Source organism: Diabrotica virgifera, chromosome 7 (assembly GCF_917563875.1).
Source record: "Diabrotica virgifera virgifera chromosome 7, PGI_DIABVI_V3a".
Taxonomy (NCBI): domain Eukaryota; kingdom Metazoa; phylum Arthropoda; class Insecta; order Coleoptera; family Chrysomelidae; genus Diabrotica; species Diabrotica virgifera.
Window position 1 is genome coordinate 33124833 of NC_065449.1, and position 288358 is coordinate 33413190.

The 288358-nt window shown below is 32.8% G+C and overlaps 1 protein-coding gene across 1 annotated transcript; it reads left to right on the forward strand.

Annotated features, from left to right (window-relative positions):
* The first annotated feature begins 4972 nt into the window (after positions 1–4972).
* On the forward strand, positions 4973–165590 carry LOC114337852 (protein still life, isoform SIF type 1). The gene is made up of 15 exons (XM_050656121.1): positions 4973–5262; positions 69664–69845; positions 85214–85332; positions 95978–96197; positions 110973–111119; positions 115939–116099; positions 122107–122404; positions 126530–126752; positions 139932–140151; positions 141451–141607; positions 148312–148368; positions 151831–152017; positions 156088–156318; positions 161035–161167; positions 165576–165590. The coding sequence occupies exons 1-15, from the start codon at positions 5156–5158 to the stop codon at positions 165588–165590; spliced, it is 2457 nt and encodes an 818-aa protein (XP_050512078.1). The 5' UTR covers positions 4973–5155.
* The last annotated feature ends 122768 nt before the right edge of the window (positions 165591–288358 follow it).

Sequence of the window (288358 nt, forward strand, 5' to 3'; positions counted from 1 at the left end):
TAATGTCTCAGAAGATTGCTTAAAATTCCATGGGCCGACCATACCACAAATGAAGAGGTCAGGTCTTTAGAAAATTTAATACCAAAAGAAAACTTCTAGACGTCCATTGTTAAACAGCGAAAAGTCTCATAACTAGGCCATATTTTAAGATGAGATAAATATAATCTTTTAAAAATCATTAAAATGGGCAGAATTGAAGGTCGGAATGGACCAGGCCGCAAAAGACTCCTATGGTTCAGAGACATAAGAAACTGGTGAGGCATGCCTGATATCAATACAATAGTAAGAAAAGCAGCAGAAAGGTACTTACTCATAATCCAACCAGCATGAACGTCTACAGTCTACACGATGTATAGCGTACAGTACCTGAAGAAAATTTGCTTATAATATTTATTGTCATTAAATAATTAATGATTAAAATTGAAACAGTAATATTCTTAATACCACTTAAATGATAATTTAAAAAAAAACATTTTATACAATTTTGGTAACTTAATTGGGGTGTCTTGTCGTTGAAAATACTTGCTCTAGAGAATAATGCCATGGGATAAAATTACAAAAAACTGTAGTAAGGTGCCATTACCAGAAAATGATCAATAATTTTAGAGAACCGCGGAGTACCTACAACAGTTTCTGAGGTACCGTTTAAGGGTTAACTGTTTTGAATATAGTTGAAATATGTTATGAACATATTTTATCTTTTAGGTGATGGGTACATATTTTCGGCTACAATGCTATTTAAATAGGGATTCATTTTTTTCGAATCCTGAGAAAACTAATAGGTATTTTTGAAAAATTTAAAAGCAGAATGAAAGATTGCATTATTACCGAGGACCGAAAGTCCTTGAAAACTTCTATAATGTTTACTTTAATAAGTTACAGGTGTGAAAAACTAAAAGAAAATGTAGTGTGATTTTGATTTTCAAATTTATCTCATTTAAAAGAAACTTTATATTTATTCTAATGGACTTTCGGCCCTCGATAATAATTTAGTCTTTCATTCTGCGTTTAAATTTTTGAAGTTACACTTTTTTAGGCGCAATTGAAAGTGAAATTTTATTATTCTGGGCGCATGCGCACACAGACAGTATGTTGTTATTGGTTGGTAAATCATTTACAATCGGAAAAATGAAAGAATACCCATGAACGATCACATCAATCACTTATTTTGTATTTGATATATTTTTCTATAAATAACAAACGTTTGTTATAGAAAAAGACAGCAAATACAAAATAAGTGATTGATGTGATCGTTCATGGGTATTCTTTCATTTTTCCGACTGTAATTTATGTAAGTATCAGCTCACATAAAGTTTGAAAAGAATATGTTAGTGTTTTTAGTAAATATATTTATTATAATTTTTGTGTCTTTGGATTTGTCTTCCTCGGGAGTAAGATAATAAGTATTAAACATTTTTATATTTTTATACTTCACTTGATATATTTCTCACCGTACTTTGTAATAACGTCCGAGAAGTCGTGTACACAAAGCTCTAATGGATTATTGGTAGAGAATTCGACTACAGATCGCGGAGGTCTCTGGTTCAAATCCGGACAACGACGATTCTGTTTTTCTTTCTTTTTTTTTTAATTTTTGGTATTGTTTTAATACATTTTTTTAAGTGGTAATATCAAAATTAGTTTATTAATTAAATAAAATACAAATAAACTGTTTTAAGTAAATTTTTATAGTTATATTTATTAGTTTTTTCAGGATTCGAAAAAAGGACACCATGTCCGTGGTGATATTTTCCAAATCGAACATTCGCTATTTTTGTCATAAAACGCACTGTGTCAAATAGAATATGATGACAGGACAGTTACAGTTTTAAATATTTGACATGGCATTGGGAATATTTTGAGTTGTTGATTAAATAATATTGATAGTGTATTTGATAAATAATTGATTTAATACGTGAACTTAATGAAAAGTTATTTATTGTTTATTATTTATGAAAGATCCAAGCAGAGAATACATCAAGATATATTCTGTGATCCAAGCATTTTGTTGTTAAAGATGTTCAAAATTGTAAGCATTCCATAGTAACAATATATTATTAATAAGTCACTTTAAAACTTTTCCTGTTTTCTCGATTGAGTATTAGTTTTTGTTGTACACATAAAATATTACAATCACTGAATACATAGTTAGTGAAAAAATTATCACATTTATTAACTGAATTAATAATTTGCAATATACGAATAACAGTTATCCAAGAACATTCAAAAGCCATCTCTTTAAGTTAATGATGACATTTTCAAGTAGAATGACATTTTAGTAATGTTTATATATCCATACCAGTGTGAACTTTACTACACGTAATTTGCCGTGTAAAGACAGAAAAAGTAGGGATAGCCGTAAAATATTTGCGACTTATGTACCGATGGCCTTAATATTAGGTATCTTGTTGAAACAAAGAAATATATTATTAAGAATCAATTTTTAGTTTACCATTAGTACTAGTTTTATAGCAAACATACCTTTACAAAGTTTTAGAAGTTGCGCAACAATAAAATAGTATAAGTTACACCCTCGCACGTCCAGTTGGCAGTTATGTTAATATTTACTTAAAATACTTTTATCACTTAGAAGTGGTAAAGTAACATTTCTAGACATCCTCAAATGTAGTTCAACCCACATCTCAATAAATCGCCATGCAGTTCATTAATACAATACATAGATAATAGTCCATTCACTCACGGTAAAATATTGCAAAACCTCCAAATTTTAAAGAACCGCTTTACTTGGATTGACATGAAATTTGGCATACACATAGCTAATAATATGCCAAAGAAAAAAAGTGATATTGTGGCGATGTGCGATTTTGCCCTGGGGGTGAAAAAACATACGTTCGAAATAATTCCGGAATTGGATAAATTGACCAATTCTAAGTAACTTTTGTTCTATAGCTATTTGTTTGTAAAAATATAGCTTATAAAAAAGTGAAAAAATAGTGTAGCCTATATATAAAGTCTGTAGACCTAGTAGAAGCAGAGTTGTAGCTAATGAAAGAGAGTTGTAGATTCTTATTCCAAAGTTCCAAATCAAATATTTCAACGTGAAATAACTAAAAAATCAAGAACTTTTCGGGAAAAACTCATTACAATTTTTTGAAAGTTTAAAAAAACCTCTATTTTTGTTTTTAAAAAAGTTTGTAATAGCAAACGTAAGCAGGTAAGGTACGCTCAAAATAATGTTTTTTTTTACTCTTTTTTGGTAAAAAAATCGTGAAAGGCTCCTCCTAATTAGCATCCCAAATGAAATTAATCGTTACTGGTTCACAAGTTCCTTCCCTTATATATTGTTTAAGTGATTTGTTAGTTTCATCGATTCAAAGTGCTTATTTTTGAAAATGCTGTAGTTGAAGTGGGTTGAACAAGTCACTAATCACGAGTGTATGCAAATTTTGAACAGAAATATCTTAACCAATTTTTGTCTTAGAGTTAAGCAAAAAATTCAATATGCAGTATATTCAAATCCATCCAGCATATTCAAAAAACAAGGCCTCCAGTTTTTTAGTCCTTAAGATTTTTAGAAGGTAGCACTAATAGTTTTTAAATTATTTTGTAAAATGTAAAATTAAAAGTTTATGAAACAGTTCGTGAAGTATGCTTTTTGCGAACGCACGCGATTTTTAGAGCACGAGCGACAACGGAGCGAGTGCTATACATCGCGTAAGTTTGCAAAAAGTACTTCACGCGCAGTTTCATACAATATTTTATCTACGATAAACAAATAAAAAAACTGTAACTTTTCGTCACTGGAATTTATTTCTGTTCTACAATTTTTAGAACTTTGATATTTAAAAATCCTAACTACTTTTAAACCACAAAACTGTCAAACATTTTGTTGTAAGTCATTGCTCATATTGTCATCACCATGACAACGCGAAAGTTAAGAATATTTGATTATATGAAAGTGTGCCAAAAAACCCATTGAAAGTGTGCGAAAAAGCAAATCCCGTTTAAGATACATTGTTACTTCGCGCACACTTCAAACCCTTCACGCACTGCTATCCATAATGACAGTTTTTACAAACTAAAAACTTATACCTAATATGACATAGAGTAGATAAAAGAATTTTTTTCAAAATTAAAAAGAAAAAGCTTAGTTTAACCAATTTTTTTCAAAACTGTGCAATTGAAACCGATGAAACTTACAGATCATATAAATAATACTATAGTATGATAAAGTAACTTTGAAGCTGTAACAATTAATCTCATTTGGGATGCTAATTAGAGAGTGATTTTTACGAGTTTTTTTACCAAAAAGAAAAGAGACCAACTTTATTTTGAGCGTAACTTACCTACTTACTTTTGATGCTAGAAACTTAAAAAAAAACAAAATAATGCTTTTTTAAATCCTTTTAAAAAGTTAAAATGAGTTTTCCCCAAAAATGCTTCGTTTTTTGTTTATTCCACGTTGAAATATTCGATTTGGAATTTGATGAATGAGAACCTACTTTTCATTAGCTACAACTCTGTTTCTATTGGGTCTACAGACTTTATACACATACACCATTTTTTTAAATTTTTTATGAGCTATATTTTTGCTAAGAATATTTTTTTCGATAAAATATTTCCTTTTTGAGTTATTTGCGGAAAACCGTCTAAAACCGTGTTTTCTTTTGTTGAAAAATGAACACATTCGCTCGCATAATATAACTCGAGAAGTGAAAACTTTGTGAAAAAACTCTATAAAACAAAAGTTGCAGCCAATATTTCGTACTTATTTTGAACATACATATATTAATTTTTTTCACCCCGAGAAGGGGTTAAAGTCACCCCCAGGGCAAAAGCACGCATCGGCACAATATCACTTTTCTTCTTTGAGGTGTTTTATGTGTATGCCAAATTTATGTCAGTCCAAGCGGTTCTTTAAAATGTACAGCAAAAACCGTGAGTAAATGGACTACAATAATATCCACCTACTGTACTGATTTCGCTTTCTCTTCGTCTGTTTCAGCAGCACAAACACGGCAAACCCGGCAGTGGCCACCATCACCATCAGCGATCGCAGTCACTGAACAGGGGCGTACGCGGAGTGTCAGGTGCAGGCGGCACTCAGTGGAGTTCGACGAGAGGGGCCACCGGTGAATTCGGCGACATGTGGTGACAAAGGGGGGCGCCGCAGTGCCAGTGCCCGGCAGCTTCGATGGGCAACAAGCTCAGCTGTTCGTGTGCCCCCATTTTGAGGAAGGCGTATAGGTACGAGGATTCGCCGTGGCAGACATCGAGGCGACGGGACGGACATCTGTTAAGGTGAGATGATTTATTTTTATACCATTGCATTGTCGACAAACAGTCTCGAAATATATTGAGACCTGTTGGTTTGTTGATAACAGTTTTATTGTAATCCAGAGGTTGCGTACAATTTGTTTCATTTTTATTTTTCACACATTTCAATTATAGATTTATTAGATCACTAGGTTATTACTTTGTATTTTTTTTTCAGATTAATGTTTGATTATAAGATTTAGCACGTTTTTCCTCACATTGACATGAGGTAAAAGTAAATGAATCTGAAACCTGTGAACAGTGCCGCGCCAGCACGTGTTAGCGCCTCTGTGCAAAACAATGGCGCCTAAAAATCGTTAAAATAATTTAGAAAAAATAAATCTTTGGCGTATCAACATAAAAAATAAAGATACAGGTAAACATGAAAATAAATATCTATTTCAGAAAAAAACCGCTTCTAGCGCTTTCAGTTCGGAGAATCTTTTTATAACATGACTTTTGAATATCATCTAATATTGACGATTCTATAGAGATGTTAGATAAATTTGTCAACCGTTCTTGACTGATGGTTCATCTTAAATAATGTTTTATAGGTTTCAGTTTAGAAAGAGATCGTTCAGCAGTGGCAACAGATATGGGCAGAATGCAAAGAGCTGTTGTTAAATTTGGGTAAACTTAAGTTAATTCAAGTATTATTCCAGTTCTCAATACAAGTATCAATTCAGAGATGCAGAGACATCAGTTGCGACATATACGTATGTCGGTTGATTACGAGATAGCATTTGATCGGGTACAGCCCGCCAATATAATGTACTAAAAGAAACAGGAATTAAGAACCAAGATCTGAAAATAATTTGAAACATTTACTGGAATCAGACTGCAAACCTCAGAGTTAAAGGTGAACACATCGAATACGTGAAAACCGTGCGTGTCATCGTTATTTAATTCTTTTAACAAAGGCTGGAACTGTATAGTTCATATATTTCTTCAAACAAATCGTCTCCCTCTATTTCTAGATAATCATTAAATCTCAGTTCTTTTTCAAATTTCTACACAAAAGTTTTATTGTGATTTTTCTGTACTGTCGTTCAAACTATGTAAAGATTTTAAAGAACTAACATGATTTTCCATTATGAAAATCTTTATTTACTCACATTAATGCTTGCTCGAGAACACAATAAGAGAAATTAACTTTGTATAACATTTTTGGATCCAAAATCGGTTCGTCTTTATGGTAATCGAACTGTCCAGCTTTTTTTCCGAAGCCGTAACTGTGTGGCTGGTTGATAACTGGGCTCCACATCCAGTTTCTCTGCAGTTCCATTTGCTGTAGTAATAACATCATTAAATTCGCTATCACTGTCCGAAACTCGAGCAACAATTGTTTTATCTCTAGTAAAGCATTTACGGCCAGCTGCATATTTATTGTTTTTGATTGACAAATTTTGCTAACGAAGTTAACTTTCATCAGAAGTTTATACAATGGTTATGTAGACTGAGCATATGACTGTAGATGTTGATATTTTATCTCCTAAACATCTAGATTGCTATTTTGAATCACGATCTTTATCCGAATGTGTTATATCACATCATAACAACTTTCTGACAAAATTTGGTATAATGGGTTAAAGCATCAATTCTGCTGGACCAGCGTGTATTAGATAAATGCTTTAAAGCCAGACTTGCAAAGTGTTGTTTTATGATATCCCAACATTTGGTAGAAAGTGAAAAAATGGGTAATTGTTATTTTGACCCGCCTAAAATTTTTGTGAAAGCTCTAGTGGCGCCCCTTAATTGCTGGCACCTTTGTGCGTCGCACACATTGCACACGTGGACGGCGCGGCCCTGCCTGTGAACACTGTGGCGTGAAAGGTGTAAAACTGTATTATAGTACCAACATTAGACAAGTTTTAGGTAGTTTTTGACACCTATGTGTAACCTTTTGTAAATTTACCTTATCGGTCCGTGGCCTAGTCTTGTGTTGTACTAAAATGTCCTGATGGGTCCCTGAACGAGAAATGTGTGTTTCCCAGTAAATGTTCCTTTTGTTGTTCCTTTGTTATAATTATCGATTTTTTCTTTTCCGATAGTTACTTTCGATATTTAGATATCGAAAGAGCCTAACACGAGCATCAAAGATAATAATATATAAAAGAGTGATTAGACCGGTGCTCATGTATGGGTGTGAGACGTGGACTCTGACCAAAGCAATTGAAAGAAAACTTAGATGTTTTGACAGAAAAATCCTCAGAAGAATATTTGGACCTTATCACGACCTTAATAGGAACCAATAACGAATGAGAACAAATTCTGCGGTGAAGTAGATGTATAGCAAGTTAATCTGGGAGGAAGCATCCACAGGAAGAAGATCTTTAAGATGTCCACGAATGCGATGGAGAGACAATATATAGTCAGATTTAGGCCCGGCGCAAATTGAACCTAAGCGAGACACAACCTGCACTGGCTAATTGCGTATACAGTTTTGCGCATCCTACTATCATTGCATTCGTTCGAAGGTCTCGCTTGGGAACGTTTGTCATCGGCGTACAGTTTTCTTGGGCCGTGGGACGCGTGACTCACCACCAGATGTTTATTTTTATTTATTTTTGTTTGCGAGATGGACTTATCTGAAATGAATACGGATGGTACCTAAGTACAATTTATTATGATAAATAAAAATAATAAGTTGACATAGCCAACACCCCGAGTGAAAACGGCGTTGTCTTTGTCATTAAATTCTGATAACTTTTGGTAGACTAAATAAGCGGCGATACGAAAATAATAATCAAAGTTATTACAAAAACACATTATTAGAAAAATTAGGTGAAAAATTATTCATGTTACTTAAAACCGTGATCGATAAAAATATCGTATTACCCTCAAATTCAACTTGTCGGCATATTACATTTTTGTTTATTACATTTTACATTTTTATGCTTAAAAATTAAAAACGAAATATTTAGATAGTGTTATTTTTTATGACCGATCAGTAGCGGAGGGATTATTAATTATTATGACCCGCAGTCATAGGCGTAACCAGGATGATCCTAAGGGGGGGGGTTACAACTACCTGAAAGGGGGGGGGGGGTTACAACTACTGGAAGGTCTCTGAGGGCTATGGTGTTAAGCGTATAAAGCTCAAAGTACATCCCAATGGGGGGTTACAACCCCCAAAACCCCCCCTGGTTACGCCTATGCCTGCAGTAATATTGTAAATGATTCCGATCCTGCAGTAATTGTAAATAATTGTGATCCGAGCAGTAAATTGAGGAATATGAGTTATGACCGAGCAGTACAGGAGAGATTATTTTAAATATGTAGGTATTATGTGCAGAAATAAAATACTCAGGGTGTAAGATATCTTTTTATGCACCCGCTTATGATCAAATTCGATATTTTCGAAAGTCATACCGCTACGACTACGAGGGATGTGTAAGATATTTTTAAAACGTTACTAGTTACAAGTACGGAAATACCGATTTTAAGTTGCCTACACAATTCAGTACAAGGATCAGATACATCAGTATTTTGTAATCAGTATTTGTATTCAGTACCACTGAGAACCGGTATCAAAAGTAACCGTTACACGTCCGCAGTGATTTTGTCGTGGAGATTATTTTAAATATGTAGGTATTATGTGCAGAAATAAAATACTCAGGGTGTAAGATATCTTTTTATGCACCCGCTTATGATCAAATTCGATATTTTCGAAAGTCATACCGCTACGACTAGGTACTAGGAATGTGTAAGATATTTTTAAAACGTTACTAGTTACAAGTACGGAAATACCGATTTTACGTTGCGTACTCAATTCACTACAAGGATCAGATACATCAGTATTTTGTAATCAGTATTTGTATTCAGTACCACTGAGAACCGGTATCAAAAGTAACCGTTACACGTCCGCAGTGATTTTGCCCGTCTCTATTCGCCACGTCTATAGCCAACGGTTGGGTTAGGTTGTGTTCAATATGCGGCACGCTAGAAAAATAAATGCACGGATCACCCGTCCCGCCGGAGCAGGTTGTGTCTGGCTTAGGTTCAATTTGCGCCGGGTCTTAAGAACAATAGGGCTACTCACTGATCCAACTGATATTTAGATGGCAACTGGCTGAATCACTAATGTTCATGCCAATAAAAAAAATTAGCAGTTATGGGAAGTATTAAACTGGCAATTTAGAGATAAGATGATTTTAGTCATTTTATTAAATCCCCCTTCTTGGTATGCTTGTAACTTCTACGTGTTTATTCTTCTGTTTTTCAGTTTTGAACAATGTATTCGCTATAATAAAAATACTCTTTTGCAAAAATTCTATAAGCTTACCATTGCTGTAGTTTCTATTTCCCAGACCATGTCTTCCTGTACATTCTTCTATTTCCCCAATCTTTGCGTTAAGATCTGCCATTGTAACATCTTGCGTTTTAATGAATTTTAAAAAATTTCTCCAGAAAGTTATAAAGAGCAATATCTACACTTTTTCACTTACTTTATCCATGATAAAATTCCCTTCTAGGTTTGTGACCGTCAACAATTTTAATTCAGAACAAAAAGCAAAAACAATTTCAAATAGTTTTGAAGAAGACGAAATAAAATGTATCTATGCATTTTTAGTTCTCTAATAGAGTACAAGGATTGATTACCTTTTTTGTAGAGACCTAAAACTTCTGATATTTTTGGTGATTCGGTAAAAATACCAAATTTAAATGTATTATTCAGGATATGCATTAGTGGAATCGCATCATCAGCAATGGTTTTACAGCCATTCGTGAGTCTTTACCGCTTTTATTATGTATTACCTTCCATTTTTTCGATCCTGTTCCACTATTTCTCATTGTCTCTCTCCAATTTTCTCACAGATCCTCTCTGACTACTGTTACCACCTTTTTATAGACGATTCTACATACTTTCTAATCTTTCACAAAATAGCCCGATCCAAGAACAATCTGATACTTTTCGAGTTATTTAATGTTCATTTTTAACAAAGAAAAACATGTTTTTGAAAGGTTTTTCGCAAATAACTCGAATAAGTAAGTATTTTATCGAAAAAATATTCTTAACGAAAATTATTCATATAAAAAAGTGAAAAAAAAAAATGGTGTATACATGAAGTCTGTAGACCCAGTAGAAGCAGAGTTGCAGCTAATGAAAAGTAGGTTCTTCTTCGTCAAATTTCAAATCGAATATTTCAACTTGAAATAACCAAAAAACGGAGCACTTTTCGAGGAAAACTTATTACAACTTTTTTAAAGAGAAAAAAATAGGTTTATTTTTGTTTTTGAAAAATTATTACTAATTTATTACTAATTTCTACAGAATCAAGAGTCTTTCGGTGCATGTTCTAAAAGATTTACAATACTGATATAGTCGCATTTTCACTGGTGAGGGTATTTTTTTCTGTGTATGAATTTTTTGACGGGGCGCATTCACCATTGTAAATGTTAATAACCAAAGTCGGGCAAATATGCAGGCTGAAAAGGAAGATATATGCGCATATATATATATGCATATTATTTGTGTCAAATATGGATGCATATGCATTTATTTATGTGAAATATGCATGTATATGCATGTACTATTTGTGTCAAATATGGATGGATGTACATAATATTTTAAGTATGAAAGTTGTCGTGGTAATATTTTATTTTTCACCAATTCTTTGAAAAGTATAAGTGGTTCGGAAGAATCTACTGGCTTCAATTCAGCAAAAATTTCTGCATAAAACATGGCAGTTCATTAAGTTCTCATCCAGTAACAATAGGTTTTGGTGGAAGAGCAAGATTCGGCAAATGTTCTTTATACAACTGATACCTTATAGGTACTTTAAGAGATATTTTGTTCATATTTGAAATAAAATTATTAAAGAGGAAATTTATTTCAATTTTTTTCTGCGACCCTATTTCAACCATGTGCTAGGCAAGTTGTATGTACTAAACGAGGATACAATTTTTATGGTGCAGCATCTGAAAGAAAATTAAAAATTTTTCGTTGGGAACAGCTAAAGGAAGAAAAAAAAATGCTAAATTGTCTTGCAAAAACCTTAAAACTGTTACCTAGTGCTTACTTGGTTTTATTCAACTTATTGGAAGCATCTAAACGCAATTTACAAGCTTGCCCATTTTAAGAGATCCGATTAATAAATGTGCGTTGTAACGTCCAGAAGAATCAATTGTTTCATCCACACATACATAAAAATAATTGTCTCCTATTGTCTCTAATTTTATGTTGCTCAGTACCGCAGAATATACCTACAGAATCGACCTCGTTTCTTCTTAAGCTTCTTTCACTTGGATTATTCCATTTGCAGAATTTTCCAAGAAATATTCGCAAATTTTCGTTTAATAATTTGGACAAAGATATATTTTAGCTTAACAATGTTTCGAACAAATCATGGTTAAATGTCTCGTGCTCACTTGATTTCCGATTAGTTGATTTTAAGCACCTAGATATCGAATCTTGTTTTTTCTCTCCCGATTCTAATTTATTTTTTTTATCAGTGTGTAAAGCAGTTTTGCAATGCTGGACTATTTGGAATTTTTTTTCGCATGGAATCTGCAAAAAAAATTTCTACAGTAAATTAAATAATTTTTAGAAAGGGGTTTATTTAAAGCATTTTAAATTAAAAATGTATGTGTTTTGGTTTTTTGATTATTTTTATGCAATTTAAAATATTTAGCTTTACTTTGTATTTACTTACTGCATGCTGAGCATAATAATTTTCCCATATCAATGACCAATTCTGGCTGCCTTGATTCACACAGAAATATCAGGTACGAAGGTATTTGAACCATGAATAAACAAATAAATTCGCTTTGAAAACCTATTATATGCACTTTATTTTTAAATATACCAGTATATGCAAAATTCAAAAGAAACTACAAAAATATGCAAATGCATATGCATATGCACTATTGCATATTTGCCTGACTCTGTTAATAACTGATGTAACTTTGAACTACTGTTAGTCCAGAAAGCCACTGCGCATCCGCTAGGAAAAATATTCTGATTCGGATTTTTCGCACAGTCTTAGTAAAAAAATACTCCTTTTAACACATTTGTATGTTGACAGGTCCAAAAGAGGGTCACAAATTTTTTAAACTTTTTTTTTGGTTTTTCCCTAAAATTATTTTTTTGCATCGAACAAAGTTGTTTTTAGTTTTTTTGGATCATTCCAAACAGAAAAAGTCTTTACTGACATTTCGATAAAGTTAATAGTTTTTGACATATAAGCGATTAATAATTAAAAATTGCGAAATCAGCTATTTTTAACCCTCAAAAACTGTGTGAAAAACTCAAAAATTTCAATGTTGCCAAGGTAGATAGATATTCTTTATTCATCGATTGATGAAATCCCAAAGAGTTTTTTTGCAACACGGTATCGAACACCCCTTTGTTTTTTAATTGCCAATTAAGCGCCCGCTACACTATTTTCCACCGTTGCTTGTATGTAATATGCATAAATGTATGTGCGGAAAAGTATTCTGATTAAATTATTTTTCACCATCTTGCTTGAAAAGGTTCCCTATTAAGAAATTTGCATGTTGCCAGAATCAAAAATTGGTCAAAAACAATTTTTTGTAAACATAAAATGTTTTTCGATTTCATTACATAGTTGAAAATAGTGTCGCATCCGCTTGAATAGCAAATAAAAACAAATCGGTTTTCGATTTTGTATTGCAAAAACTTCTCGGGATTTCATCAATCGATGTTCATAGAATATCTACGTACCTTGGTAACATTGAATTTTTCGGTTTTTCACATAGTTTTTAAGGGTTAAGGATGGCCGATTTTGCAATTTTTAAATATTCAATCGCTTATATCTCGGAAACTATCACATTTAGAGAAAAGTCACTTAAGATTATTTCTATTCGAAATTATCCCAAAAATCTAAAAAAAATTGTCGGATGCAAAAAAATAATTTTAGGAAAAAAAAACGTTTAAAATAATGACTGCTTTTTGATCCTGGCAACATGCAAATTTGTTAAAAGGGGACCTTTCCAAGTGGTGAAAAAAAATTAAATCAGAATATTTGTCAGCACATATATTTACGCATATAACATTCACATGCAACGGTTGAAAATAATGTCGCGCCCGCTTGATTAGCAATTAAAAAACAAAGGGATTTTCGATATTGTATTGCAAAAACTCTTCGGGATTTTATCAATCGATATTTAAAGAATATCTACCTACCTTGGCAACATTGAAACTTTCAGTATTTCACATAGTTATTGAGGGTTAAAAATGGCCGATTTCGCAATTTTTAAATTTTTAATCGCTTATATGTCAAAAACTATCAATTTTAGAGAAAAGTTACTAAAATCTTTTTTGTTGGAATGATCCAAAAAACCTAAAAAGACTGTGTTCGGTGCAAAAAAAATAATTTTAGAAAAAAAAACAAAAAAAAAGCTTTTAAAAATTTTTTGACCCAATTTGTTTAAAATTGAATTGTTCATTAAAAATTTACGGTCGCTATAATAACCACAATAATTATGATACATGAGAATAACTATGATTTTTGTATGAAAAGATACTGTACCTATCTAATATATGCTACAAAATTGAAGCACTATTTAAGCGGCTTCAGGAATATTTTAAAATTATAAACAATTTTTTGCCTTATAAACAAAGAGAATATCTCGGGAAAAATTAAATTAAATTAAATCATGAAAACGGTGTTGCAAAAAAAGTGGTAGGACGCTTCTTTTAAAAGAAAAAACGATTAATTGTGATTTGTGTTTCCTGAGATACAACCGGTCAAATTTGACCGGCATTTACGGCAAAGATATGAAAACTAGGATCATAATTTTTAAACCATCACCTTTTTATTTTTATCCTCATTCTTTACACTAATTTTCATATCTTTAAAATAATCATAACATATATCATTATAATAAAAATTATCGATATTACGAGTGAAAATTGCCAAAAATAGCAAAATTCCAATCAACAATTCGGTTGGAGAAAATGTAATCTCAAAGTTCAAAATCGGTATTCGTTAAAAAATGCATTTTCTCGGCTTTCCATGGAGCAATTTTCTTCATTCTTTTTTTGTTCCCAAGTAACTCGAGTAGAGCCATCTAACTAACGCATTATTAAATGTCAAAGCTGCTTTTGTTTTGTTATAATAAATTAATTTGTTTATTATAACAAAATTTGTAGTTTGTTTAAATAAAGATTGTTTAAATAATTATTTAGCTTTGAGAATATTCGTGTTTTTAACATTAAAAGGTACACTTGTAAGTTTATCTAAAAAAGTCTACAACTGGAAAAATATGTAGTTTTGTTTTCTTATAAAAAAATTAATCTATTAAAACAAAACAAAAGCAAGTTTGACATTTAATAATGCGTTAGTTAGATGGCTTTACTTGAGTTACTTGGGAACAAAAAAAGAATGAAGAAAATTGCTCCATGGGAAGCCGAGAAAATGCATTTTTTAACGTATAGGTACCGATTTTGAACGTTTAGATTACATTTCCTCCAACCTGATTTTTGATTGGAATTTAATATATACAGTCGGAAAAATGAAAGGATACCCATGAACGAACATATAAAATACGCTGTATTTTGCTGTCACCGTGTCACAAAGAAAATTGCCCAGCGTAAGTACATGTAATAAATGTACTTGCGCTGGCCAATTTTTTGTATGACACGGTGACAGGAAAATACAGCGTGTTTTATATGTTTGTTCATGGGTAATCTTTCATTTTTCCGACTGTATGTTATGATTATTCTAACGATATGAACATTCTTGTGCGAAAAGGGAATAAAAATAAAAAGGTGATGGTTTGAAAATTATGATCCTATTGTTTATATCTTTGCCGCAAATGCCGGTCAAATTTAACCGGTTGTATCTCTGGAACCACTCATCACAATTAAACGTTTTTTCTTTTAAAAGAAGCGTCCTGCCGCTTTTTCCAAAACCGTTTTCATGATTTAATTTAATTTAATATTTTCTGAGATATTCTATTTGTTTATACGCCAAAAAATTGTTTATAATTTTAAATATTCCTGAGGCCGCTTAAATATTCTAATTGCAATTCTGTAAAGTACATTAGATAGGTACAGTGTCTTTTTATACAAAAATCATAGTTATGTATCATAATTATTGTGGTTATCATAGCGACCGTAAATTTTTAATTAACAATTCAATTGTTGCTAAACTGGTCATTCAATTTCCATCGGCTTCTGAAATTATAATTTATACAAAAATAGCTTTTATACTACCAAGTTATGTAATTATTGATAAACAATTACTTATTTAAAATTTTAGTTGAAAATTAAAGATTTTGTTGAAAAAACCCGCATTTTCCGGGGAAAATTTTCGTCGAAGTAAATCGGAAAAACACGTCTCTATGCAGAATTTAATTACGGTGAATTTTTATTTGGGTGTTTTTAGTGTAAAGTTAAAATCTTTGGAGTTATAGAGCAAAATTTGAAAAAAAAAACACGATTTTTGGGCGCCATTTTGTGTATAAAAAAGTAGCACACTGCCTGCGGACTTTGGATACCTATATTATTAATGTATACAATCACAAGATTCGAGTCCAGCAATAAAATTGCTGGTAAATAACTTTTCCTTGTATTTTGCTAATTAACCCAGAGTACAAAGAAATAATGAGAACAACAGAAATGAAAACCCTAAGATCCATAAGAGGTATCACACTCAGAGATAGAATACGAAACGAAGACACATTGAGAGAGCTAGGCGTTCAAGACATAGTGAAATGGACAAGAGCACGACGATGCATGTGGAGAGACCAAGTAGATCGGATGGACCCTGAACGTATGGCAAAATTGGCGAAGACACTAAACAACCCAACACCAAGCGACCCATAGGAAGACCCAAAAAACGATGGCACGAGAGCTGAAGCTCCGGATCTCAGAAGAGACTGTAACAGAAGAAGCAGGCCATAGTCCTATTATTAGAAGAAGAAGAAGATATCGACAAATTCGTCCAAATAAAAATCATGATAGAAATTAATTTTCTCCAAAGTGTATAAATTCCTATTCGGCCAAATACAAACACATTAGCCACCTGCAAAATAAAACGAAATTATATTTGCTGGAAAATCAATCTTTAATTTATTTCACAGAAAGTATAATATTTAAAACGAAATAATCCAGTGGGATAATGGGGTTTCCCTTCTCGCTGATCGGAACAGCACAGCCACACGGGCGAGGGATCTCTGTATTGATCTTTTTCAAATTGTCCCGCATTCCAGAAAATTTCATTTATTACTTAGCAGGAAATACCTTAAATATGTTCGGTTGATTTTTGTTGACAACTTTTGAGGTTACACGGAGCAAATTGGTTTATTCAACAAATTAGAATTATTAACTTTTAATGGACGTTATTTATTATTGAAAAAATTTCGATGATTAGTAATTTAGAAAACGTCACAGTTGACAGTTTTTAATTTTTGCTGAAAAAACCTCATCAAACCTAATTTAGTGTGAAAACAGTTGTTAATTCTTGTTAATTTTTTATTTATCGTTGATAAGAAGTCGAGGTCCGCTGGGATGAACAGCCTCGGCTTCTTTTCGCAGTGAATATCTGTTGTGAATTTTGTTGTGTTTGACATTTGATTTTTTGGAAGAAAACTTAAAATAGACAAATCTGTGATTATCGTTCGAGGTGAACGGACGACTCATCCAAAGGGTAAGGGCCAAAACTATCTATATTTCCCTGTTAATTTCTAATTTGCATCGACTGGCATAGATTTTAAATTCGTCAATCTGCCGCATAAGATGGAGGAAGAAGTTCCTCCCGATCCTCCTCCACCACCTGACCCTCCTAATAAAATCAACCAACATGAATGTCAATCTCAACCTCCAATTATTCAGAAAAGTCTTAAAGGAAAAAAACAAATACTATTTTCGGAGACCGACATAGGTCCTTATGAAGTATTTGTACAGGGTCAGGATAAAAATATTGGAGATTACCACGTGTTAAGTATAGCTAAATCTATTTCTGTTTTAAAAATTAAAGACATCACGAAAATCAGTAGAAAAGGTAAAAACAGGATAGGGGTATTATTTGCCACTAGAAAAGCAGCCAACGATTTCGTTGTGAGGAAAGATTGGGAAGCCCTAGGGTATGACGTGTTCATTCCATTTCATCAGATTTCTTGTAGGGGTATAGTAAGGGGAGTTAACAAAAGATTCACAGAGGAAGAAATAAAGGAGGCATCAGAAACCAACTTGGCTTTATGTAAGATATTAAGTGTAAAGCGAATGAACCGGAGAGTACAAGTGGATTCAAAGGTTGAATTTGTCTCCACGGGAACTATTAGCATAACTTTTTCAGGAAAAACTATTCCTAAAGAAATTTCCATATATCAACTACCAATGAGGGTCACACCATTCATCAGCCCTGTTCTTCAATGTGGAAATTGCTTACTTTATGGCCATTCTACGAACCAATGTAGAGGAAAAAAGAAATGTGCAAGATGCGGAACTTCTCATGAGGATTCTTCATCTAATACGTGTACAAAATATTGCATTTTCTGCAAATCTTCTGACCATGAATCAAATAGTCGTAATTGTAGAGAGAGAGTCAGACAAAAAGATATTAAGGATCTAATGTCCTTTTCTAATCTATCTTTCTATGAGGCAAGTCAGCAGGTTCCTAGGATCCATAATATTTCATCTTTAAACATAAACGATTTCCCCCCCTTACATAGCGATCAGAATAATTCTAATGGCATCTTACCACAGGAGAGGAGGTCTGCAGCCTCAGCTCAATATTCAAAACCTTTTAGTCAAGTCACTCAATCTCCACCAAAAAGAAGAAGACCTTCAATACAAGAAAATACAGGTTATGATAAAATCTCCCACCAAAGACTACTTATTAATCCATCAGGTAGAAGAATAAATGAGCCTTCGACTTCAAAATTCAATCCTGCTCACTCTGATTCTCAAATCACTAACTCACAATCTTTATCCCAACTTCATTTGGATTTCAATCAGGCCATGTCTATGCTGAACCAATCTCACAGGGAGCTCGTCATGACCTTCATTGGGGACTTAATAAACTCAAAATCATACTCCATTCCTTACAATATGGCAGATCTAAAGACTAGCATAAACAAAAGTGTATCACCTTTCAATACAAATGTAAACCAGGGTCGGAGGGGAATAGAGGATCTCGAGCCTGAGGATTCGAGATCTTTTGACTCCTTGGTCTAGCAAACATACTCTTTATAATGAATCCTAACACTCCGATAACTATTATTCAGTGGAATATACGTTCGTATAACACTAATTCTGACAATCTAAAAATCCTTATAAAAAACCTTAACCCAGATATAATCCTTATTAGCGAATCTTGGCTCTCAAACCAACATGTTATAAGATGTAGAGGGTATCAAATAATCAGAAAAGATCGAGAGGATGGCTATGGCGGATTAATTACTCTTATCAAAAATAATATTGATTATAGGGAAATTCAAATTGCCAATCCAGGCTTCAATCATGATGTCCAATTCCAACTCACATTTCTCCCTAACTTTAATTTGAATATTCTTAATATATACTGTCCACAAGACAACTCTATCTCCAAATCCAACTGGTTTTCCCTTGTTAAATTACTTAATAAGCCATTTTTAATCATGGGTGATCTAAATTGTAATCATAAGGCATGGGGTAGTTCTAGAGACAGTCACAATGGTAGGATTATTTTTGATTCTTTGGAGGAACTTGAGCTAGTATTTCTCAATGATGGGTCCCCAACTAGACTGGTGGCCCCAGGAGGCAGTAAGTCGGTAGTAGATCTAACAATGGCATCAGTCGATGTGGCAGCCAGTGTGGGCAAGTGGTCCACTATTTCAGATACTGGAACTAGTGACCACTTCCCCATAATATGTCAGATAGGTGTATGTCCTCAATCTCCCCCGCATTCATGTAAAAGAAGAAATCTAAAGAAAGCTGATTGGTCTACTTATCATAACAATTTAAACAGCATTTTCTTAGCTTCTCCCAGGGAAGATTACGAATTTTTTACTAACTCCATATCATCGGTAGCTGATGAAACAATACCTTGGCTTCACCCTCCTAATAATTCCAAATACCACATTCCATGGTGGGATGACTCATGTGCTGAAGTCGTCTCTGCGAGAGTGTCTGCCTTAAAAAAATTTAAAAATATCCCCTCAATGGAAAACTATATCGAGGCTAAAAAGAATATAGCCAAATCAAGAAAATTCCTAAAATCAAAACGTAAAAATAGTTTCAGACTATTTTGCAGTAAATTAAATAGAAACACTCCTCTAAAAGTTGTGTGGGAGAAAATTAATAAGGTATCGGCTTCGAAACCTTCAATATATACACAATTGCCCTCTACTCCTATATCCCACGAAATTCTATGTTGCTTAACCCCCCTTTCCGCTGTCAATAAAGTATTGGTTAGATCTCCTCAAGCCCTAGAACCGCCATTTGCTCTCGACGAGTATCAGAACTCCCTCTCAATTAAATCTGACTCGGCTCCTGGTTTGGATCAGATTTCCTACTCAATGTTAAAAAATCTTCCCGTTGTTGGATCTTTGTTATTAATTCAACTTTTCAATGAAAGTCTTAGAACGGGTATAGTTCCTGTTCAGTGGAAACAATCAGTAATTTTACCTATAATCAAAAAAGATAAAGATTGTAATAATCCGTTAAACTTTAGACCAATAGCTCTTTCTTCATGTGTAGGCAAAATGCTCGAAACTCTTATAAAGAATAGAATAGAGTGGATTGTGGAACATAATAAGATTTTTAATCCACTACAACTAGGATTTAGAAGGGGTAGAGGTTGTACGGAATGCCTTACATACCTCACCTCAACAATTCAAATAGGCTTCGCTCAAAATCAATACACTGTTGGCATATTTCTAGATATCTCTTCTGCTTATGATAATGTCAATATATCACTCTTGTATTCCAAATTATTAAAGTATAACATTCCAACCCAACTGGCTAATTTGATTTTCTGCCTTCTAAATGATAGAGAGCTATTTGTCAAAGACAAACTGGGACAAACCCATGGCCCAAGAAAATCAAGTCTGGGACTACCCCAAGGTTCCCCATTAAGCCCTATCCTCTTCAACCTATATTGTCTTTCCCTGTATAATTTAATCCCCTCTTCATGCAAACTAATTCAGTATGCAGACGATTTGGTTCTTCTGATTAGAGGGAGTGATATTAATGAATTGGTAATTAATGTAAATAAATTATTGATTCAGATGGAATCATGGTTGCTAGACCACAATTTAAATCTGTCTGAGAACAAATCTTCTGCAATATTATTTACAAAAGGAAACACGAAAATCTCTCCCCCTAACGTAATATTTTGTAACCAGAATATTGGTTGGGTGGATTCAGTCAAATACCTGGGGGTAAATATTCAAAAAAACTTAAAGTGGAATTCATATGTAAACTCAATAGAACTAAAAGTAAATCGTGGCCTGAATGTGATGAGAGCTCTTTGTGGGACTTATTGGGGAAGTGATCCAAAAACCTTACAAATTGTACACAATGGTCTGATTCAGAGCCATCTGGACTTTGGCTGCCAGGTAATTTTCGATTGTCCAACTTCCTTAATTAAAAGATTGGAGAAACTAAAATACAAAAGTATCCGAATTATAACTGGATGCATGAAATCTACCCCAATTCATGCTCTCTTAAGTGAAAGTGGTCAGATCTCGCTTAAATCTAGATGGGAATGGCTTAGCTCTAAATTTATATTAAAAAATTTAATGTTAATTGGCAACCCAATTATTTCCGCTCTCGACCTGTTAGACTTGGCAATTCAAAGGAACCAAAATCATTGGAAAAACAGAAGTATTCCATTTCTAGTGCTTTTAAAAAACAAATTTAAAAGTATTTATCCCAACTTATATTTAAGTGACTTATACCCATGCCATAACTTTGAACTAGACCATCAATTATCAACAATTCCAATCATAAATATCCAATCTAATCGTTCAGATGAACTTGCCTCAGTTCAACTCCAAAAAATAATTCTAAATAAACCTAGTCACACCAAATTCTTCACGGACGGCTCGGTTGATGATGAAGGATCAGCAGGCTTTGGTGTCTTTAGCCGAGAGATCAACTATTCTTATACCAGTAAACTACCTAAGTATACCCAAATATGTACGGCTGAGATTGTCGCAATTAATCATGCCCTCCAAATTATTTTGAAAAATGGGATTAAACAAGCAATCATCTGCTCGGACTCTAAAAGTGCCTTACAGAAAATAGGCAGTACAACCTATTCTATGGAAACAGAACATTCATCGTTCATGACCAAGAGAGGCATCATTGAAGCGATAGAAAATAACGTTAATATTAGTCTGGCATGGATTCCAGGACACTCGAATATTAAAGGGAACATGGTGGCTGATAAACTAGCTAATATAGGTAGAACCTTAAATGTAGCTGCTGGTATCACTCTTCACTATTCCAACTTTCTACCAGACATCAAGCATTCCATCTGGAATCGGTGGAAGCAAGAATGGCAGGGGAAAAATCGAAATAATTCATTTTACTCTAAAATTGTAGGTCAGATAGATAAACTCCCCTGGTACCACAATTTTGCATACCAAGACAGAAGACATATAACCACCATTATTAGAATGAGGACAGGTCATTGTGCTACTCCAGTTCACCTATTCAGGATAGGAGTAAAAGATGACCCATATTGTGACTGTGGCCGAGTTGGGTCCTTAAATCATCTGATTTTTGAGTGCCCTATAAATATGTCACCCAATTTTGACCTATATAAAGAATTAGCCAAGACAAATATCCCTACTCCCATTGAAATTTGCTTACTTATGTCCAACCTTAATCCACGTAGGATTAACCTGATCCTTAAATTCCTTAACTTAGCCAAACTTAATTTATAAATTAATCAATTCCCAAATTTGAATTAAAAAAATTAAGAAGATAAAGATATAAAAAGATATTGGACCTCCAAATGATAAAAGCCTTAACCCTTATGGTATAATATTGCCTTTCCTGTAGGGACTGTCTGGCCCTATACGAAGATGTTCCTGCTAATATATATTTAAAAAAAAAAATTGAGGCTTTAACATATATATTTGGAAATATTCGACTGCCCAGAGCAAGACAAGAGTATTTCCCTGGTGTAAGCTGGGCGAATTATCCCGAGGGATATAACCCAATAAAGGAAGAAGAAGAAGAAGAACTTTTAATGGAAAATTGCCGGAAAATGTTTTAACGTTTCCATTTTCAATCGTTAATTGCTGTATAGATGGTTTGATAAGTAACCTTCTTTGAAATGAAAAACATGTTTTTCTAGAAAATTCCTTTATTGTTTTCGATATAGTCCCTTTTTAGCTCAAAATAAGCATTTATTTCATCAAGTATTTGTTCGTTTGAGTTTAGTTATAAAGTAACGCGTAAATTCGTTATTTCGTAAACCGGCGACTTTAAGGAAAAATCCCGAAACAGGTCAATTTTTATTTTTAAATTACGATTTTTTGGCATATATATCATGCTAGTGACGTCATCCATCTGCGCGTGATGACGTAATCGATGATTTTTTTAAATGGGAACAGGGGTCATGTGATAGCTCATTTGAAAGAGTATTCAGTTCTCTATCAAATAATATAAACATTAACATAATTATTTATACAGGGTTTTCAAAAAACATTTTTTAATTAAAATAAGTGAGACAAAAAGAAGAAAACGTGTAATTTATTTTAATTCAAATTGCATTTTACTACTTTCAGTAAAGAAAAAAAAATATTTGACAAACAAACATTGATTTTCGTTTAAACGAAATGTTCATACTGCCAAGAGACACGTGGGTGGCAGCTTTAACATTGAATTTAAGCGAAAAACCTTATTTATTTGTCAAATAAACATTTATTGCCTGTTTTCTGACAACAGTAAAACAATTTCTGAATTAAATAAATTACATACATTCTTCTTTTTGTTTCAATTATTTTAATTAAAAAAATGTTTTTTTGAACAACTTGTATAAATAAATATGTTAATGTTTATATTAGTGAATAGAGAATTGAATACCCTTTCAAATGAGCTATCACATGACCCCTATTCTCATTAAAAAAAACATCGATTACGTCATCATGCCCAGATGGATGACGTCACTGGTATGATATATATGCCAAAAAATCGGAATTTAAAAATAAAAATCGACCTGTTTCGTTATTTTTCCATCGCCAGTTTACGAAATAATGAATTTATGCCTTACTTTATGGACGCACTGTATATTTAGGAGCCACCTCTTCATATTTGGTAATACGTAAGAATCGGATGGGGCCAAATCAGGAGAATAAGCTGGATAAGAAAGCAATTTGAAGCCTAACGCATGAACTTTTGCCATTGTCATAACGCTCTTTTCAGTCGGTGCATTTTCTTGGAAAAACATCTTTTCTTCTATATACACCGAGAGAAAAAAATTCTTGACATAAAGAAACTTTATTAATATTTAAGAAAGATCGACTTGGCATATTGCCTAAGAAATATATCTTTGTATGTAAGATATAATTTTCTAAAATATTTCAAATAAATTCTACTATAGCCAAAGAAATATATCTTAAACATGATTGAACTATCACTTTCTGGCAAACTTCAAACCCATTTATCAGAAAGAAATTACACTTGATGTTAATTAATTTTATTAGTCATAAAAATATATTTTCTACACATTAGAAAACTATTCTTTCTGAGCAATAATATTTCTTAGTAAGGAATATTATTATTTTACTATTAATAATTAATTTATTTAATGTTAAGAAATAAGTATATTTCGCAGAGAAAAACGTATATTTAGAGTTAAGTGAATATTTCTTAAAAATAAAGTGATATTACATACGGCGAAATAAATCATTGTGTTAAGGTAAAATCATTATTTATTAATAAAACAAGATATAAAACTTTATTATTACATAGAAATATTTTCTCCACTCTTAAACCACTGGCTTCTTCACAACAATAAAAGGATGGAGAGGCAAATCCAACTTCCTCAAATTTTCCTTCTTTTGTTAATAGCACTTTGTATATCAGCAATTCACTAAAACAAAATCGTTTTGTAGAAAGAGTAAACTTACTTTAAAAGTTTTTTTTTTTATAGAGATATAGATATTTATTTTGACAAATTTAGGAAATAACAAAAACCAAATACACGGCCCCACATAAGAACTATTAATACTAATAATAATAAATCATATTTAGTTCAAACATGGCATTATTTAACCTACACATCTTTGTTTATTTTTTTCTTTTTGTTAATGAAATATTAATTATTTATCTGTATAACATTAAGTCACACAATAACCATTGTTTAGCTAAAACAAGAGGGAAAATACAACCAATGTAAAACATTGAAGCAGACATAATAATATGTAATTTTCTTAATTTTTATAATCTAAAAGAGACATCATACCTAATCGTTAAGAAATTTTATTACTGGAAAATATTATTAGTTTACATCTGAGTCATTTAATACATTTTAACTAATTCACGGTTTTCGGCAATACAATTTCTTAACCATAAACATATATTTCTTTTAGACTAACTGATTTCTTTATCTCAAATAAATTAACAGAAAAAATCCTCAGCGTTGCACCGCCATGTTTGATATAGCGTTGTATTGTATATTTTTGTAGAATACGATACATCCAAGAAACCTATTATAGTTGATACCTAAGTATACACATTTTTAAAAAGGTACTTACATGTATGAAGTTCTACCATTTCTGGAAGGCCCCGCAGTATGTTAATAACTCCTTTCTTAATATTGTTCTGAAGCTATATATTATATCATTCTGTCCCAGCTTTAAATTGTGGCATATTTCCCAGTTAGAACAATAAGATCCTTTATTTCAGAGTCGTCCATCATTATACCAAAAAAGCATATAAAGATACTATTATATTCCTGTTTTAACCATTCGGATACGCAACAATATTATTATTACATCTTAAATTACTCAATTTACTTTTATTTAATACCTATATATGTACGTACCTTCAAAATATCCGTTAATTTTTAAAGTACACCAATAAATCCAACATCCATCTATATGAACATGAACATATCACGCCATCTTGACAAACACTGACGACTAAATCATAAATAGTTAATCTGCGCAATTCTTTTGTGGAAGAAAATCTCTTTGCAAGTAACATTTCGTCATTAATGACAAAGTTTTTATTTTATAACCACAGTTACTACAGAGGGTATTTCTGAAGAATCATTTCTTGTGGTTTAAAATGTTTATTTGATTGCAAGAAAATTTCTTTTTCACAAATATAAATATGGATTAACTTAACATTATATTTCTTATACTGCAAAATATTTGTAGTTTTCAATTTAAGAAATAAAAACTTTAGGATAAGAAAATTAAATTTAACCATTAATGTATTTAATAACACTATACGGCGAAACTGACATATTAACACTGAGATGAAGTCAAGAATTTATAAAGCCAGTGTAAGGCCAATAATGACATATGCATGAGAAACACGACCCGATACAGCCACAACACAAAAATTACTGGAAAGGCGGAGATGAGAGTACTCAGAAGAATTACACGAAATACGCTTAGAGATCGAAAGAGAAGTGAAGATATTAGAAGACACAGTAACGTACAGTGTATAAACGAATGGACACAAAATAGAAAGGGGAAGCTTATAAAGGGGAAGAAGAAGAAGACTTTAATATGGATACAATGGATTCTTTGTTATTGGTGGGAGATTTCTTCTGATTTTGAGATCTCTCTCTCTCTCTCTCTCTCTCTTGTCGTTTCCTCATGTCGTGAGGATCGTGATTTCTTCCAATATTCCTAAAAATGTTTTTCCATTGGTCTCTATCTTCAGCTGCTCTAAGAGCTTCGTAGAATGAGTTTCCAGCTGAATTCTTAATTTGGTCGGACCATCTAGTTGATGGTGATCGTCCTCTTGATCTTCTCCCTGGACGTTTCGAGAAACAATTAATCTCTCCAAGATTTTAAGGTATCTGTATAGAAATGGGCCAGCCATACGGAGCATAATTTCCACATTGAAGTAATAATTCTGGATGCATGTATTTTATCGGAACCTGGTACCTTTGTACACTTAATTTTTGATATTGATTACACTAAATTTACAATCAAGACGCAGTAGAAATAAACAAACCCAAATACGTTAAATGCTACTAGGAGCACTCCCGAATCATAATTTACAATGCATATATATGTTATGGACAAAGTGATTATGTTAGCCATTATGTATAATGCCCGGTCATTATTAATAATGACTAACTTCAGCGGGCAATTTGATAACTTTTTACAATTTTTCATATTGTCTGCTCATTATGAAAAATGCTATACTATGGCCGGGCAATGTGATAAATCGGCGTTCTTAGTAAATCATGCGATCTTCAGCAGCCAATCAACGCGCTGTATCCAAGGTTACAGTCACCGAAGCGCGTCGGCCATTATTTATAAATCATATTGCAGTTGAATGTTAGTAATGGTATATACGACAAGTGGTTTGTTTGTGACATTTCTTTGTTAATTCTTTGTTTATAAAGTATTGCATAGTGAACTATGGAAAAAGAAGAACCATTAAGTGATATGAAAAATCGATTTAACAATCGGTTAACTGAATTAGTTTCAGTAAAAAGTCAAAATTCACAAATTTTCACAAAAACAGCCTACATGGAAATGATACAGAAGGTAAAAAACTCTAAAAGTAAACAGACAAATAAAACGCCGAGTGATTATCAGCGCTTACGAAGATTCGACGTTATGACGATTAGAGAAGTAGAAAAATTGATTGTTCCTGTGAAAGAAGATAACGTAATTAAATACTACGTCCATACAGAAGAAATATTTGATACATTGCGCGATCTTCATATTACTATCGGGCATGGTGGTAGAAACCGAATGGAGAAGGAAGTACATTCTAAATTTAAAAATATTACAAGGGAGATGATTGTTATCTATTTAAATTTATGCATGACCTGTCAGAAAAAACATAATGTTCCAAAGAAAGGCTTGGTGGTGAAACCAATATTGAGCAAGGAAATGAATTCAAGATGCCAAGTCGATTTAATCGATATGCAGTCACAAGCCGATGGCTGTTATAAATTTGTGCTTGTTTATCAAGACCATCTTACCAAATTTGTCCAACTTCGACCTCTTACAAGTAAAAGAGCAGAAGAAGTATCGCATGTACTTTTGGATATTTTCACAATATTTGGGGCACCGAGTGTGCTTCATAGTGATAATGGCAGAGAATGCGCTAACCATATTTATCAAAGAGCTGTGTAGCATGTGGCCCGAGTTAAAAATGGTACATGGCAAACCCAGGCATTCTCAGAGTCAAGGATCTATAGAAAGGGCCAATCAAGACGTAGAGAATATGCTTAGTTCGTGGTTAGAAGACAACAATACAAACAAATGGTCTGAAGGCTTACGTTTTGTTCAACTAATGAAAAATAGAGCTCATCACACTGGTATAGGTTGTAGTCCATATGAAGCCATGTTCGGCACAAAGTTGAAAGTTGGTTTAAAAAGCTCTCTACCCCAAGAAGTTCTGACTGATGTTAATTCGGAGGAAGACTTAGAGGTCCTGTTCAAAAATCAAGAGGCTGGGCTATCCACAGAACCGGATATAATACAAAATAATAATATAAATGTGGACTCTTCAATAATGTTGCCCGAATCAAGTTCATCTCATGTTCAAAATTCATCTCGTGAATCTAGTCAAGTTCCAGAATTTTTAACAAATGCGGTAGAAACGGCTATTGTAGTTAATTTAGAAAATAATGAAAATCTGGATTCCAATATAGATATTAGAATAAACGATGTAAGGAATAAAAGAAAATTGGCTTTGACGAATCTAGAAAAACAAGCCGAGAAGATGTTAAAATTTTCCAATTCCAAATATCCATCGGCTAAACTAGGTAACACAGTTAGGATACGAGTGCCAGATGTGGACCGAGCTCGTAGTGATCAAAGAAATCTACTAGCTATCGTGACAGAGATAACTGAAAAAAAGCTTTACAAACTAGGCACAAAATATGGCATACTAAATCAGTTATATTCAAGAAATCAGTTTACCGTTTGTAAAGAAAAGTTTATCTCCGTAGAAGAGATTCCAGACACTGAGATATCTCTTAGAGAATGCGCAAGAAAATCTTCTAACTGTGGGGGACAAGGATACAGTAGGTGCGGTTGTAAAGGTGGGTGTAAATCTGATAAGTGTAAGTGTCGTAAAGAAAAAAAAATATGTAACTCCAAGTGTCACCATAGTGGAACATGTTTCAACAAATAGTTATGTATTGTAAATCATTCATACAAAATAAATTTCGATGATGTAGCACGCAAAGGTGGTAAGTGTATTTTTATTTAAAATTGAGTTTGATTTAGAAGAAAAACGATTTAATTTCTCACTGGCCGCTTTGTGTGTTACCATCGATTTCGGTCATTAGAAAAAAATGCAAATAAAAACACAGAATTCTTTTTTTGGATTCCTCAATTACCGTTAATACGTATTATATTTTTTATGTATACTTATTCATTAAATGTACTCATGTGCCATTTCACAGAAGACTGCAAGACTGTTTTCATTAGTATATAAGAAATATTTTAGTTTTTACTACATACTTGATTGTATCAAAATAAATATAAAAAGACTAAGTTTTCACTCTAATGGCATATAGAACATCCCACCACAATGAAAACAATGGGAACCTTCTCTGGTTACACCTCCGAGGCTTCTATAATTTGCAAGCCATACGGATGCTGAGACTAAAGAAGATGAGGGAATTCTACAATTTACAATTCACGTCCCATCTGCTCAGCGCGGTAAAGTTCCAACGAGAATGGTTCCCTTCATACTCCACACAGAGTAAATGTAAATAAAAAATGAATAACCATTTTCAATTTCGTTGCAAAACGAAAATACAGCCGAACCATATTCTAGTCCAATCAGAGAGTGCCGCAAGCACCCCTACCGGTTTCGAAACTTATTAGTCTCTCATCAGGAGGCACATATGCCGCTCTCCCTGATCCAACCAAAACTCGTTGGAACTTTACCGCGCTGAGCAGATGGGACGTGAATTGTAAATTGTAGAATTCCCTCATCTTCCTTAGTCTCAGCATCCGTATGGCTTGCAAATTGTAGAAGCCTCGGAGGTGTAACCAGAGAAGGTTCCCATTGTTTTCATTGTGGTGGGATGTTCTATATGCCATTAGAGTGAAAACTTAGTCTTTTTGCTAGCAGTTGCCGCTAGGGCATCTATGCCATTTCGTTCGTTGCAATTCGGGACTGCACGCTGGAGTTTGTTTTGGTTGGATCAGGGAGAGCGGCATATGTGCCTCCTGATGAGAGACTAATAAGTTTCGAACCGGTAGGGGTGCTTGCGGCACTCTCTGATTGGACTAGAATATGGTTCGGCTGTATTTTCGTTTTGCAACGAAATTGAAAATGGTTATTCATTTTTTATTTACATTTACTCTGTGTGGAGTATGAAGGGAACCATTCTCGTTGGAACTTTACCGCGCTGAGCAGATGGGACGTGAATTGTAAATTGTAGAATTCCCTCATCTTCCTTAGTCTCAGCATCCGTATGGCTTGCAAATTGTAGAAGCCTCGGAGGTGTAACCAGAGAAGGTTCCCATTGTTTTCATTGTGGTGGGATGTTCTATATGCCATTAGAGTGAAAACTTAGTCTTTTTGCTAGCAGTTGCCGCTAGGGCATCTATGCCATTTCGTTCGTTGCAATTCGGGACTGCACGCTGGAGTTTGTTTTGGTTGGATCAGGGAGAGCGGCATATGTGCCTCCTGATGAGAGACTAATAAGTTTCGAAACCGGTAGGGGTGCTTGCGGCACTCTCTGATTGGACTAGAATATGGTTCGGCTGTATTTTCGTTTTGCAACGAAATTGAAAATGGTTATTCATTTTTTAAAATAAATATATTTCATATTTAATAAAAATAAAAGTAGTTTTAATCATCCTGTCTAGCATTATACATAATGCCCGGGCAATGTGATGAATTTAATAGTATTTATTATATTGACCGACAGTATTGGGCATTTTTTATATAGCCCGGGCATTATAAAAAATGACCAATTAATCATATGGTCCATAACATATACATTGTAAATCCCAAATCATGATTTCTAATGGTAGGGGAGCAAAGTATGCTAAATCTATGGGGACCTATTGGGTTGTGAAGAGTAGGCCCTAAAACCAAAAAAAGTTAAGTAAAGTTTTCCATTTAAGTGGGGACGTTCCATTTTAAATTTAATTTTCCATTTCCGACAATCGTTTTTTTAGATTATAGCGCCATCTATTCATAATTCGAAAAAATGTCTCGAAGAAAAGTTACTTATTTTTAGGTAAGGAATCCAAATCTACAATAAAAAATGGGGGCTCCCATTTAAGATTTTAAAGTAACCCCCACCACCTCCGTGGAGGATCGTGTTTCGTGCCATTCGATAGACTTTTCTTCAAAAATATTGAATAAGTATATTTTTTAGTTTTTTGATCTGATGTTTATTTCGCGAAATATCGCGGGATTCGTATTTAAAGTATTAAATTTACCTCCCACCCCTCTCCGTGGGAAGTCATGTTTGGTATCATTCGATAGATTTTTGAAAAATATTGAGCACGTATTTTTTAGTTTTTGGATCTGTCATTCATTTCGAGAAATTTTCGCTTTTTTCTTGTGAGACTTTGTATGTAAATATACACTGTTTTGTATGTACTTAACTTACCTTATCTTGATCTGAGTATTTCGAGTTTTTCTAAGGATATATTTTTTTTTCGGCCCCCCCCCCCTTAACGAATTCCCTGCATTAAGAGCCAATATATGGTAGAGGTACATTTTCAGGGTACAAGGTTTCTTCCCATGTAATAATCTGACGCGCTCGAGTAACTGCAAAAATTCCCGCTTGGGCTCCCCTACCACAAAGTTTATACACTGTAAATTATGATTCGGGAGTGCTCCTAGTAGCATTTAACGCGTTTTGGTTTGTTTATTTCTACTGCATTTTGATTGTACATTTAGTATAGGTGACTTTGTTTGGCTTGCAGACTTCAGTCTTTCTAGTACTTATTTGACTTTTGTGGTAGCAAAGATTAGCTCGATAATAAAAACAAACGTTTTATTTACCCAAATGGGTATGATACTAATTTCAAAATAGGATGCATATTAAATTAAAATTTTATGGGATAGGTATCAAAGTTATCCAACGAAATCAAGTAATCTACCCCATCCGAAAATATTAAATGAACAACGAATATAATTAAAATATTTGGTAAAACAAGCAGTAAAGAAAAGTAATATTTTATTAATCACTCTTCAACTTCTTCTTCTTCTTCTTAACATGCCATGGGTTTCTGGGTGGCGTCCACCGTACAGTGTCTTGTCAGGTTAGACGTTAAAAATTTCGAAGCATTCCATAACTAAAGATTTCTGTCCAATGACGAGAATTACGTAGCCAGGACATCTTTTTACGTCATAGATTCCTCTTACCCCCTATCTTTAATTTTAGTACCAGTTTCTGAAAAGAGAATTCTAACCTTTTTCATAATTAAAAAGTTCCCTACCCTTGAGGCTCGCTCTCCTTATTATTTTACCGTTTGTTCGTTATTCGTTATTTCACTCTGTCCATCCATGATATTCTAAGCATTCGGCGCAGGAACCACATTTCAAAAACTACAAGTTTGTTAATGGATCTTGCCTTTATCGTCCATGGATAGATTGTAAACAAGACAACAAACCAAACATAGCACTTTAGACTTTAGCATTTTATATCTCAGGTTGTAACCTGAACTTCAACCTGCGATCAGTGAGAAATTTTCGAAGTTTCTTCTATCGTTCACTCATTCTTGGTAGTATTCTTACTTCGGATAAGAAAAGTGTTGTTCACATCATCAAATGATTCTTTTATGGTGGTCCATGACTTTTCAACATCATCCACAGTTGCCATCTCAGAGAAGCTATTGCTTATTTCTTCTGTAAGTATATGCTTTTCTTGAATCGTTTATTTATAATTATTTTAATGTTTAATTACGTCTTCTGAGGGACTTTCGGGCCTCGGTAATAATGTAATAATTCATACTGCATTTAAATTTTTCAAAATATATCGCACTAATAATACAATAGTGTCGTAACTCAAAACGTTTCGAATTTGACATAACACTATATTCAGACGCAAAATTCAATTCCCTACAAGTCAATACAACCGCCGTTTTAATTGTGCAAAAAATGAATAAGATATGGCGCCATAAGACGTTATTCATGACTGACCGACTGTCGTTATCGCCCTTACAATATTGCGCCATTTTCAGTTGCGGCCAACAGTGATCGGGAACGTACGTGTTGCTTTGCTCATCATTTTGAGTTTCCACGTTATTGCTGAATCAGGTATGTAATTTGCATATCTATATTTTGAGTTATTGCATTCTTTTTGATTTGAACCTCACCATAACATTGTCGTTTTTCTACTTATTACACTATTACTGATTTGCATAAGTACGGTTTGAAATAATATTTTTACTAACGACACTATTATTGGTTCAGTTCATTATTTTTGACATGCTACACTATTGTCGAATCATAATTTTAAACCATTTTTTTGTTGTTTGTAAAACATTTATTAATCATTATCTATTTTTCAGTCAACATATAGGAAATAAGTCATTTAAAATGTGCAGCAGTGTTATTAAAAAAGCTTACTAAATATTAACTATTTTATAAATTTAGAGTTGCCACACTCTTCGTGACATTCTTGTTCATTTCGTCAATTACCTATGTTAATAATTACTTAATTCATTTTTAAGGGGGCGATTCATGGCCACAAGTGATCATGGGCGATTACTTGTTGCTATGGCAATAAATGTTGAGGATGGCGAGCAGGAAAACTCTTCACCATCGTTATTCCCACTGGTGAGGACAAATAATGAACCTGGTGCCCAGATAGAGAACAGTGACGTTACGAAAGTACAACCGGCACCTATACCTTCACCATTTACGAGTCATCAAAGTACTTCAAGAAATTGACGTAAACAGTGACTTTTAGTAAGGTCAGTAATGTTAAAGCTATTACAGAATCCAACCGAAGGCAATATCACATTTCACCGGTGCACTCAGACCAGAGCGACTTTGATTCCGATGATTCCGACCGAGATCCGCATTTCGTTCCTGTTGTGCAAAGGAAAACCTATAGTTTGTTTCGATGTCGAACAGTAAAACCATCAAGTAGCTCTTCCTCAAGAGCTCTTCTTCAAGAAGCTCTTCATCGAGTAGTTCTTCTACTAGTAGCTCTTGTAAAACGCAGAAAACATGTAAATTACGCGGGAAACATGGCAAACAACATACTGTGGAACCGGAGATCTATGAAGGTGTCAAACATTTTATAAACGCTATACCACGCGTCGAATTACATTACCTTAGAGCTCAGACGTCACGGGAATATATCCAGTCTGACAAGGCTTTAGCTGATTTATGTCGAGACTACAAAGATAAATGTACAGAAGAAAACTTCAAATAATTTGCGTCTGCAACTACATTGCACCGCATTTTTACTAAAGATTTTAACATCTCCTTCCATACACCAAAAAAGATCAATGTGATCTTTGTGAAAATTTCAAAAATGCTGAGAGGATGAAAAAAAGACAAAAATGCTAACATAGATTTAACAATATTCGCCGTATATGACTTGCAAGCTGTGCTGCCAGTACCAAGAGCATAAGTCTCACTATTTTTTTTTTATAAAAGTAGAATTAACACTGTTTTAATTTTACAATGAGCGACAAAGAGTCCGCAAAATTTCCCAAGAACTGACATAAACCGCAGGAACAAATTAGTAAATCAAATTGTAGTAACACAAAATATTTCATAAATAATGTCATAATTAAAAATAATATTTCATTTCGAACATTTTGCTTAGAACAATACCGTTTTAACTTAAAATTCTTAAATAACTTCACTGACAGTATTTTTATTTAACTAAGAGTACAATGAAACTTCCTTTAATATTAATTAGGAACATGTTATGCAATAATTTTTTGTTTACCTGCAATAGGAAATGAGTAATGAGTTTTTCGTTGATTCTGAAAAATCGTCTTTTTTGAGTTACGACACTATTGTATTATTAGTGCGATATATTAGATTTCTAAGCATTCGAAAAAAATAATTGAATTTAAAAATATTGGTCCGAAATTACGCGCCTACATTCCTAATTTAAAACATGTAAACATAAACAATGAATATTTTATCGCGCGTTTTAAATTTCAAAATTTGACAACGTTTTGACACTAAAAAGGTCCATGAAGTTAATTCCTCTGAATTCCACGAGAGGTCGTCATTGTGACTTAATAATGCGAATTAATTGTTAAGGGGATCAATACAAAATTTCGGCTCCAATGCTACTTAAATGGGATTTATTTTTTTCGGATCCTGAGAAAACTAATAATACCTACTTTTGAAAAATTTAAACGCAGAATGAAAGACTACGTTCTTACCGAGGGTTGAAAGTGCCTGAAAACTCGTATAATGTTTATTTTAATAAGTTACAGGGGTGAAAAACTACGAGAAAATGCAGTGTGATTTTTAATTTCAAATATCTCATTCAAAAGAAACTTTTTATTTATTCTAAGGGACTTTCGGCCCTCGATAATAATTTAGTCTTTCATTCTGCGTTTAAATGTTTTTAAAATGTTTAGGTATTAGTTTTTTAGGATTCGAAAATATGTACACCATGTCCGTGGTGATATTTTCAAATGGAACAATCGCTATCTTTGTCATACAACGAAGTGAGTCGAATAGAATATGGTGACAAGACAGTGACAATTTTAAATATTTGACATGACATTGGGAATATTTTGAGTTGTTGATTAAATAATATTGATAGTGTATTTGATAAATAATTGATTTAAGACGTGAACTTAATAAAAAGTTATGTATTGTTTATTTTATTATTTATGGAAGATCCAAGCAGACAATACACCAGGATATATCCTGTGATCCAAGTATTTTGTTGATAAAGATAACAGTAGTAACAATATATTATTAAAAAATCGCTTTATCACTTTTCCTCTTTTCTCGATGTTGTTGTACAGTATATAAATTATTACAGTCACTGAATACATAGTTACTGAAAAAATTATCATTTTAATTAACTGAATTAATAATTTAAGCAATTATAGATGCAAATAACAGTTGAAAAATAACAGTACAAGAATATTCACATTCACATCTCTTTAAAATTAATTATGACATTGTCAAGTAGTAATGTTTACATATCCATACCAGTGAGAATTTTACTACACGTAACTTACCGTGTAAAGACTGAAAAAGTAGGGATAGCCGTAAAATATTTTCGCCTGCACCCTTAATAATTAAAAACAAACTGAATTTTCTGCAGAATACGTGTAGATTTTAGATTTTTGCAGAAACGTATTATTACCTGGGGGTATTGCACTACTTATATGGCAATATGCTGCAAAAACTACAAGTATAATATTCACAGTATATATTAGTTGTACATTAAATATTTTTTAAAAAGATCTCATTAATGTGTACAGAAACAGGACCACTTTGTAAATTATTACAAAACGTCAATCAATTTGATTACATACAAAGTTAGTTTAGAAGCACTGAATATACAAATTAATTCGTTGAACTGTATCGTTCTGACAAGATAAAAACCCAAAACTGACATGAATTCTCCAAAGTTCATACACTACTAGATTATTAGTTAGAAAACAAAATATCTCTCCATTATATCAGCATAATATGACGTGTATGGGATTGATTTAATGCCCTTATCATTTTTATATTTAATCATTTGGTAGTTTCACCTGGGCAGTTTTCCGGAAGTTTTGGAAATTGGTAATTGGACTTCAAAACGCAAAAAATATACAGGGTGTTCCATTTTAAATAAGAAAGTTCATTAGATTTCCAGAAAAAAGGAAAATCTGACCACAATGTAATTGCCATTAAAATATCGGCCGCCTCAGAAAACCCTTACCCGCCAAAATCTATCAAAATTGTGCAAGCCGTTTCCGAGATTATTGAGTGTTTCCATACATAAAACTCACTCTTTATAATGAACAATGGGATCGTCAACAAGAAATAAAATAACAGTTACTTTCTAACCCCAATATTTCCTTCAATCTCCGTTACAGAATGGTTAAATGCCATTGACAGATAGGGTACCATTGACAGATAGGGTGAGGAACGAGGAAGTTTTCGGAAGAGCAAATGCTGAAAGACATTTGCTCAACTTGATCAAGGCACGAACAATTAGATACCTGGGCCATATCCTGAGAGGGGAAAATACGCGATCACTCAACTAACCATCCAAGGAAAGATTGAGGGCAAGAGAGTAGTAGGTTGCAAAGAAATGTCGTGATTACGATTTACAAACCACTGGATAGGCATAAATAACACTGGCGAACTTTTGTATGCCATAAAAGACAGACGTCTGATTTAAACATAATTTGCCAACGCACTATAGGTGCACAGCAACATAAGAATAAGAAAATTAGGCATACTTCTATAACCAACCTGTCAATCTATCTCTATTTACTCAGCCTTAAACATCCATTTTTGGATATATGCCCCCTCTTCCTTCTTCCATGCCTCTCCTACCCATCTTGGGCAATTTCCATCCATTTTGACCCAGTGTGCTTCTTCAGGTCATCTGACCATCGCATTTGTGGCCTGCCCCTTTTTGGTTTGTGGTTCCACGGTCTCCAATGTATAATCGTCTCAATCCATCTTTCCTCATTTTGCCGTAGGGTGTGTCCGGCGTACTTCCATTTAAGCTTTGCTACTTGGGTTAAGACATCTTTCACTTTTGTTTTGTTACGGATCCATTCGTTTCTTTTCCTGTCTGATAGTTTAATGTTCAGCATTTGTCTTTCCATGGATCTTTCTGTCTTTGCTATTTTTTCCATATTTTCTTTTGTAAACGTCCATGTCTGAGAGCCATATATTAGAACAGGGAGTATACATTGATTGAAGACTCTTGTTTTTAGATATTGCGGGTATTTTCTCTTCTTTAGAATATAGGACAGTTTTCCGAATGATGCCCAGGCCAATCTTATTCTTCTCTTTATTTCTTCGGCCTGATTTTCTTTATTTAATCTAGTGATTTGTCCTAGACATATATACTCTTTTACTGGTTCTATTCTTGTTTGTGCCACTGTAATTATTAGTTGTTCTTGTTGATTGGTCATGGTTTTTGTTTTATTGTAATTCATCTTCAGTCCTATCTTTGTCGATTCTCTATCTAGTTCTTCCATCATTCTTTGTAGTTCTTCACTTCTTTGTGTTATTTATACAATATCAGCAGCATATCGTAAGTGATTCAGATATTGCCCGTTTATGTTTATACCCAAGCCATCCCAGTGTAGTTGTTTGAACACATCTTCTAGCGCTTGGTTGAATAGCTTGGGCGAGATGGTATCTCCTTGTTTTACTCCTTGGTTTATTTTAATAGGCTCCGTTTGTTTCATTAGCTTAATAGTTGTTGTTGCCTTATTATATATATTTGTAATTAAGTCGGTATATTTGTAGTCTATTCTGCTGTTTTCTAGGGAATTATTTACTGCCCAGTGTTCTACACTATCAAATGCTTTTTTTAAGTCAATAAATGCCATGTATAGAGGGATATGATATTCGTTAGCTTTTTCAATTAATATCTTCATCGTTAAAAGGTGGTCACTTGTATGAAGTTTTTCATAAATCCGGCATGTTTTCTTGCCTGGTATCCATCTAATTTAGTTGTTAATCTGTTTGTTAATATCTTGGTTAATAGTTTGTACATCACATTTAGTACTGTAATTTTTTAGATCCTTTTTATTATCTCCTTTCTTAAATAGTAACAGTGTTACTGCTTCGTTCCAAGTGTTGGGTATTTGTTTTATCATTAAAATTTTATTCATAAGTATGTACAAAACTTCTGTAGTTGTTTTTCCACCATTTTTTAGCATTACTACAGTTATCCCGTCTTTTTCTGGCGATTTATTATTCTTCATCTCCTTGAGAGCTCTTTTTATCGCATTCTTACTGATTTCTGGTTGTAAGTCGGAATTGACATTTTTCATTTTTATTTGTAGTTGCTTAAGAATTTCTTGTGTTGGTTTCTGTTTTGTATTGTACAGGTGTTTATAATATTCTTGTGTTATCTGTATAATTTCTTCTATATTATTGATCTCTATGCCTTCTTTGTTCTTTATACTATTAATCTGTATGCTTCCAAGCTGTGGTTTTAAGCACTTCATATTTTTATTTTGTTCAATGGTTTTTTCTATTTTTTTTTCTGTACTCCCCTTTGACATTCCTTAATGTTCCTTCTGATAGCTTTGTTTACCTCTTTGTAATCTACTGTGTTTCTCTTATCTTGGTCTATTAATGTTTTTCTTTTGCTCATGAGGTTTTTGTTTCCTGGGAAATATAGTTTTCCTTTTTTATCCTTGTTTGTGCTACCTCTTTGCCCACCTTTGCTAATGTATCGGTTAATAGCTGATTTATTTCATCGATATTTTTGTTTTCCAAATCTCCAGTGACCGGTATACTTTCCCTTATTTTTTGTTTATATTCCTCTTTTGCTTTCTTAAGTTTTCCCATATCTGTATGTAAACCAACCTGTATGTAAAGTAAATAAATTATCAAAATCTATTTATCTGAGCTCAAAAACGTTACCACTTCCGTTATTACTCTCCCGATGAGGGCTTAAAGTATCTTTAACTAATTAGCGGATTCTCGAGTGTTTTTCTATCCAAAAGTGATCAAATACTTCTACCGAAACTTTTAACTCCTAATAACTCCCCTTGACTGTTTAAACTTCTATCTGGTATCAGAGCGGAGAGACCCAAACATCTCGCTATTTTGTTCTCGAAGGCGATGAAAATCAATTCTTTATACCGACCGGCAGGCAACCCTACATACTGGTTACACCAAGGTCGTCGATAAGGGGTTTTACAAGAGGAGGGGTGTTGTGAAAACTATAATTTTAATTCTATAAATGTGTTTTCTTTATTTTACACGCATGTGTAGGGACAGGTCTGCCATTGCAGACGATTTGTGTACGTACCACCGAAAATATTATGTTTGTTATTTCAGACGCAACGCCCAAAAGAAATACATAAAATATGAAGGTTGGTGTCCCTATGTATCGAGTTTGTTTTAAGGGAAGTGTCCCAGACAACGTCCCTGAAAAATGAAAGCACTTTTCGCTTTTAGAAAGAAAGAAAATTAGAACACCGCGCTCCTCCACCAAAAAATGGTGATGTTTTGAGTAGGTCAAAAATATTCCAAGTGTCCACGAATGTCTTAAACAACAATGTATGTCTTTTTAAAATAAAAAAAGTAAAATTGATTTAAAAATGTAAACCATTTTTATTCAGTTGCAATGCGAAGCCAAAACTGTCTTAATTTTTACTTAGGTTAGAGAGCGCAACAAGCACTTTTATCGACGATTTCACCTCTTGTTAGAGGCTCTTCAGAGAATGCATAGGCTGCTATCTCTACTCCAGGTAAAATTTTTCGACATTTATTAGTCCCTAATTGCAACTGACGTGAAGATAGTAGGTGTGTGTAGCGGCATCTGCTAAATGAAAGTTTAATAAGTTTTGTAAAATAAAATATTTTTAAAAGATTTTTAATTGAAAAACTTATTGGACCATTTTCCTGGTGACAAGCTCCATGGCTTCTAAAAATTGCAAGCCAGATGGATGCTGCAGTGAAGACAAGAGGGAATTCTAAAAAGTTGCAATTCACAACCCCGTCTACAGCTTGGTAAAGTTCCAACGGAAAATGGACCTAGTTACTCTATAGGAGTAATACTAATACATACATATAAAATAAAAATGTATACCATTTTTATTCAGTTGCAATGTGAAGCCAAAGCTGTCTTAATTTTTACTTAGGTTAGAGAGCGCAACCAGCACTCTTATCGACGATTTATCGACCATTATCTCTAACCTAAGTAAAAATTAAGACAGTTATGGCTTCGCATTGCAACTGAATAAAAATGGTATACATTTTTATTTTATATTAGTATTACTCCTATAGAGTAACTAGGTCCATTTTGCGTTGGAACTTTACCAAGCTGTAGACAGGGTTGTGAATTGCAACTTTTTAGAATTCCCTCTTGGCTTCACTGCAGCATCCATCTGGCTTGAAATTGTTAGAAGACATGGAGGTTGTCACCAGGAAAATGGTCCAATAAGTTTTTCAATAAAAAATCTTTTAATAATATTTTATTTTACAAATATTTTTATTAGGTTGAAAAACTTAGACTTTAAAATTGATTTCTTTTGACTTTTACCAGATGATATTACTGGAGAAGTGTAGACAGCATTAGGAGAGACAGGAACAAGGTGGTGCTTGATAGTGGCTCATCAGTTTCCTTGTCCATAATGATAAAACGGTCCTTAAGCAGAATATGCACATAACGAGTGGATGAGTAAAAAGGACTCAACTGCCACAGCTCTCAATTTTAATCCACATACTTCCAAGTCTGTACAATCAAACAGTCTTAGGCTGAAAGTATCGAATATCAACAATTCAGTCTGTAACACCAGCGTGGATAACAAAGGCAAAAAAATAATATGTAACTCGACAAATTAAACAACCAAAAAAATATACTTGGTGCTACGTAACTTTACGAAGTACCTCGGTAGCTCTAAATCTTCAGAGATCTAGGGGTGTGGATTCTTAATAGATTTTAAATATAATAGAAACTCAATTGCCCCGGGGCGCCATAATTAAAAGAAAATTAATGACGAAGCTTACATAAAACTTAAAAAAAAATAACTAAAATAAAAAGTTAATAAAAATATATAGTTATCGTAAGATAACATTTACATAAGAACACATTTACATAAATATAAATATAACATGACCTTACCTTAGTGTTCTCAGTTGAATATCATTTAGAAACAAGGGAAAAGATCAGATAATAATATTATCAATAAAAAAAATTATTATAGAATGAATCAACTTTTTATTAAAATTAAAACAAAAAAAAAATGAAATGATGGATCTCTTGTAGACAATACAAGAGATTCTGTCTACAAAAACAATAGAAAGGTTTACAAACAATACCTTGTCATATAGTCCTGTCCTCATTCTTCACGTTGTGAATGTCCAAAAACACGCACTTTTGACTGAATTTAGATAAAGAATAGTACAAAAATGTTTATTTCCATAAAAAATTTCAGCAAAGATAAATAAACTTCCAAATTATTGTCCAAAAATGAATGAACTTCCAAATGGATCTGCTCATATTGATTTTTTAAAATGTTTAAATAACTTCTTGAAATATTTATTGTTAATATTGATGCTTAATTCACACTAAAACTAACCAGCTTTTTGCCTGAACGCGGCAACGCCTTGATTTCTTCATAAAACTTCGAAATCGGCTACATTCTCACTTAAGTTCCCAATCAAACTTCCACTTAAAAAACTCAAACTAAAAATTCAACTCAACTCTTCAGAAACCGCTATAAGCGGTCTCTACCCGAGGCTACAACTAAACCTCTGACTTCAACTTCCAAAACTTGAATCCCTTAATTTCACAACTTGAATGAATCTTCTCAAACCCAAAGCTTCCTTCAACAACCCACTCCATTTCTCCTTCTACCCTACTCATCCAATCAACCAATAAGAAAAAAGTTTAATCCTTCCATCTTTCTTCATTAACTAATAAAAAAATAACTAAGCTTCCTATACTTTTTATCGACCAATAGGGAAAAACAAAACATATTCTAAGCCCAATCTACTTAGTAGGGAATCATCCAAAATTAGTTTGCAAAGTCAGCAAAACTCACTTCGTTCTACAGTTCCCAGGAAAGATATTGCTGAGTCCACAATTAACACCTGTGCTCTCTAATACTCAAAGCAGCACGTTTGTGTATCTAACTCCCAGGATTCGTGGAGCCAAAACGATCATTAGCTACATTGTAACTCTTTTTCACATCATAAACTGAACACAGGAAATCGAATATAGATACCTATGACCGTAAAATATAATTACGTCTTTCTTTAACAAGACGGATAAACTTCAAATTCTCACGTTTTTTTCTGGACAGAAATAAATTCCTTACATTCGCTTGGCATATGAAGCGATATTTTTATGTCTAGAGGATGGGACAAAAATATGTTAAGATACATTTACAATTTTTAGTTTCTGCATAAGGCAAAATAATTGCGTTCTTTTGAACTGTTTCAAAACTTGCCTGTCCATTAAGATATGATTTCCGAAGAGTAAGTCCAGGAACTCAAAATAGAAGCTGCCACACTTCTTAACGCCATAAATTACAGCGGTTCTGAAGCACAGGTAGCTGATTGGCGAAAGTTGGCAGATTCTCTCGTCCTACTGGATGTTACACTAACCATAAAATATCCTAGAGAACGGTAGTTCTCGCCAGTGGCGTACACCCCCCTACATGCGACACTATATATACGCGAAGTTTTTGATTCTGTTAACCCGAATGAACAGAAAAATGGGCTTATCCCATATTAGAAATTCCGTCTTAAAGTTTAGGAAAAGGGTCAATCTATATGTCAACCATCCATTTTGGTCCACGAGTGTAAGTTTTACGGCCCTCCCCCTTTGAGGTCTGTTTTTCGTTCGCTTCCCCAAGAGTGTAAGTTTTACAGCCCTCCGCACTTGAGATCCGTTTTTCGTTTTCGTCCCCAAAAAAACTCCCAAAAATTTCGAAAATTTAAATCCGAATTCTGCGACTTCTGACCTTATTGATCATTACCTTTCCAACGCATGTCTAACTAATTTTGAAAATCGGTTATATCATTTAAAAGGTATCGAGCTCAGAAATTTGATTTAAAATTTGACGCTGAACTTTGAAAATTTTGGTTTCTCGACAATTACTCAAAATTTCCACTTACGAATTGTGCCGAGAACTGATCGATTGTAGGAGGACTCCAGACACGTCTTCTTCTTGTAGTGCCTATCCGTTTCGGATCTTGGCGACCATCATGGCAATCTGTACTTTGCAAACTGCTGCTCTGAAAAGATTTGTAGTGGTTGTGTTGAACCACGTACGTAGATTTTTCAGCCACGAAATCCTTCGCCTTCCTGGTCCTCGCTTTCCCTCTACTTTTCCCTTTAAGACCAGTTGCAGCAGTCCATATCTTTCACTGTTCCTCATGATGTGATCGAGGTATTCGATTTTGGCTGTTTTATTTTGATTAACAGCTCTTTTTATTTTTGCATTCTCAGAAAAACACCCTCATTAGTAATGTGGTCGGTATAAGATATCTTTAGGACTCGAGGATAAAGCCACATCTCAAAAGCCTCAATTTTCTTGCAGGTAGCGTCTGTGAGAGTCCACGACTCAACTCCGTACAGCAGTATCGGAAAAATATAACATCGTAGTAATCTGACTTTTATGGGTATCGACAAATCATGACATTTGAACAACTTTGACATTTTTTGAAATGCAGATCTTGCTTTCTCTGTCCTACATTGATTTCTATAGAATGGTCCCAATTTTCATTGACGTTCGTACCAAGGTAGGTATATGTTTTTACTCTTTCTATTTGTTGACCATTCACACTGATTCGTCCAAATTGCTGTTTATTCTTAGAGATAATCATACATTTTGTTGTCTTAGTGTTTAGTGAAAGTCCGTATCTTTGACTGACTTCTGCGATTCTGTTCATTAATTCCTGTAGGGCTTCAGAACTGTCAGCGACTACCACAGTGTCGTCTGCCTATCTTATGTTATTGATACATTCTCCGTTAATTCGAATTCCCGCTTCAACATCATAATTTGCTTCTTGAAAGATTTCCTCAGAGTAGATGTTAAACAGCAGTGGGGATAGTATTCATCCCTGACGGACCCCACGTTTGATTTTGATATCGTCGGATTCTCCTGCCTCTGTCCGGATAGAGGATGTTTGATTCCAGTACAGATTGCTGATAATCCTTAAATCAAAGGTGTTAATTCCAATATTGGTTAATATCTCCATCAGCTTGTCGTGCTTTACTGTATCGAACGCTTTATGGTAATCAATGAAACATGCATAAATATCGCAATTTACGTCTCTATATCGTTGAAATAGCACTTGTATACTAAATAGAGCCTCTCTTGTACCCACTGCATTTCGAAAACCAAACTGTGTTTGGCCGACTTTTTCTTCGCACAACCTATATATCCTTTGATGTATACTTTTTAGAAATAGTTTTAAAATATGGCTCATTAAGCTGATGGTTCGGAAATCACTGCAGGATACGGACTTTGTTTTCTTTGGTAAAGCAACAAACGTCGACTTTAACCATGTTTTTGGTATTACTCCGCTTAAATATATGTCGTTAAAAATTTTGGTTAGGCGTTGGGTACCGTCGGTGTTAAATAGTTTTATGAGTTTAGCATATGCATTGTCAGTTCCAGGAGCTTTGCCATCTTTTAGTTGTGATATTGCTCTTTCCACTTCATCTGATGTGATTGGTAAGTGGATATCACATATGTAGGATGGAGGTGTTTTGGATCTAGTATCATCAAAGAGTTCCTGTATGTATTTTGTCCATATGCAGATTTCTTGATTTCTGTCTGTGATGATATTCCCCTGTTGGTCTCGCAATTTGCTAGCTGTGTTGGATTTCTGAAGACCAGCTGCTTGTTTGACCTTTTTATGCATGTTTAACGTATCATCTTTTTGCTCTAACGACTCTATCTCTTCACACTGTGATTTTAACCAATTTTCTTTGGAATCTCTTATTTCAGTTCTTATTTGTCTCTGAATCGTGTTGTACATTATTTTGTTGTTTTTTGATTTTCTTCTTTCTTCCATAAGTTGTAGTATATTGTCGTTCATCCAACTTCTTTTCATCTCTTTTTTTTCTATTAGATGTTTGCTCCATATTAATTAGCTTCTCTGAAAGAATCTGTGCGACTTTCTCTTTTGTTTTCTTATCTTTTAGTATTCTCATATCGCACTTTTTGTTGCTGTTCTTTTTTGGAACCTTCTTGAATCTAAACCTAAATTTACCAACAACAGGAACATGATCTGATGATACGTCAGCACCGGGGTAACCCTTAACCGATAGGCATCCATTACGGAATCTCTTGTTCACCATTATGTAGTCAATTTGATTCCGTATTACGTTTCCTGGTTGATCTTGCGGGGAGATCCAGGTGTACAAGCGTCTTGGTGGTAGTTGCAGACACGTAGTAGCAGACACGTCTAGCGGTGTATAACCGTTGATTGAGGTATGTATAACTCATATCTGCGAAAATTCGAATTTTTAAGTTATAGGCCTCATTTATGATACACTCGGGTGCAAAATTAACCGGACACCTTAAAAATTGGTAATTTTTGATGTCTCGCAATTCCTAAACCTGTTGTCCGATTTAAGTGATTTTTTAATATGTTATAGCCTTATTCTTTAATAATACTGTTTTAATAATATTGTTACTAAACAGGTAAATTTTCATTGTATACGAGGTGTACCAATGACACTGTGTTTTTTTCTTAAACTTCGCATCACCCTGTGGAATATTCTAGCATTTACAAAATACTGAAATTGAAATCTAACTATAGCCTCATGTTTTCTGAACATTTTGTTTTTTGATTCATTCGCGTACATTGGACCATAAAAAAGTTAGGTAATTTAACAACTAGCCATGTTTTTCATCAATACAGTGTCTTTTTAAATAAGTATGGCAACCTTTAAAGGGTAATTCTGCATGAAAAAATAATGACAGTTTGCTTTATAAACGGTATGTCCGCAAATGCTTCGTTTCTGAGATAGGGGGTGTTGAAATTTTTCTGACAAACTGATGACTTTTTTATTGCTTTAAAACCGGTTGAGATATGCAAATGAAATTTGGTGGGTTTTAAGATGTAGTTATTGCACATTTTTTGACATACGACTAAGAATTTAGTATTCACCATTGGCGCCGCGCATACGGGTAATATGACAGCTCATATTACCCGTATGCGCGCCAATGGTGAATATTAAATTCTAACTTATATGTCAAAAGTTGTATAATAACTACGTCTTAAAACCCACCAAATTTCATTTGCTTATCTCAACCGGTTTTAAAGCAATAAATAAAAAATTGTCAGTTTATAAGAAAAATTTCAACACCCTCTATCTTAGAAATTAAGCATTTGCGGACATAGGTTTATAAAGCAAACTGACATTATTTTTTCATGTAGAATAACTCCATAAAGTTTGCCGTGCTTATTTAAAAACATACTGTTTTGATAAAAAACATGGCTAGCTGTTAAAGTACCTAACTTTTTAACAGTCCAACATAAGCGAATGACTCAAAAACAGAATGTTGAGAAAACATGAGGCTATAGTTGGGTTTAAATTTGACTGTTTTGTAAATGTTAGAATACTCCACAGGGCGATGCGAAATTTGAGAAAAAAACACAGTTTCATTGGTACACCCGGTATACAATGAAAATTTACCTATTTAGCAACAATATTATTAGAACGATATTGTTGAAGAATAAGGCTATAACATATTAAAAAATCACTCAAATCAGACAACAGGTTTAGGAATTGCGAGACATAAAAAATTACCAATTTTTAAGGTGTCCGGTTAATTTTGCACCCGAGTGTACCTCAAGTATGATTTAATCCATTTCCTATGGAAAAACAACATTTTTCAAGCGCACTAAATTCTATAATACCTTCGGATATTATACTTGACATCAAGTGCATCAGACACTACTTCTCAACACCTTTCAAACTCATGTTTAGTTATCAAAATTAGTTAAACCGTCTAGAAGTTATCGAGCTCCGAACTATAATCCACTGAACCATTATCGACGAAATAGTCTAGTGATTACGATTCTAAACTTGATTGGAAACTCCAATTTTAAGGTGTTTAATGTCGTAACCACTAGACCATTTCGGCGATAATGGTTTAGTTTATAACGATTAACGTGTAATCGATAAATATTACATTTAAGTTCCTACATTTAATTTTTTATAAAAAAAAACTTTAAAAAACTCCTGATACAAGAATAAAAAACCGCCAAACGCAGTAAAAATGAGTTCCCATGTTCGTTTATTATAAACAGAACAGCCTCCTCTTTTCATTTTGATACATTTGCTATCATTCGGTATGTCTCTTCTCATTTCCATTCGAAGGTTTAGTGTGAAAACGTCATATCTCATTAAATTACAATTTAACAAGAGAGGCAAAAAACTGATTTTCTGCACAATATAACCTAAAAACAAAAACTACCGTTACATATTTTAATTCGAGCACATTGAGACAAATATCTGATATTGGCCGAGAGCTGAAAATTGCCCAAATGAGCCCATACTTAAAAATAAAGTGCATATAATAAGTTTTCAAAGCGAATTTATTGGTTTATTCATGGTTCAAATACCTTCGTACCTGATATTTCTGTGTGGATCAAAGCATCCAGAATTGGTCATGGATATGGGAAAATTATTATGCTCAGCATGCAGTAAGTAAATACAAAGTAAACCTAAATATTTTAAATTGCATTAAAATAATCAGAAAACCAAAAAATATACATTTTTAATTTAAAATGCTTTAAATAACCCCCGATCTAAAAATTATTAAGTTTACTGTAGGAATTTTTTTTGCAGATTCCATGCGAAAAAAAATTCCAAATAGTCCAGCATTGCAAAACTGCTTTACACACTGGTAAAAAAAATAAATTAGAATCGGGAGAGAAAAAGCAAGATTCGATATCTAGGTGCTTAAAATCAACTAATCGGAAATCAAGTGAGCAAGAGACATTTAACCATGATTTGCCCGAAGCATTGTTAAGCTAAAATATATCTTTGTCCAAATTATAATCAAACGAAAATTTGAGAATGTTTCTTGGAAAATACTGCAAATGGAATATTCCAAGTGAAAAAAGCCTAAGAAGAAACGAGGTCGATTCTGTAGGTATATTCTGCGATACTGAGTAAAATAAACTTAGATATAGGAGACAATTCTTTTTATGTATGTGTGGATGAAACAATTGATTCTTCTGGACGTTACATCGCATATTTATTAATCGGATCTCTTTAAAATGGGCAAGCTTGTAAATAGTCCTGTCGCCAGGGGGGGTACAACGGCCTCCTTAATTCAGATGGAGTTACCCAAGTTTTTTTATTTATTTTGACCCGTAGAATACGAATTTTTTGGGTAACAGTTGATCCGGATATCGATAAGATTGTTATAGACAAAGAACTTGAGGAATTACATAACAGTGATTTCTCGCAAAACAAAACATCTTTTTGTATTTTTTGGGTCATTGTAGGCAAAAAATGCTCTGACAAGTTTTTTCGTAGGATGCATAGTTTTCGAGATAACCGCGGTTGAACTTTCAAAAAATCGAAAAATTGCAATTTTTGAACCCGAATAACTTTTGATTAAAAAATAAAGTAGCAATTCTGCTTACCGCATTTGAAAGTTTAAGTCGAATTATATCGGTTTTGATTATTTGCATTGCTAAAAATTTATTATTTTATTGGTAAACAAAGCTATAAACACCTAGTGCGTGAGTGATGTTTTCAATGATTTCTCATTTAAAATCTAACGAGTAGGTAGAGTAGCTACAAGTGCAAGCGAGGCAATTTCTACGTAGCATGCGTTAAAACGCATGTATTAGGCACGGTAAACACTATGTGTTTACAGCTTTGTTCAGCAGTAAAAAAATTAATTTTTAGCAATGCAAATAATCAAAACCGATATAATTTGACTTAAACTTTCAAATGCGGTAAGCAGAATTGCTACTTTATTTTTTAATCAAAAGTTATTCGGGTTCAAAAATTGCTATTTTTCGATTTTTTGAAAGTTCAACCGCGGTTATCTCGAAAACTATGCATTCTACGAAAAAACTTGAAGGAATATTTTTTGCTTAAAATGACCCAAAAAATACAAAAATATGTTTTGTTTTGCGAGAAATCGCTGTTATGTAATTCCTCAAGTTCTTTGTCTATAACAATCTTATCGACATCCGGATCAACTGTTACCCAAAAAAATCGTATTCTACGGGTCAAAATATATAAAAAAAACTTGGGTAAGTCCATCTGAATTAAGGAGGCCGTTGTACCCCCCCTGGCGACAGGACTAAAATCGCATTTAATTGCTTCAAAGAAGTTGAATAAAACCAACTCTCTAGGTAACAGTTTTAAGGTTTTTGCAAGACAGTATAGCATTTTTTTTTCTTCCTTTAGCTGTTGCCAACGAAAATTTTTTATTTTTCTTTCAGATGCTGCACCTTACATGGTTAAAGTAGGCAGCAATTTGAAAAATTTTTATCCTCGTTTAGTACATACAAATTGGCCAGCACATGGTTTAAATAGGGTCGCAGAAGAAATTAGAAATAAATTTCCTCTTTTTAATAATTTTATTTCAAATATGAACAACATATTTCTTAAGGCACCTATAAGGTATCAGTTGTATAAAGAACATTTGTCGAATCTTCCTCTTCCACCAAAACCTATTGTTACTGGATGAGAACTTGATTAGAGGTTGCAATGTTTTATGCAGAAATTTTTGCTGAATTGAAGCCAGTATATTCTTCCGAACCACTTATACTTTTTAAAGAATTGGTGAAAAATGAAATAGTACCACAGCAACTTTTATACTTAAAATATTATGTACATACATGCACAATGCATATTTGACACAAATAATACATGCATATACATGCATATTTGACATAAATAAATGCATATACATGCATATTTGACACAAGTTATATGCAGAATATGCGCATATATCTTCCTTTTCAGCCTGCATATTTGCCTGACTTTGGCTCTAGTAAATTGGAAATACAAATCTTAACTATGAAAAACACGTATATATCCTTGCAGTATATAGAGCCTTGGCCCAAGTAACTATGATAACCTCGTATATCTTGATATACGTGTTTTTCATCTAAAATGAGGTTATGTTTATGATTAATAACGAGGTTTTCATTTTTCATAGCTTATTGCACATTGCACACCTCCAAATACTAGGTTGATACAGTACAAATCTTTTGATTTAAGGTTCATAAAATGTTTCTATATGCCGGACTACCTTTTATTGTTCACAAAAAACATTTCTCCAAGTCGAGTATCTTAAACAAGCTCTCCAAATTAAGTACCAAATTCTTGGTTATAAATATACGTGGTATTCACACTAAATCAAGAGAGCAATTCCGAGGCTGGCGTGAATTTGTTGACATGTCTAAAAACACAGCTTTTCAGGGCATTGATTTTAATTTTTGACAATTAGGTGTAAAAAAGATTATTAACTTTTTTTTAGTTTAGTGTCGTAAATATAAGTAATTTTAGTCGATTTTTCCAAATCTAAAAAAAAAGTGGCATTTCCTTTGGTTATTTTTATAGAAATCCGACTTGTCACATTGTTCACCTAGTACTTGTCAACTTATTCACCATAAGCAAATTACTCTGATTCAAATAAATCTGATGAAATAGAGTAACTTTACATCCAAATAAAACATGCCCTTCAGTTTGGAATATTTATTTCAGAAACTAACAGGAAGGAAACATAAAATAGAATGTAATTACAATAAAAAAAGAGTCTTCTTTGTCAAATACAAATAAAATGAAAAACAATAATCGTTTTTGTTATTATTCAATGCTCTCTTCATCTGCATTGTCATTATCGACATCATGTGGATCTCTTTCGTCAATATCGGGATCTGTTGATTTGGTTTCAGTTGTTTTTATATTTGAATATAAGTCGTGGAACAACGGATCTATAAGATGCAAAATATCCAGAAGATCTTTTTTCTTTTCTTTGCTTATTGGTAAAGGTTCTTTCGTTATTACGTTTAAGTGAAAGGAGTGTGTAGGTTTTCCTCTTTTTTGAAAGTAAGACAATTATAGGGGGTTTTATCTTCGATATTATCTTTAAAATGAATTTCGCCAACGGATTTTTGATACTGCATTTAACTAGTTGCCATAAAAACTTGTCTCCAGTCACATCCTTTTTTCTAATTGTGAAAGGTCCTTTTCTTAAGCCAAGCTCAGCAAAGTTATAAAAATCGTTTAAACTCATATGAACAACTTTAAATGGGTTTTTTTTTATCTTGCATGAACTAACCAGTTGAACGCAATCATGAAGGTGGTTCATTTCATTTGTTTTTTTTTTAGTTTTCTCAATAAGATGATCAGAGTCACATTCCATGTAACTATGACCACTATGGAGAAATTTGAAATAACATCATTTGAATAACATAATGAGAAATAACATCATTGCCACGATGTTATTTTATTCTGCCCACCGCAAGTATCTGAAAAGAATGTAATTTCTTTGACAACTGGTGGAAGATAATTTAAACAAAATTGCCACAGACAGCATGCGATTTGATTTGCACCACCTGCTCCAATTGTCTCATCCCACCTGTAACACATAGCTTCATCCGTTGCCATGTCGTGAATTGTTAAATTAAAGGTCCAAAGCTGCCTCTTGTAAAAGGTAAATTGAGGTTTGTAAAAGTTGTATGGGTAGACACTGTTGTGGGTCAAACGCACAAGCCCGAAACGAGGAATCTTCTTGAGCTCTTGCTTTACTGCCGCGTTTTGCAGAATATGCCTTTTAAGTCTGCAAATGATGCTCAGCTAATTGAATTTTTAAATCTCCATTTTCCTCAGCTAACTTCATCTGCATCGTTATCATATCACACGTATGACAAGTGTCTTTTGATGGTTTTTTAAAAGACAGTTTTAAGTCGTGAAAACAATTTGAGTACAGTTTTAAAGAAACCAGCTGTAAGCATGTTTCTTTATACAGTCGAACCCACTTAATGGAATAGCCTTCGTGCCAAGCAAAAGTATTCTTATAACTGAGATATTCTAATAACCGATCATTTGTGGCTAGTAGAAACGTTTCGGGACCGTAAATTTCTATTTCTTTAAGCCTATATGCAATCAACGCTATAACCATAACATACGACATACATTTTCCACTAAGAATGTAAACTGACCTTCACTAAAAGTTCAGGTTAAACTGGAGTTGAACTCGATATGAGAAATTGGCCCTTAGATGGTATAAAATTTTTTAAAAAACATTTCCAAAAACGACTGTTCTATTAATAGTATCGTATGTCAGTTCTCGAAAAACTTCTTCCTGAAACGTGTACTACTAAACCTAATATTGTAAAAAAACTACACAGCACCTGCTAGAGAAAATTAAAATAAGGAATGCAGATGGAAGAATTACGCGAAAACGATGCTAAATTTGTTGGAGCAAAAAAATAAGGAAAGACTCTGCTTACCATTGTATTTAATGTGCTGATCAGCCAGGTTTGTGTATTGGAAAATGTTTAGCAGAATTCCACAAGAGGTAATGTTTTTGCACAAACATATTTTCAACGAAAACTTTTCGTTTATAAATTTGCAAAAGTCTGTGTGTTATTGCGTTGCCGCTCCTGCAATACTTAGAGCAGGTGTATCGATGGATTCTTATGTAGTTTTGCCTTCTGAATCCAAATCTGAAAACGGCATTTTGATATATCTAACCGTCTTCGAGATAATCGACCTCAAAGTCTAAAATGTGACGTCACAATCCGGTTATCTCCTACAGACGCACTTAACGTCAGCTCAAATGGTTGATTAGGAAGTAGGCTACTTTTTTTTTAAATCTCGATTTGCCAAGCATAGGTTATTTACATTTGAGTTTGACACTTCGTGAATGTCAAACTAAATTTTAAATTAAGTATTAATAAAACATCAATGACATTTGATAGTGAATTTAATTAGATATTATATAAAATAAATAAGATGTTCAAAAATACAATTTGAGTATAAATATTTTAAAAGCAATAATTTATTAACAGTTTTAAAAAGGTTTATACCAGTATAAATACAGCCTCCCCTTTATGATAAATGGACTGTTCCATTTGCTATAAAATTAAAATATTATGTATACCTAGTCGTTCCCTAAACTCGACAACTGGATAGTGATTGTAGAAGGTAATTTTTTTGTTTTTTGAGAATTTTGCCGAAATTAGCAAAATTACTAATTATTTAGTAATAATTATTAACTATTTAGAAATTATTTTTTTGTCGAATTGGCAAAATTATTGACTAAAATCACTAGCCAGTATTGTGTCTGTGTACATCCTTCTAATGGAAAAAAATATTTGAAGATTTTTCTCAAATTATGGATACCAAGAACATTTTCATTTATAACTCTTTTATTTTTAATTTGACAAATAAAAGTTATTCTTCATAAAAAGCTCTTCTTGTTCTAAGATTTATGATGCAACCGTGTCCCAAAAGTAGGGGAACGGTCGAATATTTCGCGAACTAAACATCGGATGGAAAACTGAAAAATACGTGTTCAATCATTTTCAAAAATCTATCCAATGACACCAAACACCAACTCCCACTACACCCCCTGGAGGTGGGGTGGAAGGTAACTTTAAAATCTTAAATGGAAACCCCTAGTTTTGCTTGCAGATTTGCATTCGTTACGTAAAAGTAAGCAACTTTTATGCAAGACATTTTTTCGAACTGTGGATAGATGGCGCTATAATTGGGAAAAACGATTTATCCTGATACCATAGGTAAATTATAGAGACGGTCTAATATCTCGAGAAATACACTTCCAAATATGAAACCAAAAAACAGGTTTTTAATATTTTTCGAAAACCTATCGACAAACACTAAACATGACCCTCCAACCCACCCCCTGGAGGTGGGGTGGGGGTAACTTTAAAATCTTAAATAGCAACCCCCACTTTTTTTTGCAGATTCGAATTCGTCATGAAAAACTAAGCAACATTTATTCGAAACATTTTTTAAAAATGCTGATAGATGGCGCTAATAAATCGTATTTTTCCAATTAAAGCGCCATCTATCAACAATTCTAAAAAATGTTTCGAATAAATATTGCTTAGTTTTTCATGACAAATCCGAATCTGTAATAAAAAGTGGGGGTTACTATTTAATATTTTAAAGTTACCCCCACCCCACCTCCAGGGGGGTGGGTTGGAGGGTCATGTTTAGTGTTATTCGATAGGTTTTCGAAAAATATTAAAAAATTTGTTTGGTTTCTCATTTGGAAGTGTATTTCTCGAGATATTAGACCGTTTCTATAATTTACCCATGGTATCAGGATAAATGGTTTTTCCCAATTATAGCGCCATCTATCCACAGTTCGAAAAAATGTCTTGAATAAAAGTTGCTTACTTTTACGTAACGAATCCAAATCTGCAAGAAAATCTAGGGATTTCCATTTGAGATTTTAAAGTTACCCCCACCCCACCTCCAGGGGGTGTAGTGGAGGTTGGTGTTTGATGTCATTGGATAGATTGTTGAAAATTATTGAACACGTATTTTTCAGTTTATCGATCCGATGTTCAGTTCGCGAAATATTCGACCGTTCCACTACTTTTGGGACACCTTGTATAAAATTTTATTAATTTTATACGAGGTATATAAAAAAATATGAATTTCGATCAAGAGTAAACTACCTTTATAGTTCATAACATTTAAATTAGAATGATATAATTGCACATTAAAACGTAATTATTAATTCTAAACTACTTTTCATAATAGAAATTTTCCATATTATGAATTAAAATACGTAAATATACAAAGTTTTCGTTATGACAATGCTCGCATTTGCATCTTGTTATTTATATATTTTATAAATATGTTTTAAGTTTTTCTTTTCTATGTTCATCAATTTTATTTAAATCAATTTTATTTAATCCTATTAGTTTTTTTATATTACGATCAACTGTATATGCAACATTGAAAAATAGGCACAGTCATGTCTACACAAAAAGAAGAAGAAGTATATGCAATAATGAACTATTATTATCTATGAAGCACCGTTGCGTCATGAGCACACTAGATCAATGTTCGGTCTGTCGTGCTGATCACGCACCGGTGCGTCACACAAAAATTACTGAATTGCTTGTTTAATTTTAACATTTAACTCTTATAATAAGACACATTAATAACAATGCAGAACAAAAACTTCAAAAATATGTATCAGGCCGACAGGAAAGTTACTAGTATTATAACAACACTGAACGTGTTAAGTGTAAGTCATAGTTAAAGTAAAGTTGGTAATAATTTAGAAAAGTAAAAATTTATTGTTATTGGTTGTTATATACAATATTTGTTGTACCTATTTGGATCTATCTAATTTACCATACAAAATTGCATTTGGACGCCCTTGTTTCCCTTCGAATAGACCCTAAAGTAACGACGAAAATTTATTTTTCGCCCTTCTACATCACCCTGAAAATTTAATATCGATAGAATATTCACTATTCACTGCCTAAGGCTACAGATATTACTCATCCCAGTCGAATTTTAGCAAAGAGATGTTCAGATAGATCTGCCAAGATTTGAATACCGTTTCAGGTGTATGTGTATAGGTGTATGTATGTAGGAAGTAACCGTATACATTTCTGGAAATTTTATTGGAACATTCGGTTTATGTGTGGGTGCAGATTCTCCAATAGATCTTGTCTTTTACATAACGAGGTGGGCTGAATGAAATACTGATGCAAATTTCATTTCTTTATTTTGCCAATAATGTTTGTTATCTATTCTGTGGATATTGAGCGGTATACATTTTATCCAAATAAGCCATTCAGATAACACAGAGATCCTACATAAAATACCAATTTCGCATATTTTAATGTATTACAATATTTTATCACCCTTGTAACGTAGCGTAGGCGCCATTAAAATGTAAACGAATGCAGTAATTGACATTAACAATATGAAATATATCTATGTATATTTGTAAAAAAATACTTTTAATCAATAGATTTAAAATAAAGTTATATTAAAAAAATGGTGCAGTAGGCGGTATAGTAAACTAGCGCGAAGCTTCATACATTTTTTTTTATTTACAATTTGTTTCAACCACAAAGGGTTATTAGCAATGAACTGTATTGACATCAAATTACAAAGTTTATATTAAATTTGGTTAATGAGACTTAAACAATCTTTAAATGTATTTGGTAACTGTTAATGTTGTCGTTCTATAACGTAGAGGGGACAGTCTATTATTATACGGAGTGTCCCAAAAGTAGTGGAACGGTCGAATATTTCGCGAACTAAACATCGGATCGAAAAACTGAAAAATATGTGTTCAATCATTTTCAAAAATCTATCCAACGACATTAAACACCAACCCCCACTACACCCCCTGGAGGTGGGGTGGGGGGTAACTTTAAAATCTCAAATGGAAACCCCTAGTTTTTCTTGCAGATTGGGATTCGTTACGTAAAAGTAAGCAACTTTTATTCAAGACATTTCTTCAAACTGTGGACAGATGGCGCTATAATTGGGAAAAACGATTTATCCTGTTACCATAGGTAAATTATAGAAACGGTCTAATATCTCGAGAAATACACTTCCAAATGAGAAACTAAAAAAGAGGTTTTTAATATTTTTTGAAAACCTATCGATAAACACCAAACATGACCCTCCAACCCACCCACTGGATGTGGGGTGGAGGGTAACTTTAAAATCCTAAATAGCAACCCCCACTTTTTATTACAGATTCGGATTTGTCATTAAAAATTAAGCAACATTTATTCGAAACATTTTTTAGAATTGTTGATAGATGGCGCTTTAATTGGAAAACTACGATTTATTAGCGCCATCTATCAGCAATTTAAAAAAATATTTCGAATAAATGTTGCTTAATTTTCATGACGAAATCGAATCTGCAATAAAAAGTGGGGGTTGCTATTTAAGATTTTAAATTTGCCCCCCACCCCACCTCCAGAGGGTGGGTTGGAGGGTCATGTTGGCGTTTATCGATAGGTTTTCGAAGAATATTAAAAACCTCTATTTTAGTTTCTCATTTGGAAGTGTATTTCTCGAGATATTAGACAGTTTCTATAATTAACCTATGGTATCAGGATAAATCGTTTTTTCCAATTATAGCGCCATCTATCCACAGTTCGAAAAAATGTCTTGAATAAAAGTTGCTTACTTTTACGTAACGAATTAAAATCTGCAAGAAAAACTAGGGGTTTCTATTTGAGATTTTAAAGGGTTTCTACACCTCCAGGGGGTGTAGTGGGGGTTGGTGTTTGGTGTCATTGGATAGATTTTTGAAAATGATTGAACACGTATTTTTCAGTTTTTCGATCCGATGTTTAGTTCGCGAAATATTCGACCGTTCCACTACTTTTGGGACACCCTATATATTGCACTGTTAGTTCACTATTACACATAACACATCGCAGGGGCTTCTTTCTTTAATATAAAGTCGTGGGTGATCTTCGTATGACCAAGTCGCAATCTGGACATGAGCACTTGGTCTCGTCTCTTAGTAGGATGTTTCGACGGAAATACACTTTGTTTGATTATTCTTAATGTAGAGTTTGATTTGTTCCAATTTGTTTGCCATTTTGTCATGATCTTGTTGTTAAAATATTGCTTTGGATCAGTATGAACGTAAGTAGTTATGATGTCTGTTAATGGATGCTCACTCGCATTTTTTGCTAATATGTCAGCTTTATCGTTTTCATTTATCTTGCAATGTGAAGGTACAAAGAGGAACTGAACTAATCTTTGATTTTGTTGGCATATCAAGATTTTCGCCTTAATTAAAAGCAGGACAGGATGTTTGGAGTATACTTGCTTTAAGGCTGTTAATGCACTTAGGGACTCGCTAATGATTATTGAGAATTTGATGTCATGTGTGTTAACAAACGTTAATGACTGGAGGATAGCAAAGAGTTCAGCTGAGAATATAGAGGATTGGGAAGGGAGCTGGTAGGAACTGTTATAGTTATCTGTTGTGAAAGCTGCTCCTACTCCATGCGCAGATCTGGATGCATCGGTAAAAATATGGATGTGCTCATTAAAACCATTTAATACAGTAAAACCTGTGTTAACGGCCACCTGTCAAAACCGGCCACCTGAACTAGCCGGTCAGTTTCAAAGTTCCCCAAAACAAAATTTGTGGACTACAAAACCTGGTATTAGCGGCCACCTTTTTATATCGGCCAATACTGTCATTTTTAGTGACCGTTATTGACAGGTTTTACTGTATCTCTAATAATTTCTGATTGGAGATTTTTGCTAATGTGTCACATTTCTTGAATGCAGACAGGTTTGTATTACAATCAGGGAGAGCAATTGTCCATGGTAGCATGCTTTGGCTGATTTTAAAAATATTGTAAGTGGGTGGAATTATTGTGTCTAAAGCTTCATACATTGTTTTCTCTATTTTTAAATTTTAAATAATTATTTTTTAAATTGAATAAAATAAATAAATTACTTATTTATTATTTTTTATTTTACAATTTCTTTCAATCATGGTTTAACAAAGTTTATTTACTTTAACAATAATTATTTTTTTAAACAAAACTTAAAAAATTACTCTGATACATTCAAGTATACAGTACGTACAATATAGATACCGTTGCACGTCATTATCTACGTCAGAGATCTAAGTTGACATTGTTGCCCAATTACAAAAAATTTTGAATTTATTTAAATCAAATATATCACATAATTTTTGCAGACGTACAACAAAACAAATTAATATTCAATGTAAATAAATAAAAACATTTGAAACAGAAAACAAGAATTAAGTTATAATCTTACGCTAAACTAAATAATAAAAACAATAAATATAATAAAACAAATACCTATACATAGTAAAGAATAAAAACAAATCTGAAGTGTCATCACCGCAACTGTCAAATAAATGTTACCAATTTATGCCAAAATGTCACCTTTGTTCCATCGAAGTAGAGTGTAATCCGAACAAGTGTACTTTATAAAAACGCTTTATATTCCACTTATATATAAATTAAATGACACAAGTTATGGTATATTTCTTTAATTTTACATTAATAGAAATCTTCAAATGTTATTTGGCTAAAATATATCAGTGGCTATAATTCCAGTATACTTGGCTAATCGATTCCAAAAAGGGACAGGTATACGACTCAAATATTTTGTGTTGGCATCATGTGACGTCACTTGCTATCAGGCGGATGACGTGTAAGGGTATTTATACTGTACGAACCATCGATATTTTGTGGTGTCTGCTTTTGTTACTTGACTATCATTTAAATAAACTGGAGGACAAGTTTCACATCGTATTGTGATGTGAATGTTACATGGCACGATTTTGTTTCATTTGCATTGCTTTTTCATGTTTTAGGCCATTTTTGAATTTTGTTCGGATTAATTTGCAATCATTGGGACACTCTTTGATGTTTTACATGTGATGAAAAAACAGCAACGTCATCAAAATATCTAGTAACTATGGTTAATCTGGTATGGTCCTTTTCATAGGCATTTTTCAGTGCGTCACAAATGATAGAAAAAAGGTAAGTCCGTGATAATGCACATTTAGAACATTTATTCTAACATGACATTTTAGTTAAATCTGACAGTTGTCACAATTTATTTGCAATTTGGCATAAAAACAAATCAATTGTGTTTATTGCATTTATAAAATGGTATTTTCTTTGATTTGTATAGTCTTATAAATTGTACAGATTATATTCGTAGATATATTATATTTTCCGTAAATATTTTTCCCATTATAGCGCCATCTATCGAGAACTAGAATAAATGTTATAAATGTCTGTTATCACGGACGTGCCTTTTTTTCTGTCACATACAATTTAATGCGTTAGAAAGAAATCGAAAAACTGTGACGCACTGAAAGATGCCTATGAGAAAAATATTAGTTGATAAGTTAGCAGTAAAAACAAATAAGAAACAGGTAACGCTACCTTGGAGCACAGCAGACAGGTACTAGTACACTTTATAAGACCAAAAATAATCGTTTTTTTCAAGAATTTTTTTCTCAGTACATTTATTAAAAATTAACATAAAACTGTTTACATATTAATATCTAACTCTTAGAGAGTACAAAAACATATCTTTTATCATTTATGCACGTACACTAATATTGTAGAGGGCGCAAAAGTCGAGGCCTCGAAAAATGACGGCGGACAGTTAATATCAGGAATGGGATATCTAAAACAAAATAATCGTACTGCATTTGAAAATGGAAGGTTTCTTACGTGACAATTTACCACAATTTTACCAAAAAATAAAAAATAAATATTTTTAACCATGAAAACCTGCAGAAAAACGGACGATTTTTTTACAAAATTTTTTAAAATTTTCGTAAAATCTTTTTTGCGGAATTTGTTACTAACGATGGTAAATTGTCACGTAAGAAACCTTCCTTTTTCAAATTCCGTACGATTTTTTTGTTTCAGAGATCCCATTCCTGAGATTAACCGTCCGCAATCGCAACTACTTTTTTTCGAGGCCTCGACTTTGGCGCCCTCTACATTATTAGTGTACCTGCATAAATGAAAAAAGATATATTTTTGGCATTTTCTAAGAGCTAGATATTAATATGTAAAAGTTTTATCTTCTTCTTTACGTGCCATCTCCGCGCGACGAAGGTTGGCAATCATCATTGCTATTCTCACTTTTGACACTACAGCCCGAAAGAGTTCAGTTGAGCTGCATCCAAACCATTCTCTGAGATTTCTCAGCCAGGACATTTTTCTTCTACCTATGCTGCGCCTTCCTTGAATCTTTCTCTGCATAATTAATTTTAGGAGTTCATATTTGTCATCACGTGTTATATGACCCAAGTATTGAAGTTTTCTTATTTTGATGGAATCCAGTATCTCCCTGCTGTTCTGTATTCTCATAAGGAAAACGTTTTATGTTCATTTTTAATAAAGGTTCTAAGAAAAAAAATCTTCTAAAGTATACTAGTACCTTAAACTTGAATAGCTCAGACCGGGCTTTATGCTGTTTAACTACAAAATAACGGTCAAATATGTAGGACTTCAGGATTAGATAATAATGATGGAGAAGGTTTTTCTTTAGTAGTTTATATAGCACTTCGGTTTTCCAAAACTCGTTGAAAGCTTCACTGATATCCCAAAAAGACTGCTTTACAGTAAGTACCTCCTGCACTCCAGGTCATCATTTTTCTGTTAACAAGCAATAAACTTGTTAAATGGTTCCATATCTACTACACAAACCAAATTGATGTTGTGGGATTAAGTTCCGCTCTATGATTATCGGCTTCAATCATTTTATGAGAAGATTTTCAAATAATTTAAGCATCATTAGATTACATTGATTACATTAGATTGCCTGTAGAATGACAACCCAAATGACACATTTTTCGGGTGTTAGTATCATGAGAATTTCCGCAACTTGAAATTGGTTAGAGAAATTATTTTAAAACAGTGAATGCAACATCAATGAAAAAACTGGAACCGTTCGAGTTATGGGTGTAGAAAAATTCTGAAAAATCATGGATATACCAGAGAATTTAGAAAAAAAATAAATCTATTTTTAAATACAGCACCTAGCAAGGTGCAGCTTTTTGCATTGTGTTCAGGATGACGTCAGGGAAAAAGGCTACTATAGAAAGATGGGTGGAAACGCATTATTGCACTTTAGAGTGCACAAATGCACCAAAAAATGCATAAATATACCAAACTCAGTATATTAAGGGCTAGATTTTGTTATTCAGGGGATGACAAGAAGATAAATCAATGCGTATGATGGTCTTGCATCCCTATCACTCACTGTGACGTAAAGCAGAAACAACTTTCCTGGCGCCAAGTTGAATTCTTTATTTGTGTTCATGTTCATTCGTGTTAATACAATAGTTATCTCTCACGTGTTGCTTCAAAACGTATTGAATGAGATTTTTGTTTATTAGTTTATGTAGTAAAAACGTTTATATTATATAGTTATATAAATTTTGTGTTGAAAACTTTAACTGTGTTAATATCACCTAATTTGTTTATCGATTGCAAGTTGCTCTCGGCTATCTGTACCTACTTTATAAAGAAGAATAATTTTTGTTTACCATGTATTTTTCAGTGGTAGGTTGTTTAAACAATAACAATAAAAATAGTAAAACTTTTTCGAAGTGTCGCTTTTTCTTGTTTCCTTGAGACAAACACGTACGTAAAGTGTGGGTCTCCAAGTGTTTTCAGCGAGACAAATTTAATGTAGATACCGCGAGAATATGCTCAAAACATTTTACAGAAACTGACTATTGTTTAAAAGAAAAACTATTGGGATTACCTGACAACAAGTGAAAGTTAAGAAATAATGCAATACCTTCTCTTCATTTAATAAAGACCCCAAGTGCTAAAACATCGATTGAAAATACACGCAAAAGAAAAATAGAGATAAGAAATGTATTAAAAAACATGTAAGTATTTTGATTTTATAACGACAGACAAAATGTTTCTATAGATACTAATGGCCATTTTAATAGAACTCTGAAATCGAACTAACACTTTATTTTTGATAGCTCCATAAGTAACTCATTTTGGATGTATTTTTTACTACGAATATGGTAATGAAATGTGTTCTTTATATATTTGACTTTTATTACAGAGAAAACACAAGTGAACTACAACCTGAAATGTCAAATGTGTTAGATCAGATTGCAAAACAAGGAGCAGAAGAAACTTGCGACACAAAATTTAAGGATATCGCTACTCAAACTGTAATGTAAGAGAAAAAACCTATTTTTAAAATCCACAAATTTACATAATACATATTTGTTATGATCTACTTAAAAATTATTTATTTCAGTGAAAACGACATAGTCAAAAAAGCCATGGAACAAATAAAGAATTTACAAACTGAAAATAAAAAATTGAAGGAACTTCTTAGTAGAGAGAAGGAGGAAAAAAGTACAGTTGAAAGAATTTTTACTAAAAGGCTGTTAAAAAATTAAAAACTAAAAAACAAATTGGATGAAATTAGAAAAACAGATTTGAAACTAAAAAACAAAGTGGTCAATTGAAGATATTGCTTCAGAAATTTCTTTGCCCGCTGCAGGGGCAAGGTCCTATCGTTTATTAAGAAAAAGAGGCTACCCCCTTCCAGCTGTAGGAACGTTAAGGCGATGGGATTACGGATGCTAACGATAAATCGTTTACTTGGGTAAATCACGTTTCTGAGGGTCGTTTACTAAAACCAACCCTGGAATTTGTGACTAAATATTTACTGGAACATATTTTTGGTACTTATAATAGCAGTATATTAAAAATTAGTAAACATTATCTGAAAAACCTATTAGAAGCCGCAAAACAAGTAAATCTCAGTGACGACGTAAAACTACTTTTATTTAGATGTATAATGTATTTTAAAATAAGGATGCTAAATAAAAATATTAAATATAATTATAATATCAGCAAAAGAAAAATCATAAAAATTGTCAAATAATATCATAAATAAATAAATAATAATAAATAATATTCATAAAGTCTGAAGTATGACACGCTTTTCGTTTATTTTTCAAATTATTTACGTTTTACCGGCTTTGTATAATATTTAATTTATGTCTTATAGCTTTATTTATTTTGTTTGTAATGTACACAATCAAATCGTACATTCATATATTTCTATAATTAATTTTACAAATTAATTATGCATTTTCAAACCACGTATTCACATAAAGTAACTACATAGTTATGAATTCTTAGTGCAACATATGGCATCAAGGGTTAACATACTCACCGTTAACAGTTCAAGTTTCGAGTTATTCATTTATAGTAATGAAACAGCGTTGCCATATGATTCATCGTCAAAATAAGATACACACAAGTTCCCTGGTTTAGTCTCGCAGTGATGTCATGCGCCAGTCGATTGAATTTAGAATTGCAAATGTGCATATCTTCCTGTCATAGTATCATGATTGAACACCAATACGTAATCAGAACCGACCGCCGAAGCACCTGGTGCACAGGGTTACTGCTAAGGAGCGTCATATGCAGTTTCGAAGGTGTTCGGCACCCAATTGACGCAAAACGATTACTCAGAGGTTTTTGGAATCGAAGAATATGAATACTTGTACATGGTCACTGCTGAGGCACGTTACCTTCTGAAGTTTCGAGTATTTTCGGCACTAAATTAATACAAGCAGATTACTAGATAAGTTTTTGGGGATGCTGAACACGAATATGTTAACAGAACCTATCCTCGGAGTAAATAGTACCCAGGATGACTGATAAGTACGATCCGTGCCGATAGACCTTATATCGTAAGACTATAGACATATAAGGCGAAAGTCCTAGCATGATTTGGCGGACTTATAACTTATAAATTATATTATCAATAACATTAAAAAATAAAAAAAGTAAATTGGTACGTTAAAGTCATAAACATAAATAGATTAAAGTATTAAGCAATTTAATATAATTTGACTTTCGGTAAAATATATATCCAGCAGGTAATTTGATTAGGTGTGTGTTACTAATTAAAAAAGTTTAATTGCTAAAGTTTGGATGAACTATGAAACTTGCCGCATGGAATAAATTAAAATTTGAACATTTCTATGACTAGCAAAGTAAGCTTAGGTGCTTTGCATACAAATTTACAAAACACCCGACATTTGCCAATTTTCGTGTTAAATAAAAAGTCTGTAGTTGACTTTATTATATGTATAATCAATAAAATATTTTTTTTTGGTTTATTAACAAAATTCTTGATATTCTACATCTCTCTATGCCCCTCTCATCTTGGATCTTTTTCTGCATAGTCAGTTGGAGCAATTAGTATATCTGTCCAAGTGTATTGTTGTTTATTTGGGTTTATATGACTGCGGACACTAAATCCATTCGCCATGTCCAAGTGTAATATGTACGAGATACTCCAATTATTAAATAACATTGTGAACCTTTTTTGATGAATCATACAGAACAGAACATACATGGTGATTCATTTAGAATGTCCAATCTCTGAGTTGTAGATTCTAGACCTTAAAATATTAAGATTTAACTCATATCATTTAGGTAAATCTCTCTCTCTTTTCAATATTGACCCCCCGGAGGGAGTGTAGTGGTCGACGTTGTCGTGTATTGTCCGTCTCCAAAGATCTCTGTCTCTGGTCATTTCTTTTAACTCATGCATAGGTCTTTTGCATGTTCCTGTAATCTGATCGATCCATCTTGTTGGGGATCTTCCTCGCGATCTTCGGCCTTCCACCTTTTCTTGTATAATGAGTCTTTCCATGTTTTCTGTATTTGCTCTCATAACATGTCCAAAGTATTTTAATTGTTGGAGATGGACTTTACTGGAGAGTCTTTGGCTAACTTTTATCTCTCTTACAATTGAATTATTTGTTCTATGGTCGGTCCAAGGAATTCGTAGCATTCGTCTCTAACAGAACATTTCAGTGGCGTCTATCTTTTTTCTTTCCGAATTTCTCAGGGTCCAAGATTCACATCCGTAGGTTAGTATTGGGAATATTAAGCAGTTGACCAAACTTATATTTAACGCTCTTGAAATTTGACAATTCTTCCATATTGTGGTCATTTTTGCTGTGGCGACTTTTGCTAGATCACATCTGCCTTTTATTTCTTCTTGTAGTGACCCTGTGTTTGTGATTAATGATCCCAGAAGTATGAGCTCACAACCTCAAACCGGTCAATTGTGGTTATGTGTAGATGATTGTTATGTAGTCTATCCACTATCATGATCTTTGTCTTTGATATGTTTAATTGCAGACCAAATATTTGACTTTCGTTTTCAACCAGTCGTATAAGATCAATCATCTCTGCTTGACCACGGTTCTTAGACATTACTACGGTTGCCTAAATCGACTAACCAATGAACATTAAGGGTGAGATTACGTCACGAGAGTTTACTGTCATTTGAATCGTAATATGATTTTTTTCGAATCCTGAGAAAACTAAGTATTTTAAAAAAATTTAAACGCAGGATGCAAGATTACATTATTACCGAGGGCGGAAAGCCCCTTAGAATAAACAAGCAGATTCTATTGAATGGAATATTTGAAATTAAATACACACTTCTCTTTTATTTTCAGCCCTGTAACTTATTAAAATAAACATTATAGAAGCTTTCAGGGACTTTCAGCCCTCGGTAATAATGTAGTCTTTCATTCTGAGTTTAAATTTTTCAAAATTATTTATTAGTTTTCTCAGGATTCGAAAAAAATGAATACAATTAAAACACATTGAGAATTTTGACATGCGTCAAAGTTTTGCATTAACTCAATGTAAAATTCTGAACTGTTGAATTCCAGCTTCCCTAATAATTATTTTACATAAAAAGACATTAGAAACTATTTGAAGAGGATTGAAATCTATATTGGAAATAAGTGTTAAAATTGGTCTACGTAATTAAACATATTCCAAAATTTTGTAAAAATGTAATACATTTTAGTTTTCAGCCCAAACTTAGGCCCCACACAATGCAATAATGTTCACATTTTTGAACTGTGAATATTTTTATTTTATCATCTATTGTTTAAAAAAAATACAGTTGATAAGATACCCTCAGTTGCGGAGAAAGGATTAATAATAAAGATTTTTTTATTCGGTCAATGGTGTGAGCACTGTGATTAAATAGTAACGTGTGGCCTTACTTTTACACGCATACCTATTGTGGCAAATGTATCATATTTTTCAAAATTTTGGAATGCATTTAAATCGTAGAACAATTTTAACTTTTGATTTTAATACAGATTTTAATTCTCTACAAGTATTCTCTCATGACTTTTGATGTAGAATAATTAGGGAAGCAGGAATTCAACAATTCAGAACTTTACATTGAGTTTCCTGTCTATGGCCCTTTTTACGATTCGCCACCCGGTATAAGATAAAATGTGTACTATTTGTCTTATTATTTCATAATAACACAAATAATACACATATATACACAATAACACACAACACACATTCGATGATAGAAAATAATTTAAAAATATGGGAATGTAAACTCTTGTGACGTAAAGTCAAAAAAATAAGTCTCCCCACCACCGTGGGACAAGACAACCGTAATAAAGTCTAATAACCGTGTGCTTGACTATTTGCAAGGAGGGATGTGTCATCTGCGAAATGTAGGTTGTTTAGTTTATGACCATTTATTAAGATGCCTTTTTCCCATCCTTCAAGTGCTCTTCTCATAATATGCTCTCCATATATATTGAATATTTGTGGGGATAGTATACATCCCTGTCTGACACCCCCTTCTGGATGAAATTCTTTTGAAAGTGTGTCAAGCACTTTAACTGATCCAGTAGTGTGTTCGCATAGTTCAGTTATAAACGAAATAAGGTGTTGGGGTACGCCTACTTCTTTTAGTATTCTCCATAAGTGTCTCCACTTGATCCTGTCGAACGCCTTACGATAATCTATAAAGCATATGTACAGTGGAATATTGAATTCCCTAGATTTTTCGATTATCTGTCTTATATTCAACACATGTTCTCGAGTACCTCTACCTTTGGTAAATCCAGTTTGCTCTTGTGGAATTTCCCTTTGAAGGAATGTTTTTAGTCTCTCATTGATTATATGTAGCATTATTTTACTGGCATGTGACATAAGAGAAATGGTTCTATAATTGTCGCATTTATGGAAGCTGCCTTTTTTATGAATTGTTGTTATTGTAGATTTTCTCCAGTCTTCAGGCTATTGTTTAGAATGCCATATTTGGTTACAGAGCAGATGAAGTAACTTTACGCCAGTTTCTTCTGTGGCTTTCAGCATTTCTGCTGTTCATCATATCTGGACCTGGTGCTTTATTATATTTGAGCTTAATGATCGTAAGTCTTATTTCATTTTCAAGTATATTAGGTTCTTCTTCTACCTCGTCAGAGATTTGGTTAACAGGTTCTTGGCGTTGATCATCTTTATATAGGTCCCTGCAATACGATCTCCATATCTCTGCTATATCTTCTCTGTTTGTTCTCAGAGTTCCAGTGTTGTCTTCAATGGCCCAAGTTCTGGCTTTGAAGTCTCTTGTTTACCCGCCATTGCACGCGCTATGAGGGAATCCCTCACCATATTTGTTTATAACCAATGAAATTGTGTAAACTAATACGATAACCTTAAGCATCCAGGAATGCCTTTAGCATGGTTCATAAGAGGGTATGAAAAAGTTATAGAATATTTCTGGCGTTCAGTGTGCTGTGTGATAGTTGAAAGAAGAGACATCCCTCTTCAAGTGAGGGAATTCCTCACTGCGCGTGCAATCACGGTGAAATCACGTTTCTGTGATCTCAAAGAAACTTTTAGGTTTTTATTTAATATTTAGGTAGGTTTAATTAAAATATTATTGTTTGGATTAGGTTAGGAACAGTGGCACACCGAGCGGGGGGCTTAGGGGTTAAAATCCCACCCAGAGCATATAGAAATATATATAAAAGAAAGTAGGAAAATGTAACTTATCTTTCACAAATAATACAAAAAACTTTCGGTGCCCAAGCTAACCCATCCTCCCCCCCCCCCCCAGAGGAAAATTCTAGGTGTGCCACTGGTTAAGAACCCATTTTTAAATTTACCTATTCTAATTGGGAAATAAGCCACAATTTAACTTAAAAAATTGATTTTATTGACGTTTCGAATTCCACCTCGGACGTCGTTATCAAAATACAAAATATTAATAGTTAATTACATATATACCACAAAGAAATAGCTTCAGAACAGTTGTTAATTTTAATTTGTCTTTTTAGTAAAATGAATTCGCGTAAAAAACGTTAATTTCTTCAGCGGCTTTCTGAAATTGAAAATTAAGAAAACTTGCTTTTGATCTACCTATGTATATTATTTTTACTTTTGTTTTGTTAAAATAATAAAAAAAAATGGTATACGAGACTTTCTATAATATGTGAGTACAACCCATTTTATATTTATACATGTTGACATTCATTCTTCCTCGAAATAAGTCGAACTTATGTAGGTGAGGGCGACGCTCATACGCGTGCAACCACGTCCGAATAGAAGACGCGTGTAACGGCGGGTTAAGTAGCGTATTTTTGTAAATAGATCTCTCGGCTGGTTATTCTGATCATGTCTTTCAATTTCTTTGCATATACTTTGATAGTGCAGTTTTTTATCTGCCTTGCATCTTCGTTTTATTTCTTTATTGAGGTTTCTTAAACTAGCTTTTTCCCTTTCACTACGCACAGCACTTTGACAAAGATTTCTTCTATTCTCAAATTTAGGTACATAAATGTGTTTTATAAAAAATTCAGAAAATTATTTATACCCAGTACTTTAAAACAATTTGAACTATCCTTGTCATACTTTGCAGAAAGTTTAGCTACTGTATATCCTACTAAATTATGATACAAAACCGTTTATGGCTACTACCAGAGGCAAAGACAGGGCACTTAATGGTTGACCCTTCCCAAATTATACCTTATTGCTATTTTACCGCAATTTTTCGATTCTCCAACACTATCTACGTAAATAATATACCCTTCATTCATAAGAACACAGTCATTAGTTTTCGAGATGTTTTAAGTTTAAAATGAATTCATTTTAAACTTTAAATATCTCGAATACCAATGTTTTATCGTTACGAATAATTCCATAGTTTCTCTGGATCCGTTAATTGTACTCCGGTGTACTTTATTCTAATAGTTATTAACTACTTATTTTTATTTAGTACTTTTTATATTTTATATTAAACAAGAATATTTTTTGTGTAGATTATGGGCAGAGGTATTTCACGTAGCAGCTGGAAGCGGCCAAGCAAAATGGCAGCAAGTAAGCGAAGATTTAGTACCAGTCAACATCACCTGCATCCAAGACTCTCCAGAATGCGTTTTTCACATCACAGCTTACAATTCACAAGTCGACAAAATCCTGGATGTGCGGCTGGTACAACCAGGTAAGATAAATAGTTTTGTATATAATATAATCGGTTCATAACGTTCTATGACGTCTTCCGGTTCCCATTTGTTATTGTTCTCTATCGTAACACATGTCTTCGTTCAAGCCTCTTACTTTAATTTCCCTATGAATTCCTTCTATTCACTTTTTCCTAGGTCTTCCTCTTTTCTGTCGTCCTTTTGGTGCCCGCCGTAGTACCTACTTGTTGATATCGTTGACTGTATGTACGATATATGGCCAAACCATTTTAGTTGCTTTGTTTTATGTCGTCAATTACACACTAAGTTTGACAATTTATAACTTTATTATTTGTGCTCCGATTTTTAAGATTCTTGCCTCAGTTTGTAGGTACAGACAGGGCCGCGCCGTCCATAAGGGCGGAGAGGGGCGGTGCCCCCCCCAGCGCCGAAGTAAAAAGGCGCCGGCAGGTGCCGAAAAAAAATTTGACAATACCGAAATTACCAGAAATTACCAGAAATATTAATAATATTGTATTATCTTGTGAAATTGAAAATTTACCAATCGTAGGTATATATAAAAATAGCAGTTATTACCCATTACTTTGATCCCCTAAGTGTAAGAACGGTTATTTCTTTCAAAGGCCAACGGAGCAAAATGAAAAAATTTTGACGCATGTCAAAATTTTCAATGTATTCATTTTTTTTCGAATCCTTAGAAAACTAATAAATATTTTTGAAAAATTTAAACGCAGAATGAAAGATTAGATTATTACCGAGGGCTGCAAATCCCTGAAATTTTTTATGTTTATTTTAATAAGTTACAGGGGTGAAAATAAAAGAAAAAATTTAGTGTAATCTTTAATTGCAAATATTTTATTCAAAAGAAACTTTTTATTTATTCTAAGGGACTTTCAGTCTCGGTAATAAGGTAGTCTTTCATTCTGCATTTAAATTTTTCAAAAATACTTATTAGTTTTCTCAGGATTTGAAAAAAATGAATACATTTAATACACATTAAAAATTTTGACATGATCAATGTTTTGCACTTTGCTCCGTTCCCCTTAAACTGAACTGTGTACTACTCCATTCACTCACGGTAAAATATTGCAAAAACCTCTGAATTTTAAAGAACCGCTTGGATTAACATGAAATTTGGCATACACATAGCTAACAAGTCAAAGAAGAAAATGATATTGTGTCGACGTGTGCTTTTGCCCTAGGGGAGTACTGCTCCTTCACGGGGGGAAATATATTTACGTTAAAAATAAGTCCGGAAGTGGATAAACTGACGAATTGTAAGTAACTATAAAGTTAAGTTGTTCGTCTATAAAGTTTTTATATTACGTAAGTCCATATCTACTTTTCGAGTTATTTGCGAGTGAATGTGTTCATTTTTCAACAAAATAACCACGTTTTTAGACAGTTTTTCGTCTTCCACCGCTTTTCACCGACAAATTACTCAAAAAGTAAGTATTTTAGCGAAATATATTCTTAGGAAAAATTTTGAAAAAAGACATTTTCTTAAAAATATCAATATATTTTTTTTATTTAAAACCAATTTTTTTTTTAAATAAGCACTTTTAAATGATGAAACTTTCAGATCATATAAATATACATAAGTGAAGTAAATTGTAAAGCTGTAACAACTAATTTCATTTGGGAGGCTAATTAAGCGGAGATTTTTACGATGTACTTTACTAAAAAAAGGGACCAACTTTATTTTATACGTTACCGACTTACTTTTGCTACTAGAATCTTTTTGAAAAAACAAAAATAAAGCTTTTTCTAAAGACTTTAAAAAAATTGTCATGATTTTTGCTCGAAAAGTGCTTAATTTTTTGGTTATTTTACGTTGAAATGTTCGATATCTAATTTGACGAATAAGAACCCACTTTACTCGAGCAACAACTCTTCCTCTACTAGATCTACTGACTTCATGCGTGCACAAGTTTTTTTAAATTTTTTTATAAGCTCGTTTTTGCTAGAAAATTTGTTTCAATAAAATACACACTTTTTGAGTTATTTGCGAAAAACGGTCTAAAACCGTAGTTTTTATGTTGAAAAATGAACGCAACTCATGCCCATGCGCAACATACTCACTCGCAAATAAATGGAAAAATATTGACTTAGTAGAAAAAACTGTATATTATTATGGAACAAAAGTTGCTTAGAATTAGTCAGTTTATCCACTTCCGGACTTAATTTTAACGTATATTTTTCAACTCCGACGACGCAATATCAATTTTTTTCTTTGTTATAAAATTGTATAAACGAAGCAGAGATCGACCACCAACGCGCTGGAGTGACGATGTAAAGAGAACTGCCGGGAACTGGATAGCTGGTAGCTCAAGATAGGGAGACATGGAGAAACTTAGAGGAGACCTATGTTCAGCAGTGACGATAACGGTTAGATTATGATGATGATGATGATACTTTCCTAACACATAAAAATAGTTTGTATTTATACCGTATAACGATCCACTAAGCTACAAAAAACTACTTAAAAAGGAAGGAGGAAAGGGGCGCCTAAAATTACTTGCCCCGGGGCGCTTGAAAGCCTTGGCGCGGTCCTGGGTACAGATATTGATATCGTTCAGTATTATTCCGGTAACAAAAAAAATTTGCTTGCATGGCATTGTACAGGGGTGAATGGAAGCGTTGTATTTTTTCCTAACTTAAAATTATGTGGCGAAATGGAATAGCTGTTTTTGTTTCATAGTCGTGTCATTATCCCGGAAGCATAACTAAAATTTTGGTTTTTGAATTATCCGAATATCTCTTTTCTTGTACGAGCTGTGCCATTTTTTGTAAATAAAAACACTGATTGACTCATAAAATAAAGGTTGGATTGATAAGATTAGAATGGTCGACATGCCCCAGACCTCAATTCTATTGAGCATTTATGGGATAAATTAAAAATTTATTCGCCGTCATCCTAGGCCTCCAGAAAATTTGGTACAGTTATGGCCCTGGTAGAGAAATATCGGACTATTCCCCAGGCAAGGATAACACATCTTGATTCGATGTTAAACAGATTGTGAGCAGTCGTTGCTGCAAGAGGTGGACATACCCGCTATTGAATTGTTTTGTTTTGTTGTTAATTTTGTTTTGTTTTGTTAATTATATTGCGTTTGATATGTTTAATTAAATAAACCTTCAAAGCAGTGTTTTTATTTACAGCTCTTACAAGAAAAGATATATTCGGATAATTCAAAACACAAAACCTTAGTGATACCTCCAGGATATACAAAAAGAGTATGAAACAAAAACAGCCCTCCAATTTTTCCACAGAATTTTTTAAATTTAGGAGAAAAAACAACGCTTACATTTACCCCCGTATAATGTTATCTAAGCAAAAATTTTTTGTTACCGGAATAATAACAAACGGCATCAACACATAAAGAATCTTGAAAATCGGAGTACAAATAATAAAGTTATAGATTGTCAAACTTAATCACAAATTTTGAGTGGCGGAATTTTGTGCCGGTGAGTGTAGTAATTAACGGAAGATCAATTAACAACATAAGATATGGAAATGACACCGTGATTATGGCAAGCTCTGCTGAACAACTCCAACTTCTACTAAACAGAACAAAAAAGTTCTGTGAAGAATATGGACTAAAAATGAATATAAAAAAGACCAAATACATGATAATAACCAAGAAAACAAACATATAAACAAGCATACATTTGGAAAATGTACCGATAGAAAGGGTTGACAAATACAAATACCTAGGAACCTGGATTTCGGAGAAAAATGATCAAACAACAGAAATAAGGACCAGGATAGAAATAGCAAGAAATGCGTTTGTAAAAATGAAAACAGTTCTCTGCAACAAAGACCTTAGCTTAGAACTGAGAGTAAGAGCTTTGAAATGCTACGTGTTCTCGATACTACAATATGGACTTGAAAGCTAAACACTAAAGCAAGAACACATAAATAAGCTACAGTCATTTGAAATGTGTTGTTACAGAAGAATGCTTAGAATAGCATGGACACAAAGGAAAACGAACACGGAAATACTGCGAGAAATGGGTAAAGAATGCGAAATAATAAATACAATAAAAATAAGAAAGTTACAATACCTGGGACACGTAATGAGGGGACCGCGATATGAAATGCTAAGACTGATAATACAGGGAAAGATAAGAGGCGGAAGGAGTATAGGAAGAAGGAGAGTGTCATGGTTAAAGAATTTAAGGGACTGGTTTAGATGCAGTTCTATAGAACTATTTAGAGCAGCGGTGGATAGAGTAAAGATAGTGATGATGATATCCAACCTCCGATTAGGAGACGGCACTTGAAGAAGAAGAATAGTGTATGCTTTACGTCCAATATAAAGAGTTTTATAAACATATTTTAGTTGACATCCTTTTTCTGTAGTTTCTAGAGATGCTGGTGCAATCTGCTCATTTATCTATTTTTAACAGACTTCACCCTCAAGGTTTGATAAATCTAGTCTTTTAACTTTACTTTTTTTGTATTCTCTTAATTTTATTTTAACCTTGACAAGAAATAGATTTTGGTCAACGTCTCCATCAGTATAGTTGATGTTTTTACACTGATGATAGTTTATTGTGACATCTTATGTAATTTACTATTGTTTTCACCCAATTTTGAAAAAATGTGAAAACTTTGAATTATGCTCGTCCCTCTATCCGTCCGTCTGTCTGTCCGGCTGTGAACACAACTCCTCCGTCTATATACCAGGTAGAATGAATGACAAGTGAAGTATGAAATGAAAGCTAATAATCCAAGGATGGTACTAAAGGTGAAAAATTTGACCTATACTCAATTTACAATCAAGATGCAGTAGAAATAAACAAACCAAGACACGTTAAAAGTTACTAGGAGCATTTCCGAATCATAATTTACAATGTATATACATTGTAAATCCCAAGTCATGTTTTCCAAATTTTATACATTAAAAATTATGATTCGGGAATGCTCCGAGTAGCATTTAACGTGTCTTGGTTTGTTTATTTCTACTGCATCTTGAATGTAAATTTATTATAGGCTGTCTGTCCGTCTGTCCGTCCGACCGCGAAAAAACTCCTACGTCATTATACCAGATAGAATGACAAATGAGGTGCCAAATGAAAGCTTATGATCCAAGGATGGTACTAAAGGTGAAAAATTTTACCTAGGCTGTCTGGCCGTCCGACCGCGAATTAACTCCTCCGTTACTAAATCAGGTAGAATGACAAATAAGTTGTCAAATGAAAGCTTATAATCCAAGGATGGTACTAAAGGTGAGAAATTTGATCTAGGACTTCTGGTTTGAGAAAAGCCACTAGAAGTACTGTTTTAAAGTCACCGGAATAGAACAAGTGATATATTATTCGACACGCCCGATTACTTTGGGTGAAAACCTTGGCCTTACGAAGTCCAATTACTTGTTTTAGCTGGAAATAAGCCACAATTTTCGATGTGGCGTTTCGATTTCCGAAGTGGAAATCGAAGTTATTTCTTTGCTTGATATGAAACCTAAATACGTGTACTTGCCTGTTCCTTTGATTGGTTTACCTTCGTCTATTTTAAGCTAATTTATTTTCGATTTATATATAACTTTCTATTCCGTTTATTTTTGTTTCTTTAAATTAGGGAAAGTTTTCGGTTAGCAAGTTTTTATAGTATTTGTGATTTTTCTTTTTACTTGTTAATTTTTTTCCTGTATAGTTCGAAGTCCGTAAGTTTTCAGTGTTCAGATATTTTATATGGAGTTCTTTCTTCTCTTTTATGCATTTCATTGTTTCTTCGTTTAATCTTATATTTTGGTGGGTGTATCTTTGGTCCTCTTCTCCAAGAGCTTCTAAGGCCATTGTGTTTATGAAGGTTTTTGTGTGTTCGTATGTTTGTTGTAGTGATTCATACCTCAACTCTTGTAGCTTTTGGTCCAATCTTGGTTTATATAAGTCTTTTATGGAGTCTTCTTCTCGTTAGTTTATTTTGATTTTTTTTATTGAGTACACATATAACAGTAAATACTCGATATAAAGATAATAATGGAGTATATAAATAATCACAATGTTACTTAAAATTGTTCACGGTAAGTAAACTATACATTTTTCTATTGTTTTGTTAAACTTTTACACAAAAGAAACATTTAGACATATTAAATCTGAGAGCACATCCTCTCCGTTATAGCATTCAAATATCCCCCGTGTGCCATAAAGAACAGAGCTGGAAACGCTAAATCAATCACATAAATAATGCAGGGACAACACCCTTTGAAAAGGTTTTTGAAATGCTGACGGGTTAGCTCACATAGAATAGACAGGAAACTATAGTTGCCGATTTTATTTGTCCCTTTAATAGTTTTTTCAAAGAACTTGGAAACACTCTTTGAATGGCTTTGTACTTTTGGCTTAACGTTTAATACACCGGCGAATTTAAATTAAAAAATATTATATAATACACTGACCGGCACGAAAAACGGGCACCCCACAAGTTGGGTCATTTTTGATGTGTCGAATTTCCTAAACCTGTTGTCCGAATTAAGTGATTTTTTAATCATTTTTGTTATATAATTTTATATTTAATTATATTAATTATATCATTTTGTCCATAACTTTAATATTATAGCCTTAGTCTTTAACTAAATCGCTGTAATAATATAGTTGTTAGGCAGGTAAATTGTCATTGTATACCGGGTGTACCAATCAACTGTGTTTTTTTCTCAAAGTTCACCACACCCTGTGGAATATGTAACATTTATAAAATACTGAAATTACAACCTAACTATAGCCTCAGGTTTTCTTAACATTTTGTTTTTTGATTCATTCGCTTATGTTGGATAATAAAAAAGTTAGGTTACTTTAACAACTAGCCATGTTCTTCATCAATACAGGGTGTTTCTAAATAAGTGCGACAAACTTTAAGGGTAATTCTGCATGAAAAAAATAATGACCGTTTGCTTTATAAACATATGTACGCAAATGCATCGTTTCCGAGATACGGAGTGTTGAATTTTTTCTTACAAACTGACGATTTATTTATTGCTCTAAAACTGGTTGAGATATGCAAATGAAATTTGGTAGGTTTTAAGAGATAGCTATTGAGCATTTTTTGACAAACAACTAAGAATTTTATATTCACTATTAGAGTGCATACGGGTAATAAGACAGGTAATATTACCCGTATGCACGTCAATGGTGAATATAAAATTCTTAATTGTATGTCAAAAATGCGTGATAACTTCCTCTTAAAACCTACGAAATTTCATTTGCATATATCTACCAGTTTTAGAGTAATAAATAAATCGTCAGTTTGTAAGAAAAAATTCAACATCCCGTATTTCGGAAACGAAGCATTTGCGTACATATGTTTATAAAGCCAACGGTCAATATTTTTTCATGCAGAATTACCCATTAGAGTTTGTCGCACTTATTAAAAAAAATTCTGTCTTGATGAACAACATGACTAGTTGTTAAAGTACCTAACTTTTTTATTATCCAACATAAGCGAATGAATCAAAAACAGAATGTTAAGAAAACCTGAGGCTATAGTTGGGTTTTAATTTCAGTATTTTATAAATGCTGGAATATTTAACAGGGTATGGTGAACTTTGAGAAAAAAACATAGTTTGACTGGTAAACCCGGTATACAATGACAATTTACCTCATCATCATCATCATCATCATTTGGCTCTACAACTTTATGTGAGTCTTGGCCGCGTTTACTATTTCCCTCCATTGTTGTCGGTCCTGAGCAGCTATTTCCCATTGCTGTACTCCCATTTTGCGTAGATCACTAGCTACTGCGTCCTTCCACCTTTTTCTTGGGCGACCAACTGATCTTTTTCCATCGGGCCTTTCCCAGAACGTGGCGTTCAGAAGTCTTTCGTCACTTGATCTTAGCACGTGACCCGCCCATCGTATTCTGTTTGCTTTAATGTAGCGTACTATGTTTTCATCTCCATATATTGTCTGGAGTTCACCATTGTGTCTTCTTCTCCATTCTCCTGTTGTCTCTTCTCTGCAAGGCCCATAGATAGTCCGCAGTATCTTTCTTTAAAGTACCAGTAATTTTGTCGTTTCCCGCTGATTCAGAGTCCATGTGACGCTTCCATACGTTATTGTGGGACGAATTATTGTCTTATATACTCTTATTTTTGCTAGTCTTGAGAGTATTTTTTATTTAACTAGGGTCCTTAATGAGTAATATGCCCTGTTTCCTGCAATGATCCTGGCTGCCACGTCCTTTTCATATTTATTTTCAGATGTTATGATCGCTCCCAGGTACTTAAATTCTTTGTCGACTTCAAAATTGTATTCATTGTTACGTTTTGTCTAACCCTTTGTCTTGGGTTCATCGTAACCACCATGTACTTGGTCTTGTCCTCGTTGACCTTAAGACCAACTTCCTTGGCTCCGTTCTCGAATAGACTGAAAACTTCAATGACAATTTACCTGTCTAGCAACTATATTATTACAGCAATATTGTTTATGAATAAGGTTATAACATATTAAAAAAATCACTTAAACGAGACAAACTCAAACAGGTATAGGAAATTCGAGACATCAAAAATGACCCATTTTGTGGGGTGCCCGTTTTTCATGCCGGTAATAATTTGGTAAAATTGGCAAAACAATAATTACTAAATAGTTAATAATCACTAAATAATTAGTAATTTTGCCAATTTTGGGAAAATTGGCAAAAAACAAAAAAATTACCTACTAAAATCACTAGCCAGTTGTGTCTGATTGGGACCGTTCAAGTTCGGCAAAGCGACACCTGGTTTCCACGCTCAACAACATTATTTCCACTTTTAATTATATTGGCAAATTATATTAGTCCTGGTTACTGGATAATTGTCAAGGCCATAGTCCAAAAAAATAATAAGAAGAAAAAATAAGATTTAGGTTATGTTATTAAAACGTAAACAATTGTATGTAGTAAATAAAATTAGTTATTAATACAATTAATGTAAGCAAAATACAATTAATTAAATTTACCTTTATATAATAATTGCATATCACATCAATATTGTGGAGCAATATATAATTTTTCTTCTTCAATGACAGTAGGAATGAAATATACCTCAATTTGACAATTTCAATTGACAGTATGAATTATTTAAGAACGTTGCAATATTTCTCCGCTATTCTGGGACGATCGTTTCTGGTATCCCCTTCAAGTACTTGCACACGGCGACTTGGGTTTTTCTTGATAATATGAGCTCTATTTTCTAGCTTCTTCAAATTTTTTGAACCCTACCGTTGTTCAGAATCGTGCCTCATGTCTGGGCCTTGCTTCCTCTAATAATTTTTTCTAGTGCAAATTTGAATAAGTTTGTTGACAGGGGATGTCCGTGTTTTAATCCTGTGTTAACGTTAAACGGATTTGAAAGACTTCTAATCATATCAGTTTCTTTGGTATTTCTAATGATCTCATTGCTTCGTATCGTACGTTTCGTAAGATGGAGTCGTAGGCCTTATTAAAATTAATGAAGAGCATATTGCAAACCTAGATTTTGTTTATACGCCAGTCAGGGCCCCCGCAAGGCTGATTGGCGCCCGCGTGCTGGACATATTTTAGCGCCCTTTAAATCAACTATATGTATAAAACTAATAAATATTTTTGAAAAATTTAAACTCAGATTAAAAGACTACATTATCACTGAGGCCGAAAGTCCCTGAAAACTTCTATAATGTTTATTTTAATAAGTTACAGGGGTGAAAATAAAAGAGAAAATTTAGTGTGATTTTTAATAATTGCAAATATTTAATTCAAAAGAACCTTTTTATTTATTTTAAGGGACTGTCGGCCCTCGGCAATAACGCTATCGTTCATTCTGCGTTTAAATTTTTTAAAAATGCTAATTAGTTTTCTCAGGATTCGAAAAAAATTAATATGTACATTTAAAACGTATTGAAAATTTTGACAGGCGACATTTTGCGCCTTTCCCCTTAAATTTTTTGCTGCAACATTCATGAAGCACCCTGCATATTAAATTAAAAATATACATTTAAGTAAATAAACAATAATATTTTTTCATTTCAAAGTTTTCAAACAAATTTTATAAAGGGTGTCTAGTCTACATAACTAGGAGCCATATGGGAAACTGTTTTATTATTAATTTTACGAGAAAAACTTATTCTTCATAAAAAGTTCCGCATTGTCTAGAACTCAGAATGCAACCATCAAATATCAAATTTTATGAATCTTATACGAGGTATGTCAAAAAATATGAATTGAAAATTTATTATGAAAAGTTGTTCATTATTAAAAACAAACTAAATATGTTTCTATATGCAATTACATCCTTCTAATTGAAATATATTGTGATATAGAAAGGCACTTACTTTTGATCGAAACTCATATTTTTTACATACCTATACCTCATATAAAATTGAAAAAAATTAATAGGATATGATGGTTGCATCTTAGATTTTAGACCATGCAAAGCTTTTTAGAAAGAACTTTTTATCGTACATTAATTGTACTTTTCAACAACGCCCTTTTTATTTATTAGAAATAATGTGATAAGTCTTTTATTATTAATAATTAGCCCTTTTCAGATACTACAAGTAATGTGATAAATGTTTTATAATTATTAATTAATTAATCAATAACAATAAAGAGTTATCGCATTATTCGTAATAAATGCAAAGGGCGTTGGGTATCTGTAATTTGAGAAAAAAATTAAATTAAAAGGATGTAATTGCATAAGAGTTTTTAATTAATTCCAAACAACTTTTTATAAAAATAATTTTCGATATTGTGAAATATAAGGTACTTTTGATCGAAATTCATATTATTGATATTCATAAGATTGACACAATTTTATATTTGGTTGCATTTTAGTTCTTAGACTATGCGAAGCATTTTATGAAGAATACATTTTTCCGTAAAATTAATAATAAAAAATTTTCCCATATGGTTCCAATTTACGCAGACACAATTTCTTAATTATTTTATTTTTTTTTTCAAAATAAATTGTAAATTGTGGATTTTATTAGAGGAAACCCAATTATAAGTATTTAAAATGAATAATTTTATTATTATTCTATGCAATGATTATGATACTTACCATTTTCACAATTAATTTAATTTCCACGCCACTTAAAATAACAACAAATAAAAAGACTCTCCAATATTTTTTACACAAAAACAAAAGTTTAAAATCAGTAAAGATACTCAAGTCAAATACATACTCATAATTCATAGAGCATTTGTTTACTTAAGGGTAATTATCATTAATTCAAGTAAAACGGGCTCCACACTCTCGGCGAAGCTACTTCGCCAAAGTTGACCGAAGTCCGAAGTACTCTCTCTACACACTCGTTCGAAGTGCGATACCGACAAAGAGCGGTGCGATACCGACAAAAATCCCTTTGACCAGACCGACAGAGAATGGAAGTAGAACGAAGTGATCAAAGTTACACAAGGTGGCCGTCTACACTCTCGTACTTGTTGAACCTCGATCGACTTCGGCGAGAGTGAGGTGCGGGCGAATATATTTTTGACGGAGCAAGTTCAACATTTCAGGACGGGAATAATTATTTTTTCAGTAATAACACAATGTTTGATTTTTGAGACTTCTAGCTGTTCATGAAATAATTAAAATTGTATATAAAAAATGATTATCTCATTTAAAATAAATAATTTTTATTTACCAAACCTTCGGTTTGGCGCCCCTTTGGGGTTACGCCCGCGTGCGCCGCACGCGTTGCACGCCCGGTTACGGGGGCCCTGACGCCAGTCAATGGGAGCAAGAATAGGATATTTCCTCCGAATTATATCCTACTGTATTTTTAATGAAATTTTGGGTATAGTCTTTACTTATCTCCTAATTCAAAGTCTACCCTATGCCGATGTGCGCTTTTATCTTGGGGGTGGTTCCCACCCCTTCTCGGGGGTGGAAAATTTCTTGGTTAAAATAACCACGGAAGTGGCTAGAGAACCTAATCCTGAGCAAAATTTGTTCTATATAATTTATTTGAAAACTCAATACTTTTTGAGTTATTCGTGGTTGAAAATTGGCCATTTTTATTGAAACATAACACCTCTTCGACCGGTTTCTTGCGAAAACCTTAAAAACTATGCATCTAACTAAACAAACTATACAAAACATTTTTGTACCCTACAAAAAATAAAGAGATTTGTTCCTTCATAAATGTTCTAGTTACAATACAAAAAGAGATATGGTAGGTGAAAGAAGTTTATTTTTTTGGTGCATGCTCAAATTGGTGTATTCAACTTGAAATAAAAGAGAAACGGTCGATTTTAGGTGCATAATGCTAATAATACCTTTTGTACTGATTGAAAAGACCTTTAAAATGAGCAAATATATAGATTACTAATGCATTTTAAGAAAAAATGAGAAGTATATTTAATCCCTCATCCACCAGAGTTCTAATGCACCATTTTACTTCTACAATGCCTTTTATTGTAGTATTATTTCTATGTTCAAAAAGTTTGACGGGTTTAAAATGAATGGTTTTTGATGAATTTTCCTCAAATTACGGATATCCAAACATAAATAGTCAAAAAACTAAGATGCAATCATAAGATACCAAGTTTTTTCAATTCTATGCGAGGTATGTCAAAAATATGAATTTAACTCAAAAGTAAAATACCTTTATAGTCCACAATATTTTAACTAGAAGGATGCCATTGCATATTGAAACATAGTTTTTAATTCTAAACAACTTTTTAGAATAACAAGTTTCAATATTGTGAAAAATAAAGGTACTTTACTCTTCAGCTAAATTAATATTTTTTGATATACCTCGTATAAAATTGACAAAATTTAATATCTTATAATTTTATCTTGGTTATTAAACTATGAAAAACTTTCTATAGAGAATAACTTTTTCTAGTAAAATTAATAATATCGGAGCTATCATAAATAAAAGTGATGTTGGGTGTCCGTGATTTGAGGAAAATTTTCGCTAGTAATACCACTAGAGGTCAAATTATTTCCGGAAATTTTTTTGAGATCATGAATATTTTGAAAATTTCCCGAGTCGCAGACGAGGGAAATTTTCTAAAAATATTCATGATCAAAAAAAAATTTCCGGATATTAATTTGACTTCGCGTGGTATTCGGTAAGAAAATTCCACACCAAATTTGCATTTGAAAATCCAAAGCTGCATGAACAGATTAATAGCGCGCCATAGCTTTGTCAGCAATTATTTAGGCTTTCAAATTCGTAATTTCTACTCATTGTAGTTGCATGGGAATACCATTTCAAGATAGAAAATAGTATATTCTTCAATTTTACATAAGTTTTGAGTAACTACAAGTGATAGAAAATGAATCAAAACTAAATTATGTAAACAAATAAAAACCAGTCTGTCAAAAATGTTCTGTTATTGTAAACGTCAAAAAATTTCCACTATAATTCGCTGTTGGGTACCCCACGAGCAAAAAATTTCCGATAAAATACCTCCGTTGCCATGGTGATCTGTCAAAATAACGTATTTTGATTGGTTCAAAATTACAGGTGTGGAATTTTCAAAAAAAAAATTTTCACTTAGAAGAGTGCAAATGCAGATTATAACATAATTTTTAATTACAAACAACTTTTCTCAATGACAATTTTCGATATTGTGAAATATAAAGGCACTTTAGTCTTGAGCGAAATTCATATTTTTTGACATACCCCGTATACCGTTGATAAAATTTGATATCTGATGATTGCGTCTTAGGTTTTAGACTAGGCAGAGCACTTTATAAAGAATGACTTTTTTTCGTAAAATTGATATTAAAACAGTTTCACATATGGTTCCAAGTTACGCAGACACGCTGTATAATAATTCAAATCGTGCAATGCATCTGCACTTTTCACAAACAGTTTTATCAAGTTTGCCAGAAAGCTATGTTCCGTTCCTCCGGAATTTTTTCGTTTTCTCAATTTTTATAAAGCGTCCTATCTTTTTTTTGCATGTCCTTCTACTTTTAATAATTCTGTTAGCACCTTGCTATTTACCACACTTTTATAATTTTATAGGTCTCTTATTACTTCTATTACCTGCTTCTCTGTCGGTTCTTGTGTTTTTGTTATTCTGTTTCTTTTGTTCGTTGTATTTCTGTTTCTGTTTTACCTTTATCGTTTAATAAATTGGTCGGAATACTCTGTCCATCTGTTTCTTTTTTTTTTTGTTTTGTCTCCTAGTAACATACCATCTTTATTTCTGCAAAATATTGTGATTTCATGTTTCTCGTGTCTTAATTTCTAACTTCATTTTGGACGTAGTTGTTTTCTATTATTTCTAGTTATTTTTCCAGTAAGTTTCTCTTCTTTTGTCTGCATAATCAATTAGTTCGTCTCCTTTTGGTTTTATAATATTCTCTACTTTTTTCCGTATCCCTTCTAATATTCTCCATTTTTGCGTTGTTCCTCTGCGTTAAGATTTTTTTGCAGTCCTGGTCAAACCAGTGTTCCTTCGTTTTTTTTTTCTGCTATTCCAATGCTAAGGTCCGCCGCTTGTATAATGGTCCTTTCTTCCTTTTTTTTTTGTCACAAACGCTTATCGGTATTACATTTTTTTTCGAACAACCAGTAAGTAAACTATTTATGACCGAAAAAAAAGAAGAAACAAAATTTTGTCAAATAAATTAAAATTACATGATCACAATTTTATGCTGGGCAGTCTAATAAAATTTAAAGATAGCGATGGATGTAAAATTAAAAAAGTACAATCTATAAATTAAAAACGTTTTTAAATGAATAGAAACAAGTGGATTAGGTCATATGTAAATGTTTACGCAATGAATTATAAATACATAAAAATTTATGGGTTAACGAGGAAATAAATCCAGATTACATCAATTTTTACAAAATGGACATTACAAGCTTAAGCCCAGTTTGTAGTACAACCTTAATTGGCAATTAAATAAAAAATATTACATAGAGAGGTTATGGAATATGAAATTTTGTTTTTGGATAAAAATATAATTTTATTTGAGCAGCCATTTTTTTGTTACAAATTTCAAACAAACTATTAGTTGATAGCAAACAGGAAAAATATATTACAATACATAAAAAATAGTCAATTGTGAATGAAACATATTTAATTGGACCAAACATCAAGACTATGAAATTAAAGAATATATGTACATGAATCTTAAATAAAAAATACTTTTATAGATTATAGATGACAAATATAAACCTGATTTGGACAATTTAAAATAAAGTTTGTAAAAAAATTTATTAACAGCCATTAAAAAAAGGCACATAGTAAAAAAAAAGAAACAGAAAATTACTACGTAAAATAGAGTTATCAGTAAATTAGTTTAGTGGTTGTATTTGCTCATGTTTTTTTTTTAATTTATTGGTATTTGATCGAAAATAATTTTGGAATAAGTTTAGTAAAGGGTTTTTTTACTTTTAAGAAAAAATTTCATTTCTGCTCATATATTTTTTAATTTTAATAATTAAATATTATTTTTAGGAACAAGAATTGGCCAAGCATCCGACTGTTTTGTATATTGGAAGGATCCCATGACCAACGACACATGGGGATTAAATTTCACCTCTCCCATTGACGCTAAACAGTTTAGAGAATGTTGTGTAAGTAGAAATTATACATTTTTGCGTTTATTTTTTAGCAATAGTACCATCGCAATACATACAGAGACACTTCTTTAGGTTTCATATATTTCTTCGAGATTGGAGATCAGAATAATGAATGAGAAATTATTTAAATATTGAATGAAACATTACTATATTGAGAAATTATTTGCTTTTAGTATGAATTACTTCTTTTTCCTTTTCGAAGCCATCTTAATGCATTCTCTGGGTACACTTCAGCCGTAAATGCTTACATTCCAGATACGGCACTCATTCCCAAATGTTTTTACCTTCCAGTTTGTAGAGGATTTTTGGTGAGTTCCATATACAGGGTGTTTAATTGGGAAACGGAATTACTTTAACAGTGAATAGAGGTCACCGAGCCGGTTCTAGATATACTACATTTTTTGTCCTGCTGACTTTTATAACCGAGTTACAGGGTGTTTTATCGATTTTGCCCATTTCTTTCCTAAGCCATAACTTTAGAACCACCCTGTATATTTTTTTGATATTCGGTACACATTCAAAACCCAAACGACCGACATACTAACCATAAGAAAAATCCAGGTCTGGATTAATAAAAAATTATAAAGTAATTGTGACCTTAAAACAACACCCTGTATACTCAAATTTTGAAAATCTGTTTGCATATTTGAAAAGAGCACAAAAAAGTAAGTTTAATGATTTGCTTCAATTTTTCGGCCAAACAATTTTATGACTTTAATTTTGAAATTATATTGAATTTTTTAAGAACACTGACATTAAAAAGAAGGTATTATTAACTATTAGTTATAAATTATTAAAGTTAATGAATCAATACTCATTTTAAAAATAATCAATTCTTATTTACCACATTGGAACGACCCAATTACTAATGACAAGAAAAATCCAGGTCCGGATTAACAAAAAAATATAAAGTAATTGTGACCTTGAACAAACACCCTGTATATTGAAATTTTGAAAATTTGTTTGCCCATTTTAAAAGAGCATAAAAACTGTGATTAAAAGTTCATTTTAATTTTTTCGCCGTTGATTTAATTATGTACATCAATTTTGAAATTATATTGAAATTTTAAAGAACTCTGAGATTAAAAACCAGGTATGTATTATTAACTTTTAATAATTTAATGTTAATGAATCAATACTTATTTTAAAAATACTTAATACTTATTTACTACGCTGGCTTCATGGATTCTCTGGATTTGTAGCTGTATGCACATCATTATAAATTAGAATTGCGAGAATTGGGATATTTTAATGGTTTAGTAAAGAATTAAAAAAAAAACAGCTATATCTACTAAAAAGAATTCGTTTAAACAATTCAACAATTTAACATAAATTAAAAATATTTCAACTATAACAGTTGCTCAAAATGTCCGCCATATTGTTCGATTCATTTCCTTGCTCGTTTTAAAAGATTTCGAATCGATTTTCTAATTACATTGGGATTGTTCTTCATTTTTCTGGCAGCTTCTTGTGATCTTGACAGAATTAATCAATATAATTTCAAAATTGCAGTAATTAAATTATCTGCGCAAAAATTTGACATGCACCTTTTTTATTGTTTGTTTACTGTGCAATCAGTCTAAAAAAAAACAGACCATAAACACATTTGTTGAAATTTACAATGGCCCGAAGAAAAATATTTCAATAAATATTTACTCTACATGACTATTACAATTACGTTTACAATTAGTGTTTCTTAAGTTAAGAATGGTAAAGCTAATGGAAATTTTTGCTTAAGGCGTCTAATTTGTTGACTATTGTCTAATAAATTTAGCGCTAACACATTTGGGTGGTTTTCTAGTCGCTGTAAATATTTATCACTGTGTGACACTATCACTTCACTCACAGTTGGCACTTGAAGGTCTTGTAGATGCACCTTTTAACGCAGTTTTTGATGCTCTTTTAAAATACGCCAACCAATTTTCAAAATGTCAATATACAGGGTGTTGTTTCTAGGTCACAATTACTTTATAATTTTTTGTTAATCCGGACCTGGACTTTTCTTATAAATTGGTAATTGGGTCGTTCCAATATGGTGAATAAGTATTGATTATTTTGAAAATGAGAATTTATTCATTAACTTTAATAATTTATAACTAAAAGTTAATAATATCTACTTTTTAATATCAGAGTTTTTAAAAGATGCAATATAATTTCAAAATTAAAGTCATAAAATTGTCTGGCCGAAAAATTAAAGCGAACCATTAAACTTATTTTTTTGTACTCTTTTCAAATATGCAAACTGATTTTCAAAATTTGAATACACAGGGTGTTGTTTTAAGATCAAAATTACTTTATAAGTTTTTGTTAATCTGGGCCTGGATTTTTCTTTTGGTTAGTATGTCGGTCGTTTGTGTTTTGATTGAGACATATATGTGTACCAAATATCAAAAAAATATACAGGGTGGGTCTAAAGTTATGGCTTAGGGAAGAAATAGGCAAAATCGATAAAACACCCTGTAATTCGGTTATAAAAGTCGGTAGGGCAAAAAATGTAATATATCTAGAACGGGCTCGGTGACCTCTATTCACCATTAAAGTATTTCCGTTTCCCAATGAAACACCCTGTATGTATTTGGACTTAGTATCCAGTCTCCATATATTACTCGTCTTCTGCGATCCAGTGCCTTTCAGGCCTGAATTTTTTTTCAGTGAAAATGAAGATTCCCTTTGAATAAATGCGATATACGGTATCTAAAAAAAGTGTAAAAAATGCAGAAAAAAAAATTCATTGTTTGAATCTGTCACAAATGACATGTCACGTTCGTGCGCTCTGGGCTTATGTTCTATGAATGCAGGATCGTAACTGTATGAAAAAATTCATTTTTATTAAACGTAAAACACCATTAGGGACAAATAAACATTATTTTTATAATTGTTTAATATGTTATTACATACTAACTAAAATAGAACAAACATTTTTTGTTGAAATGTCATGTCTTTCCATTGCCTTTTTGCTGAAGAAGAGCTCGTTGAAGGAACAGGTTCTTCATTCAATACAGGTTCTTCTTCTAATACAGTTTCTTCAATATCCTTGTCATCGGTGTTATTTTTAAACATTTCAACGTCAAAAGCAACATCATTTTCGCCATCTAAATCTTCTATTTCGGACTAGTTACCATCATTTCACACCTCTAGAGCCAAATCGTGGGTGAGAGGCACACCTGTAATAATTAGAAAAACTACTTTTATCATTAAAATGTAGAAAAATTAATAAAAAGTCACACCAATAAATATTTAGTATTTTAATTTCCTGCTTTGAAAATTGAATGTGTGACGGCAACTCACTATTGTGATATTCAAATTTTACGGGACAAGATCTCTACAAACAAACCAATAATTTCTTAAATTTTGTTTATAATCTTGAAGTTGAAACTTTATCTATACCACAACCCCGTTACAATAACATAAACACTTATAAAAACAAGATATCTTTTACTTACCTTTATCGGTTTTGTCGTCAAAATACACAGCCTTCTTTAAAGGGTATTCTATTGCAAACTAAGCGGGAATTCGTTAAATAATTTCAGTTACTCTGATAATACACGATAGACACAACGTATTGATATTATCTTTCCTAGTAAAAATGTGTTTATTTTGATATTGATACCCACATAAACATGAGCTCACGATCGTGTCAGCCGGTCACAAAAGGAATTCACATATAATATGTCTGACTCTCTAGGTCACTTTTTGTATATTTTTTAGTTTATATCTAAGTTTTACAGTTCGATCGTATTCAGATGTCCTTTTACTGGCTCATGTTCAGCTCATGATTTTGAACGTCTTTTTGTTTATTTTGTGCAGTTTTGTAGCTCTCAAATATGTAAGTTATAAAGCTCTTCGCATGAGGTGTGTGTCTATTTTTTCCCAGTATTCTGTGGGTTTTCCCAGAATTTTTTCTTCAGAACCGGTTTAGAACTTCTTTGTTACAGATTTTCTTCTTCTAAGTTTATTGACTCTTCACAAAAATAATATTTTCACTTCTTTAGATAATTTGGGTTATTCTGAGCAAAAAAGGTTTCTTGTGATTTTTCTCTAAAATTGATTGTTGTCGAGATATATGGCCATTTTCGCATTTTTCAAATTTTAAATCGCGTATAACTCGACAGCAATCAATTTTAGAAAAAAAAATACAAGAGACCTTTTTTGCTCAGAATATCCCAAATTATCTAAAAAAATTTGTTCGAAATGAAAAAATTATTTTTGTGAATTTGTTATAATTAAGTTATAAAGCTCTTCGCATGAGGTGTGTGTCTATTTTTTCCCAGTATTCTGTGTGTTTTCCCAGAATCTTTTCTTCAGAACCGGTTTAAGACCAAAATTTCTTTGTTACAGATCTTCTTCTGCTAAATTTATTGGCTCTTTATTTTTTATTCTTACACAATGTAGAATTTCATGGATCCCTGCTTGAAATATAGATGTATGCTTTCCCATTGGGGCTGAACTCTGGTTGTTAGTATCATCACTGTAAATTCATGCTCTTGAAACATCCTCCATTTTTGACCCATTTGTGTTCACCAGACGTTGGACGTCTTCTGGGGTCATTCCGTACCTCTCATATAGTTGGCTTCACCTAGAAAGGAATCGTGATTCTATATCTTCTTTTTTACCTACCATCTCCGCGACGAAGTTTGGCAAATATCATGGCTATTCTCACTTTTGATACTACAGCCCGAAAGAGTTCAGGTGAGCTGCATTAAAACCATTCTCTGAGATTTCTCAGTCAGGACATTTTTCTTCTACCTATGCTACGCCTTCCTTGAATCGTTGCCAGCATAATTAATTTTAGGAGTTCATATCTGTCACCACGTGTTATATGAACCAAGTATTGAAGTTTTCTCATTTTGATGGGATCCAGTATCTCCCTGCTGTTCTGTATTCTCCTTAGTACTTCCTCATTAGTTATTCTGTCTGTCCAGGAGATTCTCAGCATTCTTCGATACGTCCACATCTCAAATACTTCCAATCTATTGAGGCATTGTTTATTGAGAGAACATGTATCCACACCATACAAAAGAACAAAAAATACCTAACATTTTAGTACTCGCTTTCTAAGATTTAGGCTGAGGTCTCTACTACATAATATTTGTTTCATATTAGTGAATGCCGGCGTAGCGCAGGTGGTAGTGTGCTTGTCTCGCATGCCGGTGGTCCAGAGTTCAAATCCTACCGCCGGCAAGAACAACTAGACATTTTTAAAATGTCTATAGGCCCCAGGTCGACTCAGCCTGAATAAAATGAGTACCTTGGGTAAAACCAGGGGTAATAATAGGCGGTTGAAGCGTAGCACTGTCCCTGTTACCTTCCTTGTATACCGTAGGCCCTAGATATAGCAGACTACCCTGCTATACTCCCAAAGCCGCGGGCGGTATAAAACGGGAGACTATTATTATTATATATTAGTGAATGCACTTCTAGCCTTTTCTATCCTAATTCGGATTTCTTTGGTATAATCGTTTGTTTCACTAATGTTTGTCTATGTTTCTAATATTTTTTTTTGATATAACCATGAATTTCGTTTTCTTTATGTTTAGTGACAGACCAAATTCTTCACTCGTTGCAACAACCTTATCTAAAATTCTTTGTATATAAATCTATAATAGTTTCTGCTATTAGTATTGTGTCATTGTCGTATCTAATTTCACATATTATGGGTAGGCCATTTATTTTTATGCCGGCTACTTCATCTTCTAATGCTTTTTTAAATATTTCTTCTGAGTATGCATTAAACAGTGATAAGACACAGCCCTGTCTAACGCCTCTTTTGATTATTATTTTATTGGTGTTTAAATTAATTTTTTTTATGATTCTATATATGGGGCTATGTAATTAATTTTTTTCACATATGTGATCCTCAGTTGTATACATGATGTTGCACTGCTTTTATCTGACTGGAACATTGCCTAGATTTTCTTTTCGTCTATAGAAACTCTTTCTCGCTTCTTTCTATGCAAGGGGGAAGATCCAATAGCATTTTCATTACTCCAGTTATAGTACTCCTCAAAGCACCCGTTATGCTGAAGTAAGCAAGTTTTTGGACTTTGCCTATCTTTAACATTGCATTTGATTTTTGCACATTTGGCCACCATCCGAGAGGTGCATGTGTTAGCGTGGATGTAAGAACCATGTTGTACATCCAATACATTATGTCCTGTCTGAGTCCACACGTTTTGCCATGGGTGCATCTGGTACTATTAAGATGGTCATCGCTCTTGTGGTTATTCGTTATATGTTTTGGTTCTAGGCGAGTCCCTAATCTAGGGTAAAGTGGAATTCCGAGATATTTTACCTTTCTTTCCACATTCAGAGTCATCTCATTGAGATTTAATGGTCTTACTCCCTCTAATTTCGATTTTCTTGCGTGTTGCTATTTTGTACTTTTGAGAACTTATGGACATTCCTAACTCTCTGGTTCATATTGATACTACATTCAGTGCCTGTTGTATTTTTCCCAGATTATTGTGTTAAAGTCATCAAAAAATTCATTGAAAAATTAGTCAAACATCATTACTCGGGGGTTTTTGGGGGCGCTAACGGCGGATATTACATCGGTAGTGATTTCCGGAGTACCTGTTGCCCAGGATACCTACTGTTTACCTCGTGAGGTGGGGTTTTCGGCAAAGAATGTATTAAAAATTAGTCAAAAATAATTACTCAGGGATTTTTGGGGTCGCTAACGACGTATATGACATTGGAAAGGATCTAAGTAGTACCTGTTACCCAGGGTACCTACTGCTTTCCTCGTTTTCTAGAGTTTTCGGCAAATTTATTAAAAAATTAGTCAAAATTCATTACCTGGGGTATTTGGGGTCTCTGACGACGAATATGACATCGGAAATGATCTCCGGAGTACCTGTTGCCCAGGGTACCTACTGTTTACCTCGTCTTTTAAAGCTTTAGGCAAATTAATTAAAAAATTAGTCAAAAATCATTAGTCACGAGATAAACAGTAGGTATCCTGAGCACCAGGTACTCTGGAGATCACTTCCGATATCATATTCTTTGTCAGAGACCCCAAAAACTCCCGAGTAATGAATTTTGACGAATTTTTTAATGAATTTGCTAAAAACTCCAGAAAACGAGGTAAACAGTAGGTACCTTGGGTAGCAAGTACTCCGTAGATCACTTCCGATTTTATATTCGTCGTCAGCGACCCAAAAACCTCCGAGTAATGATTTTGGCTAATTTTTTAACGAATTTGCCAAAACTCCAGAAGAACTAGGTACCCTGGGCACCAGGTATTCCGTAGAACACTTCCGATGTCGTATTCGTCGTTAGCGATACCAAAAACCCCCCGAGTATTTACTTTTGACTTATTTTTTAATGAATTTGCCGATAACTCCACAAAAAGAGGTAAACAGTATGTACTCTGGCCACCAGGTACTCCGGAGATCACTTTCGACGTCATATTCGTTTTCAGCGACCTCAAAAACCCCCCGAGTAACAAAATTGAACTTATTTTCCGCCGATAATTGATGAGTTCTGAATTTTTTTTATTGTCTGTATGAGATGCACTTTAAGAATGCATTTTTTCTATGCAGTTTTTCAATATTATATCATGGCTTAGGGTCACAAAGTTTTCTGGCGCATTCACGAATCGAATGCAAAAATAATTATTAAGATTCGTCTTGTCGTTTTTTCGGGGGTTCAGTGCTTTATTGCTTCGACTATACTAAAAGTATCTCAATGCAGGAATAAAGGGACTAATATTGACCATTTCAGCGATATTAACTATTCCCTTCTAATTCACAATCCCCAACTGACTTGATGATACTTTCGTTTTCAATTCTCTATTGAAAAATATATGATTTGTATAACTTTTACTTTTTTCTGCTTCGTCAGCTTTTCCGTTCTCAGGGGTCAACGTTCGTTAGTCTTCTTCGCCACTCATTTCTGTCCATCATGTCTTCTTCACCTAAACCTTTCTCTCTCAAGTCATCTGCCACATAGTTATTTCACCTTCTTCTTGTTTTTTTCTCTAAGTACTTGTCTTTTCATCAACTTCTATCCTTCTCTATCCTTCATTCCACATAGTTTTCATTTCTACCTTTAAAAGGACTAAACCATTGAATTTTTTGTTCTTGAATAATTTTTGACATTGTAATTACCCTGACTCTTTTCCTAATCAATTAGGTCCCGATCCAGTCTCCTCTAGTCATACCCAACTTTCACTTAACATTTCTATTTCAGCTGCCTTCATCTTCTTTTCCTGGACTTTTTTAACCTTCGGATGACTAAGGGGGGCAAATTTGGACCCAGCGTAGGTTTTTCTTTAATAAATTCAAAAGTATGTTCAATTTTTAACTCATTATTTATTTATTTGACTTTAATATCATTATAGATATCCTCATGTTTTGAAATAAAAAAATTCCCTATATTTTACGAATAAAAAATATATTCTGAAGTTGATGTTGAGTAAAATACCGTCTATTATGTGGAATTCCAAGTAGTTTTACACTGCGCGTTATCAAAATCTATTCTTAGACTGTGGTGCTTGTTATGTGCGAATCATGACATTTATGTCTGCTATAGTTAGTCATTATTATTATTTCCTGGCGTATATTATTATAGTTTCTTAGTATTTTGTGTACATATAAGATATGGCCCGCAAATATCTTACTGAGGCTGAGTTACAGGAAATTGTTACTGCTAGCAATTTTTATGATGATATAGAAGATGAAATAATATCAGAAAACGAGGATGTATTGTTAGATGAAGATTTAAATGCTGAAAACATTCATTCCAGGTCATTTTTGAACTGGGGTTATTTTTTACCCCCTTTGGTCATCCGTGTAACAAAAAAAGATTGGCCATCGGAAGGTTAAAGGCTACAGTTCACCGCCATACACTAACGCAGGTCTCAACAAACCCTTGGACTACTAGGAATAACATTTGGTGTACTAGGAATCAAATTCGTTGGATCTCTACCTAATGTCGGCGAATGCATGTTGTAGATTCCCCATGTCTATCCATTTATCGCCCGTTTACTTTGTAAATTGTAGAGGGCTCGGATTTAGTATGTCCTCATAATTTTTTTCCAGCGCAAGAAATCATTAATTCCTTGGTCCTTGGACTTTAGTCCTTGGACTTGGCTTTAGTTCCTTGGACTTATTTTTGCTTATACCTGTTTATATTCTTAATTGATGGATTCGACCGTTACTTGATGGAAGTTCATTTATCTAACAAAAAGACACTGAAAACGTTTGTTTTCTATACTTCCACAAAATTTATTACAACTATGTGACTACAGCTGTTTCGGCAGAGTGCCATTCTCAAGTGATTTAGATTACTATGGGTTTGCCTTTTTAAAGTCTTTAACTAAACAGTTTGAGGAGTGGGGAGCTGTTTGTCTCGAGTTGGTCATTCAGAATTATATCTGTATTTTTAAATTTATTAATTTCCATAGATTCTAATAAAGATAGCTTAAGGTCTTTATTTTGAATATGCAGAATTTGAAACTGTTCATTAAAAGAATGATTATAATCTGGAAGGTGAAGTGCTTATGTAGAAGTGTCTGTTTTTCAAAGGTTTGAAAGGTTCTGCCAGTTTGACCGATGTAAGTTTTCGGACAGTCACCACAAGTTAGTTTGTAAACACCACTCTGTAGTTGTTTTCTTTTTCGGCTCTTATTGTTCTCCCCACTCCTCAACCTCTTCAGTTAAAGACTAAAAAAGGCAAACCCATAGTAATCTAAATCACTTGAGAAAAGCACTCTGCCGAAACAGCTGTAGTCACATAGTTGTAATAAATGTTGTGGAAGTATAGAAAACAAACGTTTTCAGTGTTTTATTGTTAGATTTTATATTTTTGTATTTTTCAATTTGACATTTCCTCCAAGAAGATATTTGAAAATAAAAATTAAATAAAAGGCATTATATTGAATTTCGATTCAGAGATCATTACCATCTTTCTATGGACCATTTCGAACTCTTTTGTTCTCGTCAGGAAAGCATATGCAATGATTAGAGCATCATTGCAGAGATCATTACCATCTTTCTATGGACCATTTCGAACTCTTTTGTTCTCGTCAGGAAAGCATATGCAATGATTAGAGCATCATTGCATATGCTTTCCTGACGAAAACAAAAGAGTTCGAAATGGTCCATAGAAAGATGATAATGATCTCTGAATCGAAATTCAATATAATGCCTTTTATCTACCCACGGTTTTACTCACGTATCGAGTACTAGGAAGCAGATTTGTTGATCTTTACCTCGGTGAATTGATATGTTGTGGAGTGCAACTATGTAGACTCCCCATGTCTCTACATTCATCACCCTTTTCTTTGCAATTTTTAGAAGGAAGGGGAATAGGTATAAGAGAGAATCTGCTTCCGAACCAAGAAATCCAAAGATTTTATTATTTTTAAACATTTATTTGTTTAAAGATGGAGTCTTTTGGGTTTCGACAGTTTGTAAAAATTAAATATTTGTTATTGAGCGGTATATTATACTGATCAACTGCCGAAATGAATACTAACTTGCAATAATTAGTCTATAATAGGTAGTAAATATTTGTGATAACTTTATAATAATTTTGCAAAACTGACAATTGAGTAACTGACGTAAATAATTATGTATCAGTGTGCTGTTGTAGGTCTAAAAATGCTTATTAAACGCAGTCTGATCTGTTGCAGTCGCCGTCTTTCAAGTTCAGCCGCAAGGCTTCCTCTTCGTACAGCCTCAAGTTGGAGCCGCCCAACAAACAGAAGTTGAAGACGGCGGGCGGCAAACGGAAACCGCTCAGCACGCCAGCGTCCCCCAGCAGGCCGGCCGCTTCCGGCCGTGAACCACAATGCACGTGCATGACCTCGGAGCAGTATGCGAGGCTCAAGGCGCAGGATCCCAGATATAGGGGTGAGTGGAGCATCAAACTAAAATTTCATATCATCTCGTGTGAATGTTTTCTAATTTTATGTGTTTACTAGTAGCCCGGTAAATGAACGGGAAATTCGGCGATACCGTGTAATTTTCAGGGGCAACTCCGAATTGCATGAAAATTTGGATTTAGGTTCTACTTACCCTCCACTTCAAAGTTGAAATTGTGCCGTTGGTTGCTTTTACTTGGGGAATGACTGTCACCCTTTCTCGAGGGTGAAAAAACATACGTTCAAGATAAGACCGGAAATGGATAAATTGACTGATTTTAAACAACTTTTGCTCTATAAAGTTTTTTACTTAAGTCAATACTTTTTGAGTTATTTGCTATTGAAAATGTTTATTTTTTGACAAAAAAAACTACGTTTTCAGACGGTTTTTCGCAAATAACTCAAAAAGTAAATATTTTATCGAAAAAAATATCCTTAGCAAAAGTGTAGCTTATAAAAGCCCAAAAAAATGGTGTATCAGTAAAGTCTATCAACCAAGATAAAGGCAGTTTTTGTTTATATTCTATCAATCAAATAAAAACAAAGTTGTGGCTCATGAAAAATACGTTCTTATTCGTCTAATTCCAAATCGACTATTTCACGAAAAATTAACCACTCTTCGGGAATAACCCATTTAAACTTTTTTAAAGTGTTTATAAAAAGCTTTGTTTTAACTGTTAGCAAAAATTTTAGCATTAAAAATAAGCGAGTTAAGCTCATGATAAAGTTGGCCCTCTTTTTTTTGTAAAAAATCATGAAAATCTCGCCCTGTTTAGCTCCCCAAATAATTTAAAGTGTTTATTTTTGAAAGGGTTACAATTGCTTGAAACATAGCTTGGTTAGGCAAGGGTTATATAAAGCTTGAATGGGTCACTAATCACGAGTGTATGCAAATTTTGAACAGCCTTATCTTAACCAATTTTTGTCTTACGGAGAAACAAAATGAAAATTTTTCTTATCACTAATACTTTTTAAGTTATTTTGAAAAAATTAAATTTTTCAAAAATTTTTAAAAATTTTTTATTTAATATAAAACCGAATGATTTCAAAAATAAGCACTTCAAACCAATCAAACTTACAGATCATATAAACAATACACATACAGTTAAAATAGATGGTAAATCCAAACGATTAATTTCATTTAGGGTGCTAAATAGAGGGAGGTTTTCACGATTTTTTTTTTACCAAAAAGAGGGACCAACTTTTTTTTCAGTGTAACTCGTTTATTTTTGATGCTGTAAACTTTTGTAAAAAAAAACAAATAATAAGCTTTTTTCGATACTTTAAAAATGTTAATAAGGTTTTCCCGAAAACCGCTTCTTACTTCGGTGATTTCGCGCTGAATTATTCGATTGGGAATTAGACAAATAAGAAAGTATTTTTCATGAGCTACAACTTTGCTTCTACTCAATTTGTAGACTTTACTGGTACACCATTTTTTTCGTTTTTAATAGGCTACACTTTTGCTAAAAATATTTTTTTTGATAAAATATTTATTTTTTGAGTTATTTGGGAAAAACGGTCTGAAAACGTAGTTTTTTATCGAAAAATCAACATTTTAAATCGCGAATAACTCGAAAAGTATTGACTTACGTAAAAAACTTTATAGAACAAAAAGTGCTTAAAATAAGTAAATTTATCCATTTCCGGCCTTATTTTAAGCACGCATTTTTCACCCCCCAAAAAGGGGTAAATGTCACCCCCCAAGTAAAACCAACCAACGGCACAATTTCAACTTTGAAGTGGAGGGTAAGTAGAACCTAAATTAAAATTGTCATACAATTCGGAGTTGCCCCTGGAAATTACACTCCAAAACGGTCATTTATTGGGCTATAGGGAAAAATAGTGTAAATGAATGTATTTTAATATAAACATAGATTCAAAAGTTATGCATCACCTAAAATTATGCTTATTTTCATAATTGATTTTCTCATGAACAGGTTAACGCATTCCGCTAATTTTTTTTATTATTTTAGATTTTTCTTTGGTAGTTACACACTTGGGAAATTATATGTGGAATTTTATATGTGGAAAATACATATCACGGAATACAAAAACGAAAGTTTTCAAAGACCTATTCTGACTCAAAGTTAATTATGAGGCCTAAAAGAACGGTAAAATAGCCATATGCAGGCTATAAAGATAATGGTTTTTAAGAACAGTTAAAGGTGCTACAAAATGCAATCCACATTGTAGTTTAGGAACAGTTGGTAGGATAATTTGAACTGGATAAATGACGTCATACCTGTTAGAAGAGTTGTGGTAAATAAAAGCAGATGTTGGTATTTAATCTGCCTTTTGGTCATTAGTTAAATAAATCCATAATAAAACGTCTTCAATTTAACAACATTATATTATAATACAAAACACAACTGTCAAAAAATCAGTAACAATAAAAAAACGGTACTGATCTATCTAACACTATTTCTAAATATTCACGTCTAATAACTCTAGCCTTACACCTGATTATGGTCAATGTTTTATACACAAGCAAACCCTGCAACAGCACAGATATTTCACGGCTAAGTAATGTTTGATGTTTATTTATACCCCAGGCTGTGGGTGAAAAAAGTGATATAATTCAGGAATTTTTGAAACCTCTCAGGTGTTGTAAAGGACGATGCCAGGAATAACTTCTACTAAAATGTAACCAAAAATATTGTGCGCTTTTTTTTATTGCGATTTTCATTTGTTAAATTTGCCATTTTTAATGATTTTTAATTTTGTAGCTTAGGATATTGATTTTAGAGAAAAACTTTTTAATAGAAAGTTGTAGTAAATTAAAAAACCTAAAAAAAGTTTAATTTCGTTAATTGGTTATTGCAAAACAGCCTGCGAAAAGTCCAAAATGGCCGTTTTTTACAATTGCATTGTTTATTGTACAAATAATTTTCTTTAAAGCTTTAAAATGAAGATCTTTTAATTCCAAATATAAAAAAATTGTAAAGCCAGATTAACGACTTTGTTGCTTAGATATTATAAATTGTTTATCCCAAGAGGTCAAATGTCGAAGGCTATAACTTTTTGAAAAAAAATCGTAGAGAGTTGGTGAAACATCCAATCTCCTTCTAAAGAGTTATATTTGCATATTCTGATGTAAATAAATGCGCAAAACATTTTTAAACCTCTAATTTTTGGGTTTGAAAATAAGGGGGCATATTTCGTTATAAACATTTAGAGCTGAAGCGGCCCTGTACATCCTATGAGTTTCTAACTTACAGATTATTGTTTCTGAGGATGAAACGAAGATTTATAAAAAAATTAAAAATTTCTACGACCAACTGAAGCCGAGGTAATTTTTGGGGTTGAAAATAAGGGGGCAAATGTCGTTATAAACATTTAGAACTGAAGCGGCCCTGTACATCCTATGAGTTTCTAACTTACAGATTATTGTTGCTGAGGATGAAATGAAGATTTATAAAAAAATTAAAAATTTCTACGACCAACTGAAGCCGAGATAATTTTTGGGTTTGAAAATAAGGGGGCAAATGTCGTTATAAACATTTAGAGCTGAAGCGGCCCTGTATATCCTATGAGTTTCTAACTTACAGATTACTGTTGCTGAGGATTAAATGAAGATTTATAAAAAAATTAAAAATTTCTACGATTAACTGAAGCCGAGATAATTTTTTGTTTTTGGTTTGAAAATAAGGGGGCAAATGTCGTTATAAACATTTAGAGCTGAAGCGGTACTGTATATCCTATGAGTTTCTAACTTACAGATTATTGTTGCTGAAGACGAAGGGAAGATTTATAAAAAAATTAAAATTTTCTACAACTAACTGAAGCCGAGATAATTGTTTTTATTTTTTTCTTAAATCGTAGTGCCTTTATTTATAACAATTAAGAAATTATTTTACAGTCATTGACTAAAGAAAGACTTATATTATCTTAAAATAAAAATTATTATAAAATTTAATTACATTTAATTATTAAAAATTATTTTTTAAATCGGCGCTTTTGCAAGCGGCCGAATTTTGCAAATCGCCGGGCTCGCTTCAAATCCGCGCCCTCGGAAAATTTTTACGTAACTTGTATTAAATTTTGACAGAAAACAATTTAATAATATTACCATTATAATATACAGTCTATTTACCACTGTATTTGTTTTTCTTGATAAACTTTTATATGTGAAATCCAAAAAGAATAGTCACTACAAGAAGAAAAAGTTTTATATTGTATATTAAATTTGAAGTGATTTGCAAAATTCGGCCGCTCGCAAAAGCACCGATTTTAAAAATAATTTTTAATAATTAAATGTAATTATATTTTATAATAATTTTTATTTTAAGATAACATAAGTCTTTCTTCAGTCCATGACTGTACAATAATTTCTTAATTGTTATAAATAAAGGCACTACGACCTAAAAAAACAATTATCTCGTCTTGAGTTGGTTGTAGAAAATTATTATTTCTTTATAAATCTTCGTTTTGTCTTCAGCAACAATAATATGTAAGTGAGAAACTCATAGGATGTACAGGGCCGCTTCAGCTCTAAATGTTTATAACGATATTTGCCCCCTTATTTTAAAACCCAAAAATTATCTCGGCTTCAGGTGGTCGTAGAAATTTTTAATTTTTTTATAAATCTTCGTTTCATCTTCAGAAACAATAATCTGCAAGTTAGAAACTCATTGGATGTACAGGGCCGCTTCAGCTCCAAATGTTTATAACGAAATTAGCCCCCTTATTTTCAAACCCAAAAATTAGAGGTTTAAAAATGTTTTACGCATTTATTTACATCAGAATATGAAAATATAACTCTTTAGAAGGAGATTAGATGTTTCACCAACTCTCTACGATTTTTTTTTAAAGTTATAGCCTTCGACATTTGACCTCTTGGGATAAACAATTTATAATATTTAAGCAACAAATTCGTTAATCTGGCTTTACAAATTTTTTATGTTTGCAATTGAAAGATCTTCATTTTAAAGCTTTAAAAAATAAAAAAAATTATTTGTACAATAAATAATGCAATTGTAAAAAACGGCCATTTTGGACCTTTCGCAGGCTGTTTTGCAATAACCAATTAACCAAATTAAACTTACCCTGCCTCAAATTGTAGGTTTTTGAATTTACTCCAACTTTCTATTAAAAAGTTTTTCTCTAAAATCAATATCCTAAGCTGCAAAATTAATAATCATTAAAAATTGCAAATTTAACAAATGAAAATCGCAATAAAAAAAATATTTTTGGTTACATTTTAGTAGAAGTTATTCCTGGCATCGTGCTTTACAACACCTGATAGGTTTCAAAAACTCCTGAATTATATCCTGAAATCGACCTATTTTTCATCCACAGCCTGGGGTATTATGGTCAGTGGCTTTGGATAAGGTTATTAAAATTTTTAATCAGAATTACGTGTAAAATATATTTTATATTAATTGTATTAAGGGTGGTTAATAGTCTACACAGTCTAAAAAGCAAAAATATTGAAAAAAAAAGTAGAAAACTAATATACAAATGGGATGAAGTAGTCGGAAATATATTGGAGAGAAGATGAATAGCAAGGACAGGAGCAAAAATGTTGACACTACATCGCAAACAATGGAAGATTTTTTATTTAAATTATTCGTTTTTTCTACATTCATCTTCTTTTATTTTAGTTGATACACTACTGTGTAAAATATGTTCTCAATTACTCAATTACTTTCCTAAGCCACTAAAACGAAATTTAATGCTTGTAAAAAAGGGAGTGACAGTCACTCACTGTGCAAAAAAGGTGAAACTAAATTTTGAGTGTTCTCAAGATTCGCCATCTAGTTTATTTACCAAATGAATCCCGTTTTATTCGGTCTATATTTCACAGAGAACAGGCAATTTATAAAGGGATAATCATAGGATAGGACCGGATTTTGAGTTAAAATTTAACTGTGGAACGTAGGGCCCGGACGTGCTTTGGCTGTGCATTGGGCTTTTGTTATCCCTTGAAGATTTTATTGTGTATATTATTTCATATCTCTTCAGTTTAAAGTAGAATTAATTTGTCAAAAAACTTATGAAATATGATTTGTCTACCAAAATACGTTAAGAACAGTTATTTTTTGTTATAATATCCAATATTAACACGGAAAAATGTCTTACCGATAGCGTAAAATCAAAGTTACAAAAATATAGGAGAAACAGATTTACCAAAATCATAATATATTCACAATAAATCACGAAATTTTAATTAAAAAACGTATAAAAACTTCATTTTATAATAGTACGGGATCCGAGTATAGGTCGATCTGTACCCATCTGCTTGCCGGATGAAACATTGTTTTTATTAAATTTCATACATAGACAAATATTTCTAGCATGTTCTATTGATTATGTTCAAAATAAGAGAGCTAAAAGGAACTACAACGTTAACGGGATTTTATTGTCTCATATGGTCAACGGACCTCTAAATTATAAAAGACCGCTGAGTGCTACCATTTAAATGGGTGCGTTTTTGAGAAAGGGGTGAATTAGTCCCTAGGCACAGGGTGAATCAGGGTGAGTTCTATGCACTTTTAGCACAGACACGTCTAGAGAAAAATTGTTTCAGGTTAAATTTATACTCGAAATATTACATTTTAACGTCAAAAATATTTTTTTTACAAAAATATATCCAAAAGAAAAGCAAGAAAAAAACACGAAAGGAAGCAATTTTGTTTTTTGCCCCATAACTTTTTTCCACAGGGATATAGGTATAGGCATTGCTTCAGCGAAAAATAACTTCCATCTTTCCTTTTTAAAATTTAGTTTGGTAAAATTCTCTAAGATTTACAGTTTCCGAAATAGGATTTTTCAAAATTCGCCGCTCACAGCATTTTTGGGCAATTTTCCCCATTATTTCGCAAACATTGTTCTGTAACTTTTTTCTACGCATTTCTAGGTATATCCAATGGTAAATTTAGTAGAAAGAGAAGTCAATTGACTTTAAAATGGTCAACTGTATAAGGTTATACGGCCCTTTTTAAGCAAGTTATGCTTTTTAAAGGTTTCATACTTTTAATGATTTTTGAGATTTTTAATGATTATTTTTTAAATTTCTCATTACGACTTTTTGTCTTGTACATTGTGGAATAAAAAAAGCTTATTTTCTTTACTTTAAAATGGTGTATTGCAAAAAATTATAGGACTATTTTTAAACAAGATATCCGTAGGATATCCAAAGGTATCCGTAATTTGAGAAACATTTTAAATTTTTTTTATTTTTTCAATTAGAAAAATATGATTACATATTATAACATAATTTTTATTTCTAAATAACTTTTCTTAATAACACTTTTCGATATTATGAAATATAAAGGTACTTTACTCTTGAGCGAAATCCATATTTTTTAACATACCTCATACACTGTTAATAAAATTTTATATCTGAGGATTGCATCTTAGGTATCAGGCAATGCAGAGTATATGTGACATTTTGAAAAAGCCTATCTTGTTTAAAAATAGTCCCAGAATTTTTTACGATACACCATTTTAAAGTAAAGAAAATAAGCTTTCTTTTTTATTAGACAATGTATATTTGTATATACCTACATATACAATAAAAAAAGTTAAAATGAGAAATTTAAAAATAATCGTTAAATATATCAAAAATCATTAAAAGTATAAAATTTTGAACAACCATATCTTGCTTAAAAACAGTCATACAGCCTTTTACAATAAACAATTTTAAAGGTAATTGACTTTTCTTCCCATTAAATGTGACATTGTTTATACCTAAAGCTACGTAGAAAAAAGTTACAGAACAATGTTTGAGAAGTAACAAGGAAAATGGGCCAAAATCGCTGTGAGTGGCGAACTTTGAAAAATCATATTTTGGAAACTGTAAATCATAGAGACTTCTACTAAACGACATTTTAAAGAATAATAATGATAGTTTTTTTTCTGTAAAGCAATGGCTATACCTATATCCTTGTAGAAAAAAGTTATGGGCCAAAAAGCAAAATTGCTATCTTTTGTGTTTTTTTCTTGCTTTTCTTTTGAATATATTTTTGTAAACAAAAAATATTTTTCACTTTAAAATGTGATGTTTCGATAGTAAATTTAACCTGAAACAATTTTCCTGTAGATATGTTTGTACCAAAAGTGCATAGAACTCACCCGAATTCGCCCTGTGCCTAGGGACTAATTCACAACTTTCTCAAAAACGCACCGCTTTAAATGGTAGCACTCCGCGGGTTTTTCATATATAGAGGTCCATTGACTATATGAAACAATAAAACCCCGTTAACGTTGTAGTTCCTTTCTAAAATACATAATCAATAACCTAATGGGTTTCCTATCAAAATCGTGTTATAGCTATTCTTAAGGGGGGGAGGCGTATGGGTTGAAATCAATATTTCAATCACATTTTTTTTTGAAAATATGGCAGAATTATTTTATTTTTAAATTAAATAGGCATATTCAGTACAATTCATAGATTATTCAGAAAAAATTCAAGGAAAAGTTTTGAAAAATAAGCCAACGGTGGCAAAATTTTGAAGTCACACCTCAAAATATAATGAATTTTGCGGTGGACATCAGAACTCATCACTGGATCATAGTAAACAAAACATTCAAAAAGATTTTATTAACTTATGAGTTTTTCGAGGCCACCCTGTCCAGTTTTTTGAGATTCATCGACTTTTGACTTTTCGATATCACTCACTATTAAACAAAAAAAGAATGTGTATGTACTTTGTACACACGGAAGACGTTATACTTCTATTATATGATTTCAACGAAATAAAATACTTTAAACAGCTTATTTTTATTTTATTTAAATCTTAAACTAATTGTTCAAAAATTAAAAAAGAGAGACAGTAATTGTCGGCATTTGAACCCGGGTCCCTCGATCCGTAGTCGAATGTTCTACCAATACACTACGGCGGTATTGTTTTTACGGTTTCTCTGACATTATGACAATTCACGGTAACAAATCGGTAACAAATAGATGAAGTGAAGTATAAAATATAAAAATGTTTTTTTTAATAATACGTATTTTCTTACTCCCGAGGAAGACAAATCCAAAGACAAAAATTATAATAAATATATTTACTAAACACACTAATATATTCTTTCCACACCTTTTTGGACTGATACATACATAACTTACAAGATTTAGCAACGAAGTCCATACTGTCTGTGTGCGCATGCGCGCAGAATAATAAAAATTCACTTCCAATCGCGCCTAAAGAAGTATAACTTCAAAAATAAGCATACAACAAAAAATATCTCGACAGCGTTACCTCAAGGAATGTCTAAAGAAAATATACACAAAATTCCAGGTGGGTCGCTCAAGTAGTTTTTGAGTTACAATCTACAGCCTTTGAAAAAAGCAGTTTTGAGAAAAACGCGTTTAAAGTATTGCTAACTTTTATTTTCAATTTCTCTTTTGTCTGTCAAATCGAAGAGTAATGCAAACTGGAATATGTTTTTGAATCGCGGAGTAATTTACAAAAGAAAATGAGAACAGCTGTTGACCGTTTCTCACTACGCTCAAGCGCGTTGGCACGAACTTGCTATAAAACGAGTCGAAGGTAGGGAGGTAGGGGGATAGTGTTAAATAGACCTAGCTTCGACTCGATTTGCAGCAGGTTCGCGCCAGCACGCTTGAACGTAGTGAACAACGGTCAACCATGATACAATAACTAAAGATATGACATGGAGTCGGTGGGCGGGGCATACGTAGCTACGTCACTCTGTGAGTAGAACAGCATTAAATTCAGTGTGGTCGTATAGTAAACGGTGTTTATTTTTTTGTTTAAGGTAAATTTTATTTATGATTTGTTAAACTTTTATTAAAAATGAGGTTTGCCCTGTTTGGTTGCAATGTGGACAATTAATCACAAGGTTTCGATACGAATATATAAGTTTTTAGTTTCCCAAAAGACAAAAAAGTGCGATGTGTGTGAAAACAATTATGTAAACGTAAACGTGCAGACAATTTTAACGTTAACAACGCTCGTGTCTGTTCAACACATTGTAACAGCGACGATTATGAACACAATCTGAAACACGAGCTGCTTGGATATTCTCCTAAAAATTTTCAATGCCTTGAAAAAGCTATTCCTTCCCAAAATTTAGCCAAAGCGGCAAAAGGCAAAGTGGATTCTGGTAGAGAGCAACTAACTATTTTTAAAGGGAAATAAGCCACAATTTTACTAAAAAATGATTTTATTAACGTTTCGACATCAAAATCGGATACCGTTGTCAAAATACAAAAAATAATAATGAATTAAACAAAAATGTTGTTACTTAGTAAAAAATTCTTCTAATAATTTATTTAATCTGACTCATTTATATCGGCAATTCAGACATATATTATAAATTTTAAAGTAGAAAACTTTAACCCTGCTGTCCCGTTCGAGTCAACTACACAAATGTACTGTTCGGGTCAATATGACCCAACTATGCTTTACGCTCCTTAATCGAAATAAAATAAGCTAATGTTGATAAACAAAACTTTATTAACAAGAAATTATGGTTAGTTAAACAAAAATTATGTTGTTAATATAATTTAAACCTTATTAACAAAAAACAAAGGTATCTTTTTCTTCCAAAAAACCTAGTAACAAATATCTACAAAAATTAAATTCAGTTTACGACTAGGACAGTAATAAAAAGAATGGATTTTACAAATATGTTTATGATATATACAACATAATAGTTAGTCTTGTTATCGTTTTTAGGGCAAGTTTACAGCGTGCTCGTTTAGCAGGCGGAGTTTGATTGTCCATAGACGGTTCACTAGCATTTCCATCTTGTCTACTTGTTTCTGTTCGTGTCCTTTTTACCAGTTCGTGAAACCATTTAGTTATTGGTATATTTTTTCGGGAAATGATGACTGGTTTAATTAGTTTTTTCCCCAATTCCTCAAGAAAAATTCGCCGTTTTGTCAGTTTATTGGTATTCCATTGGATATTTATTGATGCCCATAACACGAACGCGTTGTAGGCAGAAATGTACAGCAGATTATAAAAAAACAATCATTGGCCAGTGATTTACCTCTTCTCACACGTATACGTGCCAACAAGCTAATCTAGAATATCAACTGCTCCCTTATTGGAATTGTAATCTAAAATAATTTGGGGCTTTTTCATTTGATGAAAGTGATGCATGATGCATCGATTTATGATGCAAAGTACTCATAAGAACAACATTTTTATTATTTTTAGGAATATTGTCAACAACAGTGGTATCTTGCGTGAAACAAAAAAGACGAGCTATGAACTTATTTATTCGCGATTTTTGCTGAAAGCTCCGGTTTATTTTACTGATAGTCCCCGGAATTGTATCTACTGTGTTTTAGAATGAATTGTCCTTAATTTTACGATGTAAAAAAGTTATTACACGTAATATTGTGGCCTTCCAAGTCACTACTCAAGTCACACATCACACGCATTACTGTATAGATCTGCAATTTTAGAGCATAAGAAGTTTTGCTGTTCATAATTACATAAAAATCAAACTTGTGTGCCATATTTCGCTGGTTTGCTTGAAATGTACCATTTGAAGGGAGAGCGGCCTCTAAAGGCAACTAGTTGCTTATCGACTGTAACATTTTCATCAGGGTTAAAAAATTTTGGTACATTTTCAACCTATGTTTCCTAAATTTCACATATTGCAGCAAGTTTACCAAAACGTCTCCTATCCTTTCTAGTAGTTTTGTTATCAAAACGTATTACTTGCAAACTTTTTGTAAATATATCAAGCGACATTTTTGATTGAAATATATTACGACCCGTTTCTTCATTCTACAAACTTTTAGTGTATTCGCCATGGGCCTTATAAACTCGAGCTAAAACTAAACGACCAAGGTATTCTTGGAAACCAACTTTATTCATGTCTTTCCAGTTGGTTCCAAAGACTTGCTGTCCGTCCATATTGGTCATATTTATAATTTGGTTTGCAACATCGTCCAGCTATACTACAGTTTATTTTACAAGTTCTAGCTTGCAGAAACCTGTTTTTATTTAGAGACATATCCGGCTGACAGACACACAGGTACTGCCAATATAGAATACTTCCAACTAAACACACATACACAGGTAATTTTTAACGGTTTAAATATGCGGGTCATATTGACCCGAACGTACCCTAGGTAACAATTTCATTTTTATCAAAAAAATCAGGAAGTTGATTGTTTATCTCATATGCAATAGAAAGACCTCATATTAGTGAATAAAGTCACGAAACACCAAATCGTTACTGTGCGTAATAATTTGTAAAATAAGAAATGAATTATTTTTTGGGTCAAATAGACCCGAAAAGGACAGCAGGGTTAAAATGATATTGCCAATTGTTCATTCGATTACATAGAATCAACCGCAACTCAAGAATATCCGCCACAAAAAATCATAGCATATGATCTGTCCTTAAAAATACAACCACATGCAACGGTAACAGTAAAATTCTCGCGTTAGAGATTCCATAGTAAATCACGAGGGAAAACCAGGAAAAAACCTCGTGATACCATCCCGACATCGTCAGTATTAGGTCTTACTTTAGTTTACTCTCAAAACTTATACCAGATTCTACGATAATAATAGTAAGATCTATTAGTTACGATGTCATGATAGTATTACGAGGTTTTTTCCTGGTTTTCACTCGTGATTTACTATGAAATCTTTAATGCGATAATTTTACTGTCACCGTTGCATCTGGTCATGTGGTTGTATTTTTTGAAAGACAGATCACATGCTATGATTTTTTTGTGACGGATATTCTTGAGTTGGGGTTGATTTCATGTAAACGAATGAACAATTGGCAATATCATTTTAAAGTCTTCTACTTTAAAATGTATAATATATTATGTCTGAATTGCCGATATAAATGAGTCAGATTAAATAAATTATTAGAAGAATTTTTTACTAAGCAACAAAATTTTTGTTTAATTCATTAACATTTTTTGTATTTTGAGAACTGCATCCGATTTGGACGTCGAAACGTTAATAAAATCTTTTTTTGGGAAAATTGTGGCTTATTTCCTATTAAAAATAGTTAATTACAAAAATGCCACAAGAAAATAGTTTCAGAACAACAGTAAAGAGCAACGCTGTGTATTATACAGTATAATATATACCTAACGAGCCTAATAATAAAAAATCATGTTTGTACCTAATTGATTTCTATTATTAGATTATGTTCTCAATAATTTTATTTAATCATACTAAAAAAAACAGCACTTCTCGAAAATTTCACAACTGATGTTAAAAGCTAAAATCCCCAAATCATAATGGCAATGCATTCGAAATGTAAAAGATCTACTCACAACGTGACGTCATGCGCGACCTGAACGAAATTGGGAACGCTGCGTGTCGTATCTTGGGTTATTGTATTATGACGGTCAACAGCTGTTTTTATTTTCTTTTGTAAATTACTCCGCGATTCAAAAAGATATTCCGGTGTGCATCATTTTACGATTTGACAGACAAAACAGAAATTGAAAATAAAAGTTGACAATACTTTAAACGCGTTTTTCTCAAAACTGCTTTTTTTAAATGCTGTAGACATTGTAAGTCAAATCAACTTGACCAACTCACCTGGAATTTTGTATATATTTTCTTTAGATACTCCTTGAGGTAACGCTGAAAAAAAAAAAAATGAAGACACAAAGAGCCATGGAGAGAGCAATTTTAGGAGTAAAATTGACAGACAAAAAGCAAAACAACTGGGTCAGAAATAGAACAAAAGTCAAAGACGCAGGCCAACATATAGCCAGGCTAAAATGGAGCTTCGCAGGTCATAACGCTAGACAAACGGACAATAGGTGGAATAGCACGATACAACAATGGAGACCATGGACAGGAAAGAGAGCAAGAGGACGACCCCAGATGAGATGGGGAGACGACATTAAAAAGATAGGAGGAACGCACTGGAAACAGAAAGCACTAAACAGAATGGAGGAAACGAATGGAGGAAACGAATGGAGGAAACCTACGTTCAAAATTGGATGAAATAAAGGGCAAAAGCAAAAGAAGAAGAACGCTATCAAGCTTGAGGTAAAACAAACAAAGTCTCGGATTCCGGTTGTTGCCAGAGTTTTGTTTTAGAAGTTAGAAGTTGGAACGTACTAAGTCTGTATATCTTCGGTTATTTATACTTCTCGTTGTTTTAAAATAGATGTCGTTATTGCGTCCATACTAGATAGTTGGGTTTTGTTTTCATTCAGAGCAGACCACAGGTCGTTCTGACGATTTCAAGAGGAATAAACGTACGTAAACAGATGGTAGTTGTCTCTGAAACAGAATGAAATCTTAACTGACTCTAGTTTACTTTAGTTCTACTTACATTCTGAGTACTAGGAATCAAAATTCGTGGGTTTTTTAGCTAGTACAATCGACGGGTTGTGTACCTACTGTATATTGTAGATTCCCCCTTTTCTATTTATTTATCGTCCTCGTCCATTTGCCTTATAAATTATAGAAGGTTCTGATTCAGGTTGTCACTAGAATTTTGTTTCCAATTAATAAAAAAAGGATCTGGAGTCTAATCTGATTATGCACTTCAAAGTCCGAAAACGTTTGTGTGATGTACTTTATGATGTACCTATTTTGATTCCAACTTGGATTTTTCTTAGAAAAATTTTTTTTAATAAAATTATATGCCATCTACAGAGGAAGATTTTTTACTTCTTAAGTAATTTGTTACCAATCTTAGAAGTCTTTATATCATCGGTTTTTTAGGCTTCTCGTTGTTTTAATCATGATTGTAATACTGAGGCTGTGGTTGCGCAGAAGATTATTTTAAATTTTTGGCACTTATCGCAAAATGTAACTAATTGTTTAATCGATCTTTATTCTAGGATCTTCAACACTTCCCCGAGCGACAACGAGAACGACAGACTCAGAAGTAAGGATAGAAAAAGTAACCGCCGCAACATCTTCCACTAGTCTTTATGACAACGTTGGTGCTACTCAGACTGTATCTACACAAGGTGAATATACTCAAGGTAATTTCACGGTCAACGCAAAATAAATATATTATAGTGTAGCGTGATTAGTGTAATTACTTCTAATTACAATAAAACTAGCGGTTCGTAATTTATATACGACTTTATTTATATAAGTTACAGACGAATTTATCTTATACACTAAACTTATTCACAAAATATGCCTTATATATCCTAGTCGTTATTCTCGATCATTCCGGGCTAAGCCAGCTCTCCGACTATCGTGTGACCTTCCAACAACCGCGCATCGGTTCCACGTATAGCGTGCTTTGATCTAGACTTTTCTCGGCTTACGCCTTGCGGCTGGTGACTCATTGTTTTGCTACATTCCTCCCCTCTTAAGATCTGAGCGTCCCGATCAGCAACTCTAGATGAAGGCCCAGGATGGCGGAATCTACACGACTCTCCAGCTTTGCATACACCCTTCAAGAAGAAATAACAGTCTACTGTCTTTGAAGGATCCGACATCTTCGGGTTCATGCAACACACAGTAATTCGTACGCCAGTTTCTCTGAAGACCACTTCAAGCATGCTTCTCACAATCTTCCAATCCAGATTTTCTACTGCATGGCCTATTTTTGGTAAAGCCAAATCTTTGATGTCATAATTGCACACGATTTTCTTCAAATTACTTAGAGCACGCCATATGTTCTCATAGCTTGGCGTGTCCGTATAAGACTTCCTGGTCACCATATACAGCAAAGATCGAGGACCATCTTCCAATCGCAGTACTCTTCCAATTTTAGGCTGCTGATTTCTTAACTCGTCCAGGCGGCCGAACTTTCTATTGAATACGGACGAGATTCCTTTAGTCATCTCGAGGTCTTGGGCAACACAGTGGGCTAGAGAGACGTTTTCTGGAACACCAAACAGATCTTGCTGAACTTCTGTGGTCACGCCGAATCTAGCACTCTTTCTTTCTGCGTAATTTGACATAAATTCCTTAAAACTTGGCTGTGGTGCATCTTTCATCTCCTGTTGGAGGACTCGGGCTTCCTCTGTTTCATTTGAGCCAGCATATGGTGCGAGACGATTTATGTGAATAACTTTTGGTTTACCGTTTGGCAACTTCTTAATTCTGTATATTACGTCATTTATTTTCTTCTTAACTTCATACGGACCTTCCCATTGTCTTTGCAGTTTAGGACACAGGCCTCGACGACGTTGTGGATTATAAAGCCAGACAAGATCACCTACTTCGAAGCTTTCATTCTTACAGCGAGAATCATATTGATCTTTCATTCTGTCACTGGCTATCTGGATGTGTTGTCGGGCAAGTTCATGAATGTTGTTCATTCGTAACTTCAGGCGGTCTACGTATTCTTCGCCTGCAACATATTCCTCGGAAGGTCTGCAGCCAAACTCTAGGTCGCAGGGCAAACGAACTTCACGACCCAACATCAGGCAGGTTGGTGTTTGACCTGTAGTTTCATTCCCGGCCGAGCGGTAGGCCATCAGGAATAAATGAATGTGTTGGTCCCAATCTCGCTGATGTTCAGATACAACTTTGGACAAGTGTTTACCCATCGTTCGGTTCATCCTCTCGACCATTCCATCTGATTGAGGATGCAGGGGTGTTGTTCTGGTCTTATTGGCACCAATCAATTTACGAACGTTTTGGAAAAGAGCTGACTCAAAGTTTCGCCCTTGGTCGGAGTGGATCTCCAAGGGAACACCAAATCGGCTGAAGAATTCTTTAACAAGTACCTCTGCAACGGTAGCAGCTTCTTGATTCGGTAATGCATAGGCCTCGGTCCATTTCGTAAAATAGTCCATGGCTACCAGAATGTATTTATTTCCAGCATCGGTTTCTGGAAATGGACCTGCAATGTCGATAGCTACTCTTTCCATAGGACTTCCAACATTGTACTGTCTCATGGGTGCTCTCTTTTTACCAACCGGACCATTACCGGATGCACACAGTTCACATTTTCGGCACCATCTTCTTACATCATCTTTACAGTTCACCCAATAGAACCGTTCTCGAACCTTTTGCAGAGTCTTCGTAATACCAAAGTGTCCACCTGATGTACCGTCATGCAACTGACGCAATACTTCTGACACTTTACTTTTAGGTACAATTAACTGAAGCTTAGATTCTGTACCATCATCGTTCTCAAAGGTTCTGTACAGAAGATCATCTTTTAGTACCAGGCAATTCCATTGGCTCCAGTAGGCCTTGACTTCTGGACTACATGCACTAATGTTCTGCCAACTAGGTCTCTCACCTTGCCGCATCCAATCCAATACTCTTTTTATACATGGATCATCTTCTTGGGCGTCTTGTAACTGTTGGGGCTGCCATTGCTCATTAATTACGGTGGTTCGTCTCACGGGGCAAAATCGTTCCTCTAATTTGGCACAGTGATTACAATTCGCACTGCATGGTCGTCTCGAAAGGGCATCAGCATTACTCAATACTCTCCGTATCATTTCCTCCAGACGTTCATCGTTGTGTTCGTCACTTTCTTCAATGGTTCTTACTCTATGGCTTCGTGAAGTTTGACTAGCCGTTTCGTGTTCCAATGCAATAGCAAGTGCTTCATCTAAAACTTTCGGTCTTGCTAGTCGTAAAGCTTTCTGTAGTTCACTATCTTTCAGCCCATTGACAAAGGTATCTACCGCAATTTCTTCTAAAACGCTGTCTGGCACCTCCGGATAAGCCAACCGCACCACACGAGCCACTAAAAATAAATCCTTTTGATATTTTCGTAATTTAAAATTTTGGACAAAACATAACAACGAAAAATATATTATCTTGCTCCTTCGTTCCTTCCAAAATTGAAAGACGGCTGATTGGCTAGTTCAGCGCATACTCTTCTGTATTGCTCCTTCAAAATTTCCTCTACAAGTCCTTTCCATTTCTCTCTATGTGACTTCTTTCCATCTCAGGTCAATTCTGTCATGTTTCCTTGGTACAGTTCTTCTCCCGATATTATCCGGTGTTCCTCTTCTTCTCCTTCCGTCTGATTGGTATTATAGTGCCTTTTTAATTATATTATCTTATTATATTATCTTCCTTAGTGTATGTCCTATTTATATTATTTTTCCTGTGTGTACGTTCAACACATTTCCAATTTCTTCTTTTAATCGTGACTGTTATTTTTTATTGTTTTTCTTCTTCTCATAGCTCTGCGTTTTTTATTTTATCAGAACATGATATTTTTAGGATTTTTATCAACGATTTATTTATAAAGATTTGTAATTTCTTGGTAGTTGTTTCTTCCTGCCTTCAAGATTCTGCGCCATGCAGTAATATACAGCTGTTAAATATTTTGATTTTACTAACTCATATATTTATATCGAATGTTTTCCAGATTTTCTTTAAGGAGTTATATGCATGCTATGCCTTTATATGCCTTTTTTCTAGATTTGATCTATTACCGCCTTTTTTCCATTAATAATCCCAGCTTTGTAAAGTTCTACTTGTTTTCCATTTATTATAATTTTAGTTACTTGACTTTTGTTTTCAAAGTGTTTTGTTTTTCTGTATTTACCTTAAGGCCCATTACATTTGAGTAATTTGCAAGCTTGTCGATCTTCTTCTGCACATGGTTGCTATGTTCGGTTAGGAGACAAATGTTACAACTAAAACCTGTTTTTTTTTTATCGCTTACTTTCTCCATGATCCAATCTGTTATGATTATAAATAGTGTCGGAAACAGTAAAAAATCCTTGTTTAAGTTCGCATTGTATATCTTCTACCATTTCTCTCGCATGTTCCAGTCAGACTCTGTATCACTTGAAGAATATTCTGACCAGGCAGATTTATTTAATCTGTAGTTTATATTATAGATTCAAAATATTTAACATTTGCTCTCTATATTATCGAAGGCCTTTTAGAAGTCCATAAACATTAAATTTATAATTACTTGCATTCGTTAGCTTGTTTCAACATAATCCTAAGCCAAGCCGCACACCAAAGAAACATGAAACGAAAAACATGAAACATGAAACGAAAAACATGTTTTATGAACCTAAAACACTGCTAAACAAATCTGAAAGTCCGCCTACCAATGAAACGAGTGTGATTCATGCTCATGACACATTTTTATTTTCGGAGAGTTTCATAAATGAGCGGACGTTTATTTGTTTAGCACTGTTTTATTTCCATGAAACGTAATTTACGTTTCATGTTTCTTTGATGTGCGGCCGGGCTTAGAGTAAAAATATGTGGTAGATAGTGGATCGTTTAGCGCGAAAGTCTGCTTGGTTGCTTCTTAGTTTCTTGTATCTCTGGGTTTAGTCTGTCCAATATGATCTTGGACATTATTTTGGATGTGGGGATAAGCAATGTTTTTGCTTGCCTATTGTCGCATCTAGTTAGATCGCCATTTTTTTGGTACCTTAATAATTACACGCTCGTTCAATTCCTTTGGTAGCTTCTCGTAGGTTCATATCTGGTTAAAGAATTTGTGGAACAGTTCCACTGATTGGTTTGCGTCGGCATTTCTTAAATCTATCGGCAAGTTGTCACTTCCAGCATCTTTGGCATTTTTTAGTTGTTTCAGTGTGTTTTGTATTTCTTCTTTCGTAATGTCGTCTGCGCTAACGTTGGCCCCCTGTACGAGTATTTCATTTTCTTCGTTTATATCTGTGCTGCATCGTTTTTAGTGCACATTTTTGCAAAGTGTATTTTCCGTCTTTGTACTATCGGATGTTCTGTTTTAATTAAATTTCCCTATTTATCTTTGATTTGTTTGCTACTTTTTAATAGTTTACCTCTGAAACAAGTGATTTAAATCAATATTTTATTCTGCAAATCATTTGCCTATCGTGGGAGTTTGATTTCTTTTGATGTCGACTTTGTTATTTGTAGGTACAAAAGGGGCACAAAGGGAAGGTAGCCAAAACAGGCCAATGCGAGATAGAGGGGTACAACCACAATTGGATACCAGTACTATGACGACAAGTAATACTGCTACCGGACCAAAGACTGTGACTGCCTCAGTGGGTACAGAAAATTCTGTTGGATCTCAAGTAAGTTTTTTGTTAAAATTATACACTTTATTGGAATGAGAGTTTATTCAATTAAAATATCGGGTGTCCACTTATATTTTCCCCCATTTTAACTGCCTATAACTTCTAAACGGCTTAAGATAGAAATATTCGGTTTTCTATGAAATGTTTTATTTTAGTAAAAGTTTTGTCTGAATGGATTGAATTTTTTATATCGCTTTTAAATACGAAGAGAAAAATGGCGGATTTTTGAAAAAAACGTTGTTGACTTTTTTTTAATGGAACATCCAGTATATTTTTTTTGTAAATTGAAAGAAAGGTCATTCACCTATCCAGCGATATAAAGTTTTTTAAAATCGGTTGTCAAATCACTGAGTAATTAATTTTTAAAATGAGCAGTGCAACGTGGATATCACATACCTAAATAACATAATTAAGCAAAATGATATTATGTTATGTGATTTCCACATTGCATCTTTCATTTTACAAATTATTTGCTCACTCATTTGACAACCGATTTTAAAAAATTTAATATCGCTGGATAGGTAAATGACCGTTTTTTCAAGCTACAAAAAATATACTGTGTATACTTTTTATTTAAAAGCGACATAAAAAATGGTCATTTACCTAAAAACTAAAAAAAACGGTCATTTCCCTATCCAAGGATATAATTTTTTTTAAAATCGGTGGTCAAATGACTGAGCAATTAATTTTTAAAATGAGAGATGCAATGTGGAAATCACAAAACATAATATCAATTTGCTTAGTTATGTTATTTAGGCATGTGATATCCACGTTGCACCTCTAATTTTAAAAATTAATTACTCAGTGATTTGACAACCGATTTTGAAAAACTTTGTATCGCTGGATAGGTGAATGACCTTTCTTTCAATTTACAAAAAAATATACTGGGTGTTCTATTAAAAAAAGTCAACAACTTTTTTTCAAAAATCCGACATTTTTCTTTTCGTATTTGAAAGCGATATAAAAAATTCAGTCCATTCAGACAAAACTTTTACTAAAGTAAAACATTTCAGCGAAAACTGCATATTTCTGTCTTGAGCTGTTTAGAAGTTATAGGCAGTTAAAATGGGGGAAAATATAAGCGGACACCCGGTATAATGAAAGGGTCGTTATGCTTGCACATATCAACGACATGAAACAACATTTTGGTACTGAAGAAATAACAACGACTTGTAATTGTTTGGATGCGCTGCTTTCAAAAATGTCTTTTTGGTTTTCGTAGCTGCATTGCTTCTTTTGGAAATGATTGTAAAGTTTTAATAAAGGATAAAAATAAGACAATATTTTTATAACTTTAACCAAAATTTTGCTCGTAAAACTAAAATCAAATGATTTTGCTTTATATGCATGTAAACTCCAATATCGTAAAACCAAAATTTCTGATACCTGCCGGACCCAACGTTGTAAATAAGTTGGATAAGCAGTACCCGTAGCTAGACACTTTTCTACGATCCCGAAGAGAATACAGAAGCTTCAGAAAAGCGACTTTGCCCACGCGAGCCATACTTTGCTATCATTTGCTTACTGAGAGAAAACATGCCCCATTCCTTTATCCTTCCAAAATATAATTACCTATTTTCTACCACTCCTTGATGAAGGGTAGCACCGATCATCAGACTAACTCAAAACATAGAGAAATGATCCTGGATCGGCTTGAAACTGGTACTGCAATGGGCAAGGCAATGGAAAACCACACCATAAGAATTTTGTAGAACAGTAGATATCAGAGAAATAGATTACCACAACAAAAACATTACTGATCATGATGATTGGATACCAAGACTCAGCAGGGGTAGATCCACACAATCAAATAGTGATGCCCTCAGGTCGTGGAAGTCCAGAAACAAGTCCTCAACACCCAAGGATTGAAACTAAGATTGTTTGAAGTATATACGACAGCAAAATCAATAATATTGTAAGAGATGAAAAGACTAAAAATAAGGTAAATTGTGAATTAGTGAAACTCACTGGCCAAACTCTGGACAATGCAGTATATTTGGATATAGACTATTACTCTAGAAATAATATAACACATCACAGAAACGGCACTGCAATAATAGTTGCCCCAGAAATTAATCTGATAGTGAAATAATGTTTCTACAAATTCTAGCAACACCGTTGGATATTAACATACTACATTTTTACGTATATACGTACCAATAACAGATAAATATGTGAGGCAACCAGCGAGGAATTCTCCGAACATCTGAGGAGCCTGATGAAAATGACAAAAATACACGTGTAACATTGGTGAAGGGAGATTATAATGCAAAAGTTGGCAGAACTAAGACGAATGAGGTTGTGGTTCTTCTTCTTCTTCAAGTGCCATATAGCTATTCGGACTTTGGAGATGACTGCTCTGAAAAGTTCATTTGATGTACATCCGTACCATTCTCTCAGGTTGCGCAGCCACGATATTCTGCGTCTCCCTATGCTTCCTTTTCCTTGAATCTTTCCCTGCATAATTAATTGAAGCAAGTTGTATCTCTCTCCACGTGTAATATGTCCGAGATATTCCAATTTTCTGATTTTGATTGTATTTAAGACTTCCATTTCTTTATTTATCTTTCTCAGAACCTCTTTGTCTGTAACTTGTTCTGTCCATGATATTTTCAGAATTCTTCTATACAACCACAACTCAAATGATTCCAGTTTTTTCATTGATGCCGCATTTAAGGTCCAAGCTTCCATTCCGTAAAACAGAGTCGAGAAAACGTGGCACCTAGCCAACCTTACTCTTAGCTCTAGCTTTAGATCTCTTGTGCAGAGCACTTTTCTCATTTTGTTAAAATTCACTCTAGTCTTTTCTATTCTAATTTTAATCTCCTGGAAGTAATCATTTGTGGAGTTGATCATTGTTCCAAGATATGCACATTGGTCCACTCGTTCGACATTGGTTCCGTTTATGAGGAGATTCCCGTTGTTTCTTTGAGTTTTAGATATTCTCATAAATTTTGTTTTCTTGATGTTCGTTCTTAGACCGTCTTCTTGGTATATATCGCTATTCTGTTAACCAATATCTGAAGATATTTTCGGCTAAGACGACAGTCTCATCCGCATATCTAATGTTGGTAATGTAAACTCCGTTCACCTCGTATTCCAGCTGTTTCACCCTCAAGAGCTTTTTAGGATCTCTTCCGAGTAGGCATTAAAGAGAACTGGCGACAATACGCATCCCTGTCTAATTTCAATTTCCTCTGACAGCTGTTCATTAACACGTACTTTTGCTCCCTGCTTATAGTAAAAAATTAGATATGATCCTGAGATCATTGTAGTCTATCTTCTTAATTTCAGGGCATTCATTAATTGTTCATGTCGTACTTTATCGAAAGCTTTATTATAGTCAATAAAACAGACATATTTATCTTGATTGACGTCTAGGCACCTTTGTATTAGGATATTAAGTGAGAAAGGAGCTTCATGCGTTCCTAGGCCTTTGAGAAACCCAAATTGTGTATAATTGATATCTATGTCCAGTTTATGATATATTTGGTTATGGATGACTTTCAGTAGCAACTTCAGCACATGGGAGATCAAGCTATTGGTGCGGTAATCGGCGCATTCTCTTGCGTTTTTCTTTTTGGGGAGACAAACAAAAATCCATGTTAACCATTCTTTGGGTAATACGCCTGAGCTATAAATTTGGTTCAAGAGTATCACTAGAACATCAATGTGCTGTTCATCTCTAATTTTTATTAGATAGGAGACTATGAAATGAAATCCACAAGGAAAGAAAATTTTTTTTCCACCTACCTCTACCGAAAGTATACTTTTCCGGACCTGATTGTAGGGAGCAAAGTTGTACTTTTCCTCCCTAGGGAGGAAAATATTTTTCCTCTCTAGGGAGGAAAAGTAAAAGTGACGTCATGGTATTTCATTCATGAAATGTAACTTATTGACGCCCTGTACAATATCTATTTTCTATTACGTAAGTTTCTATACATTTTAACGTTTATTTATAAAACACTCTGTATTTTGCAGAATGGTAAAAAACAGTAAATTGTTATTTTGATTTAACAATGTTTACATTATTAATTTGACTTATATTTGACAGTTGACAGTTATATTGTACGTACTTGTTAGTTTTAGTTCTAATAAATTTTGTTGGTTAGTTATATAAATAAATTAAGTAAAAATGAAAAAATGACTTGTTATTTGAGGAAGGTGGAAAAACCATATGTATAACATGGGAGTAAAGTGCCTTTTCCTCCCTTGAATGATTACTGCCCTCCGCTACGCGTCGGGCAGTAAACTTCATTCTCGGGAGGAAAAGTAGCACTTTCCTCCCTTGTTATACAAATAGCTATTTCCTGTAGTTGGCTGTATACCATCAATCACAAAAATTGGAATAAATCCTTTGATAAAAGGTATAAAATTTATTAAAATCCCTAAAGGGTTACATCAGAACAAAACGTTTTCGATTTTATTACAAAATCATCATCAGTGTAAGACAGTCTGGATGCTAGCTGAGCCACCAAAGAAATATAGGGGTAATAACCCTTCAAATATAAAATTTATGCTTTAGAGATGCATATTTACTTAAAATGCCTTGTGATGGGCAAATGGCAACAGGAATAATGCCCTAAGGTAAGGTATTTAACTTCCCAACATGTGGGATGCAAAAAATTGAGTTGTTTACATTTCGATGACTTTACGGCACTCAACATTCATTCAGTTGCCGTAAAGTCATCGAAATGTAAACAACTCAATTTTTTGCATCCCACATGTTGGGAAGTTAAATAACTTACCTTAGGGCATTATTCCTGTTGCCATTTGCCCGTCACAAGGCATTTTAAGTAAATATGCATCTGTAAAGCATAAATTTTATATTTGAAGGGTTATTACCCCTATATTTCTTTGGTGGCTCAGCTAGCATCCAGACTGTCTTACACTGATGATGATTTTGTAATAAAATCGAAAACGTTTTGTTCTAATGTAGCCCTTTAGGGATTTTAATAAATTTTATACCTTTTACAAAGGATTTATTCCAATTTTTACTATGAAATGAGTTTTAATATTTATTTTCTTTGTGCTTTTCTATCACTTGCCTCATAATGATGTACAGTACGTAAATCGTTCAGCTGGACATAGGGAATATACGCTTAGAGAATTGTGGCAACTACGCTAAGTTGTGTTAGTTGAAGCTTCTGTTCGAGTACGAGTTTTTGGTGCAATAGAGCGGTTAGGGTTAGAACGAATAGAATGAGTGACTTTTGAAGCAAGGCTGTCCATTAATAAATCAAAAATAAAGTTTATGATTCATGGGTTAATAATTTTACTATAATTTTAAACATATTTTTTATTTAAAAACTAATTTCAAAACTAAACAGTTTTCTCGTCCCCTTAGGCCAAAAATTTTGTCATATTTTGACGTTTATTTTTGTGTCAGTCAAACTATTGGTCAAAATGAGTTGTGAATGAGCTCAGTTGCCACGAGTACTTCAATATAATACAATGCATGTATTTATGTATCTAAATATATACAATGTATGTTCCCTATGTCCTGCTGAACGATTTACGTACTGTATATTATTTAGACATGATCTGGGCCCGGATTACGTACACTCGATACGCATCGTATCCGCCATGTTTTCCCATAAGGCGCTACAGTAAAACATGGCGGATACGATGCGTATCGAGTGTACGTAATTCGGGCCCTGGCTTTTCCGAATCCGGCTTGCTATTCGTCAAAGTGGTCCATGTGCTGTTCTACGTTTTGTTTTATAACTGTTGAAATGATTCTTGCTATTGCAGGCATTACTCTGAGACTTCTAAATTTTAGATAGTTATTTTTTGACTTTGTGTCACCATTTTTAAAAATGGAGGACATACATCTGGAATCTCCTCTCCAATAGAATTTCCATCAAATGTAGTTTCTAAGAATATACTAGATATACAAATATACCTAATAATTGGGTACACACCTATAACAGCAAGCGAACTAAACAATTTATAGAAAAAAAAATTGTTTTTTTCCAAAAAATATATCGGTATTTTTTTTTAGATAAGCCAGACTGAAACTCCATCTCAAACTCAAACCTCGGAATCTTCAAAATCAGAAGGCACGCAAGCCGGTGGTTCCTTGGGCCCAACCACGAAATCCTCATCCACATCCACACGGCCTCCTCTACGAGATAACCTTCATCACATACTAACCAATACCAAATCGGTGGATTATTCCGAAATAGACATGGTCCGAGATGCCGAACTGAGAGCTGCTCACCACCACAATGTAGTCAATAATAATATTTCTAGTAGACGAAATAAGTCGAAGAGTACTGAAGACATGAATAGGGAAAGTGGTAAGTTTTACTCTTATAGCAGTATACAGGGTGAGGCAAATAAAGGGCCTATTAGAAATATCTCGAGAACTAAAGACAACAGAATAATGAAAATTGGAATAAAGGGGTTTTGAAGGATGATCTATTAAATGAAAATATTTTCATCTATCTGCAACTTCCGGTTATACCGGATTATAACTTCGTTTTTTTAAATGGGACACCCTGTAGATTTTTACATTTTTGGATTCTCTTCGATGTCTTCTTTCTTAAAATATGAGGTTTTGTAATATTATACAGGGTATTTTAAAAGATAATTACGTTTTTTTATTAATTTCGTAGCAAAATTAACACCCTGTAGAATTGTAGTAGTTTGACATCTAAAACTCTACTTACGTTCAAATGATTTTTAATATACTCTACTATTGTTAAGAATCATAAGTATAGCTAAATTTTTAATTTTAGTATACAGGGTTGGTCGAAACTCAGAATGAGTATTTTCTGAGTTTTCTTAAATGGAACACCCTGTATTTTAGTATTGTAATGAAATGATATTTTATGGTACTTTTTTATTTCTTAAGCATTCCCTATACCTAACTGCTTTAATTTGTGCTTAATTGTTAATCGCACCAACAATCTTAACTACGTAGGTATTTTGATAGCTAAACCAGTATTGGTAATTTTAAGGACCAGTCTGGATTAATATGTATTTATTTTTGAAAAATTATTTGGGATTTAGTATTTTCACGGCCAACCTAATAAAATTTTACGTATTTTTTGTTGCAATTAATGTTTAGCTTGAATCACCAATAAGTCACAAACTAAAGCAGTTAGGTATAGGGAATGCTTAAGAAATAAAAAAGTACTATAAAATATCATTTCACTACAATACAAAAATACAGGGCATTCCATTCAAGAAAACTCAGAAAATACTCATTCCGAGTTTCGACCAACCCTGTATACTAAAATTAATAATTTAGCTATACTAATGATTCTTAACAATAGTAGAATATATTAAAAATCATTTGAACGCAAGTAGAGTTTTAGATGTCAAACTACTACAATTCTACAGGGTGTGAATGTTGCTACGAAATTAATAAAAAAACGTAATTATCTTTTAAAATTCCCTGCATAATATTACAAAACCTCATATTTTAAGAAAGAAGACATCGAAGAGAATCCAAAAATATAAAAATATACAGGGTGTCCCATTTAAAAAAACGAAGTTATAAGCAACTTCCGGTATAACCGGAAGTTGTAAAGAGATGAAAATATTTTCATTTAATAGATCATCCTTCAAAACCCTTTTATTCCAATTTTCATGATTCTCTTGCCTTTAGTTCTCGAGATATTTCTAATAGGCCAGTTATCTGCCTCACCCTATATTCATATGGATTTTTGTGTAATTATAATCTTGGAGTATTTCTTTAGTACTAAAGATGTTATTTAACATGAGTGATACTCGCTGTATTAGACTACTTTCTCAGGGTTTGTTCTCAACCAAGGTTTTTCTCTTTTGTTGCGTTAGCCTTCTCTTTTCTGCTGCTTTTGGCCAGTTGCTAGTTTTGACAAAAATCACCATAATTATATTATAATATATTGCGCAGGTGTTTCGTTTAGCGCTACTGATATTTGGTCATAATTCTCGTCTGACAAATAGAGTCTAAGGCTGATGTGCTTATGCATTTTGTGGACAAAGAACAGAATACCGTCCACTGAAATGCCTTCGTTTCCTGTGTGGTAAAAAAGGTATTTTAAGTTATTTAAACTTTCTCGTTTTCTATTGATTGCACTTACTCCTATTATGTCTCAATTAATGCATTTTCTATTTTTATAAATCTTCTTTCTGATAAAATGATTCTGGTTATATGTGATCTTGTTACTACTTTTATTCAGCGAATTTTTACCTCTCCCCGAATCCTTGGGTTGACCTCTTTCGAGGTGTGAGATTTGTCAAATACTGACTCACACACCTGGGGTACAAATTGATTTGTTTTAAAATTAACCATTAGGGGTTTTTGGCAGTTTTGGCTTGCCTAACATGTTGGTGAATTCGTTTTCAATCATCCATTGATTGCACTTCTCAGGCATCATCCATATCTGAAAGACATTCTCCAGAATTGGTGAGGAGCCCGATGGGGGAATAATATACCTCACACGGGCTACAAAGATCTACAGCAACTAGTAAATCGAGTAGTGGAACATAGTGGAGAAAGAGGTCTAAGTCTGAATATAAAAAACTCAATCACCAAATCACCACGATAACAAGAGAAGCTTAATAGTCCATAGAAAACAAATAAAACAAGCCCAAAAATTAAAATATTTAGGATCAATAATTAGCGACAACAACGACTATACGAAAGAAATCAAACCAAGAAATGGACAAGCAACATACGCATATACCAAAATGAAAAGTGTTTTTGGTAAAAGTAATTTGTCGAATGGATTAAGAGTTAGACTCTTTAGGTATTAGGTGTTGTCTGTGCTGCTTTAGATATTGGAGGCATGGACCCTAAAGAAACAATTCGCTGAGAAATTGGAGGACTTCGAAATGTATATATGCTTAATAAACAAGAATGCTTAGAATAATCTGGGTGGACAAAGTTAAACGCTGTACTAAATACAATATCAAAATTATAAAATTGCAATATTTGGGACATATTATGGGAGGTGAGGGCTACGAACTTGGCAGTGATCATGTAGAAGAAAATACAAGAACAAAAAAAACAAGGTATAAAATGCGTTGTCTAAAAAAGCGTTGTAAAGCGTTGTAAAAAAAGCTAAGAACGAGTTTCAACTGTAGTTCTACGAATTTCTTAAGCGTGGTTGTATCGAAGATTCTAATAGTTGTGATGATTTCCAACCTTCAAAGAGGAAATGACACGTAAGAAAGAAGAAAAATTAGACATGTTCATTAACCTGTAATAATAACTTATATTGGTAATATGCTGATATATCTTATGGACTTAGTTCGTAAATGAACTTGTAATAATCTAATTTTATTATATTATTACATTGACTGGTTTATAGTAATCGAATGGTAAACGACCCAAAAATATCAACAATAACAAACTGTTCACAGACTCAAATATACAACAATATTATACCTTGGTTTCGTTATTTATCTGTTAGGCAAGCCGCACACTAAAGAAACATGAAACGAAAAACATGAAACATGAAACGTGAAATACGTTTCATGAAAATAAAACACTGCTAAACAAATCTCAAAGTCCGCCTACCAATGAAACGAGTGTGATTCATGCTCATGACACATTTTTATTTTCGGAGAGTTTCATAAATGGCCGGACGTATATTTGTTTAGCACTGTTTTATTTCCATGAAACGTAATTTACGTTTCACGTTTCTTTGGTGTGCGATTCGTGGATTTGCAATGTCATTATTCCAGTTCAAGTTTGACTTAATATATAACATTTAACATTTATTAGGTACAAATTATTTATATCATTGTAAGATTTTTTTTATTTAATAACTTAGGGTAAATAACGTTAATAGAATCTGTATCCCTTTTATACCGAAAGCAGTAATGAAAAAAATTGTTCCTTCTATCTTCACGGTTCATAGAAATCGCTCTTAACAATTCTGGCTTTCTTGTATTTGCTTCATACCATAGAAATGCCGCAATAAACTTTTTAATGATCTACATTCTGATCTTGTATCTATTTAGGAATCTAACATTAGAGAATTTCACTGGTTTCTTTCTTTTTCCAATACATTAGTTTGATTTCTACCAAAAATGTTTTACTTGTCTATTGATACAGCACTTATTGTTTCATTCACTTTATTCATGATTGCGAATGTTTCACTACACACCCGCAAATTTTCTTCACTTTCTTTCTTCGATTGATTACTTTCTTCAATAACAGACATCAATGTCAGATGGCAATTTCAACATTTACTCTAAACGATCATATTATGACCATATGAGCACATTATATGAAATAAACTATTTTAATATATCATGTAAATTATTTTCACATTTTTGGTGTATCTTTTATGGTTTATTTCTATTATAATGGCTGGATGTATAACTTCGTTCTCAAGCTGGTTCTGCAACCAATATTTTACTAATTCATTTTTGGGTCAGATTCCTTGGTAAACGAATGTTGATAGGGATGTATGTTATTTTAGGTATGAGCCTCGATAGTAATACGTTAAAACGAATGCTTAAACCTATGCCAAGTACGGAAAGCCCAGTAACGTCTCCTGAAATGGGCAGAAAACGATATAATTATTACAATACACACCATCATCCAAGGTATCCGAACAACAACGGCCGCTATTCAGAACCCGAATCTGGACACCCCCATCCACGATCTGCTATGGCTCAGAATTCCAGATTTTCTGGTTCTAGGTAAGTAGTAAAAAAATCATTGTTGGTTTTTTTAATTTACTTTTTATTAATATTCATCAACATGACAAAAGCACTATTATATTTATATTACCAAGAACGTCTCCATATTTTGGAGGTGTTCTTAATGGTATACTCAGTGACATTAGAAATGTTACCCCCAGAAGGAATCATTTCTTGAACTTAATTTTTTGGCAGCACAATGACTATATTTAAAGCATGCTATGATAACAATATTAATGTTTTATCTTTTATAGTTTTTGTAAAAATAAAGTTTTATCTTTAAATTTTTTTGTGAAAAGACCCATTTATGAAGACCGGTTGGTACAGAAATTTTTAGTTATTATTCCTCAGTCTAATTGTATTCAGTGCAAGAATATGCCTCGAGTTCGAAGACAACAAAATTTCCACCAATTTAGCAATTTTCACAGTGGTAGAATTATTGTCTATAGAGATATGGGTTTGTCATATCACGAAATTGGCCGTTGTGTTAATATACGGCAATGTCAGTTATGCGAGTATGTCGTGTGTGACAAACGAAGGTAGAGGAACACGAAAAAGACCAACTTGTCAACCGGGGGGTACTACAGGGCGTCAAGATGGGGGCTTTAGACTCCTGGCTCTGCGAGACAGTTTTGCTATTACACGTCAAATCGCTGACCAATGGTTTGGAGTAGAAGGTGGACTTGTTACTATACGTACCCTATACCGTAGCATTCGAGCCTTTGGACTGTTTTCATGCCTCCCACGACGAGTGCTTCTTTGACTGCGGACCACTGTCATCAACGTTTGAATTGGTGCAGAGAACGGCAGCATTTGGTCGCAGAATGACATAATGCAGTCACAGTATATAGAGGTTCCACAATAAAATCACTGTTCTGTCGGCGCTTTGATCTCAGGAAGTAATACCGGCAGTACGCAATTGGTAATTCACCAGTGGTGGATGCGGGTTTTCTCTGTTAAAAGCCGTACGTTTCTATGCAAATAGCAAAGCGAGAATGGGCAAAAGCGACTGCCAACATTGCGCGGTCGCTATGCGCGACTACAGATTTTACTTCCAATTTTTCGGAGAGTGGTTCTACTGTCTCTCTTTATACTGTGATGCAGTATTCAGCGATGAATCGCGATTTTGTTTAGGTATGCATGATAATCGTAAGATAATAAGACGCCGCCGTGGAGAGCGACGAGATATCGGGTTTGCTATTGAGAGGCATCTACACAGGACAGTAGGAGTAATGGTTTGTGGGGTTATTCCCTATGGTAGCGGATCACCACTTTTGTTTATTCGAGGCAGTATGACAAATGTGCGTTATTTTGATGACATCTTACAAACCACTTTATTGCCTTATCTAGACGGCCGTCGAAACGCCCTTTTTCAGGAAGACAACGCACGTCCCCATATTGCTAGTCGAACTATGGACTTTTCCAAGATCTTAGCGTTAATCTTTTGCCGTGGCTACCCCGTTCACTGGGTTTAAATCCTGTCGAACATGTGTGGGATATGTGGGGAGGAGACTGTCCACTTTGCACCATCCTCCACAGACTCTGGCACAGTTAATCCATGAAATTCAAGTTGCTTGGAAAGAGGTGCCTCAAGCAGATATAGATCATCTCATTTTGTCAATGCCTAGAAGTATACAAGGGTGTTTCAAGCTAGGGGGTCGCCAAACACATTATTATTTTTTCTATTGCATGTTAATAAAAAGTCTTTTACTAGCCAATGTTATCGTTTCATTCTTGATGAAAATGTACCATGTTGGTGTAACACTTCTAATGTCACTGAGTATATATAGCTAGAGAGATTGGCTGGATAATACCAATACTTATATGGATTATAAGATAAGAAGGAAGCCTTTTTACAATCCAGAACACAACAAACACAACAAGAACACGACTTATACGGAGCACAAAAAGTAACATTAAGAATGATCAGAGAACAAATACAAGAGATAAAAGAACTAATAAAAACGAGACACATTCAAAAGGAAACATGGACAGAGTACTCTCGTTCCCTATCTGCTAAAGGTGCCCTATCGTACCAACAGACGTGACGACAAGCGAAGAAATAATCAAAGAAGATAAAGTAGTTAATAAAGCATTAGGGAAACTAAAAAATAAAAAATCACTAAGAGAGGAAAGTATACTGAAGTTCTAAAAGATGGATGACCAGACATGACCAAATAACTATTAAAACGAATTCAAAAAATATTAGAACAAAACAGAATACCACAAGATTGGAGATCAAGCTTCCTAATACTTTTCTTCAACAAGGGAGACATATCGGTTCCTGAAAACTACAGGGGAATAATTAACCTATTAAACACAACACTAAAAATTAACAACAAAATTGATAACAAATCAACTGAATGGAATTATAACACTAGCAGAAGAAGAACAAGGTTCCCAGTCGGGAAGATCATGCACCGAAGTTATCTTTATAATGAGGCAAGTTTAAGCGGAATATGTAAGAGGAAAATGTACTGTTGACCTTAAGAAGGCATTTATTATTATTTGGCAGGATCAAATTAAAGGATATTACTTACTTATTGCACGCAAGGTAATAATCTCTCGGAATAATAAAAATGATCGAAAATACCTATAGTTCAGAGAAATAAGGAAAAAAAATATCCTGTTGGTGACACAACCCCCTCCAGGTCGAAACCAAATTTTTTTGAGCGGTATGGACATCTATATTAATAACATATATGTTTCCTGCAGCCGATTTTGATGATATATATATATATTGTTAAGATATGTAAAATTTGAATTAATATGGTTTCGATCTTAATATTTTAGAAAAGTTAAAACATATAATAAAAATATACCAAAATTCATTTCGAAGAAATGAAAGTCAATTATCTTTGGATGGCCGTAGGTAAACAAAATTTAAATAGGGATTAAGTATTTTCTTTGTACAGTTAGTATGATAAGGAAGTGGTTATGTGTTTGGACAATGAGACCGGGTTAGGGAACAATTGTATTTAGAAATTTAAATGAATGTAATCTCCTTAAAAACCGATTGGCATGTAATTAGTTTTAGGAAATTTCTAATGGTAGGAAAAGTTGGTGTTGAATCTGACATTGACAATTTGGAATTTAATTCTTTGGAATCGTTGTCAGTGGACTTTCATAATTTTTTACATAATTTAATTTTACGGTAGAATAATTTTTTCAACGTTACTGTTTAGTGCTGGCCTTTAAACGAATGTGATTCTAGACGATAGTTGTTAAATGATCGTCAAGTCGAATAGTGGTGATCTCTGAGAGTCTCCTGAAGTAGTAAGGCAGATAAATGAATAGCTGTGAGTTTGTTGAAATAAGTGTCCTGACGGAGGCTCATCACGTAAAGCATTGTAAGTTATATTGTTCTACTTATATTCCAAGAGTCACCGTTGCATGCCGGAACGAGAAATAGATTCAGTTTATTGAGAGGAGAAAAGGCTAGCATTGTTTTTTTGAAAGATACTTGCATCTGTAGGGGGTCATTGATGACAATAGGCTTGCAATAGTTTGTTGCGAGATTGCTGACTACATAGGGGGCTGCTAAGAGTAAATTGTAGGCGACCAGAGACAAGAATTTGGACAACTCATCATCCGAGAGACAGTTTTATTTTTTTTTGTAGAATTATTCATAACGCAAATTTCAATAAGTACTTTAGATAGTGGTAGGAGTATTTCAATAATCAGAATAGGAGATATTATTTTTAGAGGATATTTTGAGGGTGAATTTATTTCAATAGATGTTTTTGTACCATATATGTGTTTTATTCCGTTAGTCTTTGACCTTATTTATCATATGTAAAGCAAAGGAGATATTGAAGCACGAGAATATAAAACCCTGAGATTAGAGCATTAAATAGTGTGATTAAATCATAAGTGCATCATTAAAATTAAATTTAATTAATTAATTATCTAATCAATTGCTTTGAGCACACCGATCTTTGAATATCACATTAACTGGAGCCCAGAACGTGGTGGCTTAAAAAATATCGCAGCTTTGCATTTGATGGTAGGGAAAGAGATAAGGAATAACTACAGGTGATCCAGAGATAATTTGACAATTTTTCCAGGTGTAAAAATATTTTTGATTTATGGATTGATCGTAGGTAGTTGATATTTACTGCTATTGAATTATTTAATATTTTTACCAATCGTACATTTGATATTTATTTTGAAATTTACTGATTGCATATTTGATATTTGTGGCGAAAATTTATTAAATTTGGGGAGAAATATTTGTCGTGTTCTGCAACTTATAGAGTGTTGTAAAATTTCACATTTGGCGGGGACAAAGAAAACAGTAACAAAAAGAAACAACATGTCGACCACAAGGAGGCAAAGCAAAATGCAAGAAAGCAGAGAGAATAACAGAGAAGAGGAAAAAATTGTTGAAGAAGGATTGGGTAATGAAGGAGATACAACGATTATGGAGAGAAAAGAACAGGAATTAACAGGAATAGAGAAACTATTGCAACTGATGCAACTCCAATCACAACAAATGGATAGAAATCAACAGGAAACAAAAAGGACAATGCAAGAAAATCAACAGGAATCAAAACGAGCCATGGAAGAAACACAACAAAAAATAGAGAAAAATCAACAGGAAGCAAAACGAGCCATGGAAATATCACAACAAAAAATGGAAGAAACACAAAGAGAAATATCACAGAGAATAGAACAGAAATTGGAAGAGAATGATGGCAAATTGGAAAAGCGTTTGGAAAAATATGAAAATGAAGTGAAAGCCTGTTTAGAAAAAGTTAGAGAAGAAACAGAAAGGAAACTGAAGATGCAACGAGAAGAAATAGAAACTAAAATGAAGGATATTAAGACTGTGCAGAAGATGGAATTAGAACAGTTAGAAAGCAAATTTGAAAATGCAATACAAGAAGACAGGCGAGAAATAGAAGAAAAATTTAAGCAAAACGAAAAACAAATTGCGGAACTCAAGAATCAACAGAATTGTGGAGAAAGAAGGGAAATGATTATCCTTGGTACAAGCGACGCGAAAATACAATTTGGAGGGGATATTAGAAAAACACACCCAGTACCATTTGTTAAAAATTTGAAAACCAAATTGCAACATATTAGATATTTTGACGACTGCAAAGAAACAATTAGAAACCATCTGAAAGAAGGAGCAGCGTTATGGTATGAAAGTAAAGAAGATGAGTTTGAAAATTGGACAGATTTCGAAAATAAATTTCTCAACTATTTCTGGGGGAAAGTTAAACAGAGGGAAATCAACCAAGAGCTACAGAATGGAAGATATCACGAGAAAATGGGAATATCGGAAGAAAGATATGCTTTGCAGATATATAACAATTCCAAATATCTAGACTACAAATACTCTACCGAACAACTGGTAGAAATGATAAGCAGACATTTCGAAGAAACGCTGGAGGACCACGTGATTTTGAGAAACTATCAAGATATTGATAGTTTGTGCCAATTCCTTCAAGTAAGGGAAGCAAAAAGAAGAGAAATGCGAAACAGAAGACAACATGAACAATATAATGGACCGGCAAGAAGGTATCAATCAAATTATGACCAGAGAAACCGACATGCCCAATCAACAAACGAAGATAGGCCGAGAGAATACCAAAATTACAATAGACAACAAAATTATGATAACAGGAATCACGCAAAAAATAGAACATATGAAAATCACAACAGAAACAGAGATGCACAAAATCCTCCGACTAGGAATACGAACGAACAAAGGGACGGTAGAAACAATCAGAATTTCCAACGACAAAATAGAAGGGAGATGAATCATGTAACAATAGAAAACGAGGAAGAAGATGTATGCAATGAATCCAGACAGGATTTTCAATAAAGCATCCACTGAACAAACATAAACAACTCTCCGGTATATTTTGTCATCCGAGAGAGTTTATACAGTTGGCGGGAAATGAAAGACAAAGTTCTAATTCAAATTTAATATTCTTAGATGCATTTATAAAACATAAAGCGATTAAAATTTTGATTGATTCTGGATCGGAGATATCGTTAATCAATAAGAAACTAGTAAAAGAATTAAATTTGGACAGATTTGTGTATAAAATTCCTAGGGTTGCTTTAGTGGGTGCAAACAACAAAAAATTGACGACAGTAAATGAAGGTTTGGGAGTGCGGATCAGAGTGGGAGACAAATACTATTTTATGCAATGTGTGGTGATCGAAGATTTAAACCATGATATGATAGCGGGAATTGATGAATTGAGTGAAAAACATATCACCATAAATTTTTCGGAGAATAAACTGGAAATCAGAGCAGAACCAGACAACATAGAAGAAGAAATGGAAATAGATAGGAAAATAATTGTTGAAAAGATAAATGAACAGGAAAAACATAAAGAAATCAATATGACTGTAGAGGAAAAACCGAAAGTACAAAAAAAAAATCAACCAGAAAAAAAAAGAAGGAAGAAAAAGAAGAAGAGTTCAAAAAGAAAGAAGGAAAACAAGGTGGATAAAAGAGAAAGACAGGAAATCGAAGGTACGGAAGAATTGTCGGCAATCGACGATAAAACAGAAAGGAAGCAGGAAGAAAAGGAAGTTCTCATAAGAGAAATGAAAGCAGTAAAAACATGGTGCTCGGGATACCAAATGGAAATTGAAGATAAAAAAAAACAGAAGAAGAAATAAAGGATGAGGACAGAGAAGAAATGGCAATAATGGACGAGAATCCAGAATTTTATGAAGAAATATTATGGACAGTGAATACATGCGAACAAAATGAGGATGAAAGAAAATTAAAATGTGGAGAAAACATGGAAAAGGAAGTAGAGAAGATTCTAGAAAATTATGGAGATTTGATTAATGAAGAAAGCCGAGTGGCTAAAAATTATGAACATTCTTTTAAAGTTAAAAACTTAGAAAATTTTAAATCCAAGACATATCCAATCCCGTATAAATACAGGCAAAGCGTCGGACAGGAAATTGAAAAAATGATCGAAGACAAGGTGATAGAAAGATGTGACTCTCCATATATCAACCCGATAGTATGCGTTAAAAAATCGAGTGGTGATTTGCGATTATGTTTAGATGCAAGAAACATTAATTCACACACAATCGCGCAATACGAAGCGCCTTTGAACATCGAAGCCATATTTGGACGAATCACAGGGTCACACATTTTTTCCAAAATCGATTTGAAACATAGTTTTTGGTTAATACCTTTGGCAGAGAAATGTCGAAATTATACCGCTTTTTCGATCGACGGAGTGGTATACCGATTTAGGGTGGTACCATTTGGCCTACAGAGTGCATGCGCTGCTTTTGTTCGCGCATTGAACACAATCTTAAATAGGCATGGAGAATTTGTTGTACATTACATAGATGATTTATTAATTTTCTCACCAGATATAACAAGCCATCTACGACATATTCACACTGTGCTAGAAGAACTGGATCAAGCGGGATTGAAATTAAATATTAAAAAGTGTCAGTTTTTCCAAAAGGAAATACTGTATTTAGGATTCAAATTAGACACAAAAGGGATTAGTCTTGCAGAAGATAGAATCGAAATTATAAATAACTACGCTAGGCCAACCAATTTAAAAACATTGCGGGGATTTTTGGGAATGGTAAACTATTTCAAAAAACTAATACCAGACATCAGCACAAAAGAAATACCGTTGATAGCATTACTTAAGAAAAATGTTAGGTGGAAATGGGGAACGGAACAAGAAATGGCTTTCAAAAATTTAAAAGGAGCTTTCTCCACAGCTGTAAGAGTACACCACCCAAGATATGATCAACCTTTCATTCTCCGGACCGATGCTTCCATAACAAAATTCGCAGGGGTGTTATCACAGATCCAAGACGATGTAGAGGTGCCAATCTGTTTTGTCTCCCGTGTAACCAAAACATATGAGAGAAAGTACAGCGTTACTGAATTAGAGTTCGCCAGTGTGTTATTTTGTGTAAATAAATTACGGTTTTACCTACTAGGGGCAAAATTCACCATTGAAACAGACCATGCAGCTTTGATACATATAATGAAAAATAGGCTGGTAAATAATAGAATTCATAGGGGCATTCTTTTACTTCAAGAGTATGATTTTGAATTTAAATATATCAAAGGAACTGACAATATCTTGGCTGATGCGTTGACGAGAGATGAACAATTCCGCAAAGAGGACCACAAAACTCTCCACGTTGGCATGAACATAATGAGAGAAGAAGCAGGCTTATTTTCTTTGGCTCAGATCAGGGAAAATCAGGAACAACTGGATGAAAGAGAAAAGCAAAGGGTCGAACAAGAGGATAACTTATATTTTAAGAGGGTCGATGGTAGAGAACTATATGTAATCAAGGAACAGATGGCAAAAGAAGTTTTAGCAAAATTACACTGTGACAACGGACACATTGGAAGCAGGAAGGTGTGGCTTATGTTCAGGGAGAACTACATTTGTCGAAAGGACTATACAATAGCCAAAGAGATGACTCGAAATTGCGAGACATGCCAAAAGTGTAAAAGTAAGAATTTCAAAAACGAAAACATCACAAAAAACGTCATAGCTCGGAAGAAACTGGATATTGTCGCCATTGATATGTTGAGCGATTTAATAACAACAACACAGAGGAATAAACACATATTAGTTATGGTGGATGTTTTTTCAAAGTATTTAAAACTGTACCCATGTAGAACCACGAAAGGAGCTGAAATACTTCGGAAGATAGACGATTTTATCGAAACAGTGGGAAGACCAGACAATATTTTGTTGGACAATGCAACATACTTTAGGAACGACCGTTTTAAAGGGGAATTAAGAGAGAGAGGCATAAATACAAAATTTGTAAGCATCCGACATCCACAGAGCAACCCATCAGAGCGTTTTATACAAGAAGTCACAAAATTTCTAAGAATTGCTGCGGAAGAACATCATCGACATTGGGACAGAAAAGTGTTTGAAATAGAGACGTATTTGAACTGTGCACCAAATACGGTTACCAAGGAGACGCCTTTATATGTAATGAAAGGAACAATGCCTACGAGACCGTGGGAAGACACCGCCCCCAGACAATACGAAGAAGTGATCGAGGTGGTTCAACGAAGATTGAGACGAAGTGGAGAGAAATATCTCCAAAGGCAAGAGAGGACCCGAAGAAGAAGGCCGGTTACATTCCAGAAAGGGGATAAAGTTTTAGTGAGGGCACTAAGGGTGTCCAATTTACAAAATGGTATTTGTGCTAAATTGATGCCGGTATTTGAAGGTCCATATAGGGTCAATACGGAAAATGGGGTAAATAGTTATGAATTAGCGCATATAGAGACAGGCAAGATACGGGGTATTTTTAACATTCACGACATTTATAAGTATCATGAGTAGAGTTTGGTAACATAATGGAATAATTTGATCCTAAAAAAAACTTGTGTCATTTAAATAAACAACAGAGTTTTTCGGCAAATCAAATGGCGGGGAGTTGTTAAGATATGTAAAATTTGAATTAATATGGTTTCGATCTTAATATTTTAGAAAAGTTAAAACATATAATAAAAATATACCAAAATTCATTTCGAAGAAATGAAAGTCAATTATCTTTGGATGGCCGTAGGTAAACAAAATTTAAATAGGGATTAAGTATTTTCTTTGTACAGTTAGTATGATAAGGAAGTGGTTATGTGTTTGGACAATGAGACCGGGTTAGGGAACAATTGTATTTAGAAATTTAAATGAATGTAATCTCCTTAAAAACCGATTGGCATGTAATTAGTTTTAGGAAATTTCTAATGGTAGGAAAAGTTGGTGTTGAATCTGACATTGACAATTTGGAATTTAATTCTTTGGAATCGTTGTCAGTGGACTTTCATAATTTTTTACATAATTTAATTTTACGGTAGAATAATTTTTTCAACGTTACTGTTTAGTGCTGGCCTTTAAACGAATGTGATTCTAGACGATAGTTGTTAAATGATCGTCAAGTCGAATAGTGGTGATCTCTGAGAGTCTCCTGAAGTAGTAAGGCAGATAAATGAATAGCTGTGAGTTTGTTGAAATAAGTGTCCTGACGGAGGCTCATCACGTAAAGCATTGTAAGTTATATTGTTCTACTTATATTCCAAGAGTCACCGTTGCATGCCGGAACGAGAAATAGATTCAGTTTATTGAGAGGAGAAAAGGCTAGCATTGTTTTTTTGAAAGATACGTGCATCTGTAGGGGGTCATTGATGACAATAGGCTTGCAATAGTTTGTTGCGAGATTGCTGACTACATAGGGGGCTGCTAAGAGTAAATTGTAGGCGACCAGAGACAAGAATTTGGACAACTCATCATCCGAGAGACAGTTTTATTTTTTTTTTGTAGAATTATTCATAACGCAAATTTCAATAAGTACTTTAGATAGTGGTAGGAGTATTTCAATAATCAGAATAGGAGATATTATTTTTAGAGGATATTTTGAGGGTGAATTTATTTCAATAGATGTTTTTGTACCATATATGTGTTTTATTCCGTTAGTCTTTGACCTTATTTATCATATGTAAAGCAAAGGAGATATTGAAGCACGAGAATATAAAACCCTGAGATTAGAGCATTAAATAGTGTGATTAAATCATAAGTGCATCATTAAAATTAAATTTAATTAATTAATTATCTAATCAATTGCTTTGAGCACACCGATCTTTGAATATCACATTAATATATATATATATATATATATATATATATATATATATATATATACAAAATATGCATAAGATGGAATGCAACCACAGACACGTGTTTCTGACTTATTAGTCGTCATCAGTATGGTATAGCCAAACATATATATATATAAAATTTTGGTATTTTTTCGGGTTCTGTCGGTCAGGAATTAAAACAATTCTATTTTTTTGTCACTTAATATTTCGTCAACTGATTGTTGACTTCATCAGAAGTGCACTACAAATTTACAAGAAACAAAGGTATAAGCAACATAAGAAAAATTACATAAAACACTACTTACAATGTGGAATTGTTGACAAATGAACAAAACAAACATTGGTCACACACTCTTACAATTAGACTAACATTTTTGAAATGAAACAAATTAAATATAGATAAAATGATAAAAAATGTACACTAATGACTAGTTTATGTGTATAGATAAAATAAGTATAATTGGTAAATGTTGTATCAATAATCTAATTAAATAGATTGCAGAATATTGCAGTATATATTGCTGAGTTGGTTGGTGTCAGCCTTATAATTAATTACATTTTTTGTTTTTGTGATGTAACACATTTCGAGAAATAGCCTGTTTTTATAGTGTTGTACTGTTTGTAGTATTTCAACATTGGTATAGTCAAACTGATGACCTGTGTTGATGCAGTGATCGACTACAGCGCATGTATTTTTATATTTCTGGCAGTCACTTTTGTGTTGAGTAATACGTTGTTTCAGCCATTGGCTTGTTTGTCCAATATAGCAACCGTCGCAGCCTAAACACGGTAGTTTATAGATCGTATTGGTTGTGTACATAGTTGGTGTATGATCTTTTACACGAGAGAATAAACTTTTGTTATTAATACAGCTGTACTTACCAATTCTATATATATATATATATATATATAGTTATAAACAAATGAAGATCAAAAAGATCAAAAAACGGTAAATTTTCTCTTTTTTCGTCTATAACCAAAAAGTTAAGTATTTTAAACAAATTTGAGAGTGAGAAACTCATAAATCGTATAAAAAACTTCAATATGGCGTTCGCTGAATATGTCTAAATGTCTATCCTGGTTGCTTATTGCAACCTATCTTATCCTATCTTATTGGTTGCTTATAAAATTGCAAAATAAATCATAAATTTTGACCTTTTATAAATATTCATAACTTAAGTAAAAATTAACTTAGAACGTTTTTATTACACCGAATGCTGAGACTTCTGGTGCTTAAATCATACCCTAAATTTCATAGCAACTGATCAAATAATTTAAAAGGTATTTAATTTGTTTATCCCAAATTAATTTTTTTTGCAACGCTATAAGTCAGAAAATGATGAAGTTACACTAATACTTTGGATAGTTCAGGAAAGTAGAAGATTTATACTATTAACTTAATAAAAAAAAATGAGAAAAAATAATTCTAGATACTGCAAAATTATTTTGCAAAAACATATGAATTAAAAAAAAGGGGGGCTAACTTCGTCCCTAGATGTCCTAGGACAATTGTTTTTCTTTCTAAATGTGTATAAAAATTCCAAATTCCTTTCCAAATATGAAAAATAATTTTTCTACGGGTAACGGTTAAAAAGTTATTCTAATTGTTTATAAGTAAGCAAAAAATCGACGAGTTTTTTGCACACTGTTTAAAATTACTTTTTGTCATTTTTTTATTAAGTCAATAGTATAAATTATCTTCTTCCATAAACTGTCAGAAGTCTTACCATATCCTCATAATTTTCTGACTTATAGTGTTGCAAAGAAATGAATTTGGGATAAACAAATTAAATAACTTTTAAACTATTTGACTAAAATGTCTGGCTAATTGGCTCAGCCAAGGCCATCAAATTTACACAAAAAAAAACTATTTGACTAATTGCTTTGAAATTTAAAATATAATTTAAGCACCAGAAGTCTCAGCAATTCGTGTAACAAGAAGGTTCTAAGTTAATTTTTACATAAATTATGAATATTTATAAAAACTCAAAATGTATGATTTATTATGCAATTTTCTAAGCAACTAATAAGGATAGACATATTCAGCGAACGCCATATTGAAAATTTTTAGACGATTTATCAGTTTCTTACTCACAAATTTGTTTAAAGTACTTAACTTTTTGGTTGTAGACGAAAAAAGAGAAAATTGATGGTTTTTTGATTTTTATTTGTTTATAACTATGTATATCATCAAAAGCAGCTGCAGGAAACATAAAGGTTAATAATATAGATGTCCATACTACTCAAAAAAATTAGTTTCGGCCTGGAGGGGGATGTGTCACGAGGATGTGTCAAAAATATTATTTCTCTGGACTACTACCAGCACAACTAATAGTAAAAATAAAAGAACAACTCACTCATCCAAGTGAGGGTTGTAATTTAGAAAGACAGAGACACTACCTCAGCCCTCTACTGTTCAACCTGATTGTGGATAAAATATATTAAGGTTGGTTGACAATTGACAACCAACTCATATTGAACCTAACATAACCTAATAATATTAAGTAATAAATTTTTAATCACTGTTTTAGGTCTTCCTTTAGATCATCCCATGAAATAGGCCGAGGATACCCTGGACGAGGGCTTTATTTAGAATTAGAGAGAGGAGCAGGTGGAGACTTTTCACCACCTTCCGATAATGTAATATTTGACAACCAATGCTATGCTACTACCCCTAGCTCAAGTAACGGAAATTCTGATCCAGAACAATCGTCACATCACTATGGCCGACATCGACATATGCACCCTCAGGTAAGTTTTAAGTAGAATTAAAACGTTTGTTTGTTATTCATGGATACGATAGACATTACTTCCCTCTCTCCCGAAGCACCTTCGGTTACTATCTGTCTGAGGCAGCACACCACGCCCAAGAAGAGAAGAATGAATAGCAATGATACATCGAATACCACACATCTTTACGAAGTATAACGGATGAAGGAGGGGAGGCTTCCCTCTATGGTGCTCGCATGAAGTTACGTGATTACTAAAGTAATCTGCCCCCATCTACTGATAACGAACTCAGCTCTGTTCATTGCTGTATACATGGTGATTGCATGCAGATACATCACAGAAAGTATTTAGGAACTAAATAGACTACATCATGATAAATTAAAGCTACCTTAACGCTGTTAAGACGTGAAAGTATATCCTGGAGCAGACTTCTGGCTTCAGATCACAATCCACTTATCGCCAGGATTACACTGTGACGATAATTTAATTTTATCGTCTAGAGTACGCCAATGAATTAAGTAAAACGTGTTTTTATACCGTCTCGGACGATACAAAAGACGGAACGAAAAGCCTAGTTGATTATTATTCTTGGAACGTTGATCGAAAGAATAAACAACTACGAGGTATAAGAGGTGAGTTATCCCGACCATTTTCCCCCGTCGCGGTAGTGCGCTGAACGAATCCGACGGTTTTTCCTTTTACCTTTCCTTATACGAGCGGTGATCGTATTTCCCTACATGACTTTTTCCCTGGCGAGTTGAGCGAGATGTCCTCTCCTTATACGCCCATTTCTTATTAATAAAAGTAATTCCTGATCCACGCGATCGTCAAAATTATTCATTCATGTACAAAATATCGTCACATCGACCCGAACCTAAAATTCGATGCGCAGATTATGAATATATTTTATTAACGAAATTAACGCGTAATTAAGGCTAATTATCTTATCCATTGTATGTTTTGATTCTAAATAAAAATGTTTTAAAAAGCGAACCTTTGTCTACGACTGTATTTTGTTCCTCGGAGCATCAAAAAGAACCACAACGTTACATTGGCGCCCGAGAGGGACGCAGCGTACTCTAGACGATAAAATTATATTATCGTCACAACACTCTAACTTGGAAACATTAAAAGCCATTCAAGAACTTCTATAATAGATACAAGAAAGCTTAAGGACCTATGGTATAAGAATTTCATCCACACGAACTGCATATGAACTGTAGTAAACTAAACACAAACCAACTATAAAGACAAGCTTTGGAATCGAACTTTATTTTATTTTGTAAACATATGTTTCTTAACTTTTCCTGTATATTTCAGAACGCTAATACAACCCCAACGCCCGGATCTCCAACTAGCAGACTTCTCCTAGAATATGAGATGCATCTTAGAAACACGTTAGCTAAAGGAATGGATGCCGAAAGTTACAGCTTGCACACCTTTGAAGCTTTATTAACTCAAAGCATGGAAAATCTTGGTACGTGAAAACCACTTGTATATATTTCTGGTTAAATCAGTAACTATTATTATTGTAATACTTACAAAAAGAGAAACTGATAAATCATGTATGCTATTAATAATTGTCGTATGCTATTAAATACTAAATTCTAAAAAAAAACCAACACTATTGGTGTAAAATCTAGTCTGAATACCAATTCGCTTGATGTCATCACTCCATCTGGTTAGAGGTCTGCTTCTACTTCTTTTTTTTTTGTTCTTGATCGTCATTACACAATCTGCTTTGTCCACCGGTTGTCTTCCATTCTTCCTATGTGTCCTGCCCAATTCCATTTTAACATGGCAATATTTTGGATTCCATCTTTTATTTTTCATCGTCTTCGTATTTATTCATTGGGTTTGCGATCGCTGAGTTTAATGATGAGTATTCTCCGTTCCATAGCTCTCTGAGTCACTAAGATTTTGTGGACTCTCTTGTTGTTAAAAGTTCATGTTTCAGTTCCATATGTCAGAACCAGTCAGTTCCATAATGTCAGAACCAGTCAGTTCCATATTTCAGTAACTTCGTTGGATAAGTGTATTTTAAAGAAAAATTGGCAATAGGCTTTTAAAATCTATGATACGTATATCCAATTCTGTTACACCGTGAAGGAGCATAGAGCATCCACGAAGCTTCTCCATTCCCCTCTATTTCTGGCCATGGCTGCTATTTCTCCCCAGGTTTTCTTCATACTTTTGTAGTCTTCTTCAATGGTACTCCTCCATGAATTGGTCGGGCGTCCTCTGCTTCTTCGTTTTGAGTGCTTGTTTTGTTATGTCTGCATTTTCTTTCCTCAGAGTGTATCCCAGCCAGTTCCATCTTTTCCTCTTTATTGTTGTTCTGATGGGTTCTTGTTTGGTTTTGCTCCATCATTTGTTATGGTATTGGGCCAATATACCTTTAGAATTTTACGTATACATATATTTACAAAAACTTGGATTTTATTTACATTTCCGTCAGTTATTGCCCATGTGTTACTCCCATAAAGTAGTACAGTTTTCACGTTACTATTAAATAGCCTTATTTTAGTATTTTGGCTAATCCGTGTTGATCTCCATATATTTGCTAAGGTCCCAAAGGCATGTGATTTTCGTATTCTCTGTTTAATATCTGCTTGAGCTCCACCTTTTGCCCTGATTATACTGCCTAGGTAGCAAAATTCTTGAACTTGTTTCATTTTTTCTTGGTTGATGTAGAGTTTAGGCTTGGCTGATGTATGTGTATAGCTAAAATATATGATGCTTAGCATTAAATGATTTCATTTCAGAGCAAAAGCAATGATATCGTTGAGTTCCTGGCTTTGTCCGATCAAACAGTCTTTAATCTGAGAAGATCTGAGTTTTTGACCGTTTTTAGAATATTCTGAATCTAATCCTCTAAAAAAAGTGAATGTCATTACTGGCCCATTATATACTTCTAGATCACTGGGTCAGTGGTACAGAAATAACTGGTAAGTAGAGGACCGCTTAACCAAAGCGCTTGATTCTTTACATAAAATAAAATTCCAAACAGAAGTAGCAAGAGCAGCATATATATATACAGATCAAACAATTTCTTTGCTGTAGGAGCCTTAACCTAAGGTTGCCAATAGGAACGCTGAGATGATTCATTTTTTCAACTTTTAACCAGTTAATGAATCAAAACTCCAACTAACTATGGGAGCTTACGGTCATCGCTTCGCCTAGTTCGATTTGTCTTGATCGAAGATATGAACAATGGAAAGTTAGATTGGGACAATAAAGTATAAAATGTACTAATCATGTGTACAAGCAAACCCTGCCTATAGCTTTACAAAGATGGAATGATACCTAGGTATGGCGTCGATGTATTGTTTGTTTCTGTGTGGAAGTTGGAGCTGGATATTTTTGGATCCACTAGCCAAAATTTCCTGTAGCTGGCTGTATACCATTAATTACAAGTAAAATTTAATAAAAAATTTTGGCCTGGTAAAAGGTATATTAGTTTAAAAAGCCCCTATAGGGCTACAAACATAGAAACAAAACGTTTTCGCTCTGTAACAAGAGCATCATCAGTGTTACAAGAACATGGTGAGCCAACCAAAAAATACAAAGGTCAAACCCTTTCAAAAACAGACTAAAAGCCTTATATAGTTGCTAACATGGCAAAATCCAAAGGATGGATAAAATTCCTATGGCTACGGCCCTAGGGCAACATATGACTCCCACACGTGGTAAGTGGGTCAAAAGGTAACTTTAGGTCATTATGTTACAACAGGTGACAGGCAACAGAGTTCTTGTAACACTGATGATGCTTTTGTTACAGAGCGAAAACGTTTTGTTTCTATGTTTGTAGCCCTATAGGGGATTTTTAAACTAATATACCTTTTACCAGGCCAAAATTTTTTATTAAATTTTACTTGGATATTTTTGGCTCCAGATGAAGTGTGTAATCCTTGGATGTTAGTCATGTTAGTGTCTTGAAGTAGTCGTTGTGTCTTTAAAAGCAGATGAAGTTGGAGGTTTATTCCCACGTGGTTTTCATCGTCGACTATGCCGATTAAGGTCAAATCCCTCCGAAAAAGAGGAACAGAATTTTCTTAGTTTATTTCAAAATAGAATCACATATTAAAATGGTATACTAGACAACATCAAAATGTATTAAAAGCTTCCTTGCCATTTTTTTAAAATTAAAATTAAATACAATATAGCAGATAGGTAAGGATAAAGTGAATATAATTATTACTAAAATTAGATAAATTTTTAAATGATCCGTAGTTAAACTTTGACAGAATTGGAAAGGGAGTTGTCAACTGAGAAATAAAGTGTGAAAAAGAAGTATAGAAAATTAATATGTCTGTGGTTAAATTAGCTCTCTTCTGAATACGAGTAAGGGGTAAATACAGAATATTAAGCTTATGAAAAAAAATATTGTGTGTGTGTACTTTATACGCACGTAAGAAGTTATACTTCTATTATACCGGGTGTCCACTTATATTCTCCCCCATTTTAACTGCCCATAACTTCTAAACGGCTTAAGATAGAAATATGCGGTTTTCGATAAAATGTTTTATTTTAGTAAAAGTTTTGTTTGAATGGATTGAATTTTTTATATCGCTTTCAAATACGAAAAGAAAAATGGCGGATTTAAAAAAAAATGTTGTTGACTTTTTTTTAATGGAACACCCAGTATATTTTTTTGTAAATTGAAATAAAGGTGTTTCACCTATCCAGCAATATAAAGTTTTTCAAAATCGGTTGTCAAATCACTAAGTAATTAATTTTTAAAATGAGCGGTGCAATGTGGATATCACATACCTAAATAACATAACTTAGCAAAAGGATATTGTTATGTGATTTCCACATTGCATCTTTCATTTTAAAAATTATTTGCTCAGTCATTTGACAACAGATTTTAAAAAATTTAATATCGCTGGATAGGTAAATGACCGTTTTTCAAGCTACAAAAAATATACTGGGTGTTTCAATAAAAAAAGTCAACAACGTATTTTTTTTCCAAAAATCCGCCATTTTTTTTAAAAGCGACGTAAAAAATGGTCATTTACCTAAAAACTTGAAAAAAAGGTCATTTCCCTATCCAACGATATAATTTTTTTTTTAAATCGGTGGTCAAATTACTGAGCAATTAATTTTTAAAATGAGAGATGCCATGTGGAAATCACATATTATGTTATTTAGGTATATGATATCCACGTTGCACCTCTCATTTTAAAAATTAATTACCCAGTGATTTGACAACTGATTTTGAAAAACTTTATAGCACTGGATAGGTGAATGACTTTTCTTTCAATTTACAAAAAAATATACTGGGTGTTCCATTAAAAAAAAGTCAACAACGTTTTTTTTTTAATCCGCCATTTTTCTTTTCGTATTTGAAAGCGATATAAAAAATTCAGTCCATTCAGACAAAACTTTTACTAAAATAAAACATTTCAGCGAAAACCGCATATTTCTATCTTAAGCCGTTTAGAAGTTATAGGCAGTTAAAATGGGGGAAAATATAAGTGGACACCCGGTATAATTTCAATGAAATCAATATACGTTAAACAGTTTATTTTAATTTTAGTTAAATAATAAACTAATTTTAATAATTACTACTTTCCAAAAATGTTTATTAAATCAATACCAAAAATTGAAAAAATAAAAGAATAAAACAAAAATAAACACGTTGAAAAATGCTACAAAGAAATGATTTGTGAACAATTGTTAATGTTGTTCTGAAGCTATTTCCTTGTGGCATTTTTATAATTAAGTATTTTCTAGGGGAAATAAGACACAATTTTACTAAAAAATGAATTTATTAACGTTTCGAAGCCCAAATCGGGTTTCGTTGTCAAAATACAAAATACTATTAAAATAAACAAAAATGTTGTTGCTAAGTAAAAAAATTCTTCTAATAATTTATTTAATCTGACTCATTTATATTGGCAATTCAGACGTATATTATACATTTTAAAGTAGAAGACTTTCAAATGATGTCGCCAATATTTATGAGTTGCGTTCCTGGGACGACTTTACTAAAAGATAGTTCATTCGATTACATGAGATCAATCCCAACTCAAGAATATCCGTCGCAAAAAATCATAGCATGTGATCTGTCTTTAAAAAGACAACCAAATGCAACGATGACAGTAAAATTCTCGCGTTAGAGATTCCATAGTAAATCACGAGGAAAAACCAGGAAAAAAAGTCTGAATTGCCAATATAAATGAGTCAGATTACATAAATTATTAGAAGAATTTTTTTACTTAGCACCAACATTTTTGTTTATTTTAATAGTATTTTGTATTTTGACAACGAAACCCGATTTGGGCTTCGAAACGTTAATAAATTCATTTTTTAGTAAAATTGTGGCTTATTTCCCATAGAAAATACTTAATGAACAATTGTTGGCAAACATTTTTAACTAAATACGTATTTTCTGATTTTTTTTATTTAATATATAGGTACTTATAATCATAAAATATATAAAAAAATAAAAAATAAAAATATGCACTGGGGATCGAACCCGTGTATATTAGCAATATATTATATTGTGAATCAAGCACGTTAAAATGCACCCAATTAGTCACGTCAAATGAACGTTTTAAACTTTTTGAGAGTGGGTCATATTTATGGTAGGGGAGCCCAAGCGGGGATTTTTGCAGTTACTCGAGCGCGTCAGATTACCATATGGGGAGAAACCTGGTACCCTGCAGATGTACCTCTACCATATTGGCTCTTAACACAGGGGGCCCGAAAAAAAAGCCATCCTTAAAAATACTCGAAATTGTCAGATTAAGATAAGGTATCAAAGTTAAGTACATAAAAAAGAGTGTATATTTCAAAAATCTGACGATTTGAGCGGGACGTAAGGAAATGGGTGAGCCAAAAATTTCACAGAAAAACCGAATAATTTGCAAAATAAACACAGATCGAAAAACTGCAAAATACACTCTCAAAATGGTTATGAAAAATCTATCGAATGGTACTAAACACGACCCCCTACAGAGGTGGGGTGGAGGTTACTTTAAAATCTTAAATGAGACCCCCAAATTTTTATTGCAGATTTGGATTGTTTACGTAAAAATAAGCAACTTTTATTCGAGACATTTTTTCGAATTATGGATAGATGGCGCTTTAATCGGAAAAAACGATTATTGGAAATGGAAAATTAAATTAAAAAATAGAAAGTCCCCACTAAAATAGAAAATTTTACTTAACTTTTTTGGTTTTAGGACCTAATAATCACAACCCAATAAGCCCCCATAACGTTCGAGTGACTGCAAATTTAGCATACTTTGCTCCCCTACCATTACTTATTGTGAGAATTGTTCAAATTAGTTTTGATTTTTGTGGAATTAATATATTAAAATACAACAAAATATACAGTTAGAAAATAATATATTAGATAGAGATTGGTAGAAATTTTATTGGAAATCAAATCGAAGCACTACCTACTACATTTTACATTCTCCAAATACCTAGGTATGTAATTTTTTATTACAATACCAAAACATTTACAGATAAGCACCTGTTTCTTTTAAAAACTATTTAAAAAGTCACTACAAATTATAAATTTACTTTTGTCTCTGTTCTCACAACAATAAAAACTAAAACATTTGTTTACCCGTGGCCGCCATATTGAATAATTATTGACAGGTCATTGGAATGCCCAATCAGAGCGAACGTATAACGTTTCATCTGCACGTAGGGCTAAAATTTTTCATGAATTCGCACACATTTACATTTACTTCCAATCCAAACATTTTTTCCAATCACTCCCAAAGAAGTATAACTTCAAAAAGTGAGAGGGCGCCAACTATTTCTTAAAGAAAAAAGTAGCAGAAATAAACAGGAGTTTAAGAAATTAACAAATTTAAAGGAAATTTGAATAAAATAATTATTTATATATAAATTAATAAAGATGGGACGTTTATAACGTTACAGGTTTAGCCATCTAAAAGAGGTAATATAAACAAATAAAAACATTTTAGAAGTAGTTTAACCATTTATTTTAAATTTACAAATAGTTCCTGATTTAACAAACTTTCTAATATTATTTAACCTTTTGTATGACACACCTCTATGTCTACTTTCACCTTTATCTCACGTCTCACGACTTTTATTGTATTCTCACGAAAATCACCCTTTTTATTATGATAACGGGTCAGTTGATCAAACAAAAGGGAAAACAGCCTGTTACTAATCGTAAGTACGTTTTAGAATTTGCAGAAAGTTTACCAGGATCTACCCAAAGAAGTCCTTATCCCTCTAGAAAACGTAAGTCACCTATTAACGAAATTATTACTTGATTGGGTTTTACTATTTTGTGTTCTGTAGATATTAAAATAACATATTTATGTATGTAATGGTAAGGCAATAGTCCATCAATTTTTTTATTATTTTTTAATTTGAGTGGAGGAATTATTCCACATATTGTAAAATATTGAAACAGCTAGTTTAGTTACTGGGACTTAATTTACTATCTTGTTCTCAATAAACAAGAATAGTTCAATAATAAAATAGCTGAATAATGGAACATGTGGAATCGCTACAACTAGGATACAGACTCGGTCACAGTAGAATCAGTATAGTGTGCTATAGGGATGATCAGCCCTGAGTGCAGAGGATGAGGATGACCTGCAAAGACAACTTCATCTATTCTACCAAGCATGTCGACGACTCAACATGAATATATCCACGCAGAAACAAAATGTATTACCATTGCGAAAGATCCAATTAAATGCAAGATCAGATTAGATTTATCAAGTTATCATAACCCGGCCAGAGACCTGAGAGAACAAATAAACAAGTCCCCAGTCATATCCGGATGTTTGAGAGATGTGGTCTGAAATTACGCATATATGAGGATAGACAGCAAAGTTAGAATTCATAAAACTTGCATCAGACCTGTTACGACCTATGGTATTGAATGAAGAGAAGATATTGATAAAACCAAAAGCGTGCTAGGAACAGCCGAAATGAAGACACTAACAGCAATAGCAGGGAAGACAAGAAGGGATAGAATACGAAACAATATCATCAGGCAGGGAACAATTTAGCGTGAAAGATGTAGTAAGATGAGGTAGGCAAATATGAAGAGAAGTTTAGTCATGTAAAAAGAAAGGAGGGCCACAGACTACCAGGAATTGCGCTAGAAGGAAAAGCAGCTGGCAAGCATCCAGCGGGGGGAGACCACCAAAAAGATGGAGAGACAGCTGGCAGTCTACCTATCAAGAAATACTTTAACGTCGGAATTAACAGATCGACCGATCTACAACAAGTATAAGAAGAAGAAGAAGAAGTTCTCAATTAATCGGTGTATATTTTATAGTTACCACATCATAATCGATTATTTATCCTAGTTTCCACTGCTTTCTATCTCGTTAGTAATCATCCTGTAGATGACTTTCGGTTATGGCTTGTCTGATGCCCTATGGTCGTGTCTTTCTCGGGCGTATTCTTCTTCTTTACACTGGATTCCACTCCATCATTTTTTTTGGCCTTCACAGGGCTGGTATAGTAGTAGAACAAGTGGGGTTAATCTTTTTGGTAACTACGCCATCAGGGTCTTCAATGAAGCAGAACGAAGGAGGCTTCTAACATGGGATTATACAAGAAGTACCAAGAATTCCAAAAAGTGATTGAAAATGACCAGAGGGTTGTAAGAAATGGGTGCTTATTCCTTGATCTCTTCGTCTGTTCCACAGAAGAATTGATTGACAATGACCAGAGAGTAGCTGAAAAAGTGCAAGAGGTGCTGAATGACTAGAAGAGGCCACTCTCTTCTTGGCATATTAAAAGGGGATGCCTTTTAATAGATATAGAGTCAAACATTTTGTTAATATCAGTAAATATTCAAGATGGGTCTTGAGGATTAGCAGCTCCTAAAAACCGCTTTCATAGAAGATTATCTAATATTGACAAGGGAAGGGGAAGAGAAGGGACAAGAAAAAGGAATGAGTAATAGAGTAATCAGCTTGTGAAATTTACTATTTCCAAACAGAAGATCTTGCAACGTGTTTTAGCTGTGGAGTAAAGGATTACAAATGGGAATCAAATGACAAGATCTTTTATTTGTTAATAGTATAATCCACAAGGTGCCAACTCTATTGTTGATTTCTTTCCCATGCCAAATGTCGATATTCTTCGATTAAAGTGCTTTTTAGCTAGCTGATAATCCTCAAGATACATCTCGAGTACTGACTGAGACAAAATTTCTTTCTCTTTATCTATTACAAGGTATGTCCCAAATTTTTTTATAAAATAAAACAGTTGAGACTGTTTTATCGGTATTTTATTTATAACTAAATATACATACTTGGCTATATTAGGTTCGACAACATTGGCTAGACAATACTTACAAACTTTAAGTAACTTGTACAAACGAAGGAAAGAAAAAATTAAGCAATAAACAATGAGTTCTGCATTCACCACACAGAATGAATCCTTTGGCCAACGTGGATCACTTGTTGCACCTCTTCGTCTACCCCGGGTTATTGACTGTCACTCATTTGAATTACCCTATACTTTTGTGTGGAAAAAAAAAGAAGAGATCGAGAAATAACGATTAATTTTGTACTCGGCATACAGGCTGATCTCTTCTAGTCATTCCACACTTCTTGCACTTTGTACGGCGAATGCTTTGTTTCTAACATGAGGTGTTAAAATTTTTCTTACAAAATAACAATTTATTTTTGCTCCAAAACCGGTTGAGGTATGCAAATAAAATTTGGTTGGTTTTAAGAGGTTGAGACAAATCTTTTGTTATATTTTAATCACCTAGATTCAATATATCCAAATCGTAGAATATATGGGAGGTACGTTACAGTGGCCTTTTCAATCATCGGAGTTAAATCCTCTAGATTTTTGCATTTGGCTATTTCGTTTATTTCACTCCCATCGAAAATGTTGACGACCAGAGGAGTCGAATTATAATCGAGTATGAGACAATAAGAACGTCATTTTAACCATTTGTTGTATCTCCGCGCTTAGTTAAAACCTTATTAGTGTTACCTTCTGTTATTATTCTGATTATATTGTATTAAATAGATCTTGATAATGTATTGAAGAAATGAAAAATACGCACTAAGATCTTTTATTTTTTTGCTTAACAACTGTGCACCGTATGCAAAAAGGTAAGAAAGGTTTTTTGACACAAATTAAATGAGGAATTTCAAAATTATTTTAATTCGAAAAATATCAGTGGCGTACTGTTTTTTTCTTTTATATAATTCTGACCATTACCCGTGTGCGCGTCAATGATGCATTTAAAATAGTTAATTGTATATCAAAAAACGCACAACAAGTATGTATCTTAAAACCCACCAAATTTTGTTTGCATATCTCAACAAAGCAATAATCAAATTGTCAGTTTGCAAAGAAATTTATCAAGATTTTCAATACATTTCTGTTCATTGAAATATTTTTATTGTATATATTTTTTTATCATATTTATACTTTTATTTTTTCCCTTGTTGGTGTCTTGCTTATTAGGAACTTCCTTAAATTATAAAATACCTTTTCTCACTCGTCTGCTTTATATAAGTTTTATTTATTTTCTTTCTTTTATTGTTCTTGTCAAAAACTTTCTTAGAATTTTATTAAATTATATTATAATAACAGGTATATGCATATCTAAATAATTTCAGTAAATACGTTTGTAAATATTGTAAATATTTTTCAAATATCTTTTTGACACTACTTCAATTTGATACTTTATTTTTATGTCTTTTTTCCTAGGACCATCATCCAGTGCTTCCATGAACAAATCATCTACTTTGCCGTTATCTCACCGACTTAATGCGAATAACAGAGATAGAGTAGATAGAGATAGAGATGGTTACTATAGCGATAGAAACGAACTTTTAAGGGAGCGGGAAAAAGAGAGGGAAAGAGAACGTGGATATCTTAGCGACCACAATTCCAGGTTTGAAATTTTTATTTTTAAGCGGCGTAAATATTGTTTGTCTTTATTTAAAACATTGAAATATACAATTGATGCGCTGAATCGTTGTACAAGTATGATATTATTCACGAATTATTTTAGTATAAACTTCAATTGAGGCACTTGGCAACCTCAAAATAATAATTTGTATCAGCTGTCGGAAATGCATGTATATTTGCATTTTTCAGAGATAAAATCGTTTAAAACTCGAAAACTATCAACTTTAAAGACCTTTTTTGTTTAAAATGACTTAAACAATTTAAAAAATTGTTGCATGAAGCAGAAAAATCTGAATTTGGGAATGTGTTTAAAAAATTAATTGTTTAAGCAATTTCTGTATAAAAATTTGGCGGCACTCTTCAGATTTATAAAAAGGTGACATTTTTGAACAGGAATAAACAAAGAAACTGAATCAGAAACATTTTACGATAAGGGCTTACTGTTGTTTCAGTGAATTATGGTTTTTAAATTTTGTGATTCCAAAATTTTATAAAATAAAATAATCACGAAATAAGTCAATATGACAGCAATATATACATTGAGGTGCTTATTGATTATGCAATTTCAAAACTTTGACGGTCGTCCAAGAGAGGGAGCAGCTAGTATGCAATCAATAAAGAACAGCCACCATGTTTTATTGCATGAATTTTTATAAAAAAAATATACAGTAATTTTGAGGAATTATTTGCTAAAAACACAAAACTTAATGAAACATATCCAGGCATTTTTCAAACCTAAAGTTTTCACGACGATGACACTTTTTTATACCCTCTTGATTTACCTTACATTATTTAATCTCCATATTAGATGACAAATCCAAATAAAGCTTCCCCATCGAGTAGGATACTCCTATCGAGAGTATTTTCTCCTTCTTCTTCTTTTTGTATAAACATGACTGTATGCTTTATCAATATGCCTCCAGTAAGTTGTAGTTTCATCGTTTTCGTGGTCTTCCCACTGATCGTGTTTTAATTGCATCTCCGTGCATCTCCGTCGTATATCTGCACTTCTAGCTCTGTCCCATAGTATCTTTCCATCCATTTTTCAAAGAGTTTTTATCTCCGCTGTTTCGAGCAATATTTTTGTCATGTCTATGTCGGGTCGTGTTTCTGCAGCGTATGTGATTATTGGTCTGACAACTGTTCAGTACAGTCTGCTTTTAATTTCTTTTCAGATACGTTTATTTCTCCATATTGTGTCATTCAGGCAACCTGTTTCGAGTTCTGTTTCTGTTTCGAGTTTTCCGTAGCTAGGCAGTGTGATACCTAGATATTTATACTCCATCACTTGTTCTAGTATCTGACCCTCCAGTTTTAATTTACATATTATTGGATTTGCTGTTATAACCATGAATTTTGTCCTTTTTGTACCATACGTTGTAAATTATCTTCACTTTAAGATTTTAAGTTGTGTTTCTCCCATTTGCTACTCATTTTTAGTTCTTACTTTTTTATTACCGAGAGTATATTAATGAAATAAATAAAGGACTAAAACAATTCAGAGGCTAAATGAAGGAATATAACTCAGATGTGTCAGAACTAAGGAAAGAAAATCAGAAGTTGCAAAGAAAGTGTAAGAGAGTTAAAAAGAGAATGCCGAAAAGAAAAAAATTTCATGACACGGACAGAAGGCATACGTGAATGCAAGGCCTGCAAAGTAATAGTTAGTAAGACAGTAAGCCAAAAACATAAGCTGCTTGTTCTGGACATTGAAGTAAAAAGTGAAACTAAACCAAAATATCGGAGAGGACCACAAAAAATCAAGTGGTGGATGCTAAAAGATGAGAAAAAAAAGTCTATTCAGGGAAAGAATAGTAGACAAAATATGTTGGAACATGAAAGGAAGCCCTAATACATAATTTGGAGAAAAATGGCCAGTAGTATTAGAGAGACTGCTATTGAAATACTTGGGAAAACGTTAAGAAAAAAGTTTGAGGATAAAGAGACTTAGTGGTGGTCAAACGAAGTACAAGGAAAAATTAAAGGGAATGGAAAATTATATAAAAAGTGGCAAGAAACCAGATCTGACACAGATCTTCAAAACTATATGGGGGCGAAAAAATAAGCGAAAGTAGCAGTAGCAAAAGCCAAAGCAGAAACGTATTCAAACCTATACGATCAATTGTTACCAGGGAAGGCGAAACGAAGATATATAAAATAGCCAAACAGAGAGCAAAGAAACAAAAGATTTTAATCAGATTAGACGTATCCGAGATGAAAATAATAAAATACTAGTTCACGAAAAGGATCTCAAAAAGAGATGGAGAAAGTACTTTGACAGCTTATTAATGAAGAATTTGACAGACAGCCTGTAGAGTCAAAGGAGACAGTAGCAGCAATGGTCACCAAAATAACAAACGAGGAAGTGGCTTAAGCGCTTCAAAAAATAAAGAAAGGAAAAGCGGTAGGACCAGATGATATTCTTGGGGAAGTATGGAGAGCATTGGGAGAGACAGGAACAAGGTGGCTAGCAGGTTTATTTAATAGAATTATGGAAGCTGGACAAATGCCAGACGAATGGAGGAGGAGTATACTAGTACCCGTCTACAAAAACAAGGGAGATATACAACATTGTACAAACTAGGGGGATATAAAACTGGTTAGACACACCATGAAAATATGGGAAAGGGTAGTTGATAGACGGATACGTGAAGAGACCAAAATATCCGAGAATCAATTTGGTTTTATGCAGTGCAGATCAACAATAGATGCAATTTTCATTATAAGGCAGTTGATGGAAAAATACGGGAGTAAAGAAACAAACGCTCATATGGTATACATTGATCTTGAGAAAACATATGTTAGAGTTCCTCAAGAGATTCTGTGGTGGGCACTCAATAAGAAAAGAGTGCCTGGTGAACATGTAAAGATTGTGAGGGATATGTATGAGGGAGTAACGACTAGTGTTAGGACAGGTGTGTGAGAGACTGATAAATTTCATGTGAAAGTAGGATTGATCTCATAGTAGTCTTGTAGTAGTAGGACATATGTATGAGTGGAGTGACAAAAAAGGATAAAATTAAAAATGAGTATATTAGTGGAAGTCTAGGTGTGGCACCAATTGATGCCAAAATGAGAGAGCATAGGTTGGGATGGTTTGGTCATGTTCAACGTCGAGACGCTAATCATCCAATACGAAGAACTGCTGAAGTGCAGATTCCTGGATGGAGTAGGAGAGGAAGACCAAAGAAGACGTGGGGGGAGACGATTAGGCAGGACATGTTGGTAAAGGGGATTAATATTGATATGACTCAAGATAGAATTGTGTGGAGAAATGCAATTAGGGAAGCCGACCCCGCATAGGGATAAGGCAAAGAGAAGGACGATGATGCCGAAAGAAGGAAAGAGTTAAAGAAAATTAAAACTAGCATGAAAGTAATATAAAAATAGAAGAGAAATAATTATTAACAGGAGTAACAATGGACATATCGGCGGGCTAATATAAAAAATATATTATTCCAAAATATTCAATTGATGGCACCTGTTAGCATTATACAGAAGCTATATACTCTGTTTTCTTCTAATATAGTTTACTAGATTTCCTAAAATTGTGAAAATAAAATCTGCATAAGTTCATTAATGCTGAAAACCATATGAAATCCGCACAAGTTTACAAGTCCGCTCTTGTTAGTGGCCAGTCCGTTCAAACCTAAGTCTTTTCATTGTAAACGGGTGAGTACAGGTTATATTGACACAACACATTGTTTGGTAATTAAACAAATTAATTATTAAAAACGTCAGTTTAAATTGTTTAAGGACTTGTGCCATTTTCACAGTAATTTAGTTGTATACAAGTGGAGTTCAGGTATTTTGGACTTACGCATTTTTTACGTTAGGCCGACGATATTATTATGATAATAAAATTTTGAATTTTGGAAATTTTGGTTAAAAATTTGACCGTAGTGTTCACAAATCTTTCTATCATTAAAAATTACGCTTAGTAATTTGAAAGATGTCGTATTCTCCTTAGTTGTTATGTTTAGCTTTCCCTTAGAGATACCCTTGTAGTAATATTATACATTTTATTTAAAGATAACTCTGTATTGACTTCAGTTTCAGTTCAAGGTGTGCGTCGTGCATTGGAGAGTCAAGCCGTGCTCAATGGTTCCGACACTCGGACGGTTGGAGATCCGGTAGCTCAACATTCAGCTCTTCCCAAGGAGGTAATGCTCCTCCACAAGGTCACAAGAGGTCACCCTGGGATTCCTTACCATCTTTGAGACAGGACAGTAGTATGAACGATAGTGGCTACAAGAGTGCTAGGACAGACAGCTTTGAACAAAGGTAAAAAATCAATTACAGTATACTAGGGAAAAACAGCATAATACATAGTTTTAAAATTTTAAATATGTTTGTGTCTAAAATAGTAAACTGAAGTAATACCAATTAATATTAAAATTATCAAAACAAAGTCTTCCCCTCCTTATTACCAGGGCCATTGCATGGTAACACGTGGTAGTTATATTGTTAGCTTCATGAAGAAATTTTGCCACCAGATTCTTCGTGTTGGAGATGTTCCTCTCGATCTTTAATCTTCCAGCTTTCTTTAGACTACCAATAGTTCTCCAGGCCTTTTCTTGTAGCTAGGTGTCCTAAATATTTTATGTTAACCTCTTACATAATTGACCTGTTCTGTCCAGGACAACGTTTTGACAGTTCTTTAAGCTTGTATGGTAGTTTTGTTTTAATTATTGCGATTTAATAAATTAATGCAGAAAAATACGGATCTTGAACTGTTTGTGAGTTGAAAAACGAATTGGAAAGAAATGTAAGCATTACTGAAAAAAAGTTATTCACATGACAGAGAGGGGAAAAATTTAATCCTTTGTAAATTTACTATTGAACTAAGACCTTTAAACTCCAGCGCTACAGATTGGGGCAAGAAATATGGAAAAATAAAAGGCTGATGGGTCATCTCCTAAAATTGTTCCTAAAGATAACCCATGAAAGAATTTCCAAACTGTGTGAAAGTCAAATTTCGCTCAACCCGTTCAGGTTCATAAATGCTGTTGGTACGAGAGAGGCTTTGTTTTCAATACAAGTCTTATTCCAGAGATGCAGAGACGACAATTGCAACGTATACGCATGTCTGGTTAATTACGAGAAAGCGTTTGATCGAGTACAGCACGCCCAGATGATGCAAAAATAATAAAGAAGCAGGAATTTACAACCAAGGTCTAAATATAATTAGAAATCTTTACTGGAATCAGACTGCAAACCTTAGAGTTGACGGTGAACACACCGAATATGTGAAAATCAGGCGTGGAGTGAGGCAAGGCTGCATCCCCCCCCCCCCAATTCTCAATCTTTACTCTACTGAAAACTGAAAACTAAAATTTTATTTTGCATCAAAATAAAAATACACTTTCGCGCCACGTAATATTCATATCAGAACTTTTGTAGCTGGAATATTGTATGTGCCATTCATTTTTATGGCGTTTAGCGGGTTTTATTCTTGTATCAGAAGTTTGTCAAAGATTTTTTTATAAATTAAATGTATGAAGTTGAATGCAACTTTTCTCGATTACACGTTAATCTTTACACGTAAATGGTTGCCTTTGTCGCATTATCTCCCAAATGATCTAGTGTCCATCGAATGTACACTACATTTTTTTTTATTCGAAATATATTGAAAAAATTATTGGGATGCCGGTTAATGAAATCGGATTGCCCGTTGCCAGATCAAATTTAGCGTCGTATTTATTACAACTACATAAACCATTTCGGGAGTAATCCTTAATTTTATTATACTTTTATTATACTTGACTAAGGTTAAGTATGATAACCGTTTTTCCCATAGGAAATAGATTTGATCATATTCATGAAGCTTATAACTTAAAAATTCGAATTTTCCCGGATATGAGGTATACACCGTCAGATTCGTCCAGAGCCCTTCTACAAACGTTCAGTTATTGGCGCAATTTGTAGATTGAAATTTTGAGTAATTGTCGAAAATCCAAAATTTTCAAAGTTTATTTTTTCAGTTTTTCGGCGATACTGAGCCGTGTGTATGTCTGATCCTGACAGCTTAGACACCATTTAAAAGCATAACTCAACACTATTAATTTGGTGTATTTGCGGTTCTCCTGTATCTTATTTAACCGAAGATATATACCCCCAAAAATATGCCGTTTTGCACCTACCAAGTCCTATAGCTGGCTTATGGGTGGTTAATAGTCACAAACTACACCGGTTCTGAATCGGTCCTGACCCCCTCTTCAAACACAGAAAAAAAAATTCAGATCGGTATAACTTTTCGACACACATACATACATACATATCCTCATTTTCCCTTTTTTAAATAGAAATTGAGTCATATTTCTGAGCTCGGTAACTTTTGAATGGTATAACCGATTTTCAAAATTAGACATGCGTTGGAAAGGTAATGATTCAGTTCTATAGAAAAACAGAACCTAAACAGTTCTAAATAAGAAGGGCCGTAAAATCCACACCCTTGGACAAAAATTGATGGTTGATATATGAATGAGTGAGTCTTTTCCTGAACTTTAAGATGGGAGTAGGTACAATTTTCAATTCTGTCAGATTTAAACAATTTCGTGTATATATAGTATCGCGTGTAGGGGGTGTGGGTGTGCGCCACTGGCGAGAACTGCCGTTCTCTGGTAATTCAGACTTATTAGTCTTTGATATAATATATTCCGTAAATCGGTATCATTTTGAGTTTACCTTTGGTCTTTGGTGCAATAAAATAGACTGTAAAATAAATCTTAATTTTATTTCTACAACCCATTTAAAAGAGAAGAGTTTCCTTTAGGATGTCTGTGTTTTTGTCCTGGATTTTTCTGCTTTCGGCGGTCATCTCATTAACTGAAAGATGCGGAAGTTTTATCCTATAAAGCATATAAACGCAATTATAATAGGAAAGTATCCTAGTTTGATAACAACCTTGCCAATAAAGGGACAATCACATGAAAATCTTAGTTCTTCAAATCTGCAGAAAGACTATTACAAAGCTCTGACTCAATATAGTAAGCGACTGAGAAGAGAGATAGTAATCATTTAGAAGTCTTTGAAAATGCAAGCTCTGCCAATTTATTATCTTTCTATTAACCCTAGAAGGACTAAGGAAGTATAAAAAGTGTCCGCAACATTGCATTGCATCCGATTTTCTAAATACCTTGGTTCCTAAAAATCTCAGATAGTTAGAGTTTTCGGCGTACTACTGCCCTATTAGATGGCATAATTAGCATTTCTATAATTTAATTCATTTCCTCATACTTTTATAAAAACTTGACAGTGGACTATAAATAATCCCCTTGAATACCTTCAACACCATCTCAAAATGGAAAGGGACGATATCATTCATGTGTCGAAGTAGTAAAATCTAAAAGAAAAAAGGCCAATAAGTGGGAAAGACAACCATAGTTTGTTTAAAATGCAAGTATGTATGCGGTAATCACAGCAAGAAGTCAAAAATGTTTCTGTATCCTACGATGATGCCAATTCCACTAAAGCTGAAGACTCTGGGTAAATTATAAATTCGTATCTTTTAACTGTTCCATTGACGTCTAGGAATAATATAAACAACACAAACAACAGTGCAGGACTTATTATGGTTAAACCTTTTAAGCCCATTGCTCTCAGATATATTTATGAACCAGCTTGAAACAACAATTTCTAAACATCCCGTATTTAAACAGTCCTTATATTGGTGGAGATACGTGGATGATATACTAGTATGCTTTACAGAAACTAACAGGCAACTTGACCAATTTCTATCATACATCAATTCACTTCATAGTAATATTGAGTTTACAATGGAAACAGAACAGAATAAGTCCATAAACTTTCTAGACCTAACAATTACCAGACTACACTACCAGACTACTAGACCTAACAAACATGAGTTCTCCGTTTATCATAAAACTACCCATACTGACACAACTATACACAATTCATCATCCCATCCTACACAACACAAATTAGCAGCATGCCATAGCATGATACAAAGACTGACAGAAATTCCCATGTCAAAAAATAACTTCGAGACAAAACTGAACATCATTAAGCAAATAGCAGTAATCAACGGCTATAACGAACAAACAATTAATAAAATTTTAAACCAAAAACTCCATAAGAAAGCCCTGAAATTAATCTATCCACCACCACAGAAAGAACTCAGTGCCTTCTGCTCTATCACATATACTGGCAAGATAATAACAAAAATGGCCAGATACATAAAAAAGAAAGGAATAACACCATCTTTCAGAACTAACAACTTAAGCAAATATATTAAGAACAATAAGAGCCGAAAGACAAAGCAACTACAGAGTGATGTTTACAAACTAACTTGTGGTGACTGCCCGAAAACTTACATCTGTCAAACTGGCAGAACGTTTGACAAACGAATAGCAGAACACAAAAGGTCTTTCAACAATAGAAAAACAGACACTTCTACATACGCACTTCACCTTCTAGATCATAATCATTCTTTTAATGAAGAGTTTCAAATTCTGCATATTCAAAATAAAGGCCTTAAGCTATCTTTATTAGAATCTATGGAAATTAATAAATTAAAAAAGACAGATATAATTCTGAATGACCAACTCGAGACCAACAGCTCCCCACTCCTCAACCTCTTCAGTTAAAGACTTTAAAAAGGCAAACACCTAGTAAACTAAATCACTTGAGAAAGGCACTCTGCCGAAACAGCTGTAGTCACATAGTTGTAATAAATTTTGTGGAAGTATAGAAACGTTTTCAGTGTTTTATTGTTAGATAAAATGAACTTCCATCAAGTAACGGTCGAATCCATCAATTAATATAAAAGTGTTATTTTTAAATTAGTTTAAATAAAGAAGCACGTTTTTGATTAATTTATGTGTGGACAGTTATTGACCCTCCTTGGTCCTCGCTGTTTCTACTAGAAGGTTGGTCCTGCAAGGGTTAAATGCTTCTCTGGGTATTTGATAACAAAGATTTCTTTTATAATACTTGGTTGCTCGTGATCTGATATTTTCATTGAAACGTTATTTATAGGGGTATGTTCGATCGGCAAGATAGTCTTAGATCCGACTACATGAGTGATAGAGAGTCAACTAGATATGGAATAGTACAACAAGCATCCATCGAGAGTGCAGATTCCAGGCTGTGTTACCTGACATCATCAGAGGTAAGTGATACATTATTTATTTATTTATTAAGCGCAACAGGCCTTGTAGGCCTAGGGCTAAAATGTTTACATTTCTGATTACATAAATAATAAGTAACTTAATATAACTAACATAACTTATAAATTTTATTTAATTACACTTCAGTCTTTTTATACACTCCTTCACCACCTCCCTCCATCTCCTTCTGTCCAATGCTAGTTCTTTCCATCTCTCAAGTAACTGATACAAATAGTTAGAAATTCTTCTTGACACTACAGCCCGAAAGAGTACAGTTGAGCTACATCCATTCTCTGAGATTTCTCAGCCAGGATATTTTTCTCCTACCTATGCTGCGCCTTCCTTGAATCTTTCCCTGCATAATTAATTTTAGGAGTTCATATCTGTCACCACGTTTTATATGACCCAAGTATTGAAGTTTTCTTATTTTGATGGAATCCAGTATCTCCCTGCCGTTCTGTATTCTCCTTAGTACTTCCTCATTGGTTATTCTGCCTAGTTAGAAATACCTACTTCTTATTCAAGGGTAACCTAGAGTTATTTTTTAAACAGTTCTAGCTCGATTTATTAACAATGTTTCTTGCACAAATAAAGTGTTGATTCACTGTTCCTCATTAGAATGTTTCTATCCCAACTATCAATACCAAACTCTTCATACATAAAAAAGCAAATAATCTTCCCAAAGTATTATATCAATATATCTTCCAAGAACTTAAGACATACAGTAACCTTAATCTTATATTATACTCCCTCCACACTATAGAGGGAGTGGGAGCAGCATTTATGTTTAATAAAACAAAAATATTAATTATTAACTACTATTACCCCAAATTAACTTCTATTTACATATAGTGGAGTTACTGAAAGTTTTCACCTCCGATTTCGTTGAACTTCTATAGATTTTCATGAAAATTGGTGAGTAATTAGAGGATACCTCAAGGAACAAAGGTGATATGATGCCAGCTTGCGCTTATAACCTGGGGGTGGATTCCACCCCTTCTTGGGGGTGAAAATTATTTAATTAAACATAATACCATAAATCGATAGAGGGACAAATTATAAGCAAAATTTGTTAATATATAAAGTTATTAATATAAATCAACACTTTTTGAGTTATTAAAGATCAAAGATTTTATTTTTTCGTAAAAAAATGCATTCATGTATAACTCAAAAACTATAAGCTTTTACAAAATAGTTACTATTACTAAAATTGATGATAATAAAAAACTGAATACATTCCTCTCTTAAAGAATGAAACTAATGTTAGTTCAAAGTGAGTTATTGGCAATTGAATGTGTATTTTTTTTCGATGAGTTCTCAAATCTAAGTATTCAGGCTTAAATAACGGGAAACGATGCAATGTATAAAATATACCTGCTAATCATTTGCCAACGTACTTCGGAATACCTATTAAATAAGCTTCAGAACAAGTTAATAGCGTCAAAATTAAGCAAGTTATGATGAAAATAAAAGAACCTTTTTGAATTTTTTAGGAAAAAGTGAAAAATAAAACATACGCCATTTCCACAAAAATTTAAATTTATAGTAATCCTTACAAGAACTTCTTTATTTTAGTATAAGTAATAATTTCAATAATTTTGACCGGTTTAGAATGCATATTTTTGAAAAAGAGATGAAATTTAAAAAAATCACAATTTTTAAAATTATTGTAATTTTCATATTCTTTTGATAATAACTCCAAAAATACTCAATATACGTAAAAAATAATATATACCCAAATTTTAGTTTCTTCTGTGTCAAATATTTTACCTGTTCTACTATTACGATAGGGTAAAAATTTTGAAAAATTTTTTGTGCATAAATTTTAATGTTCGGGGGCTTATTTGATAGATAATTTTAAGTACTTTGACAAATGTTTAATAAGTTTATGTTATAAAATGCATCATTTTCCCGTTATTTCATCTTGAATATTTAGATTTCTTTACTCACCGAAAAAAAATATATATTTAATGACCTATAACTTACTTTTAGTTAACATTAAAAGGTTTTTCCAGTAGAGTATATTTCATTTTTTATTAGTTTCAATTTTGGTAATAATAACTTTTTTTGTAAAAATTTACAGTTTTTGAGTTACTGATGAAAAATCGGTTAAAAACATGCATTTTTCTCAAGAAAAATAAAATCTTTGATCTTCAATAACTCAAAAAGTTTTGATTTATTTTAATAAATTTATATAACAAATTTTGCTTAAAATTTGTCCCTCTATCGAATTAAGGGGTTATTTTCAATAAAATAATTTTCACCCACGAGTAGGGGTGACATCCATCCCCAGGGTAACAGCGCAAGTTAACACCATGTCACCTTTGTTTCTTGAGATATCCTCTAACCACTCACCAATTTTAATGCAAATCTATGGAGGTTCAACGAAATCGGAGGTAGTAGCTCATATCCACCTTCAGTGACTTCACTAATAGCCGAATTAACCACTATCCCCAACGCAATAAATTTTGTGGTAGAAACTAATCAAAAACTTTTCATTATAACGGATTCCCTAAGTTCTGTAACTGCTTTAAATGCGTTATATCATGGTCATCCAAGTTTGATACTTATTAAATACGCATTACACCAACGGCAAACTATGAAAGTCAATGTCAACTTTGTATGAATTCCATCACATATCGGAATTGCTGGTAATCAAGAAATAGATTCCTTAGCAAAGCTAGCAGTATCGAGTCCGGAAGCTTCAGAAACCAGAAACGTTCCACATCTAGATGTAAAATCTATAATCACTAACTTGTTAATCAATGCTTGGCAGACCAAGTGGAATCAATCCAAACAACGATAAGTAAAACATTCGATATTACCTTGGAAATCAACCCCAAATAAGCGCTTACATCATACTATTCTCTCTCGTCTGAGAATAGGCCAGACCGCCATCACGCATAGACATATTTATGTTGGGGAGTGAATTGAGACTATAGTGCTATGAATGTGATATTGTGCTCAGTATCCTCCATATTTTACTAGAGTGTTCTCTCTATTGCATGGAGAGATTTGAATATAAACTACAGGGCACCTTACAAGCAATTTAAGTGACGGAACTGATGAATAACTAAGTGAGGAACAATTTTATTTGTCATCGGACTTATATAAATATACCTACTAAATAAACTTTAAATTGTACTGCGCCAATGACCCTTTGAGGTTAAGACATAAATAAATAAAAAAAGTATTGATTGTATTTTAACTAAGATTTATGTTTTTTTCTCTTTATCTTTACGTTTTTTGACAAAACAGTATGCGTAATAGTGAACTTGTACATTTTTTTTATTACACAATAATGTTCAGTTTTGTTTAAAAACGAGATTTCCAAAATTTCACGCTCCAAAAACTCGTAATAACTTAGAAGTACAAATTTAAAGTCTTCTGTGGTATAAAATAGTTCAAACGACCCGTGACGTCACATAGTTTTGTTATGTACTAGTTATGATTATGGTTATATTTAGGTATATTCTTCTTCTCCTTCTTTAGTTTATTGGCCTACACCTACTTGGGTATTTGGCCAGGTCATCGTCGCGGAATAAGGGAAAAATATTTATATTCTAATGACATTTATCGTATGTCATTGTAATAATATATAGTTTGTTGAGATTGGAGTTTGATACCGATTTTGAAGGAAAGGAAAGAAGGTTTACGATGGAAATAAAATCATTTTGTAGAAGTACAAGTTTTCTATGAATAGTTCAAACGATCAAAAACACTTGTGACGTCACATAACTGTATTTCTTCTGATGTTTATAATGTCTAATTTAAAATTATATACAATTTTGTTTACTTTGTCGGTGCAGAATGTAAACATGTTGGATGACGTCACGACGCGTTTTGAGCTGGCTGGTATAATTTGAATTTTTAATCGTCTTTAGGGACCAAACAAAAGACAAAAAAACTTTTTTATCTTTGATACATGTTCTGTAAATTATGTTCTGTTGTGATTTAGGTATAACATTTTTTTCTTCGAATTCAAAATTTTATGCAAGTTCTCTATTGGAGCAATTGTGCATCTCATATACTGAATTTACTGATTGATTAGAAGCACCATTTCATCTTATGCCTTAGTGTATTTTAGACTAGCTGCGTGACGAAACTCTGCTTAAAAATACTCATTCATTTACTCAATTACTCTCCATCCCAATACTCTCTTCTTCCTTTAATTTTACACCTGCCACTTCTTTAGAATTTTGAGGCTTTCTGTATTGCCTCTAAAATTGCTCACTAAATTTGATTTCAATCCGAGACTACAAGATCACCCTTCAAAATTTCAATCCAAATACTGCGAATGCCTATAAGATCGAAGCCAAATCAATTTTTACAGGTCAGATCATTAATAATTTTTATTTTTTTTATACCAATATATTTAAATGTATTAATTGTATATCTTAAATGTTTAAGACCAATGCTTTTTAAATGTATTAATATTTTTCGAATCCTGAGAAAAATAATAAATATTATTGAAAAATTTAGACGCAGAAAATGAACGAAAAGTTTATTTTGAATTAGATAATTAAAATTAAAAATCTAAATAAATGTTCTCTTTTTTCCTTCCCTATAACTTATTATTTCAGAGACTTTCGGCCCTCGGAAATAATGTGAATGAATCTTTAATTGTGGGTTTAAATTTTTCAAAAATCAGTTTTCTCAGTATTCCAAAAGAAATGAATATATTTAAAAAGTATTGGCTCGAAATTTTGCGCCTACACTCTTTTAAGGATTTGAAATCAAAACGCCAAAGCAAATATGCAATGTAATTCTCATTACAATGAACAGTGGTTTAAGCCATAATATTTAACTTACAGAAAATAGGCTCCAGAATCTCTTTATGAATTATACCGCAACAGTGAATTTCTATGATTTATCTGACACCGAGATGATACACGCTGCGATTTAATTAAACTAATTGGTTCATCTCTAATTCCGCCAAGAGAGGCTTTGTCCTCAGTGTTGGCTCATAAATATGCCATGCTTAGTAATTGTTTCTGAGAATAAAATATCTTATTTCCGAAGAGACATTATCCTCAGTTTTCTGATTGTATATTATATATTATAGGCAACATTTTTACGGAAAGTTTTACTTTAATAAAATTAAACAAATATCAAAATAAAACTTTGTTGGGACTAATTTTTCTGGTAACACCTTCGTAGTTTCTAAAATTGGCAAACCAACGAATATGGAGCAAAGAAGGTTGAGGGAGATCTTAAAGTTGCATCTCAATTCCCGCCTGTCCAGCGTGGTAAAATTCCAACGAAAAACGGTCCCGCATACTCAGTTAGCAGTTAAACTAATAGAAATAAATAACACTGGTCAACATGAATTTTGAGTCTGAGTTATGTGCCTCTGATTTTGATCACTTATGTCTAACTAAGGAAAGAAAAAATATTTTTATCTAATAAAGTTTGCTTTTGTACTTACCAGAACGAAATTTCATTTTTCCCATTTTTCCCATTGAAATATTTTTCCCATTGAAATACTTGGGAAAACGTCAGGAAAAAAGTTTGAGGATAAAGAGACTTGGTGGTGGTCAAACGAAGTACAAGGGAAAATAAAAGAGAAGGGAAAATTATATAAAAAGTGGCAAGAAACCCGACACAGATTTTCAAAACTATATGGTCGCGAAAAAGGGAGCGAAAGTAGCAGTATCAAAAGCCAAAGCAGAAGCGTATTCAAACCTATACGATCAACTTGATACCAGGGAAGGCGAAACGAAGATATATAAAATAGCCAAACAGAGAGCAAAGAATGCAAAAGATATTAATCAGATTAGATGCATCCGAGATGAAAATAATAAAATACTAGTTCACGAAAAGGATGTCAAAAACAGAAGAAAGTAATTTGACAGCTTATTAAATGAAGAATTTGACAGACAACCTGTAGAGTGTAGAGTCAACAGAGACAGTAGCAGCAATGGTCACCAAAATAACAAACGGGGAAGTGACTCAAGCGCTTCAAGAAATAAAGAAAGGGAAAGCGGTAGGACCAGATGATATTCCTGGGGAAGTATGGAGAGCATTGGGAGAGACAGGAACAAGATGGCTAGCAGGTTTATTTAATATAATTATGGAAGTTGGACAAATTCCAGACGAATGGAGAAGCAGTATACTAGTACCTGTCTACAAAAACAAGGGAGATATACAACAATGTCCAAACTACAGGGCTATAAAACTGCTTAGCCACACCATGAAAATATGGGAAAGAGTAATTGATAGACGAATAAGTGAAGAGACCGAAATATCCGAGAATCAATTTGGCTTTATGCAGGGCAGATCAAAAACAGATGCAATTTTCATTATAAGGGAGTTGATGGAAAAATAAAGGAGTAAAGAAACAAACGCTCATATGGTATTCATTGATCTTGAGAAAGCATATGATAGAGTTCCTCGAGAGATTCTGTGGTGGGCACTCAATAAGAAAGGAGTCCCTGGTAAATATGTAAGATTGTGAGGGATATGTATGAGGAAGCAACGACTAGTGTTAGGACAGGTGTGGGAGAGACTAATAAATTTCATGTGAAAGTAGGATTGCACCAAGGCTCGGTGCTTAGTCCGTATGTACTCTCATTAATTTTGGACCAGATAACAGCGAAACTACAGGGTAACATTCCATGGTGCTAAATGTATGCTGATGATGTCGTGTTAGTAGGAAATAGTGAAATAGACTTAGAACAAAAACTGGAACAGTGGAGACAAGCTCTGGAGGAAAAAGGTTTAAAATTTAGTAGGACAAAAACAGAGTATTTGGAATGTTCATTTAAAGATCGAGTTACTACAAATAAAATGCTATCTTTGGATGGTGAACTGATTGTAAAAAGCAATAGTTTTAAGTACCTGGGATCGGTATTACAGAGTAATGGAGAAATATATGGAGATGGATGCAGTAGAATTAGGGCTGGATGGATGAAGTGGAAGGAAGCGAGTGGTGTGCTGTGTGACAGGAAAATTCCAATAAAGTTAAAGGGAAAATTCTATAAAACAGCCATAAGACCCGCTATGATGTACTGAACTGAATGTTGGGCAGTGAAAAAGATCCGATCGAAGGTCATTAAACCTTGGTAAAGGCATTCCCCTGCTTTTCTGAATATTCACCCAAGTTGTCTTTAAACTGATCCAAGTGAGAATGTAGCATGTTTACTTTAAGAAACTGCATCCCATGACTATGAAGCTGCCAAGCATATTAGAAATAAGCTCTTTGTAATTGTAAGCCACTGATAGTTTCGGAAAAATTGATTTAAGAATTGAAAGGCGTCAGAATCTTCACAAACAGTCTTTACGAACTGCTTTATAAGACTTAATTTTATACGCAATGGCGGCATTAAAGCATGATGAGTTGATGAGGCTCCACATTTGAAACTCGCTCCGATGAGGCTATGAGTGCTGCTGGTAGTGAAGTACATCGGCTCTACTATCCCATAAGCAAAGGTAATATGGATATTTAGTGTATCCGCCTTGCATTCACACCAGAAAACCAACCATGTTGAAATCCTTTATCACTGGAAATACGTACTCTTCCTATTTTAAAATTTAAAGCACCATTTTAACGCTCTCATAATTTTCTTTTGGCACTACAGAATAAGCCAGAGGTTAAAATGGAAGTATATTTCTATTGTGAAGTAGAACTGATTTAAGCTTCTTGTAGAGCTGTCAAACAAAATTTTTTGGCTCCCACTTTAATGAATTCGCCACAAATATAACAACAACACTCCACGTCATTTTTACACTTTTTGCGACACATAAATACGTTATTCTATTGCAATACTCACGGCTATACTGCCATATGAGTGGACAAACTGGGAGTTAAATTCCCAATTTGTTGTTAACTAAATAAGGTCCCAATGACCTCTGTGGACTGTATATTAATTACCAACGCTTTGGTTCAAAAATCACACCACAGAAAGAGGTGGTAAAAGGTTCTATCCAATCCTTTAACTAAGATTAAATTAATAAAGTGAGTGGAGAAAGTAAAGGTTTCATTATCCTTGATTAAAAAGGTTACAAAATACAAACAATGATTAAATTAAAAAAGAACCTATCTAAAAGTCTATTCAATATGGAATCAAAATGTCTATGAATGTAAATTTATTTGAAAATAAAAGGCATTATATTTAATTTCGACATTTTGTTATTTGAAAATGTTTACTCAAAAGTTGTTTATAGCTACCATAGTCCCATTGCACCCTCGGTGGCTGGTTTCAAGTCAAGGATATTATTCCTCGAACTTTTGCTGGTCGAATCAATCTGCTGATCTCGAACTTGGGACTTGGACTCTCGAACGGCCACGGCTCAAATTTAGCCCAAACACCACAAATCTGTTAGTTCCACAAGTACAATAAGTAGACTCCAATAGTCTACGACAAACTAAACTTTTAGGTGATTTTTCTATTTTCTATTTACTCCTGTATGAAATACTAAAGGAGTTAAGAAACAATAATGATTAAAACGCTTAAAACAATGAAACAAAATACAATTTTCACGTATGGTCGACAAATTTTTAACCCCACATGTGTACAACTCTAATTGAGTCAGGGTACTTAGTTTTTTAGCGAGTTGACGAGACGAGGACAATTTCTCGCCCGTCAGGCTAATAAAATGTAATCGACAATTTCAATATGTGGCTCGCTAATATTTAATTTAGATTTTAAATACGAGTTTCCGGAACAATGAGTGTGGCACTTTTCGCTTCATACCTACAATCCTACCTCACCCCTCTCTGGCATCTTAAATACAATAGTGCGGCAGATTCCTGCAAATATTATAAGAATTGCACATTTAATGATACAAGCGTATAATTTGGTCCACATATACTGCACATATAAAGGTTCAAATTTAGATATGAGGCCATCTCAGATTTTTCCTTTTACAAAAATGGCGGTCATTCAAAATGGGCGACTATACATATATGACTTATAGCACGATATCTTTTGAATGAAAAGTCCGATTTCAACCAAAATTGGTACGTAGGTTCGTTTTGTGATTTAAAAGATCGATGTCGTAAACTGGAAGAATCGGTTTACCAGAAGTTGTGTTTTTCCTGATTTTTCATGTAAAAGTATTTTATATTATGTAAATAATTTATTTTCAATTTTTTCACACTGTATATATTAATTTTTCAAAATGGTAATACATACCACTATTGAAAAGAGCGTAAGAATATGTTTGAGGAAATATTTTGAACTTTTTAGTTATGTTAATTATAATTACCATTTAATAAATGCATAACGTACTTTCACATGTACTTTTGTGTGGCAGATTCGTGCAAATATTATAAGAATTTTTGTACATTTAATGGTACATATAATTTGAACAATATATACTACACATACCAAAGTTCAAATTTAGATATGAGGCCATCTCAGATTTTGCCTTTTACAAAAATGGCGAGCATTCAAAATGGCGGCTATACATATGTGACTAATAGCACGATAACTTTTGAACGAAAAGTTCGATTTCAGTCAATTTTGGTATCAAGTTTCTCTTTTTGATGAATATGATCGAGATCTTGAACCGGAAGAATCGATTTACCAGAAGTTGTGTTTAATTTGAACCTTTATATGTGTAGTATATGTGGTGCAAATTATATGCTTGTATCATTAAATGTGCAATTGTTTTACATATCGGCCCACTACAAGGGATCCTCAAAAATCTGCCAAAACATCCTTTATTTATAAAGCTAACTATATTTATTGTTTATTGAGTTTCTGCTTAATTTTCCATGTACCTATACAAACAGAAAATATTTACTAAAGAGACTAAAAAATATATTTTTTTTGTTAACTAATGTTGTTCTGAAGCTATTTTCTTGTGGAATTTTTATAATAAATTACTTTTAATGGGAAATAAGCCACAATTTTACCAAAAAAATGATTTTATTAACGTTTCGAAGCCCAAATTGGGTTTCGTTGTCAAAATACAAAATACTAAAATTTTTGTTGACTAATGTAATCATTTCGTTGTAAAACAAAACAAGAGCAGTCTTATATTTCAGTTCATTCAGAGAGCGTCGTAAGCATCGGCACAATATGCATGTGTACCAGATTTTATGTCAATTCAAGATGTTCTTTGAAATTTGGAGGTTTTGCAATATTTTACCGTGTGAATGGACTACACATAGATATTTAAAATCGTTCCAAAAGTAAAAAATCGTTTCGAAAGTGAAAAAAATCATCCCTAACATACGCCTTCTGGACGATTTGTGTAAAGTGGAACTTTTGATTCAATAAATCATACCAAAACTTTACTTTTCAGGACGCTGCAAAAGAAACATATTTTCTCCTATTTATGCTTCTACACTATTTATACATACAATATATTTTTACCTTTAATTATAATAGAGCACAAATGTCAACACTGACTCGTTTAAAATTGAACCATGGTCGCTTTCCATCTTACTTATATAAAATTGGAATACTTAACTCTCCTGGCTGTAGTTGTGACAATGTATCCATTGGTGATCTAAATCATATATTTCTAGAATGTTCTTTGAACTCTCAATCTTCTTCAATTCTGTATCAAGAACTAATTCATCACGAATATCCATTGCCGCTAAATATTACAGCTCTACTTTCTTCCTCAGATAAATCGGTACTAGATTCCATCATTAATTTTATCAGAAATTCAAAAATATCGGTATAGTTTAGAAATAGACAATATGAAATCATTTAATGTAATTAAGAATTTACATGTTTTGTGGCAAATAGATTTTATCTGATGCCAGGATCTCACACACACACACATGCTTTTACACTCAACACACACTACACACTACACTAGGTACCTGATTGAAAAAATCCACTGTACCAATCACAAAAGCCATTGATTTATTCATAATAACATAATTTCTATTATTCCTGTTTGTGTCAAATAGACCAAGAGGCAGCGCTGAAAAATCTATTTGAATTTACTAAAGCTAGATTTTTCACAGTTGATTACTGTGAGTGTGTAGAGAAACATATTGCGGTCGGTCAAGCGAAACGTAGAACAGGGGTTGCTGAGAGGGTATCAAAGTTGCTTTCCTACGAAAGTAATTATTTCCATTTACTAAGGCTGAAAATCAGTACACACATTCTAAATTAAATATAAATAAAAGTTATTATAGTCGGTCAGCTGTATGACGGGACAGAGCCGGTCGGTCGGCCCCAATAGTCGATTGAGGAAATGAAACATTTTGGCTCGCAATTTTTTCGTCCGGCATGGATTTATTTGAAATTTTCACAGAAGGTAGGGAATAGTCCAAGGATAATTTTATATATTATGCCGCTATCATACGCTAAAACCTTGGGGGTGGTTGCCACCCCATCTCGAGAGTGGGAATTTTTTATTACATTTTAACCATGTATTTCGATGGAAAAGGTTATTCTAAGAAAAAAATGTTTTTTACATTTTCTTCGTAAAACTAATATTTTTCGAGTTATTCGCTCTTGAAAATAACAGTTTTTCGACGAGAAAATCGACTTTTTTAGAGGGTTTTTTGAGAATACCTCGAAAAACATGCATTTAATAAAAAAACTGTGGATATCGAAATTGTATCTTTTAGTAACACAAACCAAATTCTTTTCCTATAATATCTTTAAAACCAATAAAAATCGAGATACGGCATGTTAAAGGTTAGCTTTTTTCGTCAAATGCATAATTTCAAATATTCAAAGCCAAATAATGGGAAAAATTTGCATTTTTCGAGGAAAACTTAAATAATCTTTTTTCATTTTTCAAGTATACAATTAGACCTTTCAAAAAAAATAATAAAAAGTTTCTAGCATGAAAACTAAGCGACTTACAAAAAAAATGTCTGTACCTGCTTTTCTCTACGAAAAAACCAGTGAAAACAACTCCCTAACTGCCTTCCTAATTCAAAATTAGTCTTCACCTTTCTGTATTTCCTTTTAAATTTATATTATCAATACACTCAAGGAGTTTGACCTATTTAAAGTGCCCAATTTTGGAAAAATTGGAGTTTACAAGAAAAATTGATTTTTTGCAATTTGGTATTTTTTACCTTTTACTTCAAAATATCTCCGAAAATACTGAAGATATGAAAAAAATTATGAACTACTAAATTATAGCTTTTTTAATGACTAAAATTACTCTGTGCATAGATTTTCATTACAGTAAATAGTTAGCCAGATATAGCTGTTTAAAACCTCTATTTACCAGCAAACACCCCCTTAATCGAGCCCTTTAAACCGCCCCAATTAAAAACTAAGGCATCTTACGGAATTTAATTTGCACAGTCCTATAGCTCTTTAAAAATCCTACAAAATCATTTACAGGGTATCAAAGTTGCTTTCCTACGAAGGTAATTAAATCCATTTACTAAGGCTGAAAATCGGTACACAGTGAGATATAATATTTTTCCAAAATTAGTCATTTTAAATAGGTCAAACTCCTTGAGTGTATTGATAATATAAATATGAAAGGAACTACAGACCAATTTTGAATTGGGAAGGTAGTTAGGGGGTTGTTTTCACTGATTTTTTCGTGGAGAAAAGCAGGTATCGACATTTTTTTGATTATAGGTCGCTTAATTTTCATGAGAGAAACTTTTTATTATTTTTTTTAAAGGTCTAATTTTATACTTGAAAAAAGATTATTTAAGTTTTCCTCGAAAAATGCAAATTTTTCCCATTACTTGGCTTTGAATATTTCAAATTATGCATTTGACGAAAAAAGCTTACTTTTAACATACCGTATCTCGGTTTGTATTGGTCTTAAAGATATTATTGTAAAAAAATTTGGTTTGTGTTACTAAAAGATATAATTTTAATATCTACAGTTTTTTTATTAAATGCATATTTTTCAAAGTATTTTCAAAAAACCCTCTAAAAAAGTCGATTTTTAAGTCGAAAAACTATTATTTTCAAGCGCGAATAACTCGAAAAATATTAGTTTTACGAAGAAAATGTAAAAAACATTTTTTTCTTAGAATCACTTTTCCCATCGAATTGCATGATTAAAATGTAATAAAAAATTCTCACCCCGAGATAGAGTGGCAACCACCCCCAAGGTTTTAGCGTATGATAGCGGCATGATATATAAAATGATGCTTGGACTATTCCCTACCTTCTGTAAACATTTCAAGTAAATCCATGCTGGACGAAAAAATTGCGAGTCAAAATTTCCTCAATCGACCATTGGGGCCGACCGACCAGCTCTGTCCCGTCATACAACTGACCGACTATAATAACTTTTATTTATATTTAATTTAGAATGTGTGTACTGATTTTCAGCCTTAGTAAATGGTTTAATTACCTTCGTAGGAAAGCAACTTTGATATCCTCTCAGTAACCCCTGTTCTACGTTTCCCTTGACCGACCGCAGTATGTTTCTCTACACAATCACAGTAATCAACTGTGAAAAATCTAGCTTTAGTAAATTTAAATAGATTTTTCAGCGCTGCCTCTCCGTCTAAAAGTGAAATATTTAAAATCTCCGAATTATAAATATTTTGACACAATTTGTCGGTTTCAAACCAAATGATTTGAATATTAATATTTAAATACTTCAATATATAATAAATTTGTATTTTGGAATTCAGATAAATATTCATGAAATATAAAACATAGCACATTGTAACTAATCAATTAAATTTTTCATTTAATTTAGTGAAAATATTTTTGAATTTTTTATAAGAGGAACGAGTACATAATCCCGTAAATAAAAATGATAAATTTCAATAAATAAAAAAGCAATATGTATGCACTTTGTACGCACGTAAGAAGTTATACTTCTATAAATATACTTTAACAAGTTTATTTGTATTTTATTTAAATATTAAACTAATTGTAATACTTACTACTTTCCAAAAAATGTTATTAAAATAATACCAAAAATTAAAAAAAAAGTAAGGCAGCGCAACCTTAGGTGTTCCTAAGCGGTCGCCCATCCAAACATAACCCCGCTAAACACTGCTTGACTATGGTTATCGGGCGACATCCATGTAAGTCGGTGTGATATGGACGTAAAATTGATACCAAAATTAAATATTTTGACAGATTGTACAAATAATATCAATATTGCTTTTTAATTTTCTTTTCACCATATTTTAATACTAATTATCCAATTCCCGACGAAGACAAATCCAAATACACAAAAGTTATAATAAATATATTTACTAAAAACACCAATATATATTTTCACATTTTATTTGGACTGATACATACGTCACCTAAAATATTTAACAAGTAACTTCATACTGTCTGTGGGCGCGTAGTTCATACTGTCGTTTTTATAAAAATTAACTCTCAACATGCTTCCTAATCGTGCCTAAAGAAGTATAATTCCAAAAAAAAAACTCTCTGAATACTTGGACCCTCCAGTTCCCCTCCAGTCGAACGCTGGTTATAATCAATCCTATTAGAACTTCGTTTACAGTTCTAATTAGTTTCTTTGTCATGGAATCAAACCACTTTATTAAATTTTTTATCCAGCACATTTTTCTGCAGCCAGGATTCCTTCGTCCTCTAAGCTTTCCCTGCATTATTTTTTTGTAGGAGTTGTGTATTTTGTCCTCTCATTAGATGACTCGAGTATTCCAATATTCTCTTTTTTATGATATGATAAGTATTACCTCAGACTTTTTGTCCATTCGACGTAATAGTTCTTCATTTGTGAATCAGTCATTGCATTGCAGTTAGGTATAGGAAATGCTTAAGAAATAAAAAAGTACCATAAAATATCATTTCATTACAATACTAAAATACAGGGTGCTCCATTTAAGAAAACTCAGAAAATACTCATTCCGAGTTTCGACCAACCCTGTATACTAAAATTAAAAATTTAGCTATACTAATGATTCTTAGCAATAGTAGAGTATATTAAAAATCATTTGAACGTAAGTAGAGTTTTAGATGTCAAACTACTACAATTCTACAGGGTGTTAATTTTGCTACGAAATTAATAAAAAACGTAATTATCTTTTAAAATACCCTGTATAATATTTCAAAACCTCATATTTTAAGAAAGAAGACATCGAAGAGAATCCAAAAATGTAAAAATATACAGGGTGTCTCATTTAAAAAAACGAAGTTATAAGCAACTTCCGGTTATACCGCAAAGAGATGAAAATATTTTCATTTATTAGATCATCCTTCAAACCCCCTTTATTCCAGTTTTCATGATTCTGTTGCCTTTAGTTCTCGAGATATTTCTAATAGGCCCTTTATTTGCCTCACCCTGTATATATCTAGGTGTATCTTGAGAATCTCCTTCTTGCAAATTCCTATGTCACAGTGGCGCCTTCCGGATATTTTCAACCCAGAACAGTCTTGAGCGTTTCCTTTTATGTCTTCGTGGTAGATTCTATCCAAATACTCTACTAGATCAATATTTTTCTTTCATATGCAGATAATTTCATATGCATATAAGATGCTCAAAATAATTAAACCTTTCCTTCCTAGTATATCATTCAGCATCGTTTTTGCACGTCTAGTCGCCATGTATGTGTGTCTTGGGAATCCTATTTCTTATAATTCCTATGCTCCATTTAATTACCTTTCGAACAATGCTACTCGAGGACAGTCATGGATTTTTACTTTTACGCCTTTCTGGTGAATTCGATCCAAATATTTACCAATTAGAGATCTCTCTAGCCAATAGATTCTCTGACCAATTAAGACCTTTCCTTTCTATTCTGTGACATTTAACTTATCTATATTAGCCTCGTTGGTAATTATATCAAACGTTGACATTCCGGCAAAGACAAAGACGACATCGTCTACATGATAAAAAAGCTGTAATAAGAAATTAGCAGCTGGCATTTGGAAATTAATTTGGAACTAATGAACGAGAAGATAATACCAAAAAAACGAAATAGAAAAACGAAAATTTGGTATGGACAAAACTCTGGTATGGATATATGCAAACAATGGATGAGACAAAAATACCTCCGAGAACTTGAAAATGGAAATGAAACAAAAGGGAAAAGAGGACGTTTTAGACTACAGTGGAAGGAACAAATAAACCAGCATTGGAAAAAATAATCCTCACTAAAGGGGCAAACATACTGTGTAAAGCCATTTTAGTAGAAAGTTGTTGAGGATGTTCCAATTATGTACTTCATTGCATTATGTGGGTTTATATACATAATAGAATGCATGCATTTAGAAATTATACTTTTACATTAAGAGGATGGGTAAGTATTTTCGGCTGCAACGCTATTCAAATGGGGATTCATTTTTTTCGAATCTTGAGAAAACTAATAAGTATTTTTGAAAATTTTAAACGCAGAATGAAAGATTACGTTATTGGCGAGAGCCGGAAGTCCCTGAGAACTTCTATAATGTATATTTTAATAAGTTACAGGGGTGAAAAACTAAGAGAAAATTTAGTGTGATATTTAATTTAAAATATCTCATTCAAAATAAACTTTTTATTTATTCTAAGGGACTTTCGGCCCTCGGTAATAATAGAGTCTTTCATTCTGCGTTTAAATGTTTCAAAAATATTTATTGTTTTTTTCAGGATTCGAAAAAAATTACCTAACACAATGTCCGTGTAGTATGATATAATTGATCCAAATAATGGCATAACCCAGACATCCAAAGTGAAAGTTATCCTCCAACACCAAATAATTGTTCTATATGGTCCACATAATGTTCAGAAAAAAGTCACACCATTTTGTGCGTCGGGTTTGGGGCAAGAAAGAAAGGGAGAAATCGGCAAATTCGTAGTTTTTTAGGTTTTTCGTCAATATTTCTAAAACTATGCGGTTTAGCATGAACAACCTTCTATACAAAAATATTCTGTATTAAATTTGCAATAAGAAAGGACCTACTTATGCATAATCCTTCTAAAATGAACGGTTTCAAAGTTACGGAGGTAGAATAGTATAATTGGTCCAAAAAAGGCCTAACCCAGACATCTAAAGTAAAACTTTTCCCCCAACACCAAATTGTTCTGTATGGTCCACATATTGTTCAGTAAAAAGTTACACCATTTTGAGCGTCCAGTTTGGGGGGAGATGGGGAGAAGTCGGTAAATTAGTAGTTTTTTTTAAGTTTTTCGTCAATATTTCTAAAACTATGCTTTAGCGTAAACAATTGTCTACACAGAAATGTTCTACATAAAATTTAAAACAAAATAGGTCTGATACATAATGGTTATAAAATCAACGGTTCCAGAGTTACGGAGTGTGGAAAGTGGAGGTTTTCGATACTTTTTATGTTATCTGGGCAATTGATGATGATTTTGGGTGGTGAGATTGCAAGTTGGGTGGTTTTTTCAAGGGCTTATCACTAACATATCATCGGCCACTGAAATAGCAAATTTTATTTACAAAACACAATCCTGTTAAAGCAAATTTCTATAAATTACCCAAAGAATATAAAAAGTATCGAAAACGTCCACATTTTACCCTTCGTAACTCTGCAGCTGTTGATTTTATAACAATTATGTATAGAACCTTTTTTGTTTTAAATTTTTAGGTAGAACATTTTTGTATAGAACATTGTTTTTGCTAAAGCATAGTTTTAGAAATATTGACGAATAACTTGACGAATATTGACGAAAAAAACTACTAATTTATCGACTTTTCCCCCATCTCCCCCCCAAACCGGACGCTCAAAATGGTGTAACTTTTTACTGAACAATATGTTGACCATATAGAACAATTTGGTGTTGAAGAAAACTTTTACTTTGGATGTCTGGGTACGGCCTTTTTTTGGACCAATTATACTATACTACCTCCGTAACTTTTGAACCGTTCATTTTAGAAGGATTGTGCGTAGGACCTTTTTTATTTCAAATTTAATGTAGAACATTTTTGTATAGAAGGTTATTCATGCTAAACCGTATAGTTTTAGAAATATTGACGAAAAACGTAAAAAACTACGAATTTACCGATTTCTCCCCCTCTCCCCCCCAAAACCGACACTCAAAATGGTGTGACTTTTTTCTGAACATTATGTGGACCATATAGAACAATTTGCTGTTAAAGGATAACTTTCACTTTGGATGTCTGGGTTTGGGTCTAGTTATACCATACTAGTGGTAATATTTCCAAATCTATCTTTGTCATACAACGCACTCAGTCAAATAGAATATTGTCAGCATACTGTCAGTCAGACAGTGACAATCAGTGATAATTTTAAATATTTGACATGGCATCGGGAATATTTTGAGTTGTTGATTAAATAATATTGATATATTATAGTGTATTTGATAAATAATTGATTTAAGGCGTGAACTTAATAAAAAGTTATTTATTGTGTATTATTTGTGAAAGATCGAAGCAGAGAATACATCAGGATAATATATTCTGTGATCCAAGTATTTTGTTGTTAAAGATGTTCAAAATTGTAAGCGTTCCATAGTAACAATATATAATTAAAAAATCACTTTAACACTTTTCCTCTTTTCTCGATTGAGTATTAGTTTTTGTTGTACATATAAATTATTACAATCACTGAATAATAGTTAGTGAAAAAATTATCATATTTATAAACTGAAATAATAATTTGCAATTATAAAAATATCAGTTATCCAAGAACATTCAAAAGCCATCTCTTTAAATTAATGATGACATTTTCAAGGAGAATGACATTCTAGTAATGTTTACATATCCATACCAGTGTGAATTTTACTACACGTAATTTGCCGTGTAAAGACAGAAAAAGTAGGGATACCCGTAAAATACTTGCGAATTATGTACCAATGGCCTTAATAACCACACAAAACAAATTATCACGTTCTATGTCATATTTATCAATATGAAACTCTCGAATCACAAAATAAATTATTATTTGGTGTAATATATAGAGAAACCTTGTTTATGTATTTTGCTCTATTTACGGTATTAAACAGAGAATAAATATTTATACACCATGCGCAAATTTATGGCACTATTTACACTAATGGCAATAATTTTGTAATTGGAAGATAAATATATGTATATAAAATGGATACGGTCTATCCAATAAAATATGTCCCAGTTGACAAGTACCCTGGTAATTTATTTTTGCATTGCTCATTAAATTTTGATATCAGTTGGAAATAATTATATATTCAATCGTAAATGATTGTAAATTCCAGTTTATTGTTGCTTCTTACTTTATTGCTTTATAAATATTCATAAGAAGGGTTTCTCTAAACTACATTCATCCTTGAAAATTCCAAAGGAACCAAAGCTAAATATCTTCTTCTTCTTCTTAACGTGCCCTATCAAGTCCCCTTGACGTTGGCGATTAACATGGCGAAACTGTCTCTGTCTCGAGCTATTCTAAATAGGTGTTCTGCTTTCTTTATTCCTGTCCACTCCCGGATATTCTTCAACCAAGAGGCCTGCTTTCTACCAATTCCTCTGCGTCCTTCGATTTTACCCATCATAATAAGTTGAAGAATATTATACCGGTCTCCCCTTACTACGTGTCCAAAATAGGCTATCTTTCTATATTTGATGTTATCAAGCAGCTCACGGGTAGCATTTGCTCTCTTAAGGACTGCCACATTTGTCAGCATAGCCGTCCATGGTATTTTTAGAATACGTCTGTGCAGCCACATTTCAAAGGCCTCCAAACGGTTAATGGTGGATATTTTTAATGTCCATGCTTCGACACCATACAAGAGGACTGACCAAATGTAGCATTTAATCATGCGCTTTCGAAGTTGAAGTTGCAAGGTATCATTACAGAAGAATGACCTCATTTTTAAAAATGTCGTGCGGGCTATCTCGATTCTACATTTTATCTCTTTATCTGGATCTAGTTGTTCAGTAATATGGCAACCAAGATATTTAAAACTGGGTACTCTTTGAATCATATGACCATCAACATATAGCCGTGAATCTTGATGGGCCAAACGGCTAAATACCATGTACTTTGTTTTTGAACAGTTTATATTTAGGCCAAACTCTCTTCCCACTCTGTCAATGGCATTTAAAAGGTGTTGTAATCCATTCATATCATCACTTAAAATAACTGTATCGTCTGCATATCTGATTGTATTTATCAGAATTCCATTAACCTTCACACCCCATTCCAAATTATGCAGCGCTTCCTTAAATATTCTATCTGAATACAAATTGAACAACAGTGGGGACAGTATACAACCCTGTCTGACGCCTCTTTGTATTTTGCATATTTCTGTTGATTTTCCATTTATGCAAGCTGTCGCTGTTTGACGCCAGTATAATTTTTCTATGATTCGTACATCTTGACTATCAACTCCTTTATCCTTTAGTATTTTAATTAATTTGTGATGTTGTACTCGATCAAAGGCCTTCTCATAGTCAATAAATACAGCAAAGACGTCTTTCCTTTGATCTCGGCATTTCTGCAATAACACATTTAGTGCAAAGAGTGCGTCCCGGGTTCCCAGTCCATTTCTGAAGCCAAATTGTGTTTCATCCTGGTCTTCTTCACATTTATCTCTGATTCTACTGTGGATGATACGTAGAAAGATTTTCAAGGTGTGGCTCATAAGGCTTATCATTCTATAGTCGCTACAGTTTTTCGGACGTTCTTTTTTTGGTAGGGTTATGAATTCGGACTTTAACCAATCTTCAGGGATATCACCAGTCGAATAAACTATAAACACTATAACAAACTAAACTAAAACTAAACTATAACAATAAATAAAGCTAAATATACAGGGTGTAAAAAAGGCAGGTCATAATTTAAATAACGTATTCTGGGACCAAAAATAGTTCGATTGAACCTAACTTACCCACGTTAGTACAAATGTGCACATAAAAAAAGTTATAGACCTTTGAAGTTACAAAATGGAAATCGATTTTTTCCAATATATCGAAAACTATCAGAGATTTTTTATTAAAAATGGACCTGTGGAATTTTTATGGCAGCAATAACTTAAAAAAAATAACAGTGAAATTTGTGCACCCCATAAAAAATTTATGGGGGTTTTGTTTCCTTAAACTCCCCTCTCAAATACTTGTGTGCGTTCGAATTAAATTATTATTGTGGTACTGGTTGAGAAAGGGCGTATAAAAATAGACTGAAGGACTACCAGCCATGGGCTGGAATGAAAAACGGTTTAAACGCAACAATTTTTAATCTAGGACAAATAGTGAAAAAGAAAAGATGGTAATGTTCGGAAACACTGCTTTTGAAATGTCACTGCACTTCACTGTTATCAATGTATAGCTAGTTACAACAATAATGTTTGCTACTTAAACACTGGCAACATTGCTTCTGCGGGATAAAAGGAGCGAATTCACCTGAAATTATTACACATTTATTACTGTTAATTAGTGGATTAGAGCGATTCGATGATATTTTGCACCGAAGAATACAATATATAGGTTTAACACCCAAAGAGCTATATTTACGGTATTTTTTGTGGCGTGAAGCTTGCGATATTAAGCGACTGATCTAATCGAGGCTTGTAGCGAACTGACGCGACGTGTTGAAAACTAGAAAACTGGCGGTAAATTTTTCAATTTAGCGGCTTTTTAAGGATCTGTTAAATCACTTCTAGAATATAGGATTGGTTTGTGTATTTAAAGAATATTATTTTGTACAGGATGAAACGTAATTTCACCAGGTACCATTAGTTAAACACAATGTTTTTAAAACTTTTTTGCCTCTCAGTACTTTCCCGAAAAACCAGTTTTTATAGAGATATTTTGAATTTTTGTAAAATTCACCACATATATTTAAATGGATAAGTAAGATTATAGAGACCTTGTAATAATATTGTGAAAATAATATTCTATAATCTTCCTTAACCATTTACAAAATATATGTGGTACATATATTCAAAACGACTCGATAAAAACTGGCTCATCGAAAATGTACTAAGAGGGAAAAAGTTTTAAAAAAACATTGTATTTAAGTAATGGTACCACAATAATAAATTAAATAGAAAGTACATACATATTTGGGATGGGTTTAAGGGACCAACCCCCATACAATTTTTATGGAGTGTACAAATTCCATTGTTATTTGTTTAGATATTCCTGCCATAAGAATGCCACATGTCCATTAAATAAAAAATGTCTAATATTTTTCGATATACAGTCAGGTCTCGTTTTATGCGGTGGATACGTTCTACAGAAAAGTGCATATAAAAAAAAATCGCATAAAAAAAGACTTTACTTGCATTGAAAAAGTAGGGATACGTTCCGTAAATTTCTAAAATCACATAAAATGGTGAGCGTTTGTCCACCAAAAATTATACGTCTTCGATATTTTTTGTTTTCATTGGGCCAAATAAAATCTTATAGACTAAGAGCCGCTATAGGTGAAAATTCTTAATCATTTTAGGCACGACGGGACCCTATAACTTAAATAGTAGAACCTAAAAGAAAACGTTTGAACACTGTGCCGTCACTTTTCAGTGGCACATGCGTCTACAGTGGCGCATCAAACTTTCCACTTATGGACGGGATACATAAATTAAAAAATACCCTCCCTCATTACAAGAATTTAATTTTTTTCATTTTTTTAAGTTTTATGTGATTAAGACATAAGATTCATCGTAATTTTAACCCACCACCCCCTTCTCCTTGCCCCCACCATCAAAAACTTTATTTTTCGATTTTATTTTTTTTTGGTGGGATGCAATCAATTTTAAAATTTCAAAAATTTACACGCATAGTTAAGGGTTTTATAAAACACGTCTATTTTTTATAGACCTGTAGGTTGAGTGTACATAACCTCAAAAAAAATTTAAAGTATTTTTTTTGAAAAAAAGTATATAACTTTTTTTTGGGGATAAGTACAGATCTAATTTTTTCTAATTCTTGTGTATTTTGTCAAACACTATATTTCTGATGTTTTTCAGATTTTTCTGTAACGTTGGTCACCTTCAAAAATCCAAAAAACTGTTTTTTAAGGGGGTTTTGGGGGGTTTTAACGTGTTTTTCTGATTTTTAAATATTCTAAAGAACTCAGTTACTTCAAGTTACATATAACCTATAAAAACAAAATTGATTTGATATATTATGAAGTCTATAAAATAGGGAAAATTCCCCAAAACCCCCCAAAAAACAGTTTTTTGGATTTTTGAAGGTGGGGAGAATTACGGAAAAATTTGAAAAAAAATTAAAATATAGTGCTTGATAAAACACACAAGATTAAGAAAAAATTAGACCGGCAGATATTCCTTAAAAAAAGTTATACGCTTTTTTGAAAAAAAAAAATTTCTTTTAATTTTTTGAGGTTATGTACACTCTACCTATGGGTCTATAAAAAATAGGCATGTTTTATAAAAGCCTCAACTATGCGTGTGAATTTTTTGAAATTTTAAAATTGATTGCATCCCACAAAAAAAATAAAAACGAAAAATGAAGTTTTTGATGGTGGGGGCAGGGGGAAGGGGGTGGTGGGTTAAAATCACGATGAATCCTATGTGTTAATCACATAGAACTTAAAAAAATAAAAAAATTTAATTATGTTAGTAAGTTCTGTTAACTTTTAATTTATTTATCCCGTCCATTAGTGGAAAGTTTGATGCGCCACTGTCGACGTATGTGCCACTGAAAAGTGACGGCACAGTGTTCAAACGTTTTCTTTTAGGTTCTACTATTTAAGTTATAGAGTCCCATCGTGCCTAAAATGATTAAGAAATTTCACCTATAGCGGCTCTTAGTCTATTAAAGAAGAAATTAAAAACGCAGGCTAACGATATTAAGATTGCAAAATCGCTTCTAATGGAACATAAAACTTTACGACACTTAATTAAATATTTCAATCCAGAAATCAAATTGTGCTGTTTATTATACTGCAACTTGGAAAACTTTTAAATACTTAAACATTTAAATTTTGACGTCTTGGAGGCCGAGAAATTGGAGAACCACGTCCAATCCATCGGTTAGGGAAGATTTCATTCAGGCGTTTGTGAACAATTAGAGGAAAATGGGATGAGGCGCCATCTTGTTGAAAAGAAATAGTGTCAGCAGTGCCCTGAGCTGTCAATTGCAATATTACCTTTCTTTGATTATCTGCAGATAAATAAGTATGATAAGTTATGGAACCTTCAAAAAAATATGGCCAAACAGATAAGTTGAAATAATTCCAGCCCATGCCATAACATGAGGCGGGGTTTTTTCACTTCCTCATTTTGATTTCGAGAAATCGCAAACTTATCGGTGAACAGAACATTTTGTTTTGTCACATGCTCTCGGAAAGCGTTGAAGCAGTAATTGACACGCTTTAATTGTACACTCTCTTGTGGCCGCCATCATGTTTCAATCTCAATCGCATCTATTGTTGTCTATCTGTGTGACCAGACAAGTGTCCTTGAAGATGCGCATGCGCCGAAACGTAAATAAATATTGGCTAGATGCTGAAACATTATTATTATTAGTGTAAAGAGACTTTAAGGCCACCCTATAACTACATGCTACATCATGTCACAAGGGGAATACCCGAATTGCAAACTCTCAGATTACTGACATCTGGATGGGAATAGTTAATATTAATTCCTTACTATTTGTTAACAATAGAATTTTTTTGGTGAAATACAAAACGCACAACTTCAGAATCGCATTAAAATAATCCGTATAAAAAGAGAACTTACGGTATTGTAAAAAATCGATTTTCATTTTGTAATTTCAAAGGGCTGTAACTTATTTTATGTGCACATTTTTACTAAGGTAAGTAGGGTTTAATCATATTATTTTTGGTCCCGGAATATGGGATTTAATTTATGACCTGCCTTTTTGTTACACCCTCCATACATAGTCCAGTCGGGTTAGACGAATAACAGGCCTAACCTTGCATTAGGAGCTGCCCCAAATTTTATTTTTCTACTCTTTAGGGAGGGTCAATATTAGTATAAATTTAAAATCTCGACTAAATTCCACCGTTGCGTTAGCCGCAATCTTGATTTTAAACGAGAACTGTTTTTGCTCAATATCTCCGCCATTTTCAGTTTTTTGACAAAAAGTGTAAAACTGAAATTGTTGACAATATGATTTTCTATAATTTCATTAATTATAATTTTTTTCGTGCGGTCGATATTTTCCGAGTTATGAGGGGAAAATAGTGACAGTTGGAGCATAATTATTGAATTATTGAATTATCTCGTTTATTATTAGTTTTACAACAAATATGTACCTGTACAAAAATGAAGAGAATTAAATTCTACATAATTTTGATCTCTTCCATTTTTTTTTGCTAAAATTGATATTTAAGGTAGTACGTATGCGGTAATGGCGCGAGCGTAAGACCGGATTGATTTTATAGCAATTGTTTTTGTTCAATATCTACGCTATTTTCAACTAAAATTGTTCAAAATATAATTTCCTACAATTTCTTTTTAACAATTTTTTTCATGCGGTTGGTATTTTCCGAGTTACATGGGAAAATAGTAAAAAGTGGATGGGGGGAGCATAATTATTGAATTGAATTTTGTATCCGAGCTGCCCCAAATTTTATAATTATATCCTTTAGGAGAGATCAATAGTAGTGTAAATTTTAAATCTCGACTGAATTCCGCGGTTGCATTAGCCGCCATATTGATTTTAAATGAGAACTGTTGTTGCTTAATATCTCCGCCATTTTCAACTTTTCGACATAAATGGTGGAAAGAAAGTTGTTGGAAATGCAATTTCCTACAATTTCTTTGGCACAATTTTTTATACGATCAATATTCTCCGAGTTAAGGGGGAAAATAATGGAAGCGGAGGGGAAACATAATTATTGAATTTTCTCATTTATTATTAACTTTACGACATAATTGTACATAAACAAAAATAAAGAGAATTATATTTTATACAATTGTTGAAACTTCCAATGAAACATAAACCAAACTAAGTATATAAAAGACATAAAAAGACATTATATACATTAAGTTCACTTAATTTTATTAACTAGCGGGTTTTATTGGTTGAATTTGTCTGTCGATATTTTAAGTTTTATGTCAGCTAATATATCGTGATGGTCCAACAATTATTTTTTTTAATTTTGGACCCTGTTGGGGGGAATTTTCCCATTCCCCCCCTTGTAGACCCGCCACTGGTTCTCTCGAAAAATTGTAGTAAATCGTAATTGCAACAATTTCAGTTCTTACACTTTTTGTCGAAAAGTTGAAAATGGCGGAGATATTGAACAAAAACAATTGCTACAAAATCAATCAGGTCTTACGCTCGCACCTTTACCACATACGTACTACCTTAAATATTGATTTTATCAAAAAAATGAACGGCATCAAAATTGTACAAAATTTAATTCTCTTCATTTTTTATAGGTAAATATTTGTTGTAATCTAATAATAAACGGGATAATTCAATAATTCAATAATTATGCTCCAACTGTCACTATTTTCCCCTCATAACTCGGAAAATATCGACCGCACGAAAAAAATTATAATAAATGAAATTATAGAAAATCGTATTTTCAACAATTTCAGTTTCTACACTTTTGTCAAAAAATTGTTAATGGCGGAGATATAGAGCAAAAACGGTTCTCGTTTAAAATCAAGGTGGCGGCTAACGCAGCGGTGGAATTCAGTCGAGATTTTAAATTTTTACTAATATTGACCCTCCCTAAAGATTAGAAAAATAAAATTTGGGGCAGCTCCTAATGCAAGGTCAAATGCTATCCCGACTGGGCTAACATCTATTTTATCTACAGAGGAAACGGCGATGAGGAAGTTCCGGAAGTATCTAAATATAGGTGCATGGATATGAGCGAAAATATTGACAAATAAAGATTAGCAAAAATGTCGATATACTTAATAGCTTTTGAATGGCGAAAATAGTAAATTTTGTAAGTTTTTTTAGTTCCTGTAAAATTTGAAAAATGAAGAATGTGAGTTTTGCAGTTAGACCCCTCCTAGACTCCCTACTTCGTCTTTATTTATTTTATATATTATTTTGAGATCGCTCTTGTAATATTTGTTACAAACTCACTATTAACGTTTATTTGTCTGCATATTAAACACATTGATTGATTATTTTACCTTTGAAATTAAGGCTATGGGTACATAATTGGCAAATATTTTACGTGTATCCCTACTTTTTCTGTCTTTACACGGCAAATTACGTGTAGTAAAATTCACACTGGTATGGATATGTAAACATTACTAGAATGTCATTCTACTTGAAAATGTCATCATTAATTTAAAGAGATGGGTTTTGAATGTTCTTGGATAACTGTTATTTTTATAATTGCAAATTATTAATTCAGTTAATAAATGTGATAATTTTTTCACTAACTATGTATTCAGTGATTGTAATAATTTATTTGTACAACAAAGACTAATACTCAATCAAGAAAAGGGGAAAAGTGTTAAAGTGATTTTTTAATAATATATTGTTATGGAACGCTTACAATTTTGAACATCTTTAACAACAAAATACTAGGATCACAGAATATATTATCCTGATGTATTCTGTGCTTGGATCTTCCACAAATAATACACAATAAATAACTTTTTATTAAGTTCACGTCTTAAGAGGATCGGTACGTATTTTCGGCTGCAATGCTATTCAAATGGGGATTCATTTTTTTCGAATCCTGAGAAAACTAATAAGTATTTTGGAAAAATTTAAACGCAGAGTGTAAGATTACGTTATTAGCGAGGGCCGAAAGTCCCTGAGAACTTCTATAATGTTTATTTTAATAAGTTACAGGGGTGAAAAACTAAGAGAAAATGTAGCGTGATTTTTAATTTCAAATATCTCATTTGAAAATAACTTCTTATATATTCTAAGGGACTTTCTGCCCTCGATAATAATTTAGTCTTTCATTTTTTGAACAAATGTTTTAAAAATATTTATTAGTTTTTTCAGGATTCGAAAAAAATGGACACCATGTCCGTGGAAATCGAACATTCGCTATCTTTGTCATACAATGCACTCATTCGAATATAATGTTATGACAAGACTCAAGACAGTGACAAGTAGAGATGTGTCCGACCCGCTATTTTGATATAGCAGTTCATTCTGCTTCTGCTTATTAACGCTTTTACGATGATAATAAAATCAATCAAAGAGTTGTTTATTAAATAGTATTGATAGTGTATTTGAAAAATAATGATTGATTTAAGGCGTACAATTAATAAAAAGTTATTTATTGTTTATATATTATTTATGGAAAATCCAAGTAGTTCAAGTCATTACAGTTCAAATAAAAGTATTATTTTATAAGAGTTTGTTCCGATAACCGTAAATAGGTACGACTTTAGCTATAAAGTAAAGTGCCCATGGTGGCATAAAATGTAGCAAATGCTAATGCTTCAAGTACGTACTACATTTTTGAAGATTTCACTACACTTAAAAAGCATTTGCTTTTCTCCGTAGTATTTGCTACTATTTACCAGCCTACATAGAAGAATGTACTACGCTTTTGAAGTATGTGCTTGTTTAGTAGTATTTTGCTTCAGTTTAAGTGAAGTTGGTGGGTGGACGTCTTCGGCGTAGGTGTTTTTTGTTACAATATGGCAGCATTTATGAATGTGTGTCATAGAAAATATTACAAACTAAGAAGAAGATTCTTAATTTTTGGGGTCATTCTTTTATCAACTAAAATTTAATAATTCTGAAGAAGATTAACAAATAACAATTGTTCATTTTTATCCTCGCGTAACTCTTTTGTCGCTTCGGATCTGACTCACTCATTTTTACTCATGTACAATTCTAATCATTTGGTACGTAAAAACGTGAATTCACAAATCACAAGCACATGGAAAACTAATTCCATCACGATTGGTGTAATGCAGACACGGCTGGCGTTACGCTTTGTAGTGATCATAGTAATAAATCATTTGATGTGATCATTTGATATGACCACAAACATAATCTACAATCTACAATCGGCAAAAACTTCCAACAATCCAACATATAGTTTACTTCTTTAAACGAGAATAAAATTTAATGTGAAAATTATTGGTTTATCGATAGATTTTATAGGTCATATTTTCACTATAAATTTAAAATTAATTTGAAAAATACAAAAGTAATTAATTTGATTTATGTAAAAAAGTACTTACTTCAATTGAGCTAATCGTCTATTTCTTCGCTTTTCAGTAACACATTTCTTGTAACAACGTCCCATATTTTAATTTGCGCAAATAAAGAAATAAATAAAGTCTTTATAAATTAATTGAGTGATACTACATTTATACAACGCAGTTCTTCCCATGTTCAAACCTTATCTAGGCTTTCCATGGTAACAGGACATTATTAAAATAACTTTACAACTTTTTTCTTTTTCAACTATTTGTATAGTATATAAACAATGGTAACCACTGAATACATAATTAGTGAAAAAATAATCCTATCATTTATACAAGTAAAGGTTATCCAAGAACATTCAAAAACTGAACGAAACCGAAATAGCCATCTCTACCTTTCTACTGACAATGTAACTGTCAACCTAATGTTTACATCTGCAGTTTCCATACCAGTGAGAATTTTACTACACGTAATTTGCCGTGTAAAGACAGAAAAAGTAGGGATAGCCGTAAAATATTTGCGAATTATGTACCCATAGCCTTAAATCAATTATTTATCAAATACACTTAAAAATATATTTATCAAATCAATAATAAAATTGGAAAGAAATCCTTTGTAAATCAATAATATCTAATCAACAACTCAACATATTCCCGATGCAATGTCAAATATTTAAAATTTTCACTGATTGTCAGTGTCTGACTGACAATATATGCTGACAATATTATATTCGGCTGAGTGCGTTGTAAGACAAAGATAGATTTGGAAAATATTACCACGGCATTGTGTTCATTTTTTTCGAATCCTGAAAAAACCAATGAATGTTTTTGAAAAATTTAGATGCAGGGTGAAAGACTAAATTATTACCGAGGGCCGAAAGTCCCTTAGAATAAATAAAAAGTTTATTTTGAATGATATATTTGAAATTAAAAATCACAATAAATTTTCTCTTAGTTTTTCATCCTGTAACTTATTAAAATAAACATTATAGAAGTTCTCAGGGACTTTCGGCCCTCGCTAATATCGTAATCTTTCATTCTGCGTTTAAATTTTTCAAAAATACTTATTAGTTTTCTCAGGATTCGAAAAAAATGAATCGCCATTTGAATAGCATTGCAACCGAAAATACGTACCGATCCTCTTAACTAAAATAGAATCCATAAAAAATACACATGAGCTCCGCGAGCGGAGCTAATAATTACATATAGCCAATAAATTACAGTTCTTAATACTGCCTCTTATTTTTTTTATCATTTTTCCATCAAACTTTTATTCTTAAACTTTTCGTGCATTAAAATATTACTGGTTTTGTTTTAAAATCTAATCTGCAAAAAACCTTAGGGTATTTTTATGTTTTACTATTATAAATAGTTTTCATTCTTTTTGATTAGTTATAAATAAATCATATTTCCAAGCCTAAATTTGTAGATAGGTACACAAAACAAGATCATCAAACAGCATATCAATTTATGTCGTAGTTTACCATTTACAAGAAATTTTTACTTTTATCCAGTCTCGTTATACAAAGACTTCCAAACAAAATATTCGCACGGTATATAAATTTGACAGCATCAATTGCTTTCTTATTTCAGCCTTAATCCTCAAGTTAGACAACGCCCTTTGGAAAGAAAAGAAAAAGGTATAAAACTTGTACAAAAGAAAAGAAGTTCTCATTCAATGAACTGCTTTTAACCTTTGAAGTTTTTTACCTTTACCGTGAAAACAATACAATTTTGTTCGATTTTTACAGATGCGGCCCTATAGAAAATCGGTTTTTACTAAAGATAGCCCCTATTTGCTTGGCCAGAAAAATGCTTGGTTTCTTTATGTTAACGATACTCTTTTCTCATCGATTTATGTTTTTACAAGAAACAAGAAACAAAAAAGATATTTAATCCGGCTAGAGAAATTATTTTAATCAATTAATACTTAAAGTTTATAAACCAGCTTGACTTAAACAGTGTACTTACTCGACTTAAAGGCATATTCGCGGTGTGCAAGTACTTGGAGGCGATACGAGAAACGATCGTGCGAGAATAGCGGAGAAATATTGTAACTTTCTTAAATAATTCATTGTCAATTGAAATTGTCAAATTGACGTATATTTCATATCTACTGTCAATGAAGAAGAAAAATTATATATTGCTCCACAATATTGATATGATATGCAATTATTATATAAAGGTAAATGTAATTAATTGTATTTTGCTTGCATTACTGCATTTTAATGACTAATTTTATTTACTACATACAATTGTTTACGTTTTAATAACATAACCTGAATCTGATTTTTTCTTCTTATTATTTTTTTGAACTATGGCCTTGACGATTATCCAGCAACCAGGACCATATGATTGGCCAATATAATTAAAAGTGCGAATAAAAGTGCAGAGCGAAGAAACCAGGTGTCGCTTTTCCGAACTTGCACGGTCCTAATAGTCCTTGGGCCCACATATAAAATTATTATTTATGACCACACCGTCGAAACTTTTTGTACTTGTTATTTGGGTGGAGTCGGACAAATTTGGAGCTTGGTGCATTATGGTAGTGGGGCGTTTGTCTGTCAAGCTGTCACGAAGTTGTCAATTTTATGCAAGAAAAAAATTTATAACCACATTGCTTATTTTATTTTAATCAATGGTTTTTATTATGTAAACAGCGAAAACAATTTGGCCGGACAAAAATATTGGGCGCCATATGACGCGTCGGCACGCTAAATATGTCAAATTTATGAAAATAATAAATTTTATTACCACATAGCTAATTTTAACGGTATCTACCATAAAACATTTTTACAATAATGTGGTAACCTTGTCGGACAATTTTCACGGGGCATATGCGCAGTCGGATGCGCTGAAGATGTCAATTTCTTGGAATTTTGATTTACAGCCATTTTTTCGACAAGAATAGGGGCGTATAAGTAATTATATTCTAAATCAAAAAATCTAAGTGTCCGACAAAAATACCGTCCGGGCAAATCGACAGTCGGACAAAAAATTTAATTTTTATTAGTAAACTATACTTTTAACCTTTAACTACCCGCGCATCAAGTTTTAACATAACTACACGCGTGGCGTACTTTATACGCCACAAGAAAATACAGTTAGTTATTTTTTTTTGAAAAAATACAGTTAGTTGTTTGTTATAAACTTTATTTGACATCAGTGAATACTTGGAGTTCCTTCTCAGTAAGCCAATTGGGATTTATAACCGGAATCATGGAATAACTCGATTCCATGTTAAATAAAATTACTAATAAAAAATTTTTTGAAATGTGATTTTTTTCCGGAGAAAAAGTATTGTTTATAAAGAAAAATATATTTTGTGCCGTAATGACTAAAAAACAATTGAAATATGTTGTTTTTTTTTTCTCTGATTTTGGCTTTGGTTTAGAACTAGAACCTTTAGCCACGTAATTGTATAACTTATCACTAAGTCAGGGGGGGAGTAATGTGTAGTGTGTGTGTTGAGTAAGTGTCTTGTTACTTTGCAAAGTCGACGTCATTGTCTCTGCAAAGAGACGCTAATTGTTTCCGAACGTCTGCGGTCCCTCCGGTGAGTACCGATCCCACAAGGACAGAAACAATTGAAATATGTACTTATATTACTAATTATATTAATATAATCGTGGCGTATATTGTCCACCACCGGAAACAACAAATAATCAACTGTAAATTACGATCTTACCAGAACGCCGATTATAACGAAACTAAAACCAAATTGTAAAGCACATTCAAGTGATAGGTTAGAGAGATAAACAAGGTCAAAAATTAAATTTTTAAATATATTTGCAGTAGAATTCTTATATCTGGCGTACAAAATACGCCAGCGCGTGTAGTTAAAGGTTAAATTATGCTGGGTTCGTGCATCCCTTATCTTCACAACCATTTTTCAGACAAAATAATAGGTTACAAGTAATTACATTCTTAAACAAAAAATGTAATTGTCTGACAAAAATGTTAGGGCAAACGAACAGAAAACTTAATTTTTTTAGGTTATCGACGCCCTTAAGAGGAGGCATTGTCAAACAATTTTTAAAACAGTTTTTCTCGGATACTTTTGAATCGATTTAGCTGAAAGTTGGTACACACACTAAGTACCTACAACATTTAAAGGGGCGTGACGTAGAGTTGTACCCAAAATTTTACGAGAAGAGGGAAAATTTTGAAAAAATTTTGATCTGAAAATGTGTGTACATACTCCTTGAACAATGGCAAACATCGTTCTGTCGTTTCTTTTCTCGAATTTTCAAAAAAAAACCGACAAGAGGGAAAATTTCGAAAAAATTTTTGAAAATTTTGGACCCAATATTTTTGTCCGACAAGTGATCCAAAATGCCATTACACATATAAAAAACAGCACAAAATAAAAATGACATCTGTGGAACTAAATAAACAAATCCCAGGAAATTGACATCTTCGGCTCACCCGACTGCGCATATGCCCCGTGAAAATTGTCCGACAAGGTTACCACAATATTGTAAAAATGTTTTATGGTAGATTTTGTTAAAATTAGGCATGTGGTAATAAATTTATTAAAAAAAAATCAATGGGAAAATACCCAGTAGCTGGCTGTATACCATAATTAAAAAATCATACAGAAGTAAAAACTTCGTTTGTACAATGATATAAAAAGTTTATTAAAAACTATTAAAAGTTATCCAAAAGGATTTGCAAAACGTTTTCAATCTAGATCAGATCATCTTCAGTGCGTTCTGCTTAGTACATGGAACTAGCAACCTTATGAAATTGGTAACATCGAGAAATATGGTTTACATGATAATAGTCCAGGAACCGAAGCTTTTCACCCCGCAATTTTTACAGAATGGATCGATTTGCTTGAAAATTTGAGAATAAGTAGTGGATGGTCCAAGGATCAAAATCTATATGATGCCGAAAGGCGCTTTCATTATGGGGTTGGTTGCCACCCCATCTCGGGGGTGGAAATTTTTTATTATATTTTGACAGCAAAAGTTGATAAAAACATTCATTCTAAGCAAAAAATGTTGTATACATTTTTTTGTTAAAACTAATATTTTTCGATTTATTCGCTATCGAAGTGTTAGTTTTATATGGAAAAAATCAATGTTCTTCTATAGTATACTCATTTACTATTCACTCAATTTTTGTCGTAGAAAAAAATTTTTCACACCAAGTTCTTAAGAAATAAATAACCTACAATTTCATATTTAATCATTTTTTCTTATCTTTGATGCTAATCTTTCTATTCTGAAGAAAAGGGCATGTTTTACAACACTACAAAAATTCTTTATTCAATTTTAACTTCAGTTTTTTAAAAACTAATCATTTTAAGCCAGTCAAACTTCTAGAATATATTAATAATACACAAATAAAGAAAAATTAATAAGGCCAATGACTAGAACACCGCTAACTTACATTATTATGCTTATAATTTGATTTCTCCTTTTTTTTTCTCAAAAAAATATATTGATTTTTTAACCGTAACTTTTTTATTTTGTATCTTAGAAAGTTTAGTGTAAAGTAATTTTGTAGGTTTGTAAAAGATCTACAAGCCTATTAATATTAAATCTTATTAAAATCCTTAGTCACAAAAAGAGGTGACTTTGAAAGTGTTGGTAAAGGTGGTTTTTGCATGGTATTACAAGTTTTAATTGTCAATAGCTCACTTAATTTTTATCATAGAAAAATTTTTTTCATACCAAATTCTTGTGAATTGAATTAGCTACAATTTAATATTTAAACATTTTTTCACATCTCTGATGCAAATCTTTCTATTCAGAAGAAAAAACCATTTTTTCCAAACTACAAAAATTCTTTAATCGTTGTTAACTTCATTTTTTCAAAAACGAATCATTATAAGTAGGTCAAACTTCTCAAACCTATTAATAATACATAAATAAATAAGACCAAATAAGATCAATGACTATTTTTAATTAGGGTGGTGATTACGGGGTTGCATCCGACCACTTTTGCGCTGAAAAAAATAGGAACTGACATTCTTTTCATTATACGTCACTTAATTTTTGAGCTAGAGACTTCTTTTTTATTTCTAGGGATAGACATGTTTAAATTCTTTAAATTAGTTTAAACAAGTTATTCTCGAAAAATGCATATTTTTCCTGTCTTTTGACATTGAAACTACAATATTTAGCATTTGACAAAGGAGAGCTAACATATAATAAAGTATATCTTGATTACTGTTGATCTTAAAGAAAATTAAAAAACACGGTTTTGTTTACTTTTTCAAATAGTACATTTGTGTTAAGTAAGGTTGTTTTGATAAAACGAAAACTTTTGGAGTTATTAGCAGAAAACTGATTAAAAACATTGATTTTTCAATATACAGTAGAACCCCGCAAATCCGAACTAATTGGGGGGACAGCCTGTTCGGATTCCGAAAAGTTCGGATTATCCGAAAGTTAGCCTAACTAGTAATTCAAAGCTTTCATTGTCGTTGATTTTGAGTCGCAAAACGTTCTCGCAAGAGTGTGGACAATATTTTTGGACTCAAGTTGACTACAAGAGAACCAAAGTAAGTTTGTGTTTAACCTTTATAAACACTTTATAAACCTATATATTAAAGTATAATATTTCTTTTTAAGAAATTTTAAATGTCAAAGTCCTAGTAATCCTACATTGTCCAATTTTCTGGCTTTACTCTGTATAATAATAGTTATTTATGATATAAGTGTTAAAAGTACACGTTTAATGCACGCATGTGATAGTTTGCAGAATGAGCGATAGCGAGTTCTGCAATTTACATGAGTGCCTTAAAAATGTACTTTTTAACACGCATATCATACAATATTTTTTCTACAAACGTAATTACAGGACAATATCTACAAAAACTTTTACTTGAACACTGGCATTCCATTTTTATATTTTTTTGACATTACATCAAAATTGTCTATACGGTCAATACGAACTGCAGTGCCTTAAAAATTTTAAAGCACTAGTGCCTTAAAGTAGCATTTTTAACGCTCGTATGGAGTGCTAAAAATTGCATTTTTAACACGGTTGTAGAAAAACATGTTTTTAAGTTTTTGTCCTGAATTTTAAAATTTTTTTCACTTTCCGTTGGTTCGGATTTGCCGAAAGTTCGGATTCGCGGGGTTCGGATTTACGGGGTTCTACTGTAATACTAACACTTTCGATAGCGAATAAATCGAAAACTATTAATTTTGTCAAAAAAATGTATAGAACATTTTTTGCTTAGATTTAACGTTTTTATCGACTTTAGCGGTCAAAATATAATAAAAAATTTCCACCCCCAATAGGGGGTGGCAAGCACCCCCATGGTAAAAGCGCCTTTTCGCACCATATAGATTTTGATCCTTGGTCTATCTACTACTTATTCTCAAATTTTCAAGCACATCGATCCATTCTGTAAAAATTGCGAAGTTTTGTCCTATTTCAAGCTTCATTACTTGGACTAATAACTATATAATATTTATAGCGACTCCAAGTCGATGTTAAAAGAATAAATGTGTTAGGAGTGCTCAAAGGGCAACATGGTTCCCTGCTCGATAAAAAATCGTGGTTCTTGCCAGTTCAATGGACACAAACATTGGTGTCAAGTTTGTTAATATATGTACAGGGTGTCCCGGAAAATAGTGCGTTCCTTAAAGGTATAGGTAGAAGGCACCATGTAGAACAAAAAACTCTTATAACATTTTTTTCTAAATGCAACCGTTTGACCAAAAAATTAAAATGTATTTTGGTATCCAAATTTAAATCTGACAACTATGTGCGGTACGCAAATTTAAGCATAGACAGTCCCATGTAAATAGATAGAAGATAGATAGTAAACAGATAGTTTTAAAGAATCCTGTTTAGTGTCAATGCCGAAAATGTTTTCGAATAGTGAGTGTATTACCTATTATGTTATTACCTATGAATGGTGTTTGTGAAAGGTTACTTGAAACATCTATTCGGTATATTAATTATTTTTAAGTAAGTACAACTTAGTTATTTCAGTTCACAAGTAAACAAATTACTGAGACATTATCTGGTGTATTTAAGTTCCACTGTAAACTATTAAAACTATGTAATTCAGTTAAAGCCCTCAGCAATACTCAGCATTCAACCCATTTTAACCTTACTAAATACATAATACTAGTTCAATTAAAAGATGTGTTTTTATGTTAAAATATGTGTAATTCGTTTAAAATTATGCAATAGGTATTTCAATACATTTCAAAAGAAAATAATTTTAGTAAACAAATAGTAAATACATAAGTATTACCTACTATTAGGTTGGATTATTTTAAATACTGTTAATCACAATCACAAACGAGTTATTATGTTTTATGTTATTATGCCGTAGTGCGTACGATGTTGCCAGTTTATTAAAATTTCCAAACATTAAAATACAGGTATATGGAAAACAATGTTAACTTTTTTTTTGGAAACGGTTAACTTTAGAAAAAAATGGTATAGGACTTTTTTGTTCCAAATTGTGTATTCTCTCCACACCTTAAAGGAACGCACTATTTTCAGGGACACCCTGTATATACTTTGAGAAAGAAAGTGCGTCTGTGTTTATGTTACAAAACTAGTTACACGGCAAATAATCGTACATACTTTTTAACTAGACCAAAAATAAATGAACTTAATTATACACTCGAAATACAACACAATCAAAATTTGGGGGGCAATTATTTCTTGAAAAATGAAAAGGCTACAGTTCAATTTAGCATAAGATATTCGAATAAATCACGATAACATTATGTGATTTTTTGGTAGCTCTACATGCTAACTCGATATATAATTTTTGCTAATCAAACCAATCAAAAAATCTGAAAAAAGCTTTTATTAAGGTCGCTCCTGATAAAAAAATTTAAATCGGGAGGGTTACGAAAAAGTAAACTAAAGGAAGTTAGCGATAATGATAGAGTGATTTCCCCGTGGGTTAAAATCTTATCGTCCATGTTTTTTACCTTTAAATTCCGCATACATTTTGCATTTCAAAGCTTTGCTGAAACTGCATCACTGACTTTGCTCTCTGTTATCCCGATTAAACTTTTTCAACTACTGTTTTTCAGATGTTCAGCAAATTTTTACTTAGTGAAATTTCTTAATCTAATGCTTGCTCAAATTACAATTAGTGATATTCCCGAATGCATTTCGTAATGAACTTTTATAGGAAAACACGTTCGAGACTTTTGAATGGGTAAACAAAGTTATTTTTTATATTTTAAGTGGATCAAATACTGCAAACCTAATTTCATTTTAAATAATAGTTGAAGTGGCGTTTAATTTAATTTTGTTTTCTTAATAAGGATTTCCACAATTTTCGTTTAACCATATCTTAGGAATGAAAAAATTTCTAAAAGCCGTGATATATAAAATTAGAGGTTGTTGTTAATATTGGGAGAAAACGGTATACAAGGCGAAATACTTACCATAACGGGATAGTATAATAAGGTTTTTCTTCTTCTTCTTCTTCTTCTTCTTCTTCTTCTTCTTCTTCTTCTTCTTCTTCTTCTTCTTCTGCTTCTTCTTCTTCTTCTTCGTGCGACTAGGATTACTCCTGTTTGTCTGCCTCTTATTCTGTTTCAGTTGTTGTTGACTGTACATTGTCTTTTCACCTTTTCGGCGGCCTTCCAAGAGGTCTTCTGATATACTGCGCGGCGTCTTGTTTTTACAGATGTTCGCTAATCTATCAGGCCTAGTGATGTAAAATTTCCGGAAAGATTCGAAGCCGGAAAGTTTCCGAAAACTTTCCGGAAATATTGGAAACTTTCGGAAACTTATGGAAATATTGCATTTTTATTAAAATTATTATTATAAATTATACAAATCAGTAGTTAGCTTTACTTATTGCTGTGGTATTCCGGTATATGGATTCTGATATGGATTTAGGATCTTGCCCTGTTTACAACAGGTGAGTTGTAGAAAGACTCATCACACACCATTTTTCCATGTTTATAATGTTTTAGGAGTTTTTCATTATGAACTATTACACACGTTAAGTTCCCTGCTCTATCTATAGTCAATATATTTCCCCTTTTATTATGTATGAAAGAGTATGTGCTATAACTACGCACTGTTTCGGCATAGGAAGCTGGTAACCCCAGTATTGTAATTGCCAAATCTAAAGAAGTTTTGGTGCACATTCCTTGTCACCAGCTTATACAGTTTACTGCTCGTGCTGAAAGTCAAATAAAATACATTGACCAAAGGTCTGCTTTTGCACAGAACTTTGTTAGTTCTGTTTCTTTTTTGTCAATAAACTTGGGATGATTTATTAATAATTTTTCTATACACTGTATAGCTAATAGATGCTCTTCACCAGTGAGGCTTTGTCCTGTTAAAGAAGAATCCAGTAAGTTGGCAGCATAGTGCACAAGTTTCACTGCCATTTTTTTATTTTATAATTTAGATAAGCATTTCTTTTCTTCAGAGTTACTGATTGGAAGTGATGGAATATTCTCGGTAAAAATATTTTCGGTATCCTTAAATGCCTCGACAACCTGGGATATTTTAAACATATTGACTTCCAATAAAGTACCTAATCCATTTCACAATTTGGTGTTAGCATAACTGCTAATTTTTGCAACTTTATCCAAAATATTTCCTCATCCAGACAGTTCTGTTTAACATTCCATGAACATTTTAAATTTTCTTCCTCTATGACCATAAGCATTGGTAAAGCACTTTTAAATGCAATAAGGTTATTTATACAATTAAGGATTGAACCACATCTAGTTTTTACAGGAAGTTTTGATGATAAAACTTATTATAGATGCACTAGAAATAAACAAACCAACACACATTGAATGTTCAAGGAGCACTACCAAATCATGATTTACAATGTATATACATCGTAAATCCCAAATCATGATTTGCAAAGTTTATACATTTTAAATCATGATTCAGGAGTACTCACTCCTCTTACACTCAACGAAAAAGGTACGTAATATCAATAAAAATGTTAATTCACACAACAAACGCAATACTTAAAATTTGTCCAATTCTTGGTTTTATTGGGACAACAAAACGATGTTCATCAATTCATTATTTTCGTTCGTTGGGCCAATGTATTACGTTTATTGAATGGATGAACATTCATTATGTATACCATAATATCACTTTATTGGTATTACGAACTCTGTTCACTGAGTCAACGAACACTATTTATTGATATTACGAACTCTGTTCACTGAGTCAACGAACACTATTTATTGAAACAACAACGTCGTTATTTGACCGACGAAGACTATTCGTTGTGTCAATAACAGTGTTATTTCTCCTAACGCATTTCGTTTATTTCTACAATTATTTCCGTTTATTGTTACAATTAATTCCGTTCATTCCCACAATAAATACGGTTTTTCTTACAATCAATTCTATTCATTCTTACAATCAGTTTCGTTCATTCCTACTATGAACGTATTTTATATTAATAATTACTGAATGCAATAGCCCTACGTATGATATTAATTGATTAATAATAATTTTTTAAATCCCCCTTTTTTGTCCTTAACCTAAAGGACTTTACACTGTGTGATTTTTCATATGATCTCACTTACACAGTGTACTGGAATAAGTGTTACACTCCGCCCGCCCCCTTATTAACTTATTTATTTTTAGCACATAAGCAAAACGCTCGGACAGGTCGATTTTTAAAATAATTAAAGTATATTATAACATCAATGTTTCGAACTTTACACGATCCCTCTTCAGGTGACAGGCGCGGCGTAACTTTGATTTTTTTAAATGGGAAAGTACGTCGTGTGACGGCTTATTTAAAAGCGTTGGAAATAGGGATTCCAAAAATGTATAACACTTTAATCCTTTTTGAGAGCGCAGGTGCAAAATTTCGATCGAATTCTTTTTAGACGCATTCATTTTTTTTTGGAATTCTGAGAAAACTAAGAAGTATTTTTGAAAAATTTAAACGCAGAATAAAATATTACATTATTACCGAGGGCAGAAAGTCCTTTAGAGTAAACAAAAAGTTTCTGTTAAATGGTATGCCTATTTGAAATTAAAAATCATACTAAATTTTCTCTTTTTCACCCCTGTGACTTATTAAAATAATCATTATGGAGGTTCTCAGGGACTTCAGACCCTCGATAATACTGTAATATTTTATTTTGCATTTAAATTTTCAAAAGTAATAATTAGTTTTCTCAGGATTCGAAAAAAATTATTTAAAAAGAATTCGGCCGAAATTTCACGATAATAGACACACGAAAACTTCCTTCTACTACGGACTACACTTGAAAACGAAATGCAATTATTATTCGGCACTTCGGTAACACAGAGAAGCTAGAGGTATCACGATAAGGAAAAGCCGTTAACTTTCAAATGGTCAAGCAAAACATTTATTGTCTCAACAACTACGATTATTGTCACAATGAACGCATTGATTGTGGGAATTAAATGCAGTAGTAGATTGATTAATGCATTCGTTGTCACAACAATTAATATACATCTATTCAATAATCATATATTACTCTATATTAACAACATTTGTACATTGTTTTAATGAAATCTGTACGTTGTCACGATAAACCAAGGTAATTGCTTGTAATCTACGAAATCAAGAACGTGAGTTGCTGCCAGAATTAACAGTATTTATTAAATATACGAAACTAAGTTATTGGCTGAATAAATTGAGTGTTATTGATTAATGTACTCTAGTTATTCTCACAATTATTATTCAATCATTGTGACAATAACCAAATACATACATTCGTCAATGTCTGAAAGTTCGTTGAAACAACAAATTAAATTGTTGTGACAACGAAATACTATTCAGTAATCACTGTTAAGAGGATCGGTACGTATTTTCGGCTGCACTGCTATTCAAATGGGGATTCATTTTTTTCGAATCCTGAGAAAACTAATAAGTATTTTTGAAAAACTTAAACGCAGAATGAAAGATTACATTATTAGCGAGGGCCGAAAGTCCCTGAGAACTTCTATAATGTTTATTTTAATAAGTTACAGGGGTGAAAAACTAAGAGAAAATTTAGTGTGATTTTTAATTTCAAATATATCATTCAAAATAAACTTTTTATTTATTCTAAGGGACTTTCGGCCCTCGGTAATAATTTAGTCTTTCATTCTGCGTTTAAATTTTTCAAAAATATTTATTGGTTTTTTCAGGATTCGAAAAAAATGAACACAATGCCGTGGTAATATTTTCCAAATCTATCTTTGTCTTACAACGCACTCAGCCGAATATAATATTGTCAGCATATTGATTGTCAGTCAGACACTGACAATCAGTGACAATTTTAAATATTTGACATTGCATCGGGAATATGTTGAGTTATTGATTAAATGTTATTGATATGTATATAGTGTATTTGATAAATAATTGATTTAAGACGTGAACTTAATAAAAAGTTATTTATTGTGTATTATTTGTGGAAGATCCAAGCAGAGAATACATCAGGATAATATATTCTGTGATTCAAGTATTTTGTTGTTAAAGATGTTCAAAATTGTAAGTGTTCCATAACAATATATTATTAAAAAGTCACTTTAACACTTTTCCTCTTTTCTCGATTGAGTATTAGTCTTTGTTGTACAAATAAATTATTACAATCACTGAATACATAGTTAGTGAAAAAATTATCACATTTATTAACTGAATTAATAATTTGCAATTATAAAAATAACAGTTATCCAAGAACATTCAAAACCCATCTCTTTAAATTAATGATGACATTTTCAAGTAGAATGACATTCTAGTAATGTTTACATATCCATACCAGTGTGAATTTTACTACACGTAATTTGCCGTGTAAAGACAGAAAAAGTAGGGATACACGTAAAATATTTGCGAATTATGTACCCATAGCCTTAATCAATATTACGAACTAAATTTTTTTGAGTGTAACTCTTAACGTTCAACATGTCTTGGTTTATTTTTTTCTAGTGCATATTTATTGTGATTTCAGTATAGCTTTGGACATTTTTAGTATAAAAATAATAAAGGTAATGTTCAAAACAATGTTCCTTATGTACTTGGCAGGGTATAGGTTCGCCGGCCGTGTGAATTAAACAGCGCTACTTCCATGTAAATTCAAATTACGTCACTGACTCTTATGTCCAAAAGGCTCTTGGACATATTTTCAAAAAGTCTTGGAAATATTATGGAAAGATCTCGGAAACATTCTTGAAAGTTCTCGGAAATATTCTCGAGAATTTTCCATTGAAAGTTTCCGGGAATATTCGCAGTCAAGAGAATATTTCCATTTTTTATAGGCGAATATTCTCGGAAACTTTCCAATGTTCGCGAATATGCGCTTGGAAATATTCTCGATAAACATCACTAATCAGACCCCATTCGGTTTACACGTTCGTTCCAGTTTTTGCTTGTTTTTATCCACCTGTTAATATTTTTAATTTTGCATTGTTTGCGTATACCTTTGTTGCTTTGTCTATCTCTTAATGATATGACCCCTATTTATGTTACTTTCATTTCGATATGGTTTATTTGTTGTTTCTTCTTTCGTGTATCAGTCATTGTCTCAGCTGCATATGTTAGGATTGGTCTTATTATTATCTGGTATAATTTAATTTTGCTTTCCCTGGTCAGATATTTGTTTCTCCATATCGTTTCTCAGAGGAAATCACTTACATACTCTTTCTGCTTTTGCTGCTTGCCTTGTGGTTTCTGTTCTTATATTCCTGTCACTGGTGATGTCTACTCCTAGGTAATTGAATTTCATTACTTGTTATACAATGTTGCCGTTTATTTCTAGTTTGCATCTACGCGGCTCTTTACTGATCACTATACATTTAATTTTTTCTACTACTGAAATTCTCATATTAAGTTTGTTTGCCGTGATATTGAAGGTGTGGAACTGCTTTTGTAGGTCATCCTCGTTATCAGCATTTAGTTCTGCTTCATCGACATAGCATACTATCGTAATTTTTTGCGCTCCCATAAGGTATCCATATCGTTTTCTTACTTCGTGAATTATTTGATTCATCACCATATTGAATAGCAATGGGCTGAGCAAGTCTCCTTGGCGGATTTCTTCTTTTAGTTCTATGCATTCTGTTTCTCCTGTTGACATTATAACTTTGGTCTCGTTGTTCTTGTTAATTTCATTAATTATCCTTATTTTATTATCTGATGGTCTATTTGTCCAGCTTGTAATAAATTTAAGATGTCATTTCGCGTCACCCTGTCGAAAGCACCTTTTAAATCTACAAAACACGTATATGCTGGTTTTCCATATTTAATAGACTTTTGTCAATATTGTCAATATGTTATTAGACAAGGCGGAAACGGCGGGTTCGGTGGGAAAAATATTCCCATGAGATATTTTTGCATAATCACATTCGTGAGACATCCCAGAATAAGGTTCAAGAAGTCGCCCACGAGAAAAGTGGGCCAATTTAAAAAAAAAAAATTTTTAATCAAATTGCAAAAATCATTATTTTGGCCCGGACTAATTTTTTTAAGGTTTTTTGGACCATTCTGGACAAAAAAGGTCTCTTATAATTTTTCTCTAAAGTTGATCTTTTTCGAGTTATAAGCAAGTTAAAATTTGAAAAACGCGAAAATGGCCATTTTTAAGGCTTAATAACTCGGTCAAAAATTATTATTTTGAAAGTCAGAAAGTGACTAAATCAAAGTTTAAAGTCGCCGTTACATGATTCTGAAGAAATCTGTGTCATTAATTTACTACTAAGCTGTTATTTTTAATTAATAACAATGAGTGGTTGTATCGTACTGACGCTGCTGTAAATGTGAGTGCGAGTAAGATGCACAATTGGACTGCTGGAATAGCTTCTCTCTCGCACTCAGCATTTACAGCCCCGCACACGTGCATGGCGCTTATTATTATTACTTAAAAATAACAGATTAGTAATAAAATAATGACAAAAATTTCTTCAGGATCTTGTAGGGGGGCTTCAAACTTTGATTTAGTCATATATTGACTTTCATAATAATAACTTTTAACCGAGTTATTAAGCCTTGAAAATCGCCATTTTTCATTTATTTCAATTTTAAATTGCTTATAAGTCGGAAACGATCAACTTTAGAGAAAAATTATAAGAGACCTTTTTTGTCCAGAATGGTCCAAAAAATTAAAGAAAAAATTGTTCGGGCCAAAAATATTGATTCTTGCAATTTGATTAAAAAAAAATGTTAAAAAAAATTGGCCCACTTTTCACTTGGGCGACTTCTTGAACCTTATTCTGGGATGTCTCACGAATGTGATTATGCAAAAAAATCTCATGGGAATATTTTTCCCTTCGAACCCACCGTTTTCGCCTTGTCTATATTATTTGTCTGATAATTAAAATTGCGTCTATTGCGCTACGGTTTTTCCGGAAGCCTTGTTGTTCATCTGTCATGTTAGCTTTTTCCTTGATTTTATCTTTTATGACTGCCGTCAACAATTTTATTGTACTATTCATTTCCCATCCAGGAGACTCTCCTTTCATTCCGCTGGTATTACTCCGATATTATTTACATATTATATCGATGAATAATTTTACGTGCCATTTCTCTAGTGTTGCTATTTTAACAGTTCATTGTTATTTTATCAGGACCAGGGCTTTTCGATTTTTTAATTTTATTATTTGTTCTCGTAGTTCTTCTTCTGACATTAGTACTCTATCTATAGTAGAAGAGAACAGAGAAAGGAACATTAACAAAACTCACGTTAATATTCCTTTCTCTGTTCTCTTCTTCACCTTCTCCATATAATGTCGTGAAATGCTCAGTCCATTCTTCCTCCGTAATGGTATCTATCCGTACAAATTCATTATTTTCTGTTTTGTGTCTCCTTATCATCTTCCACGCCTTTTTCTGGGGTACATAGAGGCCCGTAGTATCCGTAATTTGAGAAAAAATTTAAATTTTTTTTATTTCTTTCAATTAGAAAAATATGATTACATATTATAACATTATTTTAATTTTAAGTAACTTTTCTTAATAACACTTTTCGATATTATGAAATATAAAGGTATTTTACTCTTGAGCGAAATCAATATTTTTTAACATACCTCGTACACTATTGATCAAATTTTATATCTGATGATTGCATCTTAGGTATTAGAGACCATGGAGAGCATTTTATAAAGAATATTTTTTTCACAAAGTTAATAATAAAAAAGTTTTCCATGTGGTTCCAACTTAGTGGGACCTATTGCATGTGTATATGTCACATCTGAAAAAGCATATCTTGTTTAAAAATAGTCCCATAGTTTTTACGATACACCATTTAAACTAAAGAAAATAAGCTTTCTTTTTTATTAGACAATATATGTATACAGTGAGCACGTAAAGGTTGGAATAAATTAATTTTCTCGAGAATGGACGATTTTGGAAAAAAATCCTGAAACAGGTCAATTTTTATTTTTAAATTACGACTTTTTGGCATATATATCATATTAGTGACGTCATCCATCTGGGCGTGATGACGACATCGATGATTTTTTTAAATAAGAATAGGGGTCGTGTGATAGCTCATTTAAAAGGTAATTCAATTCTATATTCAGTAATATTAACATAATTATTTACAAAGGGTACCCAAAAAAATTTTTTTTGAATTAAATTTATTGACATAAAAAGAAGAATGTGTGTAATTTATTTACTTCAAAGTACATTTTACTGCTATCAGAAAACAGGAAAAAAATTGTTATTTAACAAATAAATATTATTTTTGGCTTAAATTCAATATTAAAGCAGCCGCCCACCTGCCTCTTGACCGTTTGAACATTTAATTTAAGCGAAAACCAATGATTATTTTTCAAAAAACGATTTCTCTCTGTTTTCTGAGAGCAGTAAAATGTATTTTGAATTAAATAAATTTCATACATTCTTCTTTTTATGTCAATAAATTTAATTTAAAAAAAATGTTTTTGGACGCCCTGTATAAATAATTATATTAATGTTTTTCTTTCTGAATAGAGAATTGAATTACCTTTCAAATGAGCTATCACACGACCCCTAGTCCCAATAAAAAAATCATAAATGACGTCATTACGCAAAGATAGGCCACGTCACTAGTATGCTATATGCATATGCTAAAAAGTCGTAATTTAATAATAAAAATTGACCTACTTCCGGATTTTTCTCCAAAATCGTCCATTCTCGAGAAAATGAATTTATTCCAGTTTTTACGTGCTCACTATATACCTACATATACAATAAAAAAGTTCGTAAAATATATCAAAAATCATTAAAAGTATAAAACTGAACAATCACATCTTACTTAAAAATAGTAATACAGCCATTTACATAGACCGTTTTAAAGGTAATTGAAACAACTTTTCTTCCTACTAAAAAATGTAACATTGCATTTACACAAAGCTACGTAGAAAAAAGTTACCGAACAATATTTGAGAAGTAACAAGGAAAATAGGCCAAAATCGATGTGAGTGGCGAATTTTGAAAAATCCTATTTTGGAAACTATAAATCATAGAGACTTCTACCAAACGCAATTTTAAAGACTAAGGATAGAAGTTGTTTTTCTTTAAAGCAATACCTATACCTATATCCTCGTGGAAAAAGGTTATGGGCCAAAAAGCAAAATTTTTGCTTTTGTGTGTTTTTTGTGTTGCAAGAAAAAAACACCTTTGTGTTTTTTTCTTGCTTTTTTTAAAATACATTTTTGTAAAAAAAATATTTTTGACTTTAAAATGTGATGTTTTGATAGTAAATTCAACCTGGAACAATTTTCCTGTAGATGTGTTTGTCCCAAAAGTGCATAGCACTCACCATAATTCGCCCTGTGCCTAGGGACTATTTCAACCCTTTCTCAAAAACGCACCCCTTTAAATGGTAGCACTCTGCGTGTTTTTCATATTTAGAAGTCCACTGACTATAAAAAACAATAAAATCCCGTTAACGTTGTAGTTCCTTTCTAAAATACATAATCAATAGCCTAGTAGTCTTGTCGTGCCATCGGTGTCTTCATTCTTTTTTATGTTAGAAAAGTTTGTTTTTTTATTTGCTAGTGCTTTTACCCTTTCATCGCATCATGGAGTTTTGTATTCCCGTCAATTGAGAATTCCCGAGAATGGGTAACCACAATCAAAAACAGGAACGAATGGATAAAAATTGTAGAAGATGTCAAGTCACAAAACCAATTGTAAAATCAAAATATTAATGCGGATTGATTCACCGCGACAAATGAATCGGAAGAGACCAAAGAGGGCGGCAGTTATTCCGCTAGGAGTGTTAATGCACGCCCGGCCCTAGGGATTTTGCCGCCCTGGGCAAGTTCGGCGACCGCTGCCCCCTATCCCATATCGTTGGTAGACCCATGACTCACCACTTTCCGTAAGCGATCGCCATTTTCCACGTTATTCGAACAATGCACGCTTAAAAACACATATTAAATATTTTCATTATATTTTACTACAGTACTATAAATTAAAACGTTTTAATGTCCAAAAACTCACTATATCCATATCCATAATTACACACTTACTTTGTTAAGTAAGTAGCGAACTCTTCTTACCTTGGCACGGGAATAGTCTTTTAGTAATTCTCCAAGATCCAGGGACTCCACTATTTCGTGTTGCAATATAGGTCACTGGTAGTGACAGATTCAGAAAATCCTCAAAGTAACACTAAAGTTAAGTTCGAAATCCAAATCATATTCTCCAATCATTTTCAGGTATCTAAAAGTGCACCTACTCTTGGGCTTCACAAACGGAGAAAGTACCTACTTTGCGTTCATCTTTTAGATCAGCATAATTTAGATCTTTTGACTAATTAAAAGATCAAAAGTTAAAGCATCACATAGCTTAAAATATTTATCTGATAAATCACTAGCCATCATATCCTTAATTTGGTTTATGTCGTACAAAAACTCAAAAATTTCACCATGGCGCTTAATTTGCTTAATCTATTACTTAATGCATTAACGGTTATGTCTGTAATTTTTACATAGAAGATGACGAATAGATAATGAATAGATGCTGAGAAAAAGTTGTAAATTTTTGTCACTAAGGAAAAGAAAGAAACTGCAAACTGTGAGGCTTGAGGAGCATAGTTCACGAGTAAGTTGAATGAATGGCTAGAACATATGACAAAAAGTTCTTCCCTTTCATGTTTGCCCCATTATCATACCCTTGTCCTCTTATATCTTCCAAAGGTATTCCCAGTTCATTCAGTTTTTGGAAAATAACTTTAAGACCCAAGCCAGTGGTTTCCAGTACAGACAGACAGAAATCCAAGAAAATATTATGCCATTTGAACACTTTGTGAACAGGAACCTAAATCGACAAAACGTACAACATTGGTCATCTCTTCCACCCCAGAAATATCAGGTGTACAATCTAAAATTATGCTATAATACTTTGCTGATTTCAAAAAGTTTAAAATTTTATTTGTGATTTGGTCATGGAAGAGCTGAATAATATCGTTTTAAATACGTTTTCCCAAGTAGTGACGCTGCTTGTTACTACCATTCGTTGTTCTCCTAATGTGCTTTTATAAAACTGAATCAAATTTTTCAAAGAGCTCAACAAACTTAAAAAATTACCATTGTTGTGATGAAAAAGTTTATCAGAATCGCCCCTCAATGGAAGACACCGTCGTGCTAAGAACTGTATTATTGATATAAGTCATTGTATTACATTTTTCCAATGATAAGTTTCTGAATTTAGAACTTTTTGTGTTTCTTTGTGTATGGTTTTGCCCAATTCTAGTCTATTTGCTAGTTCTACCCTCCGTCGCTGTGACTATAGATGAGCTGGATATTTAGTGTGTATCAAGTTATGTAACATTTGTATGAACAAAACTTCAGCTGTATGTTTCCAATTATTATATGAATGTTCAATAAATTTAATTTTAAGTGAATTTCAGTGACTTATGATCCCACTATTCTTATGCGATGAAGAAGAAGGCAGTGTTGTCGATTTCCCATCGAATGAACCTTGCAATTATTGTTATTGTTTCACTTATTTAATTCTCGTTTTTGCAGTTGCATTTTTGCCGCTCTTGTTCATAATACTGATTTTTGTAATATTAAAAACATAATTTATTATTCCTTCAATTTCAAAAATTTACTGTCCTCTAAAATTTGCCGCCCCTAAATTCTCCCCAGTTCGCCCACACCTGGGGCCGGGCCTGTGTGGATGCCATGATGATGATGATCACATGCTATGATTTTTCTGACGGTTCTTAAGTTAAAGTTAATTCAATGTAATCTAACTTCCGAGATTGTCGTAATTGTCGTAATAAATACAATTAAACAAGCTTACTATGTTTTAAAAAACAACTGAGTAGGTTTATTTTATTTTATAAATTTAATTAATAAAGGCACATAGTTTGCAAATTTTGTATTCAATTGTTATTGAAAATTGATGTGAAATAATTTGAAAACTTTTAATTAAACAGTAAACAAAATTGTCCAATTTCATTGAATGAGTTTTAAGCTTTAATTAGTCTAATTGTCAATTTTCAATCTGTGAATACTACCTTGTCAGATTCAAAATTTAATGAAAATATATTCGATGATTGCTAGCTAGTCATTAATTACTTTTAAATAATTATTTCCTGATTATTATCAATTTCGTTTGGCACATTTGCAATTTTACCGCAACTTTAAATAAACTGACAAGTGGCTGTTAAATGATAACCGAAATAGTGAAAGGTTGTTAATTTTAAATTATATTGATGTTTAGTGTTAAAGAGACATTAAAATAGAGCTAAATCGCTCATCCGATCCCGAAGAAAAGTGCTTAAAGTAACTTAACTGTAAGTTTTGAACGGTAACTGCTAAAATTTATAAATTAAAAACGGAAAATATGGATAAGTGAATGTTTCTAGTTGTGTAAGAAGTAAAACCAAAAAAAGTTATGTTTGAACTGTAATATTTAAACTGTAACTGCTAAAATTTCTAAATTATAATCGGAGAATATGGATAAGTAAACGTTTCTAAGTGTCTAAGAAGCAAAACCAAAAAACTAAGATGTTTGATTTAACAAAGAAAAAGATCAAATTTTATGTTATGCCACATTTCTTTTAAACTATTTAAAATGTCGCTGTGTAGACACAATGAGTTCATGAGTTGTGTTTACGAACGGACGGACATGGATAATTCAAAGTTTTCACATTATAATCTTTTAAAATGGATAAAAAGAATACAACTATGTCCCTTGTTTGTCTAATTGCACTTTTTCAATACAGGAAAAGCGCACCTGATTTTAGCGCGTCTAGTTGACAGTACCTATTTATCGTAATAACCCTTTTTAGAGCCATAACTGAAAAAAATTTATATGCTTTATGCCATTATGAAGGGCTAACTAGGTTAACAAAACATACGACTATGTAATTTCAGGCATAAATGTCTCCATATTATGTCTGCTATTTAGAATGCCGCAGCTGTTATTACGCATTTTACCACAACTTGTTCAGATTAGAAATGGTAGTTTAGATAATCTATTGATGGATATATGTGGATGCAATTCTGATAGCACCCACACGTTATTACAAAGGACAATAAGCGTATTGCCATAACTATATGGAAATAGATACTAAATAACCCCAATTGGGATTAGGAAATGACAAAGGGTTTACTGGAAATGATTATTACTTTCCATATAGTATTATTTATCAGTACAGCTCTTTCATATAATTCATAAGTTAAAATAAATACACGGTTAATATTTTTTGTAGAAAACAACTGAAGTTTTCTACCGAAACTAGTAAAAATACTGATTTTTTATTAATGCTGCGTTAGTTATCGCACATCTGTATTGGAACCGCAAAGATGAGAAATTTGACGTAGGAGTTCCAGTTCAAGAGTTTCAACCGGAACTACTATTTTAAAGCCCAAATTGTATAAGCGATATATTATTTTACGCACCTTGGTAAGAAGAGGGCAAATAATCTTCTTCAAGAAATTAACGCACCACCTTATAAATTGGTCATTTTTAATGTCTTGAATTTCCTAAACCTGTTGGCCAATTTGTGATTTTTTTAACATGTTATAGCCTTATTCTTTAATAATATCGCTGTAATAATATTGTTGCTAGACAGATAAATTCTCATTGTATACCGGGTGTACCAATCAAACTGTGATTTTTTCTTAAAGTTGGCGTCACCCTGTGGAATATTCAAGAATTTATAAAATACTGAAATTAAAACCCAACTATAGCCTCATGTTGGATAATAAAAAAGTTGGGTACTTTAACAACTAGCCTTATTTTTCGTTAATACAGGGTGTTTTTAAATAAGTATAACAAACTTTAAAGGGTAATTCTGCACGAAAAAATAATGACAGTTTGTTTTTTAAACGTATGTCCGTAAATACTTCATTTCCGAGGTAGGGGGTGCCTAATCTTATATGCTCCGATTTTAGCATGCGTTTCACTAAGAAGTCTCTATAGGACAAAAGAAGAGGTATTTTGGTCAAATGGTACAGAGGCATAGGTACTTCCTACCTACCATCAAGCCATGATTTTATTAAAATTGGAGTTATAGCCTTGAAAAGACAGTTTCTTCTGGTATTATGAACGAATATTGTTGACAATATGCAATTATTCATTGTAGAACTATAAATGAAGAAAATCGTCGAGAATAACTTTTTTGTAACCACCAAACATACCTATACATATAAAATTGTACATATCTGTCGCTAATAACAATAACCATTAGGTGGATGCGACTTTGCTTTAAATAAAAAAAAACAGTTAAATAATAAGATATTTTACTAACTTATTAGCATTAAAAAACAAAATTGAAACATCAGAAAGTAATATCTATCACTAAATATAAATTCTAATTAGAATTTATTAGTCATAAAGTTTATTGAGTGGCAGTATCTCGAACAGATACAAAAGTTCATTATATGAAACGATAAAAGGAAAAACATAATAAAGTGTAGTGATAGTCGATAGCTCGAAATGAAATATAAAGGCCATTAATAAAGATGAAGGATGGGCGAGCCTTGAATTCGAGACAGATTTATGGAGAAGTAATAAAAGCCAACCGGAAACTGGTCCTTCGCGTTGACAAACGGTGTTTTATAATTATTTGGCTCGATTCGGGATTAGTAAGGCATATATTTCTGGGTTTTATCATCGAGAGACCAATTTATATCATCAAACCGAATGTTGGACCGCACATACTTTGTCCAATTAAAAACATCCAACATAGGGAAATAAAATCTACAAAAGAGGCTATTAATTTGTAAAAGGATAATTTTATTTTCTAAGCAGGTTTGATTTTATCATCAAGCAGACTATTTCACTCATCTTAAAATTTTCACATAATCTGACCAATCACAAACCAAAGACAGCTTGTGTTATCGCGAAAACGCCAACTGTCTTTCAATTCTGATTGGTCTATCAGCTTCGTGTTTTCAACGACCTAACCATGGATACCGATCGCTAAGCAAAGTTTGACGTTTGCCAAAAAAATTATTGTAGCTGTATCAACGAACTGTCAACACTGATGGAATCGCCATAAAACGAAGTTAATGGCGCCAGGATGAGATAGAAGATAATCAGGTAAAGGAGGGAAGATAATCGGACAGTGCTAGTCAGGTACGTTGTCTCTCTCATGTCTCTCTAGAAGTGCTAGAACCTCTCTCTTGTATGTTGGCGCCTATCTCGCTTCACTGTTGGAATGGGACGGGGCCATTCCATCAGTGTTGACAGTTCATTGAGCTGTATACGTCACAATGAGTCGTTTCGGTGGTAGGTACTTCAAACGAAGGTTCTGTGTGGATCGCAACTACAAATTAGTTGCAGAAAATAACAACGAAAGACTAGCATTCATTCTAAAAAACTGGGCCTTCAACATGCGAAAAATTGATGATAGTGATTACAAGGAGAGTGTTATTAAAACCATATGGAACACTACTGCAAAATTGGTACAAGAAGAATATTTCTGTGAGTATCAGAGACATATTGATCCCTTCAAAGATATAACCTTCAAGGAAGCGAGAGCGGCTCGTGATAGTAAGAGAAAATTGTTGCAAACTGTACCCGATAAAAGAAAAATGAGTTCTGTATTATGACTAATTGTGAATTATTCAAAAAATGGGTAGATTTGGGTTACCTAGATCAAATGTATTATTATTAAATTCCTTCCTCTCATTCTACTGAATTTTTGACCTATCACTTTGTTCGTGAAATAGTCTAATAAAATACCACTCGTGATTTAATTTATCTTATAAGTCTGTCTTTTATTTCTAAACTCAACTGAGTTGCTTAAAGAAAACACCACTCGTCCTACGGACTCGTGGTGTTTTCAAGCAACTCAGTTTCGTTTAGAAGTAAATCGACAGACTTATCGCGAAAATTGAATCACTAGTGGCATTACTATTGATAATACAATCGCGATCATAAAATCCGGGTCACCCTGAAAATTTAAACTTTCTTGAACATTTTTGCCTCTGGTAGAGTAATAACATTTTTTGGGCTAAGCTAATGTATTTTTTATTTGTCATCAATGTTTGTTTGAAAAAAAAAACGGTTTTTTATTGTTTTTATTGAAACAGTAGAAAACAAACCAAATTGTTGATAATTCAGACAAACGAAAAAAATGGAAAGTACAGAACGTGGTAGAACATCAGTGAAATTTCAATGTCTAATATCGTGTGTTGCCTCCCCTTGCTCTAATAACCTCTTGCAGACGACGACGGGGCTTACTCTCAATTTTACTCCGGATTACATGTTGTGGTATGTTACCTATTCCACTCTCTTACTAACAGATCCTTAAGCTCCTGTGCGTTGTTAGGAGAAAGTGTATGGGTTTGAATATGTTTTTTTCAAATCGTCCCAGATATGTTCGATAGGATTTATGTCCGGAGACCTAGCTGGCCAGGGTAACCTCGTAATTCCAACCTCGTCCAAGTATTGCATATTGATCCTGGAAATGTGCGGTCGCGTGTTGTCCTGCATAAAAACGGCATCTTCTCCAAGCTCCACCATGGCGGGCATAACGTGTTCCTGCAGAATCTCCGTAATGTACCTACGTTTCGACAAAAGGTAACTCTGTGCGGAAGTCGGAAGCCACACCTCCCCAAGCTATAACCGAGCCACCACCAAATGGCATTCTTGGAGAAATGCAAGCTTGTAAAAATCGTTCGCCGGTTCTCCTCCAAACTCTTACAGGTCCATCGGATCCAGTTAGGCAGAAACGGGATTCATCTGAGAATAACACTTTGCTCCAATCGTTAATTCCCCAATGCGCGTATTGTCGAGCAAAAGCTAGTCGTGCAACTCGATCCTCCCGGCGAAGTGGCGATTCTGTAGCCATTACCCGAGAAAATAGTCCAGAAGAGCAAAGTCTTCTCCTGATTGTTGCAAAGCTAACGTTGCAATTTCGTACTTCCTGTAGACGATTTCGACGCATAACTGCAGTTGAGGTCGAATTTCGTAAAGCTTGACTCACAATGAAACGGTCATCTCGTGCCGTGGTCTTTCTTCTTGGTCCAGAGCCAGGCCGTCTGGTTAGCAAACCCGTCTCCTGAAATCGTTGAAGTACTCGTTGAACCGTAGAAAGGCTTAGACCAACAGTTCTTGCGACTTGCCGTTGACCTTGACCGTCTTCCACAAGCGCAAGAATTCGGGCGGTTTCAACAACAGTCAAAGGCATTTTTGGCAAAAAGTAAACAGTAATAATGACGCCAATAATGACAGTTATAGATACCATTATTTTGACACGTTTGCACTTTTCCGCGAAATCGGCAATATAGGAATTCTTTGTTACAAAGGAAATCGCTAAGCCGACAACAATTGTCAGAAACATGTATTAGTTTGTGTTTGTGTTATTATTATTAACGATATAGCACGTTAAAAATGAAATATCGGTGATTTTTAAGGTGACCCGAATTTTATGATCGTGAGTGTAAAAGAAACTAAAAATGCATTATATGTTATGTACCCCATTTCTTTCTCATAAGATGTTCCTCTTCTTCTGAAAGGGTAACAATGATACGATTATTTTACCGCTTATTTTTTTAAGTACATCCGATTTTAGAAGACTCTTTTTAATGACCAACCCCCGTATATTGTTAACACTCTTGAGACCAGGTTTAAGAAGACTCTTCAAGATGACTTCAATTAAAATTCAATGAGAAAGCATTTACTTCTGTAAAATCCTGTATTAAGTTATTATGAGTTTCGGTTCATTTTAGAAGCAGGAATATCATGCCTTGTTTTCTTATGGGAATTAAGATGTGTTTATGAATTTATATTTTGTCTTTGAGTGTTCCATTGCATCATGTGGGATGTTGCGCGTTATTTTCTCATTAGAATAAATTATATGTAACGTGTGTTTAAAGGAAATTCTGAGTATTTAGTTAAGTAATTATCAGTAGTAATTGCACAAGAGCTCTGAAATTATTGAATTTTTCCCGAGTGACACTTTGACAGTTTTAATTTCACGAGCCGAAGGCGAGTGAAATTATGTCAAAGTGTCACGAGAGCAAAAATTCTATATTGATTTCAGAGGTCGAGTGCAATTTGTTGCGATTAGGTCATGAATAAAACTGTTCAAAACCAAAATTTGATTGTAATTTATTTATGTAAGTACCATTAAACATAGAGTTTTTATAAATATTTGACGATTGAAATTCATCAATTTTATAATTTTTAAAACATTAATTGTCATTAATGTCACTGAATGTATTTTTTCGTAACAACGAAGGGCATCTGTCGTAATATACTTAACGACGGGAGATTATCAAAAATTATCGATTTAATTCAGATTTCTGTAGCTTTCTATTGGTCAAAATCTCCTATGAATGAAATAATCGTTGAAATGTTTGTCTTGGAGTTAAGTTGTTTGGGCTACGTTCAAGATTGTCCATAGTTCCCAGTTGGAAACCACACATGCAATTATGCACAGCCAGTATTTTTGTGGTAATTAGAAGTCGGACTAATTTTTGTTTATTCTTATTTTAAAGGTCAAATATGGAGATGGCCGTCAAATATGGAGATGGTGTTGTTGGTGTGATTAAGAATATACTTTAATTCTTACTACTCTGACCAAAAGGTCCATCAAGGAGCATTTTTTTAGCATTCATTTTGTTTCATTCGCATTACATGCCCTACCCATCTTAGATGTCATTTCTCTTCTTTCAGTACTTGTCCGATTATCGAACTTTGACGATTATATTAGCAATTATAACTTGTTTGCCGCAGCTCGAAACAGACTAGGGGTGGTCTCTTATGGATACTACTCTCGGAGATTTCAGAGTTAGGATGTTTTTCTTTGGCCTGGGCCTCTTCTTTCAGACCTTTGATGATGTCTCATTACGTGACCGAAATAGTGTAATTTTCGGATTTTTATTGTTTTTGTTTTTTTCTGTGCTTTTTTTCATTTGATTCAAAGCTAGCATATGAAGATGTATATTAATATATTTTACGATATCTAGTATCTAGTCCCTAGTTTATTCTATAAAGTTTGAAGTTATTCCATAGTACATTTTTTGACACATTCACGGACACGACTGTATATGAAGACACTCCATAAGAAGACGTGACGTGTCTACATGTGAATCGTGTCCGCGAATGTATTAATAGGCGACCCTCATGCTCACCTTGCGCCTGTTCTTTCACTCTAACGGTGTGGAAATTCACGTACGCCCTGACCTTACCCACTGAAAACCTCTACCTTCTACAGTATACCCGGGTCTACTCTTATCGAGTATGTCGCTTTTGTCTCTGTCACTTTATTATTTTAGTTTTGCCTATGTTGTAATATCCGCTCATATTCTACTTTCTTTTTTATAATTTCCATGATAGTCAATACCGTTATTTTAAAGTATTCTTTGCTTGTTATGTTTTTTACCAGATCTTCTCTTTCCTGACTGAATCGACTGCATGCAAGGACGTAATATTTTGCGCCATCCTCCATCTCACGTATGCATTGATCGTCATTTGTTTTTTTTTTTAATTTTGTAAGTGTAGGCCCTCAAATGCCCATGGCTCGTCGAAAATTGTTTGAAATGAAAATTTGGATGTGAGATTTACAGTTGGTCCAGATAAGAGCTCTATGTTAAGAATGAGCGTTCGCTTCCAATTTGCATTAGTTCTTAAAAAAAACAAAAAAACAATAAAATCCTTTATAAAAGGTATATATTTAAAATCCCTAAAAAGGGGCTACATCACAGTACTACTTTTCGATTGGTTGACCAGTCATCATTAGTGTTTACGTGAAGTTTACATGCTAACCACCAAGGTATAGTTTTACAAAAATATGTGGGTCAAAGCCCTTTACAAGTAATCCGTCAACATCGGTTAAAAATGCTTATGCATGGATGTTTAAAATATTTATTAATACGCCCCAGGTAAAATCTGAGCTATAGTTTTACTTGTTCACATGGTGACAGTATGGCGGCAAGTGACCCAAAATTCACAAGGAAAAGTTTTCCTGTTGTTTTTTTTTTCTTTTTCATTAGTTCTTTCTTCGAACTAATCGCTCTGTCACTTTCTCACACTATTTCTTCTGCTTTCCTCCCTAATCTTCTTTATGTTTCCCTTTCTCTTATTGTACATGGTCACCCTCTCCTTTACCATTTACTGGATTGGTACATTTGCTATTACTTGCACAGCAATTGTTTAGGTTGTTCCATATGCGCTTACCACCCTTAGTAGTGGATTCCTTAGCGCCCATATCTAATCTCCATGTTTTTTTCCTTTAATACTTTCTCCCAGACTGGGACCGCATATAGAACTGTAGAGTGTACCTTCTGTATGAACTAGGTCCCTCTATATTTGCCATTATCATTAGCAAAGCAGCGGTATTATCCTCAGCTCTCTTGACAAACCTCTCTCTATTTATGTTTTGTGAAACTGAATCGGTAATCGATTTAAACTCGATGACCGGTTCAGATACCTCGCCTCTTTTTTTCCGTATAATTTCAAGCCTTCTATGGTAGGTTATAACTACATAGAAGTCCCTCTTCATTCAGTCCCTCTTTCTTTTTCCTTTTAGTATGAGGCCCTCTGACTTCTCGGCCGTTATTGCCAATTTATTTTTTTATACTATGTGGATGCATTGTTCAGGGCCCTTTCGAAATTTTAAAATCAGCCTTATGGCAAGAATTAATGAAAATCTTGGGCATTAAGAAAATTTTCACTACGTTCAATCATACGGAATGTTTGCAAGACCTGCGGAATTTATTGGTAATATCTTTTATTGTTCGTCGCTGATAATCAAAAAGATTATTTCGATACAAATGTTTCCTTTATGATAATAAAGTATGCTAAATTTGCAGTCACTCGAGCGTTATGGGAACCTATTGGGTTGTGAAGAGTAGGCCCTAAAACCAAAAAAAGTTAAGTGAAGTTTTCCATTTTAGTGGGGACTTTCTATTTTTTAATTTAATTTTCCATTTCCAACGATCGTTTTTATCAATTTTAGCGCCATCTATTCATAATTCGAAAAAATGTCTTGAATAAAAGTTGCTTAATTTTACGTAAAGGATCCAAATCCCCAATAAAAATTTGGGAGTCCCATTTAAGATTGTAAAGTAACCCGCCACCCAACCACCGTGGGGGGTCGTGTTTGATACCATTTGATAGATTTTTCAAAAACATTTTGAAAGTGTATTTTGCAGTTTTTGGATCTGATGTTCATTTTGCGAAATATCACGGGGTTTGTATTTAAAAATTTAAATTTACTCCCACCCCTCTCCGTGGGGGTCATGTTTAGTGCCATTCGATAGATTTTTGAAAAATATTGAAGACGTAATTTTTTGCTTTTCGATCTGACGTTCATTTCGCGAAATATTCGCTTTTTGTTTGTGAAACTTTTTGACTCACCCATTTCGTTACGCCCCGCTCAAATCGTCAGATTTTTGAAATATACGTTCTTTTGCATGTACTTAACTTACCTTATCTTAATCTAACAATTTCGAATATTTTTAAGGATATATTTTTTCCGGTCCCCCTTAACGAACTTCCCTGTGTTAAGAGCCAATATATGGTAGAGGTACAGTTACGACCATTGAATAGTTTATAGGCTTACGTATCTAGGAACCAATTTTTTTAAATTTTACCTCGTTTAAACGCACCTTTTACGTCAAAGTGACGTTACCAGTGGTGTACCTAGGATACGTTGATTAAAATCAAAAAATCAAAATAATAGGTAAATATATTCTATAAAATTTAACAAAAATGCCAAGCTCCATTAGTTGTCGATACATTAAGCTAAATAAAAAAATTAACAAAATGGAAAGCGTACAAAGAAGATTTTTGGAGGAGTGTGATATCGTTTTATTTTATTTTTCAACACGCGAAATTTTTGACAAGTATTGACTATCTGATATTTTTTGACTTTGACATTTATCAGATCCCTACGACTCTGCAATTTTACAGTATTACAATATAAAAATTAAGGTGTAAACTATTCAGTGATCGTAACTGTACATCTGCAGGGTACCAGGTTTCTCCCGATATGATAATCTGTCGCGCTCGAGTAACTGCAAAAATCCCCGCTTGGGCTCCCCTACCATTATTCCTGATAGCATAGAGAACTTTTGAACATAAAGCGACCGATTGTTTTCCATTTGATGATCACTTTTGGAAAATTACCTCCCTACAAAGAAGAATGTTCATCTCTTGTAGCTCGAAAAATTGAAGAAAGAATTGGAGAAAAAGTCGAATTTGTTCCTAAAAGTTTGTAGCTTCAATGACAAAGCCAAGGCCAGGCTCGACACATATACAGTATGTCCCTGTAAGTTGTATCCATATGGAAAACTTTTTTATTATTAATTTTACGAAAAAAAGTTATTCTTCATAAAAAGCTCTGCATGGTCCAAAAACTAAGATTCAACCATCAGACATCAAACTTTATGAATATTATACGAGGTATGTCAAAAAGTTTGAATTTCACTCAAGAGTAAAGTAGCTTTATTTTTCACAATATTGAAAATTGCTATTATGAAAAGTTGTTTGGAATTAAAAACTATATTCTAATATGCAATTACATCCTTCTAATTGAAAATTTTTTTTTTTGATAAATTATGGATAAATAACATTATTTTCAGTAATTTTAATCCTAATAACTCTTTTATTATTAATTTTACGAAAAAAGTGATTGTTAATAAAAAGTTCTGCATGGTCTAAAATACTCTAAAACCTAAACTATAATCATCTTGTGTCAATTTTATACGAGGTATGTCAAAAAAGATAAATTTAGATCAAAAGTAAAGTACCTTTATAGTTCAAAATATTTCAATTAGAAGGATGTAATTACATACTGAAACATGGTTCTTAATTCTTAATAACATTTCATAATAACAATTTTCGATATTGTGAAAAATAAAGGTATTTTACTCTTGAGCCAAATTCATATTTTTTGACATACCTCGTATAAAATTGATAAAATTTGACATAAGATGGTTGTATTTTAGGTTTCAGACAATGCAAAACATTTTATTAAGAATCACTTTTTTCCGTAAAATTAATAATAAAAGAGTTATCAGAATTGAAATAACTGAAAATAACCTTAGTTATCCATGATTTTTCAAAAAAAAATGTTTCAATCAAAAGGATGTAATTGCATATTAGATTATAGGTTTTAATTCCAAACAACTTTTCATAATAGTAATTTTCAATATTGTGAAAAATAAAGCTACTTTACTCTTGAGTGAAATTCAAACTTTTTGACATACCTCGTATAATATTCATAAAATTTTATATCTGATGGTTGATTCTTAGGTTTTGGACCATGCAGAGCTTTTTATGAAGAATAACTTTTTTTCGTAAAATTAATAATAAAAAAGTTTTCCATATGGATACAACTTACAGGGACATACTGTATGAAGACCACAGGGAAAGAACTTGATAAGTCCAATTTTTGACATTTGTCGTTTTTAATACCAATTTGTAGCTTTAATTACATAGTTTCTAAGAATAACACAATACAGAGTAATAACTTGATAAGTCAAAAGATATAAGTGTTTAAAAAAAACCCTGTACAGGAAAAGAACTTTACATGTCCCTTGCAAACAGGGGAAAAACGTTGATAAGTCCATGTAATTAATATGCAATATATATTTAAAAAAACTAAAATGTAAACCAACCACTAATATATTATCAATTTTTTTATTAGTAATTAATAATTGTAAGATGTATTTTAATGTTTTAAAACCATATTCACATTTTTAGTGTTTTAAACTTTAAAATGTTCTCCTGAACAAAACCAAAATGTGACTTGTCAAGTTATTTTGCTGTGGTCTTCATATACTACCGGGAAAACTCTCGAAAGTGGTGACCCATTGTGGTTATTATACAGTTCCAAACGTAAGAAAGGACTTTGTCCGAAACTTCAACTATAATGGGGGCGGAGGAAGTATGTACACCGTCCTACAGAAAATAAACGATCTAATCTACCGCATCCAGTTTTCATCCAGAAGTAAACCCAAAGTTGTTAAGGAGTAGGAGTAGTTGAAGAGTTTTACTTACTATACTGAATTCGCCTACCGAGATTCAATTTGACACATTCGGAATAGGAAACATACAACACAAAAATTCCTACCTCACACTATTAACTGCTAAAATCAACTTAATATTTCATTAAAAAAAGAAGAAATATTAGAAATATTGGGAGTGTCTACTAATCTCATAAAATTTTGTGAAGTTTATTTCTACAAAATATTTTTATTTTGTACAATAAATAATTTTCTCATTTGTTATCAATACATTATAATGGTGTAAATAAATAATTATTGATTAGCGTAAGGTTTATGTAATTTTTATGTCTGTTTACTATTAATAATATTGGCTATGAGCAGGTGCGTTGGTTGTGTAGTAATTTCGAGTCACTTCTGACAACTGAATTTCCCAAAAAAGAAATTACTAACGTCAGTGTCAAAGTGAATCTCGATAGAGCGAATTCAGTATAGTAATAGTTTACTTACTGGAAGAGTATTAGATGAATAAGTTTGGGTACACAATTTTCTTTATAATTCAGCTGTTTGTCATCCTAAATTAGGTTTCGAACTTATTTAAAACATTCTACAATTTTGTAAAGCGCTTCTTCTTGTTTTGTTCTGAGCTCTAAAGAGCTCTAAAATTCTATATTAATTTTAGAGATCGAGTGCAATTTGTTGTGATTATTTCATGAATAAAACTGTTCAAAACCAAAATATTATTGTAATTTAATTATGTAAGTACAATTAAACACACAGCTGTTATAAATATTTTACGGTTGAAAGTCATCACTTTTATAATTTTTAAAACATTATTTGTCATTAATGTCACTGAATGTATTTTTTCATAGCAACGAAGGGCATCTGACGTAATATACTTGACGACAGAAAATTATCAAAAATTATCGATTTAATTTAAATTTCTGTAGCTCTGTATTGGTCAGAATCTCCTATGAATGAAATAATCAGTAATAATTGCACAAGAGCTCTAAAATTCTATATTAATTTTAGAGATCGAGTGCAATTTGTTGCGATTATTTCATGAATAAAACTGTTCAAAACCAAAATTTTATTGTAATTTATTTATGTAAGTACAAATTAGTACAATTAAACACACAGTTTTTATAAATATTTGACGGTTGAAAGTAATCACTTTTATAATTTTTAAAACATTAATTGTCATTAATGTCACTGAATGTATTTTTTCCTACCAACGAAGGGCATCTGACGTAATATACTTGACGACGGGATATTATCAAAAATTATCGGGTATAATATCACAAGAGAGTGAGAATAAATTGAAAATAATGCGACAGTTTTTCGAAAATTTGTTTTCTGGCAATAGACATGAGAGCCCGCAGGGCTCGAGAGGCTATTGCCAAATCACAAAAAATTTAAATAAAAATAAAGCATTATTTTCCTATTTATTCTTACTGTCGTAAGATTATTTTTTAATACGTATATTATGGATATTTTCTTAAATGTGACAGTTGTCAAAACTAGGAAACTAGTTGCCATTAAACAGAAACAATCTACTTAAAAAAATGCTATCGGTAATTTTCTACAGTAGATAATTCTCAGTATAATTTTAATCTGATTGGACAGAATTAAACACGTGATAAAATATCTTACTATACGATTGGAAGTTAAAATCATCAAAAAATAATCGGGTATAATATCACAAGAGAGTGAGAATAAATTGAAAATTATGCGACAGTTTTTCGAAAATTTGTTGTCTGGCAACAGAAACGAGAGCCCGCAGCGCTCGAGTGGCTATTGCCCAATGACAACAAATTTGAGTAAAAATGAAGCATTATTTTATTATTTATTCTTACTGTCGTATGATATTCGTAAGATTATTTTTTTAATACGTATATTATGGATATTTTCTTAAATGTGACAGTTGTCAAAACTGGGAAACTGGTTGCCATTAAACAGAAACAATCTACTTAACAAAATTCTATCGGTAATTTTATACAGTAGATAATTCTCAGTATAATTTTAATCTGATTGGACAGAATTAAACACGTGATCAAATATCTTACTATACGATTGGAAGTTAAAATCATCAAAAAATAATCAGCTTAATTTTTATTTCTGTAGCTTTCTATTGGTCAGAATCTCCTATGAATGAAATAATCGCTGTAATTTTTATTTCTGTAGCGTTCCATATTGGTAAGAATCTTTATGAATGAAATAATCGTAACAATTTCATACATTTTAGATCACAAAATTATAGCTTTATATCAAAATCAAACTACCTATTTGTATACCTCTATAGTTTCTATAGTTTCAGTGAAATTAAAATATCATCGGTGATTTATATCACCGTGGCATATACACTGTTTGTCATTAAAATCTTAACTGGTATAGAAGATCAAATTAGCCCATGGACTATATAGTTTCAAGTTATTTCCTTAATGCATAGATATCTCGTCTAGAATTCCGTCTCATCGAGAATTTATAAATAGATTAGATTATTTTCTATTCAAATTTCCAGAAACTCCTGATTCAAAGAGATAGACTTGTTTTAAAGCAAAACTGAAAATAATTTTCTTTATCGTAGGAATAAGGAAAGTCTCATTTCCAAAATTAAATTTTCTGCCCAACTCAACTAACAAATACGAGTCTATTTTCTTTACTGTTCAAACGAAATTTATTTGTAAAAAGAACAGAAATATGCAGTAAAGATATATACAGTCGGAAAAACGAATTATTTTGTATCAATCACTTATTTTGCATTTGCTGACTTTTTTCTATAAATAACAAACGTTTGTTATAGATAAAGACAGCAAATACAAAATAAGTGATTGATGTGATCGTTCATGGGTAGTCTTTAATTTTTCCGACGTATTTTACAAAAATATACTTAGAGATAATAGTAGAAAATACGGATTGTCCACATAATAATATTATATAGGTATCCAAAATTTGTTTTTCTGTAACATTAATGCTGTTGTAAATGTTCTTAATTACCCTTATTATTTTGTTACTAATGCCTTTCTTCCCTAATATTTCCTATAAATTTTGCCTTGGTGCTGTGTTTAAAGCCTTTTTAAGGTCTACATACGACAGATACATATTTTTATCTTGTTGCTGATATTTTTCTATTTGTTTGATGGTAAAAAATATATTATGATCATTGGGCTTCTGCCTTCTCTGAATCCGCTTTGTGATTACTGATTAGTCAGGTCTAATGTCAACTTTTCCGGTTATTTTTTTATTCTGTATTTTTTCGTATATTTTCATGGCAGTATTTAAGAGTGTCATACCTTTGTAGTTGTTGCAATCTGTTCTATCTTCCTTTCTATAAATCGGTACTGAGTCTTCTGCCAGCAGTAGTCAAATGGTATATGTTCTTTTCTCCATACGGCTTTAATGCCTGGTTGAACCAACAGATTTTAAGCTTAAGACGTGTCTTAAGCTTAACTATAAATGTAAATCCTTTTACTGGGGCCATACTAGCGTCTAATGCTGTTAATTATCGCATTACTTGACATATTTCTAATGCAAACAATGCGAGAATTAACGGTATAAGATGCTAGTGTGGTCCCAGAATTAAAGTATAAGCTGAGCTGGGCTAAACTGGAGTTTAAGATCTGTTAGTGCAACCAGTCATTAATATCTTTAGAGTGATAACGTAGAATAGAATATAATAGAAATATGCTTTATTGTCACTGAAAATTATACAAATTTTATGGACAAAACTTAATATAAAGTCAGGAAAAATAAATAAATAATAACAATAACAATAACAAATACACTTTTCTGAAATTTGAAAAAAAAAATACAAAAATACACAATATAAGTTAATAAAGTAAAGAAAAAAAGAATGTGTGTGTACTTTGTACGCACGTAAGAAATTATACTTCTATTATATAATTTCAAATAAATAAATATACTTAAGAGGTTATTTGTATTTTATTTAAATATTAAACTAACTTTATTACCTACCACTTTTAAAATTTTTTATTAAAAGATACCAAACATTACAAAAAAAAAAAGAATATGAATCGTCCGGGATTTGAACCCGGGACCTCTCGATCTCCAGTCACACGCTCTCCCACTGAGCTATATTCCCTTCGCTTTGATAGGTTACAAGATTTCTCATACATACTGACAAATTTAATAGACCAAGTGAAGTATATAAAAATATTTTAAATATACTTAATATTATTATATAATATCTTAGGGAGCGTTCAAGTATTACGTAACGCGATTTTTGAAGATTTTTGACCCCCCCCTCCCCCCCTACGTAACGCACTGCAATGGGCGTTTAACTATTACGTAACGCAATTTTTGAAGATTTTTTGACCCCCCCCCCCCAACCTGCGTTACGTAATACTTGAACGGTCCCTTATTCCCGAGGAAGACAAATCCATAGACACAAAAATTATAATAAATAATACATTTACTAAAAACACTAACATGTATATTATCCTTTTAATGACTTATTTGCGCAGACAGCGATGATATATACATATCTTGAAAGATTAGCAACGAACTACATACTGTCTGTGTGCGCATGCGCCCGGTATTATAAAATTTCACTCTCGATCGTAAAGAAGTTTAACTTCAAAAAACAATATCGATATATTGCAACAATTAATAGAAATTGCAAAGTGAACATACAACAAAGTAAACTGTAGACATAGGAACTAATAAGTTTAAGCTGCTGCATGTGACACCCAAATATAGATAAGTTTGGTTATGGACATTACTGTAATTTCTTAGTTAGTCATTAAGAAACTCTTCTTTTGTAGCGTTTTGTATTATTTTTTCATCATTTCGCTTACTTGTTTTCATTTCATACTCTGGTGTTTTACCGTTTTCCATTTTATTATATTTCTACAATGGGTCCTTGCAGCTCATTTATGGTTATATAATCTACTCTACATTATCATCTTCTTATCATATCATACTCTTATCATATTCTTTGGTTGAACAGGTTGTTTTTATCTTGATAGCAGTGAGTTTATAGCATCCCTTGCAAATATTCTCTACGTCTGTTCATTTTTTTTCTTTTGTGAGAATTTCGTGAGTTTTATTCTTTATGTTATGTCTTAATAATCAGCTACAACAGAATCACTTGGAGAGCACAGTGCAACAAACAAATTGAATGAAATTATACCATTAGCAGAAGAACAACAAGGTTTTAGGTCAGGAAGGTCATGCACTGACACTATTTTTATATTGAGGCAAGTTCAAGAGAAATCGTTGGAATACAACAAACCGGCATATTTATGTTTCGTGGACCTTAAGAAAGCATTTGACAGGGTCACATTAAAGGACGTTATACTCCATTTGTTATACTCGAGAGAGCTACCTCTAGGAATAATTAAAACGATCGAAAACATCTACCAGAACAACACAATAAAAGTAAAAGTGGAAGATGAACTAACTGACCCAATTGAAGCCGGCAATGGGATAAGAGGGGATAAGAGGGGATTCCTTGAGTCCTTTACTGTTCAACCTGATCATGGATGAAATAATAAAAAGTAAGAACTAACAAAGGATACCAAATGGGAGAAAAACAACTTAAAATAATCTGCTATGCGGACGATGCAATACTAATCTCTCAATGTGAAGATGATTTACAACGTATGCTGCACCAATTTAACATGACCGCCAGAAACTTTAACATGTTAATTTCCTCAAAAAAGACAGCATGGTTATAACAGCAGATCCAATTAGATGTAAATTGGAGCTGGAAGGTCAGATAATAGAACAAGTGATGGAGTTTAAATACCTAGGCATCACACTATCTAGCTACGGAAGGCTCGAAACAGAAGTGGAAGATCAAGTGAATAGAGCAAACAGAGCCGCAGGTTGCCTGAATGACACAATATGGAGAAATAAAAATATCGGAAAAGAAATGAAATGCAGAATTTACAAAACAGTCATCAGACCAATAATGACATACGCGGCAGAAACACTACCCGACACAGAGAGGACAAAAAGATTGCTCGAAACAGCGAAGGTGAAAACCCTTCGAAAAATCGATGGTAAGGCTCTATGTGACAGAGCTAGAAGTACAGATATACGACGGAGATGCAAGGTGGATAACATTAATAACTGGGTAAGAAACAGAAGAATATAATGGAATGACCACATAAGCCGAATGACAACAAATAGGGTAGTCAGGACAGCGAGAGAGGGTTCCCCAATAGGAAGACGATCAGTGGAAAAACGATGGAACGACAACTTACTAGAGGCACATTGAAAAAACAGACAGAGTCATGTCTATACAAAAAGAAGATGTTATGTCTTGCATTTTTTTTCTCTAGTACGAAAACCCATAGATCCGTTTCTGATTTTTTTTACTGTTTGTTTTCGTCTTTTCTCGAAATTCTCTCCATTTGTCCATTTTTGGTTTTGTAACAAATTCATTTATTAATCTCGTGTATTTTTTGCATTGCGTGTTACATAATTTTGTTCTTATATTTCTGTGGTGCTGTCTCTCTTGGTGGAGATTAGCGGTTACACTGGCAAGTCTGTCTCTATCCAATGCGGCTCTCAACAGATATGTTGAATCAGTCTGTCCTTATAATAAATGATAAATAAGAAGCTGCAAATATAACTAAAATATACATTCTTTACACACATTTTTCAAATTCTAAAAGCGTCTTCCCAAAAATCGTAACCAATTACGAGTACAAAAAATTATGTATATTGTATATTGCAGGATAGATAAGTGAATTATAAACTATTGATTGAAAGAAAAAATAGAAATTTCTGGTAAAAGAGTAATCAGAAAACGAAAAATAGTACTAACTTATTAGCTGATCCTTGTATATGAAAAATAAACTTCCCTATTCGTTCATTTTATCAAATTACCCCCGTACAAACACTGAAACTATCTGTCTGCTTCGTTTATTAACCCCAAGGTAAGCCAAATTGCCGAACATTTCCAAAACAAACCGGGACCAGCCAATTCTCGTACGGGAAAGTATTAGTTATGCTCCGAAATCCCCAAAAACCATTTAATTACGCTTACCGTGGCGGTGTCGGCGTTTAGAGGCCTCGCACCAGCTTCTACCGTCCTGGCCTTGCCCTCGTTTTCTGCCTGTGTCTTCCGGGTGACCGGCGCAGGCGCACCAACCCCAACAGACATGTCAACTTGCAGTTCGGGCTGCAAAAGTGCGAAAATATCGCCGATTTCCACAAAAAAATCTTTCTTTTCCACATGCTAACGTCAGATTTATAATCATCCATAAAATTTTTTCGCTTACGTTCAACTAACGCTATTTATTCCCCGTTGAAAGTTCGAATGATTTGAAAAGCTGCAAACTAATTCAGAATCGTTAGATTTTCTTAATCGCGTGAGAAGATTTCAGTATTGCACAAGAATTCTGAGTGATTGAGTGTTATTTGGTTTATTGCTCAGGAGTTTGTGTAAACATATGACAATGTGGTTGTTTTTTGTGTATGCGCAGGCGCGTGCAACAGCAACAAGATATGAGATTGGTATGTATATAAGGATTACGAATGATAAGAACCAATAACCCGTTCAATTGGGCAGTTAAGTTTCGTATTATATCTTTTCGTTAAAGGGTCGTTTGACTTTATACAAGCTGGGGTGACCTTTTAAAATAAAAATATGAGAAGCTTTACATGTGTTTACTAAGACAATTAGCCTGAGAAATCGATACCTGATAACGAGCGTTGGTGTAAGATGCGTATGTGGAAAACTCATTAAATTTGCTCTAAAAACGTTATTAACCTGAACTTAAACAGCTAGATCGGCTTAGTTTTTGTAATAATAATAAAAAAATACTTTACTTAATGATAATAAATATGTATAACGTTTAATAGCAGTTCTAATGCATTTGAAAACAAATTTTAAGTTTTTTGTGCAATGTTTTTACGTTTTTTATAATGTGAATATATACAGGGTGTCTATAATGTACTAGCTATTATTTTCAATCTTTATGTATTTTAAACACCAATTAAGGAAATAATCCCTTAAGATAAATAATTTCAATAATAATAAATTAAAGATCATTTGAATGTTAAAAAAAATCATTGAATAAGTTTGTATGGATGGCTGCTTGCACCCGTACCATACCCAAAATCTTTTATTTTGTTTTTTGTTTTTTATGACTTTTAAAAAAAAATTAAATATAATAAAGATGCTTTTTTGAAAAATCTGATACTTATCGTCCTGTTAGACCTGGATCCAGCTTACCAAAAAAAGTTGATTAACAGCTAGCGGAAAATTAGTTAATAGCTTAACGGTGACTAGTCGGACAAACTTTGATATACGGGAACACTGGAAGAGTGGAAGTTTAAATTGTGGAACAGTTTAAACATTTGGAACGTCAGATTACGAAAACGTCTCACGTATTTTGTCGGACAGAACATCCAATTGATTTGTTAGCCTTTCATTACTAATGAACTCTTATGCATGAATTTCAAACTCTTATGCAAAAATCAAACTGCTATAGGGATTTTCATCAATTGTTTCGAGCTTCTGTCATAATATGTTGTATAATCTGTGTATAATATTAATATACACGGATTATACGACATATGACAGGAGCTCGAAACAAATGACTGTGAATGAAAAGCCTTATTACTAACCAACATGTTTCCTATCATTTGACATGTTCTTTGTGTTCCACTCAATAAAATACCCAGTTGGTGATAAATTTTTGCATGAGAGTTTAATGGAATGGTAACAAATCAATTGGAAGTTCTGTCCGACAAAATACATGGAACGTTTTCGAAGTCTGACGTTCCAAATTTTTAACCTGTTCCACAATTAAAACTTCCCCTGTTCCAGTGTTCCCATACATCAAAGTTTGTCCGACTAGACACCTTTAAGCTATTAACAAATTTTCAGCTTGCTATTAATCCTCGTTTTTTGGTACGCGGGATCCAGGTCTATATAATGTTTTAAGTTTTCGTTGGAATTTGGCCATGATGAATAGACAGGTAGAAAGGTGCACCTTTTATACCTCCTTGTGTCTTCTTTCATTCTTTATCGGTTTGGTTTTCAAGTAATAGATACAGCCAGAGCTCTGCTAATGACTTTGGAATCCGAAAACGTTTAGCTAGGAATGAAATGCTTTACACACTCCACATAAGTACTTTTTTTTTCAATTCATTGATTTGATCACAATTGTGTAAAAAACATATTATTATTATTTTCTAATAATTATTATTTAAGTATAAAAACAAAAAACATTCAATCTTGGCGACTATCAAGACCATCATGTTTTAATTTAGTTAGTTGTTAGTCAGAAAGTAATATCGGACCATCCAATAGGACTTTAAGTCTAGCTGTTCTCCTCTAGACGAGCAGTTGGTCCAAAGATGGAAAACGCTCTCTACTTTTGGTTCATTTTTAACAGTTAATAACAATTCCATCTCTTTACACATTTGCCTAAAGACCTCTGTATGTATTGGTCACACTGTCTGTCCAAGGTGTTCTCAGTATGTGTCGTCAAAGCCACATTTATAAAGCATCTAAATATTTTATAGTACTGCTGTTCATGTTCAACCTCCTATTCCATAAAGTGACGTAGACAATATGTAATATTTTGTGGCGCGCCATCGGATGCTAATGTTTTCGGTAGTTTTCTTTTTATTGATAATTTGTTCGAATTTGTTGCTTCTAGTATTTACTCTATTGAGCATCACCTGTAAATCTTTGATGTTACAGTATAAAGTATCATTTGCATATTAAACATCCAACCCCAACAGACATGTCAACTTGCAGTTCGGGCTGCTGCAAAAGTGCAAAGATATATATGCGAAGGCAAAACAATCTTATTTTTCACTTAGAATACGGAGCGCAGTCCAGCACTCTAAATCGACTTTCAATTAGAATTGAAAACTTTATCTTTCACTTGCCAGATGACGCTAGTCACCTCATCCATTCACGTCAGTTGCGGTGTGGGGGATAAACTCTCGTTGTTCGTCACTTAGATTATGGAGCAGCAGACCTACGTCTCTCCGATGAGACTCCAATAAAGAGTCGAAAATCGTCGATGAAGAGTACTGGACTGCGCTCCGTATTCTAAGTGAAAAATAAGATTGTTTTGCCTTCGCATTGCAACTGAATAAAAATAGAATTTTTATTTTATTTTTATATTGGTCGGTACTCCTTTTAGTAACTAGGTCTATTTTCTGTTGGAATTTACCAGCTGAACAGACGGGGTCGTGAATTGTAAGTTTTTGAATTTCCTCTTGTCTTCTTCGCTTCAGCATCCATCTGGCTTGTAAATTTTAGAAGCCATGGAGGTGTTACCAAGGAAATGGACCAATAAGTTTTCAATTTAAAAATTTTTTAGTTATATTTTAATATATTTAAATATTATTATTGTTGCTATTAGAATTGAAAACTTCATCTTTCATTTGCCAGATGACGCTAGTCACCTAATCTATTCACGTCAGTTGCGGTGTGGGGGATAAACTCTCGTTGTTGGGCACTTAGAGTATGGAGCAGTAGGCCTACGTCTCTCCGATCATGACTCCAATAAGAGTCGAAAATCGTCGGTTCAGAGTGCTGGACTGCGCTCCGTATTCTAAGCGAAAAATAAGATTGTTTTGCCTTCGCATTGCAACTGAATAAAAATGGAATTACTATTTTTTAAAAATATTTTTGTCCATGACAGATTTATTCACAGTTTATTTTATTTAGTCTTTTATTTTGTTATTTGGTCCTTGTTTGATATTATACTCATACTTATTGCGTTTTTTCTTCAAATACCCCTTAATATATTTATCCTAGCATTTTATTTTGCCTACCGATTATTTTATCTAATGGATCTACCATTATAAGTTTTCCATTAACATTGTATAATGTACCTTTTCTAGAAAGATTTGTCGTTATAGACTTCGATCAGTTCAAAAACCATCGATAAAGTTGGTTATTTTACTTTTTACCGTGAACGCAGGCTTAAAAGTTTTAAATTGATCAGCTTTTGCATGTTGCACATAAGAACAACGAGCATTTCGAATCGATTTTGATCCGCAATACAACTCATTCGAAACGCTTAGAAGTCAGTAACCGTCATGTTCAGCCTGTACTAATATTTGTTCGTGTTTTGTCGTTACTGGGAAATAGCGTGCTGTCGTAACTAATATTTAACTTTTTAATAATTAATGATATTATTTTTCGAGGTTGAAGACTAACCACTTAATGAAAAATGAATAAAACAGTATTTATTTTGTTGAATAAAGTAATTTTAAATTGAAGATTGAAATTTTTATTATTTCACGTATTTTTGTATCGTTATTAAAAATATATTCAGGATGTTAGTGAATAGGTGAGACAAACTTCAGGAGGTAATTCTGCAGGAAAAAATAATTTTTGCTATATAAATTTACACACACCCAAACTTATATGGAATCATCTGATATTTCTTACTATTTCGTTCAAATTTAAAAAAACGAACACATGAAGTCAAACAATATTTATTTTAAAGCAATTAAATAACAAAAACAATAAAGTATTTAACAAACCAATTGAAACTAGTTGTTTTAGTCAATAGCATACCAAATTTCAATGTTAAACGGATAAAGTTTAAATGGTTATAATTTTTTTTTGTATTTTGTTGTAGTCAGTGTTATCACCTCTACCTCTAGTCCTTATGCAAGCTTCAGTTTACGTTATCACGCTCCTAATCAAATTATCAACATTTTGTTGTGTTAGGTTGCCTCATTATTTAAGAGCAGCTTGTACCAGCAGTGCGGTATTTTGTTGATTATCCCGGCGAGCTCTAATTTTTCTTTTAAGCATATCCCACAAATACTCTATAGGATTAAGCTCGCGTGTGTAAGCAGGCCACTCCAAACAAGGGATACCTTCTGCTTTAATGATGTCTGTAGTCATTCTAATCGTATGTAGTGGTCCATTATTATGAGATAAAATTAAATTTTGCTCCTGTTGCACCTTTACAGAGCCTGACTACAGGTTATCAACATACCTGTGAGCAGTTAAAGTGGATTGAATGAAAATTAAAGGAGTTTTATTACGGATCACAATTCCTCTCTAGAACATTACACTTCCCCTTGTATATTTGTGAACAGATCTGACAGTTTTCGTTCTTGCTTGTCTTCCTCGACATCTAACTACACGATTTCGTGGGTCATCTGATTTTACACAAATCTTGACTTTTTTTGAAAATAGCACATTTTGTCAATTCCCAATTTAGGCGATCAGTCTTGTGCTGCCTGGATAACTCGGGAACCCATAACTGTGTCCTGCTGTATACTTCTTGGTACGAACTCTTCTTCTTATCGTTTCAACTGAAAGAGTTACACCTGTAGCTTCCAAAAGCTGCCTTTGGAGCTGCAGGTGAGAAATGGTTGGGTGTCTTCCAGCTGAATGGACAATTAAACGATCGTGGAGAGCCGTTATTACTCTTGGCGACTTTACCTTGCTTTATTTTTGAGCTTTCCTAGTTCCTCTTACCTATCACAGGTTTTGGACAGAACGCCCTGTATTACGCCTAGCTCTACAGCTATTTCCCTTTGAGAACTTTACTTTCTCCACAAGACCAATAATCTTTCCTTTTTGTAAGTTCTATAACCCCACATGAGGCATATTTTCGTTTTTGGACGCAAAAGTTAGTTTATTTATTTAAGTTCAATTTGCAACTCAAGCAAATAACCTACACCGTCCCGAGCTGTACTATCCGATTGTCTTATATATTTGTTTATTTTCAATAAAAACCTTTATTCTTCGCAACAATAACAAGTTTTTTCAAAAGAAGTAAATATTACTTTGAAATACATGGTGATTCCATATAAGTTTGAGTGTGTGTATGTCCCCAAATTGTTAGTTTTCGAGATATAGAGTGTTGAAATTTTTGAAGTTATACTTCTTTAGGCGCGATTGGGAGTTAATGTAATTGTGCGCGAATTCATCAAAATTGTTGGTGCCATGCGCAGATACATTATACTTTAGCTCTGATTCTTCTTTACGTGCCATCTCCGTGACGGAGGTTGATAATCATCATGGCTATTCTGATCTTAGATTCTCCTGCTCTGAATAGTTCGGTTGGTGTGCATCCGTACCATTCCCTCACTTTACGCAACCATGGAGATCCTCCTTCTTCCTACACTTCTCTTGCCCTGTATTTTCCCCTGTATAATTAATTGAAGTATTTTGTATCTCTCATTACGCATAACATGCCCCAGGTATTGCAGCTTTCGTGTCTTGATGGTTTCCCATATTTTCAGTCTTTTGGCTCCAAGCTCTGATTGGGTATTTCAATGACATATCAAAAATTATTCAATATGGCGGCTGTGGTTAAAGAATATGTTGTCATTTTTATTATTATCGTTATGGTTAAGTTTTGTTTTAAAAGTAGTAAGAACAGGGACAAAACTTTTGAAATAGTTTTTATATATATTTTTTGGACTTATTAATATAGAAAAAAGAATGTCGGTGTGAGTACTTTGTACGCACGTTAGAAGGTATACTTATTATAAAATTGTGTAGAAAATCTGACGTTTTTTAGATTTTCTAGGATTTCTCAAGGGTAAAGCAATTGCTGGGACGCTCCAGTTCGTAAAAAAATGACAGATAAACATTATTTATCGAGAATTTACCATTTTTAATAATTTTAAATTTGACGAATATACAGCAGAAACTCGAAAGGCTATTATTTTAAGGTATTATTTTTGGTAATATTTTATGTATTATAATTAGTCTAATATTTAAATAAAAATAGAATTAACATGTTTAAAATATATTTGTTTCGTTGAAATCATAAGAATAGAAGTATAACTTCTTACGTGCGTACAAAGTATTTTACACACTGACAAATCATTTATTGCTTTGAAACCGGTTGAGATATAAAAATAAAATTTAATGGGTTCGAAAAGATCTTAATGTCCGACTGGTCTATTATTTGACAAATAATGACATTATTTCGAAGTCTATTAAGTACGATATAACGCCCAAAAGAGTGTTATTGAAAAATATTCTTTTTCTCATGATCATCTTTCAGTGCGTCACAGTTTTTCGATTCCTTTCTAACGCATTAAATTGTATGTGACAGAAAAAACGCACGTCGGTGATTACATTCCAACGGTGACATTTATAACATTTATTCTAGTTATTCTAGTTGTCGATAGATGACGCCATAATAAAAAAAATATTTTTTTTTAATTAGATAATAATATTAAAAATATATTTTTTATAATTTATAAGACTATACAAATCAAAGAAAATACCATTTTATAAATGCAAGAAACACATTTGATTTGTTTTTATTCCAAATTGAAAATAAAATTTGACAACTGTCAGATTTAATTAAAATGTCATGTTAGAATAAATGTCATAAATGTGTATTATCACGGACTTACTCTTTTTCCTATCATTTGTTACGCACTGAAAAATGCTCATGAAAAGGACAATAACGCCCTAGGGCCTATTAAATTTTAATAACGAGTTAAATACAGGTAGCAGGTAGGAACTCCTTTTGGATAGTCCTATCAGGGAAATTGAATCAATCCCTGCCTTCTGCAGATTCCAGGTGTTTCCTGACCCGGGAAACTAGTACCTGCTAAGGGTCCCCTGTCCAGGGTCACGGATGAAGCCCACAACGGCATCCAGGGCGGAGAAGAAGGTCTTCACAACGGTCTGGAGGACGGAGGTGGCAGCCCCCTGGTTTTAGGGCTTGTATAAAATCGAACCTGGAAATCGGCAGCTGGTTTTTCAGTATCTGTATTGAGCGGAAGTCATTTAGGCCAGAACGGTCAATACAGAATAGTACTCGGTGCGGTGGCAACCACTTAAACAGCGTGTACACAGCGGTGTAGAAAGCCAAGGGAATAACTACTACACTATTTTTCCCAGGTTAATCAATATGGCTGAGGAAATAAACGATGGCCCCGAGTACGGGCGCTTCTTAAATGGGGCAGGGGTGCGAAGAATCTCCCGCTTGGCCAAATTTGATATACAGAGAAGTTGTATAATAGGCACATGGAATGTGCGGAGTTTATATGAACCAGGAAAAACACACAATGCCATAAATGAGATGAAAAGGCTGCAAATATCAATTCTGGGTATCAGTGAAATGCGATGGCCTGGATCTGGCCAATGCCATGTGGATGATCATGAAGTATATTATGCAGGAGAAGAGAGTAATTACCATCGTCATGGTGTAGGATTCATAGTCTCAAACGAGGTTAGCAAATGTGTTAGGGCGGTATGCCAGGTATCTGAACGAGTCATAATGATTCAGTTGAACGCGAAACCCAGAAACATAAATTTAATACAAGTGTATGCACCGACAGCGGAAAGTGAACTGGAAGAACTTGACAAGGTCTACGCCGATGTAAAAACTGTTACCGACCAACTCAAGACTAGAGATCTCACCATTCTGATGGGTGACCTTAATGCTAAGATAGGAAAAGGCAGACAAAGTAATATTATTGGCTGTTATGGACTGGGCGATAGAAATGAAAGGGGAGACTATTTCGCAGATTTTTGCAAAGAACATAATCTATGTATAATGAATACCTTTTTCAAATTACCTAAAAGGAGATTATGTACGTGGAAATCTCCAGCAGATACCCCCAATAATATCGTAAGAAACCAAATTGACTACATAACCGTCAGTGAGCGTTACAGAAATGCAGTAAAGTCTGTAAAAACCTATCCTGGCGCCGATGTGCCATCTGATCACAATCTATTGTTAGCCGAAATAAAATTAAAACTTAAACGGATAAAACAACAACGATCCTCTAACAAACTGGATACCGATTTTATTAGAAACAACAGTCAGGGGATTTCAAACAAATTAGAGAGCAATTTTGAGAATAGCGAACAACAAGAATCCATCGAGGATCATTCGAACCAAATCAAAACGATTATAAGCAACTCAACTCCAAACTTCAAAGAGAAAAATCAAAAGAAGCAACAGTGGATGAACGATGAGATTTTGAATTTGATGGAAAAAAGACGCAAATTTAAGAATCAAAACATCGAAATGTATAAACGCGTTAATAAAGAGATAAGGACTAAAATACGAGCGGCAAAAGAAACATACTTTGAAAAAAATGTTTAGAAATTGAAGAGTTGCAGAGAAAACATGATTCATTTAATATGTACAAAAAAATAAAAGAACTCACCGGTCAGAACAAAAAACATGCAAATAACATCGTTGATAGAGACGGAAAACTGATTATCACTGATTTGGATAAAATAGACAGATGGAAAGAATACATTGAGGAACTGTTTAATGATGAAAGGCCCGAGCTTGAAATTAACGAAGTAGTTACAGGACCTGACATAACTATGGACGAAATTGAACAAGCAATAAGATTAGCAAAGACCAGAAAAGCGACGGGACCAGACGAAATACCGAATGAAATAATAAAGCTCTTCGAAAATTCAGGTAAAAGATCTCTCCTTCATCTTTTTAATAAAGTTTATCAAACTGGCTATATACCAACGGATTGGCTGCTGTCGACTTTTGTGACGATACCTAAAAAAGCTAACGCGAAAAGATGTAGTGACTACCGAACCATTAGCTTGATGAGTCATGTTTTAAAGATATTTCTACGAATTTTGCACTCTAGGATGTACCAAAAAATAGAAGAACAGCTTGGTGATACACAGTTTGGATTCCGCAATAACCTTGGGACCAGAGAAGCACTGTTTAGTATTCAGGTTATGGTACAGAGATGCAGAGATGTCGGACATCGGGTTTATATGTGTTTCATTGACTTTGAGAAGGCCTTTGATCGGGTAAAACATACGGAAATGATTGCTATTCTTCAGAAAGTGGGTATTGATGATAAAGAGCTACGCATTATCAAAAATATTTACTGGCATCAACGTGCAAACATCAGGATTGGCTGGGACACGTCTGAAGAACTTCAGATACGAAGAGGAGTAAGGCAGGGTTGCATTTTGTCCCCACTGATATGTAACATCTATTCTGAGTTTGTTTTCAATAAAGCAGTGGATAATGCTCAATGTGGTATCAAAATGAATGGCGTCAATATTAATAATTTGAGATATGCGGATGACACGGTGTTAATTGCGAGCAATTATGAAGAACTTCAACATCTGATTAATAGGATTACCACAACGTGTGATGAATATGGACTCAAGCTAAACACCGCAAAGACCAAGGTGATGGTTGTCAGTAAGACGCCAATACAACCGGAAGTAGTAACAGCTTATGGTGAACAATTAGAGAGAACTAACAGTATCACCTATCTTGGTTGTAATCTAAATGAGAACTGGGACATGAGCAAAGAAATTAGAATACGTATAGAGAAGGCCAGAGCTGCATTCTTTAAGATAAATAAACTTTTATGTAGAAACAACATTACTTTGAATCTTAAAATTAGATTAGTGAGATGTTATGTGTTCTCTACTCTTTTGTACGGTGTCGAAGGTTGGACTTTAACAGATACTCTTCTCAAGAAATTGGAAGCCTTTGAAATTTGGGTATACCGAAGAATCCTACGAATAAGTTGGGTGGATAGAATTCGTAACGAAGTTGTTTTGTACCGGATGGGAAAAGTCACAGAAGTCGTCAGAACAGTTAAAAATCGAAAACTTGAATATTTTGGCCATGTTATGCGACACCCAGAGAGATATAATATACTCCATTTAATAATACAAGGCAAGGTAGACAGAAGAAGAGGGCCAGGTCGAAGAAGAACGTCATGGCTTAAAAACCTGAGGGAATGGTATAACAGATCCTCTGCATCCCTTTTCCGAGCTGCCGTTAACAAAGTTGCTATAGCCAATTTGATAGCCAACGTTCGATAATCGAGCACGGCATATGAAGAAGAAGAAACGAGTTAAATACTGTCAAGTTGACAAATAAAACTCTAAGTAAAACTGTGGTTACCATAATTACGTTACGACTATTTCTGGTAAATGTACTTATTTGAAAACAAATTAATTCAAAAATCATTCAAGTTTTTTGCATATAAAGAATAATTTACTCTCGTACTGTATTTACTTCATTCCCACGACTTTGTGGTGAAATGCTGCAAGGCACGATAATGCGTACATATTATGCAAAGGCTATAATCCGTTAGAGTTAGCCAGTTCTTTGATGCACCTTTTGGGCAGTACTATTCTCCATATGTCATGTATCTCATGGTCATGATGAAGCTACATCTGAGAACTGCAGGAAGTGGAGTAGTCTTGGAATCAATCTCACCATATGATAAGCCAGTTATGATGCAGCTGTATGGTGATTTGGCAATTAAGGTTAGAGTAGGTATACATATGTGTATGTGTACAGTATTTCTCATGATCATCTTTCAGTGCGTCACAGTTTTTCGATTTCTTTCTAACGCATTAAATTGTATGTGACAGAAAAAAAGGCACGTCGGTGATTACATTTCGTCGGTGACATTTTTATAACATTTATTCTAGTTATTCTAGTTGTCGATAGATGGCGCCATAATAAAAAAATAAGTTTTTTTAATTAGATAATAATATTACAAATATAATCTGTATAATTTATAAGACTATACAAATCAAAGAAAATACCATTTTATAAATGCAAGAAACATATTTGATTTGTTTTTATTCCAAATTGAAAATAAACTGTGACAACTATCAGATTTAACTAAAATGTCATGTTAGAATAAATATCATAAATGTGTATTATCACGGACTTACCCTTTTTCCTATCATTTGTTACGCAGTGAAAAATGATCATGAAAATGACAATACTTTGTGTTATTGCGTGTGAGATGGAGAACGAGAGAGAGAGAGAGAGAGGGGGGGGGGCAAACAGAGAGAGAGAGAGGTTATATGTCATGTTTAATCGACAAATCTACAGGTAATAGCATAGCAGCAGCCTCTGTATGTTTAAATAATACTCTGGTGTTTAATTTAAACTCCCCCTTCCCAGAGTCTAAGGCCCGCGTGATCCCCAGCTTAATTTTGTTTGATTTTTTTTCATATGAACTTTATTCAGATTTATAGTAAACGAAAAAACGAGACTTTAATCATATTTCAGTATTTAATTGTCTGGAGTCTAGAACAATGATCGATAAGTTAGATACCATTAAGTTGGTAGTCATCCTTTGAAAGAGAGACTGCATGATAAAAATAAGAAAAATGTAATTAAAAATACAATTTATTTAATATCGATTCGTTTAGCTAAGGGAAAATACACAACAAATAAAAAAGTATGTCTGTGCTTTATTTACCCAATTTTCCAGATACTTAAAATGCTAAACAATCGGTTGGACGCTCGTAAGCACGTTCCATAAAAAGGCCAGACATGGCTTTATTGCGTTTTTTTATTGTAAGCACCAATAAAACTCTAGATTGAGTTCGAGATTATTTTTTATAATCCGTTTATCTTGTAACAAATTGCGAAATTTCTGTTTCGCGCAACCGAATATCCCTCGTATCCGTTTTGACATTATTAGACACTTTAATCATTTTACTGATCTGCCGATGTCATCCTTTTTTATCCTCATAGAAAGGCGGACAAAGAATTTAATCTTTAAAAATAAATTTATCGAGAAGTGTGGGTATTTGGTTCAAGAATATCATTTAACCATTAATAAATCTGGTTTAAGGAGAGTATCGATCTCAATCTCAATCTTTAAAAAGAACAAAAATGTTTATAAGAATAATTTTTAAAGCGAAGATTTTCTATGCTCTGTTTTTAAACCAGAAGGAGTAATTCAAATTTACCGCGCCGTAATACTTGTTTGTAAATATTATTGGTTATGAAATTTTGACACTATTGACATTTTTCATAGGTTAATTAAGTTATATCGGCGATTTTTTTGTATTTTCTGCGTTATTCCTTTAAGTTTTAGATTTTTAGTCTGCTTTTATATAAATAAATAGTAATAAATAATAATAATAAATTATAATAATAATAAACAATTGTTTTTAGAACTCTTTAGCGACGTATTAGTATAACATAATATTTATGAATTACCGTCGAAGGCCGACATGATCAACCAACAAAGAAGATATATTTGCTGACTTTTATAGTGACTTTCTTGAGTGTGAATTTGTCTTTTTAGTTTATTCCTCCTGGTTTAAAAACAAAGCATAGTGACCTTGTGCTGGTTTTTTTTCTATAGTAAAATAAAAAATCATCACGATACGTGAAATAGATGGAAGAGTCAATTTACTCAACAAGGGGAGTCCGTCATACAAAAATAAAACTATTTCATTTAATTATAAAACTTTCTTTCTTTCTTTCTTTCTTTCTTTCTTTCTTTCTCCCCTTCCTTATACCCTTTCAGGTGTCCGATTTGGGTAATTATAAAACAAAACTATATATTTCTACTAACCTTTTTTATGTAGTATTAGTGCGGAATATTTCAGAGTTTTTATTAAAATACTGGATTACATAATATAATAAAATAGTGTTGACATTTACCAAAATAATCAATTTTGCTGATTAACATTTTGCTATCTTCATTATGACGTTTGCATTGAATTATGACAGAGCTTCTACGAGGTTGCCAATTTTTGTAAAAAGTTTCAAAAATTTCAAATTAATGATGTAGTTACCTACATATAAAATTTTCACCATGTGAAATCAAATGACCCCGCAGAAACCTTATGGGAAATGGCTCTCTGTCAAATGCTCTGAAACTTTGGTTTTGGTAGTCTTGGATGTGTAGAACAAGAGACTCAATGGGAGCGTAGCTCCAAAAAATCATGGTTTTAAGATATAAGCCTCTGAATTTATAGGTACAGTGAAGACGTTTGAGTTGGAATAAATTCATTTTCTCGAGAATGGGCGACTCTGGAGATAAATTACGAATCAGGTCGATTTTTATTTTTAAATTTAATTTTTTTGGCATATATATCATACTAGTGACGTCATCCATCTGGGCGTGATGACGCAATCGATAATTTTTTTAAATAAGGATAGAGGATAGAGGTCGTATGATAGCTCATTTGAAAGGTTATCTAATTCTCTATTCAATAATATAAACATTAACATAATTATTTATACAGAGTGCCCAAAAATTTTTTTTTGAATTAAATTACTTGAGACAAAAAGAAGAATTTACATAATTTATTGAAATCGAAATGCATTTTACTGCTGTCAGAAAACAGAAAAAATGTTAATTTGAAAATAGACATTGCTTTTCGCTTAAATTAAATGTTTAAACTGCTAATAGGCAGGTGGGTGGTAGCTTTAATATTGAATTTAAGCGAAAAACAATATTTATTTTTCAAATAAACATTTTTTCCTATTTTCGGACAACAGTAAGATGTATTTCGAATTAAATAAATTATATACATTCTTCTTTTTGTCTCAATTAATTTAATTCAAAATAAATTTTTGGGCAACCTGTATAAATAATTGGTAAGTAGAGAATGGAATTACCTTTTAAATGAACTATCACACAACCCCAATTCTTATTTAAAAAAATCATCGATTGCGTCATCACGCCCAGATGCATGACGTCACTAGTATGATATATATGCCAAAAAATTATAATTTAAAAATAAAAATCGACCTGATTCGTAATTTATCTCCAGAGTCGCACATTCTCGAGAAAATGAATTTATTCCAACTCAAACGTCCTCTCTATACCTATAAATTCAGAGGCTTATATCTTAAAACCATGATTTTTTTGGAGCTACGCGCCCATTGAGTCTTTTCTTCTACACATCAATGACTACCAGATCCCAAAGTTTCAGAGCATTTGACAGAGAGCCATTTCTCATAAGGTTTCTGCGGGGTCCTTTTAAGGTGATACAGTAGCGATCAACAGGTAGCCAAAACGCGTTCCAAGATTGCGGCTGTAATTTTGAATATTTTTCCGAGATATTTGGCACACGTATTCGTAATATAATAAATAATGGCGGTACAGAGCCAAATTTGAAAAATATATTAATATGTGGAAATTACTCCGTAATTAAATACAATATTAAAAAAACGAGCCTGTACCGCCATTAAGAAGAACAAAAAAATACACTTTCTTCAAATAAACTTTTTTATCCGATGCCTAGATTTTGTGTCATTTTGGAACTACTAATGAAATAAAAAATTTTAGTAGTTCCAAAATGAGACAAAATCTAGGCATCGGATAAAAAATTTATTTGAAGAAAGTGTATTTTTTTGTTCTTCTTAATGGCGGTACAGGCTTGTTTTTTTAATATTGTATTTAATTACAGAGTAATTTCCACATATTAATATATTTTTCAAATTGGGCTCTGTACCGCCGTTCTTTATTATATTACGAATACGTGTGCCAAATATCTCGAAAAAATATTCAAAATTACAGCCGCAATCTTGGAACGCGTTTTCGCTACCTGTTGATCGCTACTGTTTCCTCTTAAGATAAGTTAAGTTTGTGTTTTGCTTTAATTCTTACAAGATGTGTGCTTATTGTTTGCCATACGCCTAAAATTAGGTCCTAAATGGATAATACTGTCCCACCTTGAATTTGTTAACTCACTTTTTCAAATTGGTCAAATCGTCAGCTATTTATTTCTGAAAATAAACTGAAAAATAGGTGAAATATTGTCTTTTGATTCTACACATATAAATAAATCAATGATTGTGCAAGTTGCGAAATTATTATCGATGACGAGCATCACACACAAATTTTGCGTAATCACCCCTGTTTGGTGCCCCTTTGTACCCCACGGAGCTGTTTGGCCCTGGAGATTTTGCTTAGTTACGTAATGAGCTACTTATTCCCAAATTTTGCTGCACTATCCATATATCTATATCTCGATCACGAGCAGCACAAAAAACAATAAAAACCGCGACTTTTACCCCTTTTAACTACCCTTGTCCCCCGCTCAGCTGTCCGCCCGTGTGGAAAAGTTATGTACGCGACTAATCCAACATATCCCCGTATAGTTTATCCATATTACCGATCACGAGCAAAATCCGCTTCCAACTCTTGGACTATTAGTGGGAGTAGCAGATACCGTATAATTTTTTTTAACGAATATTAACACGTCGACGGACAGTGCGTCAAATGTATAAGCAAGTGTTGTGACACTATATGTATTTTGCAAAGTAGAATGGGGAAAAATTCAACGTCTATAGACGTTGTGTCACATTACATCAATGGAAATTAGACGTCTATAGACGTTCTGTCCGTCAACGTGTTAAAATATTATATTACACACTTATTACTGTTTATTCTAATTGTGTAATTTTTTTGCAGGTAAGCCATTGACTACAAATTATTAGGTATTAATTTCCATAGAAAATATGTAAGTATAACACAATAATTATTTTAGTTATTATACAAATATAATCGTTTTGTATAGTGGTGCGCCATGTGCGCGCCGTTTATGCGCCACTTGAAAACAATTATTAATCTAACGAATGCGCCACAAACGCGCAGTTCACACTCGGCTCGAAGCGCGCGGCGCGCATATCTATGCATACCTTAAGAGGAAAGGAACATTTTGACGCCTCTCAAAGTTTTCAATGTATTTTAAATGCAATCATTTTTTTCGAATCATGAGAAAACTAATGAATATTTAAACGCTGAATGAAAGATTACTTTATTACCGAGGGCCGAAAGTCCCTTAGAATGAATGTAAAGTTTCTTTTAAATGAGATATTTGAAATTAAAAATTACACTACATTTTCTCTTAGTTTTTTCACCCTTGTAACTTATTAAAATAAACATTATAGAAGTTTTCAGGGACTTTTGGCCCTCGGTAAAAACGTAATCTTTCATTCTGCGTTTAAATTTATCAAAAATACTTATTAGTTTTCTCAGGATTCGAAAAAAATGAATCCCCATTTAAATACCATTGCAGCCGAAAATACGTACCCATCCCCTTAAGAAAACATATAATATGTTATAACTGCTTTAAATTTAAAACTATATTCTGGACATTATTTAGGCGTTTGTCTATAGACATTAGGATTTTTGAATATTGCGCATCTGAGTTGCGTTAGTGATCAGCTAATAATATGATATTTCATATAAAATATAATTCTAGGTGAAATACAGCAGGGAGAAGAAGAAGATCTTAACTCTTATTTTGATACTGACGAGTTATACGAATTTTTACACTGATATTTTTTTTATAAAAATTAAGCATTTTAGACCTATCGTATAAAGTATATTAACCAAGAGAATAATCAAACAAAATTCGTCATAAAGATAATATTAAAAAACAACCCTTGTCTTTCAATATGTGACATTTTTATTTATAGATTTTTGTGCCGCGTCCAAACTGTTTTCTTTTCTCTAAAACCGTGTGAGGAATACCCGAAAGGCCTACTTTATATTAGTTTTCCTCTCGCGTGTGATGTTCATATTGTAAAAAATCAGCAGAACAAAGAAGATCTTATCGGTTCAATAGAACAAAGACTTTTTCTGTCTTCCACTTCTCTTAAAACGTTTTGACACGCTGTTTTATTGTGATAGCTATACCTACAGTGAGATAAAGGAATAACACTAGAATTCTTTTTTTGGTGCGTCTAAATTTATGGATTTTGTAACTATATTATCGGTTGACTGCAAAATACTTATTTATCTACTTTATCTCATATTATGTATAAGTTTTTAATTTGTGAAAACTGTTATTATAGATAGCAGTCCGTGAAGGGTTTAAAGTGTGCGTGAATTAACAATGAATTTTAAATGGGATTTGCTTTTTCGCACTGTTGTTTGGCATACTTTCATATAATCAAATATCCTTAACTTCCGCGTTGTCATGGTGATGACATTATGAGCAATAAATTACAACAAAAATTTTGACAGTTTTGTGGTTTCAAAGAAGTTTGAATTTTTAAATGTCAACGTTTTAAAAATTATACAATAGAAATGTGTTCCAGTGACGAAGAGTTGCAGTTTTTTTATTTATTTATCGTAGATAAAATATTGTATGAAACTTGAATTTTATTGTACGTGATATTGTACGTGAAGTACTTTTTGCGCACTTACGCGATATATAGCACTCGCTACGCTCGTGCTCTAAACATCGCGTGCGCGCGCAAAAAGCATACTTCACAAATTTTTTCATAAATAACTCATATTATGTATAAGTTTTTAGTTTGTGAAAACTGTCATTTTAGATAGAAGTACGTGAATGGATTAAAGTTTTCGTGAAGTGACAATGCATTTTAAATGGGATTTACTTTTTCGCACTGTTTTTGGCACACTTTCATATAATCAAGTATCCTTAACTGTCGCGTTGTCATGGTGATAAAATGTGAGGAATAAATTAGAACAAAAGTTTTGACAATTTTGTGGTTTAAAAGAAGTTTGAATTTGTAAATGTCAAAGTTCTAAAAATTGTAGAATAGAAATGTATTCCAGTGACGAAAATTTGCAGTTTTTTTATTTGTTTATCGTAGATAAAATATTGTATGAAGTAATTTCTGTGTGTGAAGTAATTTTTGCGCACTACGCGATGTATACAATCGGAAAAATGAAAGAATGGGGCTTTTCATTCACAGTCATTTGTTTCGAGCTTCTGTCATATTTCGTATAATCCGTGTATATTAATATTATACACAGATTATACAACATATGACAGAAGCTCGAAACAAATGACAATCGATGAAAAGCCCTATACCCATGAACGATCACATCAATCACATATTTTGTATTTTCTGTCTTTCTCTATAAATAACAAACGTTTGTTGTAGAAAAAGATAGCAAATACAAAATAAGTGATTGATGTGATCGTTCATGGGTATTCTTTCATTTTTCCGACTGTAGCACTCACTTCGCTCGTACTCTAAATATCGCATTCGGGCCCAAAAAGCATACTTCACGAACTGTTTCATAAATAACTATTTTTTAATGAATTAAATGTAATAATAATTCACCCATAGTTTGTTTCGTTCCGTTATTTCAAGAGTATATTGTTTTATTTTAAAATTATGGGATTTCTAAATATAAAACTACTGCTTGTCGGTTTATAATAGGGATGGCGTTTTTTGACAAAACACCGGTTTTCGTTTATACCTGTTTTTTACCTACGGTTTAACCTGGCGGTTATAACTGGTCAAAAAACGGGTTATTCCAATCCAAAAACCGGTTTCCGGTTTTTTTAGTCAATAGCCAATACCCAGTAGGTTACAATTACATTGCTCTTTACTTTGCAATACTCCATTCGAATTGATATCAGTCACCGGCGAAAAATTATCTTATTTTTTCTCTGAATTCATTATTTTTTCCACTTATCCGGGTTTTCAGCGGTTATTACTTTAAAATGAAAAAAACCGGTTATAACCGGGACAAAAAAACAACCGGAGAAACCGATAATTGCGGAGTAAAAAACCGGTTTTAGGTTACAACCGGTAGGTTTTTCCCATCCCTAGTTTATAACGTACTCCACCGTTTTCAGACTTCCAATCGCCACTTCGCGGTTGTTCCATAGATCCTCTTCTATATTTCTTTCTCTCAGCTCGTTGCCTATTCCTTCTCTCCAACGTTTTCTCGGTCCACCTCGTTTTACCTTTCCTTGTGGTTGCCATTTAATGATTTACTTTGGTATACGTTGTTCATCCATTCTTTGTATATAACCGAACCACATAAGGTGTTTTTGTTAATAAGTCATCTGTGATTTTTCGTTTGATTTCCATTATTTCTTTAATGCGTTCATTGGTAATTTCTTCTCTTCTAGATCTTCCTGCTGTTCTTCTCCAAAAATCCATTTCCGTTGCTCTCAACGTTGCCAGTGTTCTTTCTTTCAGTGGCCATATCTCGAAGTTGTATAGAGTATAGAGTGATACTGTTCACTATGTTCTCATGTACCCCTTTTTTAATTTCTTTTTTTCTTATGGCTTTGTCTAATGTTTCATCGCGCCAAATATTGATACCTACATAGATATCTTTAGTGGTAGCAGTACCTTATCAAGGTTCTTCTTCTTAAAGTTCCCTCTCCTATCGGAGGTTGGATATCATAATGGCTATGGTCACTTTGTTTGCTGCTGCTCTGAACAGTTGTAATGAACTACATTTAAACCATTCTCTAAGGTTCCTCAGCCAGGAGAAACGTCTTCTTCCTATGCTTTTCTTCCTTGGCTCCTTCCTTGCATAATAATTCTCAGCAACTCGTATTTTTCTCCTCTGGTAATGTGACCTAAATATTCCAGTTTTCTAGTTTTTATACTCTTCATAATTTCTAACTCCTTATTTTAACGTCGTAGCACTTCAACATTTGTAATCCTTTGAACCCACTGAATTTTCAATATTCTTCTGTAACACCACATTTCGAACGCTTCTATTCTTCTTATGTGTTGTTTCTTCAATGTCCAAGCTTCCATTCCGTATAGCAATATAGAAAATATATAGCATCTTAGAGCCTTCAATCTGAGAGCCAAATGAAGGTCTTTGTTTGTAAGCAGTGTCTTCATTTTTATAAATGCTTGCCTTGCAGTGTCAATTCGGACTTTAATTTCTTTGCTTTGGTCATTTTTGTCATCGACTTAGGTTCCCAGATATTTGTAAGTCTTTACTTTTTCTATTTGGGTTTGCTCTATCATTAACCTTTCATTTCCATGTTCTGTTTTTGAGACGATCATAAATTTAGTTTTTTTCTTGTTTATTTTTAGTCCGTATCGAATGCAATAATCGTTAATTCTATTTAGCAATTCTTGTAGCGATTCCAGGGTGTCTGCCATTATAACGGTGTCATCAGCGAATCTTATGTTATTTACTATTCTTCAGTTTATAGAGATTCCATCACTTAGCTCCGCTATCGTTTCCTGAAATATGGCTTCACTGTATAGGTTAAACAGTAGCGGCGACAGATGATCTTAAGTCGAGGTGATGTCCTCATATATGAGATCTTTTGGTTGTCCTCCAATGCACAAGTATTCTAAATATATTCTGAGATGAGACAAAAAACGTTTTCGCATTAAGAAATCCATCATCAATGTTCTAAAAGCCCTAAAATTAAGTATAACCTAATTAATTGAGAAAAAGTTAAAAATTGACAGAGGTTTTTAAAACAAGAGGCCATACTTACAAGCACCTGATTACAAGCACCTAATAGCATGCCTGAGCCACCAAAATGTGTTAGGTAAAAACTAAATGTAAACGATTATGTTATGTTACATATTTGGATGTTACCCAGGGCAACACAGGACTCTTCCCACGTGGTTGGACATTTGGTTATACATGGTTTTACATTTTGATTTTTGTTTGCTTGCTGAGGTTGATGGATCTGAATAATTGCTTATTCCTTCGAAAATCTTGATTACCCTTCTGGATTCTTCTCTGTATTCTGTCTTCTCTGCGTTTTCCTATTGTTACTCCTACGTAGCTGAATTTAAAGTTAGTTCTTAAAAAAATTATATTTTACCGTTATTACTAGTCCCCTTCCAGCTTTCCCGCTCAATTTCATGTATTTGTTTTTGTTTTCATTAATTACTAATCCCACCTTTTTTGCTTCTACATCCAGCTTGTTTATGGTTTTTATTAAGTCTTCTCTTTTCTCTGCTACAACTGTTAAATCATGAGCACAAGCAATAATTTGTAATCATTATGTTTTAATTATTGTATTGCAAGTTAAGTGCAAGAATTCTAATGAATATTGTTTTTAATACGACAAACCATATCAACATACATTATAAAACATAAAAGTGCTTTCAACTTATGACTTTTTATTGATTTCTATTTAAATAAAACTGTGCGAACAAAACAAAAATAACTTAAGTGGATAAGAAAACATCGACGAAAAGAAACATTTCTACCGCAGCGTAAATCCCGCAGATATTTTTGCATTTGCTAGATACTCTTTCCCCATCATTTATCACCATAGTGGGTCATTTACGAAAATATATTCTTATCAGTAATCTCTGTGACTGCCACTAAGGAAAATTGCTTCTGCCGCACAAAAGAACCCTAAGAAAATTTAAATGACATGGCGCAGTCAGGTAGGACCTTTAATTAAGTATATTAGCCGTTGTGTTTACGAAGTGAAAAAGGGGGATTTCGAAAGTATCATAAATCATTAACCAATTTTGTGGTTGACTACAGAAAAAAGTTTGAGCAAAAACTTGTTGCTAAACAGTAATGACGTAATTAGAAAATAATTAAATTAGTTCTAATAACTAATTAAATTAGGAATTAAAGTTTCCGGACCAATTTGAGAAAATAATTAAATAAATTAATCTTATAAATATTTTAAAATTTTTTAAAATAAATATTAGGTCTGGATCCCGCGTAAAAAAAGTTGATTAATAGGAAGCTGAAAATTTGTGAATAGCCTAACGGTGTCTAGTCGGACAAACTTTGATGTATGGGAACACTGGAACAGGGGAAGTTTTAATTGCGGAACCGATTAAAAATTTGAAACGTGAGACTAGGAAAACGTTCCATGTAGTTTGTCGGACAGAACTTCCAATTGATTTGTTGCTCTTTCATTAAACTATCATGCAAAAATCAGACTGCTATTTATCACCAACGTAATTCCTGTTATTTGAGATGTTCTACGTGTCGGACTTATTAAAATGCCCAGGTTGTGATAAATAGCAGTCTGATTTTTGCATAAGGGTTTAGTGAAAGGGTAAAAAATCAGTTTGAAGCTCTGTCCGACAAAATACATGGGACGTTTTCGTGGTCTGACGTTCCAAATTTTTAACTTGTTAAACAATTAAAACTTTCCCCTTTACAGTGTTCCCATACATCAAAGTTTGTCCGACTAGACACCATTAAGCTATTCACAAATTTTCAGCTTGCTATTAATCAACTTTTTTTTTTATACGCGGCATCCAGACCTATATCCTTTGAATTTTTGCAGTAATAAAATAAAAGAAGGTGTATTTTGATATTTTTTATAATAGTAGGGGAGCGAAATATGCTAAATGTGCAGTCACTCGAGCGCTTTGGGGACATATTGGGTTGTGAAGAGTAGGTCCTAAAACCAAAAAGTTAAGAAAAGTCTTTCATTTTAGTGGGGACTTTCCATTTTTAATTTAATTTCCCATTTCCAAAAATCATTATTTTAGATTATAAATTCGAAAAAATGTTTCGAATAAAAGATGCATATTTTTACGTAAAGAATCCAAATCTGGAATAAAAATTTGGGGCTCCTATTTAAGATTTTAAAGCAACCCCCACCCCTATCTCTGTAGAGGGTCGTGTTTGATACCATTCGAAAAAATTTTCAAAAATATTGATTAAGTGTATTTTGCAGTTTTTCCATCTAATGTTTATTTTGCGAAATATCGCGTTATTTGCATTTAAAATTTTAAATTTACCCCCCACCCCTCTCCGTGGGGGTCACGTTTGGTATCATTCGATAGATTTTTAAAAAATATTGAAAAATTTTTAACTCGCCCATTTCCTTACGCCCCGCTCTAATCGTCAGATTTTTGAAATATACACTGTTTTGCGTGTCCTTAACTTACCTTATCTTAATCTGACAATTTCGAGTATTTTTAAGGATAGATTTTATTTTTGAGCTCCCCTTAACGAACTCCCCTGTGTTAAGAGCTAACATATGGTAGAGGTAAGTATATAGGGTACAATGTTTCTCCCCATGTGATAATCTGACGCGCTCGAATAACTGCAAAAATCCCCGCTTGGGCTCCCCTACCATAAATAATATTCTTTGAATTTTTTCGACAATATATTTAAATTGCGAGTTTCTATCTCGCAAGTGTTGATTGCAAGATCAGTGTTGTTTCTATCATCTATCAATTAACAGCATAATCATAATCATCATCACCATGTAGCCGTTATTGCCTACTGATGAACACAGCCTACTCCAAGCTTCTCCGTGTCTCTCGATTCTGTCCAGTTGGTTTCAGTTCAGCCTAATCCAGCTCTCAGCAATTTTTTAGGAGATGGATTTTAGGGCGATTTAAAAAGTATCATAAATCATTAACCAATTTTGTGATTCACTAGGTACAAAAAAAGTTTGAACAAAAGATTGTTTCCAAACAGTAATGAATAAATTAGAAAATAATTAAATTATTTCTAATAACTAATTAAATTAGAAATTAAACTTCCCGGCACCATTTAGGAAAATAATTAAATAAATTAAAGTTACGCATATTTTATAATTCTTTTTAATATTATCCTTTGGATTTCTCAAGCAATAAAATGGAAAACGAGTATTTTTAAATAATATTCTTTGGATATTTTTGGATACATTTTTCTATCAAATGAATTCTCAAAGTTTTTATTTGTTTTTATTTTTTAATCTTACTTAATCTGAACTATTTCCAAATATTGGTCAGAAAGACGTATTAAGTATCTTATAACTTGATAAAATTTAACATATTTCTTTGGTGTTGTTTTAACACCAATAATTAAAAAAAAACAACAAATGCAAGCAGAATGTCAGAACATGTATCTGCCATATTTTAAAAATATGTCTTGAATCGGGTTTAGGTCTTAGCGCTGTAAAAAAATATTAGGTTTGTTCTAGCAAACAGTCAAACTAGTCAGAAACCGTCAGCAAACGGTATATAACCCCAAGAAATGTTTAATGAAATAGTTATTTAAAATATGTAATATAATGCGTAACTCCAACACGGAACTAATGTATGCGTTCTACACAGCACAAGCAGAACCAGCTCAAAATCCCGAGGGGTAACATGTCTAAAGTAAGACAACGTATTGTGATATTAGAGTTAATGAGATGATAACAAGCGTTGGTTTACCCATCAGAAACAGCGTATCACTTAAAATAATATCATGTCACATACAATACTGTTTACAAATACACCTTACTAACAGTATGATAAATGTCTTTATTTTCTTTTTGTAGATAATTAACCTTACACGCCATTTGTTTAAGCCTTGTAATCTTTTATGTTTGGAGACCTTTTTACTAATATTTAATAGGTAGTTATTTATGCAACAATGCGCCAATTTTGTGGCTGAAAAATGTATTCTTATCATACCCCTGCAAGAAAAGAGCCACATCCCAAAAATCCTGTATTTGAGAAAAATTAACTACAAGAATACTAGAAAATATTATACAGTGATGAACCCGATGAGAAAAATAACCCGGAGAATAACGCAAAAGATGGAAAACATATCACATCAAGTTGTGAGATAAAAAGAAATGGAATATAATTGAAAATAGTAGAAACTACTAGAAAGCGTACAAATTGGTCAAAAGTTCTTTTTGCTATTTGTAGATTTTTATTAAAATAACTATGTTGTGCTATTCAATTGTTTTTATTATTTATAAATATAATATACTCAATTTATATCTGACAATGTTTTTCCTTTATTTATTTTAAGATCGATTTTCTATATTCTATTTTGATAGTGTTATTCATCGTGCTCACTATATACTCCAGAGTCTTTTATCTAAGTCATATTCGTGTTCAGCAACCCCGAAAATACAAGAGAGTAATACACTTAATGCACTAAAACCCCAGAAGATGGCGTGCCTTAGGCACCAAGTACCCCGGTGTCTGTTCTGATGGCGTATTTGTGTTCAGCAGCCCCAAAAACCCATAAGCAATACCCATATGCATCAATTTATTGCCGAAACTTGTCGAAACTCCAGAAGAAGACCTGCCTTAGGCACCAGGTGTTCCGTGGGTGGGATCTGATGGCGTATTCACTTCAGCAGCCCCAAGAAACTGAGTAATCAGTTTACATTAATTTAGTACCGAAAGCTCTCGAATCTCCAAAGCATGACGGGCCTTAGGCACCAGGTAATCCGATGTCTCTTCTGATGGGGTATTCGTGTTCAGCAACTTCAAAAACCTATAAGTAATCCGTTTGCATCAATGTAGTACCGAAGACCTCGAAACTCCAGGAGCATCTTTCATTGACCTTGGAAACCAGGTGCTCCGGGAGTTGGTTCTGGTGGCATATTCGTGTTTAGCGACCTCAAAAACTCTCCAGTAATTCATTTGCATTAATTAAATGCCGAAAACCATCGAAACTCTAGAAGATGACGTCTGTTGGAGGTCAAGGTCAAAGTAAAGGTCGCCACTGGGTAAGCAGGAAAAAATCCTAGACTACCAGTACTTTTATTTAATCCAAACTTCTTCATGTTGCTAGATAACCAGTAACTCAAGGAATTGGAATATCCGGTAAATCTTATAATTTTCCGAGTTTGTGCCTTTATATCTTGAAAATCCTCCATATGATCGAGATGTGCCCATGAGAACTTTTTATCAGGATGCTTCAATGGGTGTTTCCCCAAAGTATGAACTAAATCCACTGGGACCTAATTTACATAAGGTTTGTTCGGGGTACTCTAGCGATAAAAACCTATACATTTCAATTCTATTTATTGTTTCCCACCTTTAGACGCATCGGACGAGTTTGGCAACTTCCACCGTGACAGTGACAGTTTTAGTTGACATATTCCTCTAATACGTCTAAAAGTGGGAAACAATAAATATTATTATTATGTAAGTCTATAGGTTTTTATCGCAAAATCTCTCACCTCTACTAGTTTCATTGCTTTTTATCTAACAACTTAATATGTTTTCCATCTTTTGCGTTATATTCCCGGTTATTATAGTAAAGATGTACAGTGTACAGTGATCAGCGCGCTAATAACCGGTAAAATATTGCAAAAGATGGAAAACATATTAAGTTGTGAGATAAAAAGAAATAAAACTAGTAGATGTGAGAGATTTAGCGATAAAAACCTATAAATTTACATTATGTTTTTTGTTTCTCACATTTAGACGCATCGGACGAGTTTGGCAACTGTCACTGTGACAGTGACAGTTTTAGTTGACATACTCCTCTGATACGTCTAAAGGTGGGAAAAATAAATCGAATTTAAATTTTTACGTGTTTATCGATAAACTTCCCAACCCTGCTAGTTTTATTTCTTTTTTCTCACAAACTAAATATGTTTTCCATCTTTTCCGTTATTTTGCCGGTTATTAGCGCGCTCATCACTTTATAAGAATACAAAAATTTAAATTTTTTTCTTAACTATTATGAAGATAAACTAAAAGCCAAATAGGGGAGTGATTATAGATCTTCACTTCGGAAAAAATCAAACAGGATAGAACTTTTTGTAATTTCATTAAGAAATGTTTAATAAACAACATATCAAAAACTTCTACTCGAGAAGTGGGTGCTTCAGTTTTTATTAAACAAATGAACTACGAAATTAGATGTTTTTTAAATAACTCCGAAAATATAAATTTTAGAAAAAAACTGACTCATTGCAAAATTCAGAAAATTTTACAAAAAAAACTTTATATAAAGAATTTTCTAAAATTAAATCTGTATCTTCTATAATTTTTTATTTATAACGGTAAAGTCACTCTTCTCACAAACATTGGCGCACTGTAAACTAGCGTACGGCGAAGTGCACGGTTGAGTTATTTTAATGTAATTCTTTAACTAATGGATCAAATGAAATTTTACAAATTGAACATGAAAGAAGAGTAATTAAGCTATCTTATGGTTATAATAAAAAGAAATAAAATGTATGGGTATAAGTACGGTGTGGGCGGAAAGTGAGCCTTACATGAATTTTGTTTGAAAATTATTTAAAAATGTGTAACTGATACAATTTTTCTTATAAAACTCTCGTAAACTAGCGTACGGCGAAGTGCACGGTTGAGTTATTTTAATGTAATTCTTTAACTAATGGATCAAATGAAATTTTACAAATTGAACATGAAAGAAGAGTAATTAAGCTATCTTATGGTTATAATAAAAAGAAATAAAATGTATGGGTATAAGTACGGTGTGGGCGGAAAGTGAGCCTTACATGAATTTTGTTTGAAAATTATTTAAAAATGTGTAACTGATACAATTTTTCTTATAAAACTCTCAATTTTGCACAACTTACCTTTAAAGTAGCTTACTAAATAATGTTTCATTTAAAAAAAATTTCAAAAATTTAATTCAAATGATATAACGTCTCAAAATATGTAATTTTTAAATTTTCGTAGTTTTATAGAATTACCACCACTTTAAGACGGTATTACTTAAGTTTTAACATATCTATTAGAGATTTATAAGTGCTTTATTAAAACTTAGGATGTAGTCTTTAAAATGCACTGAATTATTTTACTTTAGAAATGAAATAAACTATTTCTTTTTGAGAAAATTAAGAAAGATAACAAAAATGTAATACAAAAACCGAAAATTAAAATTTTGGTAAAATTGACCAAAAACAAAAATATTAGCTACTAAAATCACTAGCCAGTTGTGTCTGAATTTAGCGAACCGACCAGTATCACATATGTTATAAAACAAAAATGCGTTATATTATTTAGTTCTATGTACCTACTGATTAGAGGAAGTTGATGTAGTTAAAAAAAAATCCTATTTTACATCACCAAGGGGGGCCTTGATTCCTTCGATCACTTGTACCATGCTAAAACCGTTGCCAGGAAGACAAGCAAATTTGTGGAGGTGGAGATGCAGTAAACACTATACAGAGTGAAATATTCTGAAGAAAAAATTTTCTTATCGAAATACTTGAAATCTTTAGCTAATGCATTAGTGCAAGATCATATGCAACAAAGATAAAATAATACACACTTCCGAATAAGTTCCAACTTTTTTTTACGCGGGATCCAGACCTATATCCTTTGGATTTCTGCAGTAATAAAATGAAAGAACGTGTATTTTGATATTCTTTTATAATAGTAGGGGAGCAAAGTATGCTAAATGTGCAGTCACTCGAGCGATTTGGGGAACTATTGGGTTGTGAACAGCAGGTCCTAAAACCAAAAAAAGTTAAGTAAAGTTTTCCATTTTAGTGGAGACTTTCCATTTTTAATTTAATTCTCCATTTCCAACAATCGTTTCTTTAGATTATAGCGCAATCTATCCATAGTTTGAAAAAATGTTTTGAATAAAAGTTGCTTATTTTTACGTAAATAATCCAAATCTGGAACAAAAATTTGGGGCTCCTATTTAAGATTTTAAAGTAACCCCCCACCCTACCTCCGTGGGGGTCGTGTTTGGTACCATTTGATAGATTTTTCAAAAATATTGATTAAGTGTATTTCGCAGTTTTTCGATTTAATGTTTATTTTGGGAAATATCCCGGGATTTGTATTTAAAATTTTAAATTTACCCCCCACCCCTCTCCGTGGAGTGTCATGTTTGGTAACATTCGATAGATTTTTGAAAAATATTGAACACGTACTTTTTAGTTTTTCGATCTAACGTTCATTTCGCGAATTATTCGCTTTTTTTGTGAAATTTTTAACTCACCCATTTCCTTACGCCCAGCTCAAATCGTCAAATTTTTTAAATACACACTCTTCTACATGTCCTTAGCTTACTTTATCTTAATCTGACAATTTCGAGTATTTTTAAGGATAGATTTTTTTTTCGGGCTCCCATTAACGAACTCCCCTGTGTTAAGAACTAAAATATGGTAGAGGTACATCTGCAGGGTACCAGGTTTCTCCCCATATGATAATCTGACGCGCTCGAGTAACTACAAAGATTTCCACTTGGGCTCCCTTACCATAATTAATTTGAGATCATTGTTTTCAACAACTTCTTTAAAAACCAACCAAATTTGTGAACTCATTAGTTTCTTCCAAAAGTTCGTAAATTAATTATATCAAAAAACATACCGCTGAGTATGAATCTTTCAATGTTGGTGATTAACGCAAGATAAATCCGCAAAATCTCCGGGGTCTCGCTGGTTATAAAAAGTGCCTATCTGCTAGGAATCCTTTACAATGGCCTGTGCTGTTGCTGTTTATTTATGGTGGCAACGCGACGGAATAATTTATGTCTAAGAAAGCGTTTAGAGGAATTTGGGTTAATGTCGAAAATATTTTACTTTCAGTAGAGCTGTTTGCTTTTTAAATTATCTTTTAAATATCCGGATAGGGAAATGACAAGAAATAGTTTAAGAATGCGAGTAAATGAGAGGCGTGGGATTATTAAAACCTTTTTATATACTTGGCTTGGTTGGTGTCACGGACTCCGCAAATTTTGTAATCCATTTTAAAAATAGTTCTAGGCTATCTAGACACCTGAAATTTTCAGGGTAGCTTAGAACTAGCTAACAATGCAATATTTAACTGCTATTATAGAGGGTGATTAATTATTAGTGGGGTGAAGCTCCGTAGATCCGTTATAGTAATGTATAGCGATAAAACTTAACAAAAATTATAGCGAACTTTGAGCTTCACATTACAAAATTAGTTAGAATGTTACAGGGTGTTCGATAACAGTGGCAGACCAAAGTTATGTTTTTTTAAATGGAACACCCTATATTTTATTATATATTCGAAATCTTCTTAACTTCCCATCACAAAAATATAAAGGTTCGTTATGTTATACAGGGTATTTATAAAGTTATAACCAATTTTATATGAAAATCGTAACAAGTTCAACTCTAATAAAAAATAAGCACAACATCAATGGTTTATTGGTGCCATATTTTTTTGTTGATTGTCAAAATATTTAGGAATGGTTGATATTGCTAATTTTCTTTATATTGAATACAGGGTGAGTCAAAACGCAAGTACATTATTTTCTCAGTAATTATAAATAGAACACCCTGTATTTTATATCATTATCGAAAAGTACCATTATCATACTATAATTTTTGTATAACATTCCCTATGTGTAAATTTATTAGTTTTCGAGATATTTTCATTTTTCAGGGCAAAATTATTAATAATTACGGTTCTAAATCTTTCCAAATTTTAAGTAAGCCATGACTAAATAATTGCCTAAAACTTACAATTTACGATTACTGATTATCAATATGTAATCAAAGTTGGCTACAATTTTTGTTATTAACTTTTATTACTATCGATTACTTATCTTATAACGGCCCTACAAAGCTTTACTGACCAATCACACTGTATGAATTAATCGATTTTTTTTAATTTCAAACTATTTACAAATGTGACTAATGCAATGATATTTTAAAGTACGTTAATAAATCTATATCTACAAATGGATGATGCCTCAGTGGCATTAGACTGCAGATCGAGAGGTCCCCAGTTGGAACCCGGCCGGTGCGTATCTTTTTTTAATTGTTTTAATAAATAATTAAAACCTTATATACTTAAAATTATATATACCATTTTAAACAACAGTGGTATTTTAAAAAATACTATTTTACACTAGTGTAATTTTTGGAATCATAATTATAAATAACAGTTAATACACCTACTAAAAATTCATATTTTATAAGTTAATTATTCTTTCCAAATATGTTGTGTCCTACATATGTACATGTACAATAACAAAACCGTGATATTATAAAAAGTACTTTTTCTACTCTATGTCATATTATGTATAAGTTTTTAGTTTGTGAAAACTGTCATTATAGAGTGTGCGTGAAGCAACAATGTATTTTAAATGGGATTTACTTTTTCGCACTGTTTGTAACTTTCGAGATGTCATGGTGACAATCCTTAACTTTCGCGTTGTCATGGTGATGACAATATGAGCAATGAATTACAACAAAAGTTTTGACAGTTTTGTGGTTTGAAAGTAGTTAGAATTTTTAAATGTCAAAGTTCTAAAAATTGTAGAATAGAAATGAGTTCCAGTGACGAAGAGTTACAGCTTTTTTATTTGTTCATCGTAGATAAAATATTGTATGAAATTGTGCGTGAAGTACTTTTTGCGAACTTACGCGATTTATAGCACTCGCTCCGTTGTCGCTTGTGCTCTAAAAATTGCGTGAGTTCGCAAAAAGCATACTTCACGAACTGTTTCATAAATAACTATTTTTATTAGTGTGTAATTTTTGGAATTTTAAGCATTTTATCGTTAAATCGTTTATCGTTAAATTATTTATTCTACAACCGTGTTAAAAATGCAATTTTTAGCACTCCATACGAGCGTTAAGAATGCTACTTTAAGGAACTAGTGCTTTAAAAATTTTAAGGCACTGCAGTTCGTATTGACCGTTTAGGCAATTTTGATGTAATGTCAAAAAAATATGGAATGTCAGTCAAGTTCAAGTAAAAGTTTTTGTAGATATTGTGCTGTAATTACGTTTGTAGAAAAAATATTGTATGATATGCGTGTTAAAAAGTACATTTTTAAGGCATTCATGTGAATTGCAGAACTCGCTTTGCTCATTCTGCAAACTTTCACATGCGTGCCTTAAACGTGTACCTACTTTTAACACTTTTATCATAAATAACTAATATATTGTTTCCTATAAATAATAAAAAGGTTTTATTATAAAAAAGTTCTTTTTTATAAAAGTGTAATTATTATTAATAGTATGGTATAACTAGACCCAAACCCAGACATCCAAAGTGAAAGTTATCCTCTAACACCCAATTGTTCTATATGGTCCACATAATGTTCAGAAAAAAGTCACACCATTTTGAGCGTCGGGTTTGGGGGGAGAGGGGGAGAGGGGGGAGAAATCGGTAAATTCGTAGTTTTTTACGTTTTTCGTAAATATTAGTAAAACTATACGATTTAGCATAAACAAACTTCTATACAATAATGTTCTACATTAAATTTAAAATAAAAAAGGTCCTATGCATAATCCTTCTAAAATGAACGGTTTCGAAGTTACGGAGGTAGTATAATACAGGGTGTAACAAAAATACAGGTCATAAATTAAATCACATATTCTGGGACCAAAAATAGTTCGAATGAACCTAACTTACCTTAGTCCAAATATGCACATAAAAAAGTTATAGCCCTTTGAAGTTACAAAATTAAAATCGATTTTTTCGAATATATCGAAAACTATTAGAGATTTTTTATTTAAAATGGATATGTGGGATTCTTATGGCAGGAGCATCTTAAATAAAAATTATATCGAAATTTGTGCTCCCCATAAAAATTTTATGGGGGTTTTGTTCCCTTAAACCCCCCCAAACTTTTCTGTACGTTCCAATTAAATTATTATTGTGGTACCATTAGTTAAAGTCAATATTTTTAAAACTTTTTTGGCTCTTAGTATTTTTTTGATAAGGCAGTTTTTATCGAGTTGCGGCCTCTTTTTTAATATGTTAACATAAAAATTTTATGGGGGTTTTGTTCCTTTAAACCCCCCAAATGTTTGTGTATGCTCCAATTAAACTATTACTGCGATACCATTAGTTAAACAAAATGTTTTTAAAACTTTTTTGTCTCTTTGTATTTTTTCGAAAAGGCAACTTTTATCGAGATATGGCTTCTTTTTTAATACGGTTCAAAATATACCTAAAAATGTAAATCATACATAAATTTTCATATTATTACCAAGTCTCCATAATCGTACTTAACCATATACAAATATGTGGTGGATTTGACAAATATTCAAAATATCTCGATAAAAACTGACTTTTCGAAAAAGTACTAAGAGCCAAAAAAGTTTTAAAAATATTGTGTTTAAGTAATGGTACTACAATAATAATTTAATTGAAACGTACACAAAAGTTTGGGGGGGTTTAAAGGAACTAAACCCCCATAAAATTTTTATAGGGTGTCCAAATTTCACTATAATTTTTTCTTAAGATGCTACTGTCATAAGAATGCCATATGTCAATTTTCAATAAAAAATCTTTAATAGTTTTCGATATATTGGAAAAAATCGATTTTCATTTTGTACCTTCAAAGGGTTGTAACTTTTTTTATATGCACATTTGTACTAAGGTAAGTTAGGTTCAATCAAACTATTTTTGGTCCGAGAATATGTGATTAAATTTATGACCTGTATTTTCGTTACACCCTGTATAATTGGTCCAAAAAAAGGCCTAACCTAAACATTCAAAGTAAAAGCTTTCCTTCAACACCAAATTGTTCTATATGGTCCACATATTGTTAAGTAAAAAGTTACACCATTTTGAGCGTCCGGTTTGGGGGGAGATGGGGGAGAAATCGGAAAATTAGTAGTTTTTTTAAGTTTTTCGTCAATATTTCTAAAACTATGCTTAAGCGTAAACAAATTTCTATAGAAAAATGTTCTACATAAAATTTAAAACAAAAAAGGTCGTATACATAATTGTTATAAAATCAACGGTTCCAGAGTTACGGAGGGTGAAAGTGGAGATTTTCGATATTTTTATATTTTTTGGGAAATTTCCTATTGATCTTCTTTAACAGGATTGGGTTTTATAAATCAAATTTGCTATTTCACTGGCCGATGGTATGTTAGTGATAAGCCCTCGAAGAAACGTCAACCTCACCACCCAAAATCATAATCAATTGCCCAAAAAATTTAAAAAGGATCGAAAACCTCCACTTTTCACCCTCCGTAACTCTGGAACCGTTGATTTTATAACAAATATGTATAGGACCTTTTTTGTTTTGAATTTTATGTAGAACATTTTTGTATAGAATATTGTTTACGCTAAAGCATAGTTTTAGAAATATTGACGAAAAATTTAAAAGAACTACTAATTTACCTACTTCTCCCCCATCTCCCCCTCAAACCGGACGCTCAAAATGGTGTAACTTTTTACTGAACCATACGTGGAACATACAGAACAATCTGGTGTTGGAGGAAAACTTTTATTTTTGATGTCTGGGTTAGGCTTTTTTTTGGACCAATTATACTATACTACCTCTGTAACTTTGGAACCGTTCATTTTAGAAGGACTATGCGTTGGACCTTTTTTATTTCAAATTTAATGTAGAACATTTTTGTATAGAAGGTTGTTCATGCTAAACCGCATAGTTTTAGAAATATTGACGAAAAACGCAAAAAACTACGAATCTACCGATTTCTCCCCCCTCTCCCCCCCACCCCAAACCCGACGCTCAAAATGGTGTGAATTTTTTCTGAATATTATGTGGACCATATAGAACAATTTGGTGTTGGAGGATAACTTTCACTTTTGATGTCTGGGTTATGCCATCTTTTAGATTAATCTTATCATGCTATAATCACATTAAGCTGGACAAGGAAGCAAGAACACACAAATAAACGACAGTCATTTGAAATATGGTGTTACAGAACGATGCTTAGAATAGCATGGATACGGAAGAAAACGAACACGGCAGTATTGCTAGAAATGAGCAAAGAATACGAAATAATAAACAGAAAATAAGAAAGTTACAATATCTGGGACACGTAATGAGGGGCAGCGAATGAATATGAAATGCTAAGACTGATAATACATGGAAAGTTAAGAGGATTATAGGAAGAAGGAGGGTGTCTTGGTTAAAGAATTTAATGGACTGGTTTAACTGCGATTCTATAGAACCCTTCAGAGCAGGTTCCGGGTTTTTTAAACTAATTAACTTTGATCTTGTCAGTAATAAAAAAATCAAACCTAAACTAAATGCTATGAACTGAAAGTAATTAAGTGAAACTGTTGAAATCAAAACTAATAATTAATAATTATTGAATGTGCTAAAAGGGAATTAAATTTAATATTGACATTACATATCTCTATAGTAGTTATCTAGTGTTTTATTTGAATTGCCATGTCTCATGCTCTAACTCAAACTAACTCTAATTAAAAATAATTCTAGCTCAGAAATAGCTGTGATAAGTCCTAGTATTCATAAAAACCTAAACATAAAATAATTGTAATTATAAAAATTGTAAAAATTATAAGTAATAGTAAATTTTAGAAAAAGTTTAATTACATATATTTCCAGATGTGTATATGCCAATAATTGAAGGGGAAGGTTATTTCAAATTGATATTCATCTGCAATTAGTAATTGAAACTTTGTGGGTAATTTTAACCTCATAATTTTATGAATTGCGTCAAAATTCAATAACAGTAAATTAATACTAATTGGGCACAGAAATAAATGATGTCGCTTAAAGATATGTGTTTGATAGCGCTTGTTTCAATATTATGAATTATACGAGTCTCCGAATTTTCACAAAATTTAGTTATAAAACATTGGATTTATTAGATTTTGTTTAATTAGTTATTTATAAAATTATAACTACACGCAGAGCTAAATTTATCTGCATAAAAATAAACACCACATGTTTCAATAATCTAGTTATAGAAAATGGTTAGTTTAACCCTATTTTAGATCATTTTGTAACACACTTATTATGAGACCTAAAGGATTGAAATGTATAATTGAAAAAAAATACCTTTTAAACAATAAACTAACGTTTACTAGAAGTTTTTCTAAAACATAACCAACAAACAATCCATTTAAAAATAATAAAACAGATGTAGTCTCATTAGAAATCAACCTTTCCTAATAAACTCAAAATGAACATAAAAATTCTCGTATTTTAGCTAGTTTAAAAGTACTTATGTGTCATCCATCTTATTAAAAGGCTATAAGCAACTCAGAATCTCCCTGTTGATATTTCTTTTTGCAACGTATTTTGCGTTCGTTACACACCGTTAATAAGAGGATAAAGCATAAATATCGTTGGATCCGTTGGAAAGTTCGTTTGCAAAAATATCCAATTCTTTAGGCTGTGGCCACCAATAAACGCCGTACGCTGCCTACACTGTCACGCAGTAGGTTGTGTATATATACTTTATACAATAATAGTCCAGGACGCATCTGTTTTGAGATGGACGTGAAGAGGTGACTCAAATTTTTTTGCAGAAATTGCTTGAAAATAAATCAAATAATAATATTTGAGTTATCCTCCCTCTCAAAAAGGTCCGGAACATTGTTTAAATAATCAAAATGTCAAAAATTGAAGGAAAAATTCAATTTTTTTCTTCGTTTTTTGATTATAACTTTAAAAGTATTCATTTCCGAGAAAAGTTGTACTAACATAAAAGTTGCGTAATTAAATTTCCTACAATATAGAATTGGTTACATATTTAAAAAATAGTCACCCTAGTTGCAAAATAGCAATATTTGCGAAAAAACCATACAAAAACAAGTATTCGCACTTAGACCATAAAAACTGATAGACACGCCTTGTACCGAACGGTTGAAGCAAAGACCTTCCGCGAAAGTGACGTCACAATACGGCAAGAACTTGTTTGGATTCTTAGCAAAGCACTAATAAAATTACCTAATTTTAGATTAATTATAGTATAACTTTTGTAATATAAGTAGTTTTGTAGTATAACTTAATATTTTGTAAAAAATATGGAAGAAAAATCATTTAGCAAAGTAATTAATAAATATTTTTGACTTAAAGTAATTTTGTAAAAATAAATGTTTTATTTGAAATTATATCGTTGGTATATCTCTTCTTGTTTGATAATCAAAAATAAATTTAAAGGAGAGTAATTTTCTTTTGGGTGTTAGTTTCACGTTAGCTGAACAAATATGTAGGAAATCTATTAATTAATGACCACAAAACAAAATAGCTTTTGTTAGCTTACTTCTAACTCTTATTACATTATTTAGTTTTTCACCTTCGTGGTACAATCTGATGTATCAATAATGAGAACAAATTATCTTTATTCGATTAAACAAATGGTTTGTTTCAAAATCGTGATCAACCATGCTCTTTGTATTCGCTAAACACAGAACCATGCACGTTTAAGATCAATTTTGTCAATAATTTAGAATCGTTCAAATATTTTGAATTGTACCTACATAATTCTAATTTCGCTTTCAGCAATTTTGCAAATATGAATGACGTCTTTAGAAGGTTGAATTAAAAATTTTTTTGATATGCTATAATTTTTGTGTCTTATGAATGGACATTGTAAATTATCACATTCAATTGCACACAAACATATGTCACAATGTAATGTTTTCTTAACTTTCTTAACTACAAACCCAGCGATATAGTCAACAACATCACAAACATAAGATGACTCTATTTGAAAAACTTAAATTATTTACAGTATAATCATGGTTACTAGTTATTATTTCCCTATTATTTTCATCAGTTCTAGAGTTGTCAATGAGATGATGATCAACAGTTTTCATTTTCACAGTATTTGTTGTGCTCATTGCTAAAATTGTGGAAGGTGCCTGTTCTATACAATTAGCCTGGGTAGATCCTGTAACACTTGTGTGCATTAAGAGTCTTTTATATGCATCTTCAAATTTTTTTGCCGTTGGGTTGTTGTTGTAACCTCCATGACTCCTATAATAGAACTAAAGAAAACTTCTAAGTGATACTGAGAAAGTTTATAGGTCGAAAGATACTTCAGACCTCCATCCATATGATCCTTCACGTAATTTTTCCAAATTCGCATTCGCATCATACCAATAAAACCCGTTTATTTTTGGCTTAGATGCAGTGGTTCACCATTGTTGGAATATTTGAGTGAATTAAGATACTTTATAAATTATTCAATTTTTTGAAAAATCGCTTGTTTATTATGCTGCTGTAAACTGGATTTTAGGTGTTTTCCCCTTTTTTTTGTCGCTGCGTACAATTAAATGCTCTGCAAGATAACACCATAATTAAAAAATTAGTGTATTGGAAAATTTTTAATTTGGAACACTTTAAAAAGTTTACAACGCCTATAAACACTTCTAATCTCTAACGTTTTCTGCCGTAAACTGACGTCACGCACAGCTGTGTGAATCGTTTTATGTTGGCTTCACTCTTCGAGAGGAGAGAATAGCATTACGGCGTGTCTATCAGTTTTTATGGTCTAAGTATTCGCATTTTACGTTTTTCAACCATTTATGCTACACTTAAGACCTTCATATTTCACCCAGAAAATCTTTATGATACAGTAAAATAATACTGTAAATTTCTTTAATATCGGTTTAATAGATTTTGCAAAATAAATTTTGCAATCCAGCTTTCGCAAAAAAATTCATTTTTTCAAATTGTTACAGGACTGAAAATAAAGCAGATAGCAAGTTAAATTTTTTTTTGATTATAGAAGTTTACGGTCCCTTTCATTTGCAATTTTCAAAATTAAAATCGATTAATTATTATCACGGCGTCAGAAAATTTTTGAAATAAAAAATAATTTTTGGTACTACGCGCAGGACAGCGGTGTTCGATTCACACAAGTTGATTTCCACAAAAATTTCTTCCAATCTTTATATAATATATTATTTTCTTACTTTATATTTTGTTGTATTTTAATAATTTAATTCCACAAAAATCAAACTAATTTTATTATTGTTTGTGAAATATTGTTTAAACAATTGCATATGTTTAAAAATAATAAACTTTTATTATTTAAGTTAAAATATATGAACAAAGAAAGTTTTTGCTAATAAAAGTGTTATTTCAAAGGATAGAGTAGCAGTTTTTATTTTGCAATAAACAAATTTATTTATTTATATCAAATGTAATAAAAATTAAAATGTATCAATCATTATCAAAGGTCATTGGAATGCCAAATCAGAGCAAAGTATCCGCTGTCCTGCGCTTAGCACCAATAATTAATGTTTATTTTAAAAAAATTTCTGACGCCGTGGTGTTAATCGATTTTAATTTTTCAAAATTGCAAATGAAAGGTACAGTACACTTCTATATGAAAAAAAATTTTCAACTTGCTATCTGCTTTATTTTCAGTCCTGTAACATTTTGAAAAAATGAATTTTTTTTACGAAAGCCGGATTGCAAAATTTATTTTGCAAAATCTATTGAACTCATCTTAATGAAATTTACAGTATTGTTTTACTGTATCATAAAGTTTTTCAGGATGAAATATAAAGGTCCTAAGTCTAGCATAAATGGTTGAAAAACGTAAAATACGAATACTTGTTTTTGTATGTTTTTTTCACAATTATTGCTATTTTGCAACAAGGGTGACTATTTTTTAAATTTGTTACCAATTCTATATTGTAGGAAATTTAATTACGCAACTTTTATGTTAGTACAACTTTTCTCGGAAATGAATACTTTTAAAGTTATAATCAAAAAACCAAGAAAAAAATCAAATTTTTCCCTAATTTTTTTGACATTTTGATTATTTAAACAATGTTCCGGACCTTTTTGAGAGGGAGGATAACTCAAATATTATTATTTGATTTATTTTCAAGCAATTTCTGCAAAAAAATTTGAGTCACCTCTCAACGTCCAAATGTACTAATATTTTTACAGATGGGCCCTGGTCTATAAAATAATAGATATGGTGTCTGTTGGATGTCGAATGCAGTTTCTATCTGCTATGAGCGACTTCAAATGTTGGACGCACCTTCTTTAGCTATTTTCGAGCATTTCAAAGTACGGCTGGTACAGGTTTTAAAAGGGTAGGCGCAAAATCTTGGTACCACGCTATTTAAATGCATTGGTTTTTCTCGAATCCTGAGAAAACTAATAAGGATTTTTGAAAAATTTCACTGACGGGACTGTCAAGCATGTGCTAAAATCAAGCCGAGGTACTTTTAGGCTGAGGGACTTTTTCAAAGCTAATAAGAGCCTCGTTTCCCGTCTAACGCCTTAGTATTGACTTATCAAAAGAACCAGTGACTTCGAATATCAATAATTGTTATATCCTTACGGTAATAAATAAGTATTCTAGATTCCCATTTACTTTCTTATGCAATGCCATTAGTGCCAAAACGATAATCAAGAATTTAAAAAAATTAGTCATGATGTTTGGAATACCGCATACATTCATTCGTATAGAGGGACTCAATTTCTATCAGCTGAAGTCAAAGAGTTTCTTAACTCCATAGAAATCGCAACAAGTAGAACTACTGCTTATAATCCTCAAAGAAAAAAAGAAAAAGTCATGTGGAGAAGTTGAATTCTAATTACTCCAGGATAATAAGCTAGAAATAGACCATGTTCGATAAACTCAGAGATCCAGATAGCCGACTACTTTTTTAGTTATTGTAGACCTATAGGAAGAAAACCTACTTGTTTCCTGCCTAGAATTCGCGTCCGTTTTTAATTATTAACAATTTAGTGCAAAAATCGCAATTTTTTCGATTTTTTGCACCCCATTCGAAAGTTAAACAATTGACATAAAACTACAAAATACAATTTTTTAGAACATTGACAAACCTTCAAAATTCCGGTTTTTGAAAGTTAAAAAGTTAATTTGTTGCTACGAAAACTGCAAAATAAGTGAAAATCGTTATTTCTTAATAAATTCTAAAAAAACTACTTTAGAACTTTAGTGTTTTAACCAAAGTTGTGTATTCGGGTATTTAGCAAACCCTCAAAATTTGAGACCGATATATTAATTAGTTTAAAAGTTATTATATTTGTTTTTCCCAGAGACCTTTATTTTGCAATACAATAAGACAGAAAATAATGAAGATAAGGCAATTCTGAGTATGCCAAATGAAAGTAGAAAAGTGATACTATCAAAATGTACTAAAAAAAGATAAAAAATTATCTAATACAATCAAAAGTACTAATGCCAAATTTTTGAAATTTTATAGTTTATAAACATTTAGAACAACTTTAAAAATATTGTCCGTAGACAAAATCATTGTACATATTCGAAAAGTTGGTATTTTACACTAATTTTTAAAAATGTTGTTTAGTTGGTGACAAAAACTAAAAAAGGCAACTTAAAACTACTATCATTTTCTATGTCTCGGGATCTACTGAGTATATTTTGATCTTTCTTTTTTTAATTTGTATGTAATTTTTCTGTACATTACAAATATGTAATTTGTCTATTTGCAATTTGACTTTCATTAATTAATAAAAAGTTTAATTTGTTTAAACAATTTTTGAAAAAATAATTTTGGCCCAAGAATCCATGTTTTTAATTAGACTATCATTATTAATCATACAAACAGTAAAGGTATACTGTAATAAATAAATTATCTTCAATAAATTATTATTTAATAAAAATTATTTATTAAAGTGAACTTTAACTTTTTGTATGATCATTAATGATACTATGAATAAAAAAATAAATTTTTGTAAAAAAAAATATTTTTTCAAGAAATGTTTAAACAAGTTAGATTGATTATTAATTAATAAATTTAGAAACAAATTGCATATTTGTAATGTACGTAGAAATTACATACAAATTAAAAAAAGAAAGATGAAAATCCATTGAGTTGATCCGGAGATACAAAAAATTGTATTAGTTTGAAATTGCTTTTTCGGTATTTTAACTCAGTAGATTCGTAGGTTCCCCCTAGTAAATGTTTGAACTACAATTTTGAAAAATCGTAGAGGGTGCTGTAAAGATACAATGTTTATGCAATTTTTCTAACAAAAAATACAAATCCCATTATTTAAAATGGCATTAATGAAATTCCTTAATTATTATAAACAAATTAGCTGTGAACTAAAAGAAAACACATGGCTAACTTTGTCCCTAATGACGCCAGGCTAAATTTTTTTATTTGAAAGTTCGCGTTAAAATACTAGCTTTTCTAGGTATATAAAAAGATTGCTCCTACGGACAATATTTGTAAAGTTGTTCTAAATGTTTATAAACTACAAAATTTCAAAAATTTGGCATTAGCATTTTTGATTATATTGATTAATTTTTTTATCTTTTTTTAATAAATTTTGACACTATCACTCTTCTACTTTCATTTGGCATACTCAGAATTACCCTATCTTCATTATATGTCTTATGTTATTGCCAAATAAGGGTCTCTGGGAAAAACAAATAGAATAACTCTTAAACTAATTAATGGATTAGTCTCAAATTTTAAAGATTTGTTAAGTAACTCAATACCCAACTTTGGGTGAAACACTGAAGTTCTAAGGTAGTTTTAGTAATAGTTATTAATAAACCTAACGATAGTCATTTATTTTGCAGTTTGCGTAGCAACAAATTAACTTTTTAACTTTCAAAAATCGGCATTTTGAAGGTTTTTCAATGTTCTAAGAAACTGAATTTTGTTATTTTATGTAAACTATTTAGCTTTTAAATGGGGTGCAAAAATCCAAAAAATCGCGATTTTTGTACTAAATTGTTAATAAATAAAAACCGGACGCGAACTCTAGGCAGAAAATAGGTAGGTTTTCTTCCTATGGGTCTACAATAACTAAAAAAGTAGTCCGCTACCTGGATCTTTGAGTGTCCCGAAACAATCCTTATTACCCTGGACTAAATGTCAGGAAAGCTATTCAACTAGCCAGTGAATCACATGAAGCATCTATCGAGATTTGGGAACAATATATATCGGTTGTGCTGCGTTCCATTGGTTCATTGTTATGTTCTCCTCTTCGACTCCTCTATGTAAATCCTCTTCGACTCTTCCTTGCCTATCTCCATGATCAACCCTCGAGTACGTGTTACGATGGGCACACCAACACCACCATTAAATTGATGCTGGCTTCAGAGGGACTCCCTGCTGACGTGGATTCCCTGCGTAAGCTGTATCACAGATTCCATGAGGCTTACGGTATTAGTACTGCTGAAGTTGAAGCAGATCTTTCGGCTTTTGGAACCTTCTTTTCCACTGAGACACGCCTCTGTCTCCAGAAAATTAGGGAATGTCAGAATAAATATTTTTCGAGTAATTTCCCATCTAACAAAATTTTTTTTTAAATAAATTGACGCGTACAGAAGATCTAGCGCCTTCTGACAATTTGGACGATAGCAAGCTAAGTTTATTTCTTATTAACATTTAGTCCTTAAGACACAAAACTGATGAATTACTTCTATTACTAGAAGAGCTAAATTTTCCTGAGATTGTTGCCATAACTGAACATTGGTTAAATGTTAATGAACCTGGGGGTACTTTGATTATGTCTACACAAAATGACTTTTCAGCAGTGACCAAATTTGATAATTTATTAATTGAAAAAGTATTTGAATTCTCCATAATTTATCAGAAATTTTCTGACCTGTATATTATTTGTATTTATAGAACTCCCGATGCGGATGTGCAGATTTTCTTACAACAACTACTTAGCTTGCTGGAATCTATTCCTTCAAAAAGTAAATTAATTCGATGTGGCGATATAAATATTGACAACTCCAGTGTGTGTGCTGCTCAAGAATCTCTTCATTCTATCTTTGATTCCTTTGGTATAGGTATGCATGTAAATTCTCCAACCAGAATAACTAAAACTAGCTCTAGTGTCATTGACTATGTCGTATCGTCTTTGGCTCCAAATTCTACTGACTGTACTGTCTTCAACTCAGGTTTCTTTGATCATGAAGCAGTATTGACTACATTTTGGTTAAAATCAAAAAATAATATTGAAAGCACGCAACGAAAATTGTTCCGTGTCTTTGGAGAACAAAATTTTCTAACATTTAAAACACCTATGTCAAACAACTGACTTCCGCTCTGTTGATGTCGACATCGAGTTTTCTAGATTCATAAAGCTATTGTCTGGTGTGGCGTACGAATCCTTTCCTCTTAGGACCATCAAAACTAAACATCGTAAACCCTGGTCAACTAGAGATCTACGTATATCTGCAAGAACATGCGCTCATTATCGTACCTAAAAAAATTCTCGGACAACATATCCTTCCATAATTACGTTAGGCTTTACAGGAAAATTTACCATAAAGCCATAAAGGCCGCCAAGGAAATTTATTATAATGCGAGGCTGGCTAAATCAGGTAATGTTGCTAAGGAAACGTGGTCTATCGTAAATGAGCTGAGAGATAAGACTTCTTCTCCCACCACAATCCCGACTTCTCCTGAGACCCTGAACAATTACTTTGTAAATGTGGCAAAAAATTTAACAAATACTATACCTCCTTCTCAGGATCCGATTTCATATCTTTCGCATAAGAATGTAAATAGTTTCTTTTTTACACCCATAGTATTAGGTGAACTACGCTCTACAATAAATGACATTAAAATAAATCGTCATCTGGGACTGATGGCCTCACTCTTAAAATGTTTTCTGCTCTACCTGATTGCACTTTAAACCATCTTACTACCTTAATAAACAGGTCATTCGAAACTGGAGTTTTTCCAAGTTGCCTTAAGACAGCGATAATTATTCCTATACACAAAGGAGGCGATAAAGATCTTGCTTCGAATTATCGCCCTATTGCACTCCTGTCCACGTTGTCGAAGATAATTGAAAGTCTGGTAAAAAAAAAGAATCTTATCTTTTCTGTTGAAATACAAATTGCTTACTCCACATCAATTTGGATTCCTGAGTGACAAATGCACGAATGATGCTATGTTCTTCCTTTTCGATCATGTTTACTCCAGTCTAAACAACCATCAATCTCCAGCAACAATTTTCTGTGATTTCTCTAAAGCATTCGATTGTGTAAACCATAACCTCTTGACTGACAAATTACAGCACTATGGATTTAGGGGAAAGGCTCTTAAATGGCTTAAATCATATCTTAATAAAAGAAGTCAGTTTGTAAGGGTTGACACGAAGACGTTCAGTCAGGGTTCAGTTCTAGGCGCTCAGGGTTCAGTTCTAGGCCCTATATTGTTTCTGATATACATAAATGATATCTCTAGTCTGAACATTAAAGGTAAAATATGTCTCTTTGCAGATGATACTAGTATCACTTAGAGTAACACGGATATTATGGATCCGCAATAACATAGCTACAGACCTAGTCACCATTAAATCGTGGTGCGATTCGAATCTCCTGTTATTTAACGTTTCTAAAACCAAAGTCCTACCTTACAACAGTATGATGCAACCTTTAGTACTTAATAACAACAGTCTAGAGGTAGTTGAATCGGTGAAGTTCTTAGGGCTTATTGTGGATAAGTCTCTAAAATGGAACTTGCACATTGATGCCTTACACAAAAAATTAAGTTCTGCTTGTTTTGCGCTAAGATCAGTTGCTACGGAAATGAATTTGTCAACATCTAGGACCGTTTATTATGCCCTTTTTGAGTCTCATCTTCGGCCCTTCCATTCTGGGGTACGTGTTGTGCGACTCAATTTGAGCGTATTTTTAAACTACAAAAGAGAGCTCTTCGTTACTCCCTGAGACTCAATAGCAGAGTTCATTGCCAAGAATTCTTTAAAAAATTTAAAATATTAACTCTTCCTTCTTTGTTTGTTTTTGAATCCGTTTGTTTGATTCGCAAACATGCATCAAAAGGTCCAGAGAGACCCACTCACAACTATCCCCTTAGAAACGTGGAGCATAATCTTTATCTGCCAACCCCACGGTCTGAGCTGGTTAAGTGCTCTATACTATACAATTCGAGAAAAATGCACAATCACCTGCCATCTAACATCAAATCTATTACAGCATTTCCCGCTTTTCGCAAGGCCTTGAAAGCTTATTTGCTAGAGAGAGCTTTTTATACAGTGAATGACTTTTTTATAAACGATTTAAATTTAGCAAATTGACTTGCAGGATTATTACTTTCGAGTACTTTTGTACATATTTGCAGCGGCATAGAACTTTTGATTTACTCTCCCTTTCCCTTTTCCTTGTTCGCCTTCTTTTTGCTCTGACGTTTTATACATATTGTTTGCAAAATTTTTAATTTTTTAATATGTACTTAATAACTGTAAAATTATATTAAGTAGTATAACTCACGTCATTTACTTGGTGTCTGTTTCTGTTTTTGTTTTGTATGTAGTTTTTTATTATTTTTTGTTTTTTATTGTATTTTTTATTTTGTATAAGCTTTGTCCACAAATTGGTAAAATTTTATGACAATAAAGCATACCTTACTTACTTACTTACTATGTACCGCATGAAGTAATGTTCGTGTACACACGACGAATTAAAAAAAAACATGAAAACATTTGAATAATAAACAAAAAAACACTTTAAAATAATCCAACAAAGATAATCTCATTATATACCCTCTGTCACAAATAAACTTGAAATGAACATGTAAACTCTCATATTTTAGCTAGTTTAAATGTACTTGCGTGTCATCCATCTCATTAAAAGGGAATAAGCAACTGAAATCTCCCTGTTGCTACTTCTTTTCGCAACTTATTCTTCGTTCGTTACACAGCAGCGTTAATTAGAGGACAAAGCATATCGTCGGATCACGTTCGTTTGCAAAAATATCCAATTCTTTAGTCGACCGACCGACGTGAACGACGAAGTTCATATCCAATTTGGAACATAATCCAACTAGAAGAGCCAAAGGAGAATTTCTCAACTGAAGTTTAATCTCACGTTATCCTCTGGGACCAGACATTGTGAGAAAATTCATTGGAAACGTCGGTGGAAGCCAATGGACTATTCACTGAAAGATGTTTTCGACTGAAAAGTTTATGATGTTTTGGGCATTGTTAAGAAAACGTTAGTCCTTGCGAACAAAATGGCTTCATTCTATTTGACACTTTTCACTAACTTTGATAATTTTTGCAGCTATATAATACAGGGAAAATTCTTGTATGTACTGTTTACAGAAATTGTATTTTCTAAAAAAATTAATGGATAAAATATATTTCTGTCTAAATGTGGTTCAAATAAATTAAGAGGGGTAATTAAATGTTATACAGACAATAGCAAAATGAAGATTAAAAGAAGGATTACCAATATCACTGTTATTTGGCTCACACGTCGATAATCCTCACATATGCAGGTTTCACAAGTGATCATTTATCGCGGGTAAAACTGGCATGTCTTGTCTCTCAAGGATACACGTGTACACGTCACTGTTCGCGTTTTAAACAAGAAGAAAAACAGTTTGCTATTACGAGAGGTGGAATGATAGAGCTTCGCGGTACGGTTTTTGTTGAGCTAGTAGCTATCAATGAGTGAGAGATAGGTTGGCGTCTGTTTACCTGGAGGGGAGAAGGAGCAATGAGAGAGAGAGAGACAGAGAGAAAGAGTGGCGTTATTTTCAAGTATTAACAAGTGGTAAATACTGACTCTGACCTGCCATGATATGATCTTGTGGGACACTGTTCTGTGATGTGATAGATGGTTTGTGGTTGTCCACAGTCACAGAGTGGGGATGGTCGTTTGCCCCATTCGTGCATCATGTAACCAAATGTGCCTTGTTGGGTTCTGATTCGGTTCAGCATATACCATGTGTTGCGTGGTAAGTCAAAGCCTGGTGGTTTTTGTGTGAGGCAGGGTAAGTTGCTATTTTGTTGTTCCATCCATTCTCGAGTCCATGTTGTCGTTAAATTGAACTCATTTTCCACAGCCATATTTGTTGTTTTTATTAGTGGTCGTCTGGAGCGTAGACGGTTATCGTTGGCGGCATCTATATCTTGATGGATTGGCAGGTTTTCATTATCTACTATCTTTCTGTACTCACTAGTGAGTGCGTGTATGCCTCGTAGTTTGGGTGGTGGAATGTGGCTCAGTACTGGGAGCCATTGCGTAGGAGTGGATTTGATAACTCCAGCAATCATTCTCATTGTATTATTCAATTGGGCATCTACTTTGTGTATATGTGGGCTGTTAAGCCATGCTGAAGAGCAGTATTCCGCAGTTGAGAAGACTAGGCCCAGGGCAAATGATCGCAAGGTGGAAGCCGATGCTCCCCATGTTGTGCCGCACAGCTTCTGGATGATGTTGTTTCTGGATTTAAGTTTTTCCGCTGTTTTTGTCAGATGTTCCTTGAATGATAGGGTTCTGTCAAGAGTAGTAGAGTCAGTAGTAAGTTACATACAACAAAATGCCAAGCAATCAAGGAACTCCACTTTTAATTCTGGAGGGTAATTTATTGATAAATATAATTTGTGTTAATTGCCTCTCATTTCAATGGTTCTACAATACAAATCAAATCTTGGGCTCTTCTAAATTGTACCGACAATTTTCTCCATGTTCTCACATCTAGCAAATCTTGCACGTTTGATGGAAATTTACCTTTCCACCTGTTCCGCGGCTTTTCTTTTCGTATTGCGCCCTGAATTTTACTTTATAACGCTCTTTTCGGCAATCTTTCGGTCTCTATTCTCACTACATGCCTAGACCATTGACGTCTCTGAAGTTTAACGAATTCTGAGATCGGTGTCTCTTTTAACAGTTGGAAGACTTCATGGATGTATCTGGATCTCTTCCTTTTTGCGTTCTCTATCATCACCAATGTCTCGCAACCATAACATGCAATTAGTATGACAATAGTTTTGTAGACCAAGATTTTCGATTTCTAGTGTGTCTTTTTAGAGAGAAACACATGGGTAAGTGAGGAATAAGCTTTGTTTAATATCCAATTTGGAACATAATAAAACTAGAAGAGCCAAAGGAGAATTTCTCAACTGAAGTTTAATCTCACGTTATCCTCTGGGACCAGACATTGTGAGAAAATTCATTGGAAACGTCGGTGGAAGCCAATGGACTATTCACTGAAAGATGTTTTCGACTGAAAAGTTTATGATGTTTTGGGCATTGTTAAGAAAACGTTAGTCCTTACGAACAAAATGGCTTCATCCTATTTGACACTTTTCACTAACTTTGATAATTTTTGCCGCTATATAATACGGGGAAAAATTATTTTACATACTGCTTATAAGAATTATATATTCTAAAAAATTATATGTATATTCTAAAAAGGAAGTAATAGTCCAGGGTACTAAAGTTTTTTTCATGACACTTTAACAGCCAGGGTACTGAAGCGTTTTTTCGACAGGTAATACCTATAAGAACAAATTGTAACTATTTCCTGCGTAGGATCTGGCGGCCATTTTTATTTGTAAACAATTTAGTGCCAAAAAACGGCCTTTTTTTCTTTTTTTGCAAATTAATGGAAAATAGTAAGACATGGTTTTCTTAGTACAAACATCTTCGAGAGAATGGAAAAAGCTTTAAAATGGCCTATTACAAAGTTTAATACACGTACTTATTGTTAATATAATTGCGAAAAATTGTCGAAATTTCAAAAAAATTAATTTCGCAATAACTATTGTAAAAATAAGTATAGAGCTTTTAATGTTTGGTTAAATGAGGCTTCTTTGGTGCTTAATATGTGACAAAAATTTCAAAGCGATTTATTCAATTGTTTAAATTTTATTCAAATTTTTTATCTCAGAGAGCTTTTTTCCAATAACATAAGTCAGAAAAAAATAATGTTATAACCATTCTAAAGGTGTCAAATGAAAGAGCATGAGCTATACTTTCAAATTGGTTTAAGAAAAGTGAATAAAAATGCATTTATTAGTAATAAATAATTATTCAAAGGTATGTTCAATTTTTCCTTATAAACTTTTTATTTTTTTATGTGTACCAATAGACCAGGGCATTTAGCACAAAATAAATCAATTTTTAAATACAGCACTTATGCCTGGTTACACCAACAGATCTTAAGCTTAAGACGTGCCTTAAGCTCGGCTTACGAAACATGCGTGTTGCACTTGCACCATTGAATCTTAGATAAATTTTCAGATTGCACCAATGGATTGCCACGTGGATTGCATCTTCAACTTTGTCTCAGTTAAGACGTGCTTAGGTAAAAATCGAAAACTATGGATCTATAAGCTGAGCTGGGCTAAGCTGAAGCTTAAGATTTGATGGTGCAAGCAGGCATCAACCTTCGGATGACCAAGGCGGGTAAATTTGCAAAAGAATTTTCAATTTTTAATTCATTATTTTTTTATTTGACATTAATATCATTCTAGATATCCTCATATTTTGACATAAAAAAAATTCCCTATATTTTACAAATAAAGAATATATTCTGAAGTTGGTGTTTAGTAAATTACCGTCTATTATGTGGAATTCCAAGTAGTTTTACACTGTGCGTTATCAAAATCTATTTTTATACTGTGGTGCCTGTTATGTACGTATCATGACATTCCCATCTGCTACAGTTAGTCATTATTATTATTTCCTAGCGTATATTATTATAGTTTCTTATTAGTTTGTGTACATATAAGACGTGGCCCGCAAATATCTTACTGAAGCTGAGTTACAGGAAATTGTTACTGCTAGTGATTTTTATGATGATATAGAAGATGAAATAGTATCAGAAAACGAGGATGTATTGTTGGATGAAGATTTAAATGCTGAAAATATTCATTCCAGGTCATTATTGACCTGGGGTCACTTTTTACTCCCGTTGGTCATCCGTGTAACAAAAAAAGGTTGGTCATCGGAAGGTTAAAGACTTGCCACGTTTTGCTTTGTGTTCAGGATAATGTAAGGAAAAATTTCTACTATAGAAAAATTGGTGGAAATGTATAATTGCATTTCAAAGTGCATAGGATATATCCAAAAATGCATAGACATGTCAAAGTAATTGTATGAAGGTCCAGATTTTTTACCCGAAGGTTTTTGAGGTCGCTGAAGACGAATACGCCATCAGAACCGACCACCGGACATCTGGTGCCTAGGTTCACTGCTAAGGTACATCATCTGGATTTTCGAGGGTTGTTTTGCAATACATTTATGCAAACAGTTTCCTCGGGGGATTTTGGGGTAGCTAAAAACAAGAATACACAATTAGATCCAACCCCCGGCGCACCTGGTGCCCAAAAACCCTCCAAACGTCCAGAAAATAACATGCCTCAGCAGTGGCCTTGGGCACCAGACGGTCTGGGGTCAGTTTTTATGACATATTTGTATTCAGCGACACAAAAACCACCCAGTAATATCTTTGCATGAATTCAGTGCCGAAATCCTTCGAAACTCTAGCAGATGACGTTCCTTAGCAGTGACCCTGCACACCAGGTGGTTTGCGAGTCGGTTCTGATGGCATATTCATATTCGGCAACCCCAAAAACATCCCGTGTAGTCTGTTTGCATCAATTTAGTGCCGAAATCACTCGAAACTCCAGAAGATGACGTGACCTTGGACACCAGGTGCTCTGGGTGCCGTTCTGATGGCATATTCGTTTTTAGCAACCCCAAAAATCGCAAAAAACAGACAAATCTGTTTGCGTCAATTTAATGTTGAAGATCCTCGAAACTCCAGAAGATGACGTGCCTTAGCAGTGACACTGAACACCAGGTGTTCTGGGAGTCGGTTCTGATGGTGTATTCGTGCTCAGCGACTCCAAGAACCTCGAAGTAATCTGTTTGCATCAATTTAGTGCCGATAGCCCTCGAACCTCCAGATGACATGTTATCAGCCTCTAGGTACTGCAATTAAAATTTACACAAAAATTATTATTTATTGTAACCCCGTTTTTACCATGTCTAAATAGAAACACACTTTATAGGCCAGGGTAATAAAACAAAAATACACCCTGTTCGTGACACTTCAACAGCCAGGGTACTGAAACGTTTTTTCGACAGGTAATACCTATAAGAACAAATTGTAACTATTTCCTGCGTAGGATCTGGCGGCCATTTTTATTTATAACCAATTTAGTGTCAAAAAACGGCCTTTTTCCTTTTTTTTTTCAAATTAATGGAAAACAGTAAGAATTATGGTTTTCTTAGTACAGACATCTTCGAGAGAATGAAAAAATCTTTAAAATGGCGTATTACAAAGTTTAATATACTCATTTATTGTTAATATAATTGCGAAAAAAGTTCAAAATTTCAAAAAAATTAATTTCGCAGTAACTATTGTAAAAATAAGTATCGAGCTTTGAAATTTTTGACAAATGAGGATTATTTAGTGCTTAATATGTGATAAAAATTTCAAAGCGATTCATTTAATTGTTTAAATTTTATTCAAATTGTTTTTTCGCCGAGAGTTTATTGTCGCCTTATGTTTTTTGCAATAACATAAGTCAGAAAAACATAATGTGACAACCATTCTAAAGGTGTCAAATGAAAGAGCATGAACTAAACTTTTAAATTGGTTAAAAAAAGTGAATTAAAATGCATTTATTAGTAATAAATAATTACGCAAAATATCGTAAATTTTTCTTTTTTTGAATCCTTTAAACTTTTTAAATAACTTTTTTCGAAAAAATCTATTTTTTACCGTTTTTTAGGTACATAACTACCAAGTAATGTTATTTACATGATAATTGATGAAACATTGTAATAAATATAATATAATTTATCACTTCGCGTTAAAAAAACTGGTACAACTCTAATAACCGAAAATCGCGTTTTTCAAGTTGTGTAAGTTGATCTTGTCAAATGTGCCATTCTAATTTCTAGGGCAACGTTGCCAGTCATCTCAATTAATTACCCATACATTGATTCGTGTTTTATTATAATTTATGAAAATATTTCAATTCAAAAATAATGATAGCCCCCTCCGTGGCTCAGTGGTAAGAGCGCCTACCTTTGGATCGAAAAATCCGAAAGGTCGTGAGTTCGAATCTCACCAGGGTCAGAAATTTTTCGTTTATTATAAATTAATAAATGAAAATAGTTTCTGTCCTCGTGAGATCGGTACTCACCGGAGGGACCGCAGACGTTCGGATACAATTAGCGTCTCTTCGCAAAGACAATGACGTCGACTTTGCAAAGTAACAAGACACTTACTCAACACACACACTACACATGACACTAGGTACCTAACTGTAAAAATTTACCGTACCTACCATGCCAATGACCATTAGTTGTCGAGGCATTAGCTAAATAAAAAAAAAATAATAATAATGATAGTTAATAAATCTAGACATAACTTTAAATTATTATGTTTAATTGTAGTAAAGAAAAAAGAGACGTTCTCACAAACAATTTATTTTACAACTGACGACCGGTTTCGCTGTCTACAATATTCACAGCATCTTCAGGTCACGGTAAAAGTAAAATTAAATGCTACTAATAACAAAAAACCAGAGTTAGTTAAGTGGTCTGGTCGAAATCAAAGGGTAAAGATCAAGCCAATATTAAAGTATATATATTCATGCATACATATAAATACTAAAATGTACGTAAATATGGTTTAATAACCCTCACACTCACATACATGCAAGCATTCAAATGTAGTGGCAACTAAAGTATGTCAAGTATAAGTATAAAATGTACACTTACTTTTCGGTATAAGGGAAGAATATAGTAGTATTCAATATCATACTTTTTCTCCAAATTATGCTCAAGGGAGAGATGGTAGAGGGACAGATTTGATTGTAATGTACAAACAAAACAAAATAATTGGCAGGATCTTGAGCGGATTAGTAAGGGAACATGACATTAAACCGTGAAACCAAAAGATCCCCTCAAGATCCTGCCAATTATTTTGTTTTGTTTGTACATTACAATCAAATCTGTCCCTCTACCATCTCTCCCTTGAGCATAATTTGGAGAAAAAGTATGATATTGAATACTACTATATTCTTCCCTTATACCGGAAAGTAAGTGTACATTTTATACTTATACTTGACATACTTTAGTTGCCACTACATTTGAATGCTTGCATGTATGTGAGTGTGAGGGTTGTTAAACCATATTTACGTACATTTTAGTATTTATATGTATGCATAAATATATATACTTTAATATTGGCTTGATCTTTACCGTTTGATTTCAACCAGACCACTTAACTAACTCTGGTTTTTTGTTATTTGTAGCACTTAATTTTACTTTTACCGTGACCTGAAGAAGCTGTGAATATTGTAGACAGCGAAACCGGTCGTCAGTTGTAAAATAAATTGTTTGTGAGAACGTCTCTTTTTTCTTTACTACAATAGTATGGACTCACACATGCAACCCATTCATTATTTGTATTATGTTTAAATTAAAATCGAGAAGCGTGATTGGTTTTTCGTAAATTGTACTGTAAATACAAAACTCTATTGAGTTGTGGGATACTAGAATAAACACACGGGAAAAATAAAAAAATTGATTTGAAATTAATACAATATGAATAACTTTTACGCCGAACAAGTGTGGAATTTAAATATATGTATTACAATTCGAAACTGCTGAAATATTAATATTTTGTCATAGCTCCATTATTATTAAGCACTTCTTGGAATCTTCTGGGCACTGAGAAATAAATTTAGTTAAAAATTTTCATTTTCGCCCAAGCTTTCCCAGGTTTATTCAATGATGATCAATTGGTAGTGATAAAAATAATGCCTATCCAAAACCTTTATACATTTTTAAACGTCATTTTTTTGTATTTAGATTTAGTGCAATTCCGTTTTCTGTTATGGCAATAACGAAGTGATTCACGAACTATTGTATCCAGTCTAAATACAGGTTTACATTGGGAAAAAAAAGTGTACCAGTTTTTTATGACCGGAAGTGTACTATATCTTTTAGAATTTAGAATCTTCAAAACCTGTATAAGATTTTCACGTGAACTCGATGATTTTTTTCACGTATAGACTGGAGTATAAATATTTTATATACGAGTACCTACTAAAAATATTTACAAAAGATTTAATAGCTCGTATAACGGGAACTCAGTAAGAACTTGACGTTTGTATTCGATTTATTTTTAGCAGGTTTTTGTTAAATGTTCCCTGCCATTGTCATTCGCCATAAATTGAGCGAGCTATACGATAAACGCAAGCTTAATAGCGGTTTACAGAAACCACCGAAATAATCTCAGGTATTTTTATATTCACCGAGAATCGAGTGAAATACAGGATCGGATTACAAATTTTTAAAAGAAGTAGAACCTCCCAATGGTAGTTCCAAATGTACAAGGATTAGAACTTTTTTACTTTAGTTTTATTCATTCGTTAAGCATTACAATCCGTATAGTACATTATTTCACGGTTTTTGCTGTAAAATTTAAAGAACCGCTTGGATTGACATGAAACTTGCCATACGCATAGCTAACATGTCAAAGAAAAAAAGTAATATGGGGCCGATATGTGCTTTTGCCCTGGGAGTGAGGTTCCCAAAAAATATATGTCCAAGATAAGTCCCGAAATGGATAAACTGACTAATTTTAAGCAACTTTTGTTCTACAGAGTTTTTTCACCAAATCAATACTTTTCGAGTTATTTGCAAGTGAATATGTTCATTTTTCAATAAAATAACCACGTTTTTAAATTATGTAAATACAACTTGTAAATGTAATATATACCTACTAACTAGGCATAATTTGTTAATGTGGTTTGAAAAAATTAAAAAAAAATGTAACAAAAATAAAAAAGAAAAGAAAAATAAAAAAAAAGAAAGTAAAAAAAAAGTGTTTAGCACAAATTAAAATATATATTAAAAAAACACAGTAAAATAATTAAAAAAAAACAAAATAAAAAAAGCAACACAATGTACCTATGTATCTAAAAATAATATTGTAGTATGTACGTATGTTATGAAATAAGAAATTTATGACTTTGAATCTGCAATCAATCACAAACAAGTCTGGCTAATTGGCTCTGCCCAAGCCATTTTTCAAAAAAAAACCACGTTTTTGAACCGTTTTTCGAAAATAACTCAAAACGTAAGCATTTTGTCGAAAAAAATATTCCTAGCAAAACTATAGCCTAAAAAAAAGTGAAAAAAAAGGGTGTATATATTCGGTCTCTATACCTAGCAAAAGCAGAGTTATAGCTAATAAAAAATAGGTTCATATTTGAAAAATCCCAAATAGAATAATTCAATGTGAAATATACAAATAATGAAGCATTCTTGGGGAAAACATATTACAACTTTTTTAAAGTGTTTAAAAAAAGCTTTATTTCTGATCTTATAAAAAAAATCTAGCATCAAATGTAAGCAAGTTACGCTCAAAATAAAGTTGGTCCCTTTTTTTGGCAAAAAAATCAGGAAGATCACCCCCCAATTAGCATCTTAAAAGAAATCAATCGTTACCGCTTCACAAGTTACTTTACTTATATTGTGTTTATATGATCTGTAAGTTTCATCGATTCAAAGTGCGTATTTTTAAAAAAATTTGGTTTTAAAATAAAATTTTTAAAAATTTTAATTTTGAAAAATGCTTTTTTTCAAAATGACTTAAAAATTGTTAGAGATACCAAAAATCTTAAACAACAAAGAAAAGTCGGCTTTACTTTTCTGAATATTTTGTATGGTTTGGTTTTTCTGTAAGACAAAAATTGGTTAAGATTCGGTGTTTCTAAATTTGTATACATTCGTAATAAGTGACTCGTTCAAGCCCTTTTAACTACAGCTCTTTCAAAAATAAGGACTTTGAACCGATGAAAACTTCATTTGAAATGCTAATTAGGGGGTGATTTTCCCGATTTCTTACCAAAAAAAAGGGACCAACTTTATTTTGAGCGTAAATTGTTTATTTAATTTTTTTTTTAAAACAAAAATAAGCATTTTTTTACCGCCGTGCTAAAAGAGCCACTTTCACGCACGCATTTCGTTTCCGAAAGTTGCACTTTCCCGCACGGCGTGCGTGAATAGTATATTGTGCAACAAGTGCAGAAAGGTACTAATTTCTCACGAGTTTGAAAAGTTGCGGTACGAGCGCAAGCGAGTGCCGCAATTCAAACGAGTGAGAAATTACCTTTCTGCACGTGTTTCACACTATACTTTTTCTACAAGCACAGTTTTTCCTAAAAATAAAAATCACAATTTCCAATCGACGATTAATTATAATAGGTACCTATGTGATAAATTTTAAACTGTATTTAATTAATACCTACTAATCAATTTAAATTCCTTATACCTAAATAAATTGCACAGAAATCAGTTAAAAACTTAATGCACTGCCTTAATTTGTTTAAATTTAAACAATTATTACACATTATTGACATTATATTTATGCAGTCACGGATTTACACAAAACCTACTTCATTCGACGTCTCTTGCACAGGTTACTAAATCCTTATTGGTTATTTGATAATTATAAAATATTTAATAAAAATAAAATTGTAAAATAAAACAGTTTTAACATCCATAATTTAGTTTCTATGCTATAGTTAAATATAATAATTGTCTTATAGGTTATATATTTGTCTAAAGTTTAACCACGGATGTAAACAGAATATAACGTTACTCAGAATTCGGTAGTCCACGGATGTAAACAGAATATAACGTTACTCAGAATGAGGTAGTCAACTGTGCAGAAAAGAACTTTGCGGCACAGAAACGTCACTTTGCGGCACAGAAACGTCACTTTTCTGCACACTAATGTCAAATATCTTATACTGTGAGAAAATATCAAGTTTGCTAACATAAAACCGTGCAGAAAAGTGCACTTTGAATAGTGGTTGTAGAAAAAGTTAATTTTCCCGCACGGCGTACGGGAAAGTAAAATACCTTGTAATGTGGCATTATAATATATTATAATACAAGAAATAAACTAATATTTAGATATTATGTACTAATTTATTTCAAATTTATCTTATTGCGTTCATGTTTTAATGAAATTAGCGCGATAATTCGATGAAATAAAATTATTTTGACATAAATTACAGTGGTTTCTAATCGTCGTCTTGGAAACCAATATCGTCGTCGTGGTTACCCATTATATTGAAAGTTTGGTTTTGACAACCTTGTCAAAGAATTAATTTGTGTATTTTTACTTCTAAATAAAAATTGATATAACTCTATTTTTTGTCGCTTTTTTCCAAACGTACGGCTCTAGAAAAAATATTGTTCCTAACTCATACGAAAAGTGTCTTCCCCGCACTCGACTGCTTGCCCGAACTCCGCTATCGCGTCGTTCGGGTCAACGGCAGTCTCGTGCGTGAAAGTATCACTTTCAGCACTAGTTAGGAAATTTTTACACACTTTAAAAAAGTTAAAATGAGTTTTCCCCAAAAATGTGCTTAGTTTTTTGGTTATGGCACGTTAAAATATTCGATTTGGAATTTGACGAATATGAACCTATTTTTCATTAGCTATAACT

Coding starts and splice junctions, on each gene's coding strand:
- LOC114337852 (XM_050656121.1), top strand. CDS start 5,156: ATGGGCAACAAGCTCAGCTGTTCGTGTGCCCCCATTTTGAGGAAGGCG. Junction 116,100..122,106: donor AAAATTCTGTTGGATCTCAA/GTAAGTTTTTTG, acceptor ATTTTTTTTTAG/ATAAGCCAGACTGAAACTCC. Junction 141,608..148,311: donor TCAAAGCATGGAAAATCTTG/GTACGTGAAAAC, acceptor AGTACGTTTTAG/AATTTGCAGAAAGTTTACCA.